At 45.3% G+C, this 205,163-nt stretch overlaps 1 protein-coding gene and 1 pseudogene across 1 annotated transcript; one reads left to right on the forward strand and one right to left on the reverse strand.

The window, feature by feature from the left end:
- Nucleotides 1–12,336: 12,336 nt before the first annotated feature.
- On the reverse strand, nt 12,337–12,519 carry LOC112677799 (ATP synthase subunit ATP5MJ, mitochondrial-like; annotated as a pseudogene).
- Nucleotides 12,520–58,478: 45,959 nt separating this feature from the next.
- LGR5 (leucine rich repeat containing G protein-coupled receptor 5) lies at nt 58,479–185,509 on the forward strand. Its single transcript, XM_025476591.3, has 18 exons — nt 58,479–58,690; nt 115,870–115,941; nt 132,131–132,202; nt 141,290–141,361; nt 157,779–157,994; nt 159,952–160,023; nt 162,668–162,736; nt 164,061–164,132; nt 167,466–167,537; nt 167,696–167,764; nt 169,219–169,290; nt 172,942–173,007; nt 174,079–174,150; nt 178,039–178,110; nt 179,168–179,293; nt 180,355–180,500; nt 182,280–182,363; nt 184,470–185,509. The coding sequence occupies exons 1-18, from the start codon at nt 58,479–58,481 to the stop codon at nt 185,459–185,461; spliced, it is 2,628 nt and encodes an 875-aa protein (XP_025332376.1). The 3' UTR covers nt 185,462–185,509.
- The last annotated feature ends 19,654 nt before the right edge of the window (nt 185,510–205,163 follow it).

Here is a 205,163-nt window from a genome sequence, read left to right on the forward strand (position 1 = left end):
ACCCAACCATCTTGGACAGAGAGTTGAAGGACCTAAGAACTAGAAAGAACCACCAATAAGAATAAGCTTATAAGAAGAGGGAGAAAACCTCTTTTTGTATTTATAACATCAGTATATATTTGCACTTCTCAACAACCATTTTATTATGGAGATATTTTTTCTAAGAAAAAAAAAGGAATTTCCTAAAATCACAGTTCTTTTTTTAAGTAGAAGAAGAAAATGAACAGAGCTATATATTTAGTCAACTGAAAAGTTTGATTATGTTTTAAAAAATAAACTTTCAAAACAAAGCAAAGGCAGGAAACTCACTTACAGTGAAACAGCAATGAGCTCCTGATGCCCAGATTGAAGGCCAAAGTCTTGAAACCAGATAGTTTGCCTAATTCACAAAGCTTCATAATTTTAAGTAAATTTACTCTACTAAAATGGTATTTCTCTTCTCTAGTCCTCTTACTGGGACTTGACTCAACTTTTCCTGGATCAAGTGAAGTCATTTGCTTGAATTGGTCACCCCTATTTGTTGAAAACCAGACAATTTATATGATTCAACAAGCTTGATATTATAAATCAAAACATGAACAAGTAACACTAATTTAATTTTTAAAAAGAGGAGCACCTGGGTGGTTCAGTGGTTGAGCATCTGCCTCGACTCAGGTCGTGATCTCGGAGTCCAGGTGTCGAGTGCTGCATCAGATTCCCCACAGGGAACCTGCTTCCCCCTCTATCTGTGTCTCTGCCTCTCTCTCTGTCTCTCTCTGTGTCTGTCATGAATAAATAGGTAAATAAAATCTTTTTTAAAGATTAAATAAATAAAAATAAAAAAGAATTTGCATTATTTGATGATTCAGTGAAATTAAGCGTTGTCCGTTTTATCACTTGGGGGCAATACTGGAGATAATCTAGCAGTTCAGTGGCACGGCGGTGGCACTATGCCCCATCCCTTAGTTTTATCTGACAAGATGAGACTCTTGACTTTTTTGGACTAAAACATCTCCCAAGTGGATAGTGATCTGGTTGTGACATCAGCCACTCCCACTGAACAGAAAGACTCAAGGTGCTGCCATTTTGGTTGCTGTCTCTTTCCCATCTCCCATTCCTCCTCCCTAACACTTCTTTCTAAGCTTAACACACAAAAGTACTATGAGCTCATCACCAAAAAGGGATATGCTTCAAGTTATTTTGCCATGTTAAAAGAATTTTGCATTGATTAAATCACACGTTTTCAACCTGTTACCCTTCTAACCAACACCATGATTTTGCCATGGGCATCGATATTTTAGCCTAGACACTAGATTGTAATAACTAAAGGGAAAATCATCTCTCATGTGAGGTTCGAGTACATGGTCTTGGGTTGTTAATGTGGTGTCATAACCGTTTGAGCCAGTCAACAAAAGATATTTTCTATCCAGTTAAAAGATTTTTCAGTATCCATTATATGTATAAAATTGTGTTTGGGTTTGTTTTTTGTTTTTTTTTAATATATGGAATTGACGTATTTGTGTTTTTACCTTCTCTGTCTTAGATTTACTGCTTCCGAAAGAACCTAGGCCAGGGTGAGCAATCTTTTTTCTGTAAAAGGTCAGAAAGCATTTTGGGCAAAAGCCATTCAGTCTGTTACTACTGCTCACTCTGTCGTTGTAACTGTGAAAGCAACCCTGATCAATATGTAAACAAATGAACTGTGGCTGTCTCCCAATAAAACTTTATTTACAAAACAGGTCACAGGTCAGATTTCGCCATGAGTTTATCTAAACCAAAAGGTTGATGAGGGCAAGGAACTAGCTCTTCCCGTATCCCCAGCACACACTGGGTATTCAAATCTGTCGACTAAATGAATAAAAATTAATTTCAAAGGACCACGAAACTATTCTGGATCATTCGTAATAGCAAATACATAGCGTTTCACACCTCCTGGTGTGGTACAGAGTAACGTGCCAGTAGAGAAGCATTTGCTGAATAAGTAAAACTTAACTTTATTTCATACTCAACATCAATCTCTATCTTTTATTCTTGACTTACCCACTGAATTGTCTTCTGGGAATTTATTCTTGGTTCAAAATATCATCAAAAGATGCATGAAACCTAGGCTGTGACCCTGGAGATATTTGCTCCTTTAAAAAGTGCTCCAAGTAGAAACAGGCATATTGAAGAACTAGGGCTTTTGAGTGTACTCCCAGTCAAATGCGTATTAACATTTCAGCTTTATCAGGACAGGTAGGTTGCCTTTTGGTTGCTTCTTGACTGTTCTCAGTGGTTGTAGCTAAACCTTGGGCAGTTGATTTTTTTTTTTTTTAACAAAAGCAGCCAATGTTTTGACAAAATCCAACCCATCATCAACCCATCGTCCCTAGAGAAATTCTTGAGTTTTTAGAACTTGTTTTCAGAATAACCATTCCCAGAAAGGATTCATATCTTCCTTTCTTTTTTAAGAACTCTCTCTTTTTGCAGTCAACTGTCACAGTTGATAACTTACTGGCTATAAGGGAAGCTTTTAACTTTCAATACAAAATAGACAACATGGCACTGCAAATAAGCCTTATGAAACAAAATGCAAAACAAAAGCATAATGTTTTTTTAAAGGTATTTTCACAATATCCCCTGTCATAAGATGCCCAGATGGCAAAATAAAGGAAGTAAGAATTATAATCATGCAAAATAAATGACTTTTTTCCTCTGGTTAAATAGAGAAATTCGGTTTTAAAAGTTTATAATCAAAACTTGTCATAAGCAGACATGATCTACATTATTTCCCTTATTTTTAGCTTAGCTTTTTTAAATGTTTTTACCATCTTTAGTGAGGTATGATTGACAAATAAAAATTTAATATAGGTATACATTGTCAAGCTAATTAACATATCCATCACCTCACATCATTACTCTTTGTGTGTATGTAGTAAGGACATTTAAAATCTACTGTCTTAGCAAAATTCAAGTAGATGTTATTAACTATAGCCACCATGTCATACATTAGATCTCCAGAACTTTCTCTTCTTATACCCAGAAGCTTGTATTCTTGACTAACATCTCCCTATTTCCCTAACTCTCAGACCATAGTGACCACCATTCCACACTTTGTTTCTGTGACCTTGACATTTTTATATTTCACAACAGAGGTCTATATAGTTTCTTAACAACCCCCAACCCTTTCCCCTAGAAAAGTCAGTTTCAGGGGAGAAAAAAAAAAATCCTTTTTCTTACATAGCTTTTGGGAAAAGTAATATTATAATGCCTTTTTTTCTTAAAAAAAAAAAAATTATCTGGAGACTTCAGAAAATTAGCACTGGGAAAACATCACTGTCCTGCAAAAAATAGGATATAGTTACTGATCCTACACTCAGGCCCAAATATGCCTGACTATTGAAATCACCTGGTCGGCTCTCAGAGCATGCAGATGACTGGGCCACACTCAAGGGTCAAGCTGAGGAATCTGTTGCTTTTATTGAGCACTCTCCAGGTAGGCTTAGTGACTTTGCAGATTTGGGAACCCCTGCACTACAGTAGAGGACTCTTTCCCAGCAAATCTACTTCTTCTGGTCAACACTTTAATGACAATTCAAAAGACCCCAGATTCCTTTTCTCAGCAGTGAGTAGATTTTCTTTCCATTCTTTTGATCTTCACCAAAAATCAGGTGCCAGCCACAAAATCCTATTTACTTTTACTGTAAGCCCAGCATCTGTCTTCACAACCACAGACCCTGTTTTCATTTTGTAGCTATTCCACTCTTTGAAAACAGAGGCTGATGTTCACACACAGAAGTGTACTTTTCAGAAAGCCACAAAATAAAGTGACTGTTTCTAGTCCTGATTGAAGAAAAACCATGTGTCAGTTTAAATATCTCCTGCCTTGATTGCACACATTGGTATGTGAAAATATTTACGGAACCTAAGTATGGCATTCAATGCAACAATGTGAAATCTACCACCCTTGTGAAATTCAAGCAGATAAGCACTAATGATTAAAATGAAGCAAAACAACAACAAATATTTGCTGAGTGTGTCTGTATGTGCCAGGCAGTGGAAAGATAAACAAAAACTTTTATTTTTTAAAAAATAGCATTTCAATGCCATGATTAATGAATTTGTTCATTAAATTTTCCAGCAAGTATTAAAGTTCCCCCAAAGAAACAATATTTTAGCAAAGCAAATTATTTAGATACAGCCATGGTTGGTTTTTCTTTTCTGTACTGCTGAGATTTTAAGGATTTTTTCTTTTATTATTACTATAGCAGATTCAATAAAACTATTGACCTGGATCCTGTACTGTATATATAGCTGATTTTGTGTACTTTTGAGAATTCAATTGGGTTTCCAACAATGATAGATTTCTCTATGGAAAGTTCAGCATGTGCCCTTGTTTGCCCCAGGCTCCCCTGGTTTGGCTCATGAGAGAGTTGATATGTGAAGAGCAATCAGTTAGAAAGTTGATGCAACTTTTCCGAAGCAAGATGCTAAGGCTAAAGCTAAGACAGCAACAATGAGACGGGGGAGAGGAGACAATGGAGAAGAAAAAGAAGTATTAGAGATGTGTCCAAGATTTTTTCTGGTTGGGAGAAACCTGAGAGAGTTTTGATACTATATTTACCAAGATAGGAAACACATAAGGAATAGCTCTGGTGTGACTGAGAGGGAAGAAATGATGACTTCAATCATAAAAATCATGCAAAATACCTTTAGGACCAAATGCCTTTGGGTGAGATGTTGGAGTGGAGAGAGTAAGAGAAAATGATACCCCTGCTTGAAATCTCAAGAGTAAGGGAAAATGCAAGATATATGAAAAAGCCCTAGAGGATTATGTACCAGCTATCTATTTGCCACAATGATGCTGTGTAACAAACAATGATATCACTCAATGGCTTTAAATGATAAGCAGTTATTTAGTGCAGGATTCTGCTGGTGATTGGGTGGTTCTTCTGGTCACAGCTAGACTCACTCCTGCTCTTGTGGTCAGGTCTTAGGCTGTGACAGCTGGGCTGACCCAAGCACTGTTCTGTGTGATCTCTCATCCTTCAACAGGCTAATTCTCAAGTCAGTGGTAAGACTTAGTGAGGGAGAGTGAGAGCTCACAAGACCTAGTGAAACCTGGCTCAGAACTGTGGACGGCTTCACTTCTGCAAATTCTATCAGCCAAAGCAAATTATAAGATCAACAAAGGTTTAAAGAGTAGGGAACTAGACTCTACTTTCTGATGAGGAGAAATTCAAGGTCACATTTGGGTATGGACGCTGAAGAATTAGGGCCATTGCTGCAATCAGCGCATCATGAATCATAATCTATTTTTCTCTGATACAGCCTGTTTCTGTTTCCTCACCTTAGAGAAAGAGAAACAGAGATCCATAAAATTTTAGAGCTGAAAGTGAATTGAGTGGTGATGCTCCCAAATCCTTTCACTTACCAGTATGGAACCTGAAGCACAAGGGGGTTTACTGATTCACAATCAAACAGCTAAGCAGGGGATCCCTGAGTGGCTCAGCGGTTAAGTGCCTGCCTTAGGCCCAGGGCATGATTCTAGAGTTCCGGGATCGAGTCTCGCGTTGGGCTCCCTGCATGGAGCCTGCTTCTCCCTCTGCCTGTGTCTCTGCCTCTCTCTCTCAGTGTGTCTCTCATGAGTGAATAAATAAAATCTTTAAAAAATAATAAAAAATAAATAAGAAAAACAAAAGTCAAACAGCTAAGCAGTTACAAAACCAAGATAAAAAGGTTTTCCAAGTTCTAGGATCATGCCTTTTCAGCACACCATGCCACTGGCCCCACAGAGTGCTCAACCTCTTTAAATAATGTGTAGTAATAACTTTTCACTCAGGATAAATTTTTTTCAGAACAATATTTGGAAATGTGTAAGGTTTTTTTTTTAATTCAAATAATGAAATCTTCATTTGCAGGAAATTCTGTGAATGCGAAGCAACTTTTTTCAAATGATTCTTTCTATCCATCATTATCCTTCATTATTTAGTGGAAACAAAAAGATAATAGGGACTAAATATGATGATATGCCTTTGAAAGAAAAGTTCAAAAATGCATTTGTTACTTTAACTCAGTGCCACTTCAGTTAATAATTTCCTTTTTTAAAAGATTTTATTTATTTATTTATTTATTTATTTATTTATTTATTTGAGAGAGAAAGAGCACAGAGAGAAGGAGAAGGAGAAACAGACTCCCCGCTGAGCAGAGAGGAGGCCATCCCAGGAATCCGAAATCAAGACCTGTGCCAAAAGGCAGACCCTTAACCCACTGAGTCACCAGGCACCCCTCAATAAATAATTTCTTAAAAGAATAAGGCATAAGCTCTTCTAATCGTTTTTTAAGAAGGTTCCTAGAAACACTTCCTGATCTGTAAAAGGTGCTTTCATGTTATTTGACTTTTCCAGTTTATTTTGCTTTACTAGTAATTAAGGCATTTACGTTTAAGAGTAAAACGAAAGTTATATATGATGATAAATGTCAACCTGACTTCTCATACGTAGAAAACTAACCTAAGAATATGGAATTTTAGTCTTTTCTACTTGAAATGCACTTCACAATATTTCATGATCAGCTTTTATAAACAGAGCCTGAGGAGAATGATATCTCTTTAGAATAGCTTTTTTTTTTCTAACTGAAAATGTGCAAATAACTAAATAACTAAACTAATCTCAGGGAAAGAGTTAAATGAACTCTGGATCTTCCATACAAAGGAATATCAAATCAATGACAAAGAAACATGCTCTAAAGATAATGTTAGAAATGTGTGGGAAATATCAGAAAGGGAGACAGAACATAAAGACTCCTAACTCTGGGAAACGAACTAGGGGTGGTGGAAGGGGAGGAGGGCAGGGGGTGGGGGTGAATGGGTGACGGGCACTGAGGAGGGCACTTGACGGGATGAGCACTGGGTGTTATTCTGTATGTTAGTAAATTGAACACCAATAAAAAATAAATTTATTATAAAAAAAGATAATGTTAAAATCAAAAAGAAAGAAGGAAATAAAAGGAATATATTTATATGCAGAACAATTGAATATATATAATCAAAATACTGAAAGAATCTATAACCAGATATGAATAGAGGTTTCTTTCTTTTGGTGAAGGACTATAGTAATTTAAGCTTTTTTCTTATTTTTTATATATATTTAAATCAGATCAAAGTAAGTAATTTTAAGTCAAAATAAGTAAAATAAATTACATTATTTAAAAAGTAATTAAAAAACAAGAAAGTAAGACACAAGATTAATGTGATTACAAATACTTAAAATATCATAAATCTCTCAAAAAATATATTCAAGTAAAATAATTCCTAGGCAAAACATTTTAAGTGAACATCATATTCTTTAACCATCCTGCATTCAAAATAAGTAATTAAACCGTGAAATTAGAACGTCTGATCCAACATTCCATTTCACAGATAAGAAAGTTTCATGCTCAGAAAAGTTAAATGACCAGTAACTTACCCAGTAATATATAGGCAATCCATTTTAGAATAAAGACTCACAATCTATTTTATCATGCTTCCTCTCTAAAAATACTAAGAGAAAATAAAATATTGGGAGTTAACATACAGTGTAATACCAGTTTTTTTCAAATATATGAGTGTCCTTCTTACCTTCTCTCATTTATGAATCCATCTCTCGAAACAGTAGCAGCCATTGTGTTTTAAAATATGATTCTTTTCAGATTTGCATATGGGCAAGATTTTGACATAATTTTACTTTTATTATTTTATTATCATGATCTCATTTCAGACATTTTTCCTCTTGATACAATTCACCATCTGCTTTAGCCATCTTCGTTTAGGGAGAGAAGGTAACACACACAGCTAACAATTGAAACATCCATTCCTCACTCAGTAGTAGGTGAAAGATAGCACCTTCAGAGCAGAAGTCAAGTCTTGTCCCTGCTAAATTTCTAGACTGCTGAGATAAAAAAGATGCATTTGCCATGGTGCCTATTTCAGAGAGTTTATGGTAGAGAGAGACAGATATACAAGCAACTTAGAGCAATACCAGGTTGCAGTTACTATAGAAAATGTCTTTATAAGCGTAAAAGAGGGGCTGGTCATTTTTGCCTTGGGGAATATGAGGTAAAACTGTCAGGAAACTTTGTAAAGTCAAAGCTTGCCCTGAAAATTCTTCAGTGGAGTTTGTTATTCAAAAAAAGAAAAAAAAAAACAACAACAACTAGCAATCAAGTCAAAAGATTTACCATCCACACTACCATTCTTTTTTTTATTTATTTAATTTCAGTTTGCCAACATATAGTATAACACCCAGTGTTCATCCCATCAAGTGCCCTCCTCAGTGCCTGTCACCCAGTCACTCCCTCCTCCCACCCACCTCCCCTTCTGTAATCCTTTGTTTCTGAGAGTCTCTCATGGTTTGTCTCCCTCTCTAATTTTTCCCACTCGGTTCCTCTCCTTTCCCTTATAATTCCTTTGACTATGTCTTATATTTCACGTATGAGTGAAACCATATGATGATTGTCTTTCTCCGATAGACTGACATATTGCCAGCCCATGCAGGACATGCACTATTACTACAGAGTCAATAAATGCACACGTGGGAGTAGGACAATGTACTAGAGAAATACTAGCAGCTATAACAAATACACCCCAAAATTCTGGTGATTTAACCTAATAAATGTCTATCTCATGTTCAGTAAGAATCCATTGCATATATTCCTGGTGTGAAGGTGGTTTTCTTCCATTTGATGATTACTGAAAGTTTAGCTAAACCACTCCATATCATGGTTGCCTCAACAACAATTTTGTGTGGCTAAGTGGCCTGCAGAGAACTTAAGATGACATTTGCCTCTCCCTCCAGTGCATGCCCTAGATAACAGCCCACAGAGTTGCACGTAAATGTTAAGCTCCTGACATGATTTCCCCAACCACCTTAGGATAAGCACTCTCCTCTACTCTTTTTGCTTGAAAAGGCCTTAGCCTGTGAACCCCAAAGCATTCCACCCACAGACCCTTGTAAAAACATGTGTTCAAGTGCTGCTGCTCCGTCTACCAGTACCCTGCCTTTACCTCCTCTCAAGACCCTTGAGGCTTGCTGAGGACCTCTTCAAGACCTATGAGTAATACACTTCTTTATTTCAATTCCTTTGTGGTCTTCTGGTGAATCTGGGTTCACTATTAAACACCCTAGCCTCTACTGAATCAATCTTAATTTAGCAAAGGCTCTTTCCACCTTATTTCTCTGCCATTTGCTAGAAGTCTTGTAGTCCTCCGACGAAAGCTCGTGAATGGAGAAAGACAGAAAAGAGAAGGTATACTACTTCTTAACCTCTTTAGTCCAGGGGTAACTCACATGCCCTATTATCCACTGTGGGAACTAATGACATAGCACCACCAACACCTGGAAGGGCTCTCTGCACAGCTAGCTCCTAGAAATAGCTCCACACTATGAAGGATGGAGCAAAAGTCTCCAAGGGACAGCTGGCCATTTCTGCCTTTCGTTTTGTTTTGTTTTGTTTTGTTTTGTTTACCCCAGGGGAGTGTACCTGGAGAGGAATTGGCTCTTATTCCTATTCCATTAAAAAAAAAAATACCTGATTGCAGATCTAATCGATTAATCCCTCTGGGTATTAGAAAAACTTAGTCTTCACTAATACTTTTCTTCCAATCTTAGATTTCTTAAGCTATGTATACTTTTGAAACTAGAATCTCTCCTAGCCATTAATTCAATTAAATTATGTTTACATTTTGTTTCTCAGAACTACTTCATAATTGAAACCACCTTATGCGAAGCCATTTTGGCACATGAGTAAATTGGCACCCTTTGGGGGGCTCATCCATTCAATCAACAAACATTCATGGAGCATCTCCCATTTTCTAGGACACACACTTGCTCAGGAAATGAAGAGAAGATCTCCTGGGCTGCTAGAAGGAAATGCTGAGTTCTCTAATCAATCTAAACTGAGATCCTATAAGTAACTAATACCTTAAAGCAATCTTATTGGAAAATTTTATATTTAAGACCCAAAACCATAAAAGTGCCTAAAACCCAATATGGCCAAGCTAAGCTGTAAGGTGAAGAGTGACAGAGGATGAGGCTGGCTCTGGGAATGAAAGAGGCTTCACAGTTTCTCCAGATGTAGATTTAACAAGAGTCTATGATCAAAACAATGACTCAAAGGTATCGAGGATGGACTGGGTGAACGATGTGCTCTTAACGGAACTCGAGGAGCCCCATAAATGAGTCTTGAGAGAGAATGTTTCCTAATTGTGTTGAGGTTGAGGTAACTATAGATATGAAAATCCACCCAAGGGCATCCAGGTGGCTCAATCAGTGAAGCGTCTGACTCTTGATTTTGGCTCAGGTCATGATCTAATGGTCGTAAGATTGAGCCCCACACCAGGCCTGCTTGGAAATTCTCTCTCTCTCTCCCTCTCTCTTTCAAAAAAAAAAAAATACAAAAGAAAAAGAAAATTCATCCAGATGCAAGGAAAGTTATCTACCCACAAGCAATTAAAGGCAATCTAAAGTCAGGTCTTCCTCTACTTTTCAAGCTTTTTTTCCTAAGTTAGCCCGCAGTGGGAAAAAAGAAAAGACAGAAAAAGAAGAAAAGACAAATGACGATACATCATATCATTGTGTCTTTATGATACTAGATTCAGAAAGATTTAGTGCTCTTTTTCAGAGGTTCTAACTGCATTTTACAAATCAAGCCTACTTTTTATAATGGAAATCACCTGGCCTAGTCTTAGTTCAAATGTTGAATCCTCATCAGACATTTTGAAACACTTAGCAAAGGGCACACTGTCTTTTAGAGACCACCTACTCTTTAAAACCAAACCAAACAAAGCAGGTGCCAGTATAAAGCAAACCTGGTTTCATTTTAGGTTTGGTGTGAAAACCATAAATATGATGGTTCTGCTCTATTTCATCTCCTGGAACTTACACGCTGGTTTCAACTGTGCATTGTTTTCAGTTATTCACACCCACACACCAGGATCAAAATTTAAGGTGTGGAGGGAAACAACCCATATTAATTACATTTTTTAACGAGCCTAATTTCCACTTTCTTAATGTAGGCAGCCAAGCTGGCATTGTTTTATTTTGTAATCATTAATAACAGCAGTAAACACCTGGCAGGGCTGACAACATTTTAGGCTCCACTCTACTGCTTTACATATTAAGTCATGGAAACTTCATATCAGGTAAGGGCTCTAATAATTATCACATTGAGGAATGAAGAAACTGAGGCACAGAAAGGTGAAGTAATGTGCGAAGGGTTCTAGATATGGCAAGTGGCAGAGGTAGAATTTCAAGCCAGGTGGCCTGGCTTTGGAACCTGTTCTCACAACCCGGATCCTGTATTACCCATTTTACAAATGGTATTTCTCTTTTGCTGTCCTTTGTATTTGAGGAATTGCTCTGTGACCCCTAGGGCATGATGTGCAAAACCCCTGATTCATAGGGTGTGTTATTCCAAGCTGCTCTTGCCAACTGATCCAGATGCCCGGCTGCAGTCACCGTGCTCCCCTTCCTCTTCCAACCATCCAAATAAACAGTAGGGACTGCAGAGCAGTAATAGAACCCGCCTGCCAGAGAGGAAACACTGAAGCTAATGGAGAGCAGGGAAGACTCCATCTCACCCTTGCTTCCTTCCTTCTTTCCTACACGCTAAGGAGTCACAACTGCCTGTCAGAGAAAGGTAAAGAGGATGAAGGATGGCCATGCGGTCACCATGCCAGTGGTTTCAAACCAAGGACATAGAATTATCCCCTTCCATGCAGAGAAATCTGGCTCAGAGGAGATAAATATTTTGCCCAGAGTCAGAATTTAAGCCCAGCCCTGTGTCCCCCCAAAGCCCAGCCATGCTCTTCCCACGCTGCAGAGCCAGCTCAGAAGGGAGAGGACAGCTGTCCTGAGGCCAGGCGTCCATCCCATTGAGTATTGCCTCTTCCTCTGTAAAACTAACGTCATGAGTAACGTTCAATATTGTTTCCTGGTCGGAGCCACAGCTACATACTAGCCGTTCATGATTGTAATTCAGAGCCTACAGTATATTGAGAAGTGACTTTATGAAGTCATCTCCAAGAAACGCCGACAAAGATTAGGTAGTGATACAGCAATAATCACTGTATATTTTATAGATTACCTGGAATTCCTTTTGTTTCCGTAGTTGTCTCTCAATGGGAACATGCGTACTTGGCTGACAAATATTTTCATTTTGTGTAGTCCCTTGAAATTTTATTTAAAAAAAATTTTTTTGCACCTCACAGTCACATTTATTCACACTACAAGGACACAGCTCGCCTACAGGTGTGCAGCAGAGCTCCGTGTTCCCGGCTAACAGAGCAGGCCAACACCTACAGCCAGACTGATCTTCCACCTGATGTGTGCCCCAAGCTGGTTAATGATGGCCATGAGCAGGGCCAGAACTCGAAGCTTCCAAAGCTTTACTTCTTTAATCAGCACTCCTGATTTTATAAATGACAACACTCACCCACCCCATTCCCAGCCAGATCTCCTGGTAAGCTTGGGTGTAGTAGGGCTTCATGGGGATCCAAACATTTTTAATAAGGCTTTGAAGCATCTCGGCACAAGACCCTCAGCTCAGGCTGTGGTGACACCCACTGCCAACGACTTGGGAAAAAAAAAGCAGTCACTTGAAATTTTAAATAGCTGTGCTTATTTTCTCCAAATTAATATATAGTGGGAACTGTTTGAAACATTTTCTTGGAAAGAAACAAGCAAATAAAAAGCATTAATTTTTAAATTCAACAAAGGTCTGCATAGGGTTGTCATGAAAATAAATGAGATAATAAGCTTAAATAATATTTAGCACGATGCCCAGCAGGTTATAAATGACCAGTAAGTGGCAGAGATTTTTATTAGGAAAATGCCATAAAATTCAAATACTAAAAAGCATTACTGACCACCAACTTTATTGCTTCTTAAAATGTTGCCATAATATTTAAGCCAATTTAAATTTTAAGTTTTAACTATTTCTTTTTTTTTTTTTTTTAAGTTTTAACTATTTCATGTAAACAGCTGACAATACTTTCTCATTTATTTTTATACACAAGTGAATTATTTTTCAAAAATTTTTATTGCCTAGGCCTCTAAAATAAGTGTGTTATTTGTCATTGGTACATTGATTTACCCAGATTCCAAAAGTGATAGTAAATCATCCCAATGGGTCTTCTCAGAATAATATTACCTCACTTTCTGCATTAAAAAAAAAAAAAAAAACTTTGCTGAGACTCAAAAAAAAATTCCTTTCTATTGTTTTTTTCCTATTCTATGAATACTCAGAAAATGCTAATACAAAAAGTAGAGTTCTGGACATATTTGTAAGCAAGCTTATTCTTGTAATGCAATCATAAGATTTACGGTGACCACACACATGCATCAGAACCATAGTGGTTTGTGGGCTGTCAAAAACACTCTTGGAGAGAAGAGAAGGGAACAAGATTCTGTTGCATTTGTGACCTCTAGAGGCCAACATGAACGTGATATATTTTATTCATTCAACAGTGCCTCCAAGTACAATCTTCAGGAGTTTGAGATTTATAGGCTTTAGAAAATAAAGCAAATTCAAGAGGAGAGAGGTTCCATTTTAGGTGGATATGTTGCCTTGAACTAACAACCACAAACCACAAATTGAAGTTTTAAATAATAATTTGAAAAAGCCTCAGACTCCTGGAGAACCTTTATGGAAAATGAAAACCTTGCCTATTTCACAGTGGAGCTGTCCAGACTAATTACTTGTTGTGAGTAATCATCAAATTAAGGATGGACATGGTGAAATGCCCCCCTTTGGGGCCCTGGAGTCAAAACTTGATTCTAATGTTTGCTGGTTGCATGTCCTGGAAAAATCATCAACCTCTCTGAGCCTCAACGTCCTCATTTGTAAGGTAAGTAGTCACAATGAAAACCCACCTTACAGCGTTGTCTGTAGATCCAATGAGATAACATATATGTTCAGAGCGTATCTTGAAAACTGTCAAGTTCTAAAATCAGTAACAAATTTCAGGACGCTGATATCACTATTTGTTGAAGTACGGACTTTTCCATCTGAACGATATACTTTTCAGGACAGTGATAGATCCGAGACAAACTACTGGTCTAACAAAGATTCTTTAGGTTTAAAAGCTGGGCTTGCCACACTCTCTCCCTGTGTCGTGCGATCGTACAACGGTCCTCATCTCTCTGAGCAGAGTCAGTAGAATGTGGAGCAGCGGTGAGTCAGCTGCCCAGACAGATCTATGTCCCTTTGTCTTCAAGATGGTGATTCCAGTATGGCCTGTGAAATGTTAGGACATTTCTTCACCTCTCAACATGTTCACAAGTGGCATCTACGCACCTCCCCACACACTGTGCCCTTGAGTTCAGGAGCTTTCCCCAAGGACCAGACCTTCCAAACAGGTTCCTCTTACAGCTGGAGTGAGGTCTGTACTGTTCATCTCGGGACATTCCTGCAGTCCATCTGCCGGGTGGGAACTGTCAAATAGAAAGTGGTTCAGGTGTTTCTGCAAAGCCCCTGACCCCTGCCCCGGTCCCTTCTTTATTCCCATAAAGCAAAAGTCCAATCATGCATACCTCTGCTATGAACATTCGTCCATCCACTGAACAAGAGGAATTCACTTGATCTTTGTAATTATGTAGTTTCTAACCTCAGTGTCCCCCCTCCCGAACCCTTACTTGTCAGCTCTCTGACATAATGACTTCTTTTAAATCATCACCATCCAACTCAAACCTGCTCTACTAAAATTGCTTCCATTAGTCTCAACAAAGTAATTATGCACTTATTTTACGGAGAAAACCAAAGCCTTCAGACACCAACTCTCCAAACTTTCCACCATCTACTCACCAGTGCATCCACATCCACAACCATTATACCATCCTCCCCTCCTGCCTCAATGAATTAGGTTACCCTCTGCCTGAAAAGAGCCCAATTGATACACCACACCCTAGATCTATCTATGTTTGTCACAATTAAGTTCAGCTGAAAGTGCAGGAAAACACAAAATGATAGTGGCTTACGCACAACAGACCTTTATTTCTCTTTTGCTTATGTAAGACTCTACCTAAGCAAATCAGGGCTATTATAATACTTCCACAGTCATCAGAGAGGTGGCTCCTTTTTAAACATGTGTCTTCATTACTCTCAGCACATGGCTTCCACCCCATGGTCCAAGATAACCACTGAAGCTCCAGCCAATGTGTAGACATTCCAGTCAGCACACAAGGCATCAACCTTCCTCTCGTTGGCCAGAATCTAATCACAAGGCCCACCCAGCCACAAAGGAAGTTAGGAAAAGTACTCTTCATATGGACAATTATGAACCCAGCTAAAACTGAAGGGAAGCAAAGCGAGGGAGAATGGATTTTGGGGCAGAAGCAACAGTCTCTACCTTTTCTTTCTCCTCCTCCTCATTATGTTCACATTTTCCTTCCTCCATATCTTTTAGTTTCCCCTCTCTAGTGACTCTTTCCCTGGGCCATCTGAACATCTTTCTAAACCTTGGGTCTCTCTAACTACTGCTCTGCTTCTCTTCTCTTCACCACCAAGTGTTCTGAAGATTTTACTCATTGTCTTTACTTTCTTGCAACGTTCATTTCTCAACACACTGCAATCTGACATCTGCTCCTGTCACCAGTTTAATTGTGCTCCTCAAACATGTTGAAATCCTAACCCCAGTACCTGTGAATGTGACCTTACTGGGAGATGAGGTCTTTGAGGATGGAATCAAGATAATACAAGGTAATACTGGATTAGGATGGGCCCTTAAACCCAATAACTGGCAACCTTATAAGAAAGTCATGTGAAGACACAATGAAACTGAGACACATCTAAAGAACATCACCTTGTGAGGGTGGAAGCAGAGACTGGAGTCAAGCAACAACAAGCCAAGGAACACCAAGGATTGTTGGCAACCATCGAAAGCTAGAAAGACGCAAAGAAGGACCCTCCCCTAGAGTCTGTGTGGTCCTGCCGACACCTTGATTTCAGACTTCTAGCCTCTAGACGTCTGATTTTTTGCTTTGCAGTGAGAGGATAAATTTCTGTCATTTGGAGTCACCAAGTTTGTAGTACTTTGTTATAGCAACCCTAGCAAACTAATACAGCCCCAACCATTCCACTGAAACAACCCTTGCCAATGTCAAAAGGTCTCTGTTGCTAAACCCAGAGGATAATTTTCAAGTCTTGTTTGATGCCTCTCTATTGCATTTGATGAAATTGTTTACTCCCTGCCCTTGAACTCCTCCTGCCCTTGGTCTTTGAGCACTCCTGGTTTTCTCCTATCTTTTAGGCTGTTCTAGCCCAACCTTCCTTTCAAAATCTGTGTTTCAGATCCTAAATATTTTTGTCACCTACCTCCAATTTAATATGTTAACAGGGCCAAAATACCAAAATACACTTAATTCTCCCCATCCTGCTCCTCAAATTCTCAGTGAAATAAGTAGAATGATGTAACATTTTAATATCTATCTAATTAATTTATATATTCAGCAAACATTATATGTTTATTACATTCCAAATACTGTACCAGGTTACTGGAGGTACAGAGATGAACAAGGCAGATTAAGGGCCCCATGGAGCTTTCCTCCTTGTGGCGATATGATAATAAATAGCCAAAGAAATACATAAGACAACTATAGGTATGATACATGGCACAAAGGAAATAAATAGGATAATGAGATAGAGCAGGAGTCAGCAAATTTTTTCTGGAAAGGGAATGGCTTTGCAGGCCACATGGCCTCTGATGCAACTCCTCCTCCACTCTGATACTACAGCACAAAAATGAATATAGGCAATACATAAGTGAGTGGGTGTGGCTGTGTTTCCGCTAAATTTCACTTTGAAAAGTAGGCAGCAGGCCAGAGTTAGCCTGTGGGCCATAGTTTTGTTGTCAACCCTTGAAAAAGGAAAATCAGGGTAGGTCACTTTAAATTTAAGGGTCAACCGGGAAAAACCTTTATGAAGAGACAGCACTGGAACTGAGACCTGAAAGAGAGAAGGAGCCACACCCACCCTTCTTTGGCCCATGGCAACAAATGTTTTGCTATTAGGTTTTTAGGATCTGAAAGACTTGAATGACAATCTACAGAATCTATAAAATGCATAACTCCGAATGCTGGGGAAGCATCAACTCCTACATCCCCAGCGTGGGAATCTGCAAAAAGAGAAAGATCACTCAACTTACGACATTACTTAGTAGTTTTAAAGAGGACGAGGAACCTGAAGCACTAGATAAAAATTTCCCTTTAAACAACTTACTGCGGAGCACCTTGGTGGCTCAGCTGGTTAAATTTCTGGCTTCAGCTCAGGTCATGATCTCAGGGTCCTGGGATGGAACCCCAAGTCGGACTCCTTGTTCAGCAAGGAGTCTGCTTCTCTCTTTCTCTCTCTCTCTCTCTCTCTCTCTCCCTCTGTCTTTCTCTCTCTCTCTCTCTCCTTTGCCCCTCCCCACTGCTCATTCTCTCTCTCAAATAAATATTTTTTTAAAAATAAAATAAATAGACTTACTGAAAGAAATGGAGAAAGCATTACAAAATCTTTCAACTGTATTCTAAGCAAAAATTTAAAATATGCTATATCTATGAAAGAGGAATAATCTAAAGGGTGCAAATATTGATCTATTCAAAATCACTATTATCATAAAGACACATTTTATAAGAGATTACTAGAGAAAAATTGAATCAGTAAATTTGTTTTAAAAATGCAAAAAATAAGAGATAAGGAGAACAAATCCAAGAGATACAATTTACTTATAATAGGGATTCTGTAGAGAAATAGACCATATGAAGAGAAGACAAAAATCACTAATCATTATAGAATAAGTTTTCCTTTAGCTTAAAAGGCTTATTTTTTTAGCCCAAATGGGTTAATGAGCACCAGGTCAAATTTATGTGGAAAGAAACAAAGTTGGACATGCACTGACGAAATTCCTGAATTTGAAGACGTTAGGAAAGGAGAACTAGTATGCTCAAACTAGACTAGAGGGTGGGAGGTGGGAAACAAGAGAAAATGCACAAAGTGAAAAACATTTAGAAACAGACCTCTCTACAACACTAAATGCTCCAGATCGGTTTTAAAGACAAACACTGTGACCCAGGGACTCCGTATGCATTCACATTATCACTTACATCTAAGGGCAAAAAAGATCCAAGACAGATTCAGGAAGGGTCTCTCTCCTGTGAAACAACTACTCTAAGAAATACTCCAGCCCCTGAGATTTGAATGAAAGTATTTTTTAAATGGGAAAAAAGCATAATTTAAAAAAATGAATGAGCAACAAGCTTTCAAATATGCAACATCATCTCCCTTCTCCCAAGCTCATCAGTGATGCAGACTCCCTGCTCTGCCACGAGGTAGAATCTATTTCTCCACCCCCTGGGATCTCAGCCCTGTGACTGCCTGGACGGTGGAGTCCTGTACACACACCCTCCGCTACTTAGGACGCAGCCCTTATCTGACCCTATAGCCTCTGCTCCTTTCTCTCTGAGCTCCGAGGGGCATGTGGGAAAGACCAGTGGTTCTGCTGGAGAGAAGCCACATGAAGGAGCACGTAGTTAGTACCTCAGCCATTTTGGCAAGACTACATATTATCTAACTTTCTAATTGTTGACATTCTCGTGTAAAGTTTCACTTTTCAATTATTCAATCTGAGCTTCTTTTCGTGTGCTTTTTTAGTTATTTTGGTTTGCCCCCTCTGTGATTTGTCTCTGTAGAGTCTTTGGTCATTCTTCCATTGGATTGCCTGGCTCAGTATTGTTAGTTTGTAGGATTTTATAGCTTAATCCTTGATTGGTTCCTCACATCACATACAATGTCTATTGTATCCTGCACAGAGCAGAAATCCTTCATTTTGATGTCATCCATGACAGTAATTTTTTTCTTTATGGTCTGTGCTTTTTTTTTTTTTTAACCTAATTTAAGAAATACTTTCCCATTCTATTGTTACAAAGATATTCTCCAATCTTTTTTATAAAAGCTTTGGAGTTTTGTCTTTTTACTTTTAGATGTCTATTCCAATGGGAGATTATTTTTGCATTATTTTGTGGTGATAAGTTTTGGGCCTGTTTTTTCTTCAAATATTTTGCCAATTTTCACAATACTGTTTATCAAATAATCTTTCGTTTATCAAATAAACCACTATCCCCAATTATCTACCAACGATTCACCATAATCCCATATACATGTGGATTTATTTTAGAGTCTCTTCTATTCTTGGAATCTTTAGTATCAATATCAGATTACTATAGCTAGCTAACATATCTTAGTATTTGGTAAGATATTTCCCCACATAACTTTTCTTTTTAAGAATTGTTTTAGGGGCCCCCAGGGTGGCTCAGGGGTTGAGCATCTGCCTTTGGCTCAGGGTGTGATCCCAGGGTCCCGGGATCAAGTCCCGCATCAGCTCCCTGCATGGAGCCTGTTTCTCCCTCTGCCTGTGTCTCTGCCTCTCTCTGTCTTTCATGAATAAATAAATAAGATCTTTAAAAAGAAAAAAAAAAGAACTGTTTTAGGTATGTGCGGATTTGTCATGCCCATTTCACTTCTGTTGGGTTCCTTCTTTTAGCTTCATTAAATATATATTTTAATTGGCGAAGGATTTACATCCTTACAATGTTAAATCTCCCTTCCACAAGTATGATATTTCTTCATAGTCAGATCTACTTTTGTATCCTTCAATAATGTTTTAAAATGTTCTCCGTAATAACTTTTGCCTTTTTAAGTCAATTCCTAGATCCTTACAGATTTCCTTCTGGTTATTGTAAATATCATATTATGTTCTATTACATTTTCTAATGTGTATTGGTGTAAAAGAAATCCATTGATTGTTATTTATTGATTGATTTGTTCTCACGCAACCACACTGAACTTTTTTTTCTTTTCAGCCCTAAAAGCTTGTCTGTTGATTCTCTTAGGTTTTCTGTGTAAATAAGTAAATCCTCTACATATACTGACAGTTTTGTCTCTTCCCTTATGGTCTTATCCCTTATTTCTTTTTTTCCTCATATTTCATTGACCAGGACATCCAGTTCTTTGTTGAACAGAAAGGGTCACAGCAAGCATCCCTGTTTGTTACTGACCTTAAAGGGAAGGCTTCCAAGGTTTCTCCATTAAGTATGATGTTTGAACATTTTACCCTATCTGCCACTTAGGAAAGACCATGTCTCATGGTGTGTTTATTAATAAAGAAATTGAAAACCTCATTTTGAGAGACTGAATTTCTTGCCAATGTAACACTGAGCTCCAAACTAAACTCCGTGTTTGAACAAATTTTCCCAACTTAACATAGTTCTAATTGTGCTTTTACCTCCTATGTTCTCTCAATTCCCTTTGCCAAATTTTGACCAGGGTGATAGAGTGTACGTATTAGTTAGCCATCTGAAAAAGGACTACAATAATTTATGGTTGGAATACAAATCTCCAAGTTTCATACCACTCTATCAGGTGTGTGATCTATGAAACTGATTTTTACTATCAGTAAGTTTTACTTTCATATTTTTAATGAGGAGCAGTGTTTGAATCCTCTCTCCATCCAGGAATTACCCAGTGATGTGATTTTAGGCATATTACCCAATCTTTGAGTTCAGTTTCTCCTTCTGTAAAATGTGGATTGTAAACATGTTGGCTCAGGGAGTTGTTCTAACAGGAATAAGAATGCTCACCTCATAAGATTCTTGTGAGAATTGTATGCTGCAGTGATTACAGCACTTTCAATGGTGCTTGACCTAAAGCTATTGTTAGTATTTTACAAACATTTTATTTGAATCTCACAAAAACTCGATAAGGCAGGCAGAGCCTCTATGTGTAGGTATTTTTTACTTATTTTACAGATGAGGAAAGTGAAATTAAATCTATAGACAGAGCTAGTGTTCAGTGAGCACGCAATGGTACATTCTTGTCAGGTACTAAAATGTTGAAATACTCCCAAGGATTCACTGAGAAAGCATCCCATGTTCCACCAACCACCCTCCTCCCCCATTCTCCAGCTCCTCCCTTTGGACCCATGGACCTCTCCGTGATCCAGCAACTCTAAGGCTAATACCTGTCTAGCCGAAGGACTTGAAGACAGACTGCTTGGTAACCATGAGTCCCAAATTATTAAATATTCTAAATATCTTCTTTGTTTATTGCAATTGTCAAACCTAAGATTCAAACCCAGATCTTTGTGACCAAGGTCTAATAAACATAATGGACTAAATAAGGAGGCAGACATGGACCACAGTCTCTGTGCATATGCTTCTTATAAGTAAAAATATGTAAAAAAAAAAATCCTGAAGAAAGGAAAGAATGTCAATAGTGCCTTCCTACTGATAAAATTAAATTAACCAAATAGGGATCCCTGGGTGGCGCAGCGGTTTGGCGCCTGCCTTTGGCCCAGGGCGCCATCCTGGAGACGTGGGATCGAGTCCCACGTCGGGCTCCCGGTGCATGGAGCCTGCTTCTCCCTCTGCCTGTGCCTCTGCCTCTTTCTCTCTCTCTGTGACTATCATAAATAAATAAAAATTTTTAAAAAATTAAAAAAAAATAAATCAACCAAATAATGTTTTAAAGTACAATACAGCAGAGATGGAACATGAATAAAAAGACACAAATGCCGTATTTATTATATGCTTTTTAAATATTTTTAACAGAATTAAATGTTTTACAATACAATATGAAGTTATTATTGCTTTTTTAGTTGCTGTTATGCCAAAGCATCGGGAACACCCTACAAAGGCAGTCAGAATCATGGTAGCAACCGCCGGTTTAGTTGTACATCTTAATTTTGAAAAATGTTGCACTTTCAGCATGAAATTTAGGAGAACTTCGGGTATTGAAGGGGAAAAAACCATATTGCTATGCTTAGAATTTCCAATATTAAAAAGTTTTAAAATTCTATTTTATATTTTTATATTATATTACCTGTAAGAGAAAGTAGGCAGAGCTCATTCAGAGATTCTCAGTTACTACAACACAGCAGGCATCGGAAGCCAACCTCCTGTGAGTTTTGTATCAATGTCATTAGGCACTAGAGCATTTGTATTATGGAAGCGAAATTTAAAACTATGTTGATGCATTAAATAAAAATTCCTATTACATCATTTTCAAGTGTTTATAACAGGTAAATAAACAAAGATACACATATAAATATTCACAGGTAGCCCTGAGCTTACCACAATTTTGGGTTCCAAAATTCTAGGGTTTGGAACTTAAAAACTTAGAACTTGGCATATCTTTTCCCATTGTAATAATTTTTTAAATCTATCTTTTAGTTCCCTGCATCTATAGCATTTCCCACTTGAAACTGTAAATCCTTTGACAGCAAAACCCACATCATATTCCACATATTTCTTTATAAGACTCAGCACAATCTATGACAGATGGCAGGTATTAACTGTAAAATAAATGAATAGATGCATTAATGTACAAACTAGCAAAGTAAACTGATCCATGATGAAACTTCTGGGCGAGCCCACCTTCGTTCCCCTGTGAAATTAAAAAAGTATTTATTGATCATTTACTTTGAGTCAGGCACTCTAACATTATAACAGTACAAGAACTACAACACCAAATGTAATACTAATACCAGGTCATCTAATCATCATTCACTACGAGTTGTGGGGTTTTTTAATGCATTTTGAGTTCCCACATCTTCCTTATTTGACATTCAATATTTCCATAAATGAAAGCAACTTTCTACATTTCCAGGGCTACTCGTTAGGAAACATACATATGTGCCCCCCCGCCACACACACACACACTCACGCTGAAAACTAAGGAGAAAAAGGTACAAAACGAAAGGCCCCTATTGGTTAATCATACCTAAAATTGCTGCTGATTAGTTTACTGATCAGATCTTTGTAAATTTGGCCACACTTTACTCTCTTCAATAAATAAAGGTTGGTTTCCAATCATATTTAAAAACAGAAGGGAAAGCTCAGAGAATTTAATGTTCTCTTTCACCTACCCCCCCCCAAGAACCAGTTTAAAATTGCAAACATTAAAATAATAATAATAATAGGGGTTCCTGGGTGGCTCAGTTGGTTAAGCGTCCAACTTCTGCTCAGGGTGGTGAGATCGAGCCCCATGATGGTTCCATGCTCAGCACAGAGTCTTCTTACGATTCTCTCCCTCTCCCTCTGCTCCACCCACCCTGCTCATGCGAGAGCTTTCTCTTTCTTTCTCTAGAAAAATAAAATAAAATTTTTAAAAATAATAATACATAAAATAAAATGACAAGCATTGGTCAACCAACCCAACAAAGAACTGTAACTAAGACCACAATAACACATGATCAGCCACCTGAAATGCTGCTGACAAATATTCCGTTAGAACAGGTTACATTGCCGTCATTAACAAGTCATCAGGCAATCTGCTGAGAGTAATTTTCTCTATAATTTCGTCCCTAAAGGCATGAGGGTCATATAGCACCACTGTGTTAAGCAGCTCTGGAAAAATCTGAAAAATGTTTAAGATGGAGACTATGACATGGTGTATAATCTCCCACTTGCAGTTTGACAGTATCAGACTAGCACACATGGTATTCTCATCATTTATGAATGAGAATTTCAGAAGTTTCATAAATGTTATCATAAGTAATATAAGGGTCTTGCAATTTGTCACATCAAAAAGAATTTCATAGTAGCTACCTAGTTCCAGGAGTCATTCACTCATTAGAAAACCAAAGTCAGCAATGATACGAGCAGAGTCAACAACCATTGCTTGGAAGAAACTCTGAATGACTTGGGTATCACTTGACTGACCGTTAGTGGATGTCCAGGTGGAAATTAGTCTAGACCTGGCTGATCCAAGCACATCTTTTAAGCTTATTCCAGCTAAAGCCCAATTTTTAGGGTGATATTTAAAGAGAAACTCCTGACTCTCTGAAAGTTGGAATCGTGTGGCTTTTTAATAACCTCTATTTGATGTTGTATGGATTCTAGATATTTTTTTAAGGTTTATTTATTTATTCATGAGAGACACAGAGAGAGAGAGGAACAGACACAGGCAGAGAGGGAGAAGCAGGCTCCATGCAGGGAGCCTGATGTGAGACTTGATCCCAGGTCTCCAGGATCAGGCCCTGGGCTGAAGGTGGCGCTAAACCACTGAGCCACCTGGGCTGCCCGAGATATTTTTCTTGGTCTCTATTTCTATAATCTGTTTCCTGTAAAGTTTACCAAAGCTAATTTTCTTTTTCTTTTTTTTTAAGATTTTATTTATTTATTTGTTTGTTTGTTTGTTTGTTTAGAAGCACGCAAGTCAGGGGAGGGGCAGAGGGAGAGGGAGATAGGGAATCTCAAGCAGACTTCATGCTGCAGCATGGAGCCTGACTGAGGACTCGATCTCACAATCCTGAGATCGTGTCCTGAGCTGAAATCAAGAGTCGGACGCTAAGCCGACTGAGCCACCTAGGTACCCTATCCCAAGGCCAATTTTCTTATGAGAGAAGCTCAGTGTTAGGGACAAACAAAGCCCAAGTATCAAATTAAAGTCCAAAGTAAGCAATCAACTTAAAAGAATATTGATTAATCTGTGCTTAGTCATTCAAAAGTACTAGTGATACAATTTCTTGTCCACTCTTATAATAACCACCAGTTCATTACCTGTATTTCTGGAAAATATTACTAATGCAGTTGTTCATATGCTTTTTAAGAACCATAAAAATGGGAATCCCTGGGTGGCGCAGCAGTTTAGCGCCTGCCTTTGGCCCAGGGCGCGATCCTGGAGACCCGGGATCGAATCCCACGTCGGGCTCCCGGTGCATGGAGCCTGCTTCTCCCTCTGCCTGTGTCTCTGCCTCTCTGTGTGACCATCATAAAATTTAAAAAAATAAAAAATAAAAGAACCATAAAAATGAGGGCACCTGGATGGTTCAGTCAGTTAAGTGTCTGCCTTCAGTTCAGGTCCTGATTCCGGGGTCCCGGTATGGATCCCCACATTGGGCTCCCTGCTCAGTGAGGAATCTGCTTCTCACTTTCCCTCTGCCCCCAACTCATGCTTGCTCTCTCTATATATAGTGCTCTCTCACTCTGTCTCATAAATAAATAAATAAATAAATAAATAAATAAATAATAAAATCTTTTTAAAAAAGAACCATAAAAATGATTTTTATGTTAAATATTTAGAGTAGTCATAATGCTACATAGGACTTTAAGATGGCTTCCAGTGTAGCAATGCTACTGGTTTTCCTCTTCTCAGTTTGCTCCTATTTGGTCTGCTTTGTTCCTCTCAAATTCCTGATCTTTTAACACTTACTTGGAATATTGCAGCATTCCATCTTCCAATATCTCTATATACCTTGATTATTTCAACTTTTAGGGCTTTTTAAAGACCATCAAAATGCTGAGGATGGCCAAATTTATGTCACTAGTTCTAAACTTCAAATGCACATAAACAATTGCTTACTCAGTACTTCCACTTGGACATCTACCATATATCTCAAGGTTTATGTGTCCAAAATTGAGTGCCTGATATTCTAACGTCCCCATTTCTGAATCCTCTCCACCTCCATTAATAGCAACATCTAGTAGTTCAGGAGAAAAACATTGAGGTCATCTTTGATTTCCCTCTTTCCCTCACATCCCACATCCAAACCATCAGAAAATATTAGCTCCAAACTATCTCTACAGTGAGAGAGATCAGAATAGTCATTACCTCTGGGAAGCTGCTGAGGGTATTGACAAAATGAACAAGGGGTAGTGGAAAGGAGGTGGGCGGGGGGATGGGGTGACTGGGTGACGGGCACTGAGGGGGGCACTTGACAGGATGAACACTGGGTGTTATGCTATATGTTGGCAAATCGAATTCCAATAAAAAATATACAAAAAAAAAAGAAAAGTCATACAAAAAAATATTAGAGGTGAAATGCTCTATAGTCAGATCTGGGTGATGGTTACGAGGATCCATAAATATGTTAAAATCCATCAAATTGGTTACTTAAAATTCATGAATTTTACTGTATACAGATCATACTTCAAATAATTATAATACATGTGTGCTATATGCCTTGGAAGGGTCAAAAGGACCAGGGTCTTTGATCACAAAAAGGACTCTTAAAAGATTAAATACATTACTCATAGATTTCCCCGGACCATCTCAATAAAACAATGGGATGGGATTATCTAGGAGAGACCAATTGAAGGGACTCTTGTCTAATGGAATAAATCCCAAAATGTACACAAGACACACGCAAAACTCAAAAATTTTATAAAAGCAGAACTAGTGTGGACTGAAAAAGACAGACAACAAATGAGAAAGGCTGTCAGACTTCCAAAATTCTACAAACAGTAAGCAGACTGATAAAACTACTCAGATACAAACCCATACTACTCTTCATGGAAGAGTATGGACAGCTTCAAAGGGGGAGCCATAAACCCAAAGACCTTGAAACAATGTTGTTTGCCCACCTAGATTCAAAATTACTTGGGACTGGTGACTTCTTTTTCCTTCCATTTTCTCTCTTTTTGAATGGAAATGTCTATAACTTTTATCCCATGCCCATCCCACCACTGTATTTTTGGAGCAGCTAACTTGTTTCTTGAGTTTCATAGGTTCACAGATGGAGAGGAATTATGCCTTAGGACGGATTACACTCAGAGCCTTTAATGTATCTGGTTAGATTATGAGATCTGGGACTTGTAAACTAGTGAGATTTAGATGAGGTTGTCTGGACTTTGAGAGTTGCTGTTGTAATTAGTTGAGACTTTGGGAGATGTTAGGATTGGAAGAATGCATTATGTATGTCGGACAGATCTGAATCTTTTGGGGGCCAGAGGGTGGGCTGTGGTAGGCAAAATACTAGCCCTCCAAAAATATTCACATCCTAATAACAAAAATCTGTGACTATGTTACATTACATGGCAAAAAAGGACCTTGCCGGTGTGATTAAGTTAAAGACTTTCTAAAGATTATCCTGGATTATCCATGTGGGCCCAACATAACTATGAGGGTCCTTAAGAGATAGTGAGAAGGATCTGAAGGATCTGAAGATGGAGAAAGGAACCAAACAATACAGGTGGCCTCTGGAAGCTGGAAAAAGCAAGGAAATAGATTATCCCCTAGAGCCTCCAAAAGGAATGCAATCCTGCTGACCCCTTGATTTTAGCCCAATTCTGACCTACAGAATTATAAGACAATACATTTGTATTGGTTTAAACTTGTAATAAATTTGTATTGGTAAATTTGTAGAAATTCATTATAGCACAGATAGGAAACTAATACACGCACCTACAGTTTATTTTTAATCTGACAGAGTGATCCTATTAAAACATTAGTCAGATCATATCACTTCTCCCTTAAAACTCTCCAGTTCAGAGGCACCTGGGTGGCTCAGTGGTTGAGCCTCTGCCTTTGGCTCAGGTAATGACCCTGGAGACCTGGGATCAAGTCCCACATCGGGCTCCCTGCAGGGAGCTTGCTTCTCCCTCTGCCTGTGTCTCTGCCTCTCTCTGTCTCTCACGAATAAATAAATAAAATCATTAAAATTAAAAAAAAAACCTCCAGTCCAGTTGCTGTCCTCCTTCTTCTTAAACAGAGCAAAAAGCCAAAGACCTTAGACCAACCTTCCAGATCATACAAATCTATTCCTCACCCTACCCGCCACACCCTCCCGACTCCTCTTTCCCTATGCTCCACTTTTCCCCTTCCTCACTGCTCCCTATTATGTCCTGTAGGCTCCTTCTCACTTCTAGGCTCAGCAGAGCCCATCTGTTTAGAATAGTTTTCCCCCAGATAATCTCATGTCTTTCCTTCTCAACTCCTGCAGGTCTTTGCTCAAATGTCACCTCTAAGTAGGCTTTTCCTCACCACCTTATTCAGAAGTAGACATTCTCTACCCCAACCTCTAGCACATTACTCTCCTTTTACAGCTTTAATTTACTTTTGTTTTTCAGAGTACTAATCACCCCCTCCCACGTGCATCCTATATGTTACTCATTTTGTTCACTGCCTCTCTTCTCCCACAAGAATTAAAGATCCCTCAAAACCAATCATCGCCGGATGCATGGCAAGCATTCCATAAGCAATTGGGATATAAATGAAGTCAATACATTATCTTTAGCAACTACAACAGAACTTGCAGAGGAACTTCCTGAGCTCCTTGTGGGCAAAAGCCAGGTCTTATATTGCTTACGGAAATGTCTCTTCCCCCAGCTCAGGACTAAACACAGAGTAGACGTGAAACACACATGTACCGACTTTATTATTTTTTGTGATAAAATACACATAAAATTTACCATATTAACCATTTTTAAGTGTATGGTTCTATGGATTAGTACATTCCCATTATTGTACACCCATCACCACTATCCTAACCAGAATTTGTTCATCTTCCTGACAAACTGTGTACCCATTAAACAGTAATTCCCATTCCCCTCTCCCCCAGCCTCTGGTAACCCTCATTTTACTTTCTGTCTCTATGAATTTGACTGTTCTAGGTACCTCATCTACGTGGAACAACACAATATTTGTCCTTTGTGACTAGCTTATTTCACTTAGCATAATGTCTTCAAAGTCCATCCGTGTTGCAGAATTTCCTCCCTTTTTAAAGCTGAATGATACTCTAACGTATGTTACACCGCATCTTGTTTCTTTATCTATTGATAAGCATTTCCTTCGTTTCTACCTTTTGGCTACCGTGAATAATGTTACTATTAACATGGGTGTACAAATATCTGTACCAGTCCCTGCTTTCATTTCATAGATAGATGATAGATAGATAGATAGATAGATAGATAGATAGATAGATATAGATATAGATATATAACTGGAATTGCTGGATCACATGATAATTCTATATGCAATTATTTCAGGAAGTATCATACAGTTTTCTACAGTGACTGTACCATTTTATTTTCCCACCCATAATGCACAAGGGTTCCTCAATTTCTCTACATCCTTGTTGACACTTATTATCTCTGTTTCTTTGGATTTTTAATAGTAGCCATCCTAATGTGTGTAGAGGTCTATCTCATTGTGGTTTTGGTTTGCAGTTCCCTAATGATTAGTGATGTCGAACATCTTTTCATGTGCTTATTGGTCATTTATATACCTTCTTTGGAGAAAGGTATATTCAAGTCCTTGGACCACTTTTAATTAGGTTGCTTTGTTGTTGAATTGTAGGAGTTCTTCACATATTCTGGATATCAATCCCTTATTAGAAATGTGATTTGGAAAAATTTCCTCCCGTTCCATGGATTGCCTTTCCACTCTCTTGATAGTATCTTTTGATGTGCAAAACTTTTTAATTTTTATGAAACCTGACCTTCTTTTTGGCCTCTTGGGGTTTTGGTATTGTATTTGAGAAATTTCTGCCAAATCCAATGTCATGAGTTCTTTGTCCTCTGTTTTGGTCTGTGAGTTTCATAGTTTTAGCTCCATGCTTGGGTCTTTGATTCAAGTTAATTTTTATATATGGTTTAATGAAAGGGCCCAAACATCATTTTTTTGCATGTGGATATCCAGTTTTCCCAGCACCACTTGTTGAAAAAACTGCCCTTTATCCATTCAATAGTCTTGGCACTGTACTTTGGACATTTTAATTAAGTCACTTTGTAATGAATTCTGCTATAAGTATTATCTAATAAAGTTACAGTTTATTACATAAATAATAAATACACTTGCTGTCTCATTTCCTACTTCTAAAATTATTTGACTCTTAGGGCTCTTGGCTGGCTCAATTGGTAGAGCGTGTGACTCTTGATCTTAGGGTTGTAAGTTTGAGCCTCATATTGGGTGTAGGGATCACTTAAAAATAAAATCTATAAATAAATAAATAAATAAATAAATAAATAAAGTATTTGACTCTAAAAGGTGCAGTACATTTCATTATATATCACTTGTACCTAATAGATATAGAAAACCTTTGAAGAATATAATAAAGTAGAATGCAGAGGAAATAAAATCTACCTAAAATTGAGAAAATGAAGAGTTTTAAGTCAATGGTTCTGAATTCCTAGATTAGTTAGACTCAGTTCAAAGTCAACCCAAGAGTTATATTGATTTTGTGTTTTCCTTCTTAATTTTCCTTTGCTCTACCATTCACCCTCATACTTTACTGTTATTATCCCCCGAGATCTCATTAACCTTAGCAATCATAATTCAATATATTTTAGTCACTAGGCTATCTAAAAGGAAGTAGAGAGCCTTATAGTGCTCATAAAAATAAAGCTATGGTAATGAAACTATATCTGTATTATTTTTTATTTTTAGTTTCTATTCAATATGTGTATGTGATTAGTCAAAAATACAGACAAAAGTAATAGTGGTAATTGAAATAGTAGAAGTAGAGGAAGCTAATATTCATTGAATGATCATAATGCGCTAAGGACTTAATATTAAATTTCACTTAATCCTCAAAATAGCCATATGAGATAGGTACTGTTATTATCACATTTTACTGTTGAGGAGACCGAAATTTAGAAAAGATTTTATGCTCATCCAAGTCATGAACTTAATGGAAGAGACTTTAAGTCCAAAGTCTGTGCCTTTACCAGTTACACCAATACTTCACAAGCTTTAATCAGTGAAGTACAATTTTCATTTATTTGAAATATTTATTTACAAAATGTATTTCTATTATTATTTACTTATATTTTACCTTAAAATTAACTTCTTTTTAAGAAATGTTCTTTTTAACGATACCAAAAAGAATAAGAAAAAAAGTCTCTAATGATACATTAATACCTACTGAGACTGAGTATGAATCCTGCTCCTCTTCTTTAAGATGAAAAAGTCAGTGTTTGAAAAATATAACTGTAATTAACATCAAACTAAGACTGACTTTTAAATTAATCAGAAGAATGGAAAGAAAATTCAAAAACAGTGATTTACTCACTATCTCATCATCGAATGTTCTTTAAAGCCTATCATATCAAACAGCCTGAGGAATCATTTACTATTCCTTCTTGGCACCTGCCCTTCACCTTGGGGAAACAATACAGTGTTCTCAGTTGTGCCTGGAGGTGCTATTTATACCAAGAGCAAGTTAACTCTCCTATCAAACAACTACATAAGTGAAGTGTCTACAACAAGAGAATCCTCAAGATTTTCATGTCTACTATAAACAACAAGGGAGAGGGAAGAGTCTGGTGGGGGGAAAAGACAAGTTAATTTGCAAAGTCACTGATAAGAGGTCATAAATAGGTCTAAGAGAAGGTTCAGGTCTCTTTAAAAAAACAAATGCAGGGATCCCTGGGTGGCGCAGCGGTTTGGCGCCTGCCTTTGGCCCAGGGCGCGATCCTGGAGACCCCGGATCGAATCCCACGTCGGGCTCCCGGTGCATGGAGCCTGCTTCTCCCTCTGCCTGTGTCTCTGCCTCTCTCTCTCTCTCTGTGACTATCATAAATAAATAAAAAAAAAATGGAATTAAGGATTAAGGAATAATAATGTCCTATTTAAGGCCAAAATATAAAAGAAAAGATAGATAAAATATTCCATTATAAGATTTCATAAATTGTAAATCTTTTTAAAATCTATACTTTAATCTTCACAAAGTGTCTGTTATTAATTTCATAAATACCATATCTTCAATCTAAGTATGAGACTATGCAAAAATTTTTAACAAAAGGACGATCTTTATTTTTAAAATTTAAGTTAGTATGCACTTAAATACCTGTGAATTTCTTTCCTCAAAGCAGACCCAGGTGCTAGGTTGAGAAATGAATGACTGCTCTACACCCTGACCTCAAGGCACCTCACATCCCCGCTCACCAAAGTGCACCACCAAGAGTTCTACTGTCACTCTGCCTTTCTCTATCTTATAAATAAGGGTAAGAGTATTTGTGAACCTATAAATGGAATTAAGTCTAATTAATCCAGAAAAATTTTGTATTTCTTGTTTATAATTTGTCTTGTTCGATTTCAATTATGAATGTTGATCAGCTTCATCAGTAAATAAGATTTTAAGCACTTGTATGTGTTGGAAACCATAAAAAAAGAAAAAATACAGGGGAAAAAATGAACAGTAGCTAATACTAAAATTTTTTCTAATAGTTAAATAAATGATAATTACTCAAGAGCAGATTTTGAGGAATAAATGCAAATAATAATTAAGTTATCTAAATTTAGAACATAGGCAGTTCCCTGACACTGATGGGCCAATGGAGAGTTGGGCCACATTTAGCCTGACTAGAAAGTACAATAATATCTGGAAGATTTCCCCACAGGACAGGTGTCTTGGGTAAAAAGGAGAAGGTCCTAAAGGGCTCAGGAAGCCCGTACTGAGTTTTGGAAGACAACTCCAGCATGGAGTCACCCTAAGACAAAGGTAGGACTCCAACACAGACAACAGGAGTCTACGATGTGACACAGAGCTTTCGCAACAGCTAGACAAACCCTTGCTTCAGGGATCCTAACCCGGTACTGCGGAAGACAAAGCACAGGGAAGGCTGTTGCTTTGTCCTGAGCATATAGTCTGCAAAGTGTCCTCTAGTGTCCAAAAGCTTTCATTGCATGTCAAAAATAGAAACCTTTCTCAGTTCCTAAGATCAAGGACCCACTCCCTCTTACCACAGCCTGATACTCGGTAATCAACCTGGTGATCCTTATTTTTCAAGTTTCCACATGTTTTCCACTTAATCTTGATATCAGAGACAAAGCAAACAATGTAATCAAAAACCTACTGATTTAGGGGCCTAAAGGAGGCAATAGAGAAATTATTCTATCACAGGCCCAAGCCTCGGAGCCATCCAATGGAGTGACATGAGTATCCCACTGTAATTTAAGGTTAAGTTGAAGCCTGCGGGCATTACAACAAGATCCAACTCAACCATCACTGGCATATCTTCAGATGGGAATATCCTTACAGGTGCACAGAAAGCAACTCACACCCCACACTCTCAGGTTCCATTAAGTAGAATCTCCCATGTCCCACTCATGGCTCCATTTATATCTCCTTCCAGGAGTAATTGCCTCAATAGAATGTTTCCTGGCTGCAAGCACATCCAACACAAGATCTCAAATAATCAGTTTAGAATAAAACATATGAAATGAGATTTTTTTTATTTTTTTTGAGAATTTTTTTTTAAACACTACATTTTGAAGTCTAGAGTCATGAAAAATGTGTAATTGATTTCCACCTCTCCTCGTGTGGAACTGTTTATTTAAACTTGTTATTGGATATGGAAAAAGTAACTGGCAATTGCTGAGCCCTGCAAGATACTCTATATAGGTTCCTTCATTTGATTTAATTCTTACAACAACAATCCAGTAAGATCGATATTATCCCTGACATTTTATAACCAGGGAGAGGGGCTTAAGGGTGCCGAGAGCCATGCCCTCCAAACCTCCATAGCTTCCAAGTCTTTCCCACCTCAGTAAATGTCACTACCACCCTTCCAGTTGCCCAAAGAGAAAAAAACCTATGTGACATCCTTGAAGTTTATGCATGTCTTCATGTCCACTACTCTCAGCAATCAGAATAACCATCATTTATTATTTGAACTACTGCAAGAGCCTCTTAACTCATGTCCCTGTTTCCACACTTGTCCACTCCATACCCCAGCCCACCACCCAGAGTGATCTTTGTGAAAACATAACTCATAACATAAACTGTGATTCCCCACCATATTTAAAATAGAAGCCACGTTATTTCATCCCGTACACAAAACCCTGGATAATCTGCCAAGAACTCTAACTTCAAGCCTTTTCTTCCCTCTCTCCAGCCATCAAGACCCATTTTCTGGAACACTGTGAGCTAGCTCCTAATCTAGGGCTCTTGTTCTCCAACTATCTTCACACAGCTCTTCACATGAAAAATTCATTGTCATTGATATTGCAGCTGGAATATCCCCTCTTCAGATGAGTCTTTTCTCATGACAACCTGAAGCAGCCCATTCCCATCATCTTATCACACTACCCAGTTTTATTTTATCGCAGTACTAATTACTCCTTGCTGTTTCCTTTTTTTTATTATTATTTTGTACTTCTTTCTTCCTGTATCCTCCCACTAAAATGCATGCTATTAGGTGCCCTGCCTGTCACATTTAGCATTGTAACTCCAGCACCTAAAACGCTATCCAAGATATTATAAGGACTCAATAAATGTGAGTTGAGCAGTGCTTAAGCTGACACTGCTAGTTCCAGAGCAAGGATTAAAATTTAGGTGTCCATCGACGTATTCCTCTGACTACATTCTGACTCTTACATCAGTTTTTCTTGGAATATAATACATTTTGAATTTTACTACTTATTTTACATATATGACCTTTATCACCTCCTTAAAATTAAAATTATGCTTATCCTTCAAGGCCTGGTTTATTATCACCATGGTGCTTTTTTTTCATCCCCCAATCAAGTTTCATATTTCCTTCTCAGTATCAGTGAGATACTTATATTCCATTTTTGAAACAGCTTGCCTTGCTTTTTATCTGTCCCTCACCTAAACTATAAGTTATTTGAGACTAGGAATCATGTCTGATTGTTTTTCATTTCTCCCAATACCTATAAGACTGTCTCGAACATTAGAGTGATTCAATAAATTCTTGCTGAATTATTTTCTCTCCATGCAAAGATCCTGTCGATTTCCAGAAATACAGGGTGATCATAATACAATAAAAATCACTCAAGGAGGCAGAACAACCTGTTTATTGACAATAATGATACTTCCAGGGAATATGTTGGAATGACTAAGGTTCAAGGCAATATTCCACACATTCTCGAATGAATTCCATGGAGGAATAAATTGCATCTCACTGACTCAGAACCTATAAATATTTTTCAAGTAATATCTACACAGAATGTTAAATTCCAAACAACTTTTGAAAACCACTAATCATTTACATTCTTCCCCAAATGTCACACAGTATAAAACTGATGAATCTTTTGTGACCTGATGACATTTGTCTCCATTCCTAAAAGCATCATAATGGAAATGTGGTCTTCTATCATCCTGCTACAGTTGGTAAAAATCCACTAGATACTTTTTAAAAATATTTTGGGAACACGCAGTCATGCAAACCAATGTCTGCCTGTCCCAGCAGGGGATAGTAAAAGACTTTACAAACACCAGATGGGATTTAACAACGTTAGTAAAACATGAAATGCTCCAAGAGTGCTAAGTCACTTCATGAACAACTCAAAGCAAATATAGTTGATTTCCATTATACACATTTTTCTTGCTTAAGGAATTCTAAAATTTTCCAATAAAAGTTGTAGCGTAGTCCTCTAACATTTTAATTTCTCTTGAAATTAAATTATAATTATTTACCTTTTGGGTATTATGTATAGGTTACTATTTGCGGGTATATTAAAAACTTTCTAATTTCATCACAAGTCTAGAACATACGGAGTTCTAAATAAGCATTTACTTGATTTCAACATGTTAAATGTTTGCTTCCCCAGAAATTCAAACAATCCAGCGTGACTTTTTATTTTTGTCCTACCTAACTTTAAACTTATTACTATGCATTTATTGATATTTTAATAAATATTTTATAAAATAGTAATTGCAAACCATTTAATAAAATGTGCCCTAGAAAGCTATTGTTATCTAATTTTGTTTTAAAGGTGATTTTAAAACAAATCAAATTTAGACTTTTCAAGGAATGTAAGATTGTGATCATAAAATAGAATCAATTTTCGGGGATCCCTGGGTGGCTCAGCGGTTTAGCACCTGCCTTTGGCCCAGGGTGCAATCCTGGAGACCCGGGATCGAATCCCATGTCGGGCTCCCGGTGCATGGAGCCTGCTTCTCCCTCCTCCTGTGTCTCTGCCTCTCTCTCTCTCTGTGTCTATCGTAAATAAATACATAAATCTTTAAAAAATAAAATGTTTAAAATAGAATCAATTTTCTAATTTATTCATGAGAGACACCGAGAGAGGCAGAGACACAGGCAGAGGGAGAAGCAGACCCCCTATGGGGAGCCCGATGGGGGACTCAATCCCAGGACCCTGGGATCATGACCTTGGCCAAAGCCAGATGCTCAACCACTGAGCCACCCAGGTGTCCCAGAATCAATTTTCTATTCAGAGTGAGCAGCATGGATAACCTTCATGCCCTCTCCCCACTCCACAACCCCCTCCCAAATCATGTATGCAATTAGATTTCATTGTGTGTTTCATTCAAATAACAAGCAGCAGGTTGAGAGTAAGAAGAGACGAAGTGTCTACAAATGTTCTTTCCCATTGTTTTACTTAGATTAACCATGAGAAAATGGTTTGCTTTGCCTAACCAACTCTCAGTAAATGGTTGCAATCGAGAAGAAAGCCCTTGAAACTCAACCTGAAGACTAAATTTTAGCTATATTTAATACATTAAGTATAGGCAATAAGGCAAATCTAGAAAAAATGTATTTGTGTGGCCCACCTCAAGGGCCCCAGCCTTATGTGCAAGCAGAAATGCTCCTTTCTCATCCTAGGAACCACCCCACTTTGAGAAGGAAATAATTCAGAGCCATAGGGTTATAAAAGAAATCAGAGCAGCAGAAGTCAAATACCTGCTGGATGATACTGTGGTCACTTGATGACAATCCTAAAACCAAAGAGGTCAAAGTCATAGATTCGCTCTACTGGGGGGTCAAGAAAGGGTCTCTGTTCACACTATATCTTTAATCTCAAAGAGAGTGAACATCACTGCAAGCAAATCTAATTATGTCATTCTCCCACTTAAAACTCTTCAGTGGCTCCCCTCTGACCTCAGGAGAAAGTTCAAACTCCCTGGAACGCCTTCCCAACTCCTTCAGGAAACGAGCTTGCTTACTTTTTCTGGTTTCCCAACCTGCCCACTCCTGATCTTGCCGCTGTTCATCCACAGACCACTCCCCAAGAACCCGCTAACCCTTCAACCTAGCACATCCCTCTCTTATTTTCTTCTGACTTATTCCCATTCATAACCCAAGTGTCCATGTAGAGGGCAGCTCTTTGAGGAAGTTCTGCATACCCAAAGACTTGGAACAGCAGAAAATCCTCCTGCAAGCTGTTCCCAGGGCTCTATACCTACCTCCCATGGATATCACTGTATTCCAACTCCAGGGTTGTTTCTCTATCTCCTCTACTGGCCTGTATTATTTAATCTCACGAAACCCAATGAGGTAAGCCGTACTGAGCTATTTTACAGATTAAGAGATGAAGACTCAGAGAGTAACTTACTTAAGGTCACTAAATTAGTGATAGAAGAACAACAAAAACCCTATACCTTCCCTTAACCATCATACTATGCAGCCATCCAGGATGGAGGTGTTAATCCAAACATTACGAACTGATATTATAGTAAATAAGATCATATATGTATGTATGTTTGTATACATAAATACTGCTCAGCATAGGGCTTGTGACATAAGCTATGTGCTCAATAATATTAGCCATCATCATCATCATCATCATCATCACTAGCATTAGTGTTGCTGCTGTTTATGCAGAGCTCACCTCCATGGGGGCAAAATTCCAGGAATCCTGACAAACCCAGGATCTTTCCAAACAGTGGGAATAACCATAAGTGATAATTTTCTCACACTATTTCCCCTCCTTTCTCGCCTCAGATATCTTTAAGACCAACCTGTCTTGTGCTTCTCAAGCAGACAAAACCTATTATTCTCAGTTGAAAATCCTTTTCGCTTCCATCCACCAGCAATCACTCCTTGGTTACGGAGGGCTACATTAAAAAGTCTAAAAAAAGTATGTGTTTCACATCTTTGGTGTTGTTATTCTATCACTGTTTTAGCGTGATATCCATCTTGATCCTTCTGGCTTGACTTAGGCTCATTATATGTGAGGCCAAGGTAGAGTGGATTTTTACAAAACTCTTTATTTCTTTAGGGATGTGAAACTGAACCTTGTCCCAATGGCAGCAGCATCTATTTAAAGACAATCTGATTTTGTAGGAACTTAGATGGAAAACAATGAAAACAGGAACTGTCTGCTATTAAATATGTTTCCTGTAACCCAAGCTCAGTAAATTGAGTCTCTTGGTTTTGCTCTTGTTCCACCTCTGGGAGTCTTGTTTAAATCAACAGGGTTTTGTGAGTACAGATCAATGGCAGGATTTTTGGTTTCACAGAGAAACAAAGCTTTCCAGGGGAAAGAATCAGCCAGTGTACAGCAAGCACAGGGTCTTAATTGCAAGTACACCTTAGAGCTCTGAAAAATTTTAATTCATTGAATCTGGAATTTGTCCCTCCATGTTACAAACTAAGTGCGCAATTTAACATACTTGGCATTTTCTTTTTAAGGGCAATCCAAAATTTGAAATGCCTTTTGCATTACAGGTCCAAAAAGCCCTCATGAAAAAAAAATACAACAAAATCTTTGATTAGCATCTTATTCAAGTAGCAGATTGGAGTTGCAGTTTATAACTTTCAAGTTCCTTAAGAGTAAAGTTAACATATCTAGCCATAAAAATAGTCCAATTTATAAATGCCCATGCACTTTTTCCAATCAGAGATTCAGCTTCTTGATTTAGAATTCATTTTAAATTTCTGGGTAAGAGTGAAGAGCTAAAATTTGACCTCATCTCTGTAGTACGACACTAGATGATGAATCCAACTAAGCCTGTAGGTGTAGGAAGAGTATATCTCACACGATACACATGGCGCTGGGTATTTGGAGAGGTGGGAAGAAAGCAGAGGAATTGCTCAGGTAAGAGAACGAAGCCAAAGAAGAGGGCAGAACAGAGGGGAAATCTTGAGGCATCATCCTCGATTATGAGCATCTACGTAAAGTGCCCTCATTTCACACCTGAGCCCAACTCGATATTGCAAGTTCTAGAGATCAAGGGGGAACTCCTCAGCCAGTAGGGAATGAACCTCAAAGCACGAGCCACTTTCCAACTCTTTTGTCTTCATAGTCTTGGAGAAGTGGACAGAGCTCCAAGGTCTAGGAGAAACTTTTGGACTATTCGCAGAACTCAAGGCTCCTGGAAACATCAGAAGGAACCACAGTCCTCCCTAGGTGCTGCCTCCCCCGTCCATCCCAGCATGGAAAAAGGCCATCACATTCTCCATTCTGCTCTCCTGCGTTTGTGTACAAAATGTTCAAGGCTTTCATAAACACAAACCTGGTCTCATCACAGTGAAGCTCAAGAATCTTACATACTTGGGAGCCATGACATTGTTCTCTGAGTATTTTTTTTTTTGTCTCTGTTGGACCAAGAGCTTAAGCTCATACTATCTCCCTAAAATCTACGAGTATAATCTTTTTTTAAAACTATAGGGTAAAGGGATGCCTGGGTGGCTCAGCAGTTGAGCATCTGCCTTCGGCTCAGGGCATGATCCCGGGGTCTTGGGATCGAGTCTCGCATCGGGTTCCCTGCCTGGAGCCTGCTTCTCCCTCTGCCTGTGTCTCTGCCTCTCTCTCTCTCTCTCTGGGTCTTTCATGAATAAATAAATAAAATCTGAAAAAAAAAACCTGTAGGGTAAAAATAAATTGAACATTTTAATGGTTCAAGCACAACAATTTTACATGCATTTTCCAAGTTTTCCTAAGGAAAATGAAAATAGAATTTTTTAAGGTAAAAATAAGGAATTTCATAATGCCCAAGGGAGCTACATAATCTTTCATGCTCAATGCACTTATTAGCATGGACTTCCATGGTCTTTAGGGCCTCAGTGTATGTACCCTGAAAGTTTATGCAAATTTTGGGTATATACATGTGTGAGTATTTTTTGTAGACAGGGTTTATTGCTTTTATAAGATTTTAAATAGGGTAAATGGGCTCAAAAAATTTTAGAGGAGCTAAATTAATAAGAAGTTCGAAATCCCTATCTCATCCTATTTTTCAGCCCTTTAATGCCACAAAATTTTTGCCAAGGTTGAGCATTTTGCTTTTAAAGATACAGGTATAGACTGAAGATTCCACATAACATACGGGCATGTTCATACAACAGCAATCATCCTAATTGTTTACTCTTTTCCTCTTCCTGTTTTCTAAAGGAGCCATTATTAAATGAAGTACCCATTCTTCTCCAGGAGCAATCTCTACATCTACCGACCTATTCATAGTTCCACCTCCAGGTCCAAAGAGCTCAGAGGGAAAAGGTAGACTAATAATAATAGCCAGTATTTACTGAGAGCTCCCTGCATATGAACCTGGCCCTATGCAAAGCACGTTGTCCCATTTAATCTCCATAACAATCCCATTAGATTACCACTAGCATTATTTCCATTTTATACACAAGACTTAGAAAATTAAATCTTTGCCCAATGAGAAAGTGGTGGACCAAGGATCTAAACTCAGATAGCCTGACTCAAGAGTCAACACTTGAAGCCACTTCTCCAGAAGGACTTTTACAGCAATGTCATTGAGGAAGCTAATGATCAAGACAATATTTGTTTTTTTTTTATTCTCACCTAATAGTTTTTTTTTATTGGTGTTCAATTTACTAACATACAGAATAACCCCCAGTGCCCGTCACCCATTCACTCCCACCCCCCGCCCTCCTCCCCTTCTACCACCCCTAGTTCGTTTCCCAGAGTTAGCAGTCTTTACGTTCTGTCTCCCTTTCTGATATTTCCCACACATTTCTTCTCCCTTCCCTTATATTCCCTTTCACTATTATTTATATTCCCCAAATGAATGAGAACATATAATGTTTGTCCTTCTCCGATTGACTTACTTCACTCAGCATCATACCCTCCAGTTCCATCCACGTTGAAGCAAATGGTGGATATTTGTCATTTCTAATAGCTGAGTAATATTCCATTGTATACATAAACCACATCTTCTTTATCCATCACCTTTCGATGGACACCGAGGCTCCTTCCACTGTTTGGCTATTGTGGACATTGCTGCTATAAACGTCGGGGTGCAGGTGTCCCGGCGTTTCATTGCATCTGTATCTTTGGGGTAATTCCCCAGCAGTGCAATTGTTGGGTCGTAGGGCAGGTCTATTTTTAACTCTTTGAGGAACCTCCACACAGTTTTCCAGAGTGGCTGCACCAGTTCCCATTCCCACCAACAGTGTAAGAGGGTTCCCTTTTCTCCGCATCCTCTCCAACATTTGTTGTTTCCTGCCTTGTTAATTTGCCCCATTCTCACTGGTGTGAGGTGGTATCTCATTGTGGTTTTGATTTGTATTTCCCTCACTTAATAGTTTTTAGCTGAGTGGAAGCTTAGACATTATTTCATCACCCATCCCTTCAGGAGAGAAAACTAAAGAGATTTCACAATAGTAATGGAGAAAAAGAGATAGTGAGCCACAATAAAAAGGCAAATGAAGGCAACATAAAAGTACTTAAGGAAAATGGAAGAATAATTGATATTTACTAAACTGAGGTTCTCTTTCTCTTAAGTACTAGTTTTTTAAACTATCCAAAAGAGCGTGTGTGTGAGAATGTAAAACAGTGCACCCACTTTGGAAAGTAATTTGGCAGTCCCTCAACTGCTAAATACAGATATGACCCAGCAATTCTACTCTTAAGTATACACACTATAGAACTGAATACATGTGCCCACATAAAACCTACTTGTACACTCACATTCACGGTGGCATCATTTATAATAGCAAAAAAAAAGTGGAGACAACAACCCAAGTGTCCATTGACTACAGAAAAAATCAACGAACATGGTATATCTATAAAATGGAATACTGTTTAGCAATAAAAAGCAATGAAGTATTGATACGTGTTGAACCTCCAAAACAGCAATGCTGTTTGAACCTCCAAACAGCAAGCTAAGTGAAATAAGGCAATAACAAAATACCACGTCATAATATGATCCCATCTATACAAAAGGTCCAAAATAGGTAAATTTATAGAGACAGACAGTAGGTTAGTGGTTGCCAGGAGGCTAGGGGCAGGAGGAAATGGATGGAGAAATGAGGAGTGATGGATAATGGATGGAAGGTTTCTTGGGGGGGATGAAAACGTTTCTAAAATTAGATTATAGAGGATGGTTGTGCAATTTTACAAATATGCTAAAAAACTACTTTAAACAGGTGAACTTTGTAACACTAAACTGTATCTCAACACGCCTTCTGCTAGAAGAGTCACTCACCACCAGCAGGGGGGGCTAACACAATAGCTTTACCCAGTCTCTGCTCCCAGTTCTGTTTCCTGGGAGGACAGAAAAAGAATTATGTCCAAATTCAGAGAAAATAAAGGATAGATGACTTTTTTTCATCTTTAATTATCCCATCAAAGTAATATGAGTTGATATGAATATTAGCCTCTTTAAAAGAAACCCATACCGACACACTTACATACCCCAGCTTCTCAACTGCATGGTGTTCTCTGCAACATGTCTAGATAGAACAGAACAGACCATGACGTCTGACCCAATCCTTCGATGCCCCTTCCCTATCCCTTGCTTTTAAGGCAGTCTGTGAAATCCAGAAGAAAACTCGAGTTAGTGTAACTACCTATAAAACATCTTCACCGTTACTGACTATATACATGTACCTGCTGTCTTGGCTCGAGCTGTATATCATTGTGGTGCTTAGGGTGTGAGTACAAAATAAATTTTACCCTTTTTGTTGTGCTCCAGGCTGAGAAGTTTGTGAACGTGCATTCATTTACTTAAGAAATTGTATTGCGTATCTACTATAAGCCAGACAGTAGTGGCGGGGGGCAGGGGAGGCAGGTATAGAAACTGTCCTCCTGTGGCTTATGCTCATGTGAAGGAAAAGTGATATGGAGCAAACATACAAATAAAATGCAATCCTAAGTTGGTATAAGTACTTGGAAGTAAAAGCACAAGGTCATCAGAGAAATGATAACCAAGGGTCTAATCTAGATTGGGTCATCAAGGAGGACCTCTAAGGTGGTATCAGCTACCCTGACAATAAAGGAGCAAAAGTTCTAGGCAAATGAAATAGTATTATGGGAGACCTGAATTTAGAAAAACCTTGAAGGAGCTTCAAGAAGGCCTGGGGGCTGGAACACAATGGGCTGACGGGAAATGGTGCCAGCCTGAGGCTGGAGAGTAGGACAAGGGCCAGGTCCCATCACACCCCATAGGCTATAGACAGTAGTCTGTATTTATACTAAATACATAGTATTTATACTATATTTATATATTTATAATTTGTATATTTATGTATTTATACTATATTTATATATTTATAGTATTTATACTATATTTATATTAAATATAACAGAGAGTCATTGAGGAACTGTAAGCACGTAAGTGGGTTATCAGAGTTGCATTTTTTTTTTATGATAGTCACACAGAGAGAGAGAGAGAGAGAGAGAGGCAGAGACACAGGCAGAGGGAGAAGCAGGCTCCATGCACCGGGAGACCGACGTGGGATTCGATCCCGGGTCTCCAGGATCGTGCCCTCGGCCAAAGGCAGGCGCTAAACCGCTGCACCACCCAGGGATCCCCCAGAGTTGCATTTTTAATAGACCATTCTGGCCATAAAGTGGCAGCTTGACTAAAGAGGCTCAAAGGTAGACACGGGGAAGAGCATGCTCATTTAAAGAAACCAATACTTTTGTTGTGAATGCGATGTGAGGTTGGGGCAGGTTGGGGGGTGTTGGGCAATGGGAAATTGTAAGATTATTCTAGAAAAACAATACATACTCTCTGGCCCATTTCATGGCAGGCTCCAGGATCTGCGGCATAACCCTGTGTTCACTGCAGTTCTCTCCCCACGCCAATCCCAGCTACATCCTCAAAAAAGATCAACAACTATGGAAAGTATAGCCAAGGAAACAGTAATACTGGTGGGGATTTTTTCCCCCTCTATAGGTTTAGGTAGAACCAATCCTAATACAGGAAAAAAAAAATCAACCCACTGAACATATTTCCCAGAGAAAATTTGTCTAATTAAAAAATGTATACGTGCTTCCTAAAATTTCGGCCCTGGTTGCGCCAGCTGTTAGAGTCACAATGGTGCATCAGATGAGGGTAATCAATTTTACACAGATGAGGAAAGATAATATTTCAAGCCGTTCTTTGGAATTAACTAAATTTGTATGCATGTTGTAGTGGAAAGAGCATGGAATGTAATTTCAGAGGACGTGGGGTCAGTCCCTACTCCACCACTTACCAGCTTGGTGCCTGGGCAACGTATCCAACTTCTCCAAACCTCTGGTTCCCCATCTGTAAAATGTATATGATGACAACCTCCACCTCACAGAGCGCTTGTGAACATGAAAGAGCCATGGTAAATGCTCAGTGGTTTTCCTTCCAGATCTTTATGGTAAGAATGTACCTCCAAAAATGTAATCAAGTTCCTCCGAATAAACTTCTATACAACAAACTTCTATAGAAATCATTCTAGAGAACTGCACTCTAATAACATTTTAGTATGATTGACCATGTAAATCTAATTCAAGAAGTTGAAGCATTTGGGGTCATTTTTTTTGCATTAAAAAAGGGGGAAACATGGGATCCCTGGGTGGTGCAGCGGTTTGGCGCCTGCCTTTGGCCCAGGGCGTGATCCTGGAGACCCGGGATCAAATCCCACGTCGGGCCCCTGGTGCATGGAGCCTGCTTCCCCCTCTGCCTGCGTCTCTGCCTCTCTCTCTCCTCTCTGTGCATTCTCATGAATAAATAAATAAAATCTTAAAAAAAAAGGGGGGGGGGGAAACAACTACTAAAGCAACTGGATATAAATTTTCAATATTGTAGAAGCACTCCATAGCGCTCCATATCTGGAAAATAGAGACACCTGAAATACATGGGATGGACAAAATGAAGGAATGATACTTCGTTTCTAAAGAATGAGACCATTAAACTTCTAACAAACAAGTTATATCTTGGAAACAAATAATCACCTTAAGAGAATTATGAAAGTACATTCAACATCCTAGGTCCATCAAGTCACTCATTATATGACCTTAGAAAAGCCCCTTAACCTTTGCAAATTTCAATTTCCTCACATAAAATGGAGATAACTAGCATCTAACTCATAGATTTACTGTGAAGGTCAGATAAATTCAGCACTTCTGCTTGACAGTGCCGGGCTCACGTAGGTGCTAAATAAATGTCAGTTGTTTTTTGTCTCAATTCCTAAAAGTCTGCTTTTGGTCTTTCTCAGAGTATTTTTGGAGTGCGCTATTTATCTCACATTTTCAAGTGGATTAAATGACTTCTATTGTTATTTCAAAAAGCTTAAGCGAATCATTCCAAGTAGACTCTGTTCCCGTCACTCCATCAAAATTGCTCTTATGAAAATTATTAATGACCTGCGCCGTGCTGAACTCCATAGACAGTTCTCTCTCTTCTTCTTCAATCTATTAGGAGCATATTTTACTGTTAATCATGCATTCCCATCTGAAATGTTTTATTCTCTTGGCTGCCAGGACACATCTTTCTCCTGACTTTCCTCCTCCCTCGCTGACCTTCACTGGAAATGTTTCTGTGTCCCAGTCTCTACAGTTGACCTGTTACAGGGTAGACTTCAGAGTATTTCAAGTCGGGTCTTGGATCTCTTCTCTTTTCTATCTGCACTCACTCCCTTAATAATCTCAAAAAGTCTTGTGGTTTTTAATACCTCCTTTCTTCTGACTACTATCAATTTTAAGTTTCCAGCCTAGAGTCTCTGGATGCCAGACATATATATACAACTACACATTCAGTACTTCCATCTAGACATATACTATCCTCTCAAAGTTAACATGTTCAATTTCAACCTCCTCCGTCCCCCAAACCTTTTCTTCCCACAGCCTCTCCATCTCAATCAATGGCAACTTCAATCCGTCCAGTTGCTCAGGTCAAAAACCCTAAATTCTTCCCTGATTCCTCCCTCCTTCTCACAAAGCCCACATCCAATCCATCAGTAAGTTCAGTCAGCTGTACTCTCAACATATCCAGGAGGCAACCCCTAATCCTGTCCCTTGTCATCACCTCCCTGCTACCACCCTGGCCCAAGCCATCACTTGGGCTACAACAGCCTTGCCTTTTCATTTAGCTCTCCTCATAAATCATCTTTTCCCCACCTAGCAGACAAAATCATTCTTTTAAATGTAAATGACACCAAATGGCTCCTCGGCTCAAACCCTCCAGTGGCTCTCACCTCACTCGGAGTAAAAGCCAGAGTCCTTGCAATGACCCTTCCCTCTTCAGTGTCCTCTGGCTGCCCTAGCCTCCCTCCTGCACTCAAACATGGCAGGCCTGCTCCTGCCCATTCGTGGCCCTTTGCCTTTGTTATCTTTTCTGCCTGGAAAGGTCCTCCACGCAGAGGTCTGCAAGTCCCAGTTCCCACTTCCTTCAGGTCTTTGCTTCCACGTCCCCTCTCTGTGAGCCCTGCCCTGGCCCCTCTACCTTCAAATTGCATCCACCCTCCTTGCTCACACACCTCCTAGCTCCCCATCCCTGCTTTATTTTAGCTAATTACCTCCCGCTTCCCTATATATTTCAGTGATGTATTTGTTAATTGTCTCTCTAGAATGTAAACTCTCTGGAATGTAAAAGGGCAAGAATTTTGGTCTGTTTTGTTTGTTTGCTGTGTCTCCAAAACCAAGAGCAACATCGTGCCTTAGCAGGCACTTAGCAACTATTGGTTGAATAAGTGAACATGATGAAGGGGTAGGTTTCCTAGGCCAAGAAAAGATGTTAATTAACCTCCTAAATATAATTAAAGCCTTAAGGCTTTTGGCACTTACGTAGATCAGTTTTAAATTTTAAAAACTTGCTTACGAAACAAAATCTAGTGTAGCACACATAACAGTTGGTCCCTTCGCATCCAGTAGTCTGTGTGTGGGGTGTGTGTGGGGTGTGTGTCTGCGTCTGTATTTGTGTCTGTGTATACATATACGTACGTAAATATATATCACCCACTAGGCAAACACATTCCTTTTATAGTACCTCACTAAGTGTAGTGTATACATCAAACTAGAATTTAAGACTTAGCAATCCGCTGCTGCTCTTTTTCTTCCACCAATCTTGCTTCTCTTTGAGGGTAACAGCGATTACTCACAAAGCAGCCCCTTTTTGGAAGGATAGTTAATGTATAAGAATCTAAATTAGAAGTCAGGGAGCAGCTTCCCCTCCTTCAGGAGAGTCCTCAACAGAGTGAAAATAATCTACTACTTCTTTCTAGAACCCAAGCGAAATAGCCAAGAGGGAAGGAAGTCACAGGGCAGGCGAAATTCCCTTACAAGCTCTTTATTAATCACATTTTTTTTTATTTTCAGGTTTGCTTTTTGTTTTTACTACCATCTAGTACTTCAAAAAATTCTGATCTTAAAAAAAAAAAATTCTGATCTTCATAAGAAGCTATCCTGGAGCTCTGGCCCATAAACCAGCATAAGATCCTATGTTCTTCTAGTATCAGTGAAATATTATTATTAGAATAAAGGTTTTCTTTCACTCTTCTAACTCTACCAGTTAAAGAAGTGCTCCTTTTAATACTCTTTCATCATACACTTTTTAAATTATTTCTGTCGTCTTATCCATATTACATAAAATAAAGATTGTACATTTTAAATGGCTTTTAGTGAAAAAACTTTACGTATTTCAGCAGTTTCCAAGGAAAGAATAATTTTTTTAAGTGTATATATTTTCCATTTGCGCTGCATAACAAGCTAAGTTGTTATTTATTTATTTTCTTCTCAAAGTAGTCTCTTCTTTGGGATTTCTCTCCATTTCCAAGGTCGGTAATATTCACTTTTTTTTTCTTTGTAACTAATACACCTATTCCTCGAAAAGAAGAAGACTTGCCAGATTTTTGCCACATGTTCTGTTTGGGGCGATGATCACAGGCTCTCAGTGTGAAGGTTGAAAGCATTTGGAATGGAAGAAAAGCATGTTGTCCAGTGTTTTGAATTTCATGGAAAAATACGACCTGTTCCGACATTTTATATATAGACAAATCCACAGCACAAAACAACGTTAGAAGTCAACATTTGTGTCAATTAACAATTGACTGTCCATTGTGACTGGGCACTAGAGTGGTCACTATAGATTTTTTTTAACACTCTGTAGAAAACATCAGTCTTGTTCTTGAAAGATTTCAATTTAATAAGTATCTAAGGAAGTTCAGCGATGTAACAGAGTTACCCATCTTCATGCTGAAGACAACACACACACCTCTTACAACCCTCAAAGCAGCCAGAAAAGTAAGGTGTAAAAACCCCATTTATCAATAGGATTCCTTGCTCCATTTTCAACGTCCCCTTGCCGCTAGGAAGAACTTGCAACTAACAGGCCTTCACCGCAATGATATGGCTTCATAAGCCATGGAAAAATAAAAAGAGAGAGGGAAAAAAATTGCCTAAATTTAAAAAGGCAGATGAAAAGTAAAACTGTACCCCCACTAACTGAGAAGGAGAATCATTGAATTAATATTCAGTGTCTGCTTCATCTTCCATGAGAAGGAGGACGGCTCAACAAGTTAATGATATAAAAACCATTCTAAGGAATGGAGCTTGTTTTTGCCTGTGATTTTATTTTATTCTTTCATTGGTAAATCTTGCTTCCCGAAAAGATCATTCATGGCACTCAGGTCAGTTTGTAAACAAATGTTTGTGTGTGTCTGTTTTTAATCACCATCTGTGACTCCCACTAGGCCACTAGCTTCAGGAGGCCAGATTTCTGGTCTACTCTCCCTGTATCGCCAGTGCCAAACACAGTGCCAAGCCCAGAGTACGTTCTCAATAAATATTTATTCAACAAATAAATAATTGTGCCTTTTATGGCCCTCCATGCCCGGCATACTTGAATCGGTAACAGCGGTTAATAAATTCTTACTGAATTGCATTAAGAGGATAGTCTTGAGGGAGGTGGTTCTGGAATTACAAATTGATTCATTAAAACACTGAAATAATAATTGGAAGTCATTTGTAACTTCCCTTCAGGCGTGTGCTTAATTTGACATAATTTTGTTAAACCGAATTCCGGTTATAGTTTTCTTTTCTGTTCATGCCCTAAATTATTAAATGCATTTCTTTTCAGCAAAACACACAAGTCAGACTCTCCTCTCCCTTGGATAAATTATTCCTTCAGGTATTCAAAATTATTAGAGGGTGTGCTTACATCAAATCTCCAGCGATTAGTAATTAGTCGTGGTGTTGAAAAACTAGGAGTATTTAAATGTAGATAGAGAGTATTCTCAACCAACCAGGTACTAGTTGCCTCATTGCCATATTTCTTCTGAATATCCCTCCTGGATAAGTAAGTGAAGAAAACCTTGTTTCCAACCATGTAGATGAAGCCTTGGTGTCCCACAGACACCTGCTTCGTGACAACTATGACGAACCCGTCCACGGACACAGAATGCCCACAGTATCTGATACTGTGCCTCCCCACCATCCTGGCAGCAGCCTCTCTTGGCTTCTTTCCCGTGCTTTATTTTAACTGCTCCTTTTTGGTTTCTGCTCCCTCCTCTTCCTGACTTCTCCTCTATGGGTGAATGGTCCTCAGATTTGTTTCCTCTCTCCCTTCAGTCTGGGAAGCAGCATAAAGTCGGGCCTGACGACATAGGTTTAGAGTCAGCCTGCTTGAGGCAAAATCCCAGATCTAACACTTTCTAGCTGGGTGACCTTGGGCCTCAGTTTCCTCATCTACCCAGCGGGAGTTTCTATAAAGTGAGGATGTTAACAGTATCTCTCTCATTGGGTTGTTGTGAAGATTCAATGAGACAGTAGCTATAAAATGCTCAGAACAGTTCCCAACGAGTAGTTAGTGCTCAACAAATGTTAGCTATTTATCTACCATCTCCCTCCTTAATTTCATCAGTCCCTACACTTAGATCCATCATCTTTCAATATCAGTATCAACCAGGACCACCTCATGAACCAAATTCTTAGACGTAAGACATCTACCCCTGCCCTCTCTCTGAGGCACCACCAGCCTGAATACCCAACTGAGTCTTGAGTCGCTCAAACTCAACAGAACCAGATGTGGACTCTTCTTCCCCAAGTCTGCTCGTTTTTAAGTAGCATGACCCTTCTTCCAAACAACCAACTTGGAAACTTCTCTGTGGTTGCATTCTAGTCAGCATGCTGGCACATAACGGTGCTCAGCAAGCACACACCGAGTCAATGGTCTTTCAGCCACCTTCTCCCTTCAGTGCGCCACCCACCCCGCTGCCCTAGTAAGCCTCCTAAGGAATAGTCTTTCACCTCACATCTTGTATTCGTCTTGTAACTGACTCATCAAACAAGCATTTATAGAAACTATGTTATGGCCCAATAATATAAAAAGGATTAAGAAGAGAGACATTTTATAAGAATAAATATTAAGACAGGTTATTAGGGTAATAGATGAAGCTTAGTAACATCCAAAAAAATCAAGGGAGGGGGATATTTATACCTTCAAAATGCATCAAACTTCAGTCACACTGTGACTTGGAAAAGCTCAAGTACCATAAAGAACTTCAGAAAAAAAAATGTACCAAAAATATTTGCCCCCATAATTGGTCAGGACACCAAGGCAGTGCCTGAGTTTTTGTTTTTTAGAGCCCTGCATCCATCCAGTCTACCATCGGGAGAACGCACTACAGAGAGGCCATTGTGTCAAGCCTGTGATCAAGAATCTATGTCTGGCTGAAATCAAAGAGTCCACATCAAGAAAGATTTGAAGCTGCAAAGGTCCACGTTAAGAGTCAGCACCTTTCATGATTTTGGAAACTTTTCTCAACTGCAAACTCAACATATCCAAAGTTAAATTTACAACCTTCTTTTCAAAGCCTGCTCCCTTTCCAGGGCTTAAAAGCATGGCGTTAGAGTCCAGGAGACCACAGATTCAACGTCAACTCTGCCACTTATTGGCAGAGTGACTTTGGAAAGTTACTTAGTTTCTCCGAGCCCCATTTTCCTTATTTGTTTAAGAGGGTAACTATATTTACCTCCAGGTTGAGAGGAATGAATGAGTAAAAGAATGTGCTTAAGTCACCCAGCATAGCACCTGGCACAAATAAGGACTCAAGAATGGTAACCATATTTTGCAGTCAATAATCAGCATCTACCCAGCCTCCCAGGCCAGAGACACCAGAGGTGTTACTGCTGTGCTGTTCCCTGGAGTCACCCAATCACCAAGTTCTGCCAATTGTGCCCCCAGAAGATTCCAGAAATCTAAGATCCGCCTCCTCCCCACGCCCACCTCTAATACGCTGACTGCTGCCTCCTGCTCAGCTCTGCAGACGCCAATCAGGACTAACTCCTTACTCTTGCTCCTACCTCTCATCTCTGACTTCTCCAACAGGACCCTGTAGAGACACCACTGTTCTCTTTTCCCAGAGATGAAATAGGACGATGTCATTCCCCTGCAGTAATGGGCCTGGGCCCCTAGTTGCAAAGATCAAGCCTGAGCTTAGGAAGATGGTATTTAGTACCCATTCTCACAATCCCCCTGCCTCGGTGCGTCTCTCCAGCTTTACCTTCTGCTGGTCTCCCAAGCTTCACGTGTATTCACCCTAAGCTGGAGCCGCCCTAATCATCACCTACAGACTACATTTGGTCCCCATCCGGCTCCCAAGGATATCCTTCTACTCCTCTTCACTTCACAAATTCCTGGTGCCCTTGTCTAGGAAGGCTTTCTCACTTAGTTGTTCCTCCTTTTTCACCCTAACTGCATTTTTCCCATCTCTGGATTTTACATACTGCATTTTAATGATCTGTTCTCCGTATCTGTCTTCTCAACTTAATAGTAAATCACTTGAAAGCGGGCGCCATATGTATTTATCCCCCATTCCCAGATCTGGGCATCTCTCCATACGCAAGAGTTGCTTTTGATTAAATACATTCTAATTAAAACTGGGAACTGAGGCTTTACTACAACTGAAAACCGAGGTATGCTGAATGAAACCCAGGCTGCTTCACTAGCAAATATTCCCTATCAAGGTGAACTCAAAATTTCATGATATATTTCTACTCTCATGTGAAACCACAGTAAACGTTCAAAGTACTCAAGTCATTAGCAAAAGAAAAAAAAAAGTGAAAGACCCATTTGCTACTTCCTATTCTACCGTCTCTATAGAGTCGAACAGACTTTGTTAAGGGGACAACTCGACAACTCTTGAAGAGTTCAGTGATTCTTACCTTCTAATCATGGAAAGTCCCCTATCATTGCCATATATTAAGTGCTTATTGCATGTCAAGCCCTGTAATGAATTAGCCCTTGTTCTGCTAAGGGGTCTACTATTTATTTGTCCTCACCTTGCAGATGAGAAACTGGGCTTCGGGGATGAAGCTGCTCCAAGCCCTACAGGTGGTAAATGACGGAGCAGGGACTTGAAGCCTAGTCTGTGAGAACCCCAAACTCAGACTGCACTGCTGTGCCACGCTGCCCTTCCCCTGTGACCCAACCAATGGCCCTCATGCTATTCACCCTCTCCCAGCAATCTTGAGGGGAAGTTAGGAAGAAAATGGGAGTGGGAAAAACAGAGAGACCGTAAACAAAGGAGAGTGAAGGTTAATAAGGAAATGAAAGGGATCAACTCTTAGAAAATAACTGTTTCTTGAAACTGCAAAGAGAGTTCTTTCTGCCAAGTACTGATCTAACAATCTAGGCAAAAGAAGAAAAATCTATGAAACTTAAAATTAAAATGTTAGCCCTAGTTAAAGACAAATTAAAACAAACAGGCTCATTTTATTAATCCACAAACCTAACAACACTCAACAAAAGGTTTCTGTAAATTTTAATTGCAGCAATCTGGACAATGTTTTATTATGACTCATTTACTTGAACCACAATGTTTGTGCAATATATTTTGCCCCGCTTTATGGGATTGTAATTGCAGTGAAATGCTACTATGCATACTCAATTAAAATACACCAGACTTATCAAAATAAAGCATTTTGGGAAACAGCATACTCTGTATTCGTTTATTTTACTTTACAAATCCTGCAAATCCATAAATTCGTTCTTCTAGGTAAGCTCCACATTTTCTTCTCCTTTTACTATTTCTGCCTAACATCTCTGGTTTTTCTTGTCCGAAATATGCTTACCATTTGTTATTTATTCTTCAGTGCTTGAGAGAACTAACTTCTAATATATAGGATGTTTTCTACTAGCCATTTCCCAAACGTATGCCCAGAACAAGAGACGTAACTTCCTGTTACGTCTCTGCAAAGGACAACATGTTCAGGGATGGCCACTCACTCACCTGAGCTACTCCCTTTCTCTTCTAAGTCTTGCTCTTGATGATATGTGTTTTTTTTTTAAGTTTTTATTTATTTATGCATGAGAGACAGAGAGAGAGAGGCAGAGACACAGGCAGAGGGAGAAGCAGGCTCCATGCAGGGAGCCCGATGCGGGACTCAATCCCTGGACCCCAGAATCATGCCCTGAGCTGAAGACAGACGCTCAACCCCCTAGCCACCAAGGTGTCCCACTGATATGGGTTCTAATATTCCTTTTTTGTCTTTCTTTTTCCCCTGAAAATTGTTTATGAAATAAATATTCCAAATATAAATATAGGTCCACAATCCCCTTGCCAAAAATGCCAGGGTCCCAGATCTTGCCAAATGCAGAATTTTGAAAGATTTAAAAACTTAACTATATTGAGAAGGAGACCCCATATATTACATGAAACTCCCATGGGAACCCGGGATAGCATGCTGCAATCGAGGACATCAATATTTCTACAGCAAACTGAGTGAATGTTAACAGGAAATGCAAGAAAGACTCACATCCACTCAGTTCAGATTGTGCCACCAAATTTGTTCAGAAAACCTTTCTGTTTACAGAGCTCTTAGGATTTCGGAATTGCGGATGAGGGGTTGTAGATTTCTATATACTCTAGCAACATGCCTTGGGGGAAGCAGTTCTGGGAATAGGAACCTATTAGCACCTCATCATCGTTTTGGAATAAGGTCTACGCTCTATCTGAGCCCTGCCGGGTAAATAAGAGCATGTGTACATGGTAGACGGTTAGAAATCTGAAAAGTCTACTTCTAAAAAGACCAGGAAAAGATCCATCATATTGGGCAAATGGAAGGCTTTGTCTGGATACTCAGGTAGTCCTTAGCAGAATCAAATAAAGCATGTGAATAAGCAGTAAGTTCATTTAATTTGAAGTATTTTATTATATTTTTCTCACTTACTTTATTTTTAGTTTGAAGAGAAAAATCTATCTCTGGTTTACATGTGAGTTTGATTAGACATTCGTTCTCAGGAAGTAGGCCTCATACCAGTAGAACCATGTTCATTATCATACATGAAATAAGACAAGAGGATCAAATGAGCTAACGAATTGATAATATCATACACCACTGTCTTTTCTTTTAGCCTGCTGTGAGCATGTGGATATATTTAAAGGTTTCCTTTTTGTTGGATAATATCAAAGACAGATCCAATTGATTTTATACAACAGGCTATTTCAAAGTAATGAACTAGCCGAACTAATGCTTTCTTGCAAAATAAATAATTCTGGAAGAAAAATAGATCTCTATTCTTAAATCCTCCTCCCTTCCCAATTAATTAGATTTTGTTGGTGAAAGGAAGTTAAGAAATTCAGCATAAGCCTGATTATATCATGAATGTAAAATGAGCAGGGCAAATAATGGGCTCTATACGCTTTCAAACAAGTTAAATAAGTCCATAATAGCCCACCAGTTGTGTAAACACTATTTCACTATACTTGTAAAAGAAATATTGACTTACCTGTTAACTAAAATTATCCTGGCATGCTTCAACTAAGCTTATTAGTAATTCTTGTGGTGTACATGAATGTTTCTAGTTGTGGACTTTTATCAAAGATTAAAGAATTAGGAAATCATCCATTTAGCAAGCCCCGAAAGTAGACACGTACCAGATTGCGCTTTACCAGAATCGATTTTAGGAACTTGCAATCAAAGAGTCTGAGAAGCAATAAGCTATTTAAATTCTGGCATGAGATCTTCCATTACATACCAGCTCATTAACACTGAGATACCTTCCAAAATCATCAATAAGAACATTTCACCCAGACAAAATACTAAACAAATCTGCTTTAGCCTATAGCTTGCTATCACAGGTAAAGGTACTGTTGTTTTGCTCTGACATCTCACCTGTATGTATTCCTGTGAGTTGTCAAGAGAGAACAGAAATGCATATATTTAAGACGAAGAAGTTTGAATGTATACTTGCCTTTACTCTGCACATAAAGAGCCACCATTCTCAGCTCCAGTAGGGTCCACTGCAGCCCAAAAGACTATACTTTTTTTTTTATTAAAGAAAATATGTAATGGTGTCCCTGGCTGCCTCACTCAGTAGAGCATGCAACTCTTGATCTCGGGGTTGTAAATTCAAGCCCCACACTGAGTGTAGAGATTGCTTGAAAAATTAAATCGTTAAGAAATTGTTTTAAATGTGAATTTCTTTCTTAAAGAAATGACAGTAAACCCAAGATCTTATCCAGTTAAAGTCTATACATACATGTTTGGGGGTCGGGGTGGGGTGGCGGTGGTGGTGGTGGTGCTCAGAATTCTCAAGGGATTTGGAAAAGAATCTAAAGCCATAAGTCTCAGAATGTTAGTTCTATCACTGACTTGCTGGTCTCCATTAGGAAAACTACTTGCATTTCCTATCCTTAAAATTGGGGTAAGAATACTATCATCTCATAAGGTTCCAGGGAGGATAAATGTATAAAGGGCTGAGTCAATGCTGATGGTCATTATGATGCAATTTGAGAGCCTGATCTTATAAATTAAATGGCATTTGCCACAAAATAGACAAAGTGTTCTCACTAGAACTGTTGTTTTGTCTTTGGTGTGCAAGGAATCTGATTTGCTATGTTTTCATCTTTATTAGTTCAGACAAAGTGACTAACAACTAACCTACATGCATTCAATCAATAAAATTACCATTAGCCAAATCATTCTTACTTGCAACCTATGAGATTTTCTTTTAAGATCTACAAGACATTGGGGGTTTATCAAGTCACTCTTAAATGTTCATACTTCCTGTGCTTTCAGGTTTTTACTGAACATTCTTGCTTGTAAGTGATCACAACTAAATCCTCACTCACTACCTCAAACAAAACAAAACAAAATTGATTGATTCACCAACCTAGAGGTGATGGGTAGAAACAGCCTTAGATCCAGGTGTTTAAAAGATGACCCAAGGATTTTGTTTCTCGCTTTGCTAGTGCTAATCATGTCCAGTGAGTTTTCTCTACAGCAGAATGACACCCACCTACCACCCACCCCCCGAATCTAAATCTCCTTGTCCTTACAACTCAAGAAACCAGGGATCTTGTCCACCCTGGGGTCTACGAAAATCCCCTAAACAGATTCGGGTTGCTCTGCTTGGGTCGTAAACCTGCCCAGGGCAGGGAGGCAGAGCCACACAATAGACAGCGTCACCAGACCCACTTAAAGTTTCCCAAGGAGAAGTGTGGAGTGTTCCTACCTATGGGAAAGGGGAGAAATGTTGGCATGAAGACAGACAGACAGATCTATGACAGATGCTCATTACACCTGGCTTCATTAAGCACAGCTGCCTACCCCTTTAATTGAGTCAGAAATAGCCTCTGCTCTACATGAATTCATAGAGAAATTTCAATTCCTGAAAAAGAAGAGGAAAGGTGCAAACGCCCGTTGAAAATCTACTTTGCTCTAGGCCAAGTCCCAGACATTTTCACATTGAGAACGACGCAGGCAAATAATTATCCCCCTTTTACAGAGAAGGCATCTGAGACAGGTGGGCTCATTCCATGCCTCTGATCAAATAGCCTGAAACTTGCAGAGCCTACATTTAAATTTGGTTCTGCCCCGTTCACTCAAAACTGAAGTGTTATGCTCTCCTCGGCAACGCTGAAGTCAAGAAAGTATTGCCAAAAGTTTTCAGGCAGACGGTGGACACAACCGTATTTGGATGCCCATCTTGATAAATCAATCAGTCAGTAAATATTTGTTAGGTTTGGGGTCACGACCGTGAGCTCCAGTCCTATAGGTAAAGATAAAACAAATGGCATGGTCACTGCCTCCAAAGTTATCACAATAAAGTTGGCCAAATGAAACAAATATGCTTTCAAGAAAGCTGCAGAACTACATTTTGTGCTATTTACAACATACTGTTCAGTGAGACTCATCTTCTGTGGGATTCCTATCAGGAGCCTAAGGTCCCCTGTAGACTGCAAGCCCCTTGCGGAGAGCTAACTTGCCCCTCTGGTCGCTGCCGCATCACGATCCTCGCTGTTCTACAAATACTGCTTGCTTGATGATTAATGCAGACTGTGGGCATGGGAGGTTTCATAGAAAAAAGTAAATCTTGAGTTGCACTGACAGCCTAAGTAATCTAGGGAAAGAAAAAAAAGCGGGGAGGAAAATTAGCAATTAGAAGTCATTCTCTACCTGTGGAAGGGATGGCTAGGAGGAACAGGAATGAGGGGAGAGCAAGCAAAGTGATGGTAGGGGATGTGGTGTGCACCAAACACAGTCCAGAGCTGGGCACCGCACTGACGGCCAAAGACCAGGCTTAACTCACAGTTTGCAGTAGCCGCTGTCAAATTTTCCAAAATCTCTGGACCACAGTTCCTTTATTTGCAAAATGAGGAGGATGGAGTTTATAATTCCTAGGCACTCTGCTTCCCACCCACCCCCCAGCCCCCACCTAACCCGGACACTCACAAACTTGCCAATAAAGGGATTCACTCCAGAAAAGGACACATCCGTAATACTGATTCCAGTCCGGGTACCTGTTTAATCGGAAAAGCTGCACAGGTGATTGATGAGGCAGGTGTGGGGATCACTCCTTCAGCGAAGGAGGGTAAACATGCCTAACCAAACAGGAAGAGCACTTCCCAGCTGTAAAATTCAGAAGTTTATGTGGGAAATTCGGTGGGAAAGGCTAAGTGGGAGAAGATTAAGAGAGGCCTTGAGACCCAAAAGGGTTCTCCACCTTCCTGAAACAAGGAGGCATTGTGCCCCAGAGAGCAAATCGTGCGTGTTTGTAGGTTGATGTGACAGGCCTGGGCACTGACTTGTCCCCACGGAGGCCTTCTCTGCAAGAAAGCCCTAAGTCCCTTTCCTCCTTTCTCCCATCCGCTCACTTGTCTCACTTGTCTCACTGCAGGAGACGCACGTCCTGCTCTCGCCCCCCCCCCCGCCCCCCGGGTTGGGGTGGAGGTGGAGGGGTGCTGCATTCGGAGGACCCCGGAGCACCTGGCAGGTTAAGGCCCCTCGCTGGACGAAAGCAAGCAGCTCCCTGTGCACCTAAAGGTGCCTTCCCAGGGATCGTGAAGCACCTGGGAAAAGGAGCCCCCTGGCCCTCCGGCGCCGGGTTCAGCCAGTGCCCCCGCCCCTGGGGGTCAGGGCCCCGGGGGGCAAGACTGCTGTGGGCGAGGCTCGGAGGGGCCCTGCCGTCTCCAGGGATGCCTGCCTCCTTACCCTGGTGACCGGGACTGTGTTTCTGGATTGAATTTTAGTCCTTTTTTTTTTTTTTTTAAATCACTCCGTGTATCCCATCCCTTATTTGACGTGGCCCTTCGCCCGGGGGTGGGGTCCCCGCGCCCCGGCCCCGAGGAGGGAGGGGGCCCGGGAGGGAAAGTGCGGCCGCGGGGGGGGAGGGGGGAGCCGGGCCGCGCTGACGTCACCGCGCGCGCGATTCGGGCCGGAGCGCTTTAAAACAGCGGCGTGCGAGCGGAGATGCTGCTCCTCGCCGAGCGGGCGGCCCGCCGCAGCAGCGCCCTCGGCCCCCGCGGCGGCGGCAGCGCGCACGGCGGGACCCGCAGCCCGAGCCCCGGCCCCGGCCCCGGCCCCGGCCCCGGCCCCAGCCCGCGCTGAGCGCCCGCGGCCCCGCACCCACGATGCCCGCCGCCCCCGCCGGTGCCCTCCTGGCGCTGCCCGCGCTGCTGCAGCTGGCGGCCGTGGGCGGCTCGCCCGGGCCCCGCGCGCTCCTGCGGGGCTGCCCCGCGCGCTGTCAGTGCGAGCCCGACGGCAGGACGCTGCTCCGGGCCGACTGCTCCGACCGCGGGCTCTCGGAGCTGCCCTCCAACCTCAGCGTCTTCACCTCCTACCTGTGAGTGCGCCGCGCTCGGCCGCGGCGGGGGCGGGGGGCGCACCGGGGAGCAGAGCGCAGACGCTCACCTGGGGGGTCCGGGGGGGCACATCGGGAGGGAGAGGGCAGCCGCGCACCGAGGGGGGCACATCGGGGAGGAGAGGGCAGCCGCGCACCTGGGGGGCCCGGGAGGGCACATCGGGGAGGAAAGGTCAGCCGCGCACCGAGGGGGGGTGCAGATCGGGGATGAGAAGCCAGCCGCTCAGCGAGGGGGGTTGCTGGGGGGGCACATCGAGGATGAGCGGCCAGCTGCACGGGGGGGGGAGTGCTGGGGGTGCAGGTCAGGGATGAGAGGCCAGCCGCGCACCGAGGGGGGGTCACATCGGGGATGAGCGGCCAGACGCACACCTGGGGGAAGACCTGGGGGGGTCGGGGGGTGCAGATCGGGGATGAGGGGCCAGACGCACACCTGGGGGGGCCCAGGGAGGGGCACATCGGGGAGGAGCTGCCGGCCGCACACCTTGGGGGATCCAGGGAGGTGCACATCGGGGAGGAGCTGCCAGCTGCACACCGGGGGACTCCGGGGGGTCCCGGGGACGCCGGGCGAGTACGCAGAGGGCGTCTCGGGCACACGCGCGAGGCCGCAGGGCCAGGGTGGCGGGGTCGGCGGGGGGGGGGGGGCAGCCCGAGCGCAGGTTTAGGGCCGCGGAGGCCCCGCTGCAAGTGCAAGCCCGGGAAGCGCCGGGGCGTCGGCGCCGAGATGCGGCTGCAGGCAGGTCGCGGGCCGGTTCGCCTGGAACCCAGCGGGCGGGCGCCCGACGACCCCTGCCTCGACCTCCCCTCCGCGGCCTCCCGCTCCCGCGGGCAGCCGAAGGCGACTGTCCCCGAAGGGGAGCCCCGACTTGCCCAGCCCGGGAGGGACTCACTGTGCATCCCCTGCGCCAGCGCGGGATGGGATCTTTTTCTTCCTCTTCTCTTCTCTTTTCTTCTTTTCTTTCCTTTCTTTTTCTTTTCTTTTCTTTTCTTTTTTTTTAAATGAAGTGATTAGAGTGTGGCAACCACAGGAGTGTTATCTCCACCTTTGGCTGCCCGCGCCGCCCTTTGAAGTGGCCGCGGCCCGTGTAATCTTTAACCGTCTCCCCCTCCCGGGGAGGAAGGGGCAAGTGGGGCGGGGGAGGGGGGGCGACACCCTCGGGATGAGCCCCAACCCCAACCCGGCCCGAAGGTAACAGGTGTCTGTGCAGCTGCGGGGACCCACACACTGCTCGCCCCCAGCCCCGTGCAGTATCTCCAGGCACCGAGACCAGGGGCAGCGGGTCACGGTGGGTCACGGGGTGGTCACAGGTGGCACGTTCAGGGCCTAATGGGAGCCACCGTCCGGGGGCCCCCCCCCAAACCCACGCAATCCCCATCGCGGCTTCTCTGATGTCCCTTGGCAGGAGCCAGTCGGGATGTTTGTGTGAACTCGTTCCTTCCTCTGTTCCGTTGTTTTCTGGAGAAAAGAAACATGAAGAGGCTTGCACAACACCTTCCACTACCTAGCCATTCTCTTTCTACAGAGACAGAATAGGACAGAAAAGAAAAATTCTGTTTTTTGTTTTTTGTTTTTATTGGCTTTACTACTGCTTTGAAAAGAGGGGACCCTCCTGCGGGATAGTAGCATCAGCAGAGGGCAGTCCCCTTGTCATCTGCCATAAAGCTGTTGTTGGTGCTTTGCTTGACTTGAAAAGCTTCCAGGACTATTTCTTTCCCCACCAGGTTTCTCCAGTGGCACCCATAGCACAGGTAGTGACGTATTTGTTCACTGGTGATGGAGACCGAGACGGAGATGGCCCTTCCCTAGGATTTCACATCTCTTCTCCCTCAACAGCTTGTCTGTGCTGCCCAGTGAAACGCTCATACCCCAGCCTCTGGTTTAAAAATGCAAGACTCGTGGTTTCGAGAATCATGCGGTCTTCTGAATGGTGAATTTTTGAGAGCAGTTTGGCAACTAGATTTACGAGCCCGAAACTACTCTTCTCCACCTCCCTGAAGAAATCAGTTGGATACAAGGGAGGTGTACAATCCCCCCCGCCCCCAAACACTTACCTATGTAAGTCATGCACTTGTCATAAAGCATGTTTGAGAATACAGAAAATACATTTATGAGTCGCGTCGGGATGCTTTTTTCTCCCACTTGCAAGAATGAACATTTGTTAGGCTTCTGTTACTAAAAGTTGGCATCAAATGCGGTTTCAAATTATTTCCCACATACCTCAGATGCACTTAACTGTGTCCTCCGTGTGTCAGGAGATCCTTCTGCCACCGTTCCTTATCTATCTATCACTACAGATAACCTCTTGGCGTTAGGATAGCATTAGGAAGTTAATTGTCATCGTTTTTCTCGTGCTGCTTGATGACAGCCTGTGCTCCAGCCTAAGGAGAAATTGTCTCAGTGCCCTATAAAATATTAATCTTGAAGGCTCTGAAACGTGTCTCAGGGAATGTTAAATACTTGCTCCTCGTGCTAAATCAGTCCTGAAGTGAACAACCAAAGTGCTGTGCTGCATAAAGGGGCGATTCCAGAATTCGGTCTCCACGGAGAGCTACAAAATGTCAGGAACCGTGGGATGCCCTTTCTTCCGGGGTTCAGGGGCTTGGGGTTTTTTGGGGGGGATTTTGTTTTCATGACCGGAGGAACTCTGCAAGCATCAAGGGTAGATGGTGCCCTCTTTTGGTTACACCTAGAATAATCTGACCGTGTCTGCCTTCACATGTGCTCTCCTAACCTAAAAGAGAAGTTTTTATTTACTCATATGCAAATAAATAAAGTATGTGTTATACCGGTTTACTTATTTTAAGAAATAACTTCCCTTTGCTCTTGAAAGAGACCACTAGGCTATAGCCCCATACCGCTGGGGCCCCAGCGTGATTAAGCTTTGGCAAGAACTTCAAAATGCGCAGGGACTGATGTGGGTCAAAAGCCAGACTACTATCTTTTATTGTTTGTAGTAGGTTATCACCATTTATTTGAGTCAAAATATTATCTCTCAATCTTCCTCCCCTCCCCACAAAAGAACAAGCGTTTCATTTTCTTCAAACAGATTGATGATGGCAAATTTGTGTGTACAGATTGCAGCTGTACACATTCGGCCAGTGGATTTGCCATAATCCGATAGCTGGCTGGCTAGTCAGACTCATAGGTAAAGAAAGTTTCCTAAACCTCTTCATAGGAGGCAAGGGCTATTTATGTGCAGTTTCATAAGCTTTGGTCCCCCAGAAAAGCTCAATCTTAAGCCAGTCTAAACATCAATATTAATTCTCTTTTTTCTTTTTTTTTTTTTTAACTGAACTGCATTCCCCAGTAGATCTGTAATTGGGCCACTGAACATGGTGGAAACACTGGAAAATTTCAATCTTCTCTTTCTCTTTCCCTCTCTCTCTTCCAGTCATTTTGGGCTCTGATTTCACAAAACAATAAATAGGCTTAATAAATAGGCTAATAAAGCTCACTCTGCATAAAATACGGAAAAACGCTAAGGTTGAGACATAAAAGCAGGCAATAATTGTTTACAATGTTTAATACATCTCTATCTACCAGTAATGATCTGTCAGAAATAAAGTAGCTCCGGCATATGATCTTATTATAGGGAAATTATTTTAATGCATGAAACGTGGATGTGTTTTGCTAATCCAGTCTTAAAAATAAGTTCCCCTCTGCCACTTAGATGTGTCTTTCATCCAGTTAGTGTGACATCCAGATAGAAAACTAAATCCTTAAGAACTTCCTAATATAGTTCTAGTAGAGAAAATATACTTTTCTTTATTGACCTGGAGCAGCTATTTTATTTGTAAATGCAAATTGAGTTTTTCCCTGCTGTTGCTTAAAGATGTGAACATTTCATCCACAAGCAAATTCATGTCACATGAACCAAAGCAACCGGGAGAATGACTTTTTTTTATTTTTTATTTTTATGTAGCTTGCTTACTTTTCCATATGTAACTTTATAACAAAATTTAATTTTACACATAGTTAGCAAAACTGGTATTAATAAAAACTGATCAAAAACCTCAATTATAACTAATTAAGTATGGCCCTGGTGTCATACATATGTTTTAAGCATTTAAGATGCAGTTTCAAAATTAAAGAATATTTTTAGAATCTTCTTTGAAATGGTTTAATATATTTCTGCTTCCCTTCAAGCAAAGAAAAGTATTTTAAATCAAGGAGAATGTTTGTAGCTTAGAAATGGTTACAAAAGCCTTTAGCTGTTGTAACAGTCTTAAATTTTAGATCAATTGCAAAATTTATACAGTTTGCTCTACAGACTGCTTTCAGAATTCGTTGAAAGTATAATGATGTCAGTGACTTTTCTTCATTTTGAAGAAGTTCTTTCTTTTCCCCCAGGATTCCCAGGGTTGCTTCAGTCGTGTTTTTGTTATGGGGGCAATTACTGAAACTAATCAACTAAATTATTCCGAGTGATTTTTCATTTTAAAGCAGTAGTTCTGATTCAATTTTTCGGCGTGAATTTAAAATAAGTATTTTATTGAATATGATCAACATGTGCACAACAGAGTTTGTGTGATGAGAATGAAGTTTTACATGTAAGAAATACGATCTTCAATAGGATCTTCAATCTTTTTTTTGTACTTATGCGTTTTTTTCAAAGTAAAGGAGCTCTGATAGCAATCACAAATGAATTAGAAGATTGGAATTAAAAAGAACTTTCGTAGTTAAATAAAATGTGTTTTGATAATGGAACTGTTCCCACTTGGATGTGTTTGAAGAATTTCAAAAACACTAAGCTGGTCTATGATTTCTTATAGTTAAATTTTTTATCTGAACGATTTGATTTTTTTTTTAATTTTCAAGGTATCTGTCAAAGGCATAGAACTAGTATCCATGTAAACCTCAAATATATAATTAAAGGCATTGCAGAATATTTGTAGTTCTAAAACTGATACCTAATAACTACCTACCTTAGTAAAGCATTTTAAAATATTTTTTCTATTAAACTCATACGTTTAAGTAATTTTAGCTATAAATTGAAGTATGTCTCCAATTAATCCAAATCATATGCCATAAGATAGAAATGAAAAACAGTAGTGAGCTTTGCACTGAGCATTTTGTGGGGTAAATTTTTGTTCTTGTTCAGTTATTTCTATAAATTTAGAATAATGCTAAATGGTACATTTCCTCATAAACACCCCACAAGTGGATGTTTTTGGTAAATTGAATTCTTCGTGAAAAGGCAAATTCCTTCCTATGAGTTTCAACCTCTTCAATCCTATTGGCAATGTTTTCCTTTATGGAGTCTCATTTTCTAGCAGAAAGACAAATCAGACTGGCATCGGAGCCACGACTGATCTATTACGTACCAAAGAAAACAAGCTGAATATCTGGTCCTGTTGCTATTTTTGATGTATCTTAGCAGAATTTCATGTGTTGAATGTATCCACGAGTTCTAACCTGCTGCAACTCTTTTATTCCCATATCTGTCAGCTTCAATCCACATTTGTACTCACTCATTATAGACGCCAACTTCCACACTCCGTTTCACCCAGGCAACTCATTTTCTACGGTAAAGGGAGATATTTCATGGGCTAGTAGGGGGAGATTTTCATAAAATTTTTCATGATTCAAAATTAATCTTGTTCTCCAGAGGCGGGAAGCAGGCTCGTTCTTGAAATCCCTGGTATTTTCTCCTACCTCTCCCAATTCTTTTTTTTTTTTTTTCTTTTTTAAATACATGGAGCAAGCCCAGTGGAAATGCCTTATTTGAAACTGGTAGGGGGAAGTCATTTGATTTCAAGCGATGGGGTGACCTGACCTACCGGTGACACTAAAGGACTGTTAGCAGGGTGTCCGCCTTAGTAGAAGAGCTGTTTAAGGGACCCCCAGCTTCCAGGAAGAAGCTGGACTCCTTCCTCATCCCTTCGTAAATTTATTACCCCTGTGGTCAGTGTTTAAGTCTGGGCTTGGAGAAGCAGAGGTTGGCTTTGAGAGGACACAGAAGAACTGACCATGTCTGTGAAAGCATCTCCCTTAAGGTCAGATGGTGTGACACTCCAGGGTGTGATGATGAGCTCTCCTCCCTTCCCGGCTTATCCTCCCCCCTAGACTGTGGACTTCTCCAGGGAGGAGGAAATTTTCCACTTGGTAGCCCCGCGCCCACACCAGTGCCTGACACTCCCGGGATGTTCCCGAAGCATTGATGGTGTTGAAGGACTGGAGTTGGCTGAGCCAGCTGCTAAAATCCCAGTGGCTAAAAGAGGCCTGTCTGGCCGAGCCCCACTTGAAATACAATTAAATTGTATTCAGCTTAAAGGATGCAACGAGTTGCTGATTTTAACAAACACACCATAATTTACATATCTAAATCACTTTTATTGTAATAAGAGCTGACATTTATATCGTTTCTCCTGAGTACTAGGCATTATGCTAAGTACTTGACTTTTCCGTAGGCCCTGCAGAGGCCCTGTGAGGCAGATACTATCATCATCCCTAACTTGCAGGCCTGTCTGCATATTCCAAGGTATTTACATTGCTCCGTGGGTTTGGGGGCCTCTCTGAAATCATCTTCAGGGCCAGTTTACCAGAAGCATAAGAATACCGGCCTTCTAATTCATAGTCATGCTTCACGGGAATTATAATTGGTGCTGAAATATTTAAGCACTTTTTTTTTTCCCCAGGAACGCAATTTATGAAGCTCTAATACCAAAAATATTTCTTCAACTGGCTGGGAAATGGCAGTTTTTAATTTTTAGTAGAATGAGAATAACATTATATAGCTGACGACCAGTGTTTGCAGTTTAGTAGGTATCTTTCCATAGATACATTTTCCTACTACCACCAAAACAATGTTTCTCATCTCCAAGTCAGAGATAAATTGTGGTAGCTGCCCCAGCATCTTAAGGAGTGATCAGTTGACTAATAACTTCCAAGGCGAGGATAAAACAGATTTTTTTTCCTATGACCAGAGCTGTGTGTCAAATAAAGTAGACAACCTCTTTGGAACTATTTCTCCATTCAGAGAGACATGAACTTTCTTAATAGGCAAATTTTATTTGAATTTGTATTCACCTTTAAAACCGATAAGATGAATTGATGTCATAAAGGCTGCCTTACTGGCATTTGATTCAGAATGGAAATTATTTCAACGTTTTTTCTACTTAGATCTATCTGGAAACTGCATGCTTTAACAGTCAGGCCAGGGACACAGACTCTGTGTGAACTAGAAATCTGGATAAATCGGAGAAAAGTTCCCTCCTTCGGACAAAGAAAAACTCTTCCTAAACCGTCCATCCTAGTTCATCAGTCTTTCATTTCCCTTGCTGCTGGAAATCTAATGTGTGTTAATCACTCACCGTACTACAAAGTCAACAATATGAAAAACCCCCAACTGGCCAATTAATTATAAACTGTATTCAGTAGAAAGAGCACCCCATCAAGTACGAATTGATGTTTAGGAAATGTCAGCTGCATACGGATTTAATCTCCAAATCCCCCTCGCATGCCCCTCCATTGTAGTTTTGTATTAACATCAACAATTTAAAATTCTTAAAAAAAAAAATAAAAAAAAATTTAAATTAAATTCTGCAGCAGTCATTTGCAGGCGTCTCATTTGTGAGGCCTGCACATTTGTATCTGCAGTCGGGTGATCCTGCCTGCCTTTCGGAGGAGCTTGCTTTCGCCTTCTAACAAGGGCTGTGGTTGTCAAGGGGCAGGAGGGCCATCTCTGTCACGCACACACCAACACACACAGCCCCGACGTACCAATCAGAGACCGTGTCCTTTGTCCCAGTCGCACAAATGGAAATGATACATAAGGTTGACATGGCCTGGCGGTGCAGGGCCAAGGCTTTCAAGGGAAGACACTGAGTGGCTGGCTGTCTGGAGGCACCTTCAGTTTAGTTCAGAAGCTGAAATGCAGAAGACAATCGTCCTGGCAAAGGGAGCCCAGCTCCAGCTGAGAACGCGTGCACTGAGCTGACCTCCGTGGTCAGCCTGCCAGCTGAGATTAAGCTTCCCTCAAGTGGTCCCTTGTCAGCCCAGCCTTTTCCCCCAGTGTTGCTCATCTTTCACAACTGGAAGCCAAGTGTTTCAAACTGTTACTCAATTTTGCAGCCAAATTCCTTTATTTCCTCTTTCCTCCTCCTTTTCTCCCTCACACACGCACACACACACACACACACACACACACACACGCACTGTGATGGCTAACCTTACATCCCTGCCTTCTTTCCAAAGCCTATACTCAGAAAGGAAGCTAAGAATTTTGATGTGTCACTAAAAAAAAAAATAATAATAAAAAAATTAAAAAAATAAACTGTAAATATTTTTGTGCTTCTTTTTTTTTTTTTTCTTGAAACCTTGATTAAGGAGAACAAGGGACCTCTACAAAAGATGTCTATTTGCAAAAATAACCTGCCTTTGATCAAAAAAGCCACAGAAGTGTACTTCTCAGGGAAGTAGAAAACCACACATGATCTCAAGTGGAAAAAATATAAAGAATTTGCTGAATTTTTAACCTTAGTACATAACAAAGATATTATTTTAAAGTTGGTTGGTTAATGTGGGCTGTGTTAGAAATTTCATTGTGTTGTGTTTGGGTTTGCCCAATGTTATTTTAATGAGTTTATTGGTTCAACACACAAAACACCACATGGCACTTGAAGCTTTCAGGTTATAAATTTTCTTGTGAGGCGCTTCGTTGGAGTAACTCTGTTACATAATCAGTTGGTCTTTAAATCTATCAGCATAAAATCACTTCTCACTTTTTGTATACATATACGGACGGTGAAGATTATTTGATTATAAAAACCAAGTAAAACTGTCCATGGAAGGAGTCACATTCCTAAGTCATCTACTTTTTTTTTTTTTTTTTTTTTGGTATATATATATTGAGACTTCTGTAATAAACATTTATTTCCCAATGTTTGTTGACTGAATCTACAGAATGAGTTTGGAGTCTTCTCGTGAAACCTGAAATAAGAAATCTTCCTTATTTTCCCTTCAAACTTCCTGTCCTGGGAGATCCTTAGCAGACATGCCTGCATGTGGCTGTAGACCTATTCTGTGTCCCTTAAGAGTGTCCATTGCCCAAGAAAGTAAAGCCTGGGGGGGGGAAATGCCAAGAGAGGTGGAAAGACAAGTGAGGACATCTGCTACCCAAGAAACTTGGGGTGGGACTGAGAGACTACAAGACCTCTGCTAGGGTCCCTGACGCACAGGATGCACGTCTGTGTCTCTCCCTGTCCTTGTCCATCCCTCGCTTCCACCTGGCATCAGAGGCCTGGAAGCCTGCACCTTCCTTATCTCAGACACTTTCCCCTAGGGCTTCAAGCTGCGGGATGAAGGGAGGTTTAGAGAGAAGAGTCTCTCTTGGAATTAAAGTATCAACTCTTGATGCACCGAAATCGGGGTCTCTGATTTTAACTCGGGGAAGCCACAGCCCTCTCCCTGCAGAAGGCGGGAGGCCTGCACTCCTGCAGCCCCGCTCGGCAGCTGTTGTTCTCGGAGGCTCAGGGCCACAGAGGAAGTTCCAGATCTTTTTTCATGGACTCTTCAAGCTCGGGTCGCAGAAGGAAATCCTAGTTAAACCGGATTCTCCCAGGGTGTAAGCATATCTCATTTGAAGATCTCAAAAGTTTTAGCAACATGATTAAGTGACAAGAAGTGTGTACCTTCCACCTTACAGCTGCTGGCCGTGCGGCATCAAGTCCGCTCCCCAGGGTCTTGTAATCACAAGAAGTGTTAGGTGGACATAGCCTGGTCCCCAGTGACCAGTAGGTGGTAATTTGAAGCCCCCTTGGCCTTCACGGTAGAAACTCCTCAAAACGTAGCTGATTGCATATTGGGAAAGAAAAGGCTAATTTTGATAGATTGCTGTTAATTATACTACAAGTTCAGAGGGTGAGCCACGTGTAGAGGACGTTCTGCTGTAAGGAACTGAGGATCATCTTCTATGCGCAGGTTACCAGCAGGACCGACCCGTGTACCCAGGGTCACGTTACACTGTGCAAAAATGGAGTTTAATCGTGATTGCGGGAGCATTGCCCCAACTGCCCACATAACGGAATGCAAGTCCCTGAGCTAGGTTGTGGCCGTGTTCTCATGAGCCCCCGTGCTGTGTCCGCCTGAGGGAGTTAGAACGTGAAGGGCCTGTGAGGTCACCTAATCCAGCACCTTCATTTCACAGCTGATGACATTCCCCAAAACACATGGCTGGCAAAGGAGCAATCGGGCCCCAGCTCTCCTGAAAACCCCGGTTGACTGTCCCTTCTTGTCACTTTTTTATTCCGATGCCAGATAGCCCAGTGAACTCTAAAACTCCCAGTTACTTTTCCAGATGTCGCCAAATCATACCGTTGCTTACACGTGCTACCTACGGAAAATACGTGTGCTTAGCTTTTAACTGCGTCGTCTTTTTTGGGGGCCCATTGTGGGTACAGATAAAGTGTCTCTGTATCACCCAAAAAATCTGCCACATGGAAGGGAACAATCAGATTTAGTCTGACGAATAAATAAATAATAGTTCCCCAAATTTCTGTTCATAGTGGTTAAACGTGTGTTTAGTGTCATCGGAATTTCCTTTGCGACCTTAACCCGACCACGTTCAGATTGTCTTCGTGTCCCCTGAAGGTGCGCCCCACCTGCTTCGGCACCGAAATCACCTGAGTTCGGGCTCCCTTTGCTGTCTGCACCCGCGTCCCTTCCCAGCACACTCTTGTCTACACCGCAGCTCCGATCATGTCGCCTTCTATTCAATCCTCCAAACGGTTTTCTGCGGCTTTCACGATGAAGTTTAACTTCTCAGTTTAGCCCGCGGAATAGGCCTCTCTTGCCTCGCTCCTGCACACCTGGCCAGGTCCCCCACCTGGGCCCGCCCACTCTCCTCACTGCAGCCTTGTTGGACGCGGCCTGCACTCCTCCGCTGTTCACATGTGTTGGTGTCTGCTTGCAGGGCCTTTCTCTTTTTATTTATTTATTTATTTATTTATGATAGTCACAGAGAGAGAGAGAGGCAGAGACACAGGCAGAGGGAGAAGCAGGCTCCATGCACCGGGAGCCCGACGTGGGATTCGATCCCGAGTCTCCAGGATCGCGCCCTGGGCCAAAGGCAGGCGCCAAACCGCTGTGCCACCCAGGGATCCTTGCGGGGCCTTTCTGTGTCACTTGGCCGACTTCTGGGAGTCTTCCATACTCAGCTCAAACAAACAATACCTCTTCTGGAAGGCCACCTGTGACCCACCGCTCCAGAAACAAGAATCTGGAAGCTCTAGCTTCCCATCCTGCTGAGCCCACCTCCGGGATAGACCTCACCGCACGTGGTCATCCTACCTGTCTGCTTGTCTGAAACACTTGTCTGTTTTCAGTACTAGGCTATGTATAACCCCCCCCTCCCCGAATTATAGATTTTCTTGAACCAAAGGGATTTAGATCAGAACATACAAACCCCATGTATTTTTTTTTCGGAATCCCTGTGTGTTAATCATGTGTCTCATATTCTGTGTTTTGTGATGTTTTGCTCTCTTATGGACGTGCTGACCCAGGAGAGAGGGCTCCTAACTCTCAGGGCTGCCTAAACCCCCTGGAGATAGAGATGACTCCTCTGCAAGTGTGCCTTTCATATGCAAACCAACCAATCCAAAGCCCAGACCCAGCGCCTTCATTTTTCGGTTTTTACAGGGCTTTTACACTCTAGGTCAATATTTCCTACCCCAATGACCCCAGGACCAGGTCCCAGACAAGTCTGGACAGCCCCTGGACCCCAGAGCCTGCTGAAATTATTCCAGCTAGCCAGGTCCTCGCCTGCTTCACCTGTCTACTCCTTTACATGGGAACCCCAGTAGAAGTCCATCGTGCCCATGCTTTCCTCGTCTCCTTCTTCCTGACTGACCCTGGTGCTCTGGCCCCGGTGGATCCTGCAAGGCCCCAGGGGCTCCCAGCTCTTGGCAACTGCGAGGAACAAACTGTCTTTTCACCAGCAGTTGTCTCCTGACCTATTGGCCATCTCGTACCTAAACAACATCAAGACCTACATTTTAAGTCACCCTCTGTGCATGCATGCCCATCCTGGGCCATGCTCAAGGGAGAGTCATTTTCTCTGTCCAGGGGGCACTCTCCTGTCCCCTAAACTCAATGGAAAATAGCACTTTCCTGCATCTAAGATACAGGGCACCATTTTTCTGGCTGTCAGACGTGTAGCAGAAAGTGGGGCAAGCTGATATAATCTCTGGTCTCATATTGTGATAGCAGAGGTCCTTCCCTCTGAACTTGGCAGACTGCATTGTTTGTAAACTCCCAAGAGAGACAGGAAAAAACAATTCAGAAAGTGCTTTTATAACACTTTTGCCCTCGATGCCTCATGCGACCCCCATAGCTGGCGGTAAAATAGTCGTAATTCTCCCTACTTTATTTTTGTTATGGATTTTCTTTATTTTTATTATTTTTATTTATTTTATTTATTTTTTATTGGTGCTCAATTTGCCAACATATAGAATAATACCCAGTGCTCATCCCATCAAGTGCTCCCTACTTTAGAAATGAGAACTGCTTTGACAAAGATCGTAGGCCTGTCTGGAGTAACCCAGGCAGGTTGCTCCGTGTCTTGGTTTTCTCACGTGTAAAATGGCAATAAGTACATCTACATCGCGGGATTGGGAAACCCATTCGTGTAAAGCACTCTGCGCGGCACCTCATATACAGAGCACCCGTTACCTGTCAGGTGCTATTGCCTTTGCTGGCGATGAGGTTACACTTGTTAAAACACTAAACCCATGCACTTTTTGTTTTTAATTTTTTAAGATTTTATGTATTTAGAGAGAGCATGCACAGAGGGGGCCTCAGAGAGAGAGAGGGAGAGAGAGAATCTCAAGCAGACTGCGCATTGAGTCTGGAGCCTGACACGGGTCTCGATCTCAGGACCCTGAGATCATGACTGGAGCGGAAACCTAGAGTCGGTCGCTTAACCGACCGAGCCCCCCCCGGGTGGCCCTCAACCCATGCTTTTTAAATACAGTGTTGCCTTTTATTGCTCTTGCCCCAAGTAGTTAAATTTATTGCCCTAAAACTGTATAATTTTCCTTAAACAAGAGTTTCTACCTACCGGGTAAAAGAATAGGGGAAGCCAAAAGGGGCAGCTTCACATGAATAGTGCATCACCCAACACCTGTTTTAAGTTTAAAAGGTTCTGTTGTCTTTGATCCTCGGTATCAAATAGATAAAAGATTCTGTGCATTGAATGAAGTCTCATTCACGTGGGTGCCTGGCATTTTGTAGGCGCCGCACAGACCTCCGGGGTGGCTGGTAACTGGGCAGACGCTTTGTCACAGAGTGCGGGCCAGCGGCCTCATGCTAAAAGCCCACTCTTTAGACAGGATTCAGCGAATGGCCCGCAGTCTGTAGTCCTGGGCTGAAACTATTTTTCTCCTCTCATTTTCATTTTACCCCTCCCCATGATTTTTCCTGAGTAGGTAGGAACGAATCGGTGTGGGGATTCCTTGGGCTCTCAGAAGCCCAGTCTCAGCAGTTGACTTGCTGTAGCTGCAGGCGAGAGATGATGGATTGCTAGGGGGGGGCAGAGGAGACACAGGGAATCCGGCCTTTTCTCAGAGCCAGAGAGGCACCCAGGAAAACTATGTCTTCAACACAACAAAAATGAGTTCGATTTTTTAAATACATTAACAGCTGAAAAAAAATAATTCTAAGGAAAAAAAACCCATATAAGGAATATGTCTATCTGAAAATACCTTCAAAGAGTTGAATTTTCATGAGGAATGACGGTAGCTGTCTTTGAAAACAGGCAGTTAGTTCCGTGCAGTTGTGGGAAGGATCTTTGCAGTCAGCGATGCCAACGAGGCTAAAATTATTTCCTGGAGAAGAATAGATACCAATGACTTGACTCTGCGAGGGGGAAGGGATTCCAAGTTAAATACAGAGTCAAAGCACCACTCAGGCTTGTCTCTGAGCAGGGGGACCTTGGAATTAGGCCCAGGGATCCCCAGCAGAGAGGAGAGATGGGTGGGCGGTTATTGGACCAGACAGCCTTTTAATTCTGCTGGATGAGCCCCGGGTCACCATCTCTACAGATTCTCCGCACCCCCCGCCTCTGCAGAAGAGGCAAGCTGCTTCACCCCGCCCGTGACCAATGAAATCCAGAGAGCAGGTCTGAAAGGGACAAGGGAGATCTCCCCCTCTAAGGACACGTTCACATCTTACGACGTGCGAAAGGATGATTCTGGAATTCTCAAGTGCGCACTGAATCACTAAAGTAGGAAGCTGGTTTATTTTACAGCCCTAAAGCCAAAACCAAAGGAAGTTGCGGGCGGATGTCTGTGATGGTTGCCCAGCAGCTCAGATCGGGCAAGAGGGCTCTATCAGCCTGGGTTAGTAAGCAGTGTAGACAATCACCAAGCCAGGCCGAATCCGAGGGCAGCAGAAGGCGAACAATTCCAAACGGAGAGTCAGAAGGATCTCCCTCCAGCAAAGCCCAGTTCTCCCGGCAGAGAGAGGAGGTAAGAGGACAGCAACAGGCCAGAGGAGACTGTGGCAAGGACGGAGAGAATAAAGAAGAGTCCTGAAAGCCTCAAAGGTGAGGTCAACTGCAGGATGGGGAGAAAAGTGAGGTGCGGCCCCAGCAACCGTCTCCGCGGCAGGGTGGGCTCACCCCTGGGTAGATGTCAGTCCCTGGCAGTGTCTACATACCTACTCCGCCTGCTACACACACACACACACACACACACACACACACACGCACACGGGCAAGGCTTTGCATTCACACATGGAAGAAACTAACTCTTTTTGGAAACAACATCCAAATCTCCAAGCACAGGGGTCTACTCCGCCCATAGGATGGTGAGCGCCCCCGCATGGTCCTAGGAGCTGGGGTGCACACCCCACACCCTGGTGTAGCGAGACACACCCGACGTGCACAGGAGCAGGGGCTGGGTCCCAACTCCAGGCCGTGGTCCTCTACTTGTCTGCACCATAGCTGTACCTGGAACCCAATGCTGAGCATCCTGAGGCCTGGATCATGCACCAAACCAACCCAGGCAGCATCTCTGGGGGAGGAAGCTGCACTTCGGAATGATTTTTTACTCCCCCAGGGAAGCTTAATATATGCAGCCCAGTTTGGGGACCCACGGGACTAGGTCTAGCGAGTCACCCCACTCATCAGCCGGGGGCGCATCTCCGGCAGGACACCTACCCTCCCTGCTTCAGTTTGCACATCTGTAAAGAAAGAAAGGTGCAGCCCCTCCAGGGCTGCGGGAATCTGTCAGCCTGACATTTGCCCGAGGGTTCCAGGACAGGTGTGGCCAGGTGCTAGGAGACGGGGGCGGCCACACCCGCAGGCCTCTTGCACCAAATCGGGAGCACTGTTTCCTCTCCTGCCACGAGCATTACTTGGACCGACTGTATTTGTTTTGCAGCGAGAGGGCCTCGTAGGCAGCCTCGGGAGCCCATTCATTTCATTAACATTAAATCAACAAGCAGACCTTCTTTCCACTGCTCTCCAGCAGGATTAATGGCTTTTGGCCTGATTTGTGCATCTAGCAGCAAAAGCTCTTGCTGAGAAAGCTAGCAGCCTTGACTAATTCCCAGCAGTGCTAACTTCATAAACTTACCATAAGCTTTTAACTTTGACTGAAGATTAAAGGTAATGACTTCACGCTGTCACATCTGAACGTGTGATACTCGAGATGCACAGAAACTCTGTAGAAAGGACACGCTGTCTGATGAACTGACACTGCATAAGGTGTCTGCGCGCACGCGTGCGTGGGTATACATGTGCATGCGTGTGTATGGTTTTTACGCTGATGAAAATCCGCAGTTCTGCGTAGACTAAGATCCTTTTAACACAGAAAAGGATTTATGCCATAAGTGATCTACCCCAGATAGAGTATTGACAGGTGTCTATGTGGTGCAAGCGCGAGAGCCTGCGGTTCGAACTCGGTAAAGGCGCCAACGCAGGAAGGCCCAGCTTTGTGTGAAGCTGTAAGGCGACGGGCTGTTGAATATGAGCCATTTTCTAAGAAGCGAAATGATTCTGCTCTATGTGACCCCCTATAAATAATGATCCCACGTATGACTACGCTTCTATTTTTTTTTTCCTTCTAGACAGTCTTTAAATCCAAAATCCAGAGAAGTCTGCGTGAAGAAGAGAGAGGCAAGGGAAAAATACAATATTTCCAACCCATCTGACAAGACTACATAAAAAGCTTTTGATCAAAGGGCCTTAAGTACACTTTACTGGTGTGACAAACAACATTTTTATCCCTTTATTAGATTTATTTGCTTCTGAAAACTGCAGTGACCAGGGTGCGGGTCTGTGAAAGAAAGCTGGCAGGGTTGTGTTCTTTGATTCCTAATTAACACCTTCAGTCTCAAAAGAGAACCAACAGAAATACCATAAAATGTTGCAGCTGCATTGTGATTCCGCTTGGTTGGTTTGTTAAAAGTCGGCTGGGCATTGGCAGCTGCAATAAAGGGAGAGCTCAATGGCTGTTTTGTATTGTGCCCACTGAAGTGAGAGAAGGCAACCATTTTAGTTTTCAAATGGGCAGCTGCAGAGGGAGGTTTAAATGGAGCTAAATACAAGATTTACTGTTAATTTATAGTAAATAAATAAGGGAAAGGAACCCTAACTTGCAACTTCTTACAGTCACATAGGGACGCTAACAAGAAGTTACTAGGGACGACAATTTTTGCAGCTTTTGAGCAACTCGTTTGGGGAACCTGGCAACCAGGAATGGCACTCATTATTAAAACCCAAATAGCCTTTTTCCAGAGAGCAGAGCAAGCCAGAGCTTTGGAAGTTGCCATTTCCTCTTTGAAAGGTAAAGGTATATCTTTCCTGTCTTGGGTAATGTAACCCCCTCGTCCCACTTCATTGAAACCCTCACATTTATTCAGATCGGAATTAAGTAAGACTCACACATACACACACACACACACACACACACCCTCTTTTTTTTTCTTTTTTTTTTTCTTTTTTTCTTTTTTTTTTTAAGAGCACAGAGTTGAATTTTGCCCTGGGTAGGGGAATAAAAGAGGCATTTAACTCTGGTCAGATAAATCTTACTCACATTCAAAAATGCAATTAAGGAAATATGTAAATCTAGATGTTTTTTCAAATGCTGGCAAAGGGGTTACTGGTTCTTTTCGAACACAATGACTGGACTAAAGAACTTCAGTGTCTGTGTGAGGACCATTGTCCGGGCTGCGGTCCCTGTTGGAAACAGAGTCCAGCCTGGCCGTGGGAAACACCTACGTATTTGACACAGGCCCTCGTCCTGAGAGAAAGGGGGTGGGAGGGAGAGTGTGGCGATTTTACTGTTGCATTCTAATCAGCCGTGATCTGCCTAATTTGCTTTGATTGGAAGATAAACTAATTTTTCTATGGGCTGGATCAAAGTAAGCAGCTCAGCCAAAGCTTTCGTGTTATTTCAAAAGGGCCAAAGTAAAGAGGATCAGAAATCGTACTGGTGGGAGCTAAATACATCTTTTCGGCCCATCTGGGAGCATTGTTGGTTCAAAACAGGACAGTGACACAGAAATGGGACCCTGGCACAGGGTAGCCCCGTGGGCTGTGCCACCGTTGTAAGCGCCGGAGCCTGCAAGGATGTGTGGCCGAGCAGAATGACCAAGGGCTGGCTGGTGATTGGCGTCCGTGGTACGGAGCCTGCTCTTCCCTGGGGACCCCTTCATCTGGGTGCATGAAGGCCCAGTTCTTGCCTCGCCCTGGACACCTGGCTGGTGTTGCCAGCGACTCAGCCTTGACGTGGTCACATAGGAGCTGGGGTGCCTAGATGCGTCCGCTGGCACCCCGAGCGGCTGCTCACAGACGCAGCTGGCTTGAGGCTCCACGACCCTGGACATACTCGGCCGGGAGCTGAGATCAAACTGCAAAAGCTCATCAGGAACCCGACGCTCCAGATGCTTCTATTTCACAGCCTGGCCCCCTGGGGTTTGTGCCCGTTACCAGCTTCGGGAATGCCGCGTCCTCGCCTCTTGCTTTTTTTTTTTTTTTTTTTTTTTTTTTTTTTGCCAAGCACCCAAACACATTTAGTTATCAGATGAGAAAGAAAGATTTGGAGAATATGGGATTCTGTGTCTTACCACCCCCCCAAAATAAATAAATAAATGTGCTATTTAATGTCACTTTATTTTTTTCTTGTTGATATGACCTTTGCTGTACTCCCTTTGCCAGGCTGTTGTACTCGATACAGTATCTGTGACCCTCCCGTAGGCGTCATTGCTTTTTGGGCTGCTAATCTCCTTTGCTAGGGCTTCTTAGACACCAAAGTGTACAGTTCATGTCGCCCTCAATGTGTCTTAGAGAATAAGCGGATCTTTTCACGGGATCTCTCCGTGAGGTTGGAGCTCAGCAGCCTTCAGGGTTATGTAGAAGCTGTTGTTGACAGAATGATTGCAAAGGAAACTGGGAACTAGAACCACCCTTCCAGCCTGCCTTTAAAATTCCTTGAGACAATCTGGCGGACTTTTGCTCATGGTCTTCTCCTCCTTTCAGAAAGCTGCAGTCGACATTTTAACTCGTTTATCGTTGTTTTAAAAGTTCTTTAAAAAAGAAAAAGTTCTTGGCCATAAAAAAATTAAATACATACATAAATACATACACACAAATAAATAAATAAATGCATATAAATAAATAAAAAGTTATTGGCCATAAGTGCTTAAAAATACCAAGAAGTCTATTTCACTTTCTTGTGGACTGTTGAAAGGTCTAGAAAAGATGGCAAGTCTCGGGAATAAGAACTCAGTCTACGGCTGGGGAGCAAATCCTCCGCTGTGTTAACATCATGTTCCTGCGTGTTCATGAACTCCCTCCCGAAATTAATGTTCGTCTATTGCCGACTGTTCTGGATGCAGAGAGGATGGCCGCGGGGCCCTCGCGGGGGAGACAAACATGAAGTAAAGGCTTATTTAAATTTATGTTATTAGAATTATGAAAAGAGGGGATGTGTGGGGGGCTCAGCGGTGGAGCGTCTGCCTTGGGCCCAGGGTGTGACCCCAGGGTCCCGGGATCGAGTCCCATGTCGGGCTCCCTGCATGGAGCCTGCTGCTCCCTCTGCCTGTGTCTCTGCCTCTCTCTCTCTCTCTCTCTCTCTCTCTCTCTCTCTCTCTCTCTCTCCTTGTGTCTCTTATTAATAAATACATAAAATCTTTGAAAAAGAAATGTGAAAAGACTGATGGGGACTTTTAGTGCGCTCCAGGGGAACCGAGACGACCGTCACTGTGCCTCCGGGACAGGAGGACAAGGTGGCATTGGCAGGAGGAGAGGGAGAGCATTCCGGACCAACTGTCCCACTCCAGTGTGGACACTGGCTGGATCCTCTCCGTGCTGTCGGCCGCTGCAACATGGAGCAGGAGGCAGGGACCTCCAAGGACTCGGGCTGCAGGAAGTCATCACACGATTCCCCTCCGGGGGCAGGATCCTCCTTTCAGATCTGACCTGTCATCACCGAGAAGCATCCCGTAAGGACGTAGTTCCGAGGTCTGTGTGGCAGGAGGCTCCGCAGCCGTGTGCCGGTCCCGCCCGTGTACCCTGTGCTTTGCCAGCCGATCCTTTTACTGGGCACGCTGAACCCACTGCCCCCATAGTTCAAGAACTACGGACTCACTCGCTTGCACCCCCAAGAATAACCTGGAAAGAAGAAGCAGTTGTTGTGTTGCACAGGCCTGTGTCCCCACCTGCATGGTGGGGAGCCAAGGGGCGGGGGGCAAGCTCTGCCTCCACCCTTCTCTCGCTCACAGCAAACGCTTCCAGTTCCTCTTCACGGGGGGCCTGGTCAGACCCGGCTGTGCACACTTATTCATTCTTTAAACTATTCACCCACTTGCCCCTTACCCTCTCGACTAGGCCCGAGAACCCAAGATGAACCCAGTAGCCTCTGCTCTCTGGAGCTCACAGCGTAGTTGAGGAAGATGGGCTGGGAAACCAAGGCAGCCTCGTGGTCGGGGCCACATTCTGGAGCCACGCTCCCCGCTGGAGTCCTGATGCTGCACCTGCCACCTTGGGCAGAGCACTGTACTGCTCTGCGGCCCGGCCTCCCCACCTGCAGCAGGACGTTTCTCACGGGCCTGATCATGAGGGTCATTACGTGCACAGCACTTAGGACAGGGCCTGACACGCCGGCCACGACAGCTATGACCCTCACTCCGGGGTCAGTGTGGAGTCCTGAGGGGGCAGGACAAGGAACCCACTCACCCCCCTACAGCTGAACAGACTTGCCAGAGAGGATGGGCCGGGCCCTGCTTCTAGAGGCTGGGGAGGATGCTGCCCCACGGACGGGACGTGGCCCATGGAGGCACAGGAGCAGAGGCGCTACGAGCAGGAAAGCACATGGGAGGAAACTTCCTGAAGCTCTCCTTCAGTTCCTTGCAGGCACCTGTGCCTGGAAATGGGAGCGCTCTGAAGAGGCCGAGAGCCCAGAAAGCATCTGAGTGGCTAAGGGCTCCTGGGAAGACACCGAGTGTTCAGGGTGGAGAAACGTGCTGAAGCACAGTTCCAGTGTGGGCAACACCTGCCAGGTGAAGCCCTGGGCCTTGATCCAGGTTTTCCCTCAAACGACGGAGCTCCTCACAGTAGGCCACACCCCTGAGGCTCAGGGTTTTGATCTTGCCCTGCGACTGATTGATTATATGCCCACGGGGACCTTCTGTTTTGTCATCTGCTGAGTAAGAGAGGCCATCCAGTGTCCATTTTAGTGCAGTTGTCACCCTGGGTTGACTTTACATCCAGGAATGAAGGCTGGACTTGCAAGCCAAGGCCCCCGCCGGGTTTCAGCCACGGGGGTTGCATGTCCTCAACCCCCTGGGAGAGCGGCCGTGGAGTCAGGCCGGGGCCTCCTCCAGCTCTGAGCCCTCACCACGCTGGCTTCCGAGCCAGCCTGCCTTCGACCCCACTCCCATTCCCAGCTGTAAAACCGGGTTAGGTTGCTTCCTTCTCCGTGTCCTTTCCCAAACCCCCAGAGTAAGAACACATGAACCAACAGTTTCTGGATGATACTCTCAAGCCTGCTGTCTCTTGAAAGTCAAGCCCACCCACTTCTGAGGGTCAATCGCTGCTGTCCTGCTGAAAACCAGATTACGACGGCTGTTTCCCAGAAATGGCTCCTTATCCCTTCTCCTTGCCAGAGCATCTCCCATTTGAGGGTCATAATCTCAACTCCTGCCCCTTTGGTGACCATAAGGCCTGCATCTGGAATCCACCCTTGAGCTTTAGCTCGGCCTCCAGGCTTCTGTCGACCTATGAGCCCCCCACCCCATCCCTCCTTCCCTCGAGTCTCCAAAGGCTTTGCCAAAGCTGCCCCTCATCTTCGAGTTCCCTTCTTTCTCGGGGACCCATGGTTTATTCCTTCGGTGCACCTTTGATGGAGAGCATGCCATGCAAGGTACTGGAGGGGACACACAGGTGAAGACCAGATCCCTGGATTATCTCGTAGAAGTTTGAAATCTAGGGATCCCTGGGTGGCTCAGCGGTTTAGCACCTGCCTTTGGCCCAGGGTGTGATCCTGGGGTCCTGGGATCGAGTCCTACCTCGGGCTCCAGGCATGGAACCTGCTTCTCCCTCTGCCTCTCTCTCTCTCTCTCTCTCTCTCTCTCTCTCTCTCTCTCTCTCATAAATTAATCAAATCTTTAAAAAAAAAAGAAATCTAAAATGTTGGTATTAATTTATGTATTAAATGTGGTCACCGGGCAGCCCCAGTGGCGCAGCGGTTTGGCGCCGCCTGCAGCCCAGGGTGTGATCCTGGAGACCCCGGGATCGAATCCCACATCGGGCTCCCTGCATGGAGCCTGCTTCTCCCTCTGCCTGTGTCTCTGTCTCTCTCTCTAGCTGTGTCTCTATGAATAAATAAATAAAATCTTTAAAAAAAAATAAAAAAAACAATAAAAAAAAATAAAAAAAAATAAATAAATGTGGTCACCTGGCATGTTATCCGACAAAGGGATTTCCCTTTAGAGATGGTTGTTCCGGAACATCGTCTTTCATCTACGTATGGTCGTGTCCCCACTACCTAGCATAGCAGCTGACACACATGTGCATCCTACAGATGTCTTCTCTGGTGGAAGGAGGGATGCCTCCCCTCTGTGCTGCTATTTCCCCAAACGGTTGCTTCTCTTTCTCCTTCCTCTCACCGCCGAAATTCTTTTTTTTTTTTTTTTTATTTCTTTGACAGAGGGAGACAGAGAGAGAGAGAGAGGACAGAGCACAAGCAGGGGAAGGAGCAAAGGGAGAGGGAGTAGCAGACTCCCTGCTGAGCAGGGAGTCGGATACAGGGCCCCATCCCGGGACCCTGGGTCATGACCTGAGCCAAAGGCAGATGCTTACCCGACTGAGCCCCCCAGGGGCCCCTCATTGCCAAAATTCCTGAAAGGGGAGGTGGTTTTCGCTGGTGCCATTCCATTCCCACCCACTCACTCTTCCATTCCTTGTGCAGTCAGCCTGCCACTCCCATCATCCAACCGAAATCACTCTCTCTTCCACCCGCCCCACCTCCGACTGCCAAATCCACGAGACCTTTCTTCAGCCCTCAGGCCTTCTAGACCTCTTTGCAGCATTAGCCCTGCCCGCTAGCACTATTCCCACCCTCAGCCAAGCGAGTGCGCTACCCTGCCAACCATCCAGTGCACGCGTTTTGGAATCCGCCAGGCCCGAGCCTGGCCACAGCCCAAAGCTCAGTTTCCTTATCTGGGAAATGGGGCTAATAAAGCCTACTATCTGTGTCTGGCACACACGCTCAGCCTCCTAATTGCTCCCCTGACCTCGCTCCTGTGACATGTGCGCGGCTGCCAAGCTGACCTTCCTGAGCTTCACCAACCGTGTCACTTCCCTGCTGGGGCAGCTCGGCCCCATCTGCCGGGGCCCCACGGCCAGCTCAAGTGTGCCAGCGGGGCTCACCAACGGGAATCCCGGAGACGGCTCCATTTGGCTTCTACTGGCCGCTTAATCTCTCTCTATCTCGCGTGTCTCCATCAGCAAATTGAAATGTTAGATTCATTTAGAGCTAATGCTCCAGTTGGCCATAAAAGTCGGTGATTTTACATGTTGGCCTCATTTTTCCATATTTTTCCTGGCAAATTTTCTATTCTTCTGGCCAATGGGAAGGGACCCCATTTCCCCAACATGCCCCTCGCTTTCCTGCCTCTCTACTTCTCTTCCCAATCTCTCTGGCCGGACTGGCTGCTTTCCTATCTCCACGTGTACAGATTCTTCCTTCAGGCTCTTCTCAGGTGTCATCTCCTCTTTCATGGCCAGGAGTCATTGTCCCACCCAGAGGGTATCGATCATCCTCTTTTACGTTGGATTCACCTTAGGGAAGTCCCGTTTGGACCACTGTTTCCTCACTCTTCCCCCACTGCCTCACCTTTGCACTTTGGTCAAGTCTGTCTTCCTCTTGCCAGCTCTGGTTGTGCCACCCCCTGCTTAAAGATCCACCAGGCCTTGACATTGCCCAACGCCTCTAATCCAACACCTTTTACCCAAAGCTTCAGAAAACTTCACTGACACGTTCCAAATAACCTTTGTTCTCTCATCTGTCAACCACTATTCACAGCAAACTTAAGCCAATATAACTGCAGTCATACAAGGAGACCAGTGAGCTGAGCTGCAAGGAGCCTGAATTTTTAATATTTAATTATATCATGACCAGGAAAATGCATTTACACATTAGTATAAAATCAGAAAATAGGAAAAAAATGTACTTAAAAAGACTTCAACTGTGATTACATTTTATTAAAAATTTGGTTACAGTATTATGGTTGTAGCACATTTATCCACCTAACAATAGGTCTTAGGTGAAACCCATAAATATTTCATTGTATTTATACTCTAGTTCAAGAGTTTATAACTGGGGCAAAAGTCAGAATCATCTATGGAGTTTTTTTTAAAGTCCACATTCCTGATTCTGACTGGGTAGACCTGGAAATGAACCTGGGCATCTGTGTTTGAACAGTGCCCCAGCGGCCAAGCTCACCGAATCGCACAACCCTGGGAACTGTGCAGTGCACAGCTCTGGGCAGCAGCCTGGCACAGTTTCTGCTTGCAGTCCCTCAGCCTCCGTTGAGTGCTACCCAGACTTTAGCAAAACCAGAAGCATTTGCGTTAGAATTTGCTTTGTCACTTATTAGTTGTGGGACTTGGAGGAAATTGCTTTATCTCTCTAAACCTTGGTTTCCCCGTTTGTAAAATGAGACAATCCTGAGACTTCCTTTATGGGAAGATCAAATCAGATCGAATCCAGAGTATTCAAGACAGCACCTGCCACGCAGCAAGTAATCAATAAATGTTGACTGTGACGATGACAATGATTATTTAAGTCCCTCTCTTGACAATGGTGATGATTTAAGTCCCTCTCTTCAAGTGTCTAAGCGGCCAGGTAGCTTCAAAACCAATTTACACAGTACTGAAGGAAATATTAACGTAAGTGAATTGATCCCTCTACTGGTAAAGATTATATATCTCTTATATTTCTTATTTATGTCTCTGAAGGTTATTAGAATGAGTTTTAGCATATATGAATTATACTTTATACATGTAATGTATGTGTGTGTGTGTGTAATCTCTAATATTTTAAGCGGCCATATAAAAGTCCTTGACCTTATCTGGCATTTAAGCCAAAAGAGTTAGGAGGCCTTTTTTTTTGGCACAGGTAAAAACAAAGCCCTGTCTCAGAGGTTACTAGATAGCCCTTTGATGTGTCCACCTTTGGTCAAAGTAACATAGAAGCCTTTGCCAGAATATAAAATTATGTAGTGGAGCTTACATGTTAGTTTAATAAAGATTATTTAAATCATTTTTGCACCAAAATATCTTATTTTTCTTCACAACATTTACAGTTATAATTAAATAATTACTTGCCTTACAATGAGTTAACTGTCTGTTTCCATGACAAATATCTCAATGTGAGATTCCAGAAAGACAGGAACTATGTGTGTGTTGTTTACCATTGAATCCCCTGAACCCAGCGTGGTGCCTGCCACATAGTAAGTACCAAGAAAATGCTTGTAGAGTGAGAACAAGAAAGGAAGATGAGAAAAGGGAAATGGGGGAGGGCAGCACTCCCACATATTTATCCCAGAACCAGGAGCAGTGCACAGAATAAACTTGGAACCACATGTGAAATATAAAGAAGACTTAAAAAAACAACAACAACAACAAAATATAAAGACTATGACAACCTCAACTTACCAAAGTTTAAAATCTAACTAGTGTAGTGATACCTGAAATATTTAGAAATATTTACTGTCCAGTACACTTAATAAATGTTTTTAGGAAGATGATGACTGTTCAGGGGGGTTAACATAAGCAGAGGAGAAGTAGGACTCCAAGCTGATCCTGAAGATGGGGGTGAAAAAGAGACCGAAAAATAAACAACCAGTTAAGAAAAATCAGAATTCTATCACAGAAGCTACAGTGATAGCCCTGGAATAGGTACAAGGGAAATAGTCCTAAGTCCATATCAAAGTGAGTTTCAACAAGCTGGACTGTGGGAGGATATGGATATTGTTTGAGGATGTGGTGCGTTCAATACTGTCATTGCTTTGATTTATTCTTGTAGTGATATTTCATTTGAAATTCTTCGAACATTAAAAATCGGCATGAGATTTCTATGTTCAAAAAACAGGATTGGAGGTTAGAAAAGAAAAGTTTTCCTGGGAAGTAGGCTCAGAGCTGTAGATTGGAGGGCAGAAAGTTTCCTGGGGCATCAAGGTGACACCCGTAGTGGGGAGGGAGAAGTAGGACCGAGATGAGGTTGCAGCAAAGTCCTCAGGAGGCTCCCTCTAATTGCTCGACAGGGAGATTCAGGGGGAGCCCTAGCTGTGGGGGTGAGCCATTCGGTCCCGAAGGTGGGGCACCTGGACAGCGTGCCGTCACATTCCCTACAACTGGTCAAGAAAGAATTAGTCTGGAAGTGGGAGGGAACATGCGAGGCGGCCGTGCTTCTTAGGAGAGCAACTGGGCTTGACTCACTATATTGAGGCCGTGCTACTCTGAGAACGGCCAACCCACAGCAAGATCCTGAAAATGCTTTCAGACTTTAATTATTCTCCTCCTCCTCCATTTTTCTTTTTCTTCTGTTCCACAGGCTCCCTTATAATGTCCTAACCAGTTTCCCATCTTAATCATATGTATACATGTTTCTGCATTTCTACTGTCCCAAGGAATGTGTATATGCTCTTTGGCTTTCCTCCACTGTCTTTAAACAAATCTCTGTCTCCTAAGATTCCCCAGGGAGTTATAGAAGAGCCTCCGAATGCTACCATGCTAGCACAGCCCCATCTCCCGAACAGTTGCATACATTTTCTCCCTTCCTATATTGACATTCTCCTGGCCCATCGGGTAAGCCTCATGCCCTTTAAAACCTGGCAGAGGTGTGTCTCTCAATTCCTCTAGTAGAAACTCACCTCAAAATTCCCTTTTTAGGTAACATAAACTGATTAACTGGAAATGAGAAAACAAGCAGTCCCTGGTAATTCACCCAGCGCAGAGGTTATCAGATGCCACTTCCTAACTACTCAGAAAAATCTAAGTAAAAATAATTTGGTGAAACAGCAGCAGCAAAGACAAACGTTTTGTTGGTCTTCAACCATGAGCTCCTGAAAGGCAGTAATTGTTGCACCTGTTCTGCACGCCTTTCCATTGCACAATGTCTAGCACACTGTTAGAACTCAATAGAATGAGATAATATTTTATCCAACACTGCACCTGGGAAGACTGGCAGGCTGCCACCAACTAGATGGCTGGTGTACTTGAGTGATTCCTGTGCCTTTAGGTAGAAGTAGAAAGTCATGAATTAAAGACAGACTGCTATGAGGATTATCCATTGAATAGAACAGTTTTTTGTTTGTATTTTTTTAATGAGGACAAAATATACTGGTATAATCTTTCTTTATGAATCAAGAGGAGAATTAAAGGAGCAAGGAGGATTATAAAATTATGTTACTTCTGTAATATCAATCCTGAGAGAGGGCTTAACATTCCTTCATTTCATTTTAGCAAAGATTTCCTTTTATTAAATCTGAGATGCTCTTACTAAGCTTGCAGTAATTCAGGACTTCTGGCTTGATAAAATACTATATGATGTGCAAATGAGGGCATCATACAGAGAAAAATTGTCTTGCATCGATACCTTTAAACTGGGAAGATGATGAAGAAATGCAATGCAAATAAATATAGCTTAAATAAAAGTCACCCAGTTATTTGGGGGATAAAAAGAAAGTAATACATTAATGATGACACTATTTTGCATTTATGTTACCTGCCAAAAAAAAATAGAATCTATATATGATTAATGATATCCTCTGGCTGTCCTGGCCTTTCATGAGTAGTATCTAAGGAAATCTGGCAAATTATAAGGAATTAAAAAATTAAAAGGCTTTTTTTGGGTATCTAAGATCTGGTTGTCATTTTCAGATTTTCCAAATTTAAGGAAATTGTGGGAATAGAAACATAACTATGGTTCTTTCAGGAGCTATTATTAAATGAAATTGGCAACATGTCCTCACTGGAAATAAGGAGAATGCAACTGATTTGAACATTGCAGTGGATCCTGAGTGATAATGAGAGTTACCAAAATAGTTATGTGAGGCAGGGTCTGAATACTTGGAGAATGAGGAATGCAAAGAAGAAAATAATGTAGACCAGATTTTTTTTTAACCAAAATAGCCACCGTTTATGATGTGCCAGATTTCCCATATGTTATCTTATTCACCGCTGATGCCAAGCCAGTGAGATTTGTTATTTATATTCTATAAATAAAGAAATCAAAGTAGTTGAAGAATTTTCCAAGGTCATAAACCTAATAAATGGTGGAGAGAGAGGATCTGAAAAGAGGTCTGTCTGATTCCTACGCTTTCCCCAGGACTACACAAAGAATTTCCAAATACTTTGCCTTCATGTCAGCTATGATGACTACTTTAGAAGGTTGAAGTTTTCATGCATAAAAAGAGACTTTAAAAGGTGGTAAAGGCAATTGTACAATTGCAAGAGTGTTGCTCAAGATTTCACTGGTATGGAAGTACTTTTAGGATGGTTTTGGCCTGGAGAAATGGAAGCACCAAAAATTGCTAGGGACCTCAGGACCAAAGATGCTATGGAGTCTCCATCATTGTCATGATTAAGATCTGCATCAGGAATGGCCGGCTGGCATTCCAACTGTGTCTGGTTATCTTGATCTTTCTTGGGGTAATCAAAGTGGTTGGTTTGTTTGTTGGCCAGTTAGTAGTGTTGTTTCCTAAGGACAGTGTTATCTGCATGTAACTTCAGTGACCGTTAGTACCTTCAAAAAATATCTTGGATCAAGTCCCACATCGGGCCCCTGCATGCAGCCTGCTTCTCCCTCTGCCTATGTCTCTGCCTCTCTGTGTGTGTGTCTCTCATGAATAAATTTAAAAATATATATCTTGGAATGATGGTAGATATCAAAGTGGATATTTTCCACTGGACCTGAGACACTGGAAAAACTGAGGCCAAACTGGCAGGTGCCATGAAAATGACACAGACGGTAATTTTAGTTGCCATAATTCTGAATATCGTGCCTAGAAACTACTTGTTCTGTTCATGTCATTTCCATGAAAATGCTGAAAGTTCTAGAGATGAACCTCAGGTGAAATCCCTCGATAGATATGCCTTAATTTCATGAAAATCCTAAGAAGTGTTTTATTGTTTAAACTCGTATAGCAACACTACATGCAAGAACATCCCAGGGTCTTATCCAAATTTTTATTAATTCTCACAGTATTTCTCTAAATTGGATGCAAATACTTTTAAAAATATTGAAGAGAACAAAAAACATTATGTAATAGTGATGTGTGATGAGCAGATTAATTTTCACTAGACATTGCGAAAGTTAAAAATTAAAACTGAATATTGTTCATGCATCAGACTTCATCTGCCTCGTTTCTATCTTTAAAGGCCAGAAACTGTGCTATAAATCATGAACTAGCAAGCAAGACAGCCCTCAAGACAGGTACAGGTAGTTGGAGCAGGACTACTGGTGCACTTGGAGAAATAAAATAAAATGTTGTCTCTTTTAAATGGTAACAATTGTAAAGTTGTCAAACTAAGGCTCTTATTTGAACTGATTACACTTGATGAAAAAAAACAAACTGTGACAAATAGGGCAAGATTTCAGTAATTCACTAAAGAATGTCTCTACTCAAAGCTTTGTTGGGGGGGCTGCTGGGAGGGGAATGTCTTGTTTGGGGCACAATTGCAGAGTTGAAATAACAACAGCCCATGAATACCCTGGAGAAATGACTATGTACCCAAGGTGAATGCTAAAGCCTTCCCTCTTGAATGAGCCTTTTAATCAAGGCATTCTCTAGGTTCTGAAAAAGTCTTCAGTGGTCCTACCTAAAGATTAATGGGAAAAGCCGAAACTGAGTTGGCCTATTTGCAGAAACAATTTTAAAGATTTACTGATGGTTGACAAATGCCATTTAAGCTTTCAAAGCCAGCCATATGCTTTTGAAAAGGATTTAAAGGAAATCCTCCCACTATAGAAGACGACTTTGAAGAATCTCTGTGGTAGCCTCTGGTTTTTAGGTGTGTGGATGTGTTGCGTTTTCTCTTTCCTGCCTTCTTCACCCCTCTCTGCATCTTTGCTGAATTCCTAAAATATGTGGCTCAGAACAAGAAGATGATGAACCTTCCTCTAACGTATTTCCACGTTTGGAAGGTACCCGTATGCTTCCATCAGGGAGAATGAGATAAATCCTTCCAGACAGTTGTGCACACAGAGTGTCTTTCTCAAATACCTTTCTACTAAAATGGAAGCTGTAAATAGCGCCCCAGTATTGAAAGTTCAGAATAACATTGTCAAGTATACAATTAAAGCTTTTCAAAGGTGCTTGGAAATTTTTTTTTAGGTTTTTTTGGTATGTACATTACCTTAGACTTCTAGAATGTCATGGCCTCATAGACATTATAAATCAGATTTTAATGAACATTGGCATCGTTTTCCTTGCCAGTCAGTCTTCTGTGCATCTTCCCATTGGTTTTTTTGGCGCAAGGAAAATGTAATTCAGCCTGAAGAGGAACATTTCCAAAGAGATTATATTCAACATGTTTCTTCATAGGATAAAAATCTGAATGCAGTTTTCAAGTATTATGCAATTATAAAATACCAGGTCACAATGTGGATTAGAATTGGCCCCACTTTATACTTTGTCATCACCTTCTTCTCCTCACTTCAGTGAAATCTCAAGAGGATTTCCTAAACAAGATGACACCTCCTATCCTCTTGACTGATCCCCGGATTGCTGGATGAATCACTTAGTGCTGGGTGCGGCCTGTGCAGCTCCAGCTGCCCCGTCGCTGCCCCAGGCGCCGGCGGGGTCGGGAGCAGCCTATGCTCTGGCCTTGTTTGCCCTTTTCGTCGCTGACAATGATCTGAAGAAAGCAACACTGACACAAAGAAGCCGAAAGGGGCAGGAGATGGGGATGAGGTCAAAGCAGAGAAACTGAGAAAATCCAGTGAAGTGGAAGCAGGGAGGATAAACACATGAGGGCTAAGGGCAGGTTTCTGTGCTTCCATCAGTTGGCCACCACCAACGCCACCCCAACCAAGGAAGAAATGCTCCCACTTCACTGCCTTGGTAATAGTTATGAGCCCAATGCCATGAAGGAAGGATGTGTACACATGAGCCTCCAGCCCCTCCCGCAGCAGCTAAAAAGCCTGGTACTCACTTTCCTACTCTTTTAAAAGTTAGCACCCGGTAAAGGCTCACCCACAACCAGAGTAGCATCACAACACACACACACACGGGACGATCTCACTGGGAATGCCATCCTAATATCATACATGTTTCTCCCAAAAAACTTGGGTGACTCCTTGGGTACCCATACCCAACAGTATCTGAGTATTGGTACTTGGTCACTGAATCTAAACCAATGCCTCACCTAGTGGGAAAGTTACTCCCTTTCCGATTCTTTTTCAACCTGCTGGCTTCATCAGTGGGAGGACCTCAACGAGGCCTGGTTTGTCTTCCACATCTCTCTTGAACCCACTACATCCCGTTCTTTTCAAAGGGAATACGAGTTTCGGGCTCAGTTTGACTTGGCAGTTATAACGAGGAATCTAATTAGAATTTAATGACATCATTTGGTTTTCATTGTATATACTTTAACAGTTTCCTTCTATTTATGAGAGGTGATTCTTGTTTTCCACTTACAGGTAGGGATAGAAATGTTCCGTTTTTGTGAGACTTACCTAAGCAATCTGAGTCAATTAATATATGTCTACCTATCTATAGGTACATCGACACATGTGCCTAGCTGTAGATGTAGATGTATGCAGATATGTGAGGAATATAAAATCATAGTTCAGGGATGCCCGGGTGGCTCAGCGGTTTAGCACCTGCCTTCGGCCCAGGGCGTGATCCTGGAGACCTGGGATCAAGTCCCACGTCGGGCTCCCTGCATAGAGCCTGCTTCTCCCTCTGCCTGTGTCTCTGCCTCTCTCTCTCTCTCTCTCTCTCTCTCTCTCTCTCTGTCTTTCATGAATAAATAAATTAAGTATTTTTAAAAAAATGTTTTTATTCATAGTTCAGCTACTGTCCTTCTATGCCAGAATCATGACCGGATACTTGGGGAAACACAGAACTATGAAATAAAGTCCGAACTCCTTATATGGCCTATAAATCCCGCTATAATCTCTCACTCACTCCTGTCTCCGGGAGGCTCAGATCCCTCCACTGCCTCATGCACATCCTGTAACAAGTCATAACAACTCATGGATGGCAAACTGCATGTACCACACGTGGTACACGCTGGGCCCCCGTGTAGAGCACACGCAGTCTCTCTACCTACATTGTCTCCCTCATCCTTCTCCACGTATCCCTAGTCCTCCCTCTGGTTTTGGCCCTAGGGCACCCCCTCAAGAAAGCCTTTCTGCCCCATTATCTTGCCCACCCTTTGCACATGCTCCCCTTGTTGAATTAGGATCCCTTCCGTGGAGCTCCCACAACATCTTGGTTACATCTTTATTAGAGCATTTATTGATGTAAGAAAAGACGTTAGGGTTCCAAGCCGACGGCCAAGAAAGAATTCTTGAGACATCTTTGGTGCACAAAAGTGGTTTTATGAAAGCACGGGGCACAGGAGCCGTGGGCAGGAGGAGCTGCACCACGTGATGAGGAGCCGCCCGTTCTGTACTTTCAAGTTGGGAGGGGGTGAGGGATGGACTAAGTCTCTAAGGGATGGGGAAGCAAGGGTTCCAGGGCCTTGAGGGGGCTGGCTATTGTTGGGAAAAGGTCACTTATTGCCATCTCATAAAACCTGAGTCATGAGGCCCTTCGGATGTGTATCGGTGGTCATATATTTGGCGGGAGGGATGATCGCCAACACATATCCTGGGGGGTTTAGAGATGAAGGAAGTTTCTAAAGGAATTTTTATATATTAAAGTAGATTTACAGCATGCTGGGTTCGAGCTAACATTGCCTTTTGCCCTGAGCAAAGTATCAACATCGAGGCAGCTGCACCCTAGAGGAAGATCACTCTGCCCATTTCAAGGACTTGTCAATGGGCTGTAGGTAGTAAGGAAATTTAATGTTTTTTCTTCTGCCTTTGTTCCCACATCATTTATCACTTTTGTAATTCAAATTGTTTACCTCTCTTCCTATGCAATAAACCCCACGAGGACAGGAATTTCCTTTAGGTCTCTGACACACCTGTCTGGAATTTGACGTTGAGTCAATAAATGTTTGATCAATCAACACATTATTTTTATCTGGAAGGCATATGAGCAAGATATCCGATAAATAAACCTTAATAATAGTACAGTAAATGATTCATAAATAATGCAGCCTACCAAAATATGGCAATAGCCCAAATGCCCACGGTTGAGAAGGCAGGGGGGTATTGGTTAGTGACTGCTGATGGGCACAAGGTTTCTTTTTGGGCTGACGAAAATGTTCTAAAATTAGATTTTAGAGGGTTGCCCAACTCTGTGGATATACTTTAAAAAATTATTGACTGGCACACTTTTAACAGGTGAATTTTATGTGTGAATGATAGCTCAGTAAAGCTGTTTTATAAAAACAAGGTGAAGGCTCCAAGTCAGATCGTCAGATCCTCCATAATTTACCAGGTAGTGATCATGGGCAAGGTAGTTAGCTTCTCTGTGACTCAGTTTCTCTTCCACAAAACAAAAGTAATAATAGTACCCATCACAGAGGATCATTATGAACACTGAATATGCCTAGCACACCTAGCACACTGCCTGTGAAATGATAGCACTCAAAAAGCACCACGTACCGTGACTGCTAAAAGATTAGGTAGGGCACACGGAGTCGTGAGGGGGAAATGTGACAAATGTTAACGTACTTGTAATATGAACTGTCGTAGTTCTTGCACAAGTGGTGATATACCTGTAGCATATTGAATATTTTATGGTCAATACGCCATCCTGCATGCACCATGGACAGCTCATCATAAAATGCACGCATATACACACATTAGGTTACAGTTTACCCTACGGGACAACCCGTGAGATAACTACTACTTGTCCCCGATTTATGGACAAGTGAAGGAGTACACAGAGAGGACAACTTGCTCAACTTCCCGTGCCTCATAAGTGCAGAATGGAAGGCATCCGACCCCTCAGTCAGTGCCCTTTCCGGTACACCAGGGGTGCCCACAGACACCCCCCCAAAACAGGGCAGTTGCCCACGGAGAGCACCGGCTCAGTGGCAGTGGCGGACTTCACAGTGCTTTCCTCATTTAAACACATCTCCCACGTGAAACTGCCACAACAGGCCCTCCTGTCTTGTCTGAGGTTTTACAATAAGAAATATTCTTTTGAAATGGAAAATAGGCAGAGGCTTTGTCTCAAGAATGCTGTTAAATAAATATAACCTCAGAAAGGGTAGGCCTGGGGGGTCTGTAGCAGAAGAGTGTGAGCCTTTTCTCTCAACACCAGCATTATGACACTATTAAGAATAGCGCTTATAACATCTGACTTCAATCACTGTAGTCAGTAGCAAAAAATGTGTTACACATGGCGTATGCATACCGCAACACAAGTTGATTGTATGAAGCACATCCTATGATCAAAAAGGACAATGCAAAACTAATCCTAAGTGGATAGTAGAATTCACTTGGAACATCTGGGAACAAAGTTTATGGGGCTTCAGATTAAATTCTCTCTCTCCAAGAGTATTCGATGAATCCATAGGTCAAACTTCCCCCACATATGCTAGATTATAAATAATTAATATATGGTCAGAGCCATGTGTAGTATTTAATTCTCACTAAACCTCTGCTGTCAAAGGGATTACAATCTAGTCTGAGAGATTCTCACAGTGTTCACGTCTTACTGGATTTTATATTCCCAGCGCTTTCCGTGGATCTGGCACATGGAAGGCTCTCAGTTAAGTGTTGGTCGAGTCAATAAATGAGTAAATGAGTGAGTGAATTTGGGGGGAAGTTGCATGGCACATTTATAAATTAACATCTATCTACTCAACACTTTTTTAAATGTTCATCATTAATTTATTGAATGACGAATGAATGGACTTTAAATGCATTTCGTAATTCATTTCATAATGTATGTAATCGTTGAATCACTGTTGCACACTTGAAACTAATATAATACTGTATGTCGACTACGCTTCAGTTTTTAAAAATTAGATAAATAATATGTCGAATGATGGATGAATGGATTACTATGACAAGCTGCATTTTTGGAAAGAGACCAAAGCATGAATAAGATTTTCATTAATGTTCACTATCCTGTCTGTGTAATTCGTTTAAAAATGTTTTTACATGGAGAGACTCCTAACCCTGGGGAATGAACAAGGGGTAGTGGAAGGGGAGGTGGGCGGGGGGATGCGGTGACTGGGTGACGGGCACTGAGGGGGGCACTTGACGGGATGAGCACTGGGTGTTATGCTATATGTTGGCAAATCGAACTCCAATTTAAAAATATACAAAAATAGGGATCCCTGGGTGGCGCAGCGGTTTGGCGCCTGCCTTTGGCCCAGGGCGTGATCCTGGAGATCCGGGATCGAATCCCACGTCAGGCTCCCGGTGCATGGAGCCTGCTTCTCCCTCTGCCTGTGTCTCTGCCTCTCTCTCTCTCTCACTGTGTGCCTATCATGAATAAATAAAAATTTAAAAAATAATAATAAAAATAAAAATAAAAATATACAAAAATAAATAAATAGATAGATGATAGATAGATAGATAGATAGATAGATAGATAGATAGATAGATAAAAATGTTTTTAAAATTTGCTTTAAAAAAGAAAGGTAAATTTGGGGTGCTAAGCTAAGTCTTCCTTAATTTTGAGCATATGTTTTTTTTTAATGAAATTGAAATGTGATTTCAAAGTATGGCACTCAGCGAAATTATGAAAGTTTTATATATATATATATCTTCTGTATATATATACATATCTTCTATACACTTTGTGTTCATCAGGAACCATCAGAGTCGGGGTCATACAGGGCAGATGAGTAACACCTCTCTTTCCCAGAGGTCAGTTTTCCAGCAACTTTAGACAGAGCCAGGAAATGTAATAGGACTCTGAGCATCAAATATTACTGTACAAATCCCATACACTTAAGCCTCTTTGAAAAGGAGGCTTTGACTCTCTTTCACACTCTCTTTGGGGTTTTTCACGTATAATCTTGATAAGGTTGATTATTTAGCTTCTGAATGCATGTTTAGTATAAACAGCAATTATATAAAAGTTGAAGACTAAGAAGTCTTTCACTTTTCATTGATAACTGTGAGATGTATCAACTGGTAACCCAATCAATAGCAAAGGAGAAAGAATTTCTAAACTAAGCCCTCCAAATAAAACAACCCTATCTGCCATCACCCGGTGTACAGACAAGGAATCCTGTGGCCCTCACTGAACCGTTTCAAAAGAAGCTTCAGTGCAGGTACTGGTGTTTTTACAACGGTAACCATGAGCAATTTAATTTAAGATGGCATTAAAGTATAGAACCAAAATTTTTAAAGTTTTCTATATGTGGTTTTAACATTGAAAAAAAAATTAGACATTTTAAAGGGTAAGATTCAATTTAAGTGGGTAACTCATATGTATGGAATATCTGTTCTAAGATATATCCAGCAAATGAGGGGAAATTTTTTCACATTTAAAGTTTATACATGAAAAAAAATAAAGTTTATACATGAGTGTTCTTTACCTTCAAAACCTTTGAAAATACTAGATTAATAAAAATATTTTAAAGCCACATGTGTTAATACGCTCTAGATTATGTCCTTGCCTATGTTCAGTTTCACGTGACAATATGTGGAAAATCAATTTACTTAACTCCAAGCTTGTAAGGCTCCTTTTAGACGATGGTAAAAACTATAAACAATGTGACAACTGACCATTTGCAGGAATGAGGCTGATAAAAAAAGGGAATTATATAATGCTTAAACTTGGGAAACGAGGAAAAATATATCATAGCATAGAGTTACTTTAAAGCTGTAATGTTGGCCAAGGGAGATTAAATTGCCTTTGGGGTGTACAGATGCAGAAGATTCCATTGGTGTGCTTTTCAAAGCAAAGACAGATGATATTAGGAAATAAAGCATGAGGACTTCTGCTTTAATCTGTCCACATTAATGTTTTGATCTATGACTAATTGGAATTGCAAGTCAGGTTGGGGAGATTCTTACAGCCAGTCTGAGGCTAGCAGACATGTAAAGTCTCCTAAAAATGCGTCTAGAAGGAATCCCTGGCCACAAAAGAAATAACGTGTGAAGAACTGTTCTGATTTAAGCCTCTTAGTGTGTCTAACTCAAAATGAATATGTAATATGCACAAAAAATGACACAAAATTCAGTGCTTGCTCCCAAGAGAGAACATAAAGTAAAATATATTACCCGACCCCCCGACCCCATAAAACATCACTCCTTTTTTTACATCTTTAAATAAAAGAAAAAGAACTATTGCCCCAGAGATGTACTAAATGCAAAGATGATTTCTCTGCTTCAAATCCTGCAGTGGCTCTCAGAGCCTCCAGGATGGTCTGAGCTTCTGTGTATGGCCCATGAGGCCAGCTGGCCTTGGCTCTGGCCATTGGCCCTCACCCCAGGCCTTGGTGTGTGGGGTCATATTGCGACATGAGCACTTCCATTCAACCCTGCCGCACCACTGGGGGCTTCTGGAGGATGGCCTGCTTTCCTAGGCCCTGCTGCTTCTGCGCATGGTCCTACACTCCAGAAGTGCTCTTCCCTGTTCCACCCCTCCCTGGTCTCAGCCAGCACATCTCTCAAAGCCTCAGTGTAAGTGTTGGTCCTCTCAGAACTCTGGTATTAGGGGCACTGTGATTAACATAGGTTAATAAAAGGAAGTTCTTTGAGAGTTTGGTCGCAGAAGATTTTCATTCCTAACCAGCTAAGATCTGGGAGGGATTTTATGGGGAGATTGGGCTTATACTGGATTTTCTAGGGCTAAGCAACTTCTACCATTTTTATCCCTGCTTAGAAAATGAAGACTTTTATTCTGTACATTTCATTTCCTCTTTGGTCATTTTACTTCCACCTTGGGATCTTGAGAGCTAGCCTGGAGTTGCTAATAGGCTAGAAAAATCACCAATATGTCAATGCTTAAAACATAGGCTTCCTTTGGTTAGGAGGATTTTTCTCTTTGAGCTAAGCAGATGGGACTGACCTATTAATGAGGGAAGATTAGGGTACTCTCTGCCAGCCAGATCAGTAGGTGGACAGCAGAGTTACCCAAACCCCTCGGTTGGGACTCCAGCCACTCCCTTTGTTGTGGGTTTTGGGTTTGTTGGGGCTTTTTTTTTAGGATTTTATTTATTTATTTATTTATTATTTATTTATTTGAGAGAGAGAGTGCAGGGGGGGAGGGACAGAGGGAGAGGGAGAAATCTCAAGCAGATTCTGTGCTGAGCACAGAGCTCCACTTGGGTTCGATCCCATGACCCTGAGATCATGACCTGAGCTGAAATCAAGAATCCGACACTCAACCGACTGAGCCACCCAGGCACCCCAGCAGCTACTCCCTTAGAACAGCCACTTTACCTTACTATTACTCTTCTTTGGACACTAAAAACACTGCTGAAATCTTAACTCCTTCAAGAAGCCCTCTCTAACTAAATGTATTGACAGCTTTCTGGACCCGCAGTACTTACAGACTTGTTCTTGGAGGCATATAGACTTATAAGCGGAATCAGTACGGGTAAATTTCTTAACCTGCATCCACGTTGTCTCTATTTTGGGATTCAAGCATGACTGAGGAAGGGTTTATTTATATGGGGGAAACTTCTCGGAAGTATCGAAAAGAAATCGTGCCTAACTGCAGAAGTTTGGGTCCAGAGCATATGGGCGACGGTGGTGGCCCTGGTGATGTTGGGAGCGATAGAGCCCTGGATGCTTTGTAGTCTCAGGTGGAAAATGCCTGGGATGATTATCTGGGTATAAACTGATTGATCATTGATAGCATTTTGTTTGACACATCATTGTGGCAACTTTGGGCAGAAGAGGGGCTAAACAGCAGATACCATCCTGTGGTCAAAAACACGAGTTCTGGCATTGCAGATGAGTCATCCCAGCCAAAGCTGGAACTTCCAGAATGATTTGGGAAGGAAATCTGTTGGAGACTAAACCTCCTAAGTGCCGTGTGACTGGGAACCACACCCTGTAAGTGATATATCATGGCTATTTCTAATCAGGCTGGCATGGATTGGAATAATGAAACATTACTCCTAACACAAGTAGATATCGGAATAATTGGCCTGTGGCTCCAGCTTAAGAAAAATGTCAGAAACACATAAGAGATTACACATGCGTTTACCTCAGACAGCTGCAAAGTAGTTTAAAGAGCATAAACCTACAAAGACAAAGAGAAGAGGAGAGAAAATGATAATACAGGAGATGTCTCAACAAATTTGGGACAAGAGTTAGCAGAGACATGGCATACGGTTGGTCAAGCAGCAACCCAATTCCTAGAAAAGAGTATTTCTGAAAGTCCAACTACTGGTAAAAATAGGGAGGTTCATTGAAAGTCTTAATAAGAAGCAGCTAGACATCTCTTACCTCATACAGCCCGACAACTCTTTCCTCACCACCCAAACTTCCGGCACAAACGATAATCCTGTTTGAGGCCTGAAAAGAATGAGCCCGGAGAGACTCTGGCCTCAGATGTACAAATGGATGATATATATATATATATATATATATATATATATATATATATATATATATATATGATATATCTATCACATAGATAATATATTATAATCAATATGTATTATAATGCATATGTATCTAGGTGCAAATGTATGATCACTTTGACCTAAAATAAAATTTAATTTTAATTTAAGGAAGTCAAATAAAAAAATAAGTTTCATATTCGTGAAAATGCAATTAAAAACTACACAGTATTGTACCAACGAAGAAAATCCTTGTCCTGTCACCAGTACTTTCTTCCACCAGCTGCGCCGGGCATTGTCATGATGACCTCCTCTCCTGATGCTCGCTGCCAGTCCCTGGTGGGCAGGATGGTCACACGGCTGTGTGCGGCCCAGCAGCACGGGAGCTGGGATGGGCAGTGGGACCACCAATGGTCAGGGTCCGAGTGTTAGGGCGCTCCTTCTTGCTCTGGAACTCGTAGTGAGACTTGTAAACCCACCTCCTCGAGGTTGGTACAACTACTTGCCTTGGTTTTTGTTTGGCTTAATCATCAGCACGTGCTTGTTAAATTCCCACGTAGGATATTCGGTGCCTTTAACAAGATTCATTGTAAAAATACAAGCATGGATTTTCCCCCATTTCTTTTTCTCTTCCATCTTTTCTCAGTTAATAATGAGGCCTTTGATACAGCTTACACTGACATTTTTATATCTCTACTTATAATCTGTAGTCACACTTGGTGTGAAAGACCCTAAATGTCATACTTATGTCTACATTTTCTGAAGCTTTGTAACTCATTAACCAATAACAGTGAATAATTACGCCTTGGGTTGTTTTTAAAAGTTCATGGGTGACTTATTGGCTCTCTAGGCAACTCTGAGCATATAAATGAATGTTCCATAGCAAATGCTTAAGAAAAGCAGACACTTGCTTTATGACGGATGCTTGGGAAGCTAAAGAGATAAACCCCGTGAGTGGCAGCCAAAATGAAATCTTTTCTATTGCTCAAATTGGTTTAGCATTTGATCTTTTTCACTGTTGAGTGTCCGAGGTTTTGAAATCTCTCTTCTCTGATCGTTGACTCGGCCTCCACACCTGGAAGGTTGGTTGAGGGGGAAAAGCGGTTTACCTGAAATGGAATAGTGTCCCTCTGGAGCTGCCCCAGCAGTCCCAGAGAGAAGCAAAGGCAAACATTAAGTTAGATTATTCCCACTGCTTAATTGAAAAGTATCACCACCACATGAAGGCACGTTTCGTCTTTCCTCTTTTGAAGGCGAGCAGCAGAGTGATGCAGCGTCCAGAGAGCTACGTTAGTCTAAAGAAGAGGAATCTTAAATCAAACTTTCAGGTAGTTGAATTTGATTCAAAGTCTATCTTGTAGCATTTGTTCTTTCGGAGACTTAGATTTCTGTTTTTACTATTTTGAGCTTAAAAATGCTTAAAAGCACTGCAAAAATAACAGGAGCTCATTGAGCATTAAGTAGACACTTCAAAGGATCTCAGAATATGCTTTATAAATATTTCATTCACATTCCCCACATGACTGAGCTAAGAACTGTAAAGATTTTTCCATTTAGCGGGAGGGAAAATTCAATTTAGGGAGAAATTTGTCTATGCAGGTTCAGCTACTGTCCAATAGCAAAATAAAAATACAGCAATTTTTATTTATTTATTTTACTGTCCAATAGCAAAATAAAAATGCAAAAAAACAAATACCCTATTTGTTTAAAACGCAGTCATGTTTCTACATCTTCCCTACTCAGCTAGAACTAATTCAAAAATTACTCAGCAGGACTGAGTTCCTTTTTATTTTTTTCCTATCCATTGTTCATTAATATATTTTCAATAAATAGATTAGCATTTATAGTCATGTTATTTTTAAAAGTTATTTTTAAGACACTGCGGCCAACTGTTTAAAGGCACCACGGCGTAGACACAGTGTTCTTTAATCTGCTTGCTATACTCTCCTCGGAGACCCACAAAAACATACTTAGTAAAAATAATCCTCCCAGAAATAAGAAAGGAAGGGAATAATGCCAGAGAATGCAGCATTCATTCAGCTGGTCAGTCACTCACCAAGAGTATTTATTGATTGTCAACCCTGTGCCAGACGCTGGGCTAAGAGCTGGTGATTTAGCACACCCTGCCTTCGTGGCGTTCAGGAAAGGAAGACAGGAAGGGAAATAAAGAGGTGACCACAAAAAGGAAGGGTGGGGGAGGCAGCCAGGCAGGAGGAGGGCCGGGGTCGGCGGGAGGAAGAGCAGGGAAGGGGGAGAGGCCTGCTCTGGACTGGGAGAGGCTGAGAGGAGCACCTGAAACAAGGATCATTTAAGGAAGAAGAGGAGCCAAGCTTTGGAAGTAGGAGGGTGAGGTGCAGGTGAACGGACAGGACCGGCTGCAGGGAGGGAAGGGGGAGCTGCAAGGGGAGCTGTGCCCTGGGTGCAGGTGAACAGACAGGATGGGCCACAGGGAAGGAAGCCTGTCGGGGGGTGCTGCAAGGATAGCCGTGCCCTGGATGCAGGTGAACGGACAGGACGGGCTGCAGGGAGGGAAGACTGTGGGGTGGGGGGCCTGCAAGGTGAGCTGTGCCCTGGGTGCAGGTGAACGGACAGGACAGGCTGCAGGGAGGGAAGCCCGTGGGGGGTGGGGGGCCGCAAGGGGAGCTGTGCCCTGGGTGCGGCCAGGGAGAGGCCGGGGGCCAGGTCGAGCATGAAAGCCTAGGCCTTGGGGCCCGTCAGCCAGGCCTGAGGCATTTGGGTTTAATCTAAGAGAAAACAGGAATCCGCTGGAAGATTCCAGGCAGTGCCAGGGAATTGTCTGTTTTTGAAAGGCTGGCTTTGGCCTCGGTGCAGAGCCTGCTGGAAGCCCGGGGCAGGGAAGGGCAGGGGAGGGAGCATCGGGGAGCCTCAGGCCTCTGGGCCCCTGCCCTGGAGCACGAGCCCCCTTGGAAGTGACAGCTGTGTCCCTGGGGGCACGAACCCCGGGTGCAGGCCGCGGCCCAAAGCAGCCGGCCCCTGCTCCCAGCTCACCTGGCTGGCCTGGGCGCTGTCCCGGCTTCAGGCTCAGTGGGAGCCCGCCGGAGTGGGGGTCCTTGGGCCCTTCGGCCTCTGGGGACCCTGGGCGGGAGGCAGCTCCACAGGCCCACGTGGCCCCACATGGTGGCCACCGCTCAGAGGCCAGGCCGGCACCGGGAGGCTTGGCACGACCCCGCTCCTCGAGGGCGGCCCGGCCAAGCCGCGTGCTCGGCAGGCGAGGGTCCTGCAGGCGTCGGGCCTCCGGAGTTTTGCACTTGGGTCGGGCTGTGAGGGTGTGACTCGAGCATAGGGAAGGCGGATCTGCACTCGGAAATTTGGGGACATTGACCTAACCCAGCGAGGCGGGACTGGGCCCTGGGGACCTCGGCCCACCACCAGGAAGCCCTTCCAAGGGCCCCACCCGGCCAAGGGTGTGAACCCACCTTAGGTCACTTAATCCTCACTGTGGCCCCATGAAACAGGTGCTACGACAGGATATCAAGAAGCTAAGGGCTCGGGGCGCCCGGGGGGCTGTTGGTGGAGCGTCTGCCTTCAGCTCAGGGCGTGACCCCGGGATCCTGGGATCGAGTCCCGCATCCGGCTCCCTGCAGCGATCCTGCTTCTCCCTCTTCCTCTGCTGCTCCCCCTGCTTGTGTGCACACTCACTCTCTCTGTCAAATAGATAAGTAAAATCTTTTAAAAAGAAGAAGTCAAGGCCACAAAAGCAAAAAAAAGGGGGGGGAGGGGGAGACAGGATCTAACAGCAAGGTGGTGGCAAAACCATCATTCAAGACCCTGACTTCCAAATCTGTAACCCACTTTCCTCTCCGCGGACCACGCCTAGATGACAGTATTTAGGCTCCATTTTGCAGATGGTACATAATCAACAAAGGCTTTTTGAACCCCTGGGATACTATAGGGTGATGAATCATATCTGCCTTTTAAATAATAACCCAGATTCTTCGCATGTGCTCAGCACGTTAGATGGAATAGGAAGATCTCATCCTGTTGGCGTGGAAGGATCCCTTAGTCACACCAGGTTGCTTGCAAGATCTTTCAGCATCCTGCTTCCTGCGCAGCACAGGAAAAACAATGGGAATTTCCACCTGGGTGGAATAAAGTGGGTCTAGTCCCTTTAATGAAAGCTCTTGAAAGATTTTCTTTGCAACCCGGGCCTGGAGTCTCTTCAGTGTAATCATTATGGAGCCATCAGACACAGCCACAGGCCCAGTGTCATCCACCCACAGACACATGCAGGGTAGATCCCAGAGCCTTTTACTCTCTTTCTTGTATATTTTTGTTGTCCAATAATTAAGCAATGAGTTTATCTGCTAAAAGGCAGGTATGGTGTGAAAGAGGAGTGGGGAGGAAAGGTTTTCCTACATTTCCTCTTTTGAAGAAAAAAAGTCATTAGGAACTAACTTCTGTCATCGCAAAAGGCAAAATGAATAGTCCCCTGTGTATAATCGGCGTGTGCCAGTTTAGCGATTCTCAGCCCGGGGTGATTGGCCCCCAGGGAACATCTATTTGGCCATGTCTGTACACAAGGTTCCCAGGGCCGCCGGAGCAAAGCACCCCCGACTGGGTGACTGAAACAACAGAAATGCATGCTCTCACAGTTCTGGAGGCTGGGAAATCCGAGATCAAGGTGTTGGCAGCGTTGTTTTCTTCTGAGTCCTTTCTCCTTGGCTTGTGGCTAGCTGGTTTCTCCCTGTGTCCTCACATGGTCTTCCCTCTGTCCCTGTGTCCAAATGTCCTCTCCTCATCAGGACACCAGTCCTAGCAGAGTAGGATCCACCCTAATGACCTCATTTTAACGTAATTGCCTCTTGAAAGAATCTGTCTCCAAATCAATCACATACCAAGTTACGGAGCATGAGAACGTCAGTATACAAATGGGGGGGGGGGTGCGGGGTGGAATATAAGTCACCCTGTCACAGTCTATACAAGTTCTTGGTTCCTACACCTGGAGGAGTGGTGATGCTCCTGGCACCTGGTGGGTAGAGCTGGGAGTGCTGCTCAACACCTTACGAGGCATGGGATAGCCTCCCTGCACCAAAAAAGAATCCTCAAGCCCCCAAATCAATAGTGCCAATTTTAAGAAACCCTGTTCTAGTTCCAAACTTGGTTGGTCTGATTTTTTTCTAGTGTAAAGAGAAACAGAATATATCACTCACATGAACATTCCTGTTGTGAGTTATAGCACAGTCTTGAGTAGGACTCTACTAATATCCGTATTCAGCTGCCTCACGCTGAGACCAATTTGTGGCATGAACGAGCTTCCTAAACTGTTTAGACAAATAAAAGGAGTCATTGTTAAAAGGGAAAAAAAGGAAGCACAATGTAAAATATTAGCTCCTTCATCCCTCAGGGGAAAACCAATCAAGATAACTTCTGGTGGACTGGAAAGGGGGAACAGAATGAAGAAGAGAGGACCATGAAGATTCCATTGAAATTGCTTGACCTCTCTTTCCTCCCAGATAAGTGAAAGGCCCGGGGTTCCAACTGGAATCCTGAAATCTGGGGCTGGGAGAGGAATGGGCCACGGGCTCCACACCATGGAGCCAGGAAGGACCCAAAATATGGATTCCAAAGGCCAAGTGGAAGCAGAGTGGATGGTCTGGGGGGCGGTGTTCTCAAATAGAGTCACTCCAGGGGCTAGCTAAGAGGTAAAAGCAGCCAGACGTGCCGCACAGAAGTGTGAACGGTAGAGAGGGGACTTTTCCGAGGCGCCTTCTTAGATAACATGGTACTGAAGAGTCAAAAAGGGTGAGGAAATATTAGGACCCGAGCTTAAGCTATGGCAGGAAATCAGATCATGGATTCCAGCTGCAAAGGACTGGTCCCATGGACCGGGTTCAGACTTTGGCTTTCCACTCAACTGCTAGGGTCATCCTAGGAAAGCTAGAGTTCTGTGTGCCTCTATTTCCTCATCTGTAAACTGGATTGTAACCTGAAGATTCCTTAGATGGTGTGTGTGTGTATGTGTGTCAGAGAGAGAAAGAGAGAGAAATGCTAGTTATTATTAATTATCTGACACAGGCAACTGTTATAATCAGTGAGACTAATGACCACTTAGAGAGTGGGGGTGACTGGTAGACAGGGTGTTGTATACGTAGATAAATAAGCCTGAGGCCTCCAGGATGGTCACTTGAAAGAACCAGGATGCACTCACTGGGGATATGAGGAAGCACCAGGGGGGAAAGGGAGAAAACGATAAATTCAGCTAGAAACGTACTGAGTTTTAAGTGACCAGTTGACTAACCACATGGAGAAGTTCAGAAATAAAGCTTGGAGAAGTACAGATCTGCAAACAGCTGCCCACCCAAGGCTGGAGATTGTTCCCAGAGACTAGAGAAAAACAGAAGAGATGGAACCTCAGGGAATTCCTGGATATGTAATTTTTCCTGGTGATTTCTGGTGATTGCACAGCCCTTTCGACTGTTCAAGGCACTACCCTGTAGCGGAGGGGAAACTCAGTTCCGAATCGGTTGAGACCTTTTGAAACGCTATGGCTAGACCTCTTACACTCCGTGGCCAAAGACCTGTGTGTTTGATGACGACAGTGCTGCTGCTGATGGCATTTGGCTTCTTTTTTTAAAAAAAGATTTCATTTATTCATTTGAGAGAGAGAGAGAGAACGAGCAAGGGAACAAGCGTGCCGGGGCTGGGGAGAGGCCCAGCCAAGGGCCTGGGGCCGGACATGGGGCTGGAGATGGGGCTGGACACGGGCCCACCAGGACCCGGGGTCGTGACCCAAGCCACGGCCGGCGCTCACCCGGGGCACCCTGGCATTTGACTTCGTAAGTCTGCTTTCCCACCTCCTTGCCAACCCTGTCACGTTTGCTTCTCACGGTGATTTGCTGGACTTCAAATCAGAACAAGAACCTCACCCAGGACTCTCCCAGAGTACTTCCCTTCCGACCGAGGCCGCTCCCTCCGGCAGGTGCAGGGCCGCTCGCGACCACCGTGGGCTGCGGATCCGACAGCTTCGGGTGAAGGTTGGAAGGTTGGGTTGGCCCTACTCTTTTTCTTTGTCCATCCGTGTGCGGTTCCCTTTGTCGCCTGCCCGCCTACCCCCCGTGTGCAGCGGGTGCTCGGGGCCCAGACTCTCCAGTCAGTGGCCGCTCCCCGCGGGTGCTCAGGGGGCGGGTGTCCCGAGGGCCGGGCCTAGCGCAGCGACTGTGCAGGAGGCTGCGGCAGCCAGAGGCTCACCTGCAGCAGACGAAGGGCAGGGGAGGTCCCTGAGCTCAGCACACCGGGGGGCTGCGGGCGGGACAGCGCGGGGACTTCGGGGAGGCCAGGGAGGCGCTGGGCATCCAGGGGGCCAGTGACCAGGTGTGGGCGCATGGAGTCTCCCTCCTTGGCAGCTGCGCCCGGGGCTGCAGGCCCGTTGGTCAGTTAGGGCCTCTGGGTGCTGGCAGGTGGGTCCCTGGGGGCCTGCATGGACCCAGCCTGGGGGTGCAGTGGGCCCCATCCGCATCCTGTCGCTCAGTCCTGGGTGCCTAGATGCGGCCTCTACATCTATCTCTTCTCTTGTTACTAAATAATATAAGTAAGGTACATGACTACCCAGTCACGTTAACTATCTCTATTAGAAAAGGATGACAATGTAAACTTTTTTCAAATGAGCTTTGCTCTGAGGCTCTGTCTTTTAAGTTTCCATTAAAAATTTAATAAAGCAGGGGCACCTGAGGGGCTCAGCAGTTGAGCGTCTGCCCTCGGCTCAGTTTGTGACCCCGGGGTCCTGGGATCGAGTCCGGCATCAGGCTCCCCGCAGGGAGCCTGCTTCTCCCTCGGCCTGTGTCTTGCCTCTCTCTCTTTGTGTCTCTCATGAATAAATAAAATATTTTTTTAATAAAATTAAAAAATAAAGGTCATCAAATCAAATCAAATATTCTTCTGGAGTTTTGCAGGAAAGGGTATCCTGATGGCCAAAAGTCATATGAAAAGGTATTTGACTCTCCTAGACATGCGGGAAATGCAAATTAAAACCACAGTGAAATACCATTGTACGTTTAGCAAAAATGACTAAAATGTAATAGAGAAATAATACCAATTTTGATGATAATAAATGGAGAAAAACAGGGGTGAAACCATCGGAATTCTCATACACTGCTAGTGGAGGTATGACTCAACATAACCACTTTAGAAAACTGCTTGGCAGGATCTATTAAAGCTGAATATAGGGCATCCCGGGTGGTTCAGTGGTTTAGCACTGCCTTAGGCCCAGGGTGTGATCCTGGAGTCCTGGGATCGAGTCCCACGTCGGGCTCCCTGTATGGAGCCTGCTTCTCCCTCTCCGGGTGTCTCTGCCTCTGTGTGTGTGTGTGTCTCTCATGAACAAATGAATAAAATATTTTTTAAAAATTAAAAAATAAAATAAATAAAGCTGAACATATGCATACCCCAAGACCCAGCAATTCAACTCCTATACCCAATAGAAATGCATATTTCTCATGTATACGCAACAACATATATGTGTATATATGTGTGTGTATACATATTAGTATATATACACTCATATATATATACCCAATAGAAATGCATACATTGCATATATGCTCAACAAAAGATGTATTTAAGAATGTTTATAGGGGCACTACTTACTCATCATGAGCACAAACTGACCCAAATGCCCATCAAGAGTTGAGTTGTGGTATAATAACAAAACAAGATACTGTATTAGATTGAGATGGAATAAACTAGTGCTACATGCAACACATGGACAAATCTCATAAACATGATGAGCGAGAGAAGCTAGGAAAACACAAGAACTTGGCTCGGTACTACTAAGTGAAAGAAGCCAGTCTGAGAAGCCTACCTATTGTATGATTTCAACTATATGACGTTCTGAAAAAGGCAAAACTATGAAGAAAATAGAAGGTTCAGGATAACCAGGATTGAGGATTGGGGATGGAAGGATGAGTAGATAGAGCACAGAGGATTTTGGGGTAGTGAAAATGCTCTGTATGATGCTATAATGGTGGATACATTTGTCCAAACCCATTGAATGTACGACCCCAAGAGTGAACCCTCCTGTAAACTACAGAGTTTGGGTGATCATGAAGCTTCAATAGGTTCGTTTTGCTTGTTACAATTGTGTAACAAATATACCACCCTGGTGGGGAATGTTGATCACAGGGGAAGCTGCGCATGTGTGGAGGCAAGAGGCGCATGGGAAATTTCTGCAGTGTCCTCTTAAAACCGCTATAAAAAATAAAATGTGTTTAAAAAAATAATTATGCACCGTGTAATTCTATATATAGATAGATCAAAACCAAGCAAAACTAATATAAAATGTTGGAAGTCAGCAGACTGGTTCCCTTTGGGGGAGAAGTGGGTGGAAGGGAACATAAGGGAGCTTCTGAGGCAATGACTAGGTTCTATTTCTGGATTTGTGTGGATTTGTGAAGGTATGTTCACACTGAAAATTCAGTGGGCTGGACAGTTAAGATTTGTTCATTTTCCCATATATGTTACACTTCAATAAAAAAATGTTTTTCAAAGATACATTATTTTGAAGTTAATGACATGAGAAAATTATGTGGAAATAACATTATTCATACTATCATAAAATGCTACTCAAGCCTGCACCTTTCCCTTTGAAGTTCACAGGAGGGCTTATCTCTAGAAGCATATTTGAAAAGTGATCGATTTAAAAAGTGCTGGAATGGCTCCAGCCTGGATCCATTGTTAGCAAAGGTATCTGGCAGAAAGCTAAATGCTACTGGATCTCCCAAGATGAATTTAAAATGACTGTGCTTAGAAGAAATGGGAATAGCACTGCGCTGCTAAAGAAGAAAATATTTGTCTTCAACGGTGGCCGAGATTAAAGAACCATTTTGGGGAGTTGTTTTCTTAATTTGTTTAATAGCCACACTATAAGGAATGTCCTCTTTGTTCACTGATGCATGTACTGAGTCTCCCATATAAACAGAATAGCTGGATTTTAAGACAGTGGATTAAGTACCTAATGCAGTCATTCCTCCCACAATGTATCTAAAGAAATGATAGGAAAGATATTTTAGCAGGAGAAAGAGGAGAAAGGGAAAAGTAGAAAGAAGGAGAGGAAGAGAAAGGAGGAGGAGGGGAAGAGGACAGGAAGAGGAAGCAATAGTAGCAAGGTAGAGGCACTTGGGTATGGGAGTAGAAGGCGAACTTTCAATGAACAAGAATCTTTGAGGAATCTCTAGGACAGAAGCAGGCTGACTGAAGAGAAAAAGGGTAACACTAATTTTGAGCAAAAATCAATCATTGTGGAAGGTGGGTACCCTCCAAGTGGGTCTTGTTCCCAAAAGTGTCCAATACTAGAAGTGTGATATATACCTCACACTTAGAAGCAATGTAGCCATTTGATGAGAAACAGGATTTTTTTTTTTTTAAATGGATCAGGTAAAATCATCAGCTCACTTACAGGAAGGCCACAGTAGAGGAGAGTTCAATTCAGCATTCACCGAGTCTCTCTTTTATGGCAAGACTCAACTAGACACTAGAAGCAGTCTAATGGAAAAGAAACAAAAACCGAAAAAACAGCCACTGACCATGAGGAGTCCCAGCCTACTGTAGGAGAGAGGCCCATAAACGCATCACTTCAATATGATGCCATTAAATGTCTGGATGATATGGGAGGACAGAGGGCAAATCACTTACCCTAACCTTGCAGTTGGGGCAAAGGCTTCCTCCTCTTCCTCCCAGGAGGAGATGACATCTTACCTGAGCCTTGAAAACAGAAGGGAAGTCAATATGCCAGAGTAGTGAAGTATCGGTGTGCTGCGCAATGGAGCTTGTACGCAGGACTAACAAATGTGGATTTCATTTGGAAAATTATAGTAACTGAGAGGTCTTAAGTAGGATGGTCATTTGGCTAATTCTGCATTTTTGGATGTATCTCTAGTCATTAGAGGGTGAGCCTAAAGGGATAAGACTGATGATAGCAGGCAACCACAGAGTTGGGAGACAATTTCAGATGACTGAGGCAGCTGTAGCAGGGAAGAGGAAAGAGAGAGGACAAGAGGATAGGCAGATAGGATGAAAATTTTAAGAAAGGAAAACTTGAATAGTATCTAAGATTTGGACTTTTTGACAGGGAGGTAGTGATGGCACTCACTAGAAACTGGCACTACAGAAAAAGAAACAAGTTTGGAACAGGAAATAATTTTTCCATTTTGGACATGGTGCATTCCTGCAAGATCGCTAAATGGACGTATGCAGAAGGAAATCAGATTACATGGTTCTGAAATTTAGGGGAGAGGGATTAAGACGAGGAATATGGATGTGGGGAGTTATGGGCATCTAAGAGGCACTTGAACCCATGAAAGTAAGTAATAATCTCCAAGAAGAAAGGGCAGAGATTGAAGAGCGCTAGGCCAAGGGCGGAATTCCAGAGAACACTGACATTTACGGAATAAATAGAATAAAATCCCACAAAGGAGCCTATAAAGTAGAAAGGTTGGAAAATATGGAAAGAATCCTGAGAGAATGATGACTTGGAAACCAATAGAGTATAGAGTTTCCAGAAAGAGCAAATCTAATGCAGGAAAGAGGCTCAGTAAGTCCTGTGTTCCTTAAATCTGACAATATGGAGGTCACTGTTTCTTTGGCAAGAACAATTTCATTGAGGTATAGGGATGGGGAGCGGAGACTACTATGGTAGACGATAAACAACTCCAAAGGGAATGGGAAAGACTGAGTAGCAAGTACAGGAAGACATGAAATTGGAAGGTCCCACTTCCCATCTGTTTTAATAGTGGAAAAGACTCGATTCTGTTTATACATGGAGAGAGAAGAAAAATAGGTGGAAAATAGAGGAAGTGGAAGGAATTATTCATGGAGTAATGAGCTATAGCATCGTAGAGGGGATGGGACCCATAAGCAAGGCTAAGCAAGTAGAAAAGTATGGGTATAGTAAGGAGGGGACAAAAAAAAAGAATAAGAATTTTATTTATTTATTTCATGTTTGGTGGCCTACAGAATCTCGGTTGTTTCTGTGAAGTAAGAAGGAAGGTGTCCCATGATGGGAGTCATTGTTGATTAAGAGTTTTGAGGCAAGTGGTAAAGATTGGCCACAGTTCCTATGGGAGTGAATTGAGCAATCCCAAATAACAGGATTGTGCAGCTGTGTTGAGAACCCACAAAGATCATGAATTTATAGTCACCAGTCTGCACATTTGTGAGTTTCCCTTTTCTAGTAGTGCTCAGTACCCTGGGATAGTAACAGAGAGAATGAATTATGGTGTTTTTCCAGGGCTGGGATTTTGCCAGGAGAATGAAACAAAAGACAAGGGACCAGGGGGTTGAGGGTGTGGGTGAGGTAGCGATCCAGGTGACCAATGTGTGGTCTAAGCTAGATTCTTGGGCGAAGACAAAGCTTTCGTACTGGAGGTATCAAAGGACTAGAGACTGAAATAGAAAACTAAGCTGGAAAGATAAAAGCCTGTGTCAGAAACACAAGGGTCTGTAAAGCTAGATCTTGAATCGGGGTGAGGGGAGGGTGGGAGGCATTTGGAAATAAAGAGGCTAATGCATTCTAGGGAAAGAAAATCACATGTGTAAAAACAGATGCAAAGGGCAACATTAAGAATTCCAAGTGTGTGACTGGCCCACACATGCAGAGAGGAAAGTGACATAAAATAGAGGTGGAAACACACATTAAGGCCAGATCGTGAAGAGCCTAAATAGTTGAGGCCTTCGTTCCTCTACGAAGCCTGGAGCCTGCAGGAGTTCTCAGATGGAGGAGGCCCATATGGCCACAGCTGTGCAAGCCTGCCCTGAACGGGGACTACTCCGTCGGGGCTGAACTCCAGGCCAGGCGCTGCTTGCAAACCATTCCCCTTGTGCTTCTGCTTCAGTGCAAACAAGAGGATGCTTTCTGTCGCTCACATGCCCACCTACAGAGGAGGCCCCTTTTCCTGTGGATGCACCTGAGGGGTTGCCTTTCTTATTGGCTAACAGTGGCTCTGAGCCCACATAGATGGGCTCTTCAGGGTGACCTCACTGGCTGGGGCGTAGAAGATGAACTAGACCCAGTATGAGGGGGCTCAGTGATTACCGCATGGAGAGCACAACCATGATCCCCATCACAAGGACCTGACCAAAGGTAGCAGCCAGGAAGAAGGAAGGGAGGCCAGATCCAGAAGAAAGCTGTATGGAATTAATACTGGGTGTTTTAAGGACATAGGGAAAGCAGGAAAGGGAAAAGTTGAAGATGACTTGGGGATTGATTCTCCCCACTGGGTCCCTAGATCTGCCCACAATTAATGTTCAACTCACATTTGTCAAATGAGGAAAAACAATAGAGCTGCAAGCAACGAAGACATTGGCAGGAGAGAGCTACCGTCTGTTTGGACGGAAGTCTATTCCTAGGGAACAGTTAGGCCTCCTGAATTCTTAAGTGAGTCACAGAGCTCAGAGCACTCACCTGGAAATTTGGGGGCGGGGGGGGCTCCTTGCCTGAATGTTCCAATCACAGCAAAAGGTCTTAAATATCTCCGTGCCCATACTAGACCAATCAACTCAGGTGCTCTGGGGATGGGACGCAGACCTCAATATCCCATAAAGCTCCTGAGGTGATTCCAATACACAGTCAACTGCTCCCATAGAGCCTTGCAACCCCCGGTTCTAGATTTCCAGACATGGTCATCAACACACCACCACCAAGAGCGGGGTCAGAGGCAGGGCAGGATGGGTGAACATATCTGAGCATCTTGTCACAGTAAACCCTCCGTGTCTTATGAAATCTTGGTGCATGGTGGCCACTTCTTCAAAATTAATTCCCACATCTTGGCAAAAGATGAAAAAAATTAAAGAAATCCATCACGTTGTTTCACCAATGTTAGGAAACTGAATTATAGACAAAATATGGTGCAACATGAGGCCGCCTTTTAAAATCATCGTTTTGAAAAATAAACGTGTACGGGTTTGGAAATTATTTTAAGACTCCTGATTTCCTGCTAAGGTTATATGTGTTCCGGGTGCCAGAGAGACCAAATACTAAAAAGAAAGGTTTTTACAAATCATTTAAGTAAGAAAGAGAGTATTTTTGTACAGAGTTTTAATGTTCTCATTCTATAATTTTTAACTCAAAATTGACATGAAACCAAGAAGAGCATTGCTAATCAAAGAGTGGTCCAGGGAAGCGTCCTTCCCAGCACAAGGCGGTTTTTTACTGATCCACAACAGATAAGAATTTGAGAGTAAAGATTTGGAAATTTTTATAGTAACTGAATAATCTCTGTCAAATCACATAACAAAGTATTCAGCTCCTGTTTTATGCATTTTAGTGTTTTCAGTTCCCTTTTCTAGTAATTAATTTTACTATTTTTTAAAAAAAAAGAATTTTAAACCCACGGCAAATTCAGAATTCTTTAAAGTTGGTCTTTCAGGATGGATAGTTTAGTTTGGGAAGCACCGAGCTAGAGGCCCCGTGTTCCACTTAACTATCAACGCAAAGGTTAACACAAGAAAAAAGGGAATGCAGACAAATTCTTTTTTACCTTATCTGCTTTGAATTTATATTTCAGAGGCCCACTTTCATTTTACCCTATTGATATTAGAAGCTGTTTTTCTGCCATAAGCTTACACGCATTGCTTGGAAGCTCTTTATTTTTTTTTTTTAATATTTTTTTTTTATTGGTGTTCAATTTACTAACATACAGAATAATACCCAGTGCCCGTCACCCATTCACTCCCACCCCCCGCCCTCCTCCCCTTCTACCACCCCTACTTCGTTTCCCAGAGTTAGCAGTCTTTACGTTCTGTCTCCCTTTCTGATATTTCCCACACATTTCTTCTCCCTTCCCTTATTTTCCCTTTCACTATTATTTATATTCCCCAAATGAATGAGAACATATAATGTTTGTCCTTCTCCGACTGACTTACTTCACTCAGCATTGGAAGCTCTTTAAAAGAAAGCAGACTCGGGGCGCCTGGGTGGTTCAGTTGGTTGAGCATCCAACTCTTGGTTTCAGCTGAGGTCTGATCTTGCAGTCGCGGGTTTGAGCCCCACACCAGGCTCTGCATTCGCCGGGGAGTCTGCTTCAGATTCTCTCTCGCTCGCCCTCCCCACTTGCTGTCTCCCAAATAAATACATTAATTAATTAATTAATTAATTAAATCTTTAAAAAAGAAAACATATGTCTTAGAAAATAGTGGTAAAGGGACAGTTTAGCAGCATTTGCTCATTTTCTGAGAGGAACCCCCAGCATCAGGTAACACAGAGACGTTACTAAATCATTTTGGGAAGGGGACACACTCTTTAAGAAACAAGTCACTCAAAAAAAAAAAAAGAAAGAAAGAAAGAAACAAGTCACTCTTTTGACTGGAAACAGCTAGCAATACTCTAATAGCATAAACTACTCATCCAGGGACACTAGAGTTTAAATACAAGGAAGCCTGCCACGCGGACATTAATTCTCCCAAGACCATGCAGCTTGTGAAGGGGGAGAGTCAGGATTCAAACCCAAGACACTACACACTTGTTCCAGGGGAAACCCTGGGAGCAAAGGCTTATATAAGCTGCACTGCCAGGAACCTGAAATAGGATAATAAGTCAAATAGGATAATAGGATAATAAGTCAAAACAACAATGTTTATGAATCTCCTTAACATTTAATTCCCTTGTTCTAGTTAGAGCTTTCTGCATATAGACAAGAGCGAAGGTTGTCCCAAACTCATTTGCACATCACGCAGGCAAACCCAAGAGGCCAGGAAACTTCGTGCCAGCCCTACCAGCTGCCTTGACGTTGGAACTGGTTTGATCAGGGTTGCTAATCAACGTGCTCCCAAAGCAAACCCCCTTGATTCTTTTAGGACGTAAGTGGGCTGTCAACGAGACATAAGTGAGCACCTCAGATCTCTCTAGACGTCGCAGGGATTGTACATCCCCGTGAGGAATCCAGAAACTTCATTGAGTAGTTTAATCCATGTCTGTTCAGTGAACTAATACACCTTTGCTACTACACAGCAATATCTGCATGACAAATTTAAATTGCTAATCAATTATTTGGCACTCTTACCTCGACCGAAAATCACCCCGATTTGTAATAAACGGAAACATAAGGGTTTTTTTAGTGTGTATTTTTGGCATGGTTTAGTTTGTGCTTGAGAATATAGCATTTTGCTCAGCTATAAACTGCTCAGTAGCAGATAATAAAATTTATAATTTTTTAAGCATACATCTGAAACATTTAAACTGAATAATTTATCTCCCTGTATATTGCTGACTTGTTAAAGAGTAAATGATCGATCCCTCAATTCTTTCCATCAATGATTAAAAGTTAATATTTAAGGACTCCTGCGTGGCCGGATTGGTTAAGCGTCTGCCTTCAGCTCAGTTCGTGATCCCGGGGGTTCCGGGATCGAGTCCCACGTCTAGCTCCCTGCTCCTTGGGGAGTCTGCTTCTCCCTCTGCCCTACTCATGTTCTTGCTCTCTCTCGCTCAAATAAATAAAAATCTATTTTTTTAAAAAAGTTAATATTTGATAAAGGAACCAAGCAATCCATACTGACATCAGCTGGTCAGACGCTATGGGGGTGGCCACTTAAATAACAGGAATAATTCGGATTTTTTTTAAAGCTCATGGGTGAAATAGGTGAAGGTGGTCAAAAGATACAAACTTCCAATTATATGAGAAACAAATTTCGGGGGATATAAGGTACAGCAGGATGAATATAGTTAATAATTCTGGGTTGTTTATTTGAAAGTTGCTACGAGAGTAAATCTTAAGAGTTCTCATCGCAAGAAAAAATGTGCGGTGATGGATGTTAGCTTAACTTAGTGCAGTAATCGTTTTGCAGTATAGACATATATCACTTCATCACGTCGGACGCCGAAAATTAATACCATGTCCTATGCCAATTGAGTCCACTTTTAAATAATTAATAAAAAGCCCATTGTCTTATCCTGAGCGAAGTTTTAAGTTTGTACACCTGACCTGAGATCATAATGAATCCTGAATATAATCTGAATCTTCAGGTTTGAGCAAGGAGGACTTTTTTTTTTTTTTTTTTAAGTCAACCTTCCGCTGACTGTTGCATAAAGTCTTAGCCGGTCTTGATGACAATCTGTCCCACCACCGTAGATCTTTTGTCCTCTGCGATACAGATGGCAGATGTCAACCATGCTGTAGGGTTATGTGGGAGACAGTAAAGAAATAGAAACATAAAAAACAGAATAAAATCTAATTACACGGCGTTTCCCTTAAAACAAAAATTGATTGAGTTCTGCCCAAAGTGGCTTGTTTCCTGTGCCAGGAACTACTGTGCCGGCCCAGCAGGAAGTGTGCTACGGAGCAGGATCACATTACACCCTTGTTTTATGGTTCATTTCACGTATTTAATGCAATCCGAGAACCTGCAAAGGGAACATGTTAGAAGGAGGGAATAGGCCTTTTTTTGTTTTGTTTTGTCTTGTTTTGTTTTGTTTTTTTAAGTTTTCTTGAATCAAAACAGTGGTTTGTACAAGGTGCTTGTAGACTTGCAGAGCTGCATGCTGAAGACGTTGCTCTTTGTGGCCAAATTCAGAGCAAGATGCAACGTAGGGTTCTGTCCCAGCCCGAGTTACGCCTGGTCCCTCTGCTGTCTGCCTCATGTCATTTCAAACATGGGGTGGGGGGAACCCTGGGTAGCTCAGCGGTGGAGCACCTGCCTTTAGCCCAGGGCCTGATCTTAGAGACCTGGGATCGAGGCCCACGTCGGGCTCCCTGCAGGGAGCCTGCTTCTCCCTCTGCCTGTGTCTCTGCCTCTCTCTCTCTCTCTCTCTGTGTCTCTCATGAATAAATAAATAAAATATTAAAAAAAAAAAAACCACGGGGTGGGACAACCATGCCCGGGAACAGTCTGGATCCTTTGCAGTTCCTCTACTGTGGCACAGGGCACCCGGGATGCACGGGGCTGCGGGGAGGCTGTGCTTCAGAGGCAAAGTAGCAGCTCACCTGGCAAGCAGAGGAGTGGGGTGGTTTGGCTGGTTTGCTTGAAAGCGTGTGCAGCAAGCGGCTGGACTTCCCCGCGGTGGCGCTCGCAACCCCTCACGTGCTGTCTGTCCTTCCTCTCCAGGGACCTCAGTATGAACAACATCAGCCAGCTGCCCCCGAGCGCCCTGGCCCGTCTCCGCTTCCTGGAGGAGCTGTAAGTACCGCCTCGCACTTGCTGGGGGACCAGACGGACCAAGGCCCGAGAAAACAAGCAAAAAAAAAAAAAAAAAAAGCTGTCAGCACCAACAATCTTGGCACATGAGGAAACACTTAGTTGGGAGGGGAGGAAAGAAAAAAAGAATTGCCTCTGATTCTGGAAATCAACTTATACAAGAGTTTACCATGAGGCTACAACTTTCTAAGGTGAGACCCGGCCAAACAAATTAAAATTTTAAAACAAAAGCTGTTTAAGAGCGCTGGATGTCTCTTTGGAAAGAGTTAAGCAGCAGGATATTAAAAGTTTGAATACCGGCTCATGTTTATTAAAAAAAAAAAAATAGCAAGTAAAGCTATAATCAAAACCAAAAACTGCCGCTCGGTTCGGGTTGTGACGGAGAGGACGGAGTCCACGCTCCGTGGCACCGAATCGTCGCGGCCTAATCACTTTTAATCACTATTTTCCGACTCCCTAATTGAGCTGCCCTCAAGGCTTGAGCAGAAAGACGTGAAAGCCACAGAGGACTTGAGGCCGGGCTCTCCCAAAGTCACTGCAAAAAATAAATAAATAAGTAAATAAAAAGGGAGGAAGCTAAAATTAGCTAATGATACACAGAAGAATCTTGATTGAGTCTCGTAATCACTTGCCAGAAGATGAAAAAGAACTGTATAGTCCAAAAATCTGCATTTAAAAATTCATGTGATCCTCTTACCCTTTGGAGTGAGGGAGGCCGAGGGAGCCCCGTGCAGTCGCAGGCGCCGCGAAGAAAGCTTGGCACCACGGCCCGAGTCAGTCCTCCCACTGCTGATTAAAGGAGTTGTGTGGAGGCAACGACCTCTTTTGAAAATACTTATTTCATAAGTCCGGGAGTCAGGGTCCAATCTGGAGAGTGATTGTAATGGTGCAAGTGCTGCGTGATCCACCGCGGGAAGTGGGAGGAATGTTCCATCTTAACCACATGACACTATGTCCACCTTTTCAGAAGGAGGGTATTCTCAAGTCTCCCCCCTTAGGGTTTCATCTGTATTTTTGATGGCCTTGTATTTTTAGCAAGTGCTGTTGTTTTACTACTGAAATCAGTTGAATATCTGCCCAGATTATTACCCAGGGATACGGTGGGGGCCGGGGGAGGGCTCAGATGATGAGACTGTCCAGCAAGTTTGTATCATTTGTGGGTTTTCGCTCGGGGTTGTCCAGGCTCCCCTTCGCCCCTCTTCTCTTTTCTCTCTGGCGATTTCCATCACTGAAGAGTAACCTTGGTCAGGGCCGAGTCCTCCTCATCTTGGTCAAGGCTTGGATGTTATAAATAACCAGCATTTTTTTGCTGGATGAACCCACGCGTGAATGAATACTGAGAAAACAGGACATGTGAACAGTTAGCTGCCTTAGGAAAAAAAACGGATGGGATAGACACTAGCCAATATTTCTAAAGGTTACCTGTAGCAAATTTCAAGTAAGGTTTTTCTCCTGATTTCCATCCTTCCCATCCTCCCTTCCTCACTGTAATTAATACATGATGCTCAGTCCCATTTACACCCTCCCAGACCGTATTTCGAAGGTGTGCATTTGCTCTGCTTTCCTCTTAAATGTCCTCACGCCCCGCGATGGCACAGGCCTGAGTCCTGAGTCAACATGCACCTCAACTGTAGACCACGAACTGAATCAATAAACCATTCACTTCCCCAAGGACTTTGTTCAGCAGAGTTCCTCCCTCCTCGACCCAACTCATTCAAAATAACTCCTCTTTCTTCATGAAGTAAACGTTAATTCTGTTCCAAGGCCGTTTTTTCAAAAGGTAATTGAGAAAACTCAAGGAAGAAAAATTTAAAAAAAAAAAAGAGGGAGGGGACTACCCTTTGAAAAAGATATTTTTCTGTATTGTCTTAGTTTTATATCTGGAAAGTCCATTAAGCGTGTCGACCGTGGAATCACGGAATTTCAGAAATCGCAGGGACCCTTAAAGGGCTATTCATTCTAGTTTTTTCATTCTGTTCTGGAATTCCCTCTGCTGAGCTGGCTGACTTGCGGAATTCAAAAGCTAGACCGCTTTCACATATATAATCCTGTGTTGCATCTGACTGATGTTTCGAAGACATCGTTTTTCATTTCGTGGCAGAAGGGCATAGTATTCATAGAACCTGGAGAAATGCTCAACTCCCCTTGGTTTATTCCTTTGTTCCCAAGGCTAATTTTAGGGTGTTGTCTTTAAAACAAAACAAACCATAACGAGAAAGCACCTGTTTTGCAGAGCGTTGCGATTATGCCTCAGTTAGATTGCTGATCATTTCTATCAGACTTAGCTGTGCTTAAGTCTCTCTTCTCTTCCAGAGTGTAAGAGCTTCAAAATAATGACATGTTATATTATAAGGACAACAAATAGTGGTTTACTCTGTACCAGGAACTTTCAAAACACTATATACACGTTTTCCCACTAAACCCTCCTAACAGGAGATCCCTGGGGGGTCAGCAGTTTAGCATCTGCCTTTGGCCCAAGGCGTGACCCCGGGGTCCCGGGATCGAGTCCTGTATCAGGCTCCTTGCATGGAGCCTGCTTCTCCCTCTGCCTGTGTCTCTGCCTCTCTCCGTGTGTGTCTCTCATGAATAAATAAATAAAGTATTTATAAAAAAAATAAAAATAAATAAACCCTCCTAACAGCCCCATAAACGTAGTTTGTTTGTTTGTTTGTTTGTTTGTTTTTAAGAAATGATGAACAGAGAAAATAAGGAACTGGTTCCAGATCATGCCCATAAAAGTAGATTTTTTTTCTTTTCTTTTCTTTTTTTTTTGTTTTTTAGTTTTTGTTTTTGTTTTTTAAGAAATGACGAACAGAGAAAATAAGGAACCAGTTCCAGATCACGCGATGGTTAAGTGTCAGGGCTAAGATTCAAACCCACCTTCGAAGCTACCCTCACAAAGTTGAGGGAGGCTTAGGAATTGCACATGGTTTGTCCGTGCATTTCTCTCCCCTAACAGGGCCTAGAACAGCAGTTTGCACAGTTGAATCCTTTAAAGTGTTGTGTTAAACTGAGTTTGGTAATGATCGGTCTGTCATATTCTCTGTCTGTGCGTTTGTGGAGGAATGAAAAAGAGACAGTGATTCATCCCTCGTCCGTCCCCGGAGCTTGACAAAGGTGTCACAGTTTAAACTCCTCTAAGAGGGATCCCTGGGTGGCGCAGCAGTTTAACGCCTGCCTTTGGCCCAGGGCGCGATCCTGGAGACCCGGGATCGAATCCCACGTCAGGCTCCCAGTGCATGGAGCCTGCTTCTCCTTCTGCCTGTGTCTCTGCCTCTCTCTCTGTGTGTGTGACTATAATAAATAAATAAAAATTTAAAAAATAAATAAAATAAATAAACTCCTCTAAGAATCCAGAAAATCCTAAAGGCACTCACTGGCTCCGCATTTAGAAATACACGGTTATTACAATCACTGGAGAAAGTGACTGCCTGAAGCAAGTGTTTAAGAAGAATAAAAGCGATCACCGTTCATGGTCTCCCCTTCCTCGTGACATTCTGGAATGCTTCCTACCTGTGCCACGTGTGTTGGCACACTCATGTCCTGCTTATCGTTTGTTATTCCTTTTCCTAACTCTGCATGGTGACCAAACATGCACAGGCCAAATGTCCTGTTGTGGCAAAGAGGAGGAGAGCCTTTTCCTTCCAGAAACAAAAGCAAAAAACAAAAATCGTATGAGTGTGGCAAGGCTGCGCTGTGTAGAGAGAAAAAGCACAGTATTTAGAGGCAACACGCAGGACTCTTGTCCTGTCTCTGCCATTCCCTAGCTGATAATCCACTTGGCCCCGCTGGGCCTGCGAGGGTAGCAGTGAGAGCTACCTGCCTGCGTCTTGGGATGTCTCTGAGAATCGAATGAAATGATGATGAGAGAACTTTGCTAGACTCTAATTCATGCCCTGAGCTGTATTAGCAAAATGGGAGCACCTTCGGGAAGATTCTAACCTCCCTCTTTCCTATTTCCTGAGCCCGATTGTGCGGCCACTCGGGGATCCAGGACTTGGGAAGGAAAAGTTGTTTCAAGCTGTGAACTCTAAAGGGTTTACAGGATCAGGGCGGGATGGCCCTTTACCACATTGGGACAATCCGTGCACTCATTGCGTTTCTCTCCAACAGTGTCTCTCTTGGTTCTGTTGATTTGGTTCTAACAAGGACTTGTCTTCATGTTCGCTCTTTGGACAAATAAAAGATCCTACATTTGAGCCCTCAGAGCGTATTTAGATGAGAAGAGCTAATGGGAGAGCATGCCTAGGGCGGACATCTACTGGTCCCATGAAACTTAGGTTCGTAGGCTGGTGAAACCAGAGGGGAAAATGAACTGTTACCATTTTAAACAGTGTGCGTTTGAAGGCCTTTGTTTCCGAGGAGTATTTTAAAATCTTTCCAGATTCTAATGCTATTGGAATCAAATACTCGATTTAGCCGTCAAGGAAACATGAGAAGCTCTAGGGAGGTCTGTTTTTAAGTTACTATTGTTCCTTGGAACTATTTGCTCATATTATGGTTGGCCTTGAAGAATCTCTACATAAATAGTAGATACCGATTATTGCAGATGAAATGTGTAATGAGAAATACCACCAAACTTCCTGAAAGCACAATCTATGCTTGTTACTTCTGCTTCCTCATCATGTTGCTGAAAGTGCTGAGAGCTGTCCTGCCTGTCTTTTGAGATTTTTTTTTCCTAAGGATCAAATGAAATGATGATGAAAGAACTTTGGTAAACTGTAATTCACATACTGGTTGTGTTAGTAAAGTGGAAACACCTTCATGCCCGTGAGTAATCTTCCTGCCCCTTGGCTTTGTCACAGTGCTCAGTCCCTTGTCTTTGTAGGTCTGGCAAATGATGAAAAATGCTGCCTCTTTGAAATTCTTTTTCTCTAATGTTATTTCATGGCAGTTATTTTGGTTCTCTTCCGAATGTCTACCCATATAGCTAGAGATAGACATTTAAGGAGCTGTCCCCGGGTGTGTGCACACGTGTATGTACCTTTTGTTATGACATTTTTGGCAGTGTTCTGCAAGTGCCCTACCTCTCTGGCTCCTCTTCTTTTTCTCTTTAGCATCCTTTCCCCTCCACTCCCAACTCCTATAAAATGTAGGTGTTCCCCAGATCATTGCAGTTCATTTCATTGTTTCCTTTCTCAGGTACTTTTCAGTTCATTCATTGAATACATCTTTATGGAGCCACCAGGAATGTAACAGAGAAGAGTTGCTATGGTTCACCCGCTCATTCAACAGGTCCCCATCCCAGGGGAGCTCACAGTTTAGTCAGAGACAGATATACTCAGTGAGGAAACCAGCACCTATGCTATTTGTATCAAGAGTGAGGAAGAACACAAACACAGGTGGAGAATAACTAACAAGAGAGGACAAGGATCAGAAAGTATCTCTAAGAAGATGACATCTAAACTGAGATCAGGAGATCAGGAGAATGAAAGGACATTGGTGGTCCTAAGGGCTGGGATAGAATGTTTCTGGCAAAAGAGTAGTGTAAGTAGAGGTCTTGAGGTAGGAAAGAACATGACATGTCAGTGGGCATGGAATAAGGTCATCAGGGCTGAAACATAGTCGGAGGCAGGGGGATTGACACAGGATGAGGTTGGAGAAGCAAAGACGAGATCATGCACGACCAATCAGGCTACGTATAGAATTCAAATAAGAGCAGCGGAAAACCATTGGAGGGTTGCGTAGAGCTAGTGAAGCAATAGGGTTTATGATTTTAGAAGATTTCTCTGATTTCTGTATGCAGAAGAGATTGGGGAATTACAGAAGCAGAGGAACCTGATAGGAGGCTACAGACCCATTAGGAGACAACTGCAGTTGTCTGGAAAGAAACCCAAGAGTTGAACTATTTTTGTTAAGATAGATGACCACCAAATCAATATTTCTTTTGTCTTTGACCGCTGCACCAGTGGTTCTCAAAGCATGGTCCCTGGACCTGCAGTATTGGCACCTCCCGTGGACTTGTTAGAAATGCAAATCCTGTGCCCCATTCCAACCTAGTGAATCAGAAATTCTGGGATTGGGCCCAGGAAACTGCCTTTAATAAGCTCTTTAGGTGATTTTGATTCATGATAAATTTGAGGACCATTACTCTAGGCCAGGGGTTCTTGAATTCTAGTGAGATCAGAATCTTCTGGAGTGCTTGCTAAACCTATCACTGAGACCCAACACAGCATTTCTTCACCAAGTTGGACGTGGGAGGGGAAGATGTCAAGAATTTGCATTTATATAACATTATCAGGGGATGCTGGTACTACTAGTCTAAGGTCCACATTTTGAGAATCATCTGCCAAGTGACACTTCCACCTAGCCTACCAATACTTTAAAACCTAACAAGTGCAGAACCAGATTTCCTCGTCCAGCCCCCCCCAACAAGCTTTTTCTCTTGCCTTTCCTGCTTGCCATCAGCATTCTTACCCAAATTTGTGATCACTGTGTCTGTCACTCCTTTTGTTCTGTAATTCTTTCTCTCACCCCCAGTATCCGCCAATTTCCAAGATCCAGAACCCACAATTCCACAACTGTCTTTCCCATTCGTTTGCTCAATTTTATCACCACATAGTTCAGGTTCCTACTGTCTCTTCTGGATAACTATTAAAATCCATTAAATAATCACCTCTCCTAATTCTCCAACAAGTAATGAATGAATCATCGTTTCTGGGAATGGAAACCATAAAGGCCTTTTGTTGATCTTATCAATATTATACTGAGAGAACTATTTCAGAGTTTCCCATCTTCGCATATGCATTAGTATCATCTGGAGCATTTTTAAAACTACTAATTACTGGGACTTATTCCCAGAGATTCTGCTATAATGGGTCTCAGTGGGGACCCAGACAGAATTTTTTTAAAGCTCTGCAGGTGGGCTGAGACCCACTGGGTTATATGGAAGCATCACAGCGCAGGAAGACAGTCAGGGACTCATCAGTTGATTGATAAGGGGGTCAAATGGAAGTCCGAAGGTGAGAGATGATTGTGAGTAAAGTTATGAGACTAGATGCCAGAAGACTCGTGAGAGGTAGTCAGTGAAACAGGGAATTCAATGAAGGGCAACAACTGATATTTTGGAGGCAGGGGATGTCTTGTTTTGATACGTGTAGGACATCCAAATGGAGGTGTCATTAACACAGTTGGAATGTGAGTCTTGAGCATGGTGACTGTGTTCCAGAAATAATGACTAGAGAGTTGTTTACAAAGAGGTGATTTGCGGGGCACCTGGGTGGCTAAGTCAGTTAAGCGTCTATTGATTTTGGCTCAGGTCGTGATCTCAGGGTTGTAAGATCAAGCCCCATGCTGGGTGAGGAGCCTGCTTAGGATTCTCTCTCTCCGTCTCCTTCTGCTCTTCTCCACCCCTCTCTCTTCCTCTAAAAAACAAAACAAAACAAAAAAAGAAGTGATTTTTGAAGGTGCTGGGGCAGATGAGAACCTTGAGAGAAGGTATAGGCTCTGTGTTTCCCAGTGTGGCCCTCACCCATATTAAAATCACCTGGGCTGATACAGATCCCTGAATCCTTCCCCTTAGAAACTCTTGATTCACTAAATCTGGGTTGAGGCCTGGGGATCTGAATTTTTTGTGGCTTCTCAGGAGATGACAATACACACTAAAGTTTGAGCACACTAGACAGAGAAAAAAGAAAAGATGTAAGGACAGAAACTTGAGGACCATCTATGTTTGGAGGATGAGAATTAAAAGAGGGCTAGCGAGAAGAAAGAGAGACTGCCAGTGATAGTGGCGAGAGCAACAAGGTTGCAAAGATCTGGAGAGCCATCAAGGAATCTGAGTAAGAAGCAGTGAGTACGGTTTTCTTCTGGCCTAAACCACAGTGATGCAGCTATTTGTGTCCTTGTGTTCTTCCTGTTTTAGATGGATTTTTCCTGACCAACCTAAGTTCCGGAGCACCCTACTTTTAGCCAAAGTAATGGTTAAAAACTCAAATTTTTGAGCCAAAATGCTATGATGAACCAAATTCTCTTGTGTAAACTTTTCTATGTAAGCATGAGCAAATAACCTCTCTCAGGCTCATTTTCCCCTCTGTAAAAGGGGAATAGTCGTGTTGTTTAATATGATTTTATAACAATTAAATAGAACAATATATGGAAAGTACTTAACATTGTGCCCGGCGCTTATGAATTAACTAATAAGGGGTAGATACTACTTTTACGCCACAAAGCACCGTATGTGGCATATTGGAAGTACTCACAGGAAGGGCACCTGGGTGGCTCAGTCGGTTAAGCATCTATCTGCCTTTGGCTCAGGTCATGGTCTCAGGTTCCTGGAATTGAGCCCTGCACTGGGCTTTCTGCTCAGTGGAGAGTCTGTTTGTCCCTCTGCCCCTCCCTCTGCTCGTGCTCTCTATCTCTCTCAAATAAATTTTTTAAAAAAATTTTAAGTACTCAAAGAAATTGCTGAATTTAAATTTGATACATAACGAAGGAATATTCTTCAGCTGTTTCTGGTCTGGTTATGTGACTGACCAGGCATCTTGGAATAGTTATGCCAGACCAGAAGCAACTGTAGCACGATGGCCAACTGTCTTTAGAAACAAGATCAAATGATCCATCAATACTTATTGATTCGGCTACCTGCTCTGTGGGAGCAGTAAGATTCCTGACCTTAGGAATCTATAATCCAATGGGGTAAACTACAAATAAAAAGGTAGAAAATGAACCTTCATAGACATAAAATATGTCCTACACGAAAGTTGACTGTGGACTGAAGTAATTAAGGGAAACCTCACAAAGGAGTTAATATTGAACTTTACTAGTCTGTGATTAAAGAAACCATAGGACTTTATGCCCTCTGAAGTATTATTCTCTGTTACCCTGAAGAGTTCATTTATTCACTCCAGTGGTCTTAGCCTTTGAAACTTGAAATCTGAATATCATTATCCTAATAATGAAAACAAAATGGATAGCTCACAAATACACAGAAAAAAAAGAACGATTTTTGACTGGACTTGACCAATGGGATATGCTTAACTTATGGAGGAGGAGGGATGGAAACCATATTTTTTTTTGAAAATCACAATTTCTTGAAACATATTAGGAAAGACACTTATTTCTTCCAATGGGAAGAAAAAGAGTTGATAGGATTTCAAGGTCCTTGCATCCAAGACTGCTAAATAGGCTTCAGCAAACCTTACCAAAGATGAATACCAGTGGGTTAATGTCTAAGCATCTGGGCCCTTCTGAGTAGCGTGGACATCTTATAAAAGAAAACCCACCACGGTGAGCTTGGTCAATTACAAAGATGATGCATTACATCCAGCAGAGATAAGATTAGTAGATGACATCTCATTAAGAGTTTCATCCTATTTATGTCTAACTCTTCATCATCCAGACACTTGGCTCCTTTAAGGACAACCCAAAACCACACTCATCAATGGACGGGGTGGCCCCAAAAGCAAGAAGAGCACTTAATCCGTAGAGTTGAATAATGAATGGCCAATCTGAATTGACCATGAGGTTTGTTTTCATCACTTTGTCTTTTGAAAGTCATCAATTACAAAATTATTACAGTTCTTGCTAATTTTATTATAGAAGAACTTTTTCACATGAGAATATTTTGATGCATCATGCAGGAATAGGAAACTTTAGAGATTTCATGTTTAAGTGATAGTTTAACTACAATTATTGATCACAACCCAGAAGAATGAAAAGACGTTTAGAAACAGTAACAGAGTCACTGGAAACTGATATCAGAAAATCACAGAGAAGGAAAACAGTACCAGAACACTGGAAATCAGCAGGTGTCATCCAGAGCTTCAGAACAGGAAGAGCGGGGGCAACTACTACCATCAAGCCTGATCTTAGCCGTCACCAAATTTCTAGAACAAATTAATTTTGCAAGGATGGCATGTGTGCTGTCCGGGTCTCATGTACTCTGTAAAAAAATTGGAAAATAAAGCAGTAATTTCTAGGAGCAAAGCATGAATTTGCTAAGTAGTCAGAAATGTCTTCTTTTAATTAATTAATTTATTTATTTATTTATTTATTTATTTATTTTTATTTTTAGAGAGGGGAGTGTAGAGGAGCAGGAGAGGGAGAGAGGAAATCTCAAGCAGACTCCCCACACAGAGCCCGACTCAGAACTCGATCTCATAACCCTGAGATCATGACCTGAACCAAAAACCAGGAGTCTGACATTTAATGGACTGAGCCCCCCAGACGCCCCAGAAATGTCTTCTTTTAAATCATAAGGGTTATCATATTCAAGCTCATCCTGCTCTGATTATTTAAGTAGCCCTGCTGCTACATAACTGCTGTGCTCCCTAACAAAGACTACATTACGTGTAAGTAAAACTGGGCAAAGGACACTGGTTTCCATTTTACATAAAACCTTTCTGAGCTTTGGTATCTTTACCTACAAAATATGGACTATAATAATCTCTGATCTATGTCCTGCTATGAAGTAAGGGAAAATGAAAATGTTACACGGCGAGGGCAGCGCCTGGGTGGCTCAGTCAGTTTAATTGTCAGATTCTTGGTCTCAACTCAGATCATGATCTCAGGGTCCTGGGGTTGAGCCCCAGATCGGGCTTGTCTGCTTAAAAATTCTCTCCCTCTCCCCTCCTCCAATGCACCCTTGCTCCCCCTCCCTCCCTCTCTCCAAAATAAATAAATAAATCTTTTTTTAAAATGTTACAAAGAAAAAAATAATAATAAACTGATTAATAAGTAAATAAAATTTTAAAATGTTACATAGGGGCACCTGAGTGGTTCAGCCAGTTAAGCATCTGACTTTTTTTTAAGATTTTATTTATTTATTCATGAGAGACACAGAGAGAGAGAGAGAGAGAGAGAGAGAGAGAGAGGTAGAGACACAGGCAGAGGGAGAAACAGGCTCCATGCAGGGAGCCCAACGTGGGACTCGATCCTGGGACCCCGGGGTCATGCCCTGGGCCGCAGGCAGATGCTAAACCGCTGAGCCACCCAGGAGTCCCCAAGCATCTGACTCTTGTCAGTAAAACTAACAATAGAGGGACAACATGAATCTTACATCTGGAGCAGTATCTTTAGGAATAAAAACGTTTTTTTATGCCATATAAAAAATATATAAAAAGTCTTCCTTATTAAGTGGTATCTTAGTATAGAAATGAAGATGATGGAAGAGATATTCCCATGAAATAATTTTAGAAATAGGAAAAAAAAAAAACTTTCAGACCAATGGTATGTGGGTCTCTGGGGCTGGAACAGTTGCCGGAGATTTGTTAGTTCAAATCATCCCAGGAAAGATGTGTGCACAGTTCTCATTATCTGTGTATTTGTTTGAAAGCCTTCTTTCCTCTATAGTTTATATGTATTTGATTTTAGAGTTCCTGAGAACATCCCACATGGTGAAGAAATCAGAGGGGGACCCAGTGATTGCCGTCAACGGTTGTTTTTGTCAGTGAGCTGGGACTTGCAGCAGCCCAGCAGGTAGCTAACAGCGCCATGTGAATCCCTTTAGGATGAGCTCCCCGGAAGCACAGGTTCCCGGGTCCACGGGTTAGTTGTGGATGCAGACTTGGGCTTCGCAGCCCTCGCCCAGGAAACAGAAACAATGCGTGGGAAGTGATAGGAAGGTATTTGGCCTGACAACGATTTCCACTAACAAGATAAGTAAATAAAAAGTTTGGACTCCCTCCCTTTCATCTCCAACGTCTGCATCTCAGGAACCATCAAGGCTCCTTGATGACCCTGGTGGCTTTGGTGGCCCAGGAGCCGAGCCCACGTTTGAAAGCTCTGCCCTGGACTCAGAAAGGTACCATTGAGGTTCGGGCCGCGAGCAGGGGCAGTTAGGGACCCTTGGGATGAAATGACCATTATCTGTCAGCTCAGTGTAACTGGTCAAGTCACATGTCACCAGCCAAGCCTGAGTGGGCCCTCGATCCGTAACCGGCTCCCACCCACACGCAGCTCCTTAGCAGGCTGCACCAGCACGTAGGGTAGCCGGCCGACGTGAGTGACCTACGCTATGGCCATAAACAGAAAGCGCTCTTCTTCTGGGGCAGCCTGTGTTTCACCCCGACCCTCGGAGGCTGCCGGCTGGGCCTCCCTGTCTCCTGCCCCACATGCCTGCGCCAGCGCCCCCACCTGACCTGCTCTGGTCACCCCCACACACACACTTCCACTCCACTCTCGCCTTTAAAAGCTCCTGGCAGAAGGACCAGTTTAAGGCACAGATGCGGGGCTCCAGGGGGCTCTGTCAGGTAAGCGGCGGCCTTTGGCTCGGGTGATGTCCGGGGCCTCGGGGTACAGGCCAGCCTCGGGCTCCGGGCTCCGCTGGGAGCCTGCTGCTGCCTCCACCTCTGCCCCTCCGCTGCTCACTCGCTCTCCCCCTCCTCTTAAATGAAGAAATAAAATCTTCAAAAACTAAACCACCTAAAGCCCAGATCTGATGACATGCCCTCTCCTGGGCCGTGGCCGCCAGAGCCCTGCGGGAGGTAGGCCCGGGCGCCTCTCCAAGTCGCCCCTGCCCTTGTCTCCGTCTGTCACCCCGCTCCGGCTGCGCGGGCCTCCCTGTAGTACCCGCTCAGGGCCTTTGCACGACCGCTGCCCTCACCCAGGGGCCCGCATGGCTCAAATGTCCGCTGAAACGCCGTCCCCGCCGAGAGGCTCCCGTGCAACCTCGGGGCTGAAATACTATCTCGCTGCCCCACACGCTGCTCGCCAGCCCCCTACCCTGGTGGGTTTCTCGGAGTGGGTCTCGTGTGGCGTGTTGCTGTGGCATCGCCAACGACTGCGTGGCCCGTTAGCAAGGAGGCTGGCAGGGCCTGGGCCAGGCGCACCTGGTGGGGTCAGAGCTGGGCATACCTGGAGGGGTCCGGGTGGGGCGCACCTGGCGGGGTCTGGGCTGGGCGCACCTGACAGGGTCAGGGCCGGGCGCACCTGGTGGGAGCCGGGCCGGGCGCACCTGGTGGGGTCTGGGCACACCTGGCAAGGTCGGGCCGGGCGCACCTGGCGGGGTCAGAGCCAGGCACATCTGGCCCCCCTCAGGCCTCCTCAGCACCCCACAACGCAGGCACAGGCTGCCGGAAGGAAGGGGAAGGCCATGTCCCCCTGCTTCAGCATGGCTGTCAGGAGCACGGCGACAGCAGTGCCCCAGAGAGCTTGGAGTGTGGCTGCCAGCCACCATGCGAGGACCAAGGGAGGTCAAGCGAGGCGACGACGCCGCAGTCGGAACACTGGCTGCAAACGTGGTCCCTCGAGCCCGGCATCTAGAAAGGTCTGTGACAGGGGAGGCCAACCAGCCTCGACAGCTGATTAATCTGACTTGAGGGCCGGGCGGCTGCGCCCCGTGAAGCCCTCGGGGGCCCAGGGCCACTTGCGCCTCCCTGTCCTTGCCACGCCTTCCTCGGAGGGCTCTCCAGGCCAGCGCTGCCCGCAGGAGCTCCCCGTCAGGCAGAGCGGAGGACAAGCAGCCTCTCTCGGGGGTGACCCAGGACCCCCCAACGGCGCTCTGCTCACAGCCCGGTGCGGCTCCAAGGAAGGCCGGCAGGTGTGGTCTCGAGCCGGGTGACTGGACAGTCCACTAAGCTCTGGGTACAGGCAGCTCTTCTGGAAGGAGGGGGCGACGGAGGCAGGGGACAGCTGGTGGTGTCCACTCCGATGTATGGGGCAGCCCCTTCAGGGCCAGGCGCTGCAGAAGGGCCTACCCTGGATACACAGGATTCCCACACCTAGGGAATAGCCGGTGTCATGTCTGTGACGGGACAAGTGCACACCGGACACGAAGTGGCCAGTGAACCCACTAGAGAGGCACAAAGTGCCCCCAAAGCGGGGCCAGGCCAAGGGGAGGTTGCCCATCAAGCTTGGAAAGCGAAGTGATGCAGTCGCTGAGAGGGCCGGGCAGGGAGAGCAAGGGGCCGGGGGGGATGCTGAGGCCAGCGAGCCTCGGGTGCGCGCACTCCAGCACCCAGCTCAGGCCCTGGATGGCGGGGGCGGCTGAGGATGCGGCCTTCCTTTCCATCTGGCTTGGGAACCGGTGAAGGATGCTGAGCAGGGCAGTGATAAGGTCAGAGTTGGTGTCCCAAAGACCACCAGCGGACGCAGGATGAGTGGGGGTGGGGGATCCAATGTGGGAGGCCGGCTGGAGGCCATCCTGGGAGCCTCAAGGGGTGTTCTAGAAAGACAACCTCATAGGAAACAAGCAAAACACCCGTGGACCCACCCCGGTTACATATTGGCTGACTCCCACGTCACCGACTCGCAGTGGAAGCCTTCACCGTGCTCTGCGCTGGCGGCCCTCACACTCTTCTGACCACAGGCAGGAAGAAATCACTTTCTTCCCCGCAAGCCAGTTCCACCAACATATTTCGAAACAAAGCTTTCATAAAATGGTACTTTTACTAGAGTAGAAAATTCAGTCTGTGGTTGTTGTACTTTGGGTTTGTTTTATTTTTTCTCGATTCTCTTCCAAGCCAGTCAATTTATGTCGGGTTTGAGAAAGACTCCCGTGGCCACCACACGGAAGGCAGGGGAGCACGCTGTGAAAGCTGTCCACGTCTCGACATGACTAGATTGGTTAACAGAAGGGAAAACAGATGAACCCAAGACGAGTCGGAGAAACCAGAGTTCCAGAGCTAGGGAGACCTGAATAGCTACGTTATCTCCATCTTTCACGGGATCAGGGAGGAAATGAAACTTAGAAATACAAACGTACTTGACAGCTAGAGCAAGATGACAATTGTGATCTATTCTCATTTCAAGTCGATTTGACTTGGATCGAACAAATCATGCTTCCTAATGCACGTATGAAAAGCGCCATTCAGAAGTTCTGTGTATGGGATCCTACTTACGTCAATCCTCAGAGTTTAGGGGCCCCTGGGTGGCTCAGCGACTGGGCACCTGCCTTCTGCCCAGGGCGTGACCCCAGGGTCCTGGGAGCGAGTCCCGCATTGGGCTCCCCGCATGGAGCCTGCTTCTCCCTTTGCCTGGGTCTCTGCCTCTGTTTCCGGGTCTCTCATAAATAAATAAATAAATAAATAAATAAATAAATAAATAAATAAATAAAATCTTTTTTTAAAAAATGCTCAGAGTTTACTATTAGCGTGTGGACCCGCACAGGATGCTGATTGGAAGGCACACGCCCAATGGTCAGGGGACCATTTCAGTCCCATCAGGGGAACTCAGCAGAACTGAGTTCTGTCTCATTTGGAGATAATATCAAAATATGAATGTGAAGCTGTTAAGCCCTTCAGGAATAAGCGTCAGTCAAGTAGGCCCCTCCACCCTCTACCTCCATCTCCATCTCCATCAAGAAAACACAGGGGTGTCTTGATTCCCAGTGTTACCCGCCCCTCTCCAGTGTGATCAGCTCCGTAAAAGGTCCTGTGCTCTCCTGAGTCACTGTGTTGGTGGTGTTGGATTTTCCATCTTGTGGGACCATCGAATACCCAAGGTTATGGGACTTTGAAAAAGGACTGAACCGGATGCTCTGGGGGCCATACCTTGCCCATCTTTTTTGCATATGTTGCCACCTTGACTGTTTTCCACTCAGAAAAACATTATAGGCTTTTTAAGTTTTACCGGTTCATGATGTCAAAACCTTCCATTACATAAACCATGTTAATGTCTTTCATACTAAACACGCTTTATTGGTTTTCACTTTTTAAGGCATCGCTCAATCACACCGTTAATTAAGCTACTCTACCCTTTTCCGATAGGGTTTGGGGGAAAGAAACAGTAATAGTCTACATTCTTATTTGCCAACAAGTAAGAAAGTTGGGTATTTTGTGAGATAATTGCAACAGAAATACTCTTATGTTACTTATGCTTATAGAGGTTAATTGTAAAAATCATGTGACCATCACATTTGGACGATACAATTTTTGAAGGATATTATGTGTTGCTAACTTCTGTATAAAATTTTTTAGAAAAAAAATAAAATAAATAAAAATTTAAAAATAAAAAAAATTTTTTAGAAAGGAGAACTGCATATAGTCTAAGCTAGTAAATGATTTATTGTCTGATAGGTCATGTATTATATGCCTTCGCAGGCATCTCTTTTGCCAGTTTTTTTATTAGAAATTTACACAAACTTTTCACGGAATATGACAAGACAAAGTTTTTTACAGTTATCTTTGGCGTTTGTGGTTTGAACAAAATTCTATTGCATTTCTTAACAACTAAATGAATTCCACATGAAGAGAACTCTGCTCACTGTCTCTCCTCTCCTTGAAACCCACAGACGTCTTGCCGGAAACGCTTTGACATACATTCCCAAGGGAGCATTTGCTGGCCTTCACAGTCTTAAAGTTCTGTAAGTAAACAGAGTGTTATTTGTTATATATTTTTTGGTCATGTTTCTGTTTTTAGTGTCAAGTGGATGCTAATTAACTTGTAAAGACTAAAGTCCTCTAATAAGCTCTTTAGAACCATAAGATAATTCATTTAAATTCAAGTCTACTGGGTAGCCGGGGTGGCTCAGCAGTTCAGCACCACCTTCGGCCCAGGGCGTGATCCTGGAGTCCCGGGATCGAGTCCCACATCGGGGTCCCTGCATGGAGCCTGCTTCTCCCTCTGCCTGTGTCTCTGCCTCTCTCTCTCCCTCTCTCTCTCTGTCTCTCTCTGTCTCTCATGAATAAATAAAATCTTTTAAAAAATAAAAATAAAAAATAAATTCAAGTCTACCTTCACTGGTACTGCAGAACCACATTATACCTGGCTGGATTCATGTATGAAAAGAAATTCATGTCTTCTCTTCTAATTTAATATCTAAAATGCCCCTAAAGAAGCAACTTAGCTCAAACTCTTAATAGAGCATTTCCCTTTCCTTTTGTGTAATGAAGTTGGGGACAGTGTCTTGGATCATTTTCATCCCCAAGTGAATAAATCATTATGATGCTGACATCATGAGACCACAGCCTCAAACCATTTGTCAAGCTGGTTTCCATGTAATGCACCGAATAAGGATTAGCTAAAAAAAAAAAAAAAAAACCTCCACCAAGTTTATGTTCCACTTGTGAATAGAGAAAAGCCTAGTGCATAACAAATATACTGAGTAGTTATTTCATTGAGAATCGTTCATTCATTGAGACTTGTAAAGGTAGTTTTCTTATTATTTAATATCCAGTTTCCCAGTGTGTTCATCAGAAAATTCACTATTACTGAATACGTTTTTCTTCTAGTACTCACTGCTAGATATTTTTTCACTTTATTCCTGTAGGGAAAAAAAAAGTCACCTAGGTAGAGAAAATAGGTAACATGAGTTGAAAATCATACCAAAAAGAAAAAAAAAATCAAACCAGGAAAATTTTATCTCAGAGAATATACTGATAAATATCCTTTTTTCTTGAGATAAAAGTTATGAACTCTAGGGAGGTATTTGATATACTTCTCCTTAATGGGAATTGCATTTCACTGGCATGAGACACTCATAGGTTATTAGAAAAGCAGTTTTATTTAAAATTAGCATTTCATTAAAAATTAAATTTAACAGCAGAACCATCAGTTTGGTCTGCTTACATAGTTAAGTTTGATCCCCCTATGCTTAATTTGGTTCGCTATTAGTCAGAAATCTCTTTAGGTTGTCCTATTACCAAATCCTCATGTTAATTCATTACGTGGTTAAATTTTGAGCTATAGCATCAACTCTTTAGCGCACTGACAACTCCATGTACCCAGCAAAATACTTGGAACCATTCAAAATGCGTCATAAATTAATCAAGTTTAGATTAGACAAATAAGATGTTGTTTTGTCAAGGTTGAGGTATGTGCCACAGAGTATTTTGGATACTTGTTAAATAAATGATACTAGAATCAACTATTTTAATTCACTTCACAAAATGTGTTTTGGGTGTACTGAGCAAGACAGAGCGCACATGTGTGTGCATGCACGGGATTGAACACATTTTTGCTAAAAATACAAAAATCAATAGGTGTGGTCCATACCCTTGGAAAGTTTATAATATAGTGATGGGCTGTGGGGTCAGGATAGTAGGACGAAGACCAACAGATCTCTGATTCATCTGAGAAGTGTGTCTAGAAATTTATGCAAGACACTGTGGAACTCCAGAGGTTGGGAAACGTTTACTCTGGTCTGATGGGTCAGGTTTAGCTTCCTGGGAGAGATGTTTTTCCAGAGATGACCTGGGAGCTGAACCTTGGCACACCTATGAAATAGCCATCCATAGCAGGTGGCCACCTGAGGGGATAATGTCCCCAGAGACACAGAGGCAGCTCTAAGAAGGTTGGTACTCATCCTTTGGCAAAAGGTGCAAAGTATCTGGAGAAGAGCCTGGACAGATAGAAAGGGTCCTGGTCCCGGGGATCGTGTACATCACGGCAAAAACACACGGGCGTTATCCTGTTCTGGGCATAATGAGGACTCAAGGAAAAGCTGTCAACATAGGAGTGGCAGTTTCAGACTTAGCAGTTCAGCGGGATCGCTGTGCACCTGAAGAGGACCTTAGAGGAGCAAGACCTCTGCCAGGAGGGGTCTTCACTCTTCCTTTGCCCACTGATACTCAATGAGCAAATTCAGTCAGCAAATATTTTGAAAATGTGTTGACAGTAGAACAAGGGTCCTCAACCACGGTCACTTTGCCTGCCACCGAGTGGTGTGGAAATGCATGGGGACCTCTTTGGTTTTCCAGATGATCGGCACAGAGTAAACTGTCCTGTGATGTGCTACTCAGCCCAGCATAAAGGAATCTCCCGCACATGACCTGACGTCAGTCTGTCCCTCCAGGCCAAATGGAAATCAATAATATCTTCATGCATAATAATACTAAAAGGTTTTACAAGAAGTTCTGCATAAGCCTGATAATTTGTACAGGAGAAGTTAAATGGCATAAGTATATTCTCTTAAAACCATTGAACAATTCTGTTTATGCATTATTCCAGGTATTGAATGAAATATTTAGTTGAAAATAATGTTAGTGAGGTGGATTACTTCAAAAGCCACAGAACAAATTAAAGATGAATAAAGGCGGAGGTGTAAAACTTCTTAAAAAATAATTGCCATTAAATCGGAAGAGAAACATGAAACATAAGGGTCTCACTGAATTTCATTAACAGAGGTTGTTTTATAAATACTTTGTATTTTGGGCCCTTAAAAGGTTTAGGAGAATAGTCATTTAAAAAAAATCTAGGTTGTGACGATTACATAATAATTTCTTTATTGGGGGTGGCCTGTTGCTTTTGTAACCTTGCTCTTCCACTCTCCACCCCTGTCTACCACCCAACTTCTATGAAGGCAATAGTGTGATATTCCTTTTTCCAATTTGGCTTCAATTCCCCATTGCCTATATGTTCTCCAGGACCTCTTGAACGACTGGAGAATGAATGCTTGCCGCAGCGTGTGATGGAGCTTTAACATAGGATAAACGTTCCCTGTGGTATTTCAACCCTACCTTTATCTTGTCCTAGTGGAGAATTATTTTGACACTACTCTTCTCTATAAGGAAGTCATTTGTGAAAATATCCATGCTCATTTGTGAGAGTCTAACATTTCCTGACTTTCTCCCCTAGAACATCTAAAATTTGTCTTAACATGTTATCTTTATTTTAATAAAGGTTGTTTCCATCCTTCCCATAAAAATATAGTCTGTTATATATCTTAACTCTAGTTCTTATTCTAGCATCCATGAAGACCTATAATCTCATTCCCTCTTCTTGAACAGAATAGCTTCGGATCATGTTGTTCCTCTCGTGCCCAACCTTATTCATCAAAAGGAGAGGCAGATATCTGACTCGTTCATAAAGATGTCTCCTATCTGAACATCATGTGTGTAATGATACATGTATCACTTTATTATAAATTTCTTTTTATTTGTCCTTCATAATATAGTCAGGGCAGGACATTATACTGACTTTTTTCTTCAAAATGATGTGTAAATATTTTTTATGAATTTTTATCTAAATATAATAAAGAGGGTATTATAAAATATTTCATATTAAAGAGAGACTTGGGTCTAGGAGGAAGAAAGAAATAACTGATAACAGTATAGCATGATAAGAAAGGTAATATAAAAGTTATAGTTACGTGGGTCCCTGACCAGCATAGAGAGGGTAAGGATTTTTTATTAAAAAAAGAGAGAGAGTGCGAGAGAGAGGAGGAGAGAATAATAATCCAGTCCATTAAGACAATGAAGATAGCAACGCCCTCCTTGGCTAGCACTCTCTTATATCTGAAATCTTGCTACTGTGAACTCTGGAAGATCATTAATATTTAAGAGTACCCCTGTATCCTGGCCTCATAAAAAAATAAGTTATTGGTTCTGTATTGCAAAATATCCAATCCAATGGAATTCTGAACCAGGCTCTCATTTGCGAGGTTCATTTTCTCGTGTAGGCCATTGAGTCATCCTGCCACCCAGCACCAGAACCAAAGCCATGTGGAAGTAATGGGTAAAACCCACCGCAGGAAAGTCACCAGTAGCCAAAATTCTCTCATTGCCACATAGACTTACAACAGAGCCTCCACAGTTACTTGATATCTAAATGCAGAACAATTAGGCAGAAGGAATACCAAGCCACCGATCATGAGGAAGTCCCCTGGAAGTCCCCTTGCAACATAGGATTTCATCTCCCTTTGCTTCGCTGTACCTATTCTCAATCAGTCCTGTTGGCAAAAGAGATAACCAAACATTGTATTATTAAGAAGCATGGGGTGCTGTAGGAAATAATATTTTGCATGTTTAATAATTTAAAAATTTTAGATTTTTAATGAATTTTAAAAATAAAAATATTTTAAGATTTTTAGTATTTGAAAATCAGAGAAAGAAATTAAGAAAATATGATGCACAAAAAAAAAATGATGCAGCCATCCTCTGTCTCTAGAGAAAGTGTTTTATTTTCTTTTCTCACCCATATGCAAATGATAAAAATGAAGCTAACAGTGCCTGAACCCATATTCAGTTCTCAGTGCTTTCTGCTGATATTCAATGCACTGAATAAAGAGTATTTGCAAAAGAAATCAGTAGCCATGTTGTGAATGCCTTCTGTTTTAATTGCACTCCTTAGTGCTATAAACCCTTTAATTGTTTTGTCTCCCACTAGGCTATCTTAAACAAAAACAGAATTTTTTAATTAACTCACTGGAGACTTATAAGGATATAATGGAGATAACTTGCTCTTATTTTGTCATTTAAAAGTAATTAAATAGAAGTTCTTTATTTTAGGGAAAGATCAGGACTTGAGTGATTTTTTTTAATTATAATTTTGGTATTTTACTGGTAGTAGAAGTAGTTCAAAAATTAAATAGCTGAGAGGTAGTGCAGGAGTAGCTCTAAAAATTATCATTGGCAAAGCTCATGTAAGCTCTGTTTTCTGAAACCCGATACATAAAACTTCAGAAAGAGTTTGCAACTACTTGATGAAGGAAAACCATCTGAATAAGTCTTATCCTCTACTTCAATCTTACAATTTTTTTAAAAGAAGTCCACCTTTTAATAGTTCCACTGTTTGGTTAGCAAAGCATAGAGGGACAGTCCAATAAATACTTTATAGAGTGATATATTACCTACAAAGTTTAGACATCGATTTAAGTCCATTATTTGTGTCTTACCATCATTTAAATTTATCACTCAATTACTGAGTGACTTAGAAAATCTTTCTGTGGTTTAACATAATATATTAGAACTACTTGGAAAAGTGTAACATACCCTGGAAATGTAAAATTGTAATATTCAGGTAAATTATGCAAAATACGGAATTCAAGCTACAGTTTTCCCAGTTCCTTAACACGTATGTATAGTGTGAGAGCTTCCTAAAATTTGACTTTGTTCCCAAGGAACCAATACACTTGACCCTCTTAATTTATGAAATGTTAACTGAATTCAAGTTGAATAATGAAATTATCTCGGTATACTTTTGGAACACAAGTGACATGATTCTATTCCTGATTAAACAGGATCTCAGCCGCGGTAAGAAAAGTATAAATTTTATGACCTCTGAATATTTTTCATGTCTTACTTATTTACAAACGCGTATCTGTGCAGATGAAAGGGTTATAAACGCCTTCATGTTTCAAACCTCAAACACCCCATCCATCACTCTTATTCTCCCATTTTACAGATAAATGACCAAGGGTCGGGGAGATTCCATGGGTTGCTCCTTAAGACTCCGCTCAGTGTAGCCTCAAGTCTAGGAGACATATGCTACCAGCAACAACTTAGTGCAGCAGAGGGTGATGCTTAGTGTGTGGTGCCTTTGCCCTTCAGCACTGGGATCACCTGAAAGTTTGTGCAAAATGCAAAATCTCTGGCTCCTACCCAGACCTACTGAACCGGAAACTTTGAGGGTGGGGCCCAGCAAGCTGCGTTTTTTTAACAAGTCTTCCTGTGAATTCTGATAAACCCTAAAGTCTGAGAACCACTGGCACAGATTTTTTTGGGGGGGGGGGTGCATTTTATCTTCTGGTCAATTAAAATGTCACATCCAGTATGATCTCATTATATTGCTCGTTTTGACAAGGAGTCCATCAATTCATACAAAAAGGGACAACCTTCATTGAATGCTTACCACGCAGCAAGGATTGTTCCATGTACTTTGGCTCATGGGATCATGGCAGTAAGCCCTCGGGGTAGGTGTTACTATGGGTCACTGAAATGTGGAGAAATTGAATGATTTCCCCAAGGCGACACTGCTGGAGGCAGGGGAGAGGTGGACAGATTCAAGAACCCACCCTCTTGGGCAGCCCAGGTGGCTCAGCGGTTTAGTGCCACCTTCAGCCCAGGGCCTGATCCTGGAGACCCGGGATCGAGTCCCATTTCGGGCTCCCTGCATGGAGCCTGCTTCTCCCTCTGCCTGTGTCTCTGCCTTTCTCTCTCTGCATCTCTCTGTGTCTCTCATTAATAAATAAAATATTTTTTAAAAAAAGAACCCACCCTCCTACCCACCCGTACCTTAATCATACCATCCGCCATGTGACCTGGGAATCTGTACATTGAGCAAATACCCCTCAGGAGAACGCTGCAAGGTGCTGCAAAAAGCACACCAAGGTCGGAGTCAGATGTCCCTGGGGCTGGATCCCCACTGGTCGCCTAATGTAAAGAAACGTCCATTGTGCAGAAGAGAACTAGACAAATGGTCTGAGATCCAAATGTAAGCTGGTAACCTAACAAACAGAAATGTTTCTGAAAAAAAAAAAATGTTTCCGCCAAATGTCTGCTTTCCTAAAATAGTCTTCTGCCTCTGGTTTACATAAACTATGGAATACAGGGGGAATGCCTGCAAAATTAGGGTGTTGTAAACATTTATGAATAAGATAGCAAAATACAAGGCATCTAATGGGGATTTTTTTCCTTGCTAGTTCACTGCCCGCAACGATATATTTTTATTTCTTTTTTTTATATTTTTTTATTTCATTGTTACCAGGTGTTTCTATTCCATGGTCCTCACGTCCTAAAAAGAACTGTTGAACCCCTGTGAGCAAAAGTGCAACAGCTCTGTATTAAAATAGGACCACACACAAGAAGAAAGGGGATCCTGAATAGCTTCCTAGTGTATCCATATTTCCATTTTGCCTAATTTATATAGTCATCAGAGTGGTCTTTTAAAAACATAAATAAAACCAGTGCTGGTGAGGATGTGGAGAAAGCATGGGGGGCTCTTGTCCACTGATGGTGGGAATGCCTATCAGGTAAGCCGCTGTGGCGAAAAGCATGGAGGTTCCTCAAAAAGTCAAAAATGGAAATCCCATACGTTCCAATAATTCCACTCTTGGGGATTTACCAAAAGAAGACAAATACACTAAGCAATAAATAATAAATTTATTTAAAAAAAGATAACTAAAAAAAAAGAAGACAAATACACTAGTTTGAAAAGATACATGCACCACTGTCTTTACTGCGGTGTCACTTACGGTGACCAAGATATGAAAGCAACCCACGTGCCCATCAGTAGGTGAATGGATAAGGAAAATGTGTGTGAGAGAATATTATGCAGCCATGAAAAGGATGAGGTCATGCCACTTGAGACCACGTGGATGGACTCGGAGAGTGTTATGCTAAGGAAAATAAATCCGACTAAGGACAAATACCACATGATTCCACTCATAAGTTGAATTTTTTTTTAATGAATAAACAAACAGAAAGCAGACTCAGGGCAGCCCCGGTGGCGCAGCGGCTTAGCGCCGCCTGCGGCCCGGGGTGTGATCCTGGAGACCCGGGATCGAGTCCCATGTCAGGCTCCCTGCGTGCAGCCTGCTTCTCTCTCTGCCTGTGTCTCTGCCTCTCTTTCGCTCTAAATAAATAAATAAATAAATATTTAAAAAAAAAAAAAAAAAAAAAAGAAAGCAGACTCAGACCTATAAATACAGAGGACAAACTGATGGTTGCCCGAGGGGGCCGGGGGTAAGGGTGGTGAGCAGAATCAGTGAAGGGAAGTAGGAGATACAGGCTTCCGGTTATGGGATGAATAAGTCGCAGTAATAAAATGCAGAGCCCAAGGAACACAGTAGGCGACCTCGTAATAACAGCCACGTAGGGGCCCGTGGTCGCTACACGTGTGATGAACATAGCGTAAGTCACATCAACAGGTCATGCACCTGAAACTAGGGTTACATTGTGTGCCGATTCTACTGAACTTTTTAAAAAGGGGGGGAAAAAAACATAAATAAGATCCTATAATTTCCCTACATAAACCTTTCAATTCGTTTCTCGCCACACCTAAAGCCTCACCGGAGCCTGCAAGGCCTCCATGGGATGGCCTCAGTTTCTCCCAACCTCTTGCACTCACTCACTCCTCCTCACTCGGATCCTTTGCTGCTCCTTGAACGAGTCAGGCAAGTTCCAGCCTCTGGGCCTTTGCACTTACTCCACCCCCCCCCCTCAGAAATTCTTCCCAGATGTTCACACGAATTGCTCCCTGACTCCATTCTGGTTTCCACTCAACTGTCACCTCCTAAGAAGGATCTTCTCTGACCACCTTTAAAATAAAAAATATCACCCCTGTAGCCATCTATCCCAAATCCATGTTTTGTTTTCTATCCACAGTACCTATCCCTTGTCTGATACCATACGCTCATCCGTTCATATTTAATTATCTTTCAGTCCACACAGGAATGGGAGCTCCCCAAAGGGCCAAGACTCGGTCTGAGGCTCTGCTGCTTCCCTGACACCTAAATCAGTGCCTGGCACTGCTATGGCCGGTTATTATTGATTTTAACCGTATAATTATATAATTATTGATTAGGTTGAGCATCTGCCTTGGGCCCAGGGCGTGATCCTGGGGTCCCAGGATTGAGTCCCACATCAGGCTCCCTGCAGGGAGCCTGCTTCTCCCTCTGCCTGTGTCTCTGCCCCTCTCTGTGTGTCTCTTATGAATAAATAAATAAAATATTGTAAAAAGAAATTATTGTGAACCTCCTTTAATGCTTTTCTTCATCTGTTTTCACATGCAGCATGCTGCAGAATAATCACCTAGGACAGGTTCCCTCGGAAGCTCTGCAGAACCTGCGAAGCCTTCAGTCCCTGTAAGTATAAATTGCAGATGTTCTCAGGATCAATATGGGAAGGAGCTCAATATGGGAAATGTCCAGATGACCATTTTAATAAACTCCTTGGTTGGGGACCAAACCTACATAGGTGGTGCAGGAGAGTTTTCCTTAGAGCGACAGTCCTTCGCATCCTCATTAAGCAGTATGTGTGGAGTTCCCCATCAGACGATCCCAGCACCTGCAGTGAAAAGCCTCTCGTCCCTGCTGGGATCACAGGACAGACCATCCAGGATCTCGCCCTGCATTCCCCTGTAACATTTTAGTTCTGGAGGTCAAAGTAGAAATCATGCTTTCTCCTTTTATCTAGAAAAAAAAATGAGTCTCACAACCTAGATATCGTGGCCTCTTCTGTTTTTAGATTATCTGAGCTGCTTGCCATAAAATGTGTGCTGAGTCAAAGATTTAACATTTAAAGTTCTTTATGTTCATTAGGGGTCCTCATATCAGTAAATGAGGATCTAATGGTACGTCTTGCAGCCTCACACACACACACAACACACAGCAGGGGTGTTATCGTTCCTTGTTCTGAACACACGAGTTCTCCATCAGGAGTCTCCATTCTTCATTGAGTTAGAATCTCTGGATAAGCAAAAATGAGTTATTTCTCACAAAAAAAAAAAAAAGCCCTTTCCTACCAACTAAATGTTTTAGAGCTTGGGGTGCAAGCATTTGTTGACAGTGATTATTTGGCAAGACCGTGCCATGAGTGGCTGGCCAGGAAATCCTCATCTCCTCGGGATGTGTAGGTGTTCACGTCCCATCACATAATTCCCGATATATCATGTGTGATACCTGCTTTTGTCTTACTTGCACTGGAAGTCTTCCTCCCCCCAACAAAATACCGGCGCCCGGTCTGGCACGATGAGGGAGAGAAGTGCATTAAAAAGCCAAACACGTGCCGCAGACTCTGGCTGAAAAGCTGAAAAGTGTTTCAAAGGATCAATTGGTTCATCACGGGGCCCCCCGGGGGCTCAGTCGCTTGAGCCACCGACTCTTGATTTCCAGTCAGGTCATGGGCTCGAGGTTGTGAGGTCGAGCCCCAGCCGGGCTCCACTCTCAGAGGAGAGTCGGCTTAAGGTTCTCTCCCTCCCTCTCCCTCCGCCCCTCCCCTTTCAAAGAAGAAGAAAAAGTAAACCAAGAGAGAGATCCATGGGTCAGGGTCAATCGTTATATATAGTCTGCTAATGCTTCTCAGCGGCTGGCCCAGAGAAGGACAGAGAAGGACAGCGAGGTTCAAGATGAGACCTTCCTCCTTTGATCTTTTTCTTCTTAATGAAAGCAAATCTGTGCTTGGAGACCATGCGAAGGGCTGTAGCGCAGCCAAACGGCCTTCCCAGGGCGTCAGGGCCCTGGATCAACAGACGCACAAGGGCCCCTTTGTGGGCCCCACAGGGCTGCGGCATTTCAGGAGCGCCCTCAGGCCACCCCGGGATCGCTCCTCCTCCAGGGGCTGTGTGCTGGGGGGAGGGGGGGGGGCCTGGGTGCAGCAGGGGGACCCAGACCAGGGTGGGGGGGCCCTGGGTGCAGCACAGGGACCCCAGGACTGGGGTGTGTGCGTGCTCCCTGCCCCCCATACCTCCTACCTGCCCCCACCCTGCCTCCTACCCACACCCCCACTTCTTACCTGGACTCTCCCCTTCTTACCTAGCCTCCATCACCCACACCCCACCTCCACCCGCGGTCTCCTACCCAGCCCCCTCCCCAGGCTTCTCACCTGGCCTCATCCCCCCAACTCGGCCTCCTACTCAGCCTCCCCAGGCTCCTTACCTGGCCTCCCCCCACCCAGCCTCCTACCCAGCACCCCTTCTTACCTGGCCTCCCTCCCTCCTACCCCACCCCCTCCCACCTCCTACACCCCCCTCCCACCTCCTACACCCCCCCTTCTCACCTGGTGTCCACCCCCCCACCCCCGGCCTCCTACCCAGCCCCCCCCCAGGCTTCCTACCTAGCCTTCCCCCACCCCGGCCTCCCCCCACCCACCTCCTACCCACACCCTCCCACCCCCCAGGCCCATGCACTGCAGCCAGTCAGCCCCTTGGGTCCCGGGGCCTCCTCTTTCTCTCTCTGGGAGTCACTACTTCTCTCACATTCCCCCTCGGCTCCCTGGGCAGCACCCTGCACCGCCGGAGCTGGGGTGCATCACCCCCGTGGCGCCTGGACTGGGGGCTTCTCAAGCCCAAAGCCTGAGGCTGTGTTCCCTGGGGCCTTCCTGCCTGGCCCGACGGTAACGCTAGGCGCCCTCCGAGGACCGGGAGCCGGAGCTGGGCGGCCCCCCGAGCTGTGCTGGAGCCCGAACTCCTGGCCTAACCCACACTCAGCTTTCCAGGAGGAAGCAATGTGTGCTAAGAATAGGACGGAGAACCGGGGCTTGCACTGTTGTGTGGACTTAAAATAGCGCACGTGCGCCTATTAACTCTGCTGACAGTCTGGGGCCCCTAAAGACAGGAGGCCAGGCTGCTACCCTAACGGGTCCATCACAGCCCCCGCAGCTCTGAGCTGCCCAGGAAACCGGCCTCATCTCCGTCTTGATCAGAAACCTCATCCTAACAAACTCTGGGGATCGGTGTGGCCGACACGCTTGGGAAATGACCATCCGCATTGTTCTATGAGCTCAGGAGTGATCCACATACCCAGAGCGGCCCATCCCCACTGAAATAGATCCTTGGTACACCTGCTCCACCCTGTGGACTTGGCTTCATGGAATATGGTTGGAGAAACGGGATATATTAAAATCGGTAACGTTGCTGTGAGCAAGAGACGAATCGTGCTCGCGTTTCAAGAGACGTCATCTTCATTCATTTAACATGAGCGAAAGTCATTCGCCTTTGTCCATGATTAAAGCACACAGGTACACCTGTGTTCTTGTAACCCGCTCCTGATGCTTACGAACTCCTTGCCTAAAGCCTAAGAGGTCAAGGCCGTGCGCCAGAGCCCGGCAGCCCAGAGCTGGCCCCTGCACGGCACGGCTGTCTGCTTCTGCATGGCAATGACCGCCCAGACACCAGGTGGCTTTGGGTAATGTGATCGAATATAACTTAACTTCCTTTCTGTCTCTTTGGGACGGAATAGGAAATGTAATCAGAATTCACAATGAGTTGTATTTCACCAAGAAACTGTTGGCATAATAGTCATCTGAGGACTAGGTTCAGATTACAGTGATTTGATGGAAACCCGAAACTTCCCCTCCCGGGCCCTCACACCTTTGTATCTGTAGTTAAGAGATCGGTCTATGAAAAAGAATCACTGCTTCATCCGTTGACAGTCATCTCGCCGCCCGTGGTGAAGTCCAAGGTGATCCAACAGAGTGACGTAGGCGTGTCGGCCCAGTGTTATTTAATACACGTTAGTTCTCGTGGGTTCCATGTTCGCGCTGGAGAAGCCAATTGTGTTGACGTATCTGCAGTGTGGTCTCTATCCTCCGACCGGCTGATGTTCATCTTCAGAGCGTAAGGCCTTGTTTTTAAAACCTACGGAGAACACGTAGCTCGTGCCCGGACCATGATGTGCCCCTGCATCTTGCAATGGCAGCTTCCCAGCCACCGGCTCCCCCTCTGAGCCCTGTGAGGCTGTAATAGCCTCACCGGCCCACGGCCCACTGTGTGGGGTTTTGCTGCCAAGAGTCCCCAGGAGAATAAGCAAGAAGAAGAGACGAGGAGGAAGGGGCAGGGCTCGCAGAGCTGAGCAAGAAGCAAGGCAAGCCTAGAACCAGCCACCGGCTTCTCCCTCTGACATCCAGGAGCCTATTGGGTTTCAGACCCTGGATAAAGACTGGGAAGGACGGAACAAAAGACAAGGTGCTGTAAGCAGACAAGAAGAAAGCAGGGTGAGGTAACCCAGAGGAGAAGTTTAAAAGACCAAAGGGATTAAAAAAACAACGAAAAACAAACAATGGTTTCGTATTAGTGACATTATTCCTTCCACCTAAGATGGTCTCCCGAAAGAAAAATTACAAGCTTACGCAATAAAAAGGCACATCCAGTAAGTAAAAAAAAAAAAAAAAAATTTAGTTTGGTTTTTTTCCACCAAAGTGCCAGCATATTAGGTACAGCCTGGGATGGAGGCGGACTTAGATGTTGCAGAGGCCGCGGCGTGCGCCTGATGCACTGTGAGGAGCTCACTTCCCGGAGCCACGTGCACACCAGCACCCAGCGACCTGTCAGGAGGACAAGGTTTCCTGGTCTCCCTCCCCGCGTGCAAGCAGGAGGCAAAAGCTATTTCCAGAGGGGGGCCCTTCCTACAGCGCGTTTGCTGCGAGTTGGGGCACAGTCCTCAGGATCACGTATGGGACAAGAAATGCGAGCACTTACGGCAAGGCCCCCCGCCTGAGGCTTTCTGCAGCGGGCCCTGTGCCCGGGCCCCGGGAAAATCCCGGAGGGGACCGTCCTGTCAGCTGGATAAAGAGCCCCGCGAGAGCAAGGATGTCATCGATGAGCAGTAAAATGCCACTTTTCTCAGTCTCGTGATAGGAAAGGAGGCCTTCCTTTGGAAAATACGTTAGACTCTGAAGAAGCCAAAGGAAGGGCCTCACTGGGAAGGCGCATGGCCAAAGGGGGGCTGTGTCCCCCCTCCTCGGGGTAGGCGAGGTCAGGACAGAATTGCAAAAAGGCACATGAGGAAGCAGCAAAGCCTGGGAAGGCTGCTAGAAGCGCCCCAGGAGGTCAGCCCCCCGGGGTCATGGGAGCAGCAGCCCCTGCTCTTGGTGAGGCGCGTGTACACGGCTCCGTCCTGGAAGCAGCATCCCCCGGGGACGAGCCGAGATGCTCCCTTCCTCAGCAAGGAGGAGGCCGGAAGCTCAGAGGTTCAGTGACCTCCTCAAGGTCATCGGGCTCCTAGCGGAGTCAGGCCGGGGCTGAGGCTCAGCTAAGACCTCCCACATCTGCACGTTTGCCACCGCGCTACCTTGCGGCCTCCGGAGTGCAGGCCGGACAATGGGCGCACGGCCGCGGGTGCCGGAGCTCCTGGGAGTGAGCCCTGGAAGGGGGCGAGCCAATCACACCTGCCCTCCGGAGTGCTCCGGGGAGGTTGGCAGGGGGGCAGGCGGTGCCGCAGGTGGCTGGAGAGGGGCAGGGGGGCAGGCTGCTGAGCAGCGCCCGCGGAGCCCCGCTGTCTCCCTGGGCCTCGCGCTGCCCCGGCCTCTGTGCCTGTGGGTGGGGCTCGTCTCCACCCTGTTGATGCGGGAACCATAGGCACGAAAGGGTATCTCGGCCCTTCTGCAAAGGTGAGAGTCGATCAGACAAAGACAAGAGGGAAGAACATTCGAGACGGAGGGACTACGCAGGCACTGGTCGCCGTCGGGGAGCCAGGGCCCTCGTGCATCAGGGCCAGAAGCCAGGAAGCCAAGGCCACAGGGCTGAAGCGGGAAAAGTGCGCTGCAAGGTGTCCCAGCAGAGTCCAGCAGGCGGCCGGCCCGACACCCCGAGGGCCGTTGGGGGTGCCAAGGCCTTGGTGTCCGTGGCCAGAGCGGACGGAGTCCACGGGAGGTGCGCCGGCAGCAAGGCCGTCGTCCGGCCTGGGTCACCGGGACAGTCTCGCAGACGGAGGACTTTACCAGGGTTGGGCCCGTGGAGATGGCAAAATGGAAACAGGCTTGAGAAATAGGTGAAGTCGCCGGCACTGGGAACGAATTGGCGACGGAGGACGCAGGAAGACGGGGAGTCGCGTGGGTGTTAGTGAGGCCCGTCGCCGAGACCAGCAACACGGGGACCGGGGCCGCACGGGGGGGCAGCGGCAGGAGATGACCGGCCTGGTCTCGCACGTGGGTGCTGTGGAGGAAAGACTGAGTCGAAACAGCTGGAAAGGCGGCCTGGCTCCCGAGGAAAAGGGAACTGTGGGTTAGGTCCTCCCACCATACAGTCCCCTTCACCTAACGTCTCGTTTGTGATGATTGTCTGGCTGCACTTTAGGAAACAAGCTCCTTAAATGTTGGATGGACGCGTCTAGAAAGCGTGCTCACGCCTGCCACGTTTGCCATCAGGTCTCCAGCACCCGGAGCAGGACCTACAGAAAACGTGCTCAGGAAATATTTATTGAGTTTATTGCACCAAAGCCCTAAGTGATGTCCTCAGCATCTGCTCGGACCAGCCAGCCTCCCCTGGGGGGCTGTGGCCCCATCCCCGGCTCTCCCAGGTGCCAGGCTCTCACCTGCCACCCGGGCCTCTCCTACCTGCCCTCCCGAGCTGGCGGTTGCGCCGCAGGGCTTCCTCCGGGGCCTCGGCGTCGATGTGTCCGCACGACTTGGCTTTCCACGGTCTCAGCCCGTCTCTGCTTTGGGAACCCAAGGGGCAGGCTCGGGGCAAAGGGGCTTAAGAGGGACTAATTCCCAACTATCAAACAAACGAGTCGCAGAGGTGAAGAGGGCCGGACAGGGATCGTGATCGTCGTAGTGTCCTAATGTGGCACGGTGACAGACAGACGGTGACCGCTCTTAGCGTCGTGAGCGTGGAGTAGCCCGTAGAGCTGTTGAATGTCAATGCCGTGCGCCTGAAGCCACGGCGGCGACACGGGGCAGGTCAACTGTACCACGATAACTTTTTTTTTTTTAAAGGGGGGAGGGAGTAGGGTTCGAGGAAGGACCTTAATGTGAGGCCTTGGAGGGCTGGTGAGATTCAGATGGGCAGGAAGGAGGGGATGCTCCTGGGGACAAGGCCCCGGAGTACCTGGGGGGGGGTGGGGGCGAACCCGCGACAGCCTGACGGGGACCAAGAGGCCGGTGGGTAAGGTGGACGGCAAGCCCTGATGGGAGAGGCACCGAGAGGCAGGTGGGTAAGGTGGATGCTGAGCTCTGATGGGACGAGACCGAGGGGCAGGTGGATAAGGTGGATGCTGAGCTCTGATGGGCCGCCCCAGGAGCCGGGCCACAGCCCAGGGAGTGATTGCAGAGATAAGAGATCAAAGGCAGGGGAGCAGCTCAGGGACTGTTGCAGGCCCCGCAGGTGTTAAGAGATAAGAGGCTGAAGCAGACAGTGGAGAGTTTGGGAGATAAAGGGAGAGGGCTTGGTGCAGGATTGGCTGGAAGGCTGAGAAGATCCAAAAGAATGACCTGCAGGTTTCAGGCCCTGATGGGCCTGGGAGACCAAGGCTGCCCTTGGCAAAAAAAAAAAAACAAATAAATAAAAGCCTTTGTTTTCTCTGGAGAAAAGTGAACCTGGAGATGGGAATGCTCCTGGTGCTTGAGGCCCTGATACAAAACTCATAGCAGCAGGGACCCCTGAGGAGCTGAGCAGGCTTGCAAATTGACTTTAAGACTGGGTGTTATTCAAAAGAAAAAAAAAAAAAAAAAGACTGGGTGTTATTCTGTATGTTGGCAAATTGAACACCAATAAAAAATAAGTTTATTATTAAAAAAAAAAAGACCCAGTTGTCACCGCCCAATGGCGCCGCGGACACCGGGTCCCTTAGGTGGCTGTGGCCAGGCCCACTCGCCCGCTTCTAGGGTTCTGCTGTCCCGGGCACTGGAGGCTGTCTCGCCCCCCAAGCCGCGGAGATGAGCCGACTTGCTCACCTTTTCAGAGTTTAAAGCACTAATTTATGTTCCTGGTTTACAGTAAGTGTAGCGACGAATAGGATGGGGACTAGAAAGGGAGGCACAGAACCGCCCACGTCAGCTCTCGTGCTGCTCCTGTGAATTCACACATGTCGTGCGTTGCCAGCATATGGGTGGGATCTCATCCAAAGAGAAATCCCACCTTGTGGTCACTCGGCAAATATTAAATAATAGTAAAAACAGCTCCTATTAGTATAAGGAGTTCTATAAATCAACATGAATCCCATCTCTAAGAGCTCCCAGCGATACAATTCTGTCCCAAGAGTATTATCACGACGACCTGACAAATTCAATTTCCAGTGATCCCCTGGCTCCAGGGCGATGCAATTTCCAAGCGGTAGAACTTGACCGTAACAAATATTTCAGCTGCCACATCAGATTGTATGACGTACGAGCTTGGAACTCTGTGCTTTTCACCTCACAGGCAAAGCAAGGTAATCACTGAAAATGCTTTCGTTTTTTAAAGATTTTATAAATAAACTAAATGGTTGTGTTCTTCTGACCCTTCATGGATTGCTCGGAGTGGTCTCAGAAAATGCAGGAATGTCTGTGCCAGTGAGTCAGTCATTCCCGTTAGACTTAGAGAGAAAATTGCTCATCCAAATATAAAACAGAAAGGTCAAAAAAATAAATAAATAAAAAATAAAAAATAAAATAAAACAGAAAGGTCAGTGATGAAAACGCCATGCTTCTCAATTGTGTCGATTGAGAGAACCCCCATAAACTTCTATTATACCTGCAGCTGCAACATTTTCACACTTTTGGCTTTTTTTTCTCAAGTCATCTATGTTAATAATTGACATCAGCACAGCCATCTCAGATGCGGAATTAGCCAAGATCTACGGCTTATCTTCTGACTAACGCTTTCTTCCTTGTAGTCTGTGGCTTATCAAAAAACATTCTCAAACAGAGATATGAGTCTGTGTGATACATTGGCAAGGTATCATATATGAGATAGATGTAAAGGGCCTTTTTCTGGAAAAACAATAGCAGGCATGATCTCATAGCTTCTCTAATCCCTACAGTAATGCCACTGATAAATCAAAAATTCCTTTCTGGAGTAGGGAACAGATTGGCAAATTGTTTCTCTTAAAAGAGAAAAACGTGTAAAATCCAGCATCTACACATGAAAAGATCATGGAGGAAAAAAAATCTTTAGACAGAAGGTAAGAACATGAGCTTTTTACATGTTCTTTTTGGTTTTTTGTGTGTTTTGTTTGTTTTTGTTTTTGTTTTTGCCATGGCCTGACATGAAAGATTGCTTTTCTTGCCCGTAAGTCTTCATCACACAGGACACTCCGTGCTCACAGAGTGTAATGTAACATGTGCACGTTCACAGCGAACATGCGGTTTTATTTTGTTTCTAGTTCACATAATACTGGGTAACATTCATCCCTGCTCTTGTGTGATCCCCACCTGCCCAGGCGCCCCGGAGGGCACATGGAGTCACGGTGGGGCCCACAGCCGACAAGTGACCACGTTCTCTCCCGCGCGTCCATTTGGCCTCCTTTAGCGCAGTTATCCAGACTAAATGTCTACCTTGGATACTCAAAAGCACCGAAGCCTGTCAGGGTGACCTTGGATGGCCCTGACAAGTTCCCGGCGGCGAGGAGGGACGACCCCAGGTCCATGAGGGACAGTCCCGTTGGCCAAACAGTTTGGGCAGCAGATTCCCTTTGGTAATTATGGAGTCCTCCAACCTCAAGGCCTCCCTACAGAGAGGTAGTTATTTCAACACATGCCCCACAGTCTTGACAGATCTGCTTGGCCTTGATGGTAGTCCTCAAGGTCACACTGCCCAGACTCACACTTGATGACAATTCTGTTCTTGCACCAAGTGATGTCATAGTTTTCCTCAGCCATGTTCACCTTCTGGGCCTTTCTGGGCCTTTCTGGGCCTTCTTGACCTTTGCGGGCCTAACACAGAAGGTGTGTGTGCTCCTTTGTCCGTGATGGGAGGCTTCCTAGACTCAAAACACGCAGCGTAGCTACTGACCTTACGTAGGAAGGATTACGGGGACTAGAAAAGCGGCAGGCCTGCCAGCCCATAGGACCCCCTCAAAAATATGTCCATCTCCATTTAGAGATTTGAAACGACAAAGGGTTAAGAACCTTCAGGAAAAATTCGGGAAACCTTTGTTGGGGGGGGAGGGGGGCGGCGGAAATGTTATCACTCCCTAAACGTGAAGATTTTTCTCAAGTAATAACACCTGTCATTTGTAGAGCGCTTTACTACTTACAAAACACTTGCACATGTTTTCTCGCTTAATTCCCGCCGCAGTTCTGTGACCTGTTATGCTCTCCAGATATAAAAAGTGACCCTCGGAGAAATTAATTGGTGTGTCTCCACATCTCAGGATTAATCACTGACGGAGACTTGACTCAATTTGTCTTGATTTTTCTAATTCAGTGCACTTTCCAGGAACCACATGCACGTAGTTGTTACCACATAGAAAAGAGCGTGAAATGTCTTACCTATCAGTTTGCTAGAATTTATAAGTGACGGAAGGAGCATAAAAGGGGTCCCATTTCCATACAGTGATCACTTTGCAGAACACCTTTCGAGACCATGATGAAGAGGTTTTATTTGCCTAAAAGGTGATGGGTCCACTCCCGTTGTTTAAAGGCTTTAGTTCGCTACACCTACCAGCGTGCAGGTTTTGTGCTACGTCTTCACAGTCTTGCTAGATACTTAAACGCCAAGACCCCCAGTAGGACGTGTCTCTGAGAACGTGCTATCACGTGTCACCTCTCCTCCCTTACCTTTGGAATGAAGATGTGCCACTCGCTAAAGTATCGGGAACAAAACCCTTTGCCCTTTGTGATTCTACACGTGCACGTGCACACACATGTCATTGTGATGCTGAAGGCTGAAAAATAAGGGTAACTTCTAGTAAGTCTAAGTGCGGACACCTCTTAATTTTTTTTGTTTGTTTTTTTATAAATTTATTTTTTATTGGTGTTCAATTTGCCAACATATAGAATAACACCCAGTGCTCATCCCGTCAAGTGTCCCCCTCAGTGCCCGTCACCCTGTCACCCCGACCCCCACCCACCTCCCCTTCCACCACCCCCAGTTCGTTTCCCAGAGTTAGTAGTCTTTCATGTTCTGTCTCCCTTTCTGATATTTCCCACTCATTTTTCCTCCTTTCCCCTTTATTCCCTTTCACTATTTTTTATATTCCCCAAATGAATGAGACCATATACTGTTTGTCCTTCTCCGATTGACTTACTTCATTCAGCATAATACCCTCCAGTTCCATCCACGTCAAAGCAAATGGTGGGTATTTGTCATTTCTAATGGCTGAGGAATATTCCATTGTATACATAGACCACAGCTTCTTTATCCATTCATCTTTCGATGGACACCAAGGTCCTTCCACAGTTTGGCTATCGTGGCCATTGCTGCTATAAACATCAGGGTGCAGGTGTCCCGGCGTTTCATTGCATCTGAATCTTTGGGGTAAATCCCCAACAGTGCAATTGCTGGGTCGTAGGGCAGGTCTATTTTTAACTCTTTGAGGAACCTCCACACAGTTTTCCAGAGGGGCTGCACCAGTTCACATTCCCACCAACAGTGCAGGAGGGTTCCCCTTTCTCCACATCCTCTCCAACATTTGTGGTTTCCTGCCTTGTTAATTTTCCTCATTCTCACTGGGGTGAGGTGGGATCTCATGGTGGTTTTCATGTGTATTTCCCTTATGGCCAGTGACGCAGAACATTTTCTCATGTACTTGTTGGCCATGTCTATGTCTTCCTCTGTGAGATTTCTGTTCCTGTCTTTTGCCCATTTCCTGATTGGATTGTTTGTTTCTTTGGTGTTGAGTTTAAGAAGTTCTTTATAGATCTTGGAAACTAACCCTTTATCTGATATGTCATTTGCAAATCTCTTCTCCCGTTCTGTAGGTTGTCTTTTAGTTTTGTTGACTGTATCCTTTACTGTGCAAAAGCTTCTTATCTCGATGAAGTCACAATAGTTCATTTTTGCTTTTGTTTCTTTTGCCTTCGTGGATGAATCTTGCAAGAAGTTACTGTGGCCGAGTTCAAAAAGGGTGTTGCCTGTGTTCTCCTCTAGGATTTTAATGGAATCTTATCTCACATTTCCATCTTTCATCCATTTTGAGTTTATCTTTGTGTATGGTGTAAGAGAGTGGTCTAGTTTCATTCTTCTGCATGTGGATGTCCAATGTTCCCAGCACCATTTATTGAAGAGACCAGACACCTCTTAATTATCTCTGTCGTGAGCAATGAAAGAAGTAGCATTTTTCAGACCCGAAATTCACCGACAACATAGGATTCCTTTTGGCCAACTTTTAGGCAAAATTTGAGTCTACCTTTTTTTTTCTCAGGGGTTTCCATGGTCAAAAAATAAAAATACAAATACAAACTGTAACCAGCCTCAAGTAATAATAATTTAAAATCATTAAGGCGATTTATAGTTTGGTGTATGTGTTCCTTTAATCATGAAGCAACCCTATAAAATAGCTGTTACTCCCATTTTACAGGTGCAAAGGCTGAAGTCTATTGATTTGACCACGGTCACACACAGCTGCTGTGCACTGACTTGGACCTGACGTTTCTCGTCCCAAATCTCTGCACTAATTCAGATTTTAAGCTGCCTACACACGCACACACACACACACACACACACACACTTTGTGTCTTGGCATGAAATAGAAATAATAGCAAAGAAACACTTAAAAAAGTGGAGCTATAGAGTGCAGTCATTTTTCTTTGTCATCTTTGGTAATATTACAGAGCTGTGTTTTTCGATGCTCTGTGGTGATGTTTTTCTTATACGCCAGCACTTAAATATTGCATTTTCCAAGCATATGAATAGAAAATGCCCAGCAGCCCCAAACCAGATTGACATGATATGATCTTTTTGTTTACTCACTGAATAGGCACAACTTGTGCCCTGCCAACGGCTTTGTCAGCAGTCTTAACCTTGTTCTGTGAGAACCACATGTACGAGGGGCCTGATAATGAATTCCATACTCCAGTTTAGCCTTAGGATCTTCTGTTAGGATTGAATCAGGTAATGCCTCTGGGTGTGAACAATACACCACTCGCTGTTTGGGCCACCGAGGCAGGTGGACAAGGACTTCCAAACACGGCATTTAGAAGAACTGTGGTTTATGGGGAGCTTCTTAAATGAAGGAACTATTTTTTTTAATTTATTTTTTATTTGTGTTCAATTTACTAACATACAGAATAACCCCCAGTGCCTGTCACCCATTCACTCCCACCCCCCGCCCTTCTCCCCTTCTACCACCCCTAGTTCGTTTCCCAGAGTTAGCAGTCTTTACGTTCTGTCTCCCTTTCTGATATTTCCCACATATTTCTTCTCCCTTCCCTTATATTCCCTTTCACTATTATTTATATTCCCCAAATGAATGAGAACATATAATGTTTGTCCTTCACCGACTGACTTACTTCACTCAGCATAATACCCTCCAGTTCCATCCACGTTGAAGCAAATGGTGGGTATTTGTCATTTCTAATAGCTGAGTAATATTCCATTGTATACATAAACCACATCTTCTTTATCCATTCATCTTTCGTTGGACACCGAGGCTCCTTCCACAGTTTGGCTATCGTGGACATTGCTGCTAGAAACATCAGGGTGCAGGTGTCCCGGCGTTTCATTGCATCTGTATCTTTGGGGTAAATCCCCAACAGTGCAATTGCTGGGTCATAGGGCAGGTCTATTTTTAACTCTTTGAGGAACCTCCACACAGTTTTCCAGAGTGGCTGCACCAGTTCACATTCCCACCAACAGTGTAAGAGGGTTCCCTTTTCTCCGCATCCTCTCCAACATTTGTTGTTTCCTGCCTTGTTAATTTGCCCCATTCTCGCTGGTGTGAGGTGGTATCTCATTGTGGTTTTGATTTGTATTTCCCTGACGGCAAGTGATGCAGAGCATTTTCTCATGTGCATGTTGGCCATGTCTATGTCTTCCTCTGTGAGATTTCTGTTCATGTCTTTTGCCCATTTCATGATTGGATTGTTTGTTTCTTTGGTGTTGAGTTTAAGAAGTTCTTTATAGATCTTGGAAACTATCCCTTTATCTGATATGTCATTTGCAAATATATGAAGGAACTATTGAGGCAGAGACCCGTTTTAGTGCCACACTCAGGACACCTGGGAGTATTGGTACGTGAAGGGATAGGACTGTGCAAAATTGCCCTAAGCTTACAATGTGGAAGGCAGATCATGTTCTTTTCTCGAGGGGAAAAAAAGTGATGCCTAAATTATAAACGATAAATTAATTTTTTTCATAAATTCATCTATCCAGAGAAATGGGTTTATTAACATTGAAAACTGAGACCCGGGTCACTTCGAGATCCAGCAGGGACGTTAGCGGGAACCTAAGGCTGGAAGAAGACAGGCCTCTGTCTCGCGCTGAGAGCCTTCACTGTAAATGGGCCCCAACGTTTGCACCGAACTTTAAGATGAGTCATCTTCAGGCCTCTAGAAGCCACTTGCTGCATCACATAAGCAACTGGCCATGATCCTACAATCTGTCACCTAGAACGTGGAGGCTCGTATTATTTAAATAAAGTCCCCGGTCTTTAATCGGTGTAGTCGTTACGAGAGTTTCCCTCCGTGCTTCACTTCTGGTCAAAGGAAAACCATCACCTCCTCCCCCTGATGAAATCATTTCTGATTTGAACCCGGGCTGAACGGGTTGTCACTGGAGGCATGAGGAGGAGGCAGCGTTGGGTTTTCCTAAACCTTTCGGGTTCTGTTTATTGGCAGGACCTTGAGATCCTTGGAACCTGCATTTATTGTTCCCTCCCATGACCGCTGCCCTCCTGGAGATGTGCTCGTGAGGGGGCTCTAACCCCAAACCCTGCAAATTCATCCCAGGTGACCTTATCTCAGTTATTGTCAAAACCTGGTCCAGGGCCAGGCATCACTTGTCCCCATTTGGTCAAGAAGAGGAGGAGCCGGGGACGAGTGAAGTGACAAATGTGACCAAAAGCGAGGAAGCTGCTTTCCAAAGAGATTAGCTCCCCACTAGAGAGACTTCTATTTCTAAACTGTTTAAATTTGGTTTGCAAGGGATTATTTCATGATCCTGGTGTGCCTCCTGCATCTGTTTAGTCTTAAATGCTTCCTAAAACATTTTTCAGAATCCACTTGTGATTTTCTAATCCTTCCTAATACATGGGCTGCTTAAAATGCAACCCTTTTTTTTTTTAAATCCTAGCTTTGGAAATGCAAACAAATGTGTGAGCCTTACGAACAAATTGGAAAAGTGAGTGAGGGTCATTGGAAGCATAGCAGAGTGGTGGTGGTTCCGTTGTTCACGCACCTTACAGAAAATTGCAACTTCCAATAAGAAAAGTCCAGTCGTTGTCACTACCGCCGGAGTTTCTGTTGGGTAGGGACGAAGTAAGTGCATTGCACTCCCTCTGCTGGTTCTGAAGCTGCAACAGCCTGGGGACCAGACCTCTATCAGACATAATGGCCTGCAAAAAAATAAATAAATAACGGTGTGTGGAAGAAAGAAGCAAAAGCTGGGAAAGCTGCTAATTTTATTATTATTTAAAATGTTGGGAGAAACAAATACCTGCCTCATGCAGATGGTTAGAAGGAGCCAGAAAGCTGGCAGTTTTTGCGCGCTCAGCACTGTGCTGAGTAATGGGCGGGGGGGGGGGGGGGGGGGGGGGGGGCTGCATCTTCTCTCACTGCGGGTTCGCCCTGCAGCCTGCATGACCCCCGATCCTCACCCACAGCTCGGTGGGCAAAGCAGTGGGATGGTGAGTTTGTGTGTTTGCACAGCAGAGGCCCAGGGGCGCCGGGGAGGCTCGGCCCTTTAAGCATCTGCTGGGGGCTCGGGTCATGATCTCAGGGTCCTGGGGTCACAATCTCACGGTCCTGGGGTCATGATCTCAGGGTCCTGGGGTCGCAATCTCATGGTCCTGAAGTCACAATCTCACGATCCTGGGGTCACGATCTCAGGGTCCTGGGATCACGGTCTCACGGTCCTGGGGTCACGATCTCAGGGTCCTGGGGTCACGGTCTCATGGTCCTGGGGTCGTGATCTCAGCGTCCTGGGTTCACAGTCTCACGGTCCTGGGGTCACGATCTCAGGGTCCTGGGGTCACGGTCTCACGGTCCTGGGGTTGCGATCTCAGGGTCCTGGGGTCATGGCTTCATGGTCCTGGGGTCGCAATCTCAGGGTCCTGGGGTCACGGTTTCATGGTCCTGGGGTCACGATCTCACGGTCCTGGGGTCATGATCTCAGGGTCCTAGGGTCACAGTCTCACGGTCCTGGGGTCATGATCTCACCGTCCTGGGGTCGCGATCTCATGGTCCTGGGGTCATGATCTCATGGTCCTGGGGTCACGATCTCAGGGTCCTGGGGTCGAGCCCTGCAGTTGGGGCAGGGAGGAGGCTGCTTGTCCCTCTCCTGCTACCCCTCCTCCTCCTCAGGCTCACTCTCTTTCTCAAATAAATAAATAAATAAATAAATAAATAAATAAATACAATCTTTAAAAAAAAAAGAAAGGAAAGAAAAAGAAAGCAAAGGCAGGTACTCAGCTTGGGGTGAGGGGAGGGCAAGGGGCATACCTCCCGGCGTCAGCGGGGACACCTGACAGACCGTGGCCCAGGGGCCACTTCCGTGCACAGAGGCGTGTGACCCACCTGCCTGGAGGGAATCAGAGCCCGGGGGTCTCCGTGGCCCCAGCAGCTGTGGCCGGGCGGCGCGAGGAGGGCCCACCGGGAGAGCCACCGCGCCCCACGCCCTCTTGTTCATCACACGGGGATGGTTTTGCCTCCAAGTCCTCGTCCTGCCCAGGTTGGCCCTGGTCACCAGCCTTCTGTCTTCCTCCCCAGGCGCCTGGATGCCAACCACATCAGCGCAGTGCCCCCCGGCTGCTTCAGCGGCCTGCACGCCCTGCGCCACCTGTGGCTGGATGACAATGCGCTGACCGAGATCCCCGTGCAGGCTTTCAGAAGTTTGCCAGCCCTGCAGGCCATGACCTTGGCCCTGAACAAAATCCGCCACATCCCAGACTATGCCTTTGGGAACCTCTCCAGCTTGGTGGTTCTGTAAGTTTTCTCTTTCTCTCTCTCTCTCTCTCTCTCTCCACTTTCTGAATTTGCACCGCGGGACACTGGCCCCAAGTGCTGGTCCTTCGGACCTCGAGTAGGGATGTTTACAGGGAGGAAAACCCCCCGAGCTCCTCCCCCAAACGACTCACGACTGTTCTCATTGCATGAAGACTTTCGGGCCACATGCAGTGCGCAGCTGCTGGGCGCCACACAGCAGTGCTGTGTCCCGGAGCTCACGGTTGGCCCCCCGACGGTCGCCCACCGCCCGCTGGCCCTGGGACTGCGGGGAATCAAAGCTCCTCATTTCTGGCAATACTTAGAATTCAGGCCAAATTGCAATGCGCCCTTCGTGTTATGTAGGCTTGAAAATCCTTTTTGAGCTCCTCCCAAGGGAAGGGAGGTAGGGACAGAGCGTTGACAGAGAGCTGTGCATTCATGTGGCTTTTCCCTCCCCCCGATGGGTTGAGATTTCATTATGTTAAGTAAACCAAAATGGGTCATAGTTTGAAAAATAATAACCATCTTTTTAGGCACCCTCAGTGCCCTCCCCCATGTGTTGCATGTGGAAGATCTTCAATAAATGTCACAAAGATCTCACATGAAACCCACATCGATTTATTAGAACAAAAACCTCAGTTGGGGCGCCGGGTTGGCTCGGTCGGTCGGGTGTCCAGCTCTTGGTTTTGGCTCAGGTCGTGATCTTAGGGTCATGCGACCGAGCCCCAGGCTCGGCTGTGCATCAGCACGGAGTCTGCTGGGGGTGCTTTCCCCTCCTTCTCCTCCCGCTCTGCTCCTCCGCCCCCTGCCCCCCTCAGTAAAACAAACAAATAAATAAGATCTTTGGGAAAACACACAAACAGAACCTTAATCTAAAGGACAAGAAACCTGGGGTGATATTGGCCAATTTCTGCTCTGACTCACGCATGTGAACGTGATGCTCCTGACCCACCAGAAGCTGGGGCCGTGCTTTAATTTTCTCCCCCGCCTGAAGGAGTGGATTTGCAAAGATCCAGCGATTCTTTGTCACCCTCTGCTCCTTAGGCCCATTTTCCAAAAATCCCTTCGGTCTTAGACCAGTTTTCAGTCATGTGCACAGCTGTTCTCATTGGCCCTGACTTAACTGACTCACCAGGGAACCAGAGATGATAATCATACGCATTAATACTGCGTCGAGATAACTGATCTCCTTGGGCAGCCAAAAAAAAAAAAAAACCTGATCACCATCCCCTGTGGCTAAAATTGTTGTTGCCTGGGTCCCGCCCCAGGAATGAGGCCCTTTCTAGGCCAGCAACTGTAAGAGAAAATAGGCTCGGGAGGCTAGGACTTTCCCTCCATCCTTCATTTGTCAATAATGACCAGAATCTCTGCTTAACGCCCGACGTCCCAAAGCTATGTTAACAACCTGCATTTCCCTGTATCGGTCGTGTTGCCCATGCTACTCGACGCGGCTTGATGTCTCAGACCCAAAAGGTAAGACTGTCATCGCCTATTAAATTCTATGGTACAGGGATCCCTGGGTGGTGCAGCGGTTTAGCACCTGCCTTTGGCCCAGGGCGCGATCCTGGAGACCCGGGATTGAATCCCACGTCGGGCTCCCGGTGCGTGGAGCCTGCTTCTCCCTCTGCCTGTGTCTCTGCCTCTGTGTGTGTGTGTGTGTGACTATCATAAATAAATAAAAAATTTAAAAAAAATTCTATGGTACAAAAATAAAAAATAAAAATAAAAATAATTAGTTAATTAATTAATTAATTAATTCTATGGTACAGACTCATCTACGATGAGAGTGGATGGGTCAGTTGGCCTTTCAGGGAAAAAAAATTTTTTTAAGTTAAAGCATTTCCTCTATGTAATGAATGCATTCTCTCTAAGTTTCTTGCTTTTTATGAAAGCAATCAGAATGCGCGAAGTTTCCACGCGCACGCCTTCCTGACTGTGTCTGTATCTTCTCCTACAGGCATCTCCATAACAATAGAATTCACTCCCTGGGAAAGAGATGCTTTGATGGGCTCCACAGCCTAGAGACTTTGTGAGTTGACCTTTTATTTGTTTCCTTTTTTCAGTGTTTTCATGAGTATTCTGAAAGAATCAAGATGGCCTTAAAGCCAAACCTGCTGTCTGGTTTGGTTAATTGCTCTGAACAGATATTTACGGTGGCTTCACCTCACACGCGCGTGCACACGCAGCTAAGTAGCAAAACTGAGATTTCATTCTAATGGGACGAGGGTGGTAAATTAGTTAGGGCCGTTATAAGCTAAATGAGATGTTCTCAGCCGAGCAGCGACGGGTTGCTGAGGAACGTGGGCTGTGGGTGTCAGGGATCAACTCCTCGCGAGTCTGCTCCTCCCTGCACCCCCCACGAGGATTCCGCCCAGGCGAGTGCTCTCCGATCAGGGCTCTCCCATCTGAGATGAGCAGGGATCCCCCTAACAGACAGCAGAAGTGCACACGAGAAAGGAGTAACGGCTACCATTTGTCGGGTGCACCCACCTCCAGGGATCGCACAGCCAGGTGCGCGGGTTCAGCTGACCCCACGTGCACCCCGTGAGAGCAGCTATCAGCCTTCCATGCTAAGCTCTAGTCGGGTGAAGTCGCTTTGCCAGCGTGACACATCTAGGCGGCTGCATGGCTGGGGTTCGCTTCTGCTCTAGCCTGGCCCGGACATCCGTGTTTGCCCGTGCGCACTGCTTCCAAAGGTCAGGGCACAAGCCCAGATCTGAGCTGGCACCTCATAGAGACAGTCCAGCGCTGAGCCCCGGGGCCCCCCGGGCCAGCCACCCCCCACCGCCCTAGTGAGGAGACAGGCAGCGAGCGCCCGGAGTGTCTAGAGCAGGGCACGTGCTTCCAGTTGTGCCCCTCCTGCCCCCAAGCTGTTAACACTCAAGTGCAATAAGCCACACAGCACCACCGAACCCACACGGTTGGCTCTGGGCAGGCTGTGGGGTGAGACACCAAAGCCCACCTCCTGTGGGGCCAAGGAGCCTGTCGGCCACTTGCACCTGGAGCTTAGTTTTTGCACGTGCTCGGAGTAGCTGCTCATCGGGTCCGGGTGTGACGATCTCCCGACGGGCCACCCGCGGCTGGTGGCCTTCTCGAGGCCCCTGGGTGCTCATGGCCTCCCGCCCAAGGTTGCTGAAGCCACTCTGTGTTCCCTCTTGGGAGGGAAGCACCACCCTCGTGGGGAGATGCCGCAGATGGAGCTCCCCAGGCGGACCAGGCAGACCGTTGAGGTCGATGTAGGGGCTTGGGCAGCCGTCCCTGCGAGCTCTTGGAAAACACTTGGGGCTCTTGGGGCCGCAGGGCTGGGCGCGGGATCTTAGTAGTGGAAAGCACCCTCCCGTCCCTTCCAACGCAGGAGGAACAAAAACCAATGCTGGCTTTCAAGGTATTTCCATAAATAGTCTCCCTCCCCCGCCCTTGGTTGAGATGAGGACCTGGTTTCATGTAAATACCGAGGAGTAAAACATTTCAGGGCAAATTCATCTGAGTCTCCTTGCCCTCCGCCACCCACTCCCCCCCCCCCCGCCCCGCCCCGGCACCTTGCCCAGGGCTACAGAGCATCAGTACATTGGTTCCTCCCAACCTCTTCCTTTCCCTCACAAGAGACCCAAGTCATTTATAAGGACCCAGTCCTCGTTTAATCAAAACAGAGCATCTGGAGAGATTCACAAACAGGAAGAAAATTTATGTCCACAACAGACACAGTTTTCCTGGCGGCACTACCGCTTAAGGATGGCTCGTGCCCGACAAGCAGGGCTCTCGATGCTTGCCTCGGTCAGATGATCTCCCTTAAAATTCAAAAGCGGTCCTTCCCCATAGAGGAAGATCTGAGCATATCTGATCGGCTGGCCCAAAGGTCCCTCTGCGTCATCCGGGACACCTGCCATTCCCCCGAGCCCAGGACGCAATGGCTTTTCCATCCGAAGCTGTAGATACGAGGCGGAGTCAGTCTGAGTGATGGGACTGAAAAGCCACTGGTGTCAGGACAGCTAGGGAAACGAGGGGTTGAAACGGCCTGGCCCTGCTGTGTCTGCGTGGCGGGGGGGGGGGGGGGGGGGGGGGGTAACATGGAGCTTGGCCTCAAAGGACAAGGAAAACCTACTCCTGGTCTGAATCATGTCCTGTGACCCTGCAGAAATTCTAGGCCTCATGCCCTTCCTGGGAGGGCCCGTAGCACAGAAGCCTCTGAGGACGCGGGCTGGGGAATCCCGGGCATTCTGCAGGCCTCAGGGACAGAGCAGCCCTCCGAGGTGCCCTTTCAGGGGACACAGAAAAGCAACGGGGAAAGTCAGCGTGTGAGGTGGGAATGGGGGAGGAGCTGGGAGGGGAGGCAGGAGGAGTGCTGAGCCAGGTTCGGGGGAAGAGCTGGTCGCAGGCCCCTCAGCCTGGCCCCTCAGCCTGGCCCCGGCCCCCTCCTGCTGGGCCAGCCCTGCCCACGGCTCTAGGCCCCCTCTGTTTGTCAACACCTCGGTGCCCTGAGCCGTGTGATGACCATGTTAAGCCAGACGCTGGTGAAGGGCTCCGTCAGCAAGCCCAGACCCTCTCTCCGTGAAGAGAAGGAACGAGAGCTTTCCTCGGTGGCCCCTTGGAAGAGCATGTCAGCTGTCTCCATATGTGTCGTATGCATGAATTTTTTAAATTAAAAACTGAAAATACTGTTTACTTATTTGCAGAGACTTAAATTATAATAATCTTGATGAATTCCCCACCGCCATCAGGACACTCTCCAACCTTAAAGAACTGTGAGTATTTAGGACAGATTTAATGGGAAAAGTCTATTCTTCGTGAATTCACTTTAAAATATGTTTGATTTTTGTACAGAGCATGACTGACGAGAAGGTTTTCAACGTTTGTATAAATGATGGTTAAGTACGCTTAAAATATATTTTATTCTACTGCCAACAAACATCAGATCATCTTTTTTAGACATGTAATGGATTTCTCGAATATACGTATATGAGAAAAAAATACATAGTTCTCTGAATCATGCTCTCTTCCTCAGCTATATTCCCCTACATTTATACACTTCACACGTTTATAGAGAACTGTCATGGAATTCAGCTGCCTGCTGAGTATTTTGAAAGACAAGCTTTTTAAGGTCATGTAGGTCTAGGACTAGAGAAATGAAATGCATGTGTCTAGTACCGCGCTCGGTGCTTTCACCTACGTCATTTCCTATCCTTTAGATACTTGGTGAATCATGTTTAATTTTTACAGACCCACAGTTTTACCAGAGTTAAGCCAGCTTTCAACTGTTAGGTTGCATACGTTGTCTTTGAAGGACTCCATTCAGTTAGCTCTTCTTCGTATCTAAAAATATAAATAACATACATAAGGAATGTTCCAGAGCTCAGAAAGGACATGGAGGCTGTTCTCTTGGCCAAGGGAAGTAAGACACACAGCTAAAGGAGTAGACAATAGAGCCCGTTGGAAGAGAAAGCCTGCAGGGTGGCGGGGGTGGGGTCTCCCTCGGGAACCCGCACATGTGGCTTGACTGGGAAACCCTCCGGCCTGTGGTCCCGCAGCCCAACTACGGCCCGGCCCTCACCTCGTTCCAGCCGCGGCCCACATGGGACCCACAGGAGGGTCAGTGTGCTCAGACCGACGCACTGAGCGCCTTCCCTCAGCTCAGGACACCTTGTCCTCAAAAGGCGATTACTTAAATCTCTACTTGACAGCAGCTTAGGCCAACATTGTTTTCTGGTCTCCTCATATGGGGTCAGAGGAGTGATCATAATCCTCTCTCCAGCAATGGCTCCCCCTTTCCCAAGTGGTTATACGGCGATGCCCTCCTGGATGGAAACAGATGAGTCTTCCTTTTATGACATTAGGGTGTAAGTTTCCATAAAGCACCACTGTTATTTTCAGGTTCTTTATTCCTCTTTCAAGATGACAGCTTGCGATTTTTCCTCCTAGAGAGCACATGCGCTTCGAAACACGTAGAAGAAATGAGCCTTATCCTCTGGCTATCGAAGATGGTGATCATTGCCACCGGAAGGGGGTACTGTTACATGATGTCACCCTCCATGGCATTGTCTTAAAACAAATGTTTCCCTCTCTTTCTAGAGGATTTCACAGCAACAATATCAAGTCGATACCGGAGAAAGCATTTGTAGGCAATCCTTCTCTTATTACAATGTAAGTGGCCGGGGTTCTTTTTGCTTCTTTTCCATCCTGAAATGTAATACATATTGCACTTTTAAATATAATAAAATGGGTGTCCTGTATGGTCTCGAGTTTTGTGTTTATCAAAATAAGATTCTTTACAGAGAAGCGTACGCAGAGATGTTTTGCCGGGTTTTAGCTGAATGCCGAAATAACATAAAAGTTTCTTTTTTTTCCTAGAACCTACAAGCGTGCATGGCATTGTGCTTCATTCCCCCAGATGCCTTGTCTCCCTTCGCAGTAATCTTAGGACTTACTTTTACATATCTCTATTTTCTAAGGAATAAAACTGATTTTTAGAGACTCATTGTCAAGGTCAGCTAGTCATTCAGAACGTGAATCCAAGTATACTAGAAATGGAAATTATTTTTTTACAGATTTATTTATTTCTGTGGGAGAGAGAAGGAGCTGGCGGGGGGGGGGGGGGCAAAGGAAGAGGGAGAGAGGAACTCAAGCACACTCCGCGCTGGGTGCAGAGCCAGATGCAAGGCTTGATCCTAAGACCTTGAGATCAGAACCATTGTTGAAACCAAGAGTTGGAGGCTGACGCCAGCCAAGTGTCCTAATAAATTATTATATACAAATAGGAGTCCTTTATGGCAATAGATTCCATTGACTGCAGGTGTTGTGGGGAAGACTGTTTCATGCTAGGTCTCTGCATCTATTTGTTATCAAACCCAAGCACCAAGTCACATTTATACAATCATAAGCTAGGCTGTAATTCTAGAAAGGTGCATATTTTCTAAAAAGTCGTATATCAGAATTCATACGCCCTAAAAGCATAAAATAGACCTAGAGCTATGGCTTGTAATTAATGAGCTATGTGTTCCACCGTCAGCATGGACAGAAGATGGGCCACGGGTAGACGTATGGGAAGGTGAACACAGGTGTGAGATGGGTCGTAGTTAGAAGAGCTGGTGGGTCCGGGGCGGAGGACTGGCCTGGTCTTGCAGGAGGGGCCCCAATAGGCAGGAGGAGGGTACAGACAGCTGTTGGACAGGACTCTAGGGGCATTTCTTGGCAGATATTCATCCCGTGCCAACTTGATTAAGAGGCTTTCTGGAACCGTGTAGTATCCGTCACAAATGAGCTGGAATCCCAATTAGCCCTGACAACTGAAAAAAAAAAAAAAATACCATTCATCGTTTCTGAGATAGCCTGACAGCATGTTGGCAAACTAAGGGTTTTAAGGTTTATTGCCAATAAACATTAGGCCTCATTAGAGAGTATTTACATATTAAAAGTTGGCAAATTGCATTGCTTTTGCTTCTTTTTTCCTCCCAGCCACAAGACTGGGTTTGTTTGGGTGCTTTTTTAATCACTCTTTTGATATGCTAATACCACTCGAGAAAGGACTAACAATTCCCAAAATTTATTAGTGCTTCCACCCAGTATTTTATGGTGTTCACTGTTTTCTCCCTGAAACTCCCCTCTCCTGGCTTCCCCATCCTCTCACAGATCCCCAATTCCCAGTCTATGTGGTCCCACTGGCCACCTAGTCCCCATGTCCCCAGGCTGTGGTCCCGTCCTCCGCCTCAGCTAGCCTTTACCTCAACATTCTTGTCAACCTGAGGCTCATCCCCGCCACCTCGTCCATCGCCCCTCCAAACCGCCCCCCATCTCCACCGGGAACAGAGCTGTTGCCCTGAAACACAGCGTCCGTCTTGCTGCAAAACATACGGAGATTCAGGATGGTCTAGAGTCCCGTCTCCTGACCAGCTAGCTCTCCACAGCTCTCCTCAACCCCCGACGCCACAGCCCACGTCGACAGTGCTTGTAGAACCCAACTCTTACGTCCTTTGCCCCTCTGATTCCATCCTCTCACTATGCTTACTGAAACTCTGTCTTCCAGGGCCCATTTCAAGTGACATTATATGAGGTTTTTTCTTGATCTCTCAGGAAATCTCCTTCCCGAGAAAGCTGTAGTCCTTAGTTGTGTTTGCGAAACTTAGAACACAAGCGTGTGGATTCGTATGCGCCCAGTGTACGTCCATATGTATACGCAGGCTAACCCGATGGCATGCATCCCAGCATATGATATGGACAAGGGACAGTGTCATCCATTGAGGAGAGCTCCACTTTTAGTTATAAAACTGACATTCTAGCTCTAGCTCTTTCTCTTATGGATTATCCCACTCAAGGGAGGAGGGCAGGGGACAGGGGCACAGAAGGGGACTTAGGTTTGTTGGGTGACAACTCCAACCCAGGGACTATGCCGGATGTTACAGGAGCATTAGCAAACTAATGTGTAGAGCAATTTGTGCACAAACCCTGCAACTCAGATTTATTATCCCATTTAACAAATTAGAAAAGTGAAGTTCTGGGAGACGCTGACCTTGCCAAAGTATCTGAGCCTCAGTTTCCCCCTCCAGAAATGAGATAAATAGTATTTAAGTGTCTGTGCTATGGATCCCATAAAGTCGTTGAGTTGGTCGATTGAGCTTTGCATGTGGAAGTGCTTTATCAACCGGGACGTGTCACGCTGTGTTCCATTCCCACGGATTCCGAGCTTCCTTGGGGCAGCGACACTTTATCCATCCTCTTTGAGCTCCCAGAACCTGGGATAATGTCAGGCACGCGGTAGGCACTTGGCGCCCGCCCCCTTCATGACTCCACCTGTAGACTCGCACAGTCCCGCCTCACACCCAGCACAGCTGACGCCGAGCGATGTGTGTTGAACGTCCCTGAGCTGGGACGTCTCCGCTACGAACTATCTGCAGGGCTTCACCGACCAGACGGTCCAGATACCTCTACACTGCAGACTACTGTAACTCAAAATATTTAAGTTCTAAGAATGCCTCACCTTTTAAAGCAGTAGGTGATCTTTTAAAAACCTAATATTACCCCCCAAAAAAGCAGAATATCCGATTTCCTCTCAGATCATCCGAGGAGTCCTTCACGTCTGTTAGGGGAAGATTCGGCCCAAGGGTCTAACCTTCACGTGGAAAGAGAACTTCAACTTTCTTTCTGTAACGATGCAATTGCCAGCACCTTGAGTCACCTTCCGGCCTCCTGGTGGCTCTTCCACAGACACTGGAGGCAGAGAAGGGTTCGGGGACACCCCCAGCCGCCACCTGTCCCTTCTCTCTGCCCTGCTGTCAGAAATTCTCATTCTTACACATTTCTCACCCAAAGTGTCCTCAGAGTTAGAACGCCCTCGAGCTTTGCTGGTACCGAGGAATCGGGAATGCCACGTGAGCGGCATCGGCAAGGGCACACGGATCCCTGTGTTTGTTGGAATTTTGAGCAGGTTTCCATTTGTCATTCAACTTTTGTACTAAGGCTTCGGTGTTTGCGTTTTTCCAGACATTTCTATGACAACCCCATCCAGCTTGTCGGAAGGTCCGCTTTTCAACATTTACCAGAGCTAAGAACTCTGTAAGTGCTTCTCTTACAGGCCACTTGCCCCGGGGCAGGGGGGGCGGGTGTACACACCGAGTGACCGTCTCACTTGGTGAAAGCGCTTTGCAGATGGCACTAAAGTTGCCCCTTCCTGGACCCTCCTTCTGATGGTGCTCCTGTCCCCCTCCTCCTAGGACTCTGAACGGTGCCTCGCAAATAACCGAGTTTCCAGACCTGACGGGAACGGCGAGCCTGGAGAGCCTGTAGGTACCTGGCCCGGCTCTGGGCTCTGTGCAGGCGGCTCCCCAGAAACCCAAGGGGCCTGAGTGGGAGGGCCTGGGTGGGAGGATCTGGCTGGGAGGGCCCGGATGGGAGGACCTGGGTGGGAGGACCCAGGTGGGGGTGGGAGGACCTGCGTGGGAGGACCTGGGCCGGAGGACCCAGGTGGGGGTGGGAGGACCAGGGTGGGAGGGCCAAGGTGGGAGGACCCAGGTAGGAGGATCCAAGTGGGAGGACCCAGGTGGGGGTGGGAGGATCTGGGTGGGAGGACCCGGGTGGAAGGATCTGGCTGGGAGGGCCCGGGTGGGAGGACCTGGGTGAGGGTGGGGGACCTGGGTGGGAGGGCCTGGGTGGGAGGACCCAGGTAGGAGGATCCAAGTGGGAGGACCCAGGTGGGGGTGGGAGGACCTGGGTGGGAGGACCCGGGTGGAAGGACCCGGGTGGGAGGATCTGGGTGGGAGGACCCAGGTGGGAGGACCTGGGTGGGAGGACCCAGGTGGGGAGTGGGAGGATCAGGGTGGGAGGACCTGGGTGGGAGGACCCAGGTGGGGGATGGGAGGATCAGGGTGGGAGGACCTGGGCCAGAGGACCCAGGTGGGAGTGGGAGGACCAGGGTGGGAGGGCCAGGGTGGGAGGACCTGGGTGGGAGGACCTGGGCCAGAGGACCCAGGTGAGGGTGGGAAGACCAGAGTGGGAGGGCCAGGGTGGGAGGACCTGGGTGGGAGGACTTCGGTGGGAGGACCTGGGCGGGAGGACCCAGGTGGGGGTGGGAGGATCAGAGTGGGAGGGCCAGGGTGGGAGGACCAGGGTGGGAGGGCCTGGGCGGGAGGACCCAGGTGGGAGGACATGGGCTGGAGGACCCCGGGCGGGAGGACCTGGGTGGGAGGACCCAGGTGGAGGTGGGAAGACCTGGGTGGGAGGATCTGGGTGGGAGGACCAAGGTGGGAGGATTCGGGCTGGAGGACCCCCGGGGGGGGGGGGACCTAGGTGGGGGTGGGAAGACCTGGGTGGGAGGACCAGGGTGGGAGGACTCGGGCAGGAGGACCCAAGTGGGAGGACCCGGGTGGGAGGACATGGGATGGGAGGAGCAGGATAGGAGGATCTGGGTGGGAGGATCTGGGTGGGAGGATCTGGGCGGGAGGACCCAGGGAAGGAGGACGTTGGATGGGAGGACCTGCGTGGGAGGATCTGGGTGGGAAGACCCGGGTGGGAGGACATGGGATGGGAGGACCAGAGTGGGAGGACTTGGGTGGGAGGACCTGGGTGAGAGGACCTGAGTGGAAGGGCCCAGGTGGGAGGATCTGGGTGGGAGGACCCGGGTGGGAGGACTTGGGTGGGAGGACTTGGGCGGGAGGATGTGGGATGGGAGGACCCAGGCGGAAGGACCCGGGCGTGTGAGGCCTCGGTGAACGAGCGACGCCTGCTTGTGTCTCCACAGGACGTTAACCGGCGCCCAGATCTCGTCCCTCCCTGGAGCGGCCTGGGACCAGCTGCCCGCCCTGCGAGTGCTGTGCGTAGGACAAAGTGCTCTCCCTGCGGGGGGGGGGGGTCGCGGGGGGTCGCGGGGACCCCTCGTTCCCGAGGCCCACCCGTCCCCCGCGGGTTTCCCCTGGCCCCGGCCCCTACCAGCAAACGCGCCTGAACCAGCCTAGACGGCGTCGCTCCCCCGCGGGGCTGTCGGGGCACCGGGAGCCAGAAGGGCCGGAGCCCGTGGCGCCCACGCAGAACACCGGTCGGCAGGGCAGGCCCGCGGGCAGTGCTGGCGGCGAGCAGCGCTCCTCCGCTGCGGGGCGGGGGCGGGGCGGGGCAGGTGTGGGTGCAGGTGCGGGGGCAGGGCAGGTGCGGCTGCGGGTGCGGGTGCAGGATGGGTGCGGGGCGGTGCGGGTGCAGGTGAAGGTGTGGGGCGGCTGCAGGGGGAGTGCGGGTGCTGGGCAGGTGCGGTGCAGGTGTGGGTGCGCGGCGGTGCGGGGCGGGGCAGGGGCAGGGCAGGTGCGGGGGCAGGATGGGTGCGGGTGCAGGTGCGGGTGCGGTGCCTCGGCCTGACGCCCCCGGGTAGAAACGGCTCCCAGGGGCCTTCCGGGCACGCGGAGCCCCCCACCCTCCCCTCTCTGAACAGAAGGCCCTGGGGATTTGAAGGGCCTTGTCCTGACCTTCCAGGGTCACCCCCCCCCCCCCGTTACCGCGCGAGGACCCTGAGCCTCCTGTGGCGGCCCCCGAGCCTCGTGAGCTCTTTCTCCCCGGGCACCCGGGCACTCGCAGCCTGTGGTTCCAGCGCAGGCCCCTAGTGGCGCAGCTACGGGCCGCTCAACGTGGGGTGGGAGGGCGGACCTTCGGCCACGGGCCCCCCGCCCTCCGCCACCCGCCCCCCGTGGTCTCGCCCCCGCCACAGCCTCGGCGGGGGGGGGGTGAGGATGGGGGGATGGGGGTGGGGGATGGGGCAAGCGCCGTCTTCATCCCGCGCCGCCCGGGAGGTGTGATACCGACGAGGAGACCGGGAATTCGGGGCTGCAGGAGGGCAGCAGGGTCCGAGCTCGCCGCGGGGCCCAAGGAGCCGGTCTACACCGCAGGTGTCTCCGCTGCGGCCGGGGCAGGCCCCGCGAGAGGGGAGGCGGGCGGGCGGGAGGCTGGGGCCGCAGTCCAGCTCCGCAGGTACCCGCGGGGTGTCGTGGGCCGGTTACTCGTCCCCGCGGGGCTCCGTTTCCCCACCTGTGCGGCGGAGACGCGCCCCTTCCCTCGGGGCAAGGCATGAGGGTCGAGGGGGTGACACCCGCCCGGGCAGGGCATGAGGGTCCAGCGGGCTACACCCACCAGGGCTCACACCCAGAGCACGAGCTCAGGCGGCCCCAGCTCCTCCGACCCCTCTCCCTTCCCTTAGGCCGTTCTTCCTCCTTCCTTTTTCTTTCTTCCCTCCTTTCTTTCTTTTTCTTTCTTTCTTTCTTTTTCTTTCTTTCTTTCTTTCTTTCATTCTTTTTTTCTTTCTTTCTTTTCTTTCTTTCCCTTTTTTTTTTCTTTTTTATATAAAGATTTTATTTATTAATTTATGACACACAGAGAGACAGGCAGAGACCCAGGCAGAGGGAGGAGCAGGGTCCCTGCAGGGAGCCCGATGCAGGACTGGAACCCAGGACCCCAGGGTCACGCCCTGGGCAGAGGCAGGTGCTCCACCACCGAGGCCCCCCGGGGTCCCAGGCCCCTGGTCCTTCCCCAGCCCCCCTCCTCCAGCTGAAAGGCCTGAGAGAGCAAACCCATCACCCGCAGGAGCTTGTCGTTCCCAATGTGCTTGGGCCTGTCACTGGGACTTGTTCAGGGCGGGTGGAGCAGGCTTCTCCTCCAAGGGGAGAACTGAAGGGGCCCTACTGTGTGGCCACCTGCACTGGCCCAGATGAAGAACCAGGGGAGGCCGAAAGTACAAGCCAGGGTCACAGCCTCCACTACACTCCACTTGATGTTCTGGAAGCATCAGTGTGTGAGCCCCCCACCTCGGGCTGCGGTCCTCGCTGAGCACCTGTTACCCTCACCCCCAGGCCTCTTTGCCCCCATGGGAGGGCCTGGGCTGGGCCCGGCTCTCCCCACTAAGCAGCTGGTGACCTTAGCAAATTATTGGACATTGCGCAGTGGTGATCGGCGTCTCCCTCATGAGGGGACCACAGGGAGCAAATGAAATAACTTAGGGGGCGGCCCAGGTGGCTCAGTAGTTTAGCACAGCCTTCAGCCCAAGGCCTGATCCTGGAGTCCTGGGATGAAGTCCCACATCCAGCTCCCCACATGTACCTGCTTCTCCCTCGGCCTGTGTCTCTGCCTCTCTCTGTCTCTCATGATAAATAAATAAAATCTTAAAAAAAAAATGAAAGAAAGAAATGACTTAGGTGACACCGTGAACATGGTGTCTATAGATGACAAGTGCTCAGTCGGTGTTAGCCGGGAAAATCATTAGGTGGAAGGTGGTAGAAGGGGACACGGTGTCTATGTAGAAGAAGGTTTTGTGCATCGTGGAGGAAGAGCCGCGCGGGCGGGTTTACGACCCCCGGGCCACCTGCAGATGAGTGAACCAAATCATGAGCGGCTTTCATGAGACATACGTGCATTTTCTCACAACCACTGCTTTTTTAAAAATATACAGCATTTTGTTGACCAGGTGCATCTGTGCATAGGCGTGGGGCCTGGTTTTGGGGTTTGTTTGTTTTTTTTCCTATTTTTTGTTTGGTTTGGTTTAGTTTGGTCTCGAGCCTCTTGGATAAACTATGAATTTGTGTTTGCAAACAGCTTCATCTGCATTTTTATGTGTAGTAGGTGAACTGTATTTCTGTGTGAATTCCATTCATGCAGTAACTGTAGAAGAGAGTGATCGACTAGGAGAACAAGATCATGAAAAACCCTCCTCGAGCACAGTGTGGATTTTTCAGTTGCGTAGTGCTGATCTGGTTTTAAGAATTAGAATCAGGCATGAAAGTGTGTTAGTTGATTAGCTGATAACTTTTTAAACATGAGACAGGATTTTTTTTTTTAAAGTATCTATGTTACTTTATCTACCAGCTTTCTTTTTTTTAAGCTTTCTGCAAATTACCACGGCTTGTTTTAGATTAGTTATATTATACCCTAAATACGTCCATATGTTTTTGTTATTCTATAATTTGTTGAGTTTTGGCTGAAGACTTTCTTAGGTTGTTTTCCCCCTTGCGGTGATTGATTTCAAAGTTAGTGCTACGTTTCGAATTGTTGTTGGGTTGTTTTTTTGTGTGTTTGTTTTTTGGTTTTTGGCTTTTTTTTTTTTTAAGTTGATTAGAAAAGAACCAACAGTGATTCTCTTAGCTGTAGAGCTATAGCAGCGCTCAGGGAGGCACAAATCATTTAATTTAATTTGTAGTCATTTCGGTAAGATAATAGCTAGAACATTGTAGATCATCACTAACAAAATATAAATAAATCCTTTAAGCAACTTATTTAAATCAATTAAAGAAGCACAACAGCTACATTTCAGTAAATGTTTGGCTCTACGCTTAATCCAATAATGCCCGGGCCTACCGGCTCCACGTCAGGGCCGGGGAGACGGTCGGGCTGGCCTTTGGGAGATGCGTCCCTGTAGATGGGAAAGGAGAGCAGAGCATGTTTCCTCAGGATTAATATGTAACAGACTTCCCCTTTCGTACCTTCTGTTTTCCAGAGATCTGTCTTACAACCTGCTGGAAGATTTACCCAGTTTTTCAGTCTGCCGGAAACTTCAGAAAATGTACGTCTATATGAGTCTCTAAGTCACCTGACCAAAAACGAGAGCCAAGACTCACATTTCCAGGGGTCACTGGTTTGCTTGCCCCGCGAGTCCCCGGGGAGACATTTGGCGCTTTCCCTTCTCACGCGCACAAGGTGTGACTGGGTAGGATGTCTATTAAGTTCGGGAAACATAGATAATATTATTTTACCAGGCATTTTACTGTAAGTAAAGCATTTATTATGCTTCCGCCCTCCCCCTTCCCCAAACTTGGCTTATGATGGAACTTTGGTGTCATTCGAGCCTTGAATTTTTTTTAAGATGCTATTTATTTATTCATGAGAGAGAGAGAGGCAGAGACACAGGTGGAGAGAGAAGCAGGCTCCATGCAGGGAGCCCGACGCAGGACTCGATCCCGGGTCCCCAGGATCACGCCCTGGGCCGAAGGCGGCGCTAAACCGCTGAGCCACCCAGGCTGCCCGAGCCTTGAATTTTTTTAAGCTTACATATCCAATGAGCAGTATTATTTGTAAAAATGGGAGGGATTGGGGTCTGTTGGGGTGTTCGTTTCACAGCAGCCACCTCTAGAGGAGGTGCCACTTCCACATGAAACATTTTGAAACTCCTTCCTTAAAATTGCCTTCGTAAAACGTCGGCTCTGCTGCTTTCAAGGCATACTTCAGTTTTGATCAGAACACTATTAACCATCTATCTTTTCCCATTTCATTTTTCTCTGAATGCCTTCGGGCACCTAAGAGAGAGAAAGAAGAGCAGAACTGTCCCTGAAAGGTGAGGGTTGGGTGCTCTTGAGGCCCAGAGGCAGAGCCAGGCACCACGTGGCTGAGCGATGCCCGCGTTTGGGGCGGAGGCCCACGTCCACCCGAGGAACTCCTGCCTCGAAAGAGGCAGCGCTTACATGTAAAGGTTGGGATGCCGATGCCGTTCTTTAGGCTAAGCAAGATTGTTAAATTGGTTGCTTGACAGTCACCTGCTCCTTTGGGTGAGGGCAGCTAATCCCTCTGTAGCCCTTCTCCGAGGACTAATCTTTGAAGCCACTGACTCTGGATCAATCTTGGACCTCTGTCATTTCAGAGACCTGCGACATAATGAAATCTATGAAATTAAAGCTGACACTTTCCAGCAGTTGCTTAGCCTCCGGGCGCTGTGAGTACCGCCTCCCGGCACCTTCCCCAGCCCCTTCCCCAGCATCCTCCCCCTACGCTGGCATCCTTGGGCCTTTGTGCCGAGTTATGCTACATAAAGGCAAATATCTTGCTCGTGATCATGTCCAGGAATATATGCAAAAGCAGTAAATTTGCAGGCTTGGAATTTGGCTAAAGAAGAAGGAGGCCAAGTCGTTGAATTGCCTACGAAACATGTGTCTGCCAGCAGCCCGGAATTGCTAGGGGTTGTTTCCCACACAGGGATGGGATGACCACCCAGTTCTTCCCACCTGCTCGTGTCTCCTGGGTGAACGGTTCCCAGTAGGTGTTGCAAAGGGCTTACGAATCATCGGGGGGCTGCGGGAAGGAAGGCGTCCCCACCCACCTCCTCAGTCAGAATCTCAGGTGGTTCCTAACCATCTGCAAGTGGGGTACTTGCTCAAAATACTCTACTTTGAGCAAGTACCCCAAGGGTTGAGTACCACTGCCGTGGCAAACGCTCCTGTTGACCAGATGATTAAGAATTGTAAATAGAGTATCTAATTCCACTCCATGAGGGAAAACACCATCTATTAATCATACATCTAAAAAAACAAAAAAACAAAAACAAAAACAAAAACAAAAAACACCTTGGTAACAGATTGTTTTCTGGGGCAGTTAAATCTTTTTCATCTCAAAACTGAATTTCAATGTGATTCTGATGGATAATGACAATATCTAATCTTTAAATTCTGGTATATTTTCTTAAAAACGCTTTTTTCTCTAAAGTATTTCTTTGTGTTTTTTAAGGATTACTTATTGGGGCACCTGGGTCCCTCAGTCCTTGAAGCATCTGCCCTCAGCTCAGGTCATGATCCCGGGGTCCTGGGGTGAGCCCCACGTTGGGCTCCCTGCTCAGCGGGGCATCTGCTTCTCCCTCTGCCCCCACCCCCGCTCGTGCTCTCTCTCTCTCTCTCTCTCAAGTAATGAAATTTAAAAAAAAAAAAGGATTTATTTATTTATTTTAGAGAGTGAGGGAGAGTCAGGGGGAGGGGTGGCATAGAGAGAGGGGAGAGGATCTCAAGCAGACTCCCCCCAGGAACAGAGCCCCTGGCAGGGCTCCATCTCACCACCCTTAGATCATGACCTGAGCTGAAATCAAGAGTCCGATGCTCAACACACTGAGCCGCCCAGGCGCCCCCCACCCCGAAGTTCTTCTTAATACTTAAGAGACTATACCCTTGAAAAATAGTCTTTTTTTTTTAGATTTTATTTATTTATTCATGAGAGAATAGAGAGAGAGAGGCATGAGATACAGGCAGAGGGAGAAGCAGGCTCCATGCAGGGAGCCCAACGTGGGACTCGATCTCGGTTCCCCAGGGTCACTCCCTGGTCTGGAGGCAGACACTCCACCACTGAGCCCCCCAGGCGTCCCTACACCTTTGTAAAATAATACTCGTCCTCCAAACATTTTAAATTTATCCTTAATTATCTTCTCCTAAAAATTTACCATGAAAACTATCTTGTTCTGAATTTAAACGTGTTGCCCTTTCCCTATTTGTCACGAGTGTGAGCTTGTGAAGTGCTTGCACTTTTTTTTAACAGACATAAAACAAAAATCCCTAACCTATTTCCATTACCTGCCGTGGTCACCCAGTTGGAGTTTTGGCTGCTTCCCAAAGTCGGTCCCATTTTAAATGGCGGATAGAGTTGGTAACGGTCCCTGCAGCCCGGCAAGTCGCTGCTGTCGCAGAACTCCAGTGTCCCCACAGGAAATGCATACGTAGATTTTCTCACAGTCACATGAAATGAAAGGCGGCCCCCTACCGACAGCAGAAGGCCCTGAAGGCCAGAGTCTGAGTCCCCCTGAATTCCCGCGGCTCCTTAGAGTTTACGGGTCACCCACCTGTCCCCAGGTGGGCCAGGCTTCTGCCCCGGGTCCCCGCCCTCCTGAGCGGCCTGTGCCCCACGCCGCCCCGCTCTTCATCCCATCCTCCGCACGCACTGTGGCTCGGGCACCAGCGTGGTCACCGCGCCCCCAGCCTCAGGGTCTCCTTCCAGGTGCAGGCGACCCTTCCCGCCCCGCCTTCAAACTGCGACCGCAGCCTGGTCCTGCAGCCCCCGATGCACCCAGGCATCGCCAGGCCTCTGCCCCATGGTGGCCGTCCCCGGGCCAGAAGCACAGGGTCCCCGGCCCTGAGGCCTGTCCTGTGTGGCCCGCACAGCGCAGCCCTGGGTATCTGGCACCCAAACCCCGAGCGCACCGTCTACTGAAGAGCTTCCAGCAGGTTCTGAGCCACAGCCAAGACCCTGTGTCAGCTGGGCTTAGAGGCCAGCCCCTGACCTCATTCTGCAGCTTTGAAAGAGGCACTAACTGCCTGGGCCTCAGCCCCGAGCTGAGGGTTAGAGCCACGCAGAAACAACACCCTGGGCTCCTAACCTCCCAGCGGTCAGTGTGCAGTCATGACCTCGGTACCTGCGGCCAGAATGCGCACCTGGCCGCCCAGGGTGTGTCGGTGAGGGGCCTGGCGGGGCCAGCTTCCACCCGGCAGCCGGGGAGGGGGGGGGGGGCGGGGGGGCGGGGGGGCGGGGGGGCAGGGGTCAAGGTCGCGGCCAGGGTCAAGGTCACAGCCAGGGCCGAGGAGGGGGCCACGCTGGAGAGCGGGGCGGGGATGACTTGCTCCCCTGGCCCTCGAGCTTTTGTGAGCTGCTGGAGGGCGCTCTCCTCCTCCCACTGCCCAGCCTCCACTGGAGCTTCCCACTGCCTCCACCCCCCCTTCGTGGCCAAAATCATTTTCGGTTCCCAGACCCATGATGGACCAAAATAAAAAGTTTCATCCAGGTTAGGGAGCCTTTCACATTCGACTATGAATGTTCTGCGAAGAGCATCTCCCTAGGGAAACGCAGGAGGGCCGGCCTCATACGAGCCACCGGGAAGTGGATGGTGGCCGCTTTCAGGTTCCTCACAGGCCTACACCTTGGTTATCCCCATTAGTTAGGCATTTCACTTTATTTTTTAAAGATTTTACTTATTTATTCATGAGAGACACAGAGACAGAGAGTCAGAGACTCAGGCAGAGGGAGAAGCAGGCTCCCTGGGAGGAGTCCAACGCAGGACTTGATCCCAGGACCCCGGGGTCACGCCCTGGGCCCAAGGCAGATGCTCCACCACTGAGCCCCCCGGGCATCCCCAGTTCGGCATTTTAAAAATACAAAATTTAAGTTCATTTTTCCTTTCTTTGAAATGTGTAAGTTCTTATTCCTGCTGAATCATCTCCATTTCAGTGCGTGTGTGTGTGTGTGTGTGTGAGTGTGAATTGTAGGTTTTTCCTGGTAATCAAAGAATTTGACTTCCCAACGTATTAGCCCCTTTTTGATTTATTTTGCAGTTAAGAATTTAAATGTGCATCTCTGTTACTGGGATTTTTTTTTTTTTAATACTTCTCAGTGTTTCTCCTGCGGCCCCGACGTACCTGACAAACTCAGCCACAGCGTGTGGCTGAGTTTCATTACGTTTCCAGGATGTTCTCCAAGTTTACTTGGTAGTCAGAGGAAGACCCTCCGAAGCTGAGGTCCCTAACTCCTCCTCTGCCCCCACTCATCTCAGAATTGCCCTCATAAAATCTAACGAGCATGTTTAAGTCAACTTTTTAGCAGAGTAAAATCTAAAATATCCTCTTGAATAATATTCCCTTGATTAATTTAAAACAAGATTGATGTAAAGCTCCAGCCTTAGTCACTTTGTACTATAGACATCTGTATCTCGAGGCTGATGTGATGGCCTAAGTGTTTTGTCCTGAATGGAAGCTAAGTTTTGGCAGAAGAATGAATATATGTGGTAAAACTTCACACAATCTTATATATATGTAAAATCCTCTCACTTGCCTTTCTTTTTTTTTTTTTTTAATAGGAATTTAGCCTGGAACAAAATTGCCATCATTCATCCCAATGCATTTTCCACGTTGCCATCTCTAAGAAAGCTGTGAGTGTTTCATGGCTCGTTGGTGGCATATTTTATGTAATTGGGGGCCACCTAAATTCATCGGAAACATTGGTTTTGCTGAAGAGGCCACGATGCACACACTGCCTGGCCCTTAGTGCTCTGCACCCTGGAGCTGGATGGGACCAGAGGGGGGGGAGCCCACGCCCCTGCTGACCCTCCCCCTAGGAGGCCCTCCCTCCTCCAAGGCCCCCCCCACCAAGACCACATGGGCCCTGACCCACCTAATTGACGATCTGCGTGGCAGCTGGTTCTGGTTATTGAGGTGAAATTTTCCATTTTCTCTGAGCAGTCAGGTGGGGCAAAATAGATGTCATTTCAGTTCCAAAGGGTTTTCTTTTCTTTTCTTTTTATATTTTATTTATTTATTCATGAGACAGAGAGAGAGAGGCAGAGACACAGGCAGAGGGAGAAGCAGGGTCCCCGTTGGGAGCCCGATGCAGGACTCGATCCCAGGACCCCAGGGTCACATCCTGGGCCCAAGGCAGCTGCTCAACCACTGAGCCCCCGGGTGCCCCCTAAAGGGATTTCATTTCCTATTTGCCATCCCGACGAAGAGGTTTCCTGTCCCGATTCTCCTCTGCGCGGGACTCCCTCCAGCCTGTCCCTTGTCGACTGGACCGAGAGGGAAGGAGCTGGTCAGCCGGGGGCGCGGGGACCCAAGGGACTAAACCCACAGCGCCTCCCCCACCCCAAGCTGAATCCGCTCCACCGCACTTCTCGGATGACCTGTAGCTCCTTCTGATGTCTGATGTCCCCACCAGGCAAAATGCAGCTGAACGCAGAAGTGACAGTGCAGGTGCCCCCGAGACATCCCCCCGGCCCTGCAACTCTGATCGTAAACCTAAAAGTTATCAGGAGCTAAGCCCAAAATGGTTATTTCTACTGCCAGGGTATGGACCCTGCTTAGGTGTCCTTATGGAGCAGTTTAATAATCTTTAGGTTGCTTTTTTCTTTTTTTTTTTCTTTCTTTTTTTTTTTTTTAACATCGACACTTTCTGCTAACACAGACCAAAAGCCAATTGTTGATGTTTTGCAGGGACCTGTCGTCCAACCGCCTGTCGTCCTTTCCTGTAACGGGGTTACATGGTTTAACTCACTTAAAATTAACAGGAAATCATGCCTTACAGAGCTTGATATCATCTGAAAACTTTCCAGAACTCAAGTGAGTTTGTCATTAAAACTAATAAGATACATTTGTGGTCATGCGAAATAATAGACGTGTTAGAGTGGTTTTCGAAATTTATGAGGTCATGGGACTCCTTTGAATTGCATTTCATGCCCTCAAGTCCCCCACCCCTGCGGCACGGTTAGGACGACCCCTGCAGGGGGAGAGCGTCATCCTGACCGCAGTTCCTTTCTTCCTCGAAGATGCCCCCCAAACCCCCGCATCCTAGCCTTCACCGGAAGAGTTGGAAAACCACCGATCCATGGGGTAGAAACTAGGACACGTAATTAAATAACATTATAACATGATCGCAGTCCTGCTTACTTTTTAAGATTTACCTAGCTTGTTATACATTCTAATAAAATGTCCGAAATGGCTATTTCTTTGAGGAAGTAATGCTCTTTAAAACCTGTTATGCATATTTCTGTTTAAAAAAAATCCCTTGAAAGACCATATATATACATATATGTATGTAGTAGGTATGTGGGGGGGGTACATATACATGCATATTTTTTTAAGACACACTACAGTTTACATACTTTTAGAACCATAACCCCAAAAGAGATTTAGGAAGGGAGAAGAGAGTAAAAAAATCTAAAAATGCCCCCCAAACAACTTTTTATTGTATTTCCTTCGTTGTTTGCGATATATTTTTAACAGTTAGAACCGCAGTACGTATACGGACTTACATCATGTTCTCACTGCTTTACCTTATGTCACACTATAAGCACTTTTTAATGGTGCTACAATTTTCCTAGCAGTTCTTTTTCGACTTCCTTATTATGGAAATTCCCAAGCACCGAAGTAGAGACAATAATAGAATCTGTGCATCGCCCAAGCTCAGCAACTATCAACATTTCATGGCAATAACTTTTAATGACTCCGTTGTTATTATAAATAGCGCAGTAATGAACATCTTTGTACACAGTCATTATTTTAGATTATTAATTAAGGCTAAGACCCAAAGGCAGAATTAATGAGTGAAAGAAGATGAAGACGGTATTTGACAACCTGTGTCTTTAAGCCTGTGTTTTTTGCTTGGTTTCGTTCATTTGAAGGGTCATAGAAATGCCTTATGCTTACCAGTGTTGTGTATTTGGGGTGTGTGAGAATGTCTATAAAATCTCCAATCAGTGGACTAAGGATGACAACAGCAGTACGGATGACCTTCATAAGAAGGATGCCGGGATGTTTCAAGTTCAAGGTAAGACCTGCTACGTCACAGTGATGAAATCCTATCCAGAAGGGTCTTGAAAAATCATCAAACGGGTCATCTGAACTCGGGACAAGTCCCTATGTAAGCAGCCCCAGCAAGACGGTACACAATCCCAGTATTTAGAGACGCCCAGAGAAAGAGAAATACCCCTTAAGATTCACTCTAAAAGTTCATCTTTTCTGTAGGTGACTCCTTCATACTTTTATTAATAATTCAATCCCCCTTAGCATGTACTATCCTCGGGGATAATTCTTAATCATCACCAGTATTTTCACAAACTTTTAATTTATTTTTTTCACAAACCTTTAAAAGGGCCTCCTCCTCATTGGCTTTATTTTTTTAGCCGTGTTTCTGAGCGTCCTTCTCCAGAAGATAAAATCCATTTTTATTCTTACGGCATGAGAGAAGCGGACCGTACAGGCACTTAGACGCCTCCTCATGGGAGCAGAAGGGCCTAAGCACCCCACTTCTTATCCAACTAATTCTGAAACATTCTCCCCTCCTACCCCCCGCAGAGGTATCTGTCACGAAGGTGAAATGAGATAATGTCTGTAAGGCACTTGGCTCCCCTTGAAGTAAGAGCTTACTTAAACAGACAGCAATGCCCCTGAAACCACACGTGTGGGAATGGGGAGACGCCACGCGGCTCCCACTCGCCTCTCCCTGCCAGCCTTGCAAGTTTGCACAGAGTTGCACAGACGGGCTTCTCCTCCATTGGGCCCTAATGATCTGTTGATTCCCAAGCAAGTGTGATTGTGTCTGTCTGCATGTTACTTCATTTATTTTTCTTTTAAAGATTTTATTTATTTATTTGACACACAGAGAGAGAGACAGAGAGCACAGGCAGGGGAGCGGCAGGCAGAGGGAGGGGGAGAAGCAGGCTCCCCACTGAGGGGGGAGCCCGATGCGGGGCTCAATCCCAGGACCCTGGGATCATGAACGGAGTCGAAAGCAGACGCTCATCCGACCGAGCCACCCAGGCACCCCACCATTTCTTCATGTACACGCATCAGTTTAAGGAGCTGATATTGTAGCCCATGGCTTTTTTGTTTGAGGCCACAGGAGGCATCTCGCTCGGGTTTTTCCCTGAGTTTTTGCTCCCTGCCTCATCCATGCTAATTTTTACTATAGTCACTCAGGGGGAAAAAAAAAAAGGTAAGCATGCCTCACGTGTGCCAGGATACACGATAACAAGAGAGTCAATGTTCTTCAAGGAGTTTATTTTTAAGGGCAGTGATGCCGTGTGTTGGATCAGAAAGCTCCCATTGCAGAACTAGGCGCTAAACCGAGCACCACTAGTGTCCTGCTTGGTCCTCTGTTAAGCACAATCTCCCGGAAAGGCTGAACTCACTGCACCTGGTTCTCCTTCTTGGGCCCCGAGAGCACAGCCCAGAACATTCGCCCACGAGGCTCCCCCGGTGTTGGGGGGGCTGGCACCCAGTGTGAGGTCAGTGCGGTTCGGGGCCCTCGTGAGCTGCAGGGAACAGAATGAGAGCTGAGGCGCTACGGCGGTGGGTGGGGGGGGCCTGGGGCTCCCTCCCTCACCCCCGTTTCCCCGGAATCCTGTGTCATCCAGTAGCTCGAGGAGAACATCCCCAGAATAGATTGCAAGAAAGCCAGAGCCCCGGGGGGAACGCGGGACCCTTGGCCTTCAGTTCCCTTGGCGCCATCTCGTGTCTTGAGGATAATGCAGGCCTCTCTCCCCTGGGATGTGGTCTCCAGCCAAGAGACCCAGAACCCCCATTACAGGGCTTCTCGTTCCTGCAGATGAGCGGGATCTTGAAGATTTCTTGCTGGACTTTGAGGAAGACCTGAAAGCCCTCCACTCGGCGCAGTGCTCACCTGCCCCAGGTGAGCCGAGCAGCGTCTCCGCCCTGCCCCTGAGGTCGGGGTGACATACCCGCCACCTGTCCCAGCAGAATTGCTTCCGAGGCTCTTCTATCCCTCCCGTGGGGACCTTTAGGATAGAGACGCCCATGCCCTGGGGTCAGTGTCCGGTCATAGGGTTTCTGCGGAAGACCTTTGACTCAGATCAGTGAAAACGGAGGAGTCAGTCGGGTAGTTAAAAGCGTATGCCAGTTTTTAAAAGATTTTATTTATTTACCTACTTATTTGAGGCAGAGGGAGGGAGGGAGCATGGGGTGGGGGTGTCCTTGAGCAACAGATGGGGAGGCAAAGGCTCTCGAGCCGCCTCCCCGCTGACCCCGGACCACACCAGGGACAGCGACGCGGGCCTGACCCTAGAGTCTGACCCTAACCCACGGAGACACCCAGGCGCCTCACCTGAGCATCTGCCTAGATATTGGCCATCCAGCCTGAGCTGGCATACAGCTGTCTTGCTTCACGTCATCAGTTTTTTAAATTTGTATTTATTCACGAGAGACACACAGAGAGAGGCAGCGACACAGGCAGAGGGAGAAGCAGGCTCCCCGCGGGGCCCTCTATGTGGGACTCGATCCCTGTGTTCCGGGATGACACCCTGAGCCGAGGGCAGGTGCTCCACCGCTGAGCCACCCGGGCGTCCCTATCACTTATTTTTTTAAAGTGTCATCTTCCCTAAATAGCCATTTGATTAAAGCAAATAACAGTCCATACAGACCAGCAAAATCCTGTATATGGACCTCACAGAGCTATCCCAGTCCCAGGAACAGGGTGGGCCAGGCGAAAGGAAAACAACAGCCGAGAAGGGCTGAGATCTTAGTTTCAACAACTAGCCTGTCTCTTGCTCTCAGACATCAAATGTCCTTATCAACCTGAGACCAGGTTTTCCTGAAATGCACCTCTACACTACCCACCCTGCCTCTTCTACTCCTGTGGGGTACGTCCTCGAGATGCTCTTTCTCTGCTTCCAGAACATTCCTGAGGCATTCTAGAAAAACATGTAGAGGGAAGCCCCGGAGAGCTGGCCCTGCAGCTGGCCCCGAGTCCTCCGTCCCTGGGGGACTGGGATCAAGGGACTTAAATCCCACCCACCCCCCCACCCCGCGGTTCTCTGCGTGTAGCTGCTCCAGCGGGCAGCCTGTGTTGGCAGGAGGAGGGGGAAGGGAGGGGGGAGGGGGAGTGGACGGGGGAGTGGAGGGGGGAGAGGAGGGGTTTTTTGGGGGGAGGGGAGCAGCCTCAAGGCGCCTGGAGGGGCAGAGGCGGGGAGGGGTTTCCGGGGAAGCAACCGAGAGGTCCCTGGAAGGCGGGGTGGTGGTAGGGGGTGGCCTGTGGGGGAGGGAGCCGCCACAGGTGTTTGAAGGGCGGGCGGGGCTAAGGTGGGTAGGGTGTGTGTGTGGGGGGGCAGCCGCAGGTGCTTGGGGGGGCTGGAGGGGCGGGGTGGGGGAATGAGGGGGCGTGAGCGTGTGTCCGAGGGAGCCACCGCAGGTGCTTGGGGGACCGGGGCGTGGGAGGGGCCGAGGGGGTGGGGGGGCGGCGGGGTGGAGGTCCGGGGCTGGGGGGCCGTGTCCCGGGAGCGGCGTTCAGGTGCTGGGGGGTGGAGGTCCGGGTGGGGGGAGCAGCTTCCAGGTGTTGGGGGCGGAGGTCCGGAGGTAGGGGAGCGGCCTCCAGGTGCTGGGGGTGGAGATGGGGGGGGGCCGTGTCCCGGGAGCGGTGTCCAGGTGCTGGGGGTGGAAGTGGGGGGAGCAGCCTCCAGGTGCTGGGGGTGGAGGTGGGGGGAGCAGCCTCCAGGTGCTGGGGGGGAGGTGGAGGGAGCAGCTTCCAGGTGCTGGGGGTGGAGGTCGGGGTGGGGGGGGCAGCCTCCAGGTGCTGGGGGTGGAGGTGGGGGGAGCAGCCTCCAGGTGCTGGGGGGGAAGGTGGGAGGGGAGGCCGTGTCCCGGAGCGGCCTCCAGGTGCTGGGGGTGGAGGTGGGGGGGAGGCCGTGTCCCGGGAGCGGCGTGCAGGTGCTGGGGGCGGAGCTCCCTCCGGGTCCCGCCGGCCCTGCTGACGCCCCCGCTCCCCCCGCCCGCCCGCCCGCAGGCCCGTTCCAGCTGTGCGAGGACCTGCTGGGCAGCTGGCTGACGCGCGTGGGCGTGTGGACCGTGGCGGTGCTGGCGCTCGGCTGCAACGCGCCGGTGGCGTGGACGGCGCTGCGGGCCCCGGCGGGCGCGTGGCCGGCGCAGCGGCTGCTGGGCTGGCTGGCGGCCGCCGACCTGCTGACCGGGGCGGCGAGCGCGGCGCGGGCGGCGGTGGACGCGGCGACGTTCGGCAGCTTCGCCCGGCACGGCGCGCGCTGGGAGCAGGGCGGCGGCTGCCGGCTGCTGGCGTGCGTGTCGCTGTTCGCGGCGCAGGCGGCCGTGTTCGTGCTCACGGCGGCGGCGCTGCAGCGGGGCGCGCGGGGGGCGCGGGGGGCGCGGGGCGCGCGGGCGGGGCCGCTGTGCGCGCTGCCGGCGGCGGCCGTGGCGGCGGGGCCGCTGCTCGGGGCGGCGGCGCGGGGCGCGTCCCCGCTGTGCCTGGCGCTGCCCCCGGGCGGCGCGGGCCCGGCGGCCTTCGCGGCGGCGCTGCAGCTGCTGAACGGCGCGTGCTCGGCGGTGATGGGCGCGGCGGCGGCGCGGCTGCTGTGCGCGCCCGCGGGGGACGCGGCGGCCCGGCACGCGGCGCTGCTGCTGCTCGCCAACTGCGTGCTGTACTGGCCGCCCGCGCTGCTGCGCCTGTGCGCGCTGCTCGGCGTGGCGGCCGCGGGCCCCGAGCTCAGCAGGTTCGTCCTGCTCGTGCTGGCGCCGCTGCCCGCCTGCCTCAACCCGCTGCTCTACATCCTCTTCCACCCGCACTTCAGGCCGGCGCCGGCGGGCGGCCCGCGGCGGCCCAGGCCCAGGGAGCCCAGCCTGGCGTCCGTGAGCTCCGACGACGCCGACAAGCAGGCCCCCGGCGACGCCACGCAGGCCCTGGTCGCCGCGGCCCGCGACCCGCCGCCGCGCCCCGGCCCGCAGGGCTGCCGCCTGCCCTCCGTGCCCTTCGTGCCGTGCCTCTGACGCGGCCCCCGCCCCCGCCCCCCCCCGCGGGGAGGATGACGGTGGGGGTGGGGGTGGGGACGAGCCGCCCCCGCGGGCAGCGCAGGCCCCACCCCGGCCCCCGGGCGGCCGCCGCCGCCGCCGCCGCTGCTGTGCGGGCCCCGGGGCGGTGCCGCCAAGCCTTCCCGGAAGACGCTCCACGGTTCCAACCCGCCCGGCTGACGACTTGGGGGCCGGGGGCGGAGCCACCTGCTCACCAAAGAAGACCTAGACCCGAAAAGACGCTTAGATGGAAGGTGGTCCCCAGCGGGCAGGAAGGAAAGGCCGGGACCGCAGGACTCTGCTTTTAATGCCCGCCCCCCGCCCCGCCCTTTGCCCTTCCTCACAAAGGATCCTTCCAGGGCTCCCCCGAGTGGATAGTGCAAGGCCTCATGACCTACAGTCACGTCTTAGACCCTTAGAAGATGTTGCAGCTCTTTGCAGAAGACAGTCCTCAACAGGCAGTAAGGAAAGACCATGGCCCGCAGGACTCTGTTTTTAATGCCCCCCCCCCCGCCCTTTGCCCTTCCTCACAAAGGATCCTTCCAGCCCCACCCCCCCACCCCCCCAGTGGATAATGCAAGGCTATACGAGCTACAGTCATGTCAGTCTTAGAGACGCCAGGTTTTATGTATCAGCAGGTGGTTCCTGCTGATGTACAACTGCCTACAAGTGCTTTGAAAGGAACATGAGCTTAGATGCGTACCTGGCCACCGAGGCTCTCGGGGTAGGAGCCAGGTCTGCTTTGTCGCATTCATGGTCGCCTCCTTGCGGTGCAGAGCTCAGAATAAAAGTCCATTGCCGGCGATGGATATACCTGGGAAAGACGGCGAGCAACCTGGGAGGGGTTTGGGTGGGTGGGTGGGTGGTTGGTTGGTTGGTCTTCAAGGGAGTGCAGGCTCCTTGCAGGAGGCTTTATCAGGTGGTCCGAACCGATGTGCATCTTAAGGAACTGATCCAACACAAACCAGCACAAGTGAAATCCACTGGCATAGAAGCTTCTCGCACACACATTGCTGGTAGCTCCATGCAATGATGTCTGAAACCACTTTGGACTCAACCGGGGATGTGGTGACGTAGCCTTTTTACTTAGCTTGGGTTTAGCTGTGTCCTCTCTGGACCAACCCACTTGATGTCAGGAACATGACTTCTCTGCTTATCCCATACGTAATACAGGTGTTAAGTATCTTATGAAGCAAGATCATTAAATACTAAAGGTCAAAGGATTAATTTGTAACGTCTGTTATACTACATTAGCTTCAATACATCCAAACCAAAAGACCGTTAGGTAGATTTATTTTTATATAAGCATGTTTATTTTGATCAGATGTTTTAACTTGGAATTGAAAAAAAATACATTTATGAGATGTTTTATAAGATGTGTAAATATAGAACTGTATTTATTACTACAGCAAAGATCCAGTAACACAAAGGGCCATGATAATGAACCATGTACAGTGGCATAATCTTCCGTATATATTGTGCTTCTCTGCCCATTTTCTTAAAACTCATTAACTGTATATAATATGTGTAAATGTATAGTACTTGTAAATAGATCCCAAACTTGCTTTTCTATTGGGTACAAAATAAGATAAATTTGTAATAAAATGTGTGACTATAAAACAATATATCTTCAGCTCTTTTATTGAGCCCAGAGGTGAATATATGGTCTCCTAAATGTTTGTTTTTTGTTTTTGTTTTTGTTTTGTTTTGTTTTTTTGATGAATAAGTACCTCTGCTATGTATTTGCACCTTAACATTTTAGGTATTGTGGACTTATCTTAAGAAGCAAATCCCCCACAAGAACAAATCAAGGTGTCTCTACCAACTCCCGGATCGTGTTAAGTGGGGCTAACAAGCAATTTTATCATGGCAAACGACTTGGTAAAGTTTACTGCCCCCGGTGAGGATTTGGATTTCATAGCCAGAACCTATTTCTTTTGCAGTGTAAGAAGAAAGAAAAAAAAAATCCACAGCTAGAAAGAAAGATATAAATAACAAATCACTGTTAAAATCATCCAACATGAAGATGAGTTTTTCTATCCATCCTCCCTTTAAGAAAAGCAACCACATTTCATGACCACGTGAAGGCCAAGACGTCTTCCAAGGACTCAAAGAAATGTGCTGTTGCCCTTCAGTTCCCATCCCCCGACACATAAGAAATGAAATGATTTTCCCCGACATCCTGTGCCAAACCCTCCCCGCTCCAGCGGGGACTCCAGCTGCCCCCATGTGGGTTGCGAAGCGAGGCTGTCAAGTCTGGTTGGAGGCCCAGCCTTGTCCCATATTTAATTTGACCCATATTTACTGAACACTGAGTCCCCGGCCCTGAGCTCACCACCACCCGTCCTGTGTAACCATATGCCTCAACCTAACCACCCTACCAGGTATCCAGTGGTGTCTACTGGGCCACCCGCACTGTGGTGTCTACTGGGCCGCCCGCACTTGGTTTGTCTTCATCTAACACCAGGGTTCTCACATGAGCTCCTTCCTCAGACCCCAGACAGCGGATACAAAAGTTGCCTCTAGAACAATGGAGCTCAGTCCTCCCTCTCAACGTACTTGCTTTAGAGTACCTGAAATTAGGGACCAGTCCCACAGCCTGCCTCTTTCTGCCCCGCTCAAGAAAACACAAGTTGGCGATGTAGCTTTTTTTTTAAGGGAGGGGGAAATCCAATCTGACGTGTTCCTTTAAAAATCCACAAACTCTATGACTTTGTTAGCAAAACCTAGTTAAGATACTCCTCCCACCAAACACAGCCCTATCAGCGTCCCATAAATGCTCTCCACTGTATTATGGCAAATGGGAACGGCTGGAATTGCATCGGCAAATAAATAGACCTACAGTGAGAAGCAGGAAAGATACAATCGATCGGCGACCGATGGAACAGCAGCAAAAACAAAGACCAGAGGACTGTCAACTGGGGGGCTAGTCTAGGGGGGTAACTGTGTTTTCAAGATGGATTTGCTCATTCGACAAATACCATGTGCCCACGATGAGCCGCATCCTGTACTGGGGTTTCTTCGCCAAGCCTGGTCTGGAATTTGCACCCTAGGGGAGGTGAGGTAGACAGTTCACAAATATAAACGAGGAAATACGCGATAGGAACCCGAGTGAAGGAAAGGAAGCTTCAACAGCATGGCAGGAGTGACTGGCCACTCTAGACGGCCTCTCCATAGATTTTTTTTTTTTTCAGATTCCTTTGAATATAGAGCTCAAGAAAAGGTGCCCAGAAAGGCACCTTTTAAACTAAGATATTATTCACAAAGGAGCTACCTTCGCTTTACTATTCAACCGGTGACGTCAGTAAAACTCATCGTTTTTAGTCTCCCTCTTCATAGGTCACCCCCAACAAATCGTTTTAAATGACATTCTAATATAAAAATAGGTGGCTGTTACTGCACATAATTTATTCTCACAACTACTGCTAGAGAAAATCATTCTCGTACAAAAAAGAAAACATCTTTTCATTTTGTTTTGGCCCAAAATGGAAAAGCAAGGTAGTGAAAAGCAATAAAAGTATAGCAACCTCCCTGTGTATTATTTAGAACCTGGAAAGCTTCAACATCTGAAAAACTAACGGTGTTTGGCTTTTTTTCTGAATCTTATCCCTACATGTAGCTCAGGGGCCCATGAGCCACCATGAGAACGAGTCCTAGATAACGAGATGGGGCTCCCTGCGATCACACGAACTCCCTTCATGCTCTTCTGCATTTGGAAACTTGGTTTTACAGTTCAACTATGTAGATAAAAGAGACTGTCCCGCCCCAAACCACTGAACACTGACACTCTTCTTTCTTAGGCCTCTGAGGCCCTAAAATACAGTTAGGTCTGGGAGGCTGTTCCTGTAACCGTAGCCCCACTTCAATGAGCTCCTTATGAGCATTTCTGAAGATGCTGGACTCAGATTCGACTGACTCCTTCATCTCAAAGCCAGGTTCCAGCGTGTCTGACCCTAAAAGCCTATAGGGTAGGATGATAACACAGCCTTAGCTTGTCTGGATGAAGAAACTAGAAGAAAATGAATGTGATGCACTGGAGAAGCATCGCCCGCCTTGGGTTTTCCAACTCTGGCCACATTAAGACGTGACTTCCCATTCTGGTTGCTACATTTTATTTTATTTTATTTTTTAACATTTAAAGATTTTATTGGCCATATTAATCACAAAAGTTTTAAGTTATCTATAAATTCTTAGAATGTAAAAGTAAGCAGAGAAGAAAAACTAAGTTTAAGAGGTGGTGGGGAAGCAGCAATTTAGTGAAAAATTCTTCCATCGAAGTATGTTCAGACATCTTTTTTCTCCAGTAAAATTTTATGCAACTTAGCTGCATCCTCATCTATTTTTACCCAAACTAACATGGTAACAGGGATGATGGCATCCTTCTCATTGATACATGGATTTGGAACACATACAATAAGCATGTTGTTTTTTCCGGTTTGAATACATGGCATATTGGGTGGAATAACATTCAGCAATGTTTCTTAATTGGTGTCAGCCCACATTAAAAGTTGCGTTTTCTGATTTACTGTAGGTTTTATTATTTATTTATATAATTTTAAAATAATTTAATTTATTTATTCATGAGAGCGGCAGAGACATAGGTAGAGGGAGAAGCAGGCTCCCTATAGGGAGCCTGATGTGGGACTCCATCCCATGACTCTCGCTGGGATCATGCCCTGAGCAAAAAGCAGATGCTCAACCACTGAACCACCCAGGCATCCTTACTGTAGGTTTTTTTTTTTAAGCTTTACTAATATTTATTTATTTATTTTAATAATAAATTTATTTTTTTTTTTGGTGTTCAATTTGCCAACATACAGAATAACACCCAGTGCTCATCTGTCAAGTGCCCCCCTCAGTGCCCGTCACCCATTCACCCCCACCCCCCGCCCTCCTCCCCTTCCACCACCCCTAGTTTTAGAACATTAAAAACATGCTTGTCCATGAGTCGAGGGAATCTAATGATGTGGATATAGGGAAATGATAGCTCATCAAGGTAAACCTGACGGGCACGCAGCTGGCTCAGCCCGTAGAGCATGCAGTACTTGATCTCAGGGCTGCAAGTTCGAGCCCCACATCATGTGCAGACATTACTTAAAATCTTCCAAAGAAAAGACTGAGAATGTTTTTCCCAGAGAAAAAGAAGCTCAAGAAAAGCACTTGAGATATTCGAATAATTGAAATTTAGTAAGTGCTTTCCTAAGTAGCAGCTCATAGCAGGCCAAATAGTAAAATGGTTAAGCCCAGGGATTTGCCACGGGTCAAACCCCCGTTCAAATTCTAGTTCTGTTGCTACCTGTGTAGTAACTGGGCAAAATATTTAATTTTTCTTTCTTTCTTTTTAATATTTAATTTTTCTTAGCCTTGACTTTGTCCTCACTCAAATGTCTCATAGGACCAGGGGTATTAAGAGCTCAATGTGTATAAAGCGCTCACCACAGCACCTGGAACAGAGCCGATGTTTAATAAATGACTGCTGTCTTTTTTCCCCTTTACCAACAGCCCTAGGACATAAGCAAAGCGGCATCTGCCATTTTGTAGGTAAACTGAGAGTCAGAGTGAAGAAGTGACTCTCTAAGATAAAAAAATAAAGAGCTATGATTAAAACTTGGATTTAAAAAAAATAAATAAAAATAAAAAAATAAAACTTGGATTTTACATAATAGCACTTGAAAGGCAGTCGCTGGATGACCCAAATTACTCTTTTAGAGAACAAAAACCACTTGGTGGATAACTCAGGGAGGCAGAGTTGGGCTTAATGTAAGCAAGATTCACTTCGTCAGATGTCTTGAATTCCAAAGACAGTCTCTTATATCGAGCGAGAAGCTACATCAAATAATGGTTAACTTCTCAATTCTCAATGTTGTAGATGAATTCTTGGAGAGTGTGGTATTGTGATTTAACATAAGAAATATGTATTTGGTCTTATTCCCCATTCCTAACAGAGTTCCTAAAACCTTTGGAATTTCCTAACTGATGAGAACCACGAAAGTCTGTTCTGTTATGTTAAGGAATGACTTTGGGGGGACTCCTAGGTCACCTAAGGATGGAAGCTGGTTGCCAGAGGAGCCAACCCTGTGATGAGAGGGTCAGAAGCTTCCGTCTACCCCCACCCCCACCCCACCACCTCCCCGCCCCGAGCCCTGACCCTATCCTTGAGCTCCCGGGAGGGAAGGGGACTGGAGATTGAGTCCAATCACCAGTGGCCAACGATGTAATCAATCATGCCTATGTGATGAAGCCTCCATAGAAACCCAAAAGGCTGAGAGCTACCAGGTTAGTGAGCATGTAACGTGGGGACAGTGGCTGTCCTGGAGTACCCGTGGAAGAAGCGCCTTCCCCCATACTTTGCTGGACGCATCTCTTCCATCGATTTCCAAGTTATGTCCTTTTATAACGAACCGGTGGTCCAAGAAGTAAAATGTTCCTCCTCTATGTCCCATGAGCCGCTCCAGCTCATAGATTAATTGAACCCTAGGAGGGTATCTTTGGAGCATCCCATCTGCAGCCACTTTGCCAGAAGCACAACCTGGGACTTGCCACTGGCATCTGAACCAGTGGGAGGGTTGAACTGTGGTTGCGGGAAGGAAACCCACACATGGGACTTGGTGTCGGAAACGTAGAGGAAATTTTAGAGATGTAGGAATTCGCTGGGCAAGGCGGTGAGATCGTAAACCAACGTCCTGAAGGCTGGAGCACGGAGCTGTGGGTCACGAGTGATGGCATTCTGTCCATCCATTTCGTGACAACGAGGAGCAAAGACTTGGGACTTAAACCCCCTCTTAGAGACGCTCAGGCATTGTGGGCGGCTCTTAATTTCTCCGGCTGTTCACTGTCTCTCATTCTTCTTCAAACTACCGATGAACTTGAACTTTCCAAGGGTATAGTAGGTTTGAAGCCTCTTTCTCTCCTGCTGCTGTCTCTCCTGGGTCATGAGAGGGGCAGGTAAGGGCCAAGTAAGCCGGAGGGTCACAGTCCAAAGTCACGGGAGGCACCAGCCCAAAGGTCATGTGTAGCCAGGCTGGTGGACACATACCAAACTCTACCTCGGTTGTTTCAAATCCTTATTCCCCCCTTTTTGTCCTTCTTCTTCCTCTCCTGTGTTTTCTACCCTATGCTGTACACACTAAAGTGCTGAGGTGACAGTCAGTAGTCGTGGCTAATTAGGGCCTTGTGACCATGCTGAGGGAGAGTAGAGCAGCCGGGAGGACACCGCGACAATGGGAAAAGCAGGAGCCTCGGTGGCCCCGTCAGTTGAGCGTCTGACTCTCCATTTCAGCTTGGGATGTGACCTCAGGACGGCTACATCCAGCCTCGCCTGGGCCCTGTGCTCCGGGGAGTCCGCGTAAGGTTTTCGCTCTCCTCCCCCCATTCCGGGTGCATGTGCTTGCTTACTCTCTCTCTCTCTTTCAAAATAATAAGTGTTTTTTTGAAAAAAACAAACAAGAATCTCCTAGGAACACAGGGACAATAAAGCTGGGCCTAAGAAATTCCATGTGGTGTTGGAGACCTAGGAGCCTTCAACCCAGCTCTAGGAATGGAACATGCTTTTTACTCCTTAAATTTATGGGTCTCTCACCTTTATTTTTTTTTCTCTTTTTTTTTTCTCTCACCTTTAAAGTGACCCAGTCGTTGTGCTTCCACTCCTTCCACTGCTACCAATGGACCATCTCCACTCTGTAGCTTCTCTTTAATGCACAGTTGGGGTTATTTATAATTTGGGGTCATTCACGACCTCAACCTGGCATCTCCCAGGAGCCCCCACCATGCCCCAAGTCTCACTGTAGGACCCCCACTTGCTCTCCTTGCTGTGGCTCATCCTGGGTCTTCCACTCCTACCCTAGAAGGGTAAGACGTCGATGGACCGCTGTTGTCCCCGGGGCCAGAGCTTCGGGGGCTACGCAGGCCCAGACACCACTCCCCAGGTGATGCACAGGCTGCCTCTGCGTCATGTAACCCTTCCTGATCCAATTAATCATGGTGGTGATGAGAAGTCAGGGGCATATGGCCAAAGTCCCGACCCTCAGGACTTACTCAGCGTCATCTCCCTGTCAGACTGCCTGGGCATGGATCTTCTAGAAGAGTCTGGGGGCTCTGGATTGGCCCATTGGGTACATGTGACTGAATTCGATTCTCCTTAGTAAAGGAAACAGATCGGAGGTTCTTGTCCAGCCCATGGCTGCACCATGGTTGCCACCGCTTCCCGGCCGCCACCCCTATCATATCCTCCTTGACTCCAGCCAGACCAATCAGATAGTCTTTCCAAAGAATTCGGAGTTAGGACACTGAGGCAGTCTAACTAAGTCAGATGATAATGGGATGGGTGCTTGCACCGAAAGCTCCAACGGAATTTGGTTAGCATGAACACCCCCACCCCCACCCCATGCAGGGCCTGGGACCCCCGGGCAGGCCGCAGCCTCACCTGTCCCCCACCTGGGCTCAGGGCCGCAGGGCCACCCCTCCAGAGGCCCGCTCGGCTGCCAGTCGGGGTGCTTCGCTCCACGTTGGCGAATTATCCCTGGGCCCCCAGAACCGGAGCTCAGTCTCCAGAAGGCGTTCTCCGAGGAGTCCCGTCCCTTCTCAGCTCAGGCCGCAGGCACTCCGTGGCCCAAGGCAACCTCCCCGGAGCTCATGGGCCACAGACTCCAGAGGCCTGTCGTCCACCGAGGCGGGGACATCATGGAGTGGAGGCCCAGCCTTCACCCCACATCAGAGGCCTCAGGCCCGTGCATCCCTTCTCTCCGCCTGCGTTCTAAGGAACTGAGAAATCAGAAAAAATGAAGCACATAATGGGTGGATGTGTCACATTTTTTAATAATAAACTTAATATTGCAGGGTGTGCCTTCAAAGCCTCCATGAGCGAGCTCTCGAGGATCAGCGGTCTTCTCTTCCCAGACACAGGCAGCCCTGGGTGACCCAGGCCTCCCACAGGGGCATCGGCTTTCCCCTTGCTACTTCAGGGGGCAGCAGACTGATGGTTCCTGTGCACAGACTAGCTCCAAATTTTATATTTTTAGCTCCAAATTTCCAAAAAGAGAGGAAGGGGGATTACACGGGCAGGCCAGAGCCCCTCCTGGACTTTCTAGGAAGGGTTAGCTCATCTACTCCCCTGAGAGAAGTAGCCTGAGAGGCCAGGGTCATGACAGAAGAAAACACTTCTCTACTGAGAAGTAATTATCAAGGAATACTTTTTTTTTTTTTTTTTTGGCTAGTAACTATGATTTGAGTATTAGATGTATTTTGTTACCTGGAAGCTTGGTTATGCCGGGCGGTGTCGGTATTGTAGGACACCTCAGTGAATTAGGAGCTAAGCCTAGGAGATGGGTCCTGTTATCACCCCCGTTTTATAGATGAGGAAGCCGTAGTACAAAGCTGTTTTTGTTTTAATTTTATTTTATAAGTCATCTACACTCAACGTGAGGCCTGAACCTACCAGCCTGAAGTCAAGAGCCAGCCAGGCGCCCCCACCAAGTTCTGATCAACACAGATTGGATCCCTCGCCTTGTAAATAGTAAGGGTAGATCTCAGAGGTTCTTTCTTTCTTTTTTTTTTTTTTAAAGATTTTTTAATTTATTTATTCATGAGAGGCACAGAGAGAGAGGCAGAGACACAGGCAGAGGGAGAAGCAGGCTCCATGCAGGGAGCCCGATGTGGGACTCGATCCCGGGTCTCCAGGATCACGCTCTGGGCCAAAGGCAGGCACTAAACCACTGAGCCACCCAGGGATCCCCTCAGAGGTTCTTTCTTTCAGGAGCCACACGACTGATTTTCCATGTGTGGCCCCTAGGAACCTAGAACTTGACATTCTTGGGCCTCGCTCCAGACCTAGTGCTCGAGGACCTCCAGGGCTGGCGCCCAGCAACATGGGCCAACCGCCAACCGGCCCTCCAGGTGATGCTGATGCAGGCACACGGGCTCCTGCTCTCCGGCCCAAGGAGCCTGGGTCCCTGGGGGCGGGGTGGGGTGGGGGGTGGAGCCAGCCCTGCTAAGGCAAGGGGAATAGGAAACAAATGGAAAAGTGAAGTAGCCTTGGAGTGTAGAGAAAAGGGGAGTCGTAGAGGCAGACAGGATGGTACTTATTTCAAATTTAAGAAAAATTAGTGGAAATGTTGGCCAAAGCCTTGACTAAGAGAAATATTTGTAAAGCATCTCCCTCCTGTGTTTGACATTTGTCTACAGGGAATTCATGTAGCTCACATTACAGCACATCAGGTAGGTAGTAAACATGCACCGGGTGGTCACGCGGAGGAGGAATCGAACGTGGTGACCGTGGTGACCGAAGCTTCAGGCTGTGAAGCCGGGGGCCTGGGGGCCAATCCCAGCTCTCGTGCTTCCTAGCGAGCAGGTGTCTTCACTTCCCCTTCCAGAGTGCTCGCTAGGACACGGGGTTGATACCCACAGTAAACCGCATCTGTCAACAAAGTTCATTTTCCAATTGACTATAGAAATCCAGGGTGAAGTGGGGCACGGAGCTTTATTAATTATTGAAGAATTTATTTTCATTGGAGGGATTTGCAGTTCATGTTTATCTGATGCCTACCTGATTGAGACCTCAAAGTTTAAATCTCCATTCCCCCGTAGGAAAAGATCTTGCTCAACATTTTGGTCAAAACTTGCTAACCACTGAGAGGTTTATTGGAAGCCACAATGAGGAAATGGTCCACAAAAAAAGAAAAAAAGTACTGTCGTATTTTTTTTACCCAAGGCTTTTGTCTTAACAAGAGCGGGAATTGGCCCTCTGTGGTATGGAGGGGCCTTTGATCTAAAGTAGACCAAATGCCGTTGTTTCTGATTAACATAACTTTATTTTCCAATAGAAAAATGAGAATTCTTGATGTGCTGCTTTGTTGTGATGATTAGAAAAAGATTGTGTAGCTGATTTTTGCCTGCTACGATCTCTGGAATATCCAATTTTTCTTCAGAGCACCTTTTTAATGAAAAATATAGTTTACATATTGGTCATGTGTGACTGAGGCATGTCCAGCCAAAATTTCTTGGAGATGGACGATAGCTCCTCTGTGCAATTTTTCCAACTTAAATAGTTCGTGGACAATGAGATGTAAAGCAAGCTGGGTTGGTCATATGCTTGTTCCAATGGCGGAGATGCACGGGGCTGAGTAAGAAGCAGATGGCACCACCTGAAGCAGAAGGGTGCAGTCACATTTTATTTTTTTTAAAGATTTTATTTATTTATTCATGAGAGAAACACACAGAAGGAGAGAGAGAGGCAGAGGTACAGGCAGAGGGAGAAGCAGGCTCCATGCAGGGAGCCCGATGTGGGACTCGATCCCGGGTCTGCAGGATCATGCCCAGAGCAGAAGGTAGATGCTCAACCGCTGAGCCACCCGGGGGTCCCTGCAGTCCCATTTTAAAGGGAAATGAGGGGGCAGCCCTGGTAGTGCAGTGGTTTAGTGCCGCCTACAGCCTGGGGTATAATCCTGGGGACCAGGGATCAAGTCCCACGTCGGGCTCCTCTGCCTGTGTCTCTGTCTCTCTCTCACTCTCTGTGTCTATCATGAATAAATAAAAAAAATAAAATAAAAGAATCTTAAAAAAAATAAAATAAAGGGAAATGAGGGAGGTGGATGGGGGGTGGGGGTGACTGGGTGACGGGCACTGAGGGGGGCACTTGATGGGATGAGCACTGGGTGTTATGCTATATGTTGGCAAATTGAACTCCAATTAAAAAAATATGTAAAAAATTAAATAAATAAAATAAAAATAAATAAATAAATAAAATAAAGGGAAATGATACCAAAGTGATAGAAATCCCCCCCTCCCATCTGCTGGCCTGTTGATAAGAGGAGTTTAGGAGTCTCTCCAACATTTGGACATTTGGTTATACTCCTTGTTCCCTGCTTCTGTGGCTCTAGGTCAAAAAGACCCACCTTTGATGTGGGAAGGTCATTCTGTGCAACGAGTATGGCCTGTCTAGAGGAATCAGTTTGACTATTTTCAGGTAAAACATCCCTCCCCACTTTTTGACACAATGATGAATTGAAGAACTGCTGAGACCACTCTGCACCCAGAGGGGTTGGAATGCAAAGGCTGTCTCAACTGAACAGGCTCTTTGCTTTTTATTCCCCTCATTTCCCCATCCAGTTAGGACTAGAATCCATTTGTGCTGGGATCAGTAGCTCCTGAAGTAGTTCAAGCATGGGTGTGACATCTGTGAGTCCTTTATAGTTTGGCCTGCCTCCTCTGCGGAGACTGAGGAGGCTCCGGCTGCCCAGATTGCACCTGGGCTACTGATGGGTTTCCCTGCTCATAGGGAACTTGCCTCCCCCACCGCAGCAGCCGGGCTCCAGGATCTCCCCCTGCAGTGGTCACGCCCTTGGGTAATCCCCTCCCGCACTGTACCCGGTTGGTCTGCATGGCCAGTAGCACATGGCAAAAGTGATGGCATGCCGTCACCGACGTTAGGTTATAAGACGCCAACTTCTGTTTTGGTGTCATCTGTCTCTGTCTTGGCATATCTCTGTGTCCCCCGGCTCTCTCTCTCTGGGGAAACCAGCTGTCATGACACAGAGCCATTTAGGCAGTCTATGGGGACATCCAAGTGGCAAGACGCCGAGGCCCTGAACACCTATGTGAGCAAGCTCCAGACTGACCCCTGGGCTCCAGCTAGACCTCGGCCGAGGGCCTGCACCCCCGCCAACAGCTCGCTCCAACTCCTTACGAGACCCTGAACCAGAGCACCTAACCGCCTGGCTCGGCCCTGACGGATTCCTGACCCGCAGACTTGATGATGCAAAAGCTTGTGTTGTTATAAACCGCTTAGTTCGGGGGGAAACTTGTTACACCGCAGTAAGTCACTCCTGCAACGTCCCTGTGACTACACCAGCAGCTGTCATCCAACAGCTCTTAGATTTCAAGAGCACGTGAAGATTTAAGACTCGTGGAGCTCGCACCATTCCCGAGCAGGTTTTAGAACAGAGCATCGATGACGACGTAGATCTGCGGTGAGTAGTGTTCCTGAGACTTGGTGGGTGCCCACGCAGAACGGGACAGAGCCTGAGGAAAACCATGCGACTTACAGCCACTGTGTTCCAGATAGTTAAGTAGATACTCCAATGGTTCCGGACATTTCTTATTCTCTTGCATAAAAAAACACGAATTTCCCTCTACCCTAGAGCAGCACTTCTCAAATTCCAATGAACATAAAATCACCCCAGAATCGTTAGAACACAGACTCCAGTTCCGTAGGTCTGAGGGGGCCTGACCTCCTGCACATCTAGCAAGTTCCCAGATGCCCCAGATGCTGTAGGCCCAGAGGCGCAAGGAGGATCGCTGCGTCGGGTCAGTACGTCCCCACACTAGGGAACCGCCAACAGAGAAGGCTGCGCCCTCTCTCACCTCTTTGAAGTCCATCCCATCCCTCAGCACCACGATGCTTCCAAGCGTCCAGTAGACCTTTGCCAAATACGTATTGGCCTAAGTTGAGGATAATAATTATATCACAGCTAATTTACTTGCCTATTCCACTTCCTCGGTCCCAGTGTGTTCCTCAGGCCTTCCTTACCCTCAGGAAGCTTCATCAGTTAGCATGCTCCTCCATGCTCCTCCATGCTCCTCCATGCTCACCCACGCTCACCCATGCTCACCAACGCTCCTCCATGCTCCTCCATGCTCACCCATGCTCACCCACGCTCACCAATGCTCCTCCATGCTCCTCCATGCTCACTCACGCTCCTCCATGCTCACCAACGCTCCTCCATGCTCCTCCATGCTCACCCATGCTCACCCACGCTCACCCATGCTCCTCCATGCTCAAGTGCCGGGCCGGTGCCCTGGGGAGTCCAGTGAGCTTTCCCAAGGTCCTGCGGTGGGTGCTGAATTTCCAGTAGAGCTCCCCAGCGCCAGCCCGGCTTCTCATCCCAGCCCCAGTCCCTACATCTCTAGATATACGACTCTCTGACCATCCGGTCTTCCAGACTCTTCGATTTCAACATGAAGTCACTGCTCGAGCGGCCTTATTCATGAGGTTGTGGACTTGCTCCACTTTCTGTCCCCAGTGTCTTAGGCAGTGATGCCATTGGTTCTTCAGGTACGGGGCCACAGGTGCTGAGTTTGGTCAACCTGCCGGGTCGCCCGAGGATCAGAACTTCCGCTGAATCTCAGAATCTCATTTTAAAAAGGTGCGGGGAGGGGAGGGGAGGCAGGTGGGCTGATGAGAATGAAAGCTGTTGAATGCCTGATCCTTCAGGGGTAGGTCTCTGGTTTGAGGCAGAGCGGATCCTGCGGCACCCTCAGCGCCACCTCCCTCTGGGCCTCACTCCCGGGCCCTTCACGGCATGCTGGCCAGGCGGCCACCAAGCTCCAGGCTTGCATCCTTCCAGCTCAGTACCCAAAAGAGCTTTTCTCAGTAATTCCCTCCAGGCTCCAGGACTGCTTCTCGGTGGACCAGCTTAGCTCACTTTAGACTTCAGGGAAGTTGCCAGGGCAGGGCACGGCCTGTAGCTGCCTTCCTGCATTGTCATGTACGATGCTGGTGGCTTAGTTCCTTAACCTCTCTCAGCTCTGTCATCTGTAAAATGGGGGGACCCCTGGGGAGCTCAGGGGTGTAGCGCCTGCTTTCGGCCCAGGGCATGACCCTGGAGACCCGGGATCGAGTCCCGTGTCGGGCTCCCTGCATGGAGCCTGCTTCTCCCTCTGCCTCTCTTTGTCCCTCAGGAATAAATAAGTAAAAAGAAAAAAAAATATTTCATAGGAGCACTGTGAGGATTTAACTGTTAACAAACCTGAAGCACTTACCAGAGTTGGGGCCTCAGTGTTAGCTCCTGTACGAATGGCTGCCTGTGAACCTACATGGGCCCACTCACCCTGGGAAACGCACTTTCCCCTCTTCTATACCAAACAGGAGATTCATGGAGCAGGACTACGGACCTGGAAGGGATGTTAGTGGTTTGCCATTAGAAAGTCACTAACGTCACCCTATAGTCTGTTGACCCTTTGATGGTGGTGTGACAGGGAGGCTCAGGTGGCCTTCATCCTTGACTAGACCAGCCTCCCTTGACGTGGCTATGCGCCTGTCCCAAACGATGAGACTAGAGCAGATGTGGTTACGTTCAGCTTCTGGCAAGTACTCAAGAGGGAAAGTTCATTCTCCTGTTTCTTCTTTCCTGCCAATCGTAATGTGAACCAAAGGGCTAGGGCTGGGGCTGGAGAAGCCACCTCGCATCATCGAGACCACCCCCCAAGATGCTGTCGCACAATTGAGAAAGAGGCCCACCTTCCCATAGAACTTGGGGTCCAGGTGACCCTTTGTGTGAATTTTAAAAAGGCCCCTGGGCAGCCCGGGTGGCCCAGCGGTTTAGCACCGCCTTCAGCCCAGGGCGGGATCCTGGAGACCCAGGGTCGAGTCCCGCATCGGGCTCCCTGCGTGGAGCCTGCTTCTCCCTCTGCCTGGGTCTCTGCCTCTCTCTCTCTCTGTGTCTCTCATGAATAAATAAAATCTTTAGGGATCCCTGGGTGGCGCAGCGGTTTATCACCTGCCTTTGACCCAGGGCACGATCCTGGAGACCTGGGATCGAATCCCACGTTGGGCTCCCGGTGCATGGAGCCTGCTTCTCCCTCTACCTGTGTCTCTGCCTCTCTCTCTCTCTGTGTCTATCATGAATAAATAAATAAAATCTTAAAAATAAATAAAATAAAATAAAATCTTTAAAAATATATTTTTTAATAAAAAATAAAAATAAAAAGACCCTTTCCTCCAGGCTGACTCTCCCTAGGCCCCAGTCCGCTGATCACAGGCTCGACGGCACCACCTGCCGGTTTGGCCCTTCAGCCACATGCAGGAAGTGACCTGCGGACCTTCAGGCGGCAGACCTCTGGAGAACGGGCCGCGCACACCCAGCAGCAAGACTGGGGCTCTGGGGTTCTCTGGCCACGCGGTGCCACGCCGGGCAGCCTCTCCTTACTTGCATTTGTACTTAAACCTCCACCTCGTTTAAGCCACTGCTGTTTGCATTTTTGTCCGTTCTGACATGGAGGACATCCAAGTGGCAAGATACTGAGAGCCTTGGATTTTATTCTCGGCTGTTTGGATTCATGCTTTCTATCCTCCCTACCCCCCCCCAATTATATCACGTTGCCTTTATTTAGTAGCACATTAATCAACAGCCAAAAGTGAATGCTACCGATTTCCCTCTGTTACACATTCTCTGGTTTTCTTTTCTTTCCACCACTGGGACTAGAGCTTCCCCCAGACTTGGAATCATTATGGTAGAGTAAAATTATGGTTAAAGAAATAAAAAAGCATTTCTCTTCTAAGTATGTCCCCAGAGGGTTGTCTTCCAGCTTGGGGATCACACAAACTCTTGCCTAATTAGGAGGTCACTTTATTACTCCTGCCTGGCCTGCAAGAGTAAGCCAGCCGGAATTGGTCAATGGTGCCACGCTCTTCAGGCGCAACTCCAAGAGTGTTGGCTACTCTCTACACCTCAGTTAGCAATGCATGCTTTCCCCACCCTTCAAGAAGCGGAAATGGGGCCCCAAGTTAAGTGGTCCTTCTCCCCCATTACACCACCCAAATAAGCTAACATGCTGAGAAACCTCAGAACCTCAGAACTGGTGACACAGGATCTTCATACTGCTCTCTTCTGACTTAAACCTGAAGTAAATACCATCTGCTAATGGCTAGTTTTACCTGTTATTTTGGGCAGGAACACCACTAAATTTAAGTGGTAGTGCTTTCCCTTGTTTCTTAGGGACGGCAACTAAATTGTGCTGGAGTATTTGATCACATGCTCCAACTGACGGTAGGGTATGTCCACAAAATTTTACAAAGCAAACTTATTTTGTACCATCTCTTTGCCCTCAAGATATTTCTATGTTTAAAAAGATAATTTCTGGGGCAGCCCGGGTGGCTCAGAGGTTTAGCGCCGCCTTCAGTCCAGGTCCTGATCCTGGAGACCAGGGATCGAGTCCCGCGTTGGGCTCCCTGCATGGAGCCTGCTTCTCCCTCTGTGTCTCTGCCTCTGTGTGTGTGTGTGTGTGTCTCTCTCTCATGATTAAATAAAATCTTTAAAGAAAAAAAAAGATTTCTGCCATATAATCTCTCGGCACCCCTTACCTATTTTGTGTATGTGGAAACAGACAAGAAGCAATGAAATGCCCTGTTAGGATTACGCACTGGTTAATGGTGGAGCTAAATCACATCCAGATCTTTCAGCTATGTGTTTTTTTTCATTATTCACATTGGTTCATACCCCTCTATTTCCTGAAACTATTCCTTTGTGGCTCCGTTTCGACCAGCATGAAATGCCAAAGCTATCCACAGGCAGTCTCGTCATTTTGAGTGTATGATGTGCTGAGCGGGGGATTTGTCTTGGCCCGGGCAACAATGTCCCGATTATCTCCACTAATGCAAACAGCTCACCAGTCCTCTATCACTCTTCCTAATCGGTCCAGCTCCCTTAGGCTGTTGGCTATCATTCTTTCATAAGCTTACATCACTAGGTAAGAGCATTTGCAAGATTTAATTTGCTTCATTGACCAAACACTATTGTCAAACCACCTTTGATTTTGGTTGAAGTTTGATAATCTTGAAGTTTATGTTACCAAGTTAAAGGCAAGTGCAGTATCCTCTTTTAGAAAAGCTGTGCAAACAGTTTTCTTGTTGGGATTTAGGCTTTTACCCAATTTACCGAAGATGGATCTTTGAAGAGTCACATTCATTTATGTTTTGGGTGGTCCCCCAAATTTATTAACATCTTCTATATAAGTAAAATATTTGTTATTCTACGGTGTTTGTGATATGCAATTGACTCACATGTTGTTAATATTCTATTCGCGATCATCTATGCAGTAAGTTGTACCTTTAAATTGGAGGAAAAAGATTCAGGCCCACGAGCACTCACGGAAAAATCACGTAAGACAAATCAAATTTGCCTCAGGTATTTCGGATCCTCTGCTTTCTTGATGAAACCAGGAAGCACACATTCCTTCTAAGCTCATGTGAAATTTTTTGCTCCCCAATGGAACTACTTTATTCCTGAGTCCCACACTGAAACATTTCTTGTGTTGGGCTAAAATATGTCATTTGGAAAAATCAGTTAAAAGCACTGTAAAAGCTGGGCTGTCTCCAGGTAGTTCTTTTATAGACAGAAAAATAACCGTGAGTCTCAAGAGTCATGGAACAGAAGTTTGTAGCCTTGGCGGGGATTGAACAGGGCTCTGCAGCATCTGCAGATCCTGGTAAATGTTCAGAGGAGCATTTTATTCAAGCATTACCCACGGAGTTAGGGGAAAAAAAGAAAACGTCAGTTGTAGCAGTTGGAATTCCAATCAGACTCTGCACATCAAGGCTGTTTAAATTGGGCCTGACAAGACTGACTCCTATTCAACATGCTCATGTGGATTTGGAAGCCCAATATGCCCCGAGACGGACATATGAGGCTGGTATGGAGTTTAACGTGTCAGACTCGTCATCATGTCTAATATTTGTGAATAAATTAGTACAAAGTTGAAGCAGCTTTTCAGGAAGTTGTAAAAAAAATGTACAGGTTTATAGACAATGTGAAAACCCTTCTACAATATTCAGGTATTAGTAGCATGTAATTTTTGAAAATATTACTGGCCTTAACTTTTATGAGTTAGCCGATGATTCACTTCATCCAAGAAGACTTTCCCAACCTTTCCCAGCCCAAACTCAGAGCCCTCTGAAAATGTTTCCTTGGCAGGGAGCCTGGGTGGCTCAGTCTCAGTTGGTCAAGCATCTGCCTTCGGCTCAGGTGATGATCCCAGAGTCCTAGGATGGAGCCCCTTGTCTGGCTTGCTGCTTCTCCCTCTGCACTCCCTCCATCATGCTCTCTTTCTCTCAAGTAAATAAATAAAATCTTAAAAAAAAAAAAAAAAACTCCCTTGGCACATACTCTTCTGTTAGATTCATGGGCCTCTCTTCTCATCTTTGCATATACCTAGCACAAAGCTCAAGTTGATTTTTTAAAGATTTTATTTGAGAGAGAGAAGAGAGAGAGAGCATGAGTTGGGGGGTGGGCAGAGGGACAGGGAGAAGACTCCATACTGAGCAGGGAGCCCAACACAGGGCTGATCCCAGGACCCGGAGATCATGACCAGAGTCTAAGGCAGATGCTTAACTGACTGAGCCACCTAGGCCCATCAGATTGATTCTGAAATGAAGAAAAAAAATGTGATTGTTCTGTGGAGTCTCTGAAGACTTCTGGTGGGTTCTCTCTTGTAAAGATCAAATGAGGGATCCCTGGGTGGCGCAGTGGTTTGGCACCTGCCTTTGGCCCAGGGCGTGATCCCGGACACCCGGGATCGAATCCCACGTCGGGCTCCCAGTGCATGGAGCCTGCTTCTCCCTCTGCCTATGTCTCTGCCTCTCTCTGTGTGTGTGTGACTATCATAAATAAATAAAAATTAAAAAAAAAAAGATCAAATGAAGAGTGGAGACAAATTCTACATCCATTTTACTACCTATGAAAGACACAGCTGTTATCTACCTCAAAGATGTCAGAAGGAAAAAAAAAGAAAAACTCTTCACATTTATTGCAGACACCTCAAGTAATACAAAGTACAGCCTAACTATTACTGAGTAGGCTATGTGAGGGGTGGTGGGCCATGGCAATGAGGGCAGGGCGGGGCAGCATGTCCTTACCGGGCTGACCCCCTAAATAATAAATGCACTACTGAAGAACACCTACAGAAAGCCAGG

This window comes from Canis lupus, chromosome 10, assembly GCF_003254725.2.
Source record: "Canis lupus dingo isolate Sandy chromosome 10, ASM325472v2, whole genome shotgun sequence".
Taxonomy (NCBI): domain Eukaryota; kingdom Metazoa; phylum Chordata; class Mammalia; order Carnivora; family Canidae; genus Canis; species Canis lupus.

What these genes read in the sequence shown, in the direction of transcription:
- LGR5 (XM_025476591.3), top strand. Translation starts at nt 58,479, where the DNA reads ATGCCCGCCGCCCCCGCCGGTGCCCTCCTGGCGCTGCCCGCGCTGCTG. An exon ending in CTCCGCTTCCTGGAGGAGCT is followed by an intron (nt 115,942 to 132,130) that starts GTAAGTACCGCC and finishes TGAAACCCACAG; the next exon opens with ACGTCTTGCCGGAAACGCTT. An exon ending in GCAGTGCTCACCTGCCCCAG is followed by an intron (nt 182,364 to 184,469) that starts GTGAGCCGAGCA and finishes GCCCGCCCGCAG; the next exon opens with GCCCGTTCCAGCTGTGCGAG.